Source organism: Argiope bruennichi, chromosome X2, assembly GCF_947563725.1.
Source record: "Argiope bruennichi chromosome X2, qqArgBrue1.1, whole genome shotgun sequence".
NCBI classification, from domain to species: Eukaryota; Metazoa; Arthropoda; class Arachnida; order Araneae; family Araneidae; genus Argiope; species Argiope bruennichi.
This window is the reverse complement of record NC_079163.1, coordinates 6,584,727-6,845,846: the sequence shown is the minus strand read 5'-3', so window position 1 is coordinate 6,845,846 and position 261,120 is coordinate 6,584,727. Positions and strand designations below refer to the sequence as shown.

The window sequence follows — 261,120 nt, the reverse complement described above, 5'->3', positions numbered from 1 at the left end:
CAATTTCTAGTTGTTGTTGTTTATAATGGCACTTGCCATGGACAAGCTTGCTGACGAAGTCAGCAATTTTAAGCCAAGAGAGCGTCTCTTGTTTTTAGTAGCGCCAACTAGGGCCAAGAGTACGTCTTAGCTACTCACACATCACATTCGCTTGCACAACCCCTTTTTACAGGGGGGCACATTCACACATAGAGAAGATGAAGAACAACCATGCCCGAACCGGGACTCGAACCCAGGACGCCCAGATCACGGGGAAAACGCGCTAACCCTATGCCAGGACGCCGGCAACAATTTCTAGTTAAGAATGCGTTTAAAGTCAAAGAGGGAATAACTTCACTCGTAACTGAGATTTGCTCTTAAACTAAATTGTATAAGTTAGGTTCAAAAGTAATAGCGTTTAAACAAGCGGAACATTAAAAGATGAAATTAAAGTTTAAAAGAGGAAATAAAGTTTCCTGTAACTTAATAATTTTAGCTTAATTTTACACTTAATAATTTTAGCATGTATTATGGATGGTAAAAGTTGCAAAGGTGAATTTTTCAAAAGCAAATTTTTAAATATTTGAACGTAGTTCTCTTTCATTTTACTCCTTTTAGTTTTCTTTTTTTATTTTTCTTTTATTTTCTAACATTAATTTATTTTACTTTAAATAAATAAAGGTAGAGCTATGATATTTTATTAAAAATCATGTTTTTAAAATCACGATCAAGCAGGAAGTCAAGATATCTACAAATGCGCCCAAAATGCCCGATCACTTCCGATAAAACACGTAAAAATGAGTAATAAAATATCATTTTGCGAAATGCAGAGTTTACAATAGTGACAACATACCGTTGTTCAAGCTCGGTAAATGTAGGAATTATAATATAATTTTCTCATTGTTTCAAGTTGTTCGATGTAGAATTTTCAATATTATTCTACAATATCGTACAATAATCAACAAAAATAATGGATTACTTCGGTAATTTTCTTATTTATAATCCATCTTCACAAAACTGATGTCGATGGGAATGACTCCAGAGGACAAGTGTGTTTAGATAAATAGATACATTGATTAACTACTCTAATCAACATAGTTAATTAATTAGTATTTCGAATTAATTAACTATTTAACAAATGAAACTAACAATTAATTTATTAACTCGAAATTTCCCCATTACGCGTTTAACAATTTTTTTCGAATAGTCGATTGTTTGTCATGAAAATAGCATGCAAAAAGTTTTGTAAGTTTTAATAAAAATTTCAAGAGTTACAAAGTTTTGAAAAATGACGTTCTGAATGCAAAGACGTTTTACAATGTTAAATGAATCGTAAAAACTGTTGGGAATATTATGGAAACCATAATATGTTTCTAATTTTTTTTATTCATTTGAAGAATTTAATTTTACGACATAAAAGAATAAAATAAATTTTTAAATTGAAAAAAAAATTGCAAATTTTTAAAAGGGGCTGTGATAAAAAAGCGATTTGTAAAATAGTGAAATTTTTATATTTTAGCAAAGTTGGGATATTAAAATATCGAAATCCTAAAAAATAACATCTGTTTCTCAACACTCTGTTTAAATATATTAAAAATACTGAAATTAGAGGTTTTTTTAAAAATTTTTGACTCGAGGATGTTTTGAAAATATCAAATTTGATATTGCTGTGTCTGTAACTTTGAATATATATTTAAATAAGAGCCTAATCCAAGCAAAATCTTTACCAAATAGTTAGTACAAATAAAATTGCTTCATTTATAACCTTGTCACTTCGCTTTATCATGAAATCTCTTTAGTTAAAACGCTCAATAAAGGAAAAAAAATGGGGGGGGGGAAACCCTGATATTTATTGAACCATTATTTTAAAAGCTGTTTCCAAAGGTTTTAAGAAATATTCTCGGATTCCCTCTACCTAGTATTTCAACTTTGAAAAGAATAGATAAAAAATTCATTTATACATCAATGTGCTAGATCGTATGATGTTTCAGTATTCTTAAAAACTTAGGGTTCTAATTTTTCTCCATAGCAGCAAATCTGTGTGCTGTGTTTTGATGAAATGAATTATGATAGCAGAATTTTATACGATCAGGAGGAAGACAGCATTAAGGATCCTCATTTGACTGACCAAGTTATAACATCTATTCAAGAACATGGATTTTCAGTTATCTCATAGGGTTAAATATGGCACCCAAAAGCAACAAAATTTAAAGAGGACAGCTAAAGAGAGAGAAGAAGTGGAATGATTCTTACTGTCAGTCTTCTAAAATGTGACGAGAATTTTGTCCTAATTAAAAGCATTTAATATACGCTTTCTTAAAAGTTTATTTCATTTAGTTAATTAATTTCTTAAAAGTTATCATAATCTTTCATCATAAGCTATGATATTTAAAAACGCAGTCTGCAATTATTGCAATGAAAAATCAACTCAGTAGAAAGGTGACAAATAGTTCGTCAGGACCATGACGTTAAACGAGGGCATGCGACGCACGCAAAATGCGTTTTAGTCAGCTCCCCAAAAAAAGGAAGGAAATCACTCGCATTTTTAAACATTGATAATATCGGCATCTCTAACGATATTGTTAGCTGAAAATGGCCACAAGAAACTGTTAAGACACCTTTAAATGAGGTAGAATTATCGGGAAATTTGAAGAAAGACGTAGTTTGACAAGTGTTGCTGATGAGTTTAGTATTGGCAAGAGTGTTCTTTCATGCACTTGAAAAATATTCCAAAGTACAAGTATAGGTGCAAGAAAGGTTATTGGTGGATGGCCAAATAAAACAATGACAATATGCCATGCTGTTGAAAAGAAACCAAACCAGACAATAGATAACAATGTTTAGCACTTGTGTACGATAAGGTGGGTTACCAGTTTACAGCAACGAGACGATTGTTTGAAGGTGTCCTATTCACCTTTGAAATTTGTATGCCTTTGATGGCAGGTAGAAAGGTTTACGGGGGTGGGTAACAAACACAAAGACTGAATTCTGTAATGTAGTCATGTCCTCTTTACGGATAAGATTTTTTTCTATATCACAAACACGTCAGTTGATACAGAGAGAGATGGGGACATGTTTTCATTCCACTAACATCAGAGAAAGAGACCTTTGGGATGGTCCTGATGTACTTGTGGGGGAAGGCATCATAATGAATGGAAGAAAATAATCCACGTTTACGACAAAGGATCGGTGATCAGGGATCATTTCTGTGATGAAGTTATTCTCCCCAATTTGAGTCAGTTCCAAGACACCATAAATCCAAACTTTGTGTTTATGGGAAATAGCCAACTACGACACAGTTCTCTTGTTGTTCAGGAGCTTCTAAAAAGTGAGGATATATATCGAATGGATTGATCAATGTTCCCCTCGATTTAAATCCTACTTAACATATTTAAAATGTTTTGAAAAAATGTCGGGGCACGATCGTATTTTCTGGAGACCAACAAACAACTAATATAGATGCTCATTGAGATATGGGCACTCTTGCCTTATGAGTTGCTAAATAATGTTATTTTGAATATGAAAAAAACAGTACCACGTCAGCATTGCAGTTAGAAGAGGCCATAGACTTTACCAAGGGACATCTGTTTGTTATTATTCTTCTTGTCTTGCCATTATGTATTACCACCGCCAATCTGGCAATAAAGCCCTTTTCTGCCTTATTTTCTAATATAAGCGTCCTATTCATGTTTTCCTACTAAACAATTTTCGTCCTTTAAATATTACATTTTGCCTCTGTAGAATGAATTTCGTGTCTTTAAGTTTACGCTTTGCAGAATTACAGCAAAATCAGAATAGCTGCCTAAGTTTTATACATTAATGTATATGTGTGTATGAAAATGTTAATTCATAAATTATGTTTGTGATATATACGTATACAATTCAATTACAAAGGGACAGTTAGAAAACGATCCAAAGTGCAAGTGTAAGAAAGGTACGATAAAATCAAATTTATAAAAACAAAGCTATTTTGGTTTATGTTTACTCAAAATTATAAATAAGTTTTAAAAGGGCTCTCAAAAGAAGGTTGATTTGGTTTTAAGTTTGGTCAAGTAAATTAAACATTATTGTTTAAATGAATGCATTTATATAATCTCAAGAGAGATTATTCCTAACCCTTCTGTTCCTCAATAATCGTCCACTATTTAAACAAGAAGCGGATTCTTACTTTCAAAGTTTAGAGGCTTTGAATTAATTATTTCACTATTTCTTGAATAAAGGTTTTATCAAAAATGATGGATTACAGGGTTTTATTTGAATTTTCTGTTAAATATTCCAAGTTTTTATTATTTTCATAATGTGTGACTCTTTAACAACGTTTCAACAAACAACAACAACAAAAAAAAACTGACTTAGAAGAAGTTTTTCTGTTATTAAAAGAGCTCTCAAAAGATTCGTTTAGTTTGTCACATATCTTTGGGCCGAAGAACCGTATTCTCAATCTTGTGTCATCAAGGCATACGTTCACATGAGCCCAAGTTTATTATTCTCAAGTAACTTTGTGGTCAAACATTTTTTTTCCTTCAAGCGTTTCGTATCCTCTCGACGCAGCGTTTTTGTAACTGACGCTGATTCTTATCGTTTGTGTAGTAATGTTTAGTTGCCTTTAGTTTTTAACCATAAATTTCTCCTTTTTTTAGGGTTGAATTGACTTCTGTAAGGGCCCTCAGATAGTGCAAATTTCGGTCCTTTCTCGAATTTCCAAAACCGAACATTTTTTATTCATTTTAATTTAATCTCATTATAAAAAGTTTTTTAATCACAAATACTATGATATAACAATAGACAGTCAGCTTTGAAAGAGATGGTTTCAGTATCTCGCCTATAAAAAATTTCGAAATTAAAATTTAATGGTAAAAAAAAATGTTTTTACATGTTAAAGTAGTAAACTTTAACATGCAAAAACGTTAAAATGTTTTAAACGTTAAATTTAATGCAAAAATAATTTAAACGTTAAATTGTTTTTGCATGTTCAGTAACTCAGTATTCCTTATCTTACCATTGCTGCAGTTTTATTATTATTATAATTGAAAATAGAAAATGTTTCCAGGACTGTTGACACGTGTTTCTCTCACCCAGTTCTAAGAAAATTAATAAATACTTATTGGTCTGAATCTGAAAAAAAAAAAAAAAAATCAGAATAATATTTTGAAATTTAAACTATCATTGAAATTAATTTGCGTAAGTGAGAGTATGCGATTTTTTAAAATCAGATAAAAGAACAAAATTAATTTACATTGAAATACAGAAAAAAAAATATTTCGACGCCCTCCAAAGCTAAGAGATTTACTTTTCCTGTTTAATAATTCGGTTCTGTTTGGTACAACTTTAAAACCACTTATATTTGTTTCTTTATAAATTGTTTATGCTTGGTGAATTTTAATAAGAGCACTTTTTTGTTTCTATTGTGCATAGCCAGTTTTCCTGCAGTACTATAAATCAAACAAAAATTAAATTGCAAAGAAAATTACCTTAGAAATGTCGCATGTCTTTTTTTTATACTTTATCGTATGTTAAGGTCTTTTTAAGATGGCCCTAGATTTCATAGAATGAATCTGTTATAATTCGTAAGCAGTTGTAAAATTATTCGCTACCATTACATAATTTTTTTTAGACAGTTTTGATTAGAAACCCATTTTACTTCATGACTGGACGATTTTACAAGCTCAAAATGTTTTTCTTTTTTTTATAGTCTCTTTGTATATTTAATTTCGATTTTTTAATTAGAAACAAAATGAGAATTTTCTTCGCTCAAATATTTGCTTTAGAAATCTGGCAACCCAAAAGAGGGGAGATCACTTACTGGCAGAGAATAGCATATATATATTGTTACGAATATGCGATGCGGCTTCCCAGCATAGCTGGTTCCATAGGAGGTCCCAGAGCTTGGCGACATACTTGGCGATCATTTGGCAACTTGGCGACGAATTTAGAGACTTTGGCGCCAAAATAGATTATACCCGAAACATCGAGAATTTTCCCGAACCGTCCAGTAGTAGCCGAGATACGCCTCGAACGTTCCTGATTGGTTGAGAGGTTTCTAGCCCCTGCCTCCTGAGATCTATAAAAGTAGCTGCAGCTGCCGGGGAGTAGTGGTGAATTGAGGTGGTAGTCGAGTAGTCGTAGTCAGAAGCGACAGAGAAGAGAGGTCGGAAGCGACAGAGAAGAGTAGTCAGATTGACAGTGAAGAGTAGTCGGAATCGACAGAGTAGTCGTAGTCGGAAGTGACAGAGAAGAGTAGTCGGGATCGACGGTGAAGAGTAGTCGGAATCGACTAAGGAGTCGTGAATTGAGTAGTCGTAGTCGGAAGCGACAGAGCAGAGTAGTCGGAATCGACGGTGAAGAACTGGTCTTCCAGGGATTAGCGGAGCAGCGACGGAGTCAAGCTAGTACTGAACTAAGCTGTGCGCTACTGTCTGCAGTAGAGTCTTGTTGTATGCTGCACGTCTCGGCTGAAGATAATCGTCTTCTGTATATAGTTGTCGTCTTTGGGCTGTCCTGTGTGTCTTCGTGTAAATAAACGTCGTTGTTTTTTTTCTACTGCCGCCTGCTGATTGAGCGTTCTCCACATCATATAACTCCCACTATCCAAACGAACCCCGAAAATTTCGTAACAATATATATATATATATATATATATATATATATATATATATATATATATATATATATATATATATATATATATATATATATATATATATATATATAATATTATGTTTCTGTTTACACTTAATTAAAAATAAGCAAATAAAGCTGTAAAAAAATCATGCTCTTTGACAAACTTTCACATAATGCCATTTCAAAGTTTCAGTTAACTTTGTTATTTGAAGTGTATTAGTTCATTCGAAATTATTTACAATTTCATTTCATTTGTTTTGGCCTTTAACTTAATGCTTGGTTTACAGAAGTCATTTTGATAAACTTTAATATTTCCCACCTCCCCAAAAGCTGTTTATCTTATTCAGAAACATCAATTTGAAATAATTTCATTAGATGGTATTTATTTCAGATAAAGAAAATCGACTAAATTGTAATATTGATTAATTTAAACAACTTGGAAAGTTTTTATCTTTGCGGCTTAACTGAATTATTATTCAATTTACGGAGACGGAACAACTGATCGTTGAAGGTGGGAGTCGTCACAATGCATACCAGTTTGTTACTAGTATGAATGCTTATATACTTGTTTGCATTGCATGATCACGCCTCTCTCATTTCTTGAAATGATTTTTGATTTCTATAGTAGTTTGAATTGCCCAGGTAAATGATCACGTCCCGTCTTTTTCTTTTCATACCTTGTTATCTTTTCAGTTCGAACATAATTTACATCTATATCTCAAAATCCTTAATATTCTTGCTCAATTCCTCAATATGATTTATAGATAAACGAATAAATACCTTCAAGCTTTCACATCTGAAAAATAAAATCGCCGTTGTCTCCTTTGGGAGATGTGACTTTCATTTTTAAGATTTTTTCTGTTTGTTAGCGGTATATTTAAAGGGGCGAAGAGAGTGTATGGTGTTAATGCCATTCAATTGGTGATTTTTTTCTGAGAAACAAATTAAATACATCAGGGGTTTTCCTGTCTTCTTCTAGACGACAACAATTTGGGGTCACTCGTTTCTGTGTTCTACTCTCCCAGAAAGTGTGATTCATATTTCATTCTTTGAAAATAATTTCATAAAATAATTTCACTTACTAGTTTTAAAAAAAATAATCTAAGAAAAATTCTTTTTATTTTATATGATTAATATCAGCCTGGAATGCTCAATAGCTTAATTAGCAATAAATGAACATAAAAATTGAAAACAAATATTCCTTTGATGTCTACTTATATACCTACTACCTATTTATTAAAGAAATACTTTTTTAATATCGTGGTACTGCAGTCGACCAGCTCATTTTTTGGAACATTAACACATACGCGGCTTTACATTTTGATCCTAAAATGTTATCCATTGTTTCTTATTTTATTGATGCTTCTGACATAAAAAAAAGGCACCCTTAATAATTTTTCGTGAATATAAGTTGTATCTTAGATACAAATGCGATCTTTAACAAAAACAAAGATTTTTTTTTTTGATGCTTAAAATCTTGTCTTTTATGAGTTTATCAAAAAGTTCAAATTTTTCATTATTTATCCTTCTTTTATTCATTCATATAAAGTAATATAAATTTCAAAAAATAGTTTTTCGCATAAATATATTTAATGATAAATCAATGTTTTTCATCTAATTTATACTTTCTGTCGCAGGTATAAAGTTAAATGAACCTAAAATTCTTGCACACGCACGAGGTAAGTATGACAAAAAAAAAACCCTTGCAAAGATGAATCTTCAATTTTCCTCCATCTTTTGCCATTCTAAACCATACATGAAAGCACAGGAATTAAGAGTTGCAGATTTTGGGAAATTCGAAGGATTTTTTCGCAACGAGAAATGAAGTTCAGAAGTGCATGCACCATGCTTGTGGGTAAGAATAGAGAACGTAAGTAGAGATAAAGATCTATTCTGTATTGATTACCTTGAAACAGAATGCGAATAATAAGTTTATTAAAGAAACTATTTGACAATGATAAAAATTGAAGTACGGAATCATTTAATGAAATTCGTATGTGTCTAAAAATTTCAAGACTGATGAGGTATTCGTCATATTTTAGCAACTTTCGTAATTTTAACTTTCGTAATTTTATTTTGAGTTGTGAGGGTAAATGGATTTTTTTTAATTTATCCTCATTAATCAAAACCACTTTTGATAACTTACCATTTTTTAAATAAAATGGTGAGATTTATCTGAAAGACAAATGAAAAAGATTAGTCTATTCAGAGCATTAAATAAATCTCATATGAATTAAATATAGCTTAGAATGAAACAATTGCCAACCATTTTGTCTTTTAAGAGACGTTGATTTTGGTTTAGTTCAGTTGTTGGAATCTTTATGTGGTTTAAGCTGTTTATTGGCATTATTTTGAATTTGGTACATAAAAAAATAATCAAGCAAAAAAATGTAGATATTTTTTTTTTTTTTTTTTGCTTTCATAGACAACCCAAAAATTAGAATTTAAGCACTATCAAACCCTTTAAAATTCAATATCAAGTTGCTTGTCGATTTTCCAATACATCTCATTAGTTTTAAATACACAAGTGCTAAACAAATTGCGTTTAATAATGTTTTGCTTTTTTCATACTATATTTCTTTCATCGATCTTTAAAACACTGTTATTAAATTTATTGCCTTTTAAGAATTGCTACTACTACTACTACTTAAAACACTGTTTTAAGAATTACTAATTACTACTACTACTACATAAGAATTTGTTTATTATGATTGATTTGACACATTTTCAATTTCTTTATTTTATTCCTCGATATAATTGAGCTGTTTTGAAACTTGGAGATAAAAAATATAATGACTATTTTTGGCATATATCTTTATTTAATTCATCCATTTTATGACACGTGATACATAAATCAACCAATTCTTTACCTCTCACAAATTATTGAGTCCTGATTAAATAAATTATAAAGCGCAAAGAAATAAAACTGAACACAAGTAACAGCTTAATGCAGTTAGGAAATATACAAACATTTATATACTCCGTGATATTGAATATAAAAATAAATGAAATTGCATAACGCATGCTTAAAAATCAATGAGACAATCCACATTATCAAAAACCATATTCTTTGTGAAGTGGCAAAAATAAATATAGAATTTAAAACCATGAGATGGAAAAAAAAAATCAAGTTATAACAACTCCTTTGTGAACACAAGGTCCGTTTCTTCCTTCCAATAGTGTTGGCCAGAGATATGTCTTGATATGATCAGATTCTTGATTGGACGAATGGAAACGCACATGAAGATCTTTTCGGAAAATTCTTCCTTCATACTCAATCACGAAAGGAGGAGATTGATTTGAAAGACTCCAAGCCAATCGCACACAATCTTTCACATAGTGCTTCAACCCTTCACAGGATTTTAACGATGGATAATCGTAAAGTGTTGCCCAGATCTGGGATAATACTTCCTAAAACAAAGAAACATCTAAATTAATTAACATCGAATGAATTTCTTTAAATTGATATTGATTAGATCATGCTGCTCACAGTAAAATTCTCTTTTCAAAATGGAAGAAACAACATGAATTGAAGAAACACTACATTTTTATTTATCCACATCGAATCGTCTTTGAGGTAGAAATTTCATGTATCTTGATTGAGTATAAAAAATTCGATTTAGTAATTGCATATTCAAATAAGTAACTTTGGAATTATAATTCAACAAAAAATTATTTTATTTATTGTATTTAAAAAATTCATCCATTTCTTTGAAGCTATTTTCTTCACAGAAAAAAATAGCAATGCGTGCTCTTGCCGATATAGGTCGAGGCAAGACAGATAGATCCTGAAACATTATCATGTTTCTATGTTTCAGACTGTAGGTTTGAATATAAGCTACTTTCTTCATAGGCGACATAATATAGTTGGAATGTGGATGTACATCTCATTTTTTGATCCAATAAATTTATAAAGCAATATATTTTTCTTCTGCTGAAAGTGACCTGTAGGGTCAAATAACGGTCTTCTACACATCTTTCTTAGAATAAACTGAAGGAAAATGAAATGAATAATGAAAAGTTAATTGCATATATTTAATATAAAATGTCAGGAAGGACTTCTTGTATTTCATTCCAACTTCACACATGCACAGTTACGGAATAATATTTTCCTTATCTTTTCTCACCATGCTTAGATGCCAGAAAAAGTTACCAGTGATATTAGAAACGGATTTTAAATATTTCTGCAACACGGGAAATTTTTTAACGGACCTAAAATTTGAAAATAATCGAGGAAATAAAAGACAATTAATGACAGATGTTAGGCTAGTTGCAAAATTATAGTAGATAAATTTGTTCTTATAATTGAAATGAAATTTTTCTGAAATTTTTTTATTACAAATGTTGGTGAATCTGAAAGACAGCGTTTTCAGCAGTCCCCCCCCCCCCCAACATTATTTTGTTCATTTCTGTTGAGAATCGTGATTAATAGTTTAAGAAGCTTTGACTTCAAAAAAGCTATTTTGGAAAAAAAAAAAAAAAAAGATATCTTAAAGAATATCAGTAAGTATATTCCTATTTAAAATATGCAATATATATAATTGTTTTAGAGCTGATAAAAATTATTCCAGTTGACATACAGGATTCAAAATGAAAGTTCTTGATCTTTTCATTGGATTCAAAATAAGAAAGATGCATGTTATTGCCAGGTAATTATTAATAATATTAACAAATTTTTTCCACGATTATATTAGCTATACTTCAAATTTATAATAACCCTTCGACTTTTTATCAGTTATACTCTAAGACTTTATATTATTTATGATATACATTTTTTCTTGTTAAATGACAAGGAAATTATTTTGATCCTGAAATCCACTGCTCATCTGCAGAAGAGTAAATCTTAAAGGATTATATCAAGTGTTTTCTATTTTCAATAACTCTACTGTCAAAACCGAGCTGAACAAAGTAAACCTTTTATCATTCACATGAAGGAAGCTTGAAAAAACTTATGGAGCAGCACATACGTATGTTGGAATACCAATTTCAAAAGTATGGCTGCTTTCTCAAGCCCCTTTGGCAAAAATTAGTCGCAAGCTGAATATTTTAATACCATCCTTGACTCTGATGATCAGTTGTCACAAACTGCTGCGAACAACGTGAGAGAATTCTATAAAAATGAGTGCGTAGATCTTTATTAATGATGATACAATCATCAAAAAAGATTCGGTTGGTTGGTTCGTAATTACCGAACTTAGATTATGGATATTCCCATTTTTTGCGATAAATTTTTATTACAAGAAATGAATGTTGCTCTAAAAGCTATGGACCTTAGAAAGTCTCCGAATCCAGACACTATTCAGAGTTACAAGATCAGTCATATCGGTTACCTTGGAAAACAAAGACTATTGGATCTCTTTACCTCCTTATAGAATTCGGGTCGCCTACCTTCGGAATGAAAAAGATTAAAGAGTTATTTGTAAGCTCATGGAAAGGCTTATACTGGCAGAGTAAACTTCTACTTGCCCTCCAATAACTTACTCACTAAGGAGCAATATGGTTTCAAAAAATGTCATCGAACAATCAATCAAGTTCTGGTTTTTGACAGTGCATTAGAGAAAGCATAGAATTTAAAACCAATTAGTTACTCTGTTGCTTTCCTCTTAGACATGTATAGAGCGTTTGATAGAGTTTGAAGACAAAAGTTTATTACAAAATTTTTGACACTTTTGGTATAAAGGTAAACGCCCTACCTTGATCTCGGATTGGAACAGATTTATAAGAGTTAAATACAAAAGCTCATTGCCCCGACCTCTATAATCTAAAACATGGTAATACAAAGGAGTAAGTTTTATGAAAGTTTTTTAAGGGGTTATTTTTATTAAACAATTCTAGTATTGGAAAACTTAGCACCAAACACTGTAAAGTTTGACTTTTTGCCGATGACATAATATTATAGCATTTTAGGCCTGACATCGGAAAAATTGATGACTTTTGTCACAGCTGTCCGAGTGATAATATGCTGCCTTTAAAAAAACTGCAGTAAACTTTTTAACTGCCTCGATCAACACAGAAATTCTACCTAACTTCAGTTTCTGCACAATAGCCAGCGTTTGAGGAGACACAGTCTTTTTTCAATGGCGAAAGAAATGGGCCTGTCTTCAAGTAATATGAAATCATTTTCCTTGAAACTTTAGTTTTGATCCTGGTAAAATACACTTCCTGTTGAGCTTTTGACAAGGATGATTAAAAGTTTCCGAATTTATCAAACAAATGATTCTAAAGATCATTCAATGCATCCCTTAATCTGCCTTTAAGTCGAATACTGATGCAGCAGGAGTGATGGTGGTATTTCTGGTAATGGTGTGAACATGGAAACTTCCGCTGATGTAATCAGTATTATCACCAGAAACGCTGACGACTGCTCTGTATTGAAGTCTGAGTTTGTTAAAGTTTAAAAGGGCCTGGTAATGCTACTTGACTGGATTTTAAAAATAAATGGATTTTAACAGACAGTTGTACATGTAACCAGCACCTTTCTGATTGAAATAATGCGAGGAACAGGACCTGCTTGGATAGTTTGGCTTCATCTAGGCAATGAATTAGCTTATATCTTAGTCAATACTGCCTTTGCTGAAACCATGCGTGCACGGAGACAAAGCAATCTCTCCAATTAAAAAGAGAAAATAGAAATAAATAAGGGTGAGAATGTCTTCCTAACCATACATGGTACTTTGCAGAGGTACTGGAGGATCTCTTGAGTTCAAGAGTAAACTTACAGAAAACAGAAGACGGCTCTCCCATGATTTGTTCGTGGACATATCAATACGCTTACTTTCCAACAGGGCAGGAAGCTCTTTCTGAAGATGACCATGCATCCTCTCCCACATTCTTAATTGTTTGGGTTTTACCAAAGTCGATGTTTTAAAGGACCTACCTTTATTCATCGACTTTTTGGAGGTTTATGGATTCATGGAGATGGTATAGCAAAGCAAGGCCATCTGTGATTTGTAACAACAGCTACGAAAAAGTGTTAATCTTTACAATTGTGGTAAAGAATATAGAAACCGAAAAAAATTCGAACAAATTATCTATCGAACTTAATTCATTAAAAGGATTACTTGTATGAAGATGCTGTAATTTTATAAACTAAATATTAATACTACTCAAAGTTAATAAAAAGGACAGAACGTAGTGTAGATAGTGTAAATGGTTCAAATATACATCACTTTGCAGTGAAGAATTAAAAATTACATTACTCCCTACCCTCATAAATGCGGTTACTTTATAAAAGTCGTACTAATCAAGGGCGTAAAAACTATAACATTATTCGAAAAAATTTCTACTAAGAAGCAAGCCTAAAAACGTCTTTTTGACCGATCATGGTACTTTTAAAGCGAATTTTGAGGGATTAAAAACTAACTAATAAAATATTGTTGCTGTTTCTTATGGCACTTATCATAGAAAGCCCGCTGATAAAGGCAGCGATAAAGTCGAGAGAGCGTTTCTTGTTTTTCAGTAGTGCCCTATAGGGCAAATGGTACGTCTTAGCTACTCATGCGTCATATTCGTTTGCACAGCCCCTTTTTACCGGGGGGAACATTCATACACTTCACAGATAGAACACAGATGAAGAACAACCATGCCCGAACTGTTACACCCAGGTCATGGGGAAGGCGCGCTACCCTTATGCCAGGACGCCGGCAAGTAATAAAAGAAAAACACATTAGTTTAAGTGAAAATCAGGAAATTTTATAGAACGTATTTGAAACTATATAGGAATGTCGACGTGTATTTCTGTCAATTGACTTTCGGTTTTCTGATGGATGATTTAATAGTAAATTAATGCTTGAAAAAGTTTTTAGAATTTTTCCTAACGAACTCCTTTATAAAATCCACAAATAATATTTAGCTTTATTATAAAATGTACAAAGCAATATTTGATGAATATGACATGATACTTATAGGCAAAATTTACATCGTGAAAAATCAATTTATTCAAAGAATAAAAATAAAACAAAACACATACTTCCAAATTTTTTCGAAGATCAAATCTGTCCACTGAATTTTTCATATAATTATTGATGCAAATATCCAAGTCTCTGATAGTTGAGTCAGATGATTTTTCTTTTTCCTCGTTGATCTGCAAAATATGTCTGATGCGAGATCTGATTTCACATATCGTGTGATACACTGACCTGAAGGACAGCTGAAAGAACAAAAGGAATGAATGTAAGATTTTTAATTCGTCCATGCAAAATATCTATTTCGATATTTTCTTAGTATATTTGTATAAATTAATTAATGAATAAGGAATAATAAGCCGAACTAATCATAAATCCCCAGACATATATTTTAGCACCAACTATAATGAGGCACGATATATTCATTCATTTTAAATTACAAAAGGAAGATAAAGGTGAACGATGTTTTATAAAAAATATATTACAAATATATTTATTCGAATTAATTTTTAATTTGTGATGGAATAATGAAAATATTTAATCCTTATTTGAACAAGATACACTTATCCATATACCATTAAAAGTTTTGGAGAAATATAGCATTTTTAGGAACGTAATTGGCCGAAAGAAAACAAAATAACATTCTGACTTCGTATTTACGATACTGAATATCGTATCTGAAAATTTTTGGTATGAAGTAATTCAACTTTTAGAGGTTCGAGAATATAATCTTTAACTATGGATAATAGCTTACTATACGATGTATATTTATTTTTTGTCATCAAATTGCAATCAATAGTATTTTATTAGGGAAATAATCGTAATTTCATGAATTAAATCGCAAAAGAAATATTTTTTATATTTAAGGAAGTCTAATTTCCATTTACACATTTTACTTACAGTTTTGGTTACTGTTGAATTCATATCATTTTTTTAAAGTAATTCTTCTTAGAAATAAGCTATATTGCTATATAGACAGACAAAGAACATCAAAACATACGAGGAATTATTAAAAAAAGTTAAATATAATAAATTAGAAAATTTATTGTTGCAAACAGTAGCGTTTGGATAAATAAAATATAGCTTCTTTTTTTAAGTGTTCAGTAAAATTTGAGTGTGAAATAACAAATCGAAAAGCGTCCATGCATTTACTGCACGATAGTTACGTCCCAGTTTTATGTAATACTGATAATCTCATTTCCCCTTACAGTTTCACAGAAAAAAAAGAATCAAAAGTGTCGATGGAAGTAACAATCAATACAAATTTTCAACCCGCCAATTTGATTTCTTAGCCGACTGACCAAAAATAGTCGCCAAAACGCGACATCTGATTCACTTGTCGCCATGTCGATTATTCTGTCAAATGAAGTGTCAACTACAAGCCGAATGGACGACAACAGAGTCAGGTGTCCTACATTATGGAGATTTAACTTTGTTTAAAGGGTCATCAAATTCGGACAAAAATTAATTATTTGACTGTATTAATTATTTTGACTGTTTACTATATAATAACTCTAAGATAAGATATAAATTATCAAAATCTTTGATAGCTAATTCTTTACAATTTCTTCCCAACACGGTAAAGGTTTCTGCCGACAAAACTTAATTTCTCGCCAATTGGGGAGGGCATGCAGTCCTCCTTCCTTTTTCTTTAGTGTCGCAATTTCTGGTTTCGACCATCTTTTGAAAGGACTTAAAACTGAACGAATGCAAAAATTAAACCTATATCTAAATCTGTTATTTTTTGTAAATGACATTCAAATGTCCTCTTGTGATGTTTAACATTGATTATTAATTTTATTGCTCCAATTAATATATTTAGCTGACACATGTGATATTTTTCTATGCTCATTTAATTCAATTCATATTGTTGTGTTTAATCAAAACAGTTTTAAAATGGAAGAAACCTAACTTACATTTAAAAAAGAATGAAATGCACAACTTTCTTATATGTCTGTAAAATAAGTGAAGTAGCCTTCCATATCTATTTATGAGTTACAAGCAATGATATTAGGAATGGTATATACGAATAAAGAGAAATAGAAATCAAGTACAAAATGAACGGAAATAAAATAATTTTTTATCTATCAGAAAAATATGGATTTTAACACTAAAATTAATATTTCTTCCGAAAATTGAAAAATTCGTTTAGTTTTATTTTACAGCAACATTTTCTATTTTAGTGCTTTAAGCGTAATGGCAAATCAGGCTTAGGTCCGATTTAGATAAAACTTTCTATGATTTTAAATAATTTTTTTTACGGATAAAAGTAAGGCAAGAATTTTTTTTTTTTTTTTTTTGCGGAAAAAGTATTTTCACAGTAACATTCTGTCATTCATTATATATCAATCGATTATAACACGAAGATTATAATTTTGAAAGGACTTTTTAAATATAACAAATTAAGAATACTATTGTTGATGCCTAAATAATATATAAATATTATAGATCTAAATATGAAAAAAAAAAAACCTTAATAGAAGATATCAAATATCCATCGATGTTAGTCAACATTTGTACTCCGGATAATTCCGGAAATCTGTTCCTGACATTAAAAAAGGGAAATTGGTATTGGAATTTTTAAAGTTTATATAATTTTGCATATATATATAATGCCTTATGAGTATTTTTGGCATATAATCTTTTAGCATAAATTATTACCTATAAAATGATAATTTTAGTTTCCGTATACGGTGACTGACAGCCGAATAAATTTAGGTTGCTCCTTTTTCTCCGCGACTATACATGAGAAAATGTATCGCACGCGAAGTATCATGCTTTTTGCTCTTGTCCACTATTAGGTTATACGTAAATAATTGTATATAACTGAAGTTTAAAAAGAAGTACAAGTTGTAATTTTCATAAGGATGATTTTTACATAACAGAGCATATAAAAAAATATTGCTATTAAAATAAAAAAAACTTGAAAAAAAACACACCTCTTTTTTCTATATATATATTCTAAATTTATAAAAAATAATTATTTGTTTTAGTATAAATATGATGAGATATTCTTTTTAGCCATTTAATAACAAATAAATTGAAAAAAGGATTAGGAACTTGATCAGATCATTAATACAGTGATAATGGTAATCATTAATACATTATCAGATACAGTGATAATGACAGTTCAATGAATAATGGCATTTTGAATCTTTGAAAGAGGCGGGGATGGGGTGGGGGGGGGGAAAGCGGAAGAAATCCACGGAAGTTTTAGGGGACTTTTGTAAAAATTCTTCTCTAGTAGTGACCTATCACTGGAATAATTATTATTTCAGAATTTTTATATTCACTAATTATTTCAGAAGTTTTATATTTTGGGATCTTTATTGACCGGGCTCTTATGGGATTCTGGTGCACAGAGCCTTTTTACGGTGGTATGTTTCGTCATTGGTAATAGAACTGTTAATTAGTTTAGTATATTTTTATGGAATTTTTTTATTTCTTTTCCCTAGATAACCAGAAGCTTGATAGTTTTTCCATGCCAAATGGGATAAGACAGGAATGCAATAAATACTAAAAGACTCTCATAAGTGGTCGAATATCTATTTAATCGCTGCCCATATGTTAGAAAGTTCCAATGTAAAAAAAAAAAAAAAAAAAAAAAAAAAAAAAAAAACGTCATCTTTAATAGTTGATTTTTTTCCTTTTCTTTCTAAATCATTCATTATGATACGAATTTGAATGAGACTTGGATTTAGTGTTTTTCTCTATAGTGTTCTGAAAGGGAATGCTTTAATACTTTTCCTATATTGTGATTTAAAAAGAGACACTTTAGAACTACTCTGAATTGCAATAAATTATTTCAATTATTTTGCAGAGATTTCAACATATTTGAAAACGCTCCAAAACCTTTTCTGTTTGGTTTGCCTAACGTTTTTTTTCTAACATTTAATGAAAAAGACGTAACTTTTAGTAACATAAAAAAAACTGGATTCAAGAAATGGTTACATTTTTTAATACAAAAATTAATTTTGCTGGACAGAAACAATGACTATTTTATTATTGCATATACTTACAACCACAGCTGAGAATAAGATTTTCGATTTTAAATCATGAGCACGTTCCAGTTCCTGTATACTGTCCAAAGCATCTAATGTATCCACTCTGGACTGAGCATATAGATTTCCATATTTCCGAATGAGAGCTGTAGGTCTTCTTTCGCCCAAAGCAACATTTTCAAATCGTATTCCTCTGTCAAGCATTAGACGGGCTTGCTCAGCTAACCTAGTAATAAAATCATTGAAATCTTATAAACACTTCTTTAAGATTCAAATATATAATTTTATTAGAATTTTTCTTATTTAATAATAAATAAGTTAGACGATAAAAAGCTATTCAATTTCTTAAAAGCAAATCTATTGTGGTGTATTAATACGAAGGAAATAATTATTATTCAATGATAATAAAATAAATTAACGGTACAAGTAATCAAATTGTGAAAAAATTCATAATACTAATAATTGTGAAGATAAGTCATAAAAGTTATGGCCTATAGTAAAAATAATTAATAATAAAAATAAAATTTGCAATTTAAGTATTTCAAAGGAGAAATTTTGCATGAATTTTATTAAATGCCAAGCCCCCCCCCCCTCTGTTACATCCATACTGTGGATAATTCATTTGTAAAATCGATTTCTTAAATAAAACTAAAGTATTAACAAATTCTGAGAACCAAAAATGTTTGTAGATTCTGAAAAGTTTCAGCAAACAAAAGTCTTATGAAATTCAGTTATCACCTAAATGTGAAGATATCCGTTTTTCATAAAAAGAATTTTCTTAAAAAAAAAGGAGATAATTCCCTATAAGAACAATTTCTGAGCATTGCAATTAGTTTTGAATTTTTGCAATATTGATTCATATAATTGATATTTAATGATGTTTTTGAGTGAGATTCTTAGAAGAAATAGAAAATTTGCCTACTAGCATTATTTCTTTATCAAAAAATATTTTTTTTTCTTACGTACACATGTTACTTACTCTTTATGAGCTTATCCAAAATACGTTGAGTCTTCTCGACTGAGATATAAATAGGTCAACGTACCTTTCATACGGATTATGTTTAAGCTTTATCTGACCTTTAATACTTACTTTTATCAGTAATGTTTCTTCGTTAGAAAAACTTTAAATAAATGAATGATAAAAATAAAAAAGGCTATTAGAAAAATAATCAAAGAAGGTTTTGTTTTATACTATCTAAGAACACTACTAAGTATTTTATTCATAAAATTCATTGCTTTTTCTAGCAAAGCATTTGTAAAAATAGATTTTTAGGTAACTTTGAGATATTAATGGGTATATATTTCCCTTTAAATTCTTTCATCCCTGTGAGTAATTTCACTTTTTTGAGAAATAGAAAGTACATAGTCATCCAAAAAAGGCTGTATTTTTTAAAGAAAAGTTCATTTTAAGTTAAAAGTATCTTAATTTGTAAGTTCGTTGCATTACAAAAGTTTTTTCTAAAACAAGTCTCAATTATCGCATTTAGTATCTCTAAATTTTAATTTTATCCAGGCTTGAATTTAAAGCTAATTCTTACTTCATATTTCTAATCATTTATTCCATCTTTTCTTGTGTTAAGATATGATTAGAAATTATTTTATTTAATTTACAGTATATTTAAAGTGATAGATTCAGATGTTTTTTCTGTAAAGTAATCATAAGAAAATAATTTTACATCAATTCTCATTACTGACTGAATTCTACGAAAAGTTTAGTTAAAAGAAAGAACCAATGCCTGTGAGGAATGCATTTGACATTCTCGTAATTACTCTTTCGGAAGCTTCTAAAGCACTTGAAACTGATGGTCAATGAAATGAAATGGATTATGGGTAATGTTTGGAATGATCCCGTTTCTACATAATTTTTAGTTGTATTTATTCTTTGTGACGAATATTACGATGCGTGTAACTAGTATAAATTAGTAATCACATAAATATAGAACTTCATGATTAGCATTCATAGGTGTATCGACAAAAGTAATGAATGCAAACTATGGGAACGAAATTGCAAGCTTATATATGAAGGTACTTTAAATAATAATAAAAAAAAATAACGTTTTGTAGCTTTACTTTTTGCGTTATAAGATCAATAAAATTTTATTTAAAGTGTGGAAAAAGTGTAAAGATGCAAAATTCAATTAATCATAGAATGCAAGCCCATTAGAAAATAGACACAGGATAGTAGAAAGAAAAGAATAAATAACAAGAAAATGCTGAATTAACCTGTTAGTCATTACTTTTAAGTTACTAATAGTTTAAAAAATTAACGTGATATAGAATTTAATGCATGATAATATGGCACATGAATCTGAATGCTATAACATTCACGCGATTTTCATCATAATGAAAATGAGTGCTAAAGATTCATGTCTTCGAACTTGTTAATGTCTATGGACAAAAGTATTAATGTAGCAATCTAGAAATAATAAACTCATTTCTTCACTTGTTAACAAAGTAGTAATGTTAATAGGAAGAAAATTATTCTTTAAACGTTTCGTCCTATTTCATAAAAAGAACAGGAAATTATTTTTTTCAATATCAATCCTCGGTTAAAATTGTGAAGTAAAGTAAACTCTTACGGATTTAGCAGTCATGAAAGGGGTTCATGATTAAAATCATAAACAAAATTAAAGAAAAATATAATAGTTGCGAGTAATGACAAAAATTTAATTGAAATCAAATCACTAACAATTTATAGGGGAATTAAAAAGCTACTTAAAAATCTCAGTTATTGAGAAAATCATATCTATGAGATTTTACTACTTTATTGCTTTTAACATAAAATTAAATTTTACATTATTTATTTAATTCGAATAAAGAATATAATCTGATGCAAAGTTAATTGGGTTCCTTGTCCATATACTAAGGAGAATTTTCGATATTAATGAAATTTGAATAAATGGCAATTTTCTTGTCAGTATTAATCTTTGATGAGTTCTGGATAGAAGCAAGGATATTGTTTTTCTCTCAGTTGCGTGATTTTACCTCTCTTTCATCTTGTGCTCTCTCTGCTGAAGGAATTCGATATTCAGCCTGGACTGATTCAATTCGGCTTTTAATACATTGACCTCCCTTCTCAAAGCAGCTATCTTCCAAGAATCTTCAGAAGACGCAGAGGAATGAATGCTAGCTGACAACTGAGTACTCGGAGCAGGGGAATTGGGAATTTTGCACAGATTACGACAGTCCACTGGTGAGCTACCTGTTCGAGAGCTACATCGAGAATCTGAAATATAAAATTTGGCCATAAGTGACTCATTTACAAAAACTCTTATAAGTTTTAAGTAAATTAACGTAGAAAGACAATTAAAGGTGGAAACATGATGTGTTCTTTATTTATATAAATAAGATTTGCTTAAAAATGGTGTGTATGCAAATAATTATTGTCATTCCTCATAGAACATGTTTTCCATGTCATCGTGCAATTTAACTATATTTTTCAAGAAATAGTTTGACAGAACGAATATCTTTTCTTGGAATTGCCCTTTAGACTGCTAATTTTTTTTCTTCTGTAAATTCAGTTTAATAACGATATTTCTAAGTTCTATCAGTTGTCAGTCGTAAGATTTGTCTAAATTGCTCTTAAAACACAAGGATAAAAAATTTTTGCCTCCAAACTTCGGAATGTCCTACTACTGACCCAATAATGACTTAGGAATGAAACTTCCAGGAATTTTCCTATTAATATGGTTTCAGGAAAGATAACAACAATTCAACCCCGATATCTGGATTCAGTTCCTCGACAAAATAAAATATTTCTGAAGTAGGAAACATCACACAATACTAATCTTTCTCTATAATCAGAGGTTCTTTGATAATCTCAAATACGATCTAATCCGAAAATGTTAAAATCAACTTAAATTTATAACCAACTTTTCAGAAATTAAAAGATATTCTAAAATATAAATTACATGAGAAACAACAGAAAAAATATTTTTCAGGCAATTAGAATGTCACTGGGTTTAGAAGTGTAAATGTTTCCTTCAAATGCCCAGTATTTTGGAACCTTGTTTCTAAAACCTAGAAATTTTACCTATGAAGGGGCGCATAGGTTGTAAATTCTATTTCTTCTTTACCAAATATAAACTGATAGCAGTATTATCTGTATTCTAGTACTCACATGAAGCCTTATGTTAAAAAGGGAAAAAAAAATGATAAAAAGTCACAAACACTTTTTAAATAAATATAAAAATTCGTCAGTAAATAATAAAAATATCCCTAAAATAGACGTCTTTGATATCTAAGTATCATGCTGGACGGAAACTCACTCGATAATACACCTTCAAAATATTAAAAGCCCAAATTAGTTTCAACTCTTAGAATCATATAAATTGAGCAAAACCAAATCGAAAACTCAACGAGGACTTTAAGCAGGCTCCGTTTTCTATAGTTGAATGTTTGGTAGTATCGGGGGCAAGGGTCTGTACCAACTGCTTCAAGATCAGGTAAAAAACATAATCCAGACAGACCCCTCCTCGCACAGTATATTATAATGTATGCTATTATTTCTTTAACAGGTTTACAAGTTGCTGAGAACTTCCTTTTCATCTAAAGATGAAATAAAAAGTTATTTTTAACTATAATTGTTAACTAAACCAATAGACAGTCATACATGAAAACTTTGAAAATATCTGAAACTCCATTAATTTAATCCAACTGATTTCCATCCGGAAGAAAGTAAGTAGACAGCGAATCAAAAGATTATTTATTTAATTTTTTCGATGGAAACCACGCTGAAAGTCCTTCTGTGATGTCGAGGGTTAATAACTTACATCCTAAAAGCAAAAATTCATTTCCAATTGAGAAAGCAACCATATGTGAATCTTCCCTTTAAAATCAGTAGTTAAATGATCCAGGTCTCATTCAACGGAAACATATATTGCGAGAGAATAAAGCCTATACAAGGGAACGGCCGATTGAAACTCATTTTATCATCCAGTCCAATATAAATTCTTTATCAGGCTTTTATTCCATTTCCTTAAGCGAATTAATTTCAGTATAGTGCATTTCAGCATTTGATACAGCGAGTGCGGAGGGATTGAGAATGTGAATTTCTGTGCAATAAAGTTTCTTCCCATGAATATCAAAACAAAATAATCGTAACACAATTTTGATCATGAATGCGACGTCAGGTATCGAACACAATTAAAGAAGAGCTTGTTTCTTCGAAGTTAACGAGACCACAGTAAAATTTGGATTTGTCCAAAAATCGGAATTAAAAAAAAACTAGGTTTAAAAATTAAAGTAACAGACAAAGACAAAACAAACCAAGACTGAAAATAAAAATTTATTTTTAACGCATATCAATTTTGATAAATAATTTGCAAGTAGTAAACAAGTAATTAAGCATTAAATAAAATAATTATAATTAACAAGCTTCAAAAGTAATAATTTCGATAAATGAATGAGAAATTTTAATCAGCACACTGAGTAGAACATTTTGAATTCAGCAATTGTATATCTTAATTTTAAAGTTATGAAATTCACATCTAACCTGTACAAAATCTTAAAAAAAATTTTTTTTTTTTATTGCTTTCTAGATTAAATAAATTCTGCTACAGTAAAATTCTTCAGCGAATTAAGGTCCTTAAAAATATTCACTTATGATCATTAAGATCATAAAGCACGGACGTATTTAACCAATTCCGAAAAAACAAAATCCCCTACGAATTTTAGATCCGACTTTCAAATAACCAAAACAATTCGGATTAAAGTAAAATTCTGATTACCAACGAATTCGAATTAAAAATTGAGTCCTAGAAATGAAACAGCCACATTCCACTGTGCTTGATCTAGGGGATTTTCTACCCAATTGAGTCGAAGAAATGAAACAGCCACATTCCACCGTGCTTGATCTAGGGGATTTTCTACCTCGAAAGACCTTCCCTACAATACACTTCTCATGACATATATCATCAGTACTATAAGTGTGTCCTAAAAAATGGCATAACACTTATTTCCCTAAATATTAAGTCAAGACAAGTGCTTCAAATATAAAGCTTCAGCAAATAAGGTGAGAAATTATAACAACACATTTTAGAGCTTCAATGGAAGCTCATTACAATAATAAAAAATATTGATCGATAGTTACAACTACAGACTTTACAGCATTATCATGGCATTTTACTAATTGGAACAATTGAATCCTCTTATCTACTTTAAAGACAAGAGAATATTGAAGTTAAAAGTAAATGAATTAACATTTCTTAGCGGTTTTTGGCTAGATGATTTGATCAAATTGCTAGATGCTTTGATTTGATTCCCAACTATCTCAAAGCTCAGCTTTTTTTTATTGTTTTTAGATTAAAAAATAATATATTTTATAGAATATCATATATGAATTATCATAAATATTTTATACCATGAATTTAAAACCATTCTATCCTTAGTTGTGTAGAGAAACATCGAGATATGAACCCTTATAAAAATAAGAAGGATTGAATTATTTTTAAGACACACACAGCAAATATCTGTAAATTCACTTTAACATATGTAAGGACTAATAGTTCAATTTAGTAGTAGAAAAATCAACTGTCACTTCAAATAGAATGCTTAATTTTCAATCCAGCTTACATTTCCCTCACGTTTACGCCACTGGACAAATTTTCTTAAGCTATAAAAACATAGAAAAACCTTTATCCGACTCTAGAAAATCGCAAATTATCATTAACTATCCAAATTTCGATTCAATCAAATTGGCATTCTTTAAACCTCTGATTGATCGCTCTCAACATCAATCTCTCAGGCTCACGAATGCCGTGTATTCATTTTGTTAACTTCAACACAATCAATCAAATTATATATAAAAATCAAGAATGATTCGAAATATATCTTCCATTTTCACATCCTCCAGTTCTTATTGAAAATAATCAAAATCGTCATTTCTACTTTTCTCAAAATTTTTACTTTTTTGTAAAAACGTCAATTGTTAATTTGACATAAAATAGTGAATGTTATTAGCGGGGCGAAACGATACCATTTTCCTAGATATAATTTCACTTCCTATCATATAATAAATTATTCCAAATACGTGAAAAATACAGAATTTCGATACTATAAACTATACCTAATTACTTAATGATAAAAATTGTTAGAGGTAACAGAGAGTACTATTCTGTTTCTCAGGAGAAAGTCCAAAAATGAAATTTGAATATAACTCGTAGCCACTAGATCCTACAGATCCAAGAAAGTGTAACTTTGCAACTTACTTTTCAAATAACTTCTGTGGGTGGATGAATAATGACATTGAGGTGAGTTTTGGTTTCACTTTCTTTAAATGTGAATAAATTAAAGAAAACACACGTTAGAAAATAACACTAATAAAAATGGAAAAGTGCTATTGGGTTTCGTCAAAAGTTGTTAAAGAAGGCATATGCTTTATACTTAAAGAAAGCCTCACTAGTGCGTGCCATAGTTTTCGTTCCCAAATACTTAGCTTTGTCGGTTATAGGGCAATGTCGATTTTTGATTTATCGATATCATGACTAACATTAAATCACGATTCAGAGAATCAATACGCACAGTTAATTTTCATTTTCGATAACAGACATTTACTTGGAACTTTTATCATTAGCATATTTGAGTTAATCCCAACTTTCGAAAACGAAAATAATACAGAGTTAATGGTACTCCGAATATTTATCTTTTTTGTCCTTCATTTTTGCGGGATTATAAACTGATGGTTTGAAAAAAAAAAGATCTGAAGAGGAATTAAACGTTTGCACAAGAAAAAATCATTCTTCAGAGTGTGCTGTTATTTGTTACTTTTTCGCGTTTCTACTAAATTTTTGTCAAGATTTTTGCAAAGACTGTCATATTTCATACATTAAATACTTCTGAGGGATCTCATTGGAACCGTTACGAGAATGAACATATTTGTTGATGGTATGATTGACCTTTGGTATTCAGATTTATTTCAGATTGCGTATGAGTGGAATATATGTTTGTTTGTTTGTTTTTCCTTTTTAACACATGTGTTTCTACATAGCATAAATTTTTATATTTTCGAGTTTTACATATTTAAAAAATAGTCACTTTTCTATTGCGTAATGCATTTTTTAAAAATCATTGTATTTTGCACTTAATATAAAGATTATTTGAAGTTGTAAACTGGTTTACCTGTCACTTGATAGCTATTTAAATTTTGATGGGAATCGAACTTTAATTATTGTTCGATGCTAATAGAACTTATCGAACTTCCGATGCTGATCAAACTTTCGAATTTGATAAAGTTTAACAGAACTTCTGATTCTGAACAAATTTTCAAGGTTTTTGAGAAGCTTCACTGATAATATTTTCCGATTTGAATCGTATTGGAATCGCATCGGAAGGGGCTTATTTTCTAGTAGAATAATATACTTTTTTCTGATTTATTTCAGATTGTATATGATAGAAATATGTAATTTATATTCGATTCGGTGACATAGCAATTAAACCTGTTCTATCTTAATACAAGAGCAATTTTGATGGGAATATATGTCAGAAGACTAATGTATTTTTATTACTAAGGCTTATTTTAGTTAATACGTAGAGAATGTATATGATGCGTTTTTTTTCCTCACTTCTACATAGTTAAAAAAAAAACTTTTTTTTTTCTTTATTCATGTGCATTTTTTTATTTTCAAATATGAGGTACTTAGAATTTCTTAAATTACTTAAGATATTTTGCTTGGAATTATTTTTTGCTTTTAATATAAAGATTAGTTTTAGTGGTAGTTTTTCAATCCATAACATTCTTTCATATAACCTTTTTTCATATTTTTATTTTTAATTTTATAAGTCAAATTTTTCTTCATTTTTTATTTTTTATTTTATAATTAGAATTTTATAGTATTCCTAAACATTGAAAGAATAACCACAAAGATATTAATATACAGAAACATAAGCTTTTTGTTGAATCTTGGTTTTTTTCGATATAAAATAGTATTCCATAATGCTTGTTTTTTTATATTTTGCGCATTTTGGAATTACTATATTTTTTAAAATCTATTTTGATTTCTGAAAGTGTAAATTATATCATAGTCTCTTCAGCTGTAATCATTTCATCTACCAATTACGTTGAAATTCCAGTCGCATATTTAAATTAAATCTACCAATGATATTTTTTAAATAAAAACTGTTCTTCGTATAATGGATTAATTTCAACTACTTAATTTTGCCTGTGAAAGACATTGATATTTTGTTATTATTATTTTTTTCTTTTGTCAAGAATGAAAGAAAATGTAATTTTTTAAATTAGCAGTAAAGAAGACAAAATTTTACAAATCTCGCCATTATTTAAGAAATGAAACATTGTTATAAATTTTTAAATGCAGACATATCTTTGATATTGACATACTTTATTGAAGGGATTTTTACATAATTATCTTTTAATTATTTTACTGGAAGAAAAAGTGCGAATATTTTTATAATCTGAAATGAAAATCCAGCAAAGATAAAATGAAATTTCCTTTCACTTCGAGGAGATCTGATTAGCAAGCTTATTAACATAGTTTGTGAAAGGCATTTAAAATGTTCAACTTCATTTGTGTTTCATAATAAAGTTCCGATATATCAAGAAATATCTATTTACCTTGGACGATATATCGCAGTGATGAAGTTCGGTTATCACTCAGCCTGGGTGATAAATTTATAAGCGGTGATATATTTCAGAAATTAAAAATCGTAATTTTGGAATGTATGAACAATACAGGGTGAGGCAGAAACACTCGGACAAACAAATTTTAATATAACTTGATTAAAAATAAATAAATTAACAAAATCTAACAAATAATAATAAGAGTAGACTTTTACTGATAAATAAATTTAATTGGTTTCAATGTGGTGCAATATATGGTGGTTGGTTTCAATGTTTTTGCAGTGATGAAGGGGCGCAAACGCTTATTGAAATTTTCAGCAATGCGCCACAAGTCATCTACCTTTAATCTATCCCATTTCACCAAAGCCTTTAATTTATAAAGTCCAAACTTTTATGTCGTTTAATGTAAGCTTTAGACTCCAAAACTGACCATACACTTTAATCATGGGATTGAGATTCGGCGAATATTGTGCCCATTCTCCAGATGATATCACGTCCAGAAAACGTTCATTCCACCACTATTCTATCTTTTTAGCCTTGTGAGCTGATGCAGAGTCTTGTTGTAACTCCCACTTTACATTGCCGAAGTGTGTTTTGGCCCACGGAAATATAACAGCTTCTAGAATGTCCCACTGGTACACTTTTTGAATTATTTTAGCTCCCTCATCACAGAAACCAGAGATGTTTTCTAGCTTTCTCAAATTCTGCCCCAGACCATGACCGACTTTGAATTTTTGCGATGTTCAAGAATTGCTGAAGTGCTTCGTGCGTCTGCATCCTATAGTTACGACCTTTTGGACGGTAAAGAGCTTCTCATTAGTGAAAAGGAATCTCTCTCAATGCTGACATGCGACCCGTTTCAAAAGTTTTCGGCGTCTTTAGAGCCGAACGAGTTTGTTTTCTTCAGTGAGAAGCTGAACTTTCTGGACCTTGTAAGGCTTCAGTCCAATCACCGATTTTGCCATTCGTTACACTCATCGGTCCCTTAATTACAGTTCACGAGCGATCTTTCTCATGGAAACCTTCAAATTTCATTGAACTCGCTTTTTGATAACCTTATGGCTACTGAAAGAGTGCACCATACGGTTTAGTTCACTTCCTGACCATCATTGCTAAGCTCTTTGAAACGATAGATTGCATCAGACACTGTTTTCCGAGGCACATTAAGCAAACGAACGACTTCATATTGTTCGTTTTCCAACCTTCAAACCGCTTATCTTTTGCTCGGCATCTTAAAAAGGCCAAAAATCAGTACATAAACTAAAAGATACATTATAAAATATGTTATAATTGAAATGGTAGACAAAAAGAAATGAACAAAGATTAAAAAAATCAATTAACTGCTATTCTGTGATGTAATAATTTTGTCCGAGTTTTTTTTTTTTTTTTTTTTTTTTTTGCCTCACGCTGTAAATATATGAACAGTAATATTATGGAGTGTAAGCACATTTATTGAAGAGTATTGCAATACATGAAAAGTTTTAGGAAAAATTTTCAACTCTGAGATAATTAAAATACATGGACTAACAAAGAAAAATGCTCCTATTTCCATCATCGTTAATAGAAACCAATCAGTATTCCCCCAAAATGAGCCCCCTCTTATGTTTCTGAAAGTTAATATCATTTCCAGTTATTCTATCAATATTTAGGTATATTGTGAAAAACGAATTATAAAGATGAAATTAGAATATTAAAAAGTTTTACAAAAAGACAGTTATAGATTGAAAAATCATTGTTAAAAATGATCTTTATCATGAAAATCAGATAAAATATTTCAGCAAAAAATTTCTTAAATAACATAAGTGGGGGACATTTTTTAGACAATTCAAATGATTGAATATTTGAAAAGAAAAAAAAGAAAAGGTACAACATTTTTAAATTGTGGAGAAGTGTGAAAGAAGTGCAATATATTATTCAATAATGTAATCTGAAATAAACCCAAGAAAAAGCATTTATTATTCTCCATATTTTCCCTTTAACATTGCCCATTTTATCAGCATAGAACCAGTTTCTTTGCCATGCAAGCAAACGAAAAGGAAAATATTGCCAAAACTGATCCTCCATACTCCAGTTCGATCAAAATTGAATGCTTGATCAAATTTGATAAGCATAAAATCTTAAATAGTTATGAAATGACGGGTCTATCACTAAAAATTATCTTTATCATAAATGCAAAGTAAAATAAATTAATAAACAATGTATTATGAAATAGAAATGAAACAATATTTTTAAAGGTATAAAGCTCTGAAATATTATATATATTTGAAGATATATCGAGGCATATGAAATAAATATAAAAACTATGAACATATAACATCTATAAACACAACACATATTCCATTCAATCTGAAACAAATTCGAATAATAAAGGTCCATCAATCTAGTATCAACATATATCTTCCCTTTCTCCTTTCTCGATCCCAAAGCGATATCTCCAAATCCAGTTGGTAGATATTATAGTATTTATTCTCGATGACAAAAATATTTGATCAAAATCAAAAGCTCGATCAGTATCGAAAACTCAAAAAGTATCAAAATTTCGATGGGTATCCAAAGTTCGATCAAAAGTGATGACCATTAAAATTCAGATAGTGATCAAATAACAGATACCACTAAAATTTATCATAAATAAAATTAACATAATTTAATGGGCAATGTATTATAAAATAGAAATGAAGCAATATTTTCAGAGGTATAAAGTTAAAAAAAGTTATATATTTTTGAAATTTTAAAACTACATACTGTAGAAAGAAAATGAATCAGAAAGGAAGAAAAATCTTAGAGAATAATTCAGAGCTGATTTCGAATTTTGAAGTTGAAATTCATGAAATTTCGATCTGCATCGAAAGTTTGATCAAAATTAAAATTCATTCATCAAATGACGAGTCATCTTGCAAATTTAATTTTTCAAGTTTAAATTTATTATTGATATTTTTCTATATTTAGTGTCTTTATGCTTTTATCATTGGTAATAAATCAAGAAAGCATTTACGAAAAGTTTTGTAAATTATCTGAAACAGTAAAAATAATACAATTTAAATATTTTACTTTTAATGCATCAGTATTAAAATTTTAATTATATAATAGATATTTTAGAAAACGAAGAATAAATTAAATTTAGTGTGCATGCATATAGCATAAAAAAGGTAAAGAAATTTTCTGACAGATTTTTAATTTATTCTATAATAAGTATAATTATATTCATAAAATTTTACATAAAATTTTTCAGTGAGCGATAAATTCTATAAACAGAAACACATTTTATTTTACTCAAATAATCCCACAAATTTAAAATTAAACATGAAATATGTATGTCATTTTAAATGCTTGATATAAACTGGACGGTATTTTATAATACGAAAAATCAGAAATGTGCGTCGGGCTCTTTGCCGTACAAAACTATTTCGTTGAACAACAAATTTATATATAGAGAGAGACGTTATATAGAGACGTTAATTAGACAAATTTATATAGAAACGTTATAGGCCTCTAGTGACAAAATAAGGGAGTTGCTGTAAAAAACCCTCAAAAAATAATAGTGATGGGACTCTATCGAGTGGAAATGAAGGATAAATGCGCGAATAAAAGAAATCGTTGTAGAATTTTTTTTTTACTTATATAAGCATTGTAAACAGTGTTATGAATAGCTTTTTTATACTTCTAAATTATTTTTTGAAACTATTATACTAAGAAAGTATTTTGATGTCGAAAGATTCGAAATTTCGAAAAATTTCTTTGTTTAGACTTCCCCGAAACAGCAAAAACCATATTTGGAATTCCTTCTGTCTGTCGGTATATGAACATGATGATTCGAACATGCAACAATCTAAACAGAAAAAATTTAGTGTGTTGTCATTACACCACCTATGTTGATTTCTAAGCAGTTTTGCAAGAAATGTAGGAAAGAGTAACATTTATGTATGCTTAAGAACTAAAAACTTTAATAACTACAAATTGTAAGTATCTATCTGTTTTAATATGAATAGATTAAAAAAAAATTAAACAAGACTGACGAAATTTGGCATATATTTTTATTATTAGAATTACAGATCTGAATCAAAGTATGAGCCAAGTAAGTCAACTAGTTGACTTTCAGCCAGTCTACATATTTGGTAATCTCAGGTAATACAAGCTTCGGCGCCACTCTTTCTCCTCCTCAACTGCCGAAATCAGATAATTTTTTCATTGATTTTAATATCTATATGAATAATTTTTAAATAACAAATGTTATGACTAACTGGCATAACAAAAAATTTAGCTGAGGTCACCTTTCGGAAAAATGAATTCAGTTCCCGTGTATTACAGAAAAATCCAAATGTTCATTTGAAAGTAATTTTAAATAAAACGGCAAAAAACCTTTTTTATCGTATTTTTAATCCTCTACATAATGTTTACCAAAGCTGTTGATTTCTGAGTCAGTGTTTCAGTTTCAAAAATCAGAAGAACCACGCTGTTCTGTAAGTAAATTTGGAAATGTGAAAAGAAAAATCCTAAAAATAATACCCTGAAGTTTAAACAATTCTTGATTTTAATTTGAATAAATTCAAATATATGAAGCTGTAAAAAATATTTTTTAAAAAATGTTGTGTTTGGGGGGGCATAGGTAGTTGCCTAATTTGCCTATTTGACATTCTGGTGTTGGTGAAAACTGAAAAATATTCCAAGCTACATTACTGAAATTCCTCGCATGCTTTTAACACTGAAATTGTAGATATATTTGAAATTTTAAATTCAATTAGTCAAAATTAATAGAAACAAAATGCATACTCGATTTTTTTCAAACTAAAAAGGCTTTGTATAGTGGAAAATAGAAGACCCAAATTAGTTGGGCTTATTATTTTTTTAAGCTTGGGCTTAAAATAGCTTATTATTTATCCTTTTTTGAAATTATATATAGAGAAATCTTCTTGTGAAATTCACATATTGCTTCAGAGTTTTGAAAAATTGAATTAATAAGTAAATAATTTTTTATTAAATACAAATTAGAGTTTTATAAATGATAAAGCTTCTTTAAATGGATTGGGTAATATTTTCTCTAACAGTGGCATCTCTTCTATGTGATTACAGAAAAAATATGAATTAGAAGAAAAAGAGAAAGGAAGAATCAGAATGAACCCCGAATATAAAAGAGTAAATAGATATTTTGTCAACATTTAAAAATCTGGAATATTGAATGTCATATATTGTGCATAAAAAATTTTGAAAACTGACAAGCCTTTTTATTATTTCCTCTGTCTCTCTCTTTTAATATTTGTCTTAGATAGAATGATAGATTTTAGGTCGCAAAAATTTGTCTATTTCAGAAGAAATCAAAAGGTTTCTTGCCACTTAAAGTTAATAATATAAACCAATTTTATGCTTGCGATTATTAATATTCTAGAGCTTCGTTTAACTAGAGTTTAGTAAATCTGGAATATAATGTTTTTGGGCTCCTTTAAATATTTTAAAGAGGTTTTCACAAATGACCATGTGTTCCTCTAACCATAATGACTACTGAACGATTGAATGGGTACGAAAATGTCATCATCGTTAAGGATCCCAAAAAAATTACAGATTTGCTTATCATATTCTTAAGGAATTATAAATGAGAAAAAAACTACATAAATATAGAAACAAATTCTAATAACATTTAAAAAAAATAAGAATATTTATGACATTTATGCTTAAATTAGAGCAATGGAATTAAAAAAAGAAAGTGGATATTACTTAAAACATAATATTAAAGAAAAATTATGATAAAGAAAAAATATCAAAAGAAATACTAAAATATAATTGTGGGAAAGATATTTAAGAGAAAAAGAATGATGTTAAAATTTTATTCATATACAAATATGTATATACAAAAAGAAAAACAAAAAATATACTGAAAAGCAAAATAGGCAAGCTAATTTCAAAAATAGCAAATGAAAAGATGTTCAACTCTGACTCTAAAGTCCACGTGGATAAAAAAAAAAAAAAAAAAAAAAAAAAAAACGACTGAATTGTTGGAAATACTCATTTCAAATTTTTGATTCATGTATCTGACCTGCTGAGACTGTTTAGTTGCAAAAAGCAAATTTCCTTCTAAAGAAAATTAAGTCTGTTGAAGTTAAGAACAAAATCATTGAATAAGCGTTCTGTTTCGAAGAATGAAATTCACTATTTTGCGAATTCTAGTTATTGGAAGCAATCAGAGCCTATTATCAAATAGTAAGCAACAGATCAGGTTTCTGTAACTTTAGGAAAAAAAAGTTTGTGATGCAAGAGCATTTTTATTCATTTATTTTGATATACCAGGACATTGTCTTCATATTCTAATTAAAGTTAACAGTCGTTTAAATTTCAGAATAGCTTTCTTAGGATTGCTTTCAAGTTTTCCAATTTGTTTGCAGATAGAGGAGATTAAGTTTCTTTTAGTTCTTTGACTGACACAACAATTTCCCTTTTATCATCAAAGAACAGAAAAGAACTTGCCCTGCTATCTTAAAACAAAGAATTTAAAATTGATTCAGCAGTTAGAGAGCTAGGGTTTACCATTTTTATAGTAATAGTCTCTGACACTTTATTCCTTGCAAAAAGAAAAGGTAATAACATTGACACTCTTCACCTTATACTCAGGAATCGACAAAGTTTTGTAGAGATTTCTCTGTATATTTTCATTTCCTGTCTGTCCATATTTATTATACTGATAGCTTATATATCCTGCATTGTACGGAATTAAAAGACTTTCAAGTTTAATATTTTTAATGTAAAAATAATATAATATATGCAAATGAATTTTTGTTTGTTCTTATTTTTTTGCGCTGCCATACCGTTCATCCAATTGCAATGAAACTTGGTCAAACTTATCGATTGCACTTACGCGTAGGCATAGTACAGTCATTATATGTAATATGTAAAAACGAATTTTTGTTTGTTCTTATTTTATTCGCTGCCGTACGGCTCATCCGGTTGCAATGAAACTTGGTTGATGATGAAACAATGATTGTCTACCCAAAAGCACTTGAATAATAAAGTAAAAAAATGGAATAAATATTATTTATACTACTTCTTTATACATAATTCAATTTTATCATTCAACAAGAAATATAAATATCATTCTTTATAATATTCCTAATTAAACAAGAAAGCTATTTCAAGTGATATTTCGAAAATTATTTCTTTTACGGCAGCAACGTGCCGGTTACTAGCGAGCTTTTTTTAAAATTTTGTTGTTGTTGTTTTTAATGGCGCCATGCACAAGCTCGCTGACGAAGTCAGCGATTTTAAGCCAAGGGAGCGTCTCTTGTTTTTAGTAGCGCCAACTAGGGCCAAGAGTACGTCTTAGCAACTCACACATCTCATTCGCTTGCACAACCCCTTTTTACAGGGGGGCACATTCACACATCTCACAGATAGAACGGAGGAAGAACAACCATGCCCGTACCGGGACTCGAACCCAGGACGCCCAGAACACGGGGAAGACACGCTACCCCTATGCCAGGACGCTGGCGTTTTTTTTAAATAAAATATTCCAATGCACAAAATCCTTATACATGTTTCGAAATGTTTTAATTGAAATGAGAATGTTAACTGAACTAGCTGATTTTGTAAACCATCATTAAAATGAATGCCTATGTTGGATATGCTATGCTCAAAACTTTAATGGCATTCAGAAGCGTATAGCAAAATTAATATCACATTTAAGTTTTTGGTTGATCTCCCCAAAAGGACCAACTTCAAAATTAAAAAGATTTCTCACGAATTTAAAGAATTTTACGCACAGGGTATTAAAACTGAATTTGGTGACGGAATGATACATTTTAAAAACTTCTTGTTACAATTTCTCGAAACAAATGACGAAATAATAATGCCTCCAATGGATTCTTATAAACTCAACTATAAATGATATTATAATATGATACAATCAACTTTTCCGTATGCAATGACAGTGTGGAAATTTTGCCAATGCCTTATAATCATTGATGCTAAAGAAATGTTTCGAAGCTGCAGCTACTAAGAGACTGTTATAGATGAAATGAAACTAATGAAAAAGGTCTAAACTCTCTGGCTATTCTGGCAACAATATATATTAGAAAATATTGTTTCCAAGATATTTTAACAGAATTTGTATAAAAAAATTGAGGAAAGTTGCAATATGAAATAATTATATAGAATATAATATAAATTGAAATATAAAATGTGGATTGTTTTACAATTTTACAAAATAATGCTTTTTCGTAGCTTAAAAAAGTCAGATCCTCTAATTAAAGAGTATTTATTATATGTAAAAAAAAGTTTTGACATCGTTTTATTGTTTTGTTTAAAACGAAACATTTTTGTCATTTCGGTCTGATATAAAATCTTTTACTTAAAAAAATTCTTATTGAAAAATATTTAAATAAATCAATACAATTAGATAATGCTTCAAATGGATCAAATATTATATTTTAAATAATTATTTTTAATAATAATAAATTAAATTTAAAATAAATTCATTATTAATTAATTTAAGCTAGATAATAATAGTATTTTAATTATTTATAACATGCGTTTTTACTAAAAAATGAACATAAATTTGAAATTAAAGTGAAATAGTATATCGGGTTTTGAGAGTTAAGAGAGGAGTCCCCGAAGACTGAGTTGCCTATGGGCCCCTAATGGGCTTAATCCGGCCTTGGATGCAACTCTACTAAATCAGTCTTGAATAAATTAGATGCAATTTTCTTAGATGCCAGTAAATTATGATAATGCACTCTGTTCGTTTAGTGAGGTGCAATTCCAGTATCTCCATAAATGCAATTGTCTGTAAGTCCAAATCTTTTCAGCTACGCAGGGGATGGACAATGATCTGCAAAGAAAATGACGTCTTCCCTTACTCAATTCTCTAGACGAAGACTGACTTTGAGGATAATGTTAAATGTACTCCGCTCCATGCTACCTTCATTCCAATTTATTTAATATTAATCGAACATAACATTTTTCAAGAGATTTTGGATAAATAAATTAGTGAGTTTAATACTGACCTAGGTTTGTCCATCCTGCTTTCACTGAATGGTTGACTTTTTCGTTTCCTGAATCTCACAACCTATTAACCTATGTGACTTGTAAATTTGGGGGATCTAGCAAGTTTATTTGAAAATTTTTTCTCGCAATGCAATTTGTTGTTTCAAGATTAGATGCTGCTATGTTGCTTGCCTAGTTGTCGACATGAATTGTTGCTATTGTATAGCTAATGTTAATTTGTGTTCGTAGTTAGGTGTTTGCAACAAAACTGTGAGTTCCGCTTTGTATACAATGCTTCTGTCGTTCAGTTTACACAACCTTTGTTGTGCCCTTGAATTGGTCTCCAAAACTCAGATTTTTTTCATGAGGAAAACCTCTACTTTTCTATTAAAATACTTAATTCATCACTCCGCACACGATTTTGCAGATGAGTCTATGAAATCTTGTTCTTTCCTGGAGAAAATTTTGATTGTAATATAATTTTTATTACTAACATTAGTGGAAATGCAAATAAAAAAAAAGCATCTACTAACTATCATTATCAAAGTAACAAATATCCAGAATTTATTGATATAAATGATCTATTATATATGAAAATCGAATAGTTTCAAATGATGTAACAGAATTGAGTAGTAATTAAAAATGCTTAAATTATGAAAAAAATAGAAACAGTAATTTTTTGAATGATATTTCTGAATTTGAATTTGTTTTGTCATTAACTATTCCTTTTTTTTTGTTGCTAAAATATTTTCCTCAATAGTAGAAGTTCTTTGCAACAAATACTTATTTTAAAGCAGAACTGCTCAATATGTGTATAAAGAATTTCGTTACCTTAGTAGATTAACAGTAAAAATAATCAACACACAAAAATTGTAAATTGTTTTACAGTGAGGTATTTTGCATTGAAGCTATAATGAACCAATACATGTTCCATAAACGAATCTGTTATAGAGGAATTTATCTGACACAGAAACATTTTGATAAGATAAATTGGTTAGATGCTTGCAAATTTTACGGTAAAATTTGTTAGAAGATTATAAATAACATTTAAAGTCGATTGTCTTTCCTTCTATACAAGTTTCTCTAAGTGCACTTTCACTAAGAATACTTAAAATACTACTGAAAGCTTGGGGTTTTCGTTTTAGTTTGGACCTGATATCACGAGTCAAAATTATTTTCTGATTTGAAAAGAGCAGCTAAAAGATATGGCTTAAATATTAAGAGGTTTTGTAGGCTTGGCATCATTAATGAAACTAAGAAATGATATAATAAATTTAACTGAATATAAAATTTTCCTTCCATTGGAACCCCAGAGATATTAATAATCATAATCATAATCAAGATCTTATTTTCTTTCTTTCGAACATTTTCGTTCCCTTCGCTGTAGCTCTGATTTATACGCAAACTATTTTAATGCTTATGAATTAATAGCAAGTATGCTGACGGGCTATTTCCTCCGTTAATGGGATGTGGGAGCTTGGAGAGGGGCTGGAGTAGCTCAGGTCACTACTTCATCCTTTGACCGTGTTTCAAAATTATGAGTCTATCTCAAAATAGCCCGAGTATTGTTTCCAGTGGAACATTATTATAATTAAACTAAACTGAGCCGACGGGCTTCAGCTTTTCGACTTAATAAAACTATAACCCATTGCTCATGATCACAAATTTAAAATTCTGTCAATATTTTTTCTTTTCTTTTTTCTTTCCACTCTCCTCCTAAATCCCTTGTTTTGGATTTACTTTTTAAAAGTATATTGCATCAAATATTTGTGCCGAGGAAATAACTCCAGATTATTCCTTAGCATTTAAATTTTGTTTTGCTTCTTTCGATAGCTCAAAATGCAATCTTTATGTATAAAGAAAGGGTCGCGGTGGTCTGGTAAGTTCTCGGCTTCGGAATTAGAGGGTTTCAGGTTCGAGACTCGTTTCCACAGAAGAATCGTCGTGTAAGCGGGTCTGGTGCAGGTTAAATTCGTCCGGGCCAAACGACTTCCCACTGGAGTGGTGTTATGTGGAGAAGAGGGGGAGGGGGCAGCTCAGACGCCATCCTCTTTATCTGACCGTGATTCAAACTTGCAAGGTCCGTTCCAAAATAGCCTTAGTGTTATTTTAAAACGGGACGTTAATATAACTGAATAAAACTTATTAATGTTGAAATAGGAATATTTTAGAAAGTTATTTGCGTTCCAGAATGAGCTCAGAAAGTGGTACAGGAATTTATAAGTGGCTTCAACATAGTAGATGGATCGACAAAATGATATATTCTAATTCATTGAGATTGAGCAGGTATCAAATGCTACTCACTTCAACACCTGAGACTGAACTTAAAGAATCTTGGTCTAGAAAAAAGCTTTGCTTTACTAAGGAACAAGATTGCATTTCAACTCTTGTGGAAATTCTATTTACAGCGTTGTCCGTTTTTGAGCTGAAGAATCCCCATAAAAGCATTCGAAAGCATAGTTATTACTCAATGTGGCTTAAGGAATGTCTAAGTATGAATTTAGGTGTAGAAATCAGTAATTGACAATGACTTTTATTAACTTCTTTATAATGAAATTTATTCTTTACCTAATATTAAATCACATAAAGTGTAGATTTTATGCATGGCGTTTTATTCCAATCGTAAAAAAAGGTTTTTATTTAATTTTTCCCTTTTAAATATCAATGAAATTTAAATCGAGTGATGTCATATAAAAGGAGAACGAATTTTTTACGCCGGCATTGATGATTCTGCCTTAAAAAAAGAAATTCAAAATGAAATTAGCGTAAAATCAGCATAAAAAAAATGCATATGAATTAAATTGGAAGCTAAAATTAATTATAAACGACATTTTATTTTCCTTTACCACAAACATGATGTATTCAAGTATTAAGAAAGGTTACTCCGCAAAGGCTGATTTGATTGAATTGCCTTTTTTTAATGAAGGATTAAATGAAGTAGGGTTAATCAACTTTTAATTAAATCTCAACTATAAATGCTTCTAAGAATTTTAAAAAATCTCATTTTTTTGGAGAGATAGAAAGGGAGAAACAACTAGTAAAATTTATTTCATTACAATTAGGACTTTTCTTTCTCTCCTACTATAACGGCATCCAGGGTTCGCTTGGGGCTGCGATGGTCTGGCTGTAAAGTCTCGACTTCGGAATCGGGGGGCTTTAGGTTCGAGATCCGATTCCGCCGAAAAACTGTCATATAAGCGGGTCTGGTGCATGTTAAATCCATCTGGGTCAAACATCCTCCCTCTGGTGTGGAAGTTAGGAGAAGGTAATGTCAGCTCAGGTGTATCTTTGTCATCTGACCCGGTTCAAAATTAAGCGGTTAGTATTTAGTGCTGCCTTAAAAACGGGGCATTAATATAACTGAACTAAACTAAAATCAGCATTCGCTTTTCGCTTATTTGTCAGTTGAGGCTGCCAATTAAGAAGTAACAGTTAGTTATGATTAGCAATAACCGCACGACGTTGCATGTGACATGATGAATGTTAGCTAAATCAAAACATCCCAAAAAATCTCAGAATGACGTTTAAAAAAATGCTTTCATATGTTTTTTTAGTGAAGTCCAAGACGAATTTGCCAATCCCAACCATGAAATCGTTTTCAAAAATCCTAATTTCACGTGAAAGCTCACGACTTCTAGATGCGTCGTTAGTGGTCATTTGTCTCTCGCACTCTATATTTTTCAGCAAAATCGAAAGAACTCTACTTTACTATATATTTTTTAGATGAAAAAGCATCGACTGATATCCAACAGTCATTGCAAAAATTATTTGTTTAATATCCATGTTTGTGTCCTCCGGGCATATTATTAATATTCTGCTTTCACATCAGAGACATGTGTTATATAAAAAATATCTCGCCATTTTCACAACCAGTATTTTTTTATTATATAATGTTAAGTTGTAATTTTGTTACAATACAGCGAATTTCTTTGCAAAGACGTTTTATTAGAGCTAAATTTTGTAATAACATTTTAATGCTTCCTGGATTTAAATTCAATTTATAATTGAAACTGCTTTAAATAAACTCATTTTTCTTAAACTATCTAAAGAACTAAAACAAGTAAAATTGTTCATAAGAGTTCTGTAAGCCTCTCAGTGTCATAACCGAATAGTTATGACATAGAAGACACTTTAAGTAGTAGAATTAACGCAGTCTGGAATTTGGGCGTACTAAGATGGAAATATCCGAGGAACATGGAATCGCCCAAAGTGTCATCTCTAGGCTTTGGCAACGATTCCAAGATGATGGAAATGTCAGTAGATGTTACAGTACAAATCGCCACCGAGTACAATGCTGAATAATGACCAGTATTTGGCAATAACTGCAAAAAAAAAAAAAAAAAGCAGACGGCGTATAGCATATTATCTAGGGGGATTCGGATCCGCAGTGATCGGCGTGGTTGATGTTTTCTTGTGCTCTTCAAAATATGGCTATAAAATGAAAAATGATGGATATTTTCTGTTGAATGTGATGATCAAGTGTAGCTGAAACCCTGGAGTAACAGGTTTTTGAATTTTATTCCAAAATTCTTTAGCATCTTAGAAGTTTTTGACTTTCTGAAGTGTAGTTGTGGCAGAAACGCCCACTTGTTTGGGTAGCCATTTTGTTGTTTGTTTACCAATTTATAAACTGCTATCGATATCTGCGTTCAGTGCATGAACTATTTGCAGGACTCGGATATTGTTCTTCTGTATCGAAAGATTTCTTTATTGTGCAGACTCTTATTTTGTGATTTTTTACCCATTTTAAATTCCAATTTATGGAAAGTGTCCATAAATGTGTTGATTATTAGTTGACAACAAAATTGTTTGGAAAATATCAGTTCTCTTTAGTGCATCTAATTAGAAGAAATTCTTGTTACACTTTTGATAGTTTTTTGGTGCAAAAAAAAAAAAAAAAAATTATTGATTTTATTTGGACAGTTTTTTTTTACATTCTTTTCTAATAATTCAAATTTAAAATTGGGAAAGCTTTCCAAACATTTCGTTAAAAGCTTGCTTAAGCTTTACTCTCTGTTGCACTAGAAATTTAGACTTTGTGGGAAAAAAAAATGGAATCAGACATAAACAAGTCGGATAGGGAACACTTTGCTGATGATAGCGATATTCTAACTGATGATGAGAATTTATTTTACTCGCCAAAAGGAGCGGGAATAATAATCCCCGATACACCAACTCCAATTAAAGGATTTAAAGGATTGACATATAAAGACTTTAAAAAATCATCGGATTCTGATTCAAATGAGATAATTGAACCGACAATGCAGACGGACAGCAAAATGCAAATGGCCACAAAACGGAAAAAGAAAAATGTAAAAATGAAAACAGGGGAAAATCTCCCTAAAGATAAAAGACCGTGCATTCCTCGTAAAGGCAAAGAGAAAGAAAGAAATGATGGTATTGCAAATGCTAAAAAAGCAAAGAATGTAGATGCAAGTGAAAACGAAATACCAGAGGAAAATAAGCAACCCTTTGGACCACTGGGAATATTGGAAACATTTGAAAATATTATCAGCAAATATAGGATTGAAGGTAAAGCGGCTGAAGAATTGAGAGACTTATTTTTGAAAGTTTTGTCAAATTCTTCAGCAACCAAAATGAATTCAACAGATGATAATCATGGACCAACATTCGCAAATGTGGTGAAAAATCTTAACAGTGATGGTATAGCGGGAAAAAAAATTCCATTAAAACCAGGTTTAACGTTTATTAGAAGGATCCAAGCCTCTAAAAAGCTGTTGGGGGAAGAAAGGAATCAAATTCAACAAAAAATAATTAGCGCGAATGAAAACGATAATAAAACAACACCATTGCTAAGACCTAAAGCAAACCTGCCTACACTGGTGGTTAGACCAATTACAGAGGAAATTGACACATCGATTAAAATGAGAAAGACGTTAGAAGCGAATATCAGCCCAAAGGGGATGGAAATTAAAATTATGGGTTTGAAGCCAGCAATGGGAAATGGAGTTCTGATTCAAGTTGAAACACCGGAAATGGTAACAAAGTTAAAAGATGCTATTAACAGTCATACAAATTTGCAAAATGTATGCAAGGCTACTACTCCACAGATAAGAATGCCTCAAATCATTATATATGATGTGGAAAAGAGTGAGAGACCCAGGGAGGAGGAGGAATTGGATTTTCTCAATCAAATCAAGCTAAGCAATGACATAGTAGGGAATATGCGAGTTCTATTTAGGAAAAAAGGAAGAGGCAGCTCGTCTCACTGGGTTATAAGTTTGGACCCCAAAGCGTTCCGAATAATTAAAGATAAAGCAAGATTACAGTGTGGTTTCGGATCGTATAGATTTAGAGAATTTGTGGAACCCCTTAGATGTTTCAAATGTCTCAAATTTGGGCATGTTCGATCTAAATGTATGCAAAAAGAAGATAGCTGCTCCAAGTGCTTGGAAATGCATAACTATAAAAATTGCACAAAGCAAAATCCAGAATGCAGAAACTGTAAAGAATATCGCAAAAGAACAAAAATTATGATTCGAACGGATCATATTGCAACATCGGAGCATTGCCCTGTATTTATCAGGGAGAGAGATCAGTTGATTAAACAGACGAACTATGTATAATAAGCCTTTCAATGATTACTCTTGGCGTGTTATTCAACATAATATAGGTCGGGGTAAATATGCAACAAAGGAACTCCCAAATTTGTTTGGGGACAATATTCCAGATGTTTACTTGTTACAAGAACCATATACAATGAAAGGAAAAATAATAGGACTTCCCCTAGGATGGAGAATAATTTCTCACCCTTACGGGAAGGCGATTATAGCAGTAAGAAACCAAGATATTTCTGTTTTGACAAGATTTACTAGCGAAAACATAGTAGCAGCCAATTTATCAGTGGGAAATAGTGAAATTACTATGGTATCGGCATACTTCCCACCGACTCACAATAAAGAAGAAATCTGCAGAGAACTTGGAAATCTGTTTGAACAGTTGGGGACATCATCCATACTTATTGGAGGAGATTTCAATCTTCATAGTCGACTGTGGGGAAATGAAATTCCCGATCATAGACCACAAGATGAAGCCGGCTCGTTTATAGAATTCATTTTTAAGAAGAACCTTGTTATTTGGAATGATCCAAACTCATTGCCAACGTTCCAATCTGCACGTGGAAGAAGCTGGATTGATGTCACCTTATCAACTAAAGACCTGCATGACAAAGTGATGGGCTGGAAGGTAATCCAAAGTACTTTGAGTGATCATGGCTTTTTGGATTTTCAAATTAATATGGGTGACAAAGTTGTTTCAGCAGAAAGATTTAAATTAAGCAAGTGGAAAATTCGAAAAATTAGTTTTCAAGTGGCTGAAAAATATGCTGATATAAGAGAAACAATGCAAAGGATAAAGACTAAAAAAGATTTAGAAGTATGGGTAGAAGAATTTACAGAATTCATTCAAGGAATTAGCCAAAGATCGAACAGTAAAGAGACAAATCATCTCAGGGTCCCCTGGTGGGACACTGAACTGGAGAAACAAAGAAAACTGACAAGAGCCTTGCGGCATAGATACCAACGATGTAAAAACACTGAAGAGAGAATGAAGAGAAGACAAATTTATAAAAAGAATGAATCAATATACAGAGGGATGTTAAGAAAGAAAAGTATTGAATGCTTTGAAAAGTTATGTAGCGAAATAACGAGAATGAACCCTTTTGAGCTACCTTATAAATTAGCGGCAGATAAAATGAAAAGGAAAACAGTTTTGCACGGTGTCAAAAAACAGGATGGTACAAAAACCAATAATACAAAAGAAACTATAGAAACTATTGTGAGATGCCATTTCAAAGAGGAACAATCCCAACAAGAAAGTAAAAAGCAGAAGAAAATGAGGAAAAGTATTGAGTTATATAAAACAAAAGAAAAAGATAAAATATTTACAATAAATGAAATAAGAACAACGATTAATAAAATGGCCAAAAAGAAAACACCTGGATTAGACAACATCCCAATGGAGATGCTTGCTGAAATTAACAGAAAGAATCCATTCATACTTTTAGAGTTATACAACAAGTGCCTAGAATTAGGTGCGTTCCCTAATCAGTGGAAGGTAGCAAAACTGATTTTAATTCCTAAAACTAATAGAGACTTAGAGGATCCTAAATCCTATAGACCAATTTGTTTGCTAACCACAGCAAGTAAAATCTTGGATAAACTGATAACTCAAAGAGTACAGCACTTATTAACGGCACAAAATAGACTGCATCATGATCAACATGGTTTTAGATATAACCACTCTTGTGAAACAGCACAAAATGCACTATGGAGTAAAATAAAAGGTGCGATGAATCAAAAACTAAAAACAACAGTTATATCTTTGGATGTAGCTGGAGCATTTGATTCCGTATGGAGGAAAAGCATTTTATATGCCCTTATAAAAATGAATTGCCCGAGCAATCTTTTTGAATTGATTAAAGATTACTTAAATGAAAGGAAATGTATTTACCAAGATGGAGAGAATAATTGGGAATTTATAATGGATAGAGGAGTGCCACAGGGCTCGTGCAGCGGACCGTTATTCTGGAACTTGGTTATGAATTCTGCATTTAAAATCAATCTTCCAGTGAACTGCTTTATGCAGGCGTATGCCGATGATGTGCTACTAATAATCTCGGGAAGAACAAAAGATGAACTGGAAATTAAAGGAAAACAAATAATTCATAGGCTAGTAAAATGGGGCAAAATTCATAAACTTGAGTTTAATGAAAGGAAAACAATTCAAACGCCTATTACATTTGGAGAACGTTTAAAATTAACAGATCCGCCTAACATAAAAATAGGCAATAACAACATAAATGTGTCAAATCAAATTAAGTACTTGGGAGTTACATGGGACAGTAAATTAACATTTACGTCACATTTTAATAAGGTCAAGAAAAAAGTGGATGTATTAACATATAAACTAGTGACAGTTGCGGATAGATTTTATGGAAAAAGGAAATACCATCTAAGAAGAATCTACACTGGGGCCATTGAGCCATTTGTTCTTTTCGGGCACGGAGCATGGGGACATCGGCTAAATCTAAAGAAAATCAGAGAAACATTAAATTCAATCCAACGGCGCCCTCTCATCATTATGTCTGGGGCTTATAGAACCATTTCTACAGAAGCCCTTCAAGTGATAACTGGAATTTTGCCAATGGACCTCAGAGCAACGGAAATTTTCACTAAATTTCAAATAAGAACTTCTAGTAATAAAGTTAAAATAGGAAACAAATGCTTCAGCAAAAATGATTATGAGATGTATTTTGACAAATTCAAACAACATCCTGCAGAATGGTTTATTCACGGTTTTCAAGTTAAAATCCCAGATATGGATGGAATAGAAATTTTTACAGATGGTTCAAAAGATGAAAATAAAGTAGGAGCTGCAATAGTAGTATACTACTATGGGAAAGAGATCGATAAAAGTCTTGTGAAATTATCGAACCATGCCACAAGTTTCCAGGCAGAAGTGCAAGCTTTAAAGATGGCCATTGAATATTGTGAAAGGGTGGAGGACGGACAGAAGTGCTCAATTTTTTCAGATTCTCTCTCAGTCCTACAAGCCATACAATCTTCTCACAATTGTAATAAGGAAATATGGACGATAAAAGAAAAGATAAAAAGTGTAAAAACTAACAAGGGGATAGAGTTGAATTGGGTTAAGGCCCATATTGGGATCTATGGTAATGAAAAGGCGGATCAATATGCAAAGTTGGCGGCACAGAAAGAGGGTGTTGATATGGTTGTCCCCAAATCAAATGGTGTCTTAAAATGGGAAATAAGAGAAGAAATAAAGCTGCAATGGTTTGACAGATGGTATATGTCCAAGAACGGAAGAGTAACTTTCGATTTTATTCCTAATCCAGAAATAAAAATAAGAAGATACCATCCACTGATAATTCAAATTATATCAGGACATGGGAGATTTCCTGCATATTTCCAAAGATTTGGAAGAATGCAGGACAATAAATGCATTTGTGGAGGAATCGGTACTCTTTACCACTATTTAAAGGAATGTATTGAAATTTCGGAGTTAAGAAAAAATCTGAAAATTATAAATAATGACTTAAGTACAGTACTGATGGTACCAGGCAATCTTAAAACTCTGAAGGACATGATGTCAAAAATTGTCAGTTTTTTACCAACTATTTGAGAGTTTGTAGATAAGGCAGAAGGACAATAATTGACCACTTTGTGGCCAACTACCTAGAGGAGAATGTCAGTTTGACAAATCGGTCAATGTAAGGATGGACAATACTCAAGATAGCAGTCGGCCACAACAAATCCTGTCGATACTGCTACGTTCAGTGGTGGCGGGGTGGTCGGCTGTACACAAGAAGAACAAGAAGCATATTATCTATTTCGTCAGCTATCTTTAGCTACGATTACGACAGTTTCAAGTTAAAATCGCATACAGACGTTTGAAACATACTGGTCTATATGCTCGCAGACCTGTCAGATGTGTTCCACTTACAGCAACTCACTGTCGCTTGCGTTAGCCTGAAGTTGAGAACATGCAATGTGGACATCGTCGCAGTGGGCTTGTCTCTCTCTCTTTCTCTTTCTCTCTCTCTCTCTCTCTCTCTGTGTGTGTGTGTTTTACGACGAGTCCAGGTTTAGCTTGCAGGATTTTGGGTCGGATTTTCATATGGAGAACGCCGGGTACCCGTTAGTAGCGAAAGAAAATTACTGAGTTACACCGTTATAGTAGTGCAAGATTGCTCGCCTGGGGTGGAATTATACTGGGCCTCAGAACAGATATGCATGCTGAAATCGGAACCATGATTGGTCAAATTTATCGAGACATCATTCTGAAACAACATATACATTTTTTCAGGAGTACTATGGCGCAGAATTTGTGTTTATGGATGACAACGTCCGTCCTCAAGGTGCAAACCTCGTAAACGAATGCCTTCTATCTGAGGATATCACCCGCTTGAAATCACCAGCATTTCCCCTGATTTGAATCCGATAGAGAATGGGTTGGTCATGCTTGGCCAACGAGACAAGTTGTAGCCCGTCAAATACCTCCTACATGTATGCTGGAATTTTAGAAAGCATTGCTTTCTGAGTGGAATAACCTTCCACAAGATGAGATTGATAATTTGATACTCATCATGCCTATGCGTTATACGGACTGTATTTCATCGTCTGGGAGACAAACAATGCGTCTGTGTCATTCATCGTCTGGGGGACAATACCCATCATACCAGCCATGTAAAATTAAGTTTTTCTAAGAGTGATATTTTTTGTAATTACTCTAGGGAGCAAAAATCGTAATTTTTATGAATGGTATTATACATACAACGTCTTTTTTTTCGTTTGTTTAATAAATGGGCTTTATGAATAAATCACGTTTGGTTTGTTTTTGAACCTTTATTTGCGGAGCTGGCATTATCCTTAATTTATGGACATGAGTGTACAATAGGTACGATAGAGACATAAATGTGCATGCTATTTAATGCCTCTTTCTTGATGAGCAATGGATTCCAAATTTGTGTTACATGAGTAGGAAGAGACATCAATTCATATAAAATGATAATGTTGGATTTAATTTGATATTGTTAAGGGAAGTTACATGAAAAAAATTACGATTAATTAATACCCACTCGAAATCACTGATTGTCACCCGTTAACAATAATGATATGTAGAATTCATACCAAAGATCTTTTAGTTAGAAAATTGTTTTCGCATGAATAAAACATGGAATTGGTAAAAAAAATGACCCCCACTACCTTCAGAGAAGAATTTTTCAATTAAAAGAAGTTTGGTTAATATTAATTAGGAATAAGAATGACAAAAGATTCATTTCGAAATTTCAAGATTTTGCATTCATGATAGTTTTACAATATTTCACTTTTTGACATATTTTGAATATTTTTTAACATTAAACTTATAACTTCCAGTCATTTCTTTGTTTTCTATTGCAATTTTAATGTATAAATAAAATTCTATAACGTAATTCAAACTCTTTCATTAATACTGGTTCAAAAAACTCGTTTTATTTAAATTTAATAAAAACATAACGTTACATATAGTTTGAGAAACGATTCTCTTAGATGATAGCTGGATAATAATAATAAAAAAAAAAATGGGAAAACATCGGGACAAGATGTTGATGTTGATTATTTTTGAGTCAATTTGCTTTTCTTTGCATATATTATTAGAATGACCTTTTCTTTTATAATATTTAGTTGGATAGTTTTTTATTTTAAGGTTATCATTATTATTTTGCTGTTTTAAAAATAAAATACAAAGAGTCTTACTGCCTCGGTACTGAGTCAAGATGACAGTCATGATAACAGTTGAATATATTTTTATTTTTAGTTGATATGAAACTCTACTCTAATTAATCAAATATTGTAAGCCCGTTTTTGGAATAATTTGGAGAGAAAGGATTATTCTGCTTAAAACTCTATCTCATACAAATTAATACAACTCAACATCGATGTTTTTTATTATCAAAAATTGAACAGAAATGTTCCTTTTGTATCGCTTGTCAAGTGATGTGTAGTTTTTGAAATATTTTATTATAATTTCCTGATGGAAGGTCGAAATAGATCTCACAACCTGCAGGAACATTTATAGGAAGTTTCAGTTCATGTCATGGATATTTCAGTAACAACTGCTTTTTTTTTTTTTTTTTTTTTTTTTTTTGCATCCCAAGATTACTGATTTTAGTGCTTTAAATGTTCTTGTTGAGCCTGTTCCCTTTTGTAATTCGCATATCTTCCGAATATGAGACTATTAAAATATTATCTATAGGTATATGACAATTTTTAAAAAAATAAATTAGTCGTAATTTGTAACTTTTTTCACCGTAATTTTACATTACCAATATGTTCATATATTCACCATACTCTTAGCGAAGCATGGTCATGTTTGGCTTTCATACCATTAAAATCCAACTCCAACTCTGTAGGTCTATGAGCCTTACAATATGGTTTGAAGCAGTTTGTAGATCATACTGACCAAGGAAATCTCTCTCACACAAAGTAAGCCGAAGAAAAAAATTGTATTGTCTAAGGTAGTCGTGTATAACAGAGAATAACCAAGTATACTCCTGTTAATCAGCGAGGGTTTACGACATTGAAAATAACAACACGCCAGTCAAAATATACGAACATCATCTCATAAACAACGAAATAGCAGCAGTGGCTTCATGTTTGAAATTTCAATGCCTAGAAGAGAAGAGCGCTAGCAGTATCCGTAAAGTGGTGAGGTTTGAGTAATATGAGCATAAACTAAATCTTGCCCCGCTTTCAACTTGTCTCATTCTCTCATACTGACTTTCTTCCCTAGTATTTCATTTTATCTCTAAGAAATAATTCGGATTGTTGGCAAAATTTCTTACAGATTAATAATAATATTCATAATTACTTCCCCGTACTAGTAATTAAAAAAGATTATCTTCATTGGGATGTCAAGTAACTGAAAAATTATGGTTGAAAGCCTCTATTTGATCATACTGCATCATTCGAATAGTAAGTACCTCTACTCAGAGAAGCAGTTTGCATGTTTTGCAATATTTTTTTCATCTATGATATAGTAAAGCTTATTTAAATATCTAAGCTATAAAGCAGTTTGAGGGGAAAAAACACTTTTTTAAGCTTACCTTCTGATAGGATTTCAAAATGTCGCTGTAAAGAGCCTTTTGCTAAACTTAAGGTGGATCCTTCTCCTGTCAGAGACTGGTTATCACTGCTGCTGCTGCTGCTACGATTGCTCCTGTTACGATTGCCAAATCGGACTGAAAAATCAAACAATTTTTTTAAGTATATGAGGGTTCTATCTTTGAAAAGAAACATAAATACAAATGCTAAAAAATAGAAAATTTTGAAGCTCATTTTTTGAAAGTAAAGCACTTTCGAACCTTTTACAACTCGGTTAATTCCTTTCTCGTTGTGTCGAAACTGTGCTGTAGGGGGACATTAGAATAATGAGCTATAAGAAGGGTGTTACAAATCTAAAACCATGCTACTAAAAGGCGGTAATATACAAGGGCCATTGCCCCTTGTTATATCAAGATACAGTTATTTATAGTGACATGTTGTAAACAGAGATAATCATTTCTATAAGAAGGTCCTCTCGCAAAAAATCTTTGGAAACCCTAACATATTTTTCCATCAATTTAAATGAAAAACTCAAAATAAATATAAAACCTGGTTGATAAAATAATTTGTTTTTAAATATGCAATTACTTTTGTTTGGTAGTACATTCCTCATATTTGGAAATCTTAATTTTTAGTATGATATGCTTAAAACTGCCAGAGTATTTAAGCGATCTTCATTTATATTTTTGATTAGAAAGCAATTTTAGTTTATTGAAAAAACGTCCTGAACTTGCTATGGTAACTCATTCGGTAAAAAAATAATTTAAATGTTGTTAATGCATTTGAAAATAATTATTATTTGATATGTATAAAAAAATGTCTTATTACGTCAAATTATTATTTGGTATGTATTACAAAATGCCTTATTATGTCAAATTATTATTTGATATGAATTACAAAATGTTTTATTACGTCAAATTGTTATTTGATATGTATTATTTCAATCTTATTAGTCCACTGTCAGTCCTCTTAACAAATCTATTATTAATTATATTTTCTTAATTATATTTTCATTTACAATTTTATTAGAAAGTTCTACAGAACTTTTTGATAGTGTTCGCAGTGCAGATTTTTCTATTGCCTTTGCATCTGTGATTAATTTAAAATCAAAAGCAGCATCAAATATATTTTGAAATGTTTCATATGTCACAATACTATGTACCTGGTTGCCACTGAAATTCCTCTATTGAGTTTTGCAGAAATTAATTTTCTGTTATCTCTTTTCTTCCCTCCTTCAAATTCTTTTTCAGGGAATTCTTCTGAAATATCTTTCTTGACTGCTTCTTCTAAAATGTGATCTGAAGCTTTGTATTTAAGATTTAATTGTATTTAATTAACAAAATGCGGAATAAAAAACAATTGTTTCAAATTGCAATAGTTTGTTAATACTATTAATCTTTGACAACACTATAAATAATATCGATAAACTTAAAATAAATACCATTTTTGTAATGAATCCATTATGCTTTTGACTTTGGATACTGCAGTACTATCACTATTTGGACTGATGAATTCGTCTTAAGTATCATAAATTTGTTCTAACTGTGAATGAATTGCTGTGAACCAATTTATATTATTTTTATTTATGTATCGCAGAATAGAAAAAAGAAATTTCTTCTTTCTTATATCCATTGTTGTCAACTCAAGGGTACAACTGGAAGTACGAATGAACGACCCGTCGAGACTTGGTTACTCACTTCCTTTTGGAGTTATTTACAGTATGTGGATATTTTTTTTCAGGTTGAACGACATTCGTAAGGCAGGGCATATTACTTCTGAAACAGTTGTTCTCCAACCGTGGAGGAGGGGGGACACTACAAGTACGAGGATGAGAAGTAGCCGGATTAGTAACATGATTATCGCTTTCCCTTTGAGGATAGTAATGTTAAAGAATCGAATTACTTTCAAGCCAGTGATGATTATATGTCCAACGAGAGAGTGAAAAGAGTGAAGAAACTTATGATGACCTTTAGGATTCAACTTAAGTTTCCTTTCTTCCTGCTATAATGACGACAGTTATTTAACTACTGAGGAGGCTTTGGCAGGGCTGGAGTAACTGCGATGTGGCTTTGAAGTACTTGTGGTCAATAGCATCGTAATTAAGAAAAGTTCAACAGTTTATTGCTTTTAAAGCTGACAAATGTTGAGATTTAACGTAAGAGACGTTCCCTTCCGACAGGCCTCCGATTTTTTTTCAGCTGAAAATTTATCCTTACATGTGCATTCCTCGATTGGGTTTTAATTCATAGAATCATGCATGTAAAGGAAGTATTGTACTAGATTTTGCAAATTATAACTGAAACTCGAGGTCAGGAGAGCCAACAAGACCGACCATCTGTGAAGCTCAGTGGGGGATTTACGATTATACTTTTGTCGTATCCCTTATCAACCACTTTGTCATTTGTTCGGTTTTATGTCCCGCCTTTGAAAAAGAGACTATTTTTGACATTTGTCAGATTTGCCTTCCTCTTTTGAGTGCAGCCCTCTTACCTCATTGGTATTCGTGTTATACGCTTGCCTGAAAACGCCAACCCGTGTTATACAATTTTTACTTTTAAAAAGGTTGAAAAAATGAAAAAAAAAAAAAAAAAAGACATATAGCTCATAACGAGGATTTTTTTCTTATCGTGGGACTAGGTGCATCGCACCCGCTCCATTCCTACATGGTCTGCTTTGGTTGTTAGAGCATTGACCCTTTTACCAACATCATTCCCCTATGTATTTGATATTTAGTTAGATATCTACCTCAGGTTATACCTAGGTCATCTTACTAAACTGAAGATGTTACATTATCCATTTATCATGTATCTTTAATCCTTAACTGAGCACGTGGGGTCTGTGAGACAACAAGCAATGGATTTTCTGTCATCCCTATTCTATTTATAGCTCAATTGAATGGATTGACCCTGTAGCTTCCTGTTTTGTGACCTTCATTACACGTGCACTTTTTCAACAGATTTCAGCAGATGCTTTTTTAAATAATTCAGCTATTTCTTCCAGCGCGGTCTCTAAGACCGCATCTCCCTGTTAGTGTCCCAGTGATAAACAAGGCTTAGCAGATGGCGCTAAAACTTGGATCCCGAAATATCATCCAGTTTACTGATCCTTTTATGAAGCAGTGCTCCAGACACTTTTAAATGAAGCAGAAAGTGATTTTAGTGATAAGGATAATTGTACAGAAGAGTTTTTCGATTAAAGTTCGCATTCAACTGATTTTGATATGTATGCTCAAACATAATTAATTTTTCTAATGATAATGTATTTTGAAAAATTTATAAAATATATTAATATACCATGATATATATATACAGAATTCATAGGTTGATTTTTATACTAGTCCTTAACCTGTATGTTTAAAATGCCCTAGAAAACCGTGCTATGAAAGTCACACAAGCCTATAAAAAAAAGGGCCAATTTTACCCATTGTCATTTTTTTTATATATATAATTGTTGAATTTTACATTATATTGTCTTCTATATATCTTCATATACTGTAAAAATAAATACGATTTAAAAAGTAAAAAGTAATATGCTTTTTCAAGAATATTATTTATTTTAACATGTAATTTGAGAAGAAAATGTATGTTCCAATGCATTTACTTTTTTCAATGATAATATATTTTAAAAAATTTATAAAACATACCTATACATCAAGAAAAATATCTGCAAAATATGTTGGCAGTTTTTCATACTAATACATTCATTAGAACATTTAATTTGAGTATAAATGAAATGCGGTCTCGTAGACCGCACCTCCCCAGTTAAGTCCTAAAATTTCACCTCCCTAGTTAAGGGTTAACTAAATATGTTGGGCCAAATAAGATCAAATCCACCACTATCATTATGCTTGCTCTTCGAAATCAGTTATGCTGTTTCAAATTAAATATGCGGTAGTGAACGAGTTTTTAAAGTATTTGTGTATATTTCTTTCTCAGTTATTAAATAGTGAATTGATTCTTGAAAATATGTTTAAAAACGGGTGGAAAGTGAAATTTTTTTTCACGGAATCAGATTAAAATTTACGGTTAAAAGTTAGTAAATTAGTTAAAAGTAAACAACTGTTAGAATTTAGATTGTATGTATTATTAAATGAATTTCAACAACCTCATCACACGATGTAACTAAGATGAGATTCTATAAAAGACAGGTTTCCATTTCTCCAGCAAATGTAGATGCATAAAAGAAGAGAACTTCATGATTAGTTAAAGAATCAATGCGGCAATTGACTCTTTAACTACTACGGCAATGCCGTACATCACATTGGAGCATTCTGGAAAGCATGTTTCCTTTAAGGCTTTCTAGAGGGAGATGATAAACACTTTACTGTTTTTACCAATAAAATTTTATAACTTTTTTATGCTTTAGTTTGCAACCGTATTCAAAAAAGTGAAACCAAAATTTTCTAAGTGCCATTGTTTATTCCCTAGGTCAGCTTTTTGCAAGGCAAACTGCTAAATTATACTTCTCTTGGTTCTGTAGAATATAACAGTTGAGGAAAGATTTAATTTTTATTTTCAGATCTTCACCTGAGCAACAAGATAGAGTTCTCAATTACTCCTGACAATTTTGAATGTGGGTCAGTTAGGAACAGGCTCTTAATGTAATAAAAATATATATTTTTTAGGCATTTTGAATAATTTATTACAAGATAGGAAGTGAGTCTAAAAACAAGGTAGTGTTCTGTCCCGCCAGCAACGTTTATTATTTTGGGAAAATCAAAATTATTTAAAGAATCTACTATTCTTTAAATATTTTTACCTTACTATATATTCCTTTTCACGCATGAAAGATAATCGTTAATAATGATTTGATACTGATTGACGTCGATTACAGAGCTAAACAAGAAAACCGATCTCAATGAAGGAATAAAACGTCACGCTGAAAGAGAAATCTGAAGCTGATTTTGACTCTTTTCAGTAAGGAACGGAGATTGTGGAGATAGTAAAAATAACATCTTGAATCATCCGTGCTTGATTTTTCAACAAATATGTATATTTTGTCAGTTATGTTAAAGGTACCAGAATGAATTATTCCTATTTATTAGATAGAAGAATTCACTGATTTGATGGTAGTCAGCTGAATGCGGAAGTTTGAAAAGCATTTGATTTGAAGAAATTTAATGAAATCAAAATTTGATCTGGTGATTAATGATAGTTTATGATCGCGGAGAGCCAGATAAAACTTTTTCTACCAGATCATATCGCTGAAATAAACTTTTTCTTCCAGCGTAAATGTCGGAAAAAAATGAGTCGCATTGAATTATTGGTCTTTGTAGTATTAAATTGAACTCGTAGTCCTTATTCATTTTTAAGTGCTTTTCTAATTCTTAAATATTTCTTTTTTGTATCTTATAAAATTTAGTAATTTCTATCATTATAGAGGTTTATTTTCTGACAAAACTGGAGATATGATTATTACAATTTAATTCAAATTGTTGTTATTAAATAGATATGAGAGTTTATATGCGAGATTCTATGAAAAATGGAATATATTTTTATTGAAAAACAGTAAAAACATCAATAATCTACAGTATTTGGGAAGGGACGGTGAAGCAAATTCTGAAACAACAAACAGCAGTTTCACATCATTGCAAATACATTCCTTTCAAATCAGTTCGTTACTATTACCAGAAGCCAAAATACGTGCTCCCAATGACTTCATATTTTTAGAGATAAATGGGCTAATTATGAACATTGCTGTTGCTAAGACTGGTTAATTAATAAATTAATTTCGAAAAAAGGCAATTTTTAATGAGCCCCCAGAACACGATTATGCATTAACATAAATTATACGCCTATTTTCCTCTTCATTAGAATAATTTAAATTGAAAAAAAAATAACAACTTTTGAAAAATTTATCCCCAATTACCCTGATTGATCCCGCTTATAAAAGTGACAAAAATTAGAAATATATGATACAGAAATTACATGACAAATTATAATTAGTCATGTAATTATAATTTGTCTTTCGTTTAAAAATTACTCTTTCACTTTAAAAAGTAATACTGTTATATAATATAATAATTCATAATACTCTTTCGCTTAGAAAAGTAAAACGAAATAGAGATTTATTTATTGCCCAATTGTTTAATGTTTAAGAATAGTCACCATCTTATATGGAAAGGAGTTGACGTGTTGAAGAAAATTGTCTTTATTTCGAGACTCTTCGAAAGCAGATACGTTATTATCCCTTTTTGATTAAAAATATCTTGTCTTCAACGGAAGCTAGATTTTTTTAAAATTATTATAAACAAGCCAAAAAGGTTTAACCCCCCCCCCATGTAAAATATTTCAATATCATCAATATCTCTGCTTCATAAATTCCATAGCAAAATTCAAAGCTCTATAAAAAGTTTAAAAAATATTGCAATCATATCAAGACTAGTCTAAATACGGAAGATGAGAGATCTCGATTTCAGATTTTTTTACACGTTGATACAAAATAAATAAGTAAATAAAAATGTCATACAGACAGATGCTTTTTTGGCATTTGAATTTTAAGTTTACTTTATCACTTGGATCATCCGTCGATTTCATAAACTTCATTGTTCTTTCGAATGAAAGTTTTTTTCTGCATGATTCCTAATGTGATCCATGTGTCGGAAAATTTTCTACTTAGGGGAGAAGATTATTTACCTTGGAAAACTTCTTAGGGAAAAGCAAGTGTTTACTGCTTACTTATAACAATCATATAAATTATTTCATTCTCATGCAAGCCTTATAGAAAAATAGTGACATATACAAATGTTTAATTTGATACGTATATAATTTCTATTTAGTTCGCAGACCTTTAGCGTTATTCGGGTCAAACACCTCTGAAATAGCCAATATATATATATATATATATATATATATATATATATATATATATATATATATATATATATATATATATATATATATGAATATTCAGTATGAAATTAAGTTTATAAACATTTGCATCAATTTCCATCTCGGGGGAAAAATTGTCTTATCAAAATATTAAAGAAATTCTGATATCAGCAGCCATGATAATACTAATAAAATAAGATTTTCATCTTATGATAAATTCCAAAAAGTAGAATTTTTTCTACAGTCGCCTTATGAGAATGACTTTTTAAAGTATCATTACAAAAAGTTATCTAAAGATTAAAAAAATGATCTAATTTGGGATACAGAATATATTTTATTGAACCTCTCATTTTATTTCATTTGAAAAAGATAAATTTGCTAATTTAGCAAACATCCGATTGATAGTTTTCAGTATTTTCTCTTTTGGCCAGAATTGCTTCTATTTACAGATAAGATTTTTTCGCACCAAGAAATAAGGTTTAGTAATTTTATTTTATAGAACAGATGTTTCTCTTTTCTAGTACTATAATTCTTGTATTTATTCAAAGTAGTCAGTGTAGAATCATTTATAGCTCTAATTTGTAATTTTGAGAGAAATTGATCTGAAAATCTGAAATAAAAGAACAATCTCCGTATCTTAAATAAAGGCATTCATTTTTCACTTAGTTTTCCCGCTGCAAAAATATAGTTTCATATTTTTGTTGTAGGGAATTTACTTTTGACGAAAAGTTCCTTCGAAAATTTTTGAGATATTTGCATATTTCTGTTGAATAAGTAAAATCTTTAATTTGGAGGAAAATTTTAAAATTAAAAAAAAAATTCTTTTTGTCCATAAATAGTTTTTTGATTTTTTTTATTTTAGTTTGATTTTAGTTTCCGTTTAGCTATAATTAATACATTTACTGACGTGACTGAAAAAGAGTCTATGGGTTTTAGTTAAGTTATATTAACGTCCCGTTTTAAAGCAACACTAGAGCTATTTTCTGACGGACCTTGTAATTTTGAATCACGGTCAGATGACGAGGACGACACCTGAGCTAGTATTCCTCTCTCCAAACTTCCAAACTACACCACCGGGAGGACGTTTGGCACCGACAGTTCTTCGGTGGAATCAGGTCTCGAACCTGAAAAGCCAAGGCCTAACCACCAAGCCAACGCGGACCATCAATAGCCATCAATCAATGGGAGTGTTTCTACAATTCTATTTCCATTATAACACTGAATTTTTGATTAGAGTGATAACAGTGATTCATCAAAAATGCATTGAATGCAAAATTGATTGAATGAAAAAATGCATGCAACACCTAATGCATTTTTTCTGCATTAGGTGTTGTGTCAGTTTTTTACATTGTTCAAAATGAAATTGATTATCTGAAATGCTCTGTTTTGGAGTTCAGTATCTTCTGTAATGTAGAAACTGTGTGTGCTATATAATAACACATGTTAGTTTCCATGGAACTCTGGTTAAGAACTAAATGCAACCATCACAATAAATGTTGAATGAATGCGTCTATAAGGTTTATATTACCATTTTAATGATTGTAATGATTTTCTGTTTGAAATTAACACCGATAGCAAATCATTCCACTTGATTAATTCAGTTAATCAAATATTTCACATATTCCATTGCACATTGAATCACAAAAAATAATTCATTATTCATCCTTTTTACATCGCATTTATCATGAATATGTTTCCAGCGAAAATAATCAGCTCAACAAATTTTCTCTTGAAAATTCTTTTTTAACAGGAAATTACCTTGAAAATTATATTGCTGGCGGTATATTATGGAGATTTAAAAATAACACTGCAAAAATTCAGATTATAAAAAATAAAACAACACTATTGAAAGGTGACGTTAAAAAATAAAAATACTTTGATAAAATTATTTTTTTAGTAACTAATATTTTCAAAGACGTATGAAGCTAAATAGCAACATAATAGATTGTTTAATGCAATTAGATTTGCCCCATCAAATTAAGACGTTTTTGGGTAGAAGACTCAATTGGTTCCTAGTATTGTAAAAGTGTTAGCAAAATATGTTGCTACTCATGTAAATGTTAGTTCAAATTCTTCTTATGGTATCATTTATAGATAGGTAGAATATTGTTTTCTTAACATTGCAATATTATTTATAGTCAAAGGTGATGGCTGGCGTATTTTTCATTCAGAGCAAGATATCCTTTGAAGTCGAAGTAGAAGATAATAGATGTAGGAATATCATCTCACAATGCTTCAACTGTAATGATTTTTGGGCACAGATCAGAAAATTGTAATGGATGAGGACTCGATGTCTCAAATAGAATTTTGAACTCAAAAAGACAGAATATCAGATCAAAGAATAGAGTGTACAAACCAATGTATTAATTGCCACAAAACAAAGAATATCTCAGCATAAAGAGAATGTGAAATGTTTCTTAACGCAAATGGGAATAGCAAAATTCTAAAACTTATCGAGTTGAAACTTGCATAAAAAGTATCATCTCTTTCGAGCAACTTTGAAGACTTCCTAGCTCTCCACACAGATGGCGCCAGTGGCGCCCACAACTGTGGATAAACAAAGTATGATAAACATTGTCAGTCAAAACGGGAGCTAAATAGTTGAAATGCTAAATGTAATTGTCGGGATTAGTATATATGTATATGCAGGCACCAGAGATATTTAGAGGAAGCTGATAAGAAAATGAATATGACTGAAAAATGTAGTCAATAAATTTTCAATACTCATCAGAGCTTTTGCTATTTCAAGACTAATAATTAAAAAAAAAAAAAAAATGGAAGGCAAACGGGATAAAGCACAATTCATGTACTAAGATTGTAAATGAGCATAACTCCGACGTTTTACTAATACGAGAAACGCATCTGAGAGCTGGAAAAAGGTTTACATTGCAAGTTATGAATCCTTCTATAGCTACAGGGAAAACCATGATTCGACGCACTCAAGTGCTTGAACAGCGATATTTATTAAAAATTCTACAACCACCATCATTTAATTCCTCCAACGGTAATCTATGTAGAAATGACAATAGTTATTAAAAAAATAGTGAGCTAATTGCGTTAATATCAATTCATACACCCCCTAAATTCAAAATATTCAAATGTATATCTGTGTATGTAATGTAATGTAATACTTATCTGTGAAGAACTTAATGTGCATCACATAACATGGAGCAATTATCACAACTGTGGAAGAGGAAATATTTTAAGAATATTTGCAGATAATATTGGCATAGAAATTATTGCATCCAATGAACCAACCAGATACGTAGTTGTAAGTGCTACTACAATAGACATAGATTAAGTCACTACCGAATTGAGTTTTGAACTACAACTTAGTTACTCTTGACTTCCTCTTTAAATACTCTGCCAAATATTGCGTGAAAAACGAAAAATTCAAAAATGATCTCACTAACTTAGATATTAATTTCATCGGAATAGATAATCCAAAAAAATTGAAACTCTGGCTGAAGAACTAGAAAAGGAAATTATTCAAACTGGAAATTGAAACTTCACTGAAATAAAAATAGAGTTAGTTACACAGGCCACAAACTCAAAAACTTCACTCTAAGACAAATATTGTCTGTAAAATGTACCATCGGTAATAGCACAAAATGCCCAATAATGTCTCCATGATTTTGTAAGACGTAAATACTGCACAGTATCGTGCATATAATTTACAAATGTATTAATAAGGAAAGAACCCGAATCCTGAACAGTAAAAAAATAATTTAATGGACTAAATACTGAAGTCAGGAATTTGAAAATAGTTATTTTACTAGAAAGGGTTACTACTAGATTAACGGATTTATGTAAAAATTTACCATAAATCAGATCCTTCAATACCTTGTAAAAATTACAGAATCCTACCTAACCTAGATGCATCCAGATTCAAAAGAAACTTTTTTCTATTAAAAACATCGAAACATTGTGCCACAGTATTGAAAATTGAGACCAATATTTTTCTCATGCCGTCTAAATGACCTGGACAAGCAGTTGAACAGCGTTTAGATGCTGGTCAAATATCACAATCCACGTTTTATTCAAATTGTACTTAACAGATATGTCATAAAAGCTATCTACTAGTTTCAAAAAGGGAAAACAGAAGTGAATGCTGATAAAGCATCTGCAGTGATGTTTCATAAAGCTCCCATGAACAATACATTTTTCCAAATTCAGATTACGCATAAATGCCTCCAGTGATCTCAAGAATGTAAGTAAATATGAATTGTTCTAGACATAAAATTAATTTGGAAGTCTTATTTTCTTTATTTGAAAGACAAATTCCTAACTCAAGTGCGAATATTCGACACTTTAATCTTACGGAATACGCAAATGCATAGGGACATAAAAATGCTTATTTATACAGTCTATCTGTGTCCAGGATTAACGAATGCCTTCCAAGTATTGGTCATGCAGCCAAAACTAATCATAAAAAGATAGCATAGCCTTGTAATTTCCAAAATATTCAATGCAAAATTATCTATATCCACTTCAGCCCTTTGTAAAGCACTAAACTGCTCAACTTTTAGAGAAACTATCAAGAAAATTAAAATAAATTTTAATAGAAACTTAGATGACAACGACAATGAAGTTCTAAAATTAATTGATCAGTACACAATAATAAGAACCTAGAAACTTTTAGGCATTATAAAAATATTCTCCATCTTCCCCGCTAAAAAATTTCTACTTCAAAGAAATCAAACTGAAAACTCTAGAAATTAGGAAGGAAAGAGACAATATTTCCGGTAGAAAATATATTCCAATGTGACTAGCCGAAGCTGAACAATAGCTTATCCGCAGCACTCTCTAAAATTTTTGCTAAGTCTACTGAAATCAAAAAATTGCTACATCCTCTCCTCCTCACATCGAAATCACCTACTGAACTACTCCCATTGGCTAGATCATCTCAAGCCACTCTGCCATCTCTTAAGCATAACTGAAGAAGTACTGCCAAGTGCCAAACCTTCAAAAGATAGGAAACAACTTACACACCATCAAAATGATTCAACACAGATATGAAGCATTTTTTTTTCTTAAGTCAAGAGCTGGAAGGTAAAAAGAAGAAAATAGAGACATACACACAATAAACGGTTCAAAAATGAAACAAAGAAATGATTTTAAATATCAAAGCAAATATAATATAAACGTACACAGCGTTTGTTGTGATTTATGTTTGATAGTTTAGTTATATTAAAGTCCCGTTTTAAAGCAATCCTTGGCTATTTTGGGACGAACCTTGTAACTTTGAACAGTGTTCAGATGACGAGGACGACACCTAAGCTGGAAGCCCCTCTCCAAATTTCCATATCACATCACCGGAAGGACGTTGGGCCCCTACGGATTTAACTTGGACCAGAACCAGACCCGCTTACACGACCGTTCGACGGTGGAGTGTTGCTTTCTCTCTCTCTCTCTCTCTCTCTCTATATATATATATATATATATATATATATATAGAGAGAGAGAGAGAGAGAGAGGGAGAGAGACCAATATCATTGCAGCAGATAGTGACGTGGTGAAAATAATTGGTTTCACCATGTCATGATTTACTCTTTAAAAAATGTCCGCTTGACACCTCCTAAAACTGGGTACTCTCAGTCGTTACTCCATTGATAACAGAAAGATACAAGTAAGCATTTTTTTTTTTTAATTCAAAAGAAAATTTAAAAATTCATTTACACTTGAATATTTTGTATAGTTCTAGGTCAATTCTTTATGATTGTAATAAATAATAAGACTGAATAAATCGATTTAGGGAACTGAGATTTGTTAATAAATTTGTGATATCTTCATTTTGCCAAAGAAAAGTGATTACACAAATTTGCAAATTCAGAAGTTCTTTAAGCTCAACAACAGATTATTTACCAGACAGCAGAAGTTTTTATACAATTAGAACTTTTATACAATTAGAATAAATGTTTTCTACAAAAAAAGAACCATTGTTTATTTAGGATTCTGAGCACTTCAAAAATGCATCTAACGGCTTTCAAAAATACTTAGTGCAATATTCTAAGTGAGTTAACTGCACATTGTGTTAAGAATTGGATTTGTAATGGATTAAGTATAAAAAATTAACTTTTATGAAGTTAGTAGATATTAAATAATTCTGAGTTTACGGCAGGTTTGCAACTCAGAAGCTAGTAGATATTAAATATTGCTAGAGATAGTTGGTAGATAGAAGATATATGTATGCAGCTCAGAAGTTAATAAATATATAATATAGTTAAAGTAGATATTAAATATAGTTAGTAGATATATATATTTATATGAAGTTAGGAAATATTAAATAATTCTGAGCTTAAGGCAGGTGTGCGGCATGAGTATATATATAAACATCTACCTGTTTCAGGTTAGAAACTTATTATCCGGAAATGAAGGTATGTGCCTACCCTAAATTCCTGTTTTGCTGAAAATTCTAGAAATTTGTTTTATTTGTATCCTTTATAAACCATACATTTAAGTATCCAAAATGCTTTATTTTCGATTTTACGATTACTAGAAACAAAGCTATAGTATAAATAACAAAAAAAAATTTTAACATCGGAAATGGTCATATAAAGAACTATAAATTTGCAAACAATTAACTTGAACAACCTTTTTCTTATTCTCGAGCAATATATTACTTAAAAATATAGATTTTTATTTGCATTTTTTTTTATTGGTTTCTGTGATAATTTTTTTGAAATTTATGTTGGAACTTAAAATAGAGAAACTATATATCACAAAACGGCTGTGTACCCGTTATTTTAATTAATACTTTGAAAATTTTAAATTAAAAAGCAATGGTGGAATACTGTAAAATATGTGAAATGAATATTATAGGGAGACCTTTGTTGTTATTAAACTACAATAAGTTATTAAAAAACACGAAAATTCTTGGGAGCATTTAGAATTTTTGAAAGATCATTGGAAGAGCAAGAATTGCAATGCAGCACATATTGTGGAAATTATGATTCTAAAGCTCTTATGATAGTGAAAAATATTTGCAAGAAAGACGCAATTCTAAAGTGAGAATGTGTAATAGGGCATACGTCAAAAGAAAAGAGTTGACTCAACTCTTATAAAATTGAATGAAGATACTTAAAAGGAAAGTTAAAATCTACAATAAACTTATAGGCAAGTTACAAAACTATTATACGATTTTTATCTGTAAAAATATTCTGCAAGGCTAGATAACATTCAATTTACAGTAATAACAGATTTTTTTTCTATCTTGGTGTTGCAATCAAACTACATATACCAAGCCAAGGCTTCAAATTTTCAAGAAAATTCACAGGACCTTTTTGACTCTGCTATAAAAACAAATAAAACCAATTTCTCATTACTTTGCAATAAAAATTACTCAGGAACGATTACATAGTCTTTAGGAACAATAATGAAAATTTTAATAACTTCTGATGAATTATTTTGCCCAAATAAACTTTAGTTCAGCAGGAAAAAAAAACTAAGGAGTACAGACTGGAGAGTTATTATTTAAATAATGATGTAAATATATAATCGAGTTTCAAGCACTTAGAAATAGCGATTAATGCACCGATGTTTAAAAATTGCATGGGAATTCACAAACAGCAAATTTAGATGCGGAAATATCAGTCATTGCCTACTATTTCATTGCTTACTATAATATAATACAAAAATTATGCATAAAACGTTTTAAAAAAATCAATTTAAAGTCAAGAAAAAGAGAATTAAATCTCCAAATGTGGAGGAGTTTAGCATTCTAAAGTGATAATTTTTTTTTTTTTTTTGCTTTGTATTAAAATCTTAAAATGCGTTTTTCGGAGAATTGCATTCTTCCGGTATCTTCCTTTGCGGTAAACACCTTTTCAGAAAACGATTTTTGGATTTGAAACAAAACTTTCTCAAAATATTTTACTTGGTTCTAGCGATGTTATGAACCGTGATCTATCCTTTCCTCTCATAATATTCATTTTACCGGTTTTTTAGTGAAAAAATTCAATAATTTTTAATCAAAATTGTCTTACAAAATTGGGAATAGTTCCTAAACTTTTCGAGTTGCTTGAAATCTTTTGATTCACAATACAGCTAAATATATTAAATATGTATTGTATAAAAATAATTGAGATACGTTCGTTAGAATTTACAAGAGGATATTTGGCGTAAATACATATATTCACTAAAGTTTAGTAATAAATTGCTTATAATTTCAAAGTTGAAAAAATATCCACTGAAATTTTACTGGAAGTTTTATTCCCCATTGTAATAAAAAAAAATGTTCATTTCATTAAAACTTTATAAATTTCAAAAAAATGCTAGGAAGGTAGGAACGGGCTTTAAATTGTAGTATTTTTATCATCTTTAAAGCAAGTCCAATTTTTATAAGCCCTAAAAAAATGGTGATAATAGAAAGAACATTTTCTTGCAGTTATATTTTGAAAACAATATCTTCCAAAACTAAAAATGGAACTTTAATTTTGATTTGAAAAGTCAGAAACAGCATCACTAAATTTTGCGAATGATTAAATATATCTGGCAGTATTCAACAGAAATATATTCATTCCTTAACTGACTTATTTTATTTTTTCTACCATGCTTTTGGATTGCGCCTTCTGGTTTGAGAACATTTTGATTTAAATGAGAATGCATAAAATATTAGAGATATTTTTGTATTGAGTTATAACAGTCATAAATGACTGGGTTTATTTAAAAAAATCAGAATACGATACATCGATACACGACAGCAGACGGCAAACCGGTTAAGGGGTTAATGTTTGTTTTAGAAAAACAAAGTCTAATATGCGTGATTTTTGAAAACAAAACAACCTGTGTATCCAAGCTGTTGAAAGTCCGCCATTGAATAAAAATGTCGATTTATTGTTTCCAGCTCTTCTTTTTCAAAAATAAGCATCATTATTCTGGTTTTACTGAAGGAAGATATCAATACATAGGTTTTAATGAAAGTGATTTCAATTACGGAATGAATTTTAATGCAATTCTGCAGCTCAAAAATTTGTTAGATTAAAAAAAAACGTATAAAAAACGTTTTGAAATTAATAGTGAAAAATAAGTGAAATTTACAAAAGTGTAAAACAAATCAAAAGGCTTCTCAAACTTATAGCAATAATTGCAAAACTTTGCAAAAAAAATGATATTCCCCTTTTTTTTTTTCAAACTACAAAAGAATCTTTTCAGATTAAGCTGAATCTTTCAGAACTTTTAAACAATGGAGGTCAAAAGACAACAGAACATCCATTTCACGGAAGATGGAAATAACATTTTTCAAAATAATAATAATAATAATAATCTGTAAAATTGTCAGAAAAATGTTATGTAGCAGTTTGATGGATAAATGTAAGAAAACCATTAATTTCCTTGGAAATAAAAGAGACGATTACATTTTTTTAAAAATTACGCTTTAAGGCTTCAAGATTTCAAAACTGAAGTAGCATTTAATTCTGAAAGTAATTTCTAAGTAAATGTCTCTTATTAAAGAAATTTTCAGAGTATTTTTGGTTTATACTTTTTTTAGTAGAGCTATAATGAATTGCTTTTTGAAAACATTTTTTTCTACTAAGCAGAAAGATGATGTCTGTGAAAGAGAGACAAAATTTTCTTTCGAGGCCATGTGAAATATAAATTAATCTCGGCATGTGAAAAGCACTTAAAAAACTCTAATTTAAAGCCAAATGTGTTTTAACAATATCGTCATTAACTAAAACTATGAAAGGCAGTTTTCAACCTAATTATAAAATATAGATGCCAAAAATAGAACGTTTAGTGATTTATTAGATTTTATTTAGAAGTATGAAAGAAAATTAGTAAAATTAATAAATGTAATTATAAGATACATTCAAAAATAAATTTAAAATTTATTCATTAAAATGATGAAAAGGGTTACTAAACAGTTTCCAGGCAAATGGATCCATTTTCCATGAATTAAAATTTGCAAAAATGCAATGTTGTCATTCGATTAAAAATTAACAATTTTCTTTTGTAATTAAAATTCCTTTGAGTTCACATCAAAGTTTATTAAATATTACGATATCTAATTGAATTTTTAAAATTAATTATGATCGAAAAATCCAATTTAACTTTTGTTTGAATATGTTATGAGTTTTTCAAGGTTTCTAAACTTCTGATTCAAGAATTCATTCTTTTTCTTAAAACATGAAGAAAAAAAATAAACTAATGAAACGTTAATTAATACTAAATAAGAAACTCCAATTATTTGAATAGCTTGAAGAAAAAGTCTGCAATTTTAGATAATTCCCTAAATTTGTTTTGCTTCTCTGTCATTGGATTGCGTGCTGCTATCGTTTCATGAAACTTTGAATAAGTGCATCTTTTGTTTAAAATATTCTTTATATCTTTAAAGAAATGAACCCTTTTTGTGGAGCTATTGTAGCCACTAGGATAAAGGCGAAAAAATTAACGTGTAGATTTACATGTGACGATAGTTTTTCAAGCTTCTATGAAACATTCTGGGCATGCGATGTAATGTACCTGTTACTCAGCGACTTTCACCATGTCTGAATAGACATGATAAATTGTAAATTTTAACAAAAAAAATTTAAGAATAATATACGAATACTATTTAAGAATTACCTAAAAAATCCACTCTCGATAATGCTCTTTACGTATTAGTAAAATCCAATTTCTTTATAAATTCTATATGTATTCCTTTTTTAAATTATTCTTTTTCTGTACCTGCATCATATATGAATAGCAAATAACATAAAGAATCTATTATAGTATATTTCAGAAAGCAAACAATGCAACAGTTCAAACAAGCAAGATTCTTTTTTTTTTTTTTTAGTTCAAATGTACTTTTTCTTCTTCCAAAACAGCAAAATTTAATATTGGTAACAGGTTTTCATGCTTTCCTTCAAAATATATTTGCAACAAAAAGAAGTACAATTTCCTTTTTCAGTTTAAAATTTCTGTTCACAATTTAAGGATAAAAGTCTTCCTGTGTTTCATAATCACGTTTATGAAAAGAAAGAAAGGTCGATAAAATTCCTGGGTTGATCCTAGACGAGACTTTTTTGTTGTTGTTGTTTATACCACGTTTTTCTGGTATTCAAACAGAAAGATCTAATACTTTATGTTTAATATATTAATGGAATGGATATCGTATTTCATAAAGACTAATGTTTTAGTCATTGATCTATTGTGTGTGATGAAGTTATCATCGTGAAAGAAATGTCTATTGTCATAGATAACGCCAAAGCTTATGGCTCCATACTTCTCTTATCTAACGATTGTTGAATGTTCTGAATTGCTTCTAATGTAACAGATATGAAAAACATATGAATCGTGTCTTAAGCACACTGGTGACATTTACCAGTTTAATTTTTTGGATGGGTGATCATTTCTGAGTTAATCACTCTTTTTTTTTTAAATTTCAAATCATTTACATACTTCTTAATTCCTTATCTTTGGCATATGAATCCGTATTTATAATTAAGAAAATATCTGCGGAATTAAAATGACAGCGAAATCATCTTTGTTTTTTAATGTTTTGATTTCTTCAAACCCAAGAGTAAGTGAATTCGTTTTGATTAGAAAAATTATAATCAGTTCTTTTTTCTGAAATATCCTTGTTGTTAATATTAATTGAAAGATAGGGATTAATTGCTCAAAAGTGGCTTGCATACAAACAGTCTTTTATTTATTTTATTTTTTTTTCGTTCTGAGTATACATGAGAATTTGATGAGCTAAACAAAGATTTATACACTTTCAATAAGAACACGACACTTAACAAATATTAACGGATTATGCGAAATATAATTAAAAACAGCAATGATATTTGAGCAAATGTTTTTTTTTGTTTTTGTTTTTAATTAATTGGTTTATTTTGAATGTGATTGAAATGAGGTAAACCAATTTGGAAATGTAAAGACAAAATCAAAGTTCGAGTCAAAATTAATTTCGCATGGGTATTTAAACCGTAGAAGATTTCTTACGATTTAATAAATTATTATTATCATTGTTTTTGTATAATGATAGCACTAATTTACGAAATTATAACAATAATTTATCCAATTACTGAGGAACAGGTTTTCTTAGTAATTGTATAATTGTAACTCTTAGTCGAATTGAGCCTCTAAGATCCAAAAACAGAAAACTAGATTTCTTATTTGTTTTTTTTAAGCATTTCAATGAAATGTAGACGAATGAGAAGAATGAAAAACCTGATACGGCAATAAAGATATTAACTTAAAACAAGACATGCATGAATTACATATTGAATATACAAAATAAAAATAAACTTATATTTATAATTTGCAAAAAAAAAAAAAAAAATTTTAATATTCAGCAATGTTCTGTTAAGTAATTTTCAACAATTTTCATAAGATTTATGACAAGCCATTTACGTTCAAAGGATGCAAAGCAGATGAATTGTGATCTAGTAAGAACTTTATCTCCGAAAGAAGAAACTCCATTCCCAAGCCATTAAATATTCAAATATCTAATTTTTAAATATAAATCCTTATGTGAAGAAATAAAAAGTAAAATATTATTTTCAAGTTCCTTAAATATTCAAATGCATTAATTTATTACACTTCAGTCGTGAAAATGTGAAAAATATTTACTCAACATGCTGATTAAGCATAAGCATCTTTCAAAGATATGATGAACAAATAGCTTAAGTTCTCAATCACATTTTAGGATATCAAAATAATCGGACTGTTGCATGAATTTCAAAGAATAAAGTCATTTCTAATTTTTGTCAGAAATAGGTGGCAGAACAAGAACGAAAATGAAAAACAAATAATTACAGAATGTTTAATGATTTGAATACAACCAATTTTAAACGTTTTTATTAAATTAATTTTAAAAGATGAATATCAGATCCATAAAAAGTTAAGTTAAAAACTTATTAAAACTGCAATCGAACTACTTTCGATGCAAAAAGTTCAATTTTAAAAGGTGAATATCAAATCCATAAAAAATTAAGTTAAAAACTTATTAAAACTGCAATCGAACTATCTTCGATTGCAAAAAGCTCAATTTCTATTCCTTAAATGTTCTGTAATTCATACTCTATGTTGACAGTACAAAACAATGGCTCAGAAATATGAAGAAAAAGGAATTTTCCATGAAAATGAGATTGCAATGACACCAGACTTTTGAACTTAATATTTTCAGTTTATGAAAGAGCCTCTTAGAAACCAAAATTTCAAAACAGATCACACTAACAGATTAACATTTGGCATATCTGGATCAATATAAAGATTTTCACTGAAAAAAGGGATTGCAAAGTCACCAGACTTTTGAATTTAATATTTTCAGTTTACATAAGAGGGCTTTTTGAAACCAAAATTAAGGGTAACAATCCAACTTTAAGATGTTATTTTTATATATGCCATTACGCCATATTTTATTTATTTTGTGAGTTGTAGGCTTAATAAATGATAGTTATGCTCTCATTTGCTTAAATTTTGAAATCCCTGTAAACCCTTAAGCTTTATTTGATTATTAAGTAGTTTTCGATTAAAAACAAAGAATCCAACCTTATTTCGAATTCAGGCTTTTCAGGAACTGCACTGAATATATGTTTAAATGCGCACCACTGCGAATTTTGCAAATAATTATTATTAAAATAGTTTTTAAAACTTACTGAACTTTAAAGACAACTTTTTCCCAATTTCAGAGTATAATCATAAATTGCTTATTGCTTGTTTTAGTTTATTAAAATTTCTATTCGTTAATTAAATGTAAGTTAACTGGCTGATAAAAACATTTTTTTCTGATTCCTCAATGTAGTGAGAAACCATAAAAATAAATGAAAAAAATACTGTAATCATTCTATTCTAAATAAGAGCCTATTTTCACACGGGAATATATATTTGATACTAAAAATACAAGAGAATATACATTTGATACTAAAAATACAAGAAAGTATACATTTAATACTAAAAATACAAGAAAATATACATTTAATACTAAAAATACAAGAAAATATACATTTAATACTAAAAATACAAGAAAATATAAATACTAAAAATACAAGAAAAAATATATATTGTAATAAAAAAACAGTTTATCAGAAAGCATATGGTTTTACAAGTATTCAATTTCCAGCAAAGAATTTATTTTTGAAGTGGGAAAACAATTATGTAAAATTACTTATTTCTTGATTTATTTTTAAATTTTCCTGAAATGATTTTTATTTATTTTCTGAAAATTAGTAAAAGAGATTTCAAATATATAGACTGTCGATAATAATTTACTTTAAAATTAATCTCTAGAAATTCCGTAAAAAATGAGGAAAACAACTTATTTTATTGAATTAAATTTTTTTTAAAAAAATAGCCCGAGCGATAAAGTTATTCTCTCCTTTCATTGCGATATAATTGATAAAATAGGTACTAAATAATTTTAAGCTCTCGTTTAATTTATTTCGAATTGCTTCTGACAGAAAAATGCTTTTTTTTCCTAATCCAATTATTTGATATAATTTTGTTTTTGTTTTTCAACCCATTTTTGAAACATTTTATGTTCAATCTATATTTCTGAAATATCTATTTTAGATAGTTAGATATATACAATTAGATTTTTTTAGAGAAAAGAAAACACTAAAGAGAAAAGTAAACGAATAGTTTCTTAGCTACTCATGAGAAAACGCCAGGAAAAGGATATAATATAATATTGATTCGAAACACCGAAAACTAAGAAAATTAGAAAATCCTAAAACTAAGAAGGTTAGAAAATTCAATTATAAATGAGATCTGAAATATTAGTAGCAAACCTTTAGAGAAGGATTTATGAAAATACAAAAGCGCAATAACTAGCCAATTTCGAATAAATAAGCTTCAAATTTCGGGCATAAATTATAACATTGACTGGTGAGTTGTCGACCGTGTTCAGTGACGAAACAACATAGCTTTTACAATATCGCTTTTAGAGCAGGGCATCAGGATTCGATATTTACTGATATTTCTTTCGAAATTATTCTAAATTAAATGAACAAATGTTTTTAATTAATATGTTATTTATTTTATATGAAAAAATAAATGTGCCTTCACATGATACTAAAAATTGTAATAAAAAATTAACTTTTAAGCAATAAAATAGTTATAAATATATTTTAAATGATAAATAATAAGTCATTATTATTATTCTAAGATCATTTAAAATTTTAGATTATTTGATTTTAATAATAACGAATTATTTGCTCAAATTCTAGGCAACCACATTTATTTTGGAAATTATAGAGAATAGCTGATAATTTATTGCATTTATAAACAGAGATTTTAATGATCAGAAATAAATGTTAAGTTTTTGAATGTAAATGAAATTGTTTTCCTTATATCTCCTAAAAGATTTTCTTCCTATGATCAAGCATCATATATTAATTGTACAATATATCAAAGCATATTTTGATCTAATTTTTAAAGTTTAATTAACATTCTGATTCTTGCATGTAATTGAAATTAATAAATGCCGAATCATTTCCTAGAATTAATGAATAAAATTTTTATAATGCTAGCAATTATAGTTAATATTTATCATTATTAAAGTTATATTTATAATTTAATTGCTTTTTAATTTTTGAATTGCTATTTAAAAATAAAACGTTAGCTATAATTTTTAGTAATGTGTGAAGGACCATGTTGTTGTCATAATGTTGTTAAATTTATATTTAAATATAGAGTAATTTTACAACAATGTCACTTAATTACTGGAGTTACTTTATAACACTTACAGAGACAAAACACGCTGCAATATGATGAACATTACAGTACAGCACTATACGAAATATAAACAGATAAAACACAAAATATAAAAAAAAATAGTACAGATAAAATACAAATGTAGATAATGCAAAGACTTATCAGAAAGAAAAGAAAATGCTACAAAACAATGCTATGGAAGAGAATTAATTTTTCACCTTAATACGTATCATTAATACACCTAGAAGAAAAGCAGTTATGACTTTTGAAAAAGAATTATGATCGAAAGATACAGTGCATTTCCTAAAGCAGAATAAAATACTTTTTAATGTATTAAAATTCCTATACCACTCACAATCCATAACTAAACGAATTATTACGCGAAACTGTCTGAATTATGCATATATTAAATGCTTCAAAACCAATTATCAGGTGGAAAATAAGCTTAAAACAGCCCACAATACGATTTTAAAAGAAAAAGATGATCGATATTTAATCAGAAAAGTAAAATCAAATCCGTTCCTTAGAACACTAAACCTATCAATTATTGCTGAAAAGGAAAAAATTTAGCTCATCAACAATAAAAAAAAAGTGCTCCATAAAGCAGATCTGAATGGAAGAAAAGCCAGACAAACGTCTTAAAAGGGTTATAAAAACAAGGACTTGCATACAAAATAATAATTCATTTAAAATATTAAGTAGTTTTCAAAATCTTCTTATCCGTCCGAGTTTGGCTTGTGCATTATTTTCTGTTTTGTTTTGTTCTTTTCCATAATTTCTGGTTAAAATGAATGAATTTATAATTTTTGTTATTTGTTTTTATAATTGCAATGAATATACTCTTGAAAATTCATTTAAGTATGTTTTTTATCATTTTTAGTTTACAAATTTTGACTGTATTAATATCCTTTCCTTGGTGTCCGAATTTGGCTTGGAGCGGCTGTATATATAAAAATAAAAAATAAATTATGACTTCTTTCCTGATCACCCGATTCCACATATGTTAGAATTTCATTTAAAGATTTATGTTGAGAATCAATATGCAATAATATGACCCTCATCGATACTGATAAAGGATTGCAGCAAATAAAATTACATGCTGTATGATATTTTCTTATATGTATTAGCATTGCAATGCACCTTACAAAAGAACATTTTTTTAAAAAGTGAGGAAACATATAATGTCAACTTTGAGACTGAAGGAAAAAAAAACCTATAGTTCTTTCTTAATCGCATTCTATTGTTCTGCTGTACGAATTTCAGTTGGAGATTTATGTAATAAAGGTATCTGTCTACGTTTAAAAGGCAGTTTTGAGTGAAGACTCAATTTTTTTATTGTTTTATTTTAAAACCCATTTCTTTCGGTTTCCAAATATGTGCTTTTTTTAATTCTACGATAGATAGAAACCGAGATATGTGACTCTTTATAAACCACTGTGACTGAAAACGAAACCTGAAGTTGAAACGTTTTCCAACATTTTATCAAATACACACTTCTCTGAATTGTAATTTGTTTTATAATATATTCTATCAGCAAGCCATGCATATTAGAATACGTTTTGAGCAGTGTTTATGCCGAAAGGATTGGCAATTTCATCTGCTTTTAAACATTGTTCATGTTTACAATTCATTTTTAGTACAAGATAAATGAAAACTATAAATGAATTTTTTTGAAAAACTTAGATGTCGTGAAAATTTTCATACGCAAAACATGATATCTTAAACAGTTACTAATATATTACACTGAAATTTTGCATATATATTACCTTAATTGTTCCAAAGGCCGTGAACTAGGGATTTAACTTTGAACTGAGTAGGTTTTGTTTTAGAGCTGCCTAATGTAATTTTCAACAAAGAATTTTGTGAAATTTTCAATACAGAAATACTCGATTAGCTATAATTTTTTTGAAAATGCACATATTTCATAGATTCTAGTTCATTCCCTTCAGCATAGCTGTAAGTATGTTGTGTATAAAAATAATTGGAATATCTGCAATAAAATTTCTTGTAGAATGCTTTGCTTTTTGTTGTAATGTTCTCTATTTTTTACCCAAAATTGACACATTTTACAGAATCTCAATTGGCACAGAATTTCCCGATCCATATTTTTCGTTATTTGCAATCACATTGATCCAGAAAATGAACTGAAATAGCTCATTAGAGGGATTTTTCAAAAATTTGTCTCCGTAGGTAGATAGATAACTTAATACCAGTTAAAATAAATATTCAAGCGCGAAGGCAGGCTATCAACATCAAAATTGAAGCGATGATTTACAAGAATGCTGCTAATTGCTTTGGTACACCTAATTTCTTCCGAAAATAGCACAGATGTCCACTCTATTCCTAAAGGCTATAGGATCCTATTGAACTTGACCTCAATATGAAATTGGTAACGTGCAAGAAACCAGCGTTGTACACATGATCAATCATTTTCTCCCAGATGAGAGATGAATTTCGAAGCAGCAGTGTCCCATTTAAGGACAGGTTTGATTCACGAGTCTGCTGAAGAGCAAACGTTTTCGTGATGTCCTTGAAAAAGAGCAACAAACTTGCCTTTGAAAAGTTGGTTATCTATTGTTTAACAGGGATTGAATGAATGTCAAACGGTGCGGAAGATGCCTTTCTTTTGTTTTGTTTAATCAGATATCTTTATCAGCAAATTTTTGTTCGTTCAAGCGACGACGACGATTTGAATTGAATGCAGGATTTAAACTGTAGAGATAGTTTGGTCAAACTTCAATATTATATATATCAATGGATTTGAGTTTTTCATTTAGATTTCATAAGGTAGATAAATTTATGGAAGTTAATTTCAAGTTTAAATAAATTATTTTTTTAACTTGTGCTTCAACAGGCTCCTCTTCAATGAATTACAATTTAGTTTAGTTAAAAAAAATTAACTAGCAATTGATTCATTTACAAAGCAATTGTGCTTATAAAATAATCTTTTAAAATCATTTAATTAAATTGAATAAGAATACATTTTCGTGTTATTTACCTATAAGCTGACAATTTATTGTGAACTTTTCCCTTCAATAATAATTAGTATATTGATACTCAACTAATTACAATTATCTAGAAGATAAATAGGTGAAAAACATTATGAACAGTCTACAGTGCTCATTCAAATATCGTAAAGTGTGCTAAATTTGTGGAATTTTATATCTAATTTAGTGAAATGACCTCAAACTAAACTATAGAAATTCCAGAAATAATGAATGCTAGTCCATCCTCGCTATGTTCAATAGAATCTGTTAAGCGCAACGAAACTATTCCTGTCAATTTTTTTTTTTTTTTTGCATTTAAATATCAAATTAAATTAATAAAAACACTGGAAACTGCTATCGATGCATTAGTATTTAGAGACACTAAAACAATATCTTGAAGAATTTACATGGGATTTGAGGTAATTAAGAAATAAATCAGTATATTTTTTCTCTGAAATTTACATTAGAAGTCAAAATACAGAATTAATATTGTTTTCAAAATGAAATAAACAATTGTGGATCAGCATCTGAGATCATAGAATATACAAAAATATTATATATTTCTTAAAAAAATATTTTGAATTTAAAGCATTTTCGTAATTGCAAACATAATAATTATTGAATTTCAAAATAATTTTTATGGTTTGAAACAATTTTAATGAATTAAATTTCTTTCCTTTTAAACATTAAAAGATATAAGAATTAAGCGATTAGAGATACAAAAAAAGCCTCTATATTTTATCAATCACCTATCCATAATTTCTTTGGCTTGAAGAAATATTAAAATAAAATGATAATTAAAAATAACTTATTTTTTCAAATACGATCCCAATTTCCCTCGCAAGCAAAAGTAATGCATTTGATGCATTCCTTTAACAAGGATGTATAATAGTTCACTTTTTTTAGAAAATAAATCAGATGAAAATTCCTCGTAACTTTCTTCTTTGTAAGAAGAATACTTCGTTTGTTATATATATATAAAAGACTCTAAGATTTGTTATATATACTATATGACTTTCTCTAACCATTATCTTATTGAAAAGAAAATTTGGGATTTTGGAAGCAGAAATTTGGTTGTATTTTATTTTCGACATAAGGAAAGGAAAAGGAAAACTATACGATCAATAATTAATTTGTTAGCTTTTCAGAATCAAAATATAAGCAGTTTTGTTCTGCAAACTTACACAGAGGATGAATGCGTAACTAAAAATGAAAGTTGATTTATTCTGGAAGCATTGCGAATCTTTTAAGCTGCTGATAAAAATTGAAAAAGACGTAAATGTTATGGATGTTTGACAACAAAGCCTTTTTTGAGAAATAATTTTGAAAAATGAAAAAAATTGGATCAAAATGTATTTTATACAAAAAAGGACAATTGATGAAAAATATCCAAGAAAGCGTCACTATCTGAATTACAGAGACACACTAAATGGCGATAAGAATCCTTATAAAACTTTGAAGTATTTGAATTACTCTCTCACTTGTCAGACTAGTCAACGTTCCAGTTGAATTTCTGTCCTTTTTTTTTATTTTAATATATGCCCCTGTTTATAGTTTCAGTGATAAAAATTGTAAAATTAAGATGAGTGGAACGCTTAGTTTAGCTTACTAAAGTAATGACTATGTGAATTAAGAGAAATATACACAAATTTAGAATGAAGAAAAATAGTCTATAAAATAAATTTAATTTAATTTTTGGCTCTATTTGGTACTATTTTATTACAAGAAAGAAATATACAGGAGATAAGTCTGCCTATCTAAGGTTTGGTTTGGTTTGTGCTGTTTATTGGCGCAAGAGCCATATTTGGCTATGCTGCGCCAATCCAATGGTACTGCCTATCTAAGATCAAAATATGAATCTGGAGATCATAGCAGTTTTTCATGGTTGGAAATTATTAATCCTTTAATTGAGGAAAAAATTCGTAACTTTTTTATGATTGGAAATTATGAATCCTTTAACTGGGAAAAAAATTATAGTCAGAGTGAAAAATCTGAAATTAAATGGTTCGAGTTCATTCATTTTATCTTTTTGCGCTTTTAACTTTACTGATGTCTAATCTGGAGAATTTGATATTTTGGCAGATAAAAATTTTTTCTACAGACCTAGATGTCCCAAAAGACCAAAAATTCCTGATTTATCTGGTAGTGGTAGAATTTTGTTTAAATATTGCAGGAAAATTTTTTTTAGAAATATAAATATCTTTCCTAATGGAAATTTTGTTTTGAAAAAATGTAGAAAAAAAAATGAAATAAAAATGATCACAAACGGAAAATTGATTTTCTTTTTTAACTCTACTGATGTTTATTCAGAAGAAATTGATATTTTTGCAGATAAAAATTTTTGTCTACAGACCTAGATGTCCCAAAAGTCCAAAAAATGACTGCCTTCTCTGTTAGTGGTAGAATTTCGTTTAAATATCGCAAGAAATTTTTTCCGAAATATAAAAATCTTTCCTCATGGAAATTCTATTTTGAAAAATTGAAATTAAATTTCCAAAAACGTAAAACTCTTCAACCGAAATCGTCCCATTTTCTTTATCTAAAAAATTTCTCCCCAAAAAGTTTTGATATTTGTACACCCTAGCTTAATTTTCTCGCAAAAAACTTTGTTTTACTGCAGGCATTTCCTGAGAGTGGCAGCTGTGTCCAATTTATTGTATCTGAAGTGTAATCTTTAACCCCGTATTAAAGAAAACTGCAAGCCATTCATAGGCCGCCTTACTGACCTAGTGTTGAGCATTTCTTCAAAAATCAGGTCATGACCGATTCAAAATCCACGTGACAAGAATAAAAACGTGACTCTTCGTATCAAAAACATGATATAAAAAGTTACAGCTTGATCTCTTACCTGAAGGCAAGATAAGAAACCTTTGTAAATTAGATCTCGTGAATTAGATAATAAAAGGCGAGATGCTTTTAATGTCAGATGACCCATTGTTTGAATAGCTGGAGAACATACACATGCAAACGGAAGAATTTTTAATAGACATCATAGCATTTCTCTTGAAGTGTCAAAACTGAAAAGAAAAATAAACGCTTTTCTAACTTGCTTTTATGAGTTACAGTCGCGTACCGGTGTTGTCGAACAACATGATTTACAACTACTAATTTAACGATTCTCAAATGTCAACGCTAGATTAAAATTCGAAAAAGAGACAGAACTAATTGAAACTTACTTAATTCAAATAAAATAAATGTAACTGGCCTAAAAGATAACATTCAAACATTTCTGAATATGATTATATGATTGCGGAAATTATATATATATATATATATATATATATTAGAATCGTAAAATTTCCAAGAATTGGTTAATTTTCCCTAGATGAAATAAATTCTTTTAAAACTGACTCTAAAAATTCTTGATATTTGAGAAAAAAACTATTTCAGAAATATCACTTTTACAAGCATTTGGCAGATTAAAAAGAAATAATTTTTAAAATAAGCGGATAAATAATAATGCTATTGCTAAAGCAGTTTCCCTTGCTTTACCGCTATAAATACAAAAATTAAAAGTTTTCTAGATGTTTTGCTTTTGTTCAAAAATAGGATAATTCTATTTTTTGCGTCATATAATAATTTTACAATTTATTTCAAATAAAAACACACGATATAAGCTGAAGCGAATCTTCATGGAATTTTCCGAGCGCCGTTTTTATCAGGATTTCGATGGGAAAAAAATGGTCAGTATTTCTTTGGTTATCAGTTGATGTTTGGTGACTGGGAATCACTTTCGAAGAATCATGGTTTAGAGACACAGTCACACCAAAATTTGCTTAAATCTTTTGTTTTAAATAGTCATATATTTTTATATTATTTAAAGCCTTCTTAAGGACGGATTTCATAGTTTTGAACTACGGTTAGATAATGAGATGAAATGCCCTAATTTCCGCATCATACCGATAGAAGGCCATTTAATTACAAATATGCATCACGTTTTTGTCGAAGATCCGTTTTATTTGTGAGGTATTATGAATAGCTGTTCAAAACACTTTCAGATTTATCTGAAGGAAGAAGGAATGCAGATCTGGGGTTCGTTTCTTACATTTTACCTACAGTTAAAAATTTTGAAGTTCACTTTCAATAATCGCTGAGAGTTTTCAAAAGCAGAAAACATTTAAAATTTATTTAAAAGTTCTTCTATCAACAGTTTATTTAAAAGTTCTTCTTAACAACAAATCGCTTTCAAAAACTTTAGCTTTGAGTAAAACTAAATGGAATGATGAAAATTTTGAATACGAAGAAAAGAAGTGATGACGATTGAAAGGGTAAAAATGAATGCCGTTGATAAAATTATATATATATATATATATATATATATATATATATATCCTTTTAAAATATAGTATGTGTGATATTCGCAAAAATATATGAATATGAAGAGCATACATACAGATTTTTCAGAGTACATTTAAATCTTTGCAAAATGATGTGCTTGTTTGAAACATTTAACACGATTATTCGGGAGTTGAATAACTTACAGACAATTGAAAAAAGTTATTTTAATCCTGGCAACTGCTACATTTTAAACAATTTCAAATAAAAGAATTCGAAATGAGAAATGCGGTTTTGAATATTCTCAAGAACAGAATGCATTTTATATCAATATCTGTAATCAGCCTAAGTACACATCATATTGAAATTTTTGTAACTAATGCTAATATTTCACTACTGTTAAACGTTGTTGTTTTTTTGTCTTTTAAAACTTAAAATGTATTATAAGGTCTTTAAAATTTTTAAAATCCATTAAAAAAGAATGAACGTTTCTCAACAATTGCGATCCGTACGAATGAGATGAGATCAGTGATTTATCGAATTTTTTGGTCATAATTAAAAATTTGTAGTTTCAAAAGTCGTCAAAAAAGAGCCATGGAAGACAATAGTAACTTTAAAACGATATAGATACGTTTAAAAAATAATATACTCAAGATGACCTCCATTGCATGATATTATTTAAATAAGGGAAGTCAAGCATCCGTGGCCATTGAATGCAACGTGTTTGAATTGATTCCGTCTAAGGCCTGGCGAATAGAATCATTAAGTTCCGACAGTGAAACAAGTGAAGAATGATATACAAGGGACCTTAAATATCCCCACAGCCAAAATTGTATTGGAATTAAATCTGGCAAATGGCGGAGTCATTCAATTTTAGAGCTTCGAACTGTCATTTGATGTACAAAGAAGAAAATATCCAAACAGATTGTTTTCGCTGAATTTGTGAGGTGGGATGGATGTGCATCACCTGCAAGAAGGTTACACCAAGTAGCACATCTCTTCATTATAAAGTGAACAAACGCAATCACATAAAAGAATAATATAGTTGTGACTGCAATTCCACATATTCTTATAAAGGTATGTGGAATCTGTCATTCAGATAACACCGATATCTTCATTTTCATTGGCATTGCTACTTCCTATAGATGACTCGGCTATAAATTATTTGTAGACATTTTGTGAACATCCCTCTACAGAACTTGCTTCTACTACTGTGGATAAATTTCAGTGACCTATTACAGAAAAATTTCTAAATGCCGGTGACAGGAATATATATTTTTTTGTCTTGATATTCTTTTAGAATGCGGAACTTCGCAATACAACGGTTATTGAACCACTCATGTAAAGAAGATCTCAGTTCATTAACCTTTTTTAAATAAAAATTGTAAATTAGATGGTTATTTTATACCATCCAGAATAAAAATTGTAAATAAGATGGTTATTTTATACCATAACTAATTTTTATTATTGCGTATCTTTACTAGTACGTAGATAAATCAGTCAATTTACGCATTCAAAAAACTGACCGATTCTCTTAACACCAAAACAGAAGCTGGGATTTGCGTTTTCCATAATGACGCCGATAATGGGGTGGGGGATTTTTAATTCCTCTCAGCTTTCAGACGGAGGTTGTTACATTATACATACAACAACATATTATATATTTCAGAGTGTATTTGATTGTTCGTATTAAATGCCCTGCATTATGATATGATTTTTGTACTTTGTTGCTTTAATTTACAATATATTATTTTATATTTATTGGACTCTGATACACGCATATCATTAAATTTATGACAACTCTCCTCAAAACAATGCTTATAATTCAATATTGTTGTGATAATACAAAACCACTCTTCAATTCGAATTAACTATAATTTTACAGATGTTTAATTTTGTCAAAAGTGTCATTGGGTAATGATATGTGTATTCAAAATATAACCATGATTTTGACAGCACTATAGAAAGATCTCATAAGTTTATGATATGTCATTTCAATTCCAATCAGAGAAGTGTAAGCGTGTTTTGAATGCAAATTCATCTGTTCATATTCATTCAGGTGATTCCTTTACTTTAAACAAGGCAGCTTAAAGTCCAGACGTATTTTAAATAACAAAATACATAGTGAACAAATAAAAATACTTAATATTACTGAAAATTGAAAGCAGTTTGTTATGCTTAACAACTTTTAATGCAACTCCATTAGATTTAGAACTTATTTACATATAAAAGCAATTTATATTTGCAATGACATGATTTGCATACATTGTTATTAAGTGCAAAACAACTTGTAGCTAGAGAAGACACTCGCAATTTCCTTGTCAAAACCAGGTAAATTTTATTCTCTTCAAAATTCGACATCTCTAAACTGAAAAACAAAAAGAATTTGGAGCGGAATCGGGTCTCGAATGTGTGATTCTCAGGTGCTTATGCTTTATTAATTGATCCTATTTTCCTCATCGTTTTTATTTAATCTAAAAGGAAAGCAGCTGCTCTTGTAGCTACAGTGACAACTTCGAACCGAAATCTTATTCCATTGCAAATCTGGTATGTATGCCACGGAGATGCAATATCATCAGATTTATTTGATATGGTGAGGAAAGTTGAAGAATGGAGAGTTAAAGAAAGCGTCATTCCCCTTATTTCTGTTTAAGGGGTTTTTAAAATAGCTCTCGTATGGCTTCAAATGGGCGGCGGCGGACAATTGGGAAGACTACCACTTCAAGGTAGGAGACCAGATTCCATCAAAGTTTGTTTGGGTATAGAGACCTGGCTCCAATTAAATCCACCACTTGTGGGCAAACGTCCTCCTGCTGATGGAGAGCTGGAGTTTGGAGATGGGAGTGTTGGCAAAGGTGTCATTCTTGTCATCTGAACGAAGCTCAAAATTACGAAATCCATCTCAAAATAATCCTCAACATATTTAAACTGAACTAAGAAGTGTCAAAAAAGAGCATGAATCCAACAACAGGTCAAGCGTTGCTTTATTTCATTTGATTTCATTTCGATTGAATGAACTATTTTTCTAATAAATATATTTCATTTTCTATATAGAAGAGATTATAAAATAAATTTTATTTCTTTTATTAATTTAAATTTTATTTTTATTAATTTAATATCCTTTTGAAAACCAGAAAAAGTACTGTTTTCTCTTTGTTTAAATGTTTCAAGTCGTAGATTATAAAATTACATTTTAAGGCCCAAAAAGAAGTTTTTTTTTATGCTTGAAAATTCCTAGAATAAACTTAAACATTCAAACTCGATAACACTTTCAATCCCCACAGTTCCAATTTTTAAAAAAATAATCTATTGTCGAAAAATTTAAGTCTGAAGAATTCTCGTTAACGGGAAAGCACGCAAAGCCTTTACTGTATTTATTTTTTAAATTTGGATTGTTAGCTGACAATATGCAAAGCTTAAGTTGAAGTTTTTCGTGAGAGCAGAAGAGTGTCGTCCGCAAACATTACTTTGATGCGTTATATTCGTTCTTACGAGGAACCGTCTTGCACCTTCATCACATATTGTTGACAGATTTAAGACACAATCTTGCGAAAGGTTTGCTTTGGAAGAGGATTTCAAATTGTTTTACAATTTGAAATCCTCTGTTATTCAGGAATAGCTCAAGGATTTTTCCGATCTTAAAATCGGGCCTTACTTTTCTGAATACGTGTCTTTACTTATAATTTCTTAAAAGAAAAAGAATCTGAACCTAACGAAATTTCTAATTAAAAAAAGAATGAATCTGCTTTTATATATATAGTAAAAATCAAATCTGTTTTAAAAAGTTTCTTCATGTAAAATTTCTTCTATTATCTCTTAAAATATATATAGTAAATAGGTGAAATGCATTTATTTTACTGTAAGCCATGACATATATTAACACAAATTTGCTTCTTAAAAGTTGAAAAATTATTGGTAAATTTCAACAGTAAACAAATGTCATATTAAAGCCTTCATCAGTAATGATTTTCAAGAGAATTTAGTTGTATATCATGTGATTTAGAAATAGAAATTATTGCAATCAATAATTTTGTGTAAATGAAGTTAATATATTAGGGATCTGATAATGAAATTCGGATAAAAGCACAAAGCTAGAATTTAAAATACAGTCGTTAAAATGGAATCAAGTGCGAAGACAACGGCTCATTATTCCATTTTCCTAAACACCCAACATTGTTAAAGTTTGAATTTAAAAAATCTGTATTTTACGACTGTTTTGATAAGAACTTCTTTATCAAATATTTGAATTAAAAAAAATCTGTATTTTACGACTGTTTAGATAAGGACTTCTTTATCAAATAAATCATTATACTTTTAATCTTGCATAAATATGAAAATTAATAAATAAGTAGATATTTCAAGATTATTCGATAAAAGTTTGATGATCGATCGCTTAAGATATCTTTTTTTTGGAGGGGGGTGAAGGGATACATGATGAAGTAACTTATTTAGAAAGGGAGATGAAAGATGGAATCATTTGAATGGTAAAATTTATTTCTAAATAATATTAAAATCACTGGATATCCTCATTTGTTTAATGAATTCATTTGGATTCTTTTTTTAGCATTCTAAAAAATCTAAGAATCGTATTTGTTGCGCAACCTTTTTAAATGAACAGTTTGTATACTGTTGCATAAAACTGAACAAAGCAGTCAAAAATAACCAAACATATTCTAAGACAACATATTATAATAACAAAACAAATATTTCTAAACATATTCTAATAAAACAAACATTTCCAAACATACTCTAATAACAAAAATATTTCTATCTAAAACATTGGTTTTCTTCGAAAGAGTTCAAAAAAAAAAAAAAAAAAAAAAAAAAGAAGAAGAAGAAGAAGAAGTAGAAAAGAAACTAGTACATATGATGAATTGATTAATACAGTTAAATTATTACAGAAATTTTCGGTATTACGCTATAATAGTTCACATTTCAAAGAATTAGGCTTGGAATTTTAAATAAACTGGTACGAGTTCTATTATAGCATAGATTATTAGATTTGAATAGAAAAACCGAACAGAAAAATGTTTTATTTTATACATGGTTAATTGGTTCTGGACTTAATGATCATTGTTTTGAGTCAGGACTTCAAAATGATTCTAATTTTTCGAACTAAAATCCATGAAAACTTTTAACAATACGAGCTCTTTTAAAAGGTTACTTTAGAAATGAAGGATGTTTTGTAATGAAGCTCCTTTCCATTAAACTAAAATTATTATTTCAAAAAAATCGCCTGATTGGTAGTGACATTCCCTATTTTATTTGATCCGGCATTTAAATATTTTCATGAATAAACATCACTCAGAAATGAACTTATTTTTATCCTTATTAGTGTTAACTATCGATTATTGACATCTAAATCAGTTGTTTAGGATGACACTGTGTGATTTACTCTGCAAGTTCCATTAAACTATTTGCATTTCAAAAAGTTCCAAATATATTATTTCAATAGCAACGGATATCAATCTAATTATCAACAGTTAATAGTAGTTATTTTGTGGTAAAGACTGAAAACAATTGGAAGGAATTTTCAGTTTGGATATATCGATATAGAAAATGGATATTGATTTCTTGGATTCACCCTTTGAATTTATGTTATCAGCCGTTCAAACTAAATTCCGACTTTAAAGCTGAAATTCACAGAATACAAGTTGCAGTAAAGTTTAACTATTCATCTAGATCAATATTTCTTTAGTTCGAAAGTTACCTAATTTCCTCATTTCAACTTGTATTGGTAGAGATTTCCGTTATCCATTATCAAAAGCTCAATTTTTATTATTAGGTTTCATCAAATGTTTTGAAGATAAGAATAGACTTTCGTAATATTACTTTTATGGAATGTATTTTCTGTCACAGTTTTGTTTGAAGTTGTAATAAATATCTCTAGTTATAATAAAATCTTTTTTGAAATTGAATTTATATACAACGAATTTTTTTCTCCTTTTCATATCACCAGAAGTCTTCTTTGCTCAACATAATATTTACAATTGATACATTCAGCAGCTATATTTTTATTAACAATGCCGAAAACAATTTTGTCAATTTTCGTAATTTAGAAGCGCCTTCCAGATTTCATTTTGGAAAAACACTCAAATCTTTTAAAAATTGAGCATTCAAAACGCTTCTGCGGCTTTAAATTGGCCACGAAAATAATTTCTTTTATAAAATAGCAGGAATCACGCTGATCTGATACATATCTTTTAATATTAGGAGATTTATTTGGTCGATTTTTCCTTTTAATTGATTCTATAGTAAATTGTCCGAATGGACTACCTTTTTGTCATATCCCCCCTAAAAAAAGTCGAAAGCTACATAAATATAAATTTTTAGTAAAAATCTATGTATTATTTTCAATATAGCCATTGTGTTTAGTTCCAAGTACAGCAAACAGAATTTTTGACAAATTAGTGTCAATGAACATCGCAAGAAATCTTTGAAGAAGAGATGTTGGAAGTGCTAAACGAATATTCTATAAATTGTTTTAAGAAAAGTCGTACTTCCTCATATAATATTTTACATTTATTTCTCCTGAACACACGATATTTTATTTTTTTTTATCTCAAACAATTTCCTGAAAATACATTCTTATATCTTTTGGTACATAGAAAGAAAATTTCACATAACAGACGATAAAACAAAAGAAGTGACGAGAGCAAGAAACGTTGATAAAGCGGATGTTTTTGGAGATTTTATGAAAAAAATGCTACAATGAAGTACGGTTTCAAGATAAATTAAGGGCGTATATTTAGGATGAGGTCTAATAGACGCAGTCTTTATTTTGAACTTAAATAATGAGATATGTTTGGATAGAAATGAAATTATTTCCTATTTATTGAATTCATAATTCAAACTTAGAAATAATTGAAAATCTGATTCGTGAATAGCGTTCATATCAGGGCAAAACTGAAAATTTTTCAATTAAATACTAATAACTTAAAATAATCGTTGAGCAAAAGTACCATTAAGAGTTGTAATATATTTTGGTTCAAATGAAAACCAGAAATTTATTCCCAGTCGCCTGGGTATTAACAAATGAATATTAATCAGTATATGTACAAACCTTTATAAGAAATTTTAAAGAAGAAAAATTGGAACTAAAAGTAGATATAAAGAGTTATTGAATTGATTATGAAATATAGAGTGTTTTTGGCTCTACAAAATCCGAAAAAAAAATAATTTTTCATTTTAACGTTTTGAGAAAAACTGAATTACATAATATTATAAGCTTACATTTTTATAAGTTACTTTCAGAAATTTTTCTAAAGAATATAAATTATTGAAATTTAATTTTTTATATAAAAATATGCTTTATTTTAATTTATAAAATTATAAGCAATGTCAAAATATGAGAAAAGCAGTCTAAAGACAATTTTGTTTGGATCTGAAAGACATTTTTTTCCCTATAATGGAAGATAGGAAACTCACTTTAGAATTTCATTTTTTAAAAAATAGAATATTTAACTAAATAAAAAAGGTATTTCATTTTATAAAGTACAAGGATTGATTTTAGTTTATTCGCATAGATCCCAAATTTGTGTTTAATTAAAAAAAAATATCAGAATTCCATTTCTTTATCACCTTTGAATCTCAAATTCAGATAATTTTTATAGAAATATTTTTAAAAAAATTATACTGAAAGTATGTCAATTTAAGATTATTATATAATGTAACTGCAAAGCGTTTTTGACATTAAAGATAAAAGTTGAGAATTAATTTCCTTTTATCGCAAATTTCCATTTTGTATCAAATTAAACCATCTGAATTTTATTAAATTTCAAAGTCTATTTTCAAATATAATTAAACGGAAATTTATATGAAATATTATAGATATGTTTTAAATGACATATTTATTTTAATTACAATTTAGATTGTTTCAAATGTTCGAATAAGTAAAATACTTCATTCACTGAATGATAAAAAAAATATAAATGTTCATCCTTAACATGCATTTGAAATAAGCAATCGAAAAAATTTATCCAATAAATTATCTTAAATAACACTTTTATTTGTTTCTCTTCTATTTTATCTCTTCATTAAGAGGGGACACTTGTGAAATCAAGGTATGATTCGATACCACCCCTCACTTAATTTTTATAGAGTTTAAGGATAACTTTCTTATAACAGAAAATTAGGGTGAGGAAATTAGGCAAAGCTATCATTTTAATACCTGATGTGGAAACTCTGCAAATGAGTTAATGAAATGCTTTTGAAAAGTCACAAGATATTCAATAAGTGCAGTGCAATTAGTTCGTTTTGGAGATAGTCAACATCGAGTTCAATTTAATTATATTAACGTCCCGTTTTCAAGCAATACTAAGGCTATTTTAGGACAGACCTCGTAATTTTGAAACGTGATCAGATGACGAGGACGACACTTGAACTGGAACCCCCTCTCCAGCCTTCCACTACTCATCAGTTGGAGGAGGTTTGGCCCGACGGATTTAACGTGCACCAGCCCTACTTACACGACGGTTCTTCGGGGGAATCGGGTCTCGAGCCTGAAATCTAAAGATGAAGATTTTTGCCCTGAAGATAAAGATAAAATTTTGTTTAAGAGTAGTTTGCAGATTTCAAAGAGCAAAGCTTCTTTCCGTGAGAAACTAATAATAAAGTCTATATAGGAGCGAAAGTCTTGGGATAGATTATATAAATGATACATATTTTGATAAACTTTAAGTATTTTTAAATTAAATAGCAAAAAAAGGTGATTTTAAAATGTAATGCAACAGCAAAGAAATTAATCTTCAGACAACATATTTAGGATATAATTTCTTTCATAATAAAATTATTTGAATTCTCCTTTTTAAAGATAAGTAACTTATTGTCATCCATTCCGGCGCTTAAAGAAAGGAAGGTTGTGTGATAATAATCTTTTATATTTTCTTCGTTGAAATAAAAATTTACATGTTGAAATATTTTGCCGAAAGTGCATGATTCATAAGAGCACAGCGAGTCATAACTTGTAAATTTATCATTTTGCTGTTTTTTTTCGTGAAAGAATCGGGCGAAAATGAAGCTATTTTCATTCATAACTGAATATTCAGATTATGTGATATCGCGACATCTGAAAGATAACTGTTACGCTCTTTATTTTAAGGAATGGCAAATATCAGTGTTCCTTAGTTTGAATTCATCGTAATCTTTAGTATCAAAGAAGAGGCAGAATAATATTTTTTTTAAACTGACAACCTTAGCATAATGTGATAATGATACGAATAAATAATCTCTATGCATCATATTTCTTATGAAGAATTCTAATCTCTTCCAAGAACTCTGTGGAATCCAAATCAATGTTGTTTACATGTTATCGAGATTTTGAATTCATTTTCTACCAATGAAAGAATATTGTTTTCTTTCCAATTATTTAATTTTCTTTTTGAATTCTGTTTACATTTTCTTATAAATTGTGCGAAGAATTGCTGTTAATAATAAATATTCTTGTTTCTTTAACAATAAGTAGCTTGATAAGTTATGAAAGCTATTCTCTTACGCTATTGTTGAATATTATTCAGAAAAAATACAGTTAGTAGAATTTTGCTTCTTATATTAATCTTATTTTTTTTAATTTTCAGATCCCCCCCTTACTAAACTGAAACAACATCAGAAATACTTTGAAACAGTTTACATTTTAAATAAACTATTTAAAATTTCTGGGGAAATTTTATTTACAATGTGCTTTCATTTATTCTGGATTGTTACAAAAATAATAAGGAAAACAGTAAAAATTCTCAAAAGAATGAATTATTTTAAACTTTTTCAAATCCGATTCTCATATGTACTTAAACCCCCAATATTAAGTCAATTAAAATGGAAGCTGCATAAAATTTAATATTGAGAAATTTACTTAAGACAGAGTCAGATGACTTCGTATGTTTAATTGAACGTTGTGACATGCCGTCTCAAGCAATGGATTCATGGCATATTTGATATGGAAATATAAATTGAAATGACTCCATTCAATATATTAAATTATTAAAATATGCATGTTCGTTTTCTTTTTAAAGATCCTCAGTTTATTGATATTCTTTAGAATCATTCATTTATTGATGGAATGTTTGAATGAAATTAAAGTATTGTCCAAAATTAATTATATCGACGAATGAGACAACTTTGCCAGTTTTTGAAAACATAATTTTTGGTTCCCTATTAAGCTCCTGAAACGAGCAATAACGGTATCAATTATTTCATTGTACAGCGAAGACATTTAACGATAATCTTTTTGCACGTTTTAACCTTTACAAATTGTCTGCAATTTTCAGTCACCGTTTTTGTTCTCAACATATTGAAAATATACTTTTTGGTAGTCAATTGATTCGAACAGTCCATTCAATCAAATTTCACTAAATTAGTATATAATTCCATTTCAGGATTACTTTTATATTTAAATTTTATGTTATATTTAATAATATAACTTGACAAGTTGCAACAGAAATATGGGTAAAAATAGAACAACTTTGCCGATCTAGGATTTTTGTCTTTTCTAAAACTCCAGAATGTTTTTTCAAATCATGTGTTTTCCATGTTTGTTTCATAAGTATTTTTGTTTCCAAGACGCATTAGAACCAAGTTGAGAAGCCGTAGATATCTCAAATCTGATGATATTACGTTGCAATTTGCTGTCTTTAATTGACTAATAAAGAAATGACTAGTGAAATGCATTTGGATGCTTCAAAGAATCATTGAGAATAAAAGTCAAGTACCTCCAGTCGAAGAAACTAAGACGCCTCACTTTATTGAGGATGGTGAAGACTAGTAAAGTCAACTATTCATGCAATTTCTTTTATTTTTTACGCTTTCATACCTCACAAAATAGAAAAATATAAAAAGGTCACCAGTTGGATATCAATTACTAAATTTTTCTGATACTAAGAAGCTACTTTATTGCTTGTCTAAACACCCGTGCTCATTGACTACATTAAAATGAAGAAAAGCTATGGCTTAACAACTAAAGCAAGATGTGCGTTTTTATTTTGGTTATTTAGCAATAACCTTTTTAAAAATTCCGATAATTATACATAATTTAATTCATTATATTTTTGAGCTAATTATCTGCAAAATAATGTGCAACTTTATGGTATTACTGCAAATATTATTGTTAGTATGAGTTTTCCATAATGCATTTTTTCCCAAAAGGTTTCCACAATTTTCGCCGCTACTGCAAATTGATTTAACAATAAGCTTCCAGCTCTGATTTGAAATGTATTGAATAACCATAAAATAATATAGTCTGCAACTGATTTTTCAATTGCCAATAGATAAAAAATAGCTGATTTGAGTTTTAAAGACAAATTTGGAATTTTTAACATGCTTAGATGTTTACTTAAAAGGAGTACTGCGTGAGTGGCGCAGCTGAAAATTTCATAAGCTCTTCCTTGTAAAATTTCAAAAATCGTAAGTTTTTTGTGAGGAAAATCAAACGGCGAACGGTAATGATTCAAACGGAGACATTTGTGCTGGATAAAATCCCTTAACGAAAGACAGATTGAGTCAAGCACTTGATATTTTGAAACCCTGCGTGTAGTATCGATCAACAAATTAAAAAAAAAAAAACAATTCACGTTCTAATAATATTCAAACAAACCCTTAAATAGAAAATAATTGTCGATAAGCAATAATTATAAAATATTTTTAATTTCTCTCAAGAAAAAAAAATTATAAAAAGTTTGAAGTAAGTGTTTTTTCCTGTTATATGATAAAAAATATAATTGATTTTATTCACTTCGGTTATTGTAATCAATCAGTTAATGTTATCAAAATTCTTTAGCCAGAAATGATCACAGTAAGCAGTACGTATTGTATAGGAAACTGATATCTTAGAAGAAAAAGGTAAAGTCAATTAAATTTTCATAGTGAAGTATTTTCTATATTGATACATTTTTCATGCTATTTACTTGATATTTAATATCCAAGTTTTTCTCTAATATAAAATTTGCTTCAGATAAGGGCAAATTTAAAGAATCTCTTTACTGAGGTATGCGAGTATTGTTAACTGTGAACTACTCAGCCTATTTTATGAATATGTTCATTTTATCTCATTCTTTCTAAAAAAAGAATGAGATAAAAATGGTATTAGTTTTCGAAATTCCTATTAGAAGTTTAGCATTCAAAATAAAAAATAAAAAATGATCTCCCAAAGAGTTTTTCTCCAACACATCAGCAATAACAATCTTTTTGATAAGGAAAATAATGTGTATTTGTACAGCTATTGTTATTTAAAATAGAAGGCAGGAAATGAAGCGGTGTGTTATGATGATGAAAAAGTGTATCATTGCGAATCGAAAAGCTAAAATCATTCGGCTTTCTCTCTTTTTCTGTTGACATAAGAAGAAACGGTGCGATGCATTCAAGCGATAATGCAAGATGTAATTGGGATTTGCAAACACTTATCAACATTCCATTTTGAATGCAGCTAAAATAGTTTTATGGTTTCGATTTTCCTTCCAAGGATTTCGTACTTCGTTAAACAAGCTTCTGTTTTATGAGTTCGATCTGAAGTAACATTTATAAACATGCACGCCATTGTGATTTCTAGATAAAGATTAGAACTCTGTTCATTCGCCTGAAAGCTTTTCTTTTTTAAGTCACTTCCTCAATATCAGCTGAAATTCTTCTGCTTTGATTTAAAAGTACTGGAAGTGCAACAAAAATTCGCAGTTGCTTAGAAACGTTGAGATGATATAAAAAAATGTTGTTAGTAGTGAAAGGAGATTGAAATTTTTTTATCAATTGAATGTTTAAAGGATTTCGAAGAAAAATTCTGTAATCCTAAATACACAAAAATTTGTGAGTATAGAATGATTTAAAATAAAGGTTGCATTTTTGCGTTATAAAAAGAAGTATTTGTTGGCGATGATTTCAAACGAACTGAAAATAACTTTAAAAAATATATTTCTAATTGAAATGATAGGCACATTTATTAAATATTAACTAACAAACATATTAAATATTAACTAAAAAACAAATCAAACATATATATGTGAAAGATGAAAAGAATTTTATGAGTGTTAAATGAAGATCTTTTTTTAATCAAGATTCCAGAATGTGCTTGGATGATTGTGTCAGATCTCACTAGGATAAAAAAATCCTAGAGTTTCATTCCATTGCTGTAGCAAAGAAGAATGAATAATTTTATAAATTTCATGTGGACGTTGAACTCCACTCAAGGGGGTTGATGAAATATTGAATGGAATTGAAAATTTTCAGAAACAGATCATGCAATTATTCCCTAAAAAAGGAATATTTGCATAAAATATAACCATTCATTAACTTGTAACAAAACAAACGCATGACTTGAAAACTCTAATATATTTCTGTCAAAAAAGTCTGTCATTTAATACATGTACTAGTTGATTTATCACTTATTGAGAATTTAAAATTTTCCGTCTTGTTTGAACTAGGAAAAAAAATTGCTTGCTCATGAAGAGCTTAAATTAGATTTACAAAAGATAAGACAAAGTCGGATTTTAATCTCTCTTAGAATACAGCCAGACAAACCACATCGAAACGATATAATATGAGCCTACCTGATCGATACAGCAGGTTGTATTTGTACGCTCTGTTGGTTGTTGATCCAACAGCTGAAGACCCGCTAAGGGCAATTGCAGAATCCGAATCACTATGATATCCGGATATGTCGGTACTACTATCATCATTATCATCTTCACCAAACTCTTTGATCAGTTCTAAAATCTGCTGACAGCCTTGTGAGAATCGCATCAAAGCAGAGGCAACAACAGCGTTAGGACTCATATCTTTGACTTCCTTACGAAGTTGAGTAAATTGAAACAATGCATCTTTATCCATTTCTATGCGCCTCTGCAGAATATTCAACAAGATATTCATAGATTGGTTATTTAATGTTGGTTCGATGACATTGAGCAAAGTTTTATTTTTAATCAGTCTTTCTTGTATTTCCTCTTGTCGAAGGCTCAACTGCCGTTGATGGCTTGCTTTAATGGGTGCAGGACCGTGAGAAATAGATCTTGTAACGGGCTGTTTCGGAGCGAGACTTAATTCATCCAGTTTTTGCACTGCACTCTTATATCTGTGAATTACTTTATCGAACTCCAACTTTAAAGCCTCGTGCAAATTCATTAGATTGTTATCTGAGGTTCCAACCATGCCATGTTGTCCTAATCCTTTGATGGATTTCTCCAGTGCCCGCTTTCGAGTGCTGATTAGTTTCTTTATTCTTGGTTCGGACAAAACTATAACCTAAAAAAAATTCATTATTAAAATACAGAAAGAAAATGTTAAGCAAATGATATAAATAAAATTTATAATATTATATAAAATATATATAAATTAAAATAAAATTTATATATAAACATTCTTTTGCATAAAAATAAATCAAATACTATTTCATCATTTAAAATTCAATTCATTCGCATAATGTGATAAAAATTAACGAAATAAATTAAATGGTATAAAATAAAGAAATCGAGAGCAGTCTATTTTCAAATTAAATTACTAATCAGATGAGCGATCAAGATTACTAAGTAGTTTAAAAAGTATTTTCCTTTTAAAAAACCAGTAAAGTGTAAAAAATTAGAAGAATGAAATTCTTCCTGAATGGAAATCTATAAATTATCTTATATAATAATTTTATATTTTTCATTACTTTTTCTTATCGTAGTTGAGTCATTGAGAAAAGGAGAATATATGTATAGTAAAAATTTAATATATTATTTTTTATACGAAGTTTACAAAGCACCCAGGATTAATAATTATTGTATCTTCTTTTAGAAGACATACATATACTATTTAAAAGTAAGTAAGTTTAATAGCCATATTTATTAAAATTAAACTAAAATCCGAAATATAATATTGAAGATAAGTTGGTAATTAACAAAATTTATTAAAATTTAATGTTATTTTAACACTAATCGCCCATTTTATACCCACAGTCACGGATATAAACAGAGATTCAGTCAAAGCCTGTTATCAATAGAATGGAAGTCAGATATCGATATACACCTTTGATATTTAGATAATAATGTAGAGAGATCTGGTGGTCTAAATCCTTCCTGTCTGATATTTTACCGCATATTTTAAGAGCATAAAATAACAAAAGTAAAATTAGCAGAGTTGGATTTATAAATAATTTCTCTGAAATGCTATTTCACTTTAAAAGAAGGCATTCTTATTAGTTTCGCGCCCAGTCAATAAAAGAGCTCAATGGCGCTTTATAAGCAAAAATGCTTTATTATAAAACGTATTCACATCCTTATAAATAGGAATTAAGTTTAACAAATAATAGTATTATATACTGACAGTGATGTTTCACAAATGACGGAGTTATGATAGTGATGTCTATCACAATTTGATGTCAGCATTATTTCGTCGTGAACAAAATGGTGTACGTAGTAAAATAACCATCAGCAGAGTTAAAAAAATGTATAAATTCTCACAAAAAAGAAATGATTTTACTGTCTTTGATTATATAGGATGAAAGTCAGCAGACATCAAACAACTCACGTTCAAAATAAGCAGAATTAGTTTTAAATGAAAGTGTATAATGGTTACAGAAATGGCAAAGGTTTCCATTGCCTACCTATTATATATTGCCGCCTTCGACAACCGGTTGGTTCGCCGAGTATATTGATTGTGTACACTTTCAAATAAATTGCTGATGCATAACCTAATGCTCGTATATATTCTCAGAAATGCTTTTTTTTTTAATTACCGAATTCTAACATCCATCAGAGTTTTGTTTCTTTAATAGCCTTCTTTCTATTCTGTTTATATGTACATTCTAATACAGTTAAGACCCATTATATCCTCATGCTACTAAAAACGAGATTGCCGGATTCACCTTCTAACTTTCGTGACACCTCATGTAAACTACATAGACATTGAATAGATACCTTCTTTCTTAGCCTTCCATAATGGAAGAAAATTATACAATTAAATATTTGATGACACAATGAAAACAATTTGTGTTTCATCATAACGATGAAAATATTATAGTAAAATATACTGAGAAATATCTTTGAAAATTAACTAAATCTAAGGAATTTTGTAGCAACTAAATTAGTATCATTGAAAAGATAATTTTTGAATTTCAAAAGGGTGTACAAATAATTTTCGTACGGGAATATTTTCAGAAGTTATCTCAGAAAAACATCAAAATTCGTTTAATCTTTAATTAAATAAAATTCTAATAAAAAATCACTCCAAGATGCACATTTTCACCAACCAAAGTATTATCTGTGCCAAATTTTATAATTCTAGATTAAATGGACTATCTTGCACAGTGCTAACACACGCGCATGCTCAGACATACATTCTTATTTATTATTATCTCCTTTCATATTATTTTCTGTATTTTTCTCAATGAATTTCCGCATTAGAGTATAATGATGCCATATTTATCTTGTAAAAAAGAGACTTTTAAGAAAAAAAGGAAGAATAATGATAGGATTTGGAAAAACACAAGAAATAAACAATGTTAAAACGCCTAAACATTATTGTAAAATTAGAAAAACAGGCAGTTTGTTTGAAACCTTTTGTATCAAATATAATATTTTACATTCTTTCCAAATTAGGAAACTCAATATCACGCTAAGGCGATAGAGAGAGAAACCGGAACTATTTCAAATTTCATGCTTACATATTTTTTTAAAGGGTCAAGTAAAATGAACTAAAATAATTATAATTTTATTATAAATTTTAAAAAAATAAAATTGATCTACGAATAGGTCCACGCAAGTAGCTCTTTCATAATTACTCCTTTAGATAATGATATTATAATTATGCAAATTATGTTTTTTATAAAATATATGTGTTTATATTAATAATGTATTTAGGTGACATAAATATAGTAAGATTAATTCTCTTCATTTGAAGAAGAGTAATTCAAATATTATTTATGTTTGTCTTTAATGTTCTTTTCTTCAACTAAAGAGTGTTTAGTCGTTGCATTTACAGCAATTTCGCCGTGAAACTTATATATATATATATATTACACTATGAGATCAAAAGTGTCCGGACACTTTCAGATTTAAGCATTTTTCCGAATTTTTTCCAGAAAGTTTGGTTTTGAATTTCGACTATGTAAAAAATGTACTTGAGCTCATTTTTTAGCATGAAAATTCGGAAACGTGAGTATGAAGAATTTTTTTTTTAATTCCAAATATTTCACAAGATTTTTTGTTTATAAAATTCAGAAATTAAAATTAAATTACACGAAGCTTACAGATGTGACAAAGTACTATTAAAACTTCATATCAAAATTTAAAAAGAATTCCACAAATATTCGAACAAATTTGAATAGTTTTATTAAATAACTTGAACTGCAAATATATGCAGTTAAAGAATATTTTTCTTTTCATAGTTCAAGTCAGATATATGTGTTAATGTATGTAAAAATTCCTGTTGAATACTATTTAGATATAAGAGAATATCTGCATTACACTAAACGACCAAGATGATTTCAACTAAATTTTTCATACTTATTATTTAAGACAAGCGAAAGAATGTTATCATCTTTCCAAAGCTCAAAAATTATTTAAATGTTTTATCAATTAGAATTTAACTGAAATTTCGCTCCTCCCCCATATTATTCCATTGTCCATATTAGCTTTAAGATAAATTTTTCTAGATTAAATACTTTTAAGCCATATTAAAATTCAAAATTTTACCATTTCAGTGGAACTGTATTCCTTTATGTGCAATTTTCCAGTAAATAATTATTATTTCTTTTAAAATTTAAAAATACAATATTTTTTAGATTCTAATCTACTCCACCGCTCATTTTTGAAATTTATGCTTGGTATCTTTTGTAATTTTTATCATTTTAAAGTAGTTATTTAACGGTGCCTAAAAGAACTGAAAGGGATAATATGCCTTTTAACTTCAAGTAATTACAGGTGACGAAAGCCCAAGGGCAGTCAATCAATAAAGGGATGATAAATTATCATAAAATTATATTAATTTACATAAAGTAACTTTTTACATTAAAAATATTATACTTGAAGTATCTTATTTCCGAATAACGCCGGATATAACAACCCATTCTGAATAAATGGTAAAATTTGCTAATTGGATGAGTCGAATATAAAACGTACAGGTCGAAGAGAAATTTGAACGGAGTTATCAAAATATTTTAATAGAATAGAAAAATGATGATCAGTATTATAAAGATTTTTCATCCCACGTAAAATTCCATTTAAATAAAATGGGCAGCGAGCATACTGCCAAATCCATTCTATGGTAAATCTTATTTATATAATGAAAGTAAGTTTTGTTATTGTCTTTTAAAATGCTTAAATTATAACCCAAGACAAGTTTTCCATTTGAAGTCCTCATGAATTTATGTTATTGTTCTCACATATACTATTGTGACTACTAATGTCACCTAAAAGAGTAAAAGACTGATAAGATTATCCAGTTCCTTTTGAGATATTGCATGATTGAATGAAAAAGAGTACATGATGCAGATTGTGAAAAGCATATTTATATGAATTTGTATGGCAACTGCTTAAATAGAGGTATTTAAAGAAACAATTATTTAGTTGAGAAACTCTGCGAGAATATCAATGCAACTCCTCTAGTTTGCAAGTGAATTGCGAGTGTTGTCTGTCCGTATTATACTATAATTAGCAATTTTAATTTCAATGTCAAAAATGTAATGTGTAAATCTTCCGTAAGCCAATACATACAGGTTGATGTTTATTAATGATAACCTCAATATGTGACAGCAAGCAGTTCCATTACAGGAGATGAATGCCTATGTAGAAAGTGTTCAATTTTCAAAGAATTCTCCTTCCCGTCAGCAGATAAAAAATGACCATCAACTGAATACATTCGAAATTCATCGTCTTCATTCATTTTTGATTGTTTCAATAAGTCTTGTGTCGCCACTGTACATTTTTTATTTTTATTTTTATTGAGCCATGGTTTTATCCATATTTTTGTTTGCTGCCTGTAACCTGGCTTTTTTCATTTCTCGCTTCTTTAAATATTTTTAAGATTTTTTTTGGTTACTTTGATCTATAATTTTTATTTAAGAAATTATTTCTTTTTTCGAATGCACTGATAAAACAGTTTTTAAAAATTAAAAATGTTTTTATGTTTACTTTTTCCTATCGTTTCAGTATTTATTCTTTATGATATTTATTGTTGCTTTAATAATAATAATAATATATATATATATATAAAAGGCTTAAAACACTTTAAACTTAACCAGGAATCAAACGCTAACACACGACCGCACAACGCTGTAGGAAAACCTTTAAACCTCATCTATCGGCAAACTTAAACTTAAATATCAAGCTTAAATCATCGACACAATCATAAAAGTGCTCATCGTGAAGAAGTTTATTCTCTATTAATATTTTCAATTTCTAATAACAAATCATCTGATTTGTAAATTCTCTCCATATTTACATTCTACATTCCGGTTCGCCTTAGCGATATTTTTAGAAAGATAATCATTCTCTTACAGTCTATTCTTAGAAAAGATATTACTCATTTTCTCTAATTCTTTGAAGAAATCAGTAGTATTCTTAAAAAAGAATTCTAAGAAAAAACATTTCATTTCCAATATTCTTAATAAATCTTCCATTTCTTAACCTTAAATATTTTTTCAATGAAAAATGATGTCAAAACAAAACATTGATCTTCCGATAGAAATACTCTCATTAAACTGAAATTTGAAACACGTACATTTTTAAAAAACGTCTGGGACTGACTTTTTATGATATTCATTGTGCGGCTTTAAAAAATGACGCAATTTTTGGTTAAAATAAAATACTATTAAATATTATGCTATTAAAATGACTTATATAGTTTTAATAACATTATCAGATGGTTGATACCATCATCTGAAATAATGTTTGTAACGTTATTTCTCATATTTTTCTTTACAGGCCAGTTTATTTATATATATAGTCAACAACAAAGCAGTTTTCCATTCAAAAGTATTTAAAGGGCAATGTTTAGTTTTCTTGATAGAATTGAGTATTTTAATATTGGCAGAAGTACAGTTTTGAGCCTCTTCTCTAAACTTTAGTTAGTCGCTCATTATATGAGGGAAAGAGAACATATCATGGGAAAAAATTCTTTCTAAATTTTTGAACTAGGAAAAAAGAAGAAAAAACAATTCCAATTCGAAACAGAATTGAAAAGAATTGTGTTTTTAACATATGTTATCAATGAAGAACTATATAATTTAGGATAAAATGAAGGTTAGTTTGAAAAAACTTGCATCTTGTTTCAAGCTTGCTTATTACTTTGAATTTCAATAAAGAAAGAAACAATAGGGTCTTTTCAAATAGCCCAAATAGTCCCTTTAAATCTTCACAGTTAATTTGTGAAGATTTAAAATATGTAACGAGAGATCATTAAATTAAAATAAGGATAAATGTTTATCACGTTATTAAAAACTTGGTTGCGTATTTATGATGGTTTGATTCTGGTTAAAATACTCAGAAAGTCTCCTTTATTTGTAATTATGAATAAGAATAATTTCTCCCAAAATTTTTAATAGGTATCATTTACTTCAAAATGGTTTATTTTTGCCATCCATTGTTAGCTCCTGGTAGTTTTATATCATTTTCAAAATCTTACATTGCATTGATAAAATAAAGCTGAAATGCTGAATAAATTTGTCGAAAATTTGAATACTTTGTTTATTTAACTCGGACCTTACAATTCCTTGAACCTTTCTCTATAATAAAACTCTCGCAGTTTTTATATAATATTATAATGATTATTGCTAAATACAACTTCCATATTATTGCAATGATTATCTCTAAAGGAAACAATCTAAAGAATTGCAGTTAGGATTTTGGAACTCTTTTCTATGAATTCAATCAGAGTTCAATCAATGTTCGTCGATATTCATTTTTCTTGTGCATAAAAAAAATAAACAGGAAACTGTGTCTAGATGGCTTAAATGTATAAGAAAACAAACAATATAATTAAGCAACTAATTGGCTTACTAAAACAGTTGTGCACAATTAAAAGGGGGCAAAAGGTTAGAAATTTTTTTTAAAAACACTTTTTAATAAAATTGAAAATAACCAAAAAATTATAGAATAGCTAAAATTAAGAAATGGCTTTTCATTTAAAAATCACCTTCGTTAAAATACATTAATAACAGAAATTCAGAGAATAAGCTTAAACTATGAATTATTTTTTATTAAATAAATAGCATTTCTGTTTTCAGATTTTTATACCATGTTTCGATCAAATTTTAACTTCGAGACAAATGATAAGGAAATAATCGATCTCACCTTTAGCAATTTCTTGCACGATGCTACAATGGGGTGTTTAGGATCCAAAACGAAAGTAGTCATAGGTGACGATTCTTCCTGTTGCATTGCAAAGACTTTGACCATTTGCATTACCACACTGTCTGGACGAAGTAGCTTTAGTGATATATCTAATCCATCAGCCAAAAACACCCTCGCGTATAAAGCCTCTAATATTGCGAGCGTATGAGGCATGTTATCAACAAATAATTCGATGGGTAATTCCGGAAGGATGGCCTTGAACGTGCTGTAATTTAATCTGTTGATGAAGTTTGCGGCTTCTCTGTATTCTTGATTCTCGTACAATAAAAGCACTCTTCGGATAGCAACACTTGGACTGACATCAGCGATCGTCATACTGCCTACTCGGCTTTCAACTTCATCCTTAAATCCTTTAGCCCAGTCTTTGGTGCGCCAGGTCATCTTTTGAATGTTTTTTCTGCTGTGCCTCTCTGGTCTAATACGATTACCTCGATCAATGATAGAATGTCCAGCCTGTTTGTATGTCCAGGTGGTAAACATTGCTGGGCGGTCAATGCGAAGCATAATTCGCGACCGTCCTTTTTCTTAATGAAAACTGGTGTCTAAAGTATTTATTTGGAAAAGACACTCTATAATATAATTAAATAAAAATACAGAATTCACTAAGTTTACTTGAATTACCTAACATACGCGTTTCAAAATAAGCAATGTTCACTTCAGATTCTCACAAATATCCCTCGTGGTTTTGAAAACATATCACATCACTCTGAAGAAGTGGGAGAACAACGTTTTTCTGACGGTGAGCCGCGAGAAAACATTCACAAAAAGAAGCCCGGTTTCAAAAAAATAAACGAGGGCCGACCGACTTGCCTCTTTACCTAGATGCGAAGTCAACAGTATTTGTGCTTCTCTAATGTCTTGCTCAGATATTTGAAATGATTTGAAGGGCAATAGCTATGTGCGTCAGTAGGTCAGTAAGACTGCTATTTATCGCGCTTAGAAGATCCAGTAGCCAGAGGACGATTCTGATCTCTCACAACAAATGATGAAGGAGAGGGGGGTTGTCAACGTCCATACCGGTTATTATGATCACGGACAGACCTCAGTTTATCGTCTCTCATTATTCTATGTTCCTCTTTTTCTGTTTGGTTATTCTTTCGCGGAAGCCGCTTTTGAGAAGTACGAAAGAGGAAGGGAGATGAATCCAGTTAATGTCGGAGTGACCTCGAAAATGTAGGTCCGGGAAGGCACGTAGCCAAAGGCTCTCCTGCAGACCGCTGGCAAAACTGAAGAAGAGAATTTCAGTGCAATTGAACCGCACCTTTTCTCCCCACCTATGAACTTGTTCTGAAATCTTATGAGCCCTTCTTTCGTTAATTGTCGAATGTTTACTATTTTATAAGGTGAACCCAGAGTATGCTGAGTACAGTAAATGAGGCGTAAAGTTTGTTCAAACTCTCTTTAACCCTTTCGTAAAAGTTGAACGCCTCTTGGTTTAACGAAATTATTTGCATCGCCTCTGCTTTTGATTCTGATTATTGAATTTATTGCGAAATATTCATTTAAGATGTTTCTCATTGTGTGTGCAACTCGAGTTAAGTTGAAGATTTTTTAGATGGCATGAAATTATGCATTTCTATAAATACTTTTAATAGCTGATAAGTGTTTTGTTTCTCTTATAACTTTCTATGCAGAAAATTATTGGTAACTAGAATTAATGTTTTATGCTATAAATCTAGAGTGGATTGCTAAATACAGTATCTCAAAAACTAATTTTTCTTCTTGACTGAAAACTACATTTAGAATACTGCAAAGCATACCGATACTTTCGTCAAATTTGCAATATACAGAACTTTTTCTTTAATTGTTTAGTTAAAAATTGATTCTAGGCGTTTTTTTAGCGGTTCCATTCTTTTAAATTTCGTATTGATATTTTTCTAATTAAAAAAATATTTAAAACTGAAAAAAAAACAATGAAATTTGAAAATTAAATTTTAAACGCATGATTCTACTAGCATGCTGAAAAGGAAATCCGAAATTTTATCAGTCAACAAGGTTGTTTATTTAATGATAAATTATAAAACTTTGAAGATTCCGATGAAGAAATTGTTCCTAATTTTGCCCTTTTAGAGAGAGACATTGTAAATGCATGGCTACTTAGTAGACGAAAACTTTCAGGTCCAGAAGTAAACGATACGCAATTTCACCAACGATAACGAGTTCAAGTCCTCTGTTTCGGAAACATTGTAACACAAACACTTCCTTGCAAGACAACTATCAAAAATAAAAATCCAAAGTATAGAATTGTTCCGTCCATTCCTGACGTCAGGTATAACACAGGTGCAAAAAAAGAAGGGAAAAAATACCCGGGCGCGAGAGATATGCAAATTATGCATTCAATCTTATTTAAAAATGATGTACAAAAAATGCAATGTTTTATTATGTCTGAATAACAAAAATAACTGTTTTAAAGCTTATCGTGTAAAATAAAATTAGTTTAATACAACCATTTTTTACACATGAAAAGAAAATGTGTTTACTACTAATAAATGTATATTTAGCTACAATATTTTATGGATGTCAATCTTTGTGAAATATTTCAATCACTTATTGTGTTACATTAAGTCCCAATGATTCCAAATTGCACGACATAATTGGATTGGATAGCCAAATGAATGTGGGCAGTCACATATTTTCATAATTTGGCCTTTTTAGTACATTTGATGTAGTTACAAGTAGAACTAGGCGCAAAACCGAACCATTATTGCGATATATCATTTAATATGAATCCATATTTCTCAATATATAAGGATTCTGTTATTTATTTGTTGCAATTATAAATTATAAATAACTTCTTTTAATATATTGACTGACCAGAACTTCTCCAAGGAAAAGGAAATTTCAATTTACCATGCTGAATTTTCATTTTACATAATAAAAATACTCCATTTTTTTCTTCCGATAAGAAAATTTAAAAATAATTCTATTAAGATCTTTTCAATAAAGTGGATCAATCCCAAAGAAATGTTTGCATTTTGCAATCTATCATAGTATTTTATTTCTTCAATAATGGAAAGGTTTTAAAAATGATACTTTCTTTACATTTCATTTTGAGAGTATCTGCTTCATTCATTTTTTAAAAGAATGGAGAATTTTTAAAAAGCAAATGATTAGAATAAAAATTTCTGCCAACAATTTATTATTTCACATAAGCAATATCGCCTGTTACTTTTAAATTCATTCTAATTTTAAAATAATGTAAACAAGCTGTGAATTGAAGGACATGGTTTTAGACTTTTTGAAGAGAAATATTCCTGTTCCATAATTCAAAAACGCAATGAAATGCATGGTATTAAAATTTCTAAATGCAAAGTCTGCAAGATCATTAATTGGAAAGAGAAAAACCTCCATCATTGTTTCTACATAGAAAGAGGGTAGCAAACATGTATCGAAAAAAAGTACAGACTATTTCAAATATTTCTAAACTGTAAACACTGAAGAGAAAATTCGCCGACGCAGAAAACAATTTCCAAGTCTTTAAATGGATCTTCAGCAACGATAAATAAAATAGTAAAACCAAGCTTTACAATTTAAAGCTTTAGGGACGGGATTTCCATTCACAAAAAGGACATTTGCGCAAAGTTTTCGACCCCATAAGTTACCATTTAGGTTGAACAATCTTTATGGAAATATTAACAAAAATTGTAAGAAAAGAAACAAAGAGAAAATAATTATTCACAAAAAAGAGAAAAACACCTACTACGCTCTCAAAAACAATTAAGTTCTTTTATGTTAATATTTAATTTCCTTGTTTTATAATTTTTTTCAACTTCGAATTGTAATTCCCCTAAAGGATAGATAACTGAAATAAATATTCAGATTTCTATTAAAATCCATTCTACTTTCGTTTATAAAATGTGGGATTAATGAAAATGCTCGAATCATTAAAATCCCGAGCTAAACACCTGTTAAGCATTAAAGATGAAAATTAATTGAGTGTATCGATTTATTGCATCGTCGCGATTCGTGATGGGGTATGATTGATCATCATGATATCAATAAACCAATTATCTTAAAAACTGATATGGAAAATCCGATTTTACTGAAATATCGCTTATTTTTCGATAATTTGGAAATCCACATAATTCTATTGAAGGAAAGCTTGTCGAACTAGTAATGACAAATGCATATCTTGTTAAAAGTGCATATACAGTTTAAAAGCTTCGCATTGTCTTTTAAAAACCATTTTACAGGCATTTTCAAATATATAAATAAATCATTTATGTTTGTATATATACTTATGAATACTAACAGTAAGCTTACTTTCTTAAATAATGGTGAAATCACTTATAAATATATACAATGAATTCAAATAATTTTTTTTCAAAATGTACTCCTGACCATATCGATTGTTTTCGATAAATTCAGTATAGCTAAAGCAATAATTGTAAATGGTTCAAATAAGTAATTGATTTTGTATATTATATTTTGTAATTATGTAAATTATATGTAAATTGTATATATTTTATATGTAATTTATTATGTAAATTATTTTTATTTTATGTAAATATATATTTATTTTTAATGATTTTTCAATTTATTTGAAATAATAGTGTTTTTGATTTATGTATTAAAATTTGAAGAATTACAGAGGTTGTCTCAAACCGGGTCCCAATCCAACTCTTTTTATTTGTTCTACATACCAGCCTTGCATCAGGATCCCACTTTAACAATTACTCAATAAAGGCAATCCTTACAGGGAATCTTATTTTTACCCAGAATTTAGCTATAAGCCGAAGTGCAAATCTTTCTCAAACAATTCAAGATAAAAACGTTTCTCTTGCGATAGATCATTCCCAATGGCAGGCAGTAGCACAGCGTTTGCCTGGTGGTAAGGTCTCGGCTTCGTAACAATGCATATTAAGGGGTAAGGGTCTAGTGCATATTAAATCTGTCGAGACCAAACTTCCCCGGCAGATGTAGGAATGGTATGAAAGTTTGGAGAAGGGGTGTCAGCTCAGATATCATCCTCGTTATCTGACCTGGGCTAAAAGTTACGAGGTCCTTCCAAATTAAAATAAACTACTATTAACAATGTAAATTTCAAGCGCATTTCTCAAACGAATATATGTCTGAAATTCTACTAGATAAAAGTAGTTTAATTCGGCGGCCTCCTGAAGCGAAAAGATAAACATTGTTGAAAGCGTAATTTAGCTTCGTTTAGTTGCATTATCGTCCCGTATGCAACTAGACCAACGCTGGGACTATTTTGGGACGGACCCCGTCATTTTGAACCGCGGTCAGATAACAAGGACGACACCTGAGCTATAACCATTTCGAAGACATCTAAACGCGTTCACATCGTACAAAGAAACACGTTAATACATAGCAGTATTGCGAACTCGCTTGATCCTCAACTTCGAGAATATTTTCCAAATAACGAAGATTTTGTTTTTATGTTTGATTCTGCAACTTGTGATAAAGCAAGAAATATTATAACCTTCTTAGTAAACAATAATATTCCAGTTACCCTATCTAGGCAGTTTTCCAGATATGAGTTCGATTGAAGATTTATGAGAAATCACGAAGGGGAAATTGTCAAAGAAATATTAATAACTAAAAGGCAATTAATAGAAAACCCAGTGATTGTATGGCATCGCAATTCCTTGATAAAATAATGCGTTACTATTAATTCAGAATAATATTAAAGTGTTATTATGTCGCATTAGTTCTCACCACCTGTGTGGATACACGAAAAGGTGGGGGTCTGCATCCTCCAATCGATGACGGGACGTACTTCCTTAGGGAAGGGTTGTACCATGGCCGGTGATGGCCCATAGGACTCAACCACAGTTCCCACCAGTGTGGCTGTCGCGGTAGTCCGGTCGTTCAAGTGTTTCCGTGTGCCTTCCGGCGGGTCGGAGTAGTCAGTTTGTGATTACTAATGTATTGATAAATTTTTATGAATATCCGCATTCATTTGGGAATCCATTGTAAATTCTTGCTACTTAACTCTAATGCAAACTGGAGAAACTCTAAATTTTAATTAAAAGAATTAGAATATTTTTTTTTTCTGTTTGAATTTTTATCTTCCACCCAAAATGAGTACATTTAACAAATTTCAGAATTTTAAAGGGAATTTTGAGATTGTAAAGACTAATCATTTCGCAACAAAGCGGGTGTAGGAGATTTATATGCAGTAATATTACAGTTATCAAATCTGCTCTATTCATGGATTCTCTTTCGCAAATTTAATCTTTTAAATAATTCCCAATAGATTATCTGCTGGACATATCTGATGATTACGTGGGCCTCTCGCAAGAACCTCCTGATCCAATGATTTTATTTTCAAATGCATTGATCTGCAAAGCGCGTAGACGAAAAGATTTTCCAATTCATTAAACTGAAGTTACATACCTTTCTTCCTTCATGTATTCATATATCTAGATAAAATTTAAGAAGCGTTAAAAGAACGTCAAATAAAATTAATTTTATATTTCGCAACAAACACTGACAGCCTTACCAACTTGATATTTCGCATATCACAAGAAATTTTTAGAGAGAGAAAATGTTTATCTATAAATATAACTAATAAAGATTTTCTTAATAAACTGATACATTCTTACATGTAATTTTCAGTATTTTGAATGGAATAAGTTTTATTTAAGTTACATTTTAATTTCTAAAAGGTGTCACATATTGTTGATACATTTATTTTCAATTTTTAGAAATTTCATGGTTTTATGATAAAAAAATGCCCCAAAGGATTTTAATTCTTTTTAAATCAAATGGTGAGCATACTTGCATGTTAATATTTCAGATGTTCAGTGGAACCTATATTTTTATGGTGATGCCCAGGTTAAATGAAATAACTAAAAATAAGAAACATTTTCTACTATTTAAGCAATTTAATATTAAAAATATCTTCGAAGCCCATGTCATATTTCGTCACGTCAAGTAATCGAAATAAATAGAAACTTAATGGCGTATTCATACATAATTTTAATTTACATATAACCTCTAAAGAGCATTAAAAAATGTAAAAAGCATCTAAAAAAGGGAATTGACTCAGAAATCACTCAAGAGTAAGTGCAGAAGAATGAAACGTTCTTTCATTTAAAATACTGGTGTCTAAAATATTTTATTCAATCTAACTGATGAGGGTAAGGGGAAGACAGTTTAAAAATTTGGATTTCATAATTTTTTTATCTTTATATTTATGGTTTCAAACAATGTAAAATATAATTCTTTACATCATTTAAAGTATTTTTCCCATTGATCTTATCTCTGTTGGTTTAGAACTTAATCATTGATTCTCTGTTTGAGTGGTACTCTGCATGTTTCTTATTCGGGTATAAGATAACGGAAAAATGTCACATCCATTTTGTTATTTTCCATGCAGTATTCAGAAAATCAAAATGTTCGCTATGGTTGCTATTATACTTCTAAATGAGATATCTGACTTACCCACTCAAATATGGCGTCTTTCCTTTTGTGTTTCCGCACGATTTATTTTTGCAAGGAATATCATTGTCTGTTCTAAAGACTTTGAAAAATTGGTGCTTGCGACCAATACTCTTTTCTCGCTTAGAAAAAAAAAACATATCATTGATTTCATCGTTTTTCTCTAATGCTTGGTCTATAAATTTTAAATCATAGCTATTATGGCAAGTCAAGAAAATTATGTTTATAAATCATACACAAGATTATGTATATAGAACACGCACTTTATGTATGTCTGGATATGATATACGGTGATTTGCCATTATCTTTAAAGTTTTGTTTTCTTTACAAAAATGGATGTTTCCAGCACAATCTATTGTTACTTTTACAAAAATGTTCCACAGATATTAGAATTCTTTATACCTTGAAGGACATAATATTCCCGTTCCAAATTTTAAAATGTATCTCATCGTATTACACAATTTGACAAGTTTTCGAACGAGTGTCTTTTTATACTTATTTATTTTTATTTATTTGCGTTTTTTTTTTTTTTTTTTTTGACAATAACACTTTATTCCTTCCTGAGGCAAAGATGGCATAACAAGTCAATAAAATATGAATGATCTTACTTTTTTCTTTACTGTCTTTGCATATATTTTAACTTTTAAATAACACACTTTTTTTAAAAAATTAATTCAAAAATGCTTTTGGTTTTTGTTTTTTGAATAAATTATGGTAAAAATTCTTAAAAATTAATGTAAATTATTTAAATATGGTTTGAAATTGAAAAAAAATGGTTTATTATCCATCAACAACTTTCCGCTTTAAAGAAAATTCCTTATTAAAATTTAAGAAAAAAATCCTCGTTAAGATTCTATAATATTAAACACATATATTTTTAAGAAAAATGGTAAGTAATTTCCACAAATGAGTTTTGAAAATAATTCATTTGCAATACAAATGCAAAAATTTATTGCAAAAGTTTACAAGAAACAATCTTGAATGCGAAAAAGAATTCATTTATATGTCACATGGAGATTTTTGAAACGTTATAATTTTTATCAAGACGTAGCCAACACCATATTTTTATATTTTATTTCGCTTATTTTCTGCAATCCAGGAATTTGCACTTCATTTTTTTCTCTGCATAAAGAGACCTTTATTCTTCAAGGTGGGGCCAGAGTTATGAGAAAATTCTTCAATTACTTTTTTAGTCAATATTACTTTTGGAGGATTTTGAAAAAGGTTAGAGAAAAAACTGCAAGAAATAACTTTCTTAATAGATGACACTCTCGTTTGGAATACCTCAGTCCAGATCTCTCCCTCAAAACAATTTCTGAGTAGGATAGAAGCAATAAGTCAAAAAGAACTATATTAAATCATTCTTGATTACCTCTTATTATCTAAAACTAAAATGACTCAGAATCATTTAAGCTTTATGCCAAATGTTGCCAATAAGCAACATGCACAAAAGGTAACCTACAACAAATATTTAGTCAGATGGCCAAAAGAGTAATAAATACATTACTTTTGAAATGGTAATTTTTAATTCAACATCACAAAATGAAATGTGGTATTCTCAAACATACAAAAAAAAAAAAAAAAACTTAAGAGGCATACATCCGCCAATGTAAAATTTTATTGATTTTTTTTTCATCAGTTCTCGGAGTGCCTTCTATATATTGTAAAATGATTAAATAACATTTTCGTTAGGATTCTTATTGATAGCAGCACCCATTAATGTTTCAATTTTAGTTTCATATTATTTTAGAAGACAAAATTGTACGTTACATAAGGATAATATCAAGTACTTAAGAGTTAAACAGATTTATCCTGGAATTCTTTATTGGTCACATATCTCTTTCCATGCTCAGTTGTACCCCCTGTTTACTACCATTGAGCCATTTCTATAGAGAGAGCAAGAAAATCAAAAATGAATCTACAGATTGAATAAAGATTTACGATTAAGGTCTCCGACTAGGTTCGAAGATGAATTTTTTTTTAAATGATACATACACATTTTTTACTGTTTCTAAATAGTTAAAAGAGACTTCAAATGTCACTATTAGAAGAAAAACTACTCTCATTGCCTTTAGTTTTTGAAAAATGTTTATTTAATGAAAATTTAGCAAAATTTTCAATATTAGGAGAAGCAGAGCAAGTTAAAAAATAATGGAAATATTTAATTTTTGTTTCTCCTATATATAGCTACATAAACTATATAAAATGTAGCAAGATAAAAATTATTTTAGTAAATAAAAATTCTATGAGCGTTTGAAGATTCCGTTAATGATTTTTTGTCAAAATTTGTCTATGTTTAGAACTTAAAGTGTCTGCAAAACATGTCTAAATGAAGATCCCTTAAAATCTGCGGTCTATCACATCCTCCAAATTTCATGAAATTTTATTGAATTTATTTTGATATACCATGTTTTCTGTGAATCAATCACAGTGAAATATTCATTCCTCAGAAAATGCATTTAGATATTGTATTTGTAAATTAGTTCATCGAAAGGCGCTGGAAACAAATGTAATTTTCACGCTTTTTTAACTGAAATGCCAAAAATAAACAAACAACGGTTGAGTTGGTAGAGATAAAAACATATCAAATATTATTTTGAAGAATTTTACGGTAAAAATAAAATAATACGCTCATTTTCGGTTAAAAATACCATTGCATCCGATTTCATTTTTATTTGTTGCGTATTATTGAAACTACTATATCTACAGCTCTATCTCACATATATTAAAAACAAAGATTGTTTTAGAATCTACGAAGTTTGGAATTTATTTTTAGACCATAAAAAAAATTCACAATTTTCTGGAAGCGTCATCTTTTTAACCTAATCGGATGCCTTAAGTTGCTCATAACCCACATGAAATAATTAAGTTACATTCATTTTGACGCAATACGAGGTTTATTTTGGGATGATCATCGCAATCTTGAAAAGTTGTTGCACATCTGGAGGACAGCACTACTTTTCCATTCTCCACGGATTGGCACACTGGAATCGAACTTCTCATCATGTCCCAGGACTTTTAATAACCAGGCCAGTGTATCGTAATGGAGCTTTCATGATATATTGAAATTAAGGCTTGACAAAATATCATAATACAAATATGTATGCAATATATACCAATAATTAAAACAGTTAAGGTCGGTAAAAAATAAAAAAATAAAAAATAAAACCTTCGTGTTGGATGTAAATGGTCAATAAAAGTTCTTGAATGAAACAGTACTTTCTTTATGATGACATATGAGGGAGAAATACTGAAATAAAGTTTAGCTTAACAATAAGATGAATATAGCTATTTTAACAGTGAGTACAATTCGAAAAATCTTTTACCAAAACAATTTTCTGTGTAATTATGCAATAAAATTATTATCTTATTAAAAAAACCCATGTATTCTTAAAATGAGCATTAGTTATATGTGAAAAAAAATTTAATCGTTCAAAAATCCTCATTACAAAAATTTTCTGCACATTTTTTTTATTTTTAAGATTATTAACTTCGAGCAAACGGTACTCGTTATAAATTATACATCATAGATGACGTACCCGATGCAATTTAATTCTAGTCGAGAATAATTACTCATTTAATTTCTTATATATTATCGCGCATACAATGCTAATATCAAATTTGGCTTCTCTAGAATTAGGTACATTATCAGCAACCAATTTTACATCTTCTACACTGTAAAAGCAAATATTTTATGCCTTTTAAAAATATTTTTATCTTACAAAACATTTTGTCTTTTATTTTTTATTATGATGCATCTTGTGTGCCCGATTCCTTTTTTACTTGAAATTCGATATTCCATATTCGGAATTAGTATCAGTATTTGTGAAAATTGCACGACCACTTTAAAAGAGCAATCATGGAAAATAAATGTTCGTAAAAGGTTGCTCATTCATTGTTTTCTAAGTAACTCCATTGGCTTTAAACGATTTCAAATTCTTTTTCCATGTTATTTATTTGATCTTCATAATTCTAACGATTAAAAATATTAAGTTTTTTTTTTTTTAAGTAATGACAATCTCTATATATTTTATAAAATATTTTTTATAATTTTTTAAAATTTCGCCAATAAGCATTAACATTAATGCATATTCGGAAATAAACTTTCTAAAATTAATAAGTGAGTTTTTTTTTTTCTATTTGGTCAAGATAAAAAAGGAATGAAGCAACTGAATTGATATTATTTTTAATGTACTTTAAAATCAAATTTCTGCCATTTACTTGATTTTTGTTTCATTAAAAGCAGTGAAAATGTAGTGGGGAATTATTTCATATCATCACGATTCAACTTTGGTAAATGCTTTTTAATTTGTAAATTCTCGTATAAAAAGAGTACAAAAAAAAAGTTCAATGAACTTCCATGCTTTAGGCCTTCTCAAGTCATAAAATGTATCTTTGGTACTATGCCCATAAGTTTGTGTGTGTGTGAGGACGAACAGACACTCAGAATGAACTGCTCAGATAAAATTTGGCTTTTACGGTAAAATTTTATATTTGTGTCTGTTCTTGTATTGTATTTGTATTTGTATCTGTCTATATTTGTATTTTGTTTAAATCTTCTTTAAGGAACGCATTTGAATGCGATATCTCAAAGGTAAAACAGTTTAGGTGAATTAAATTGAACTTCTTATTAAAAAGACAAATCAAATTTAAGAACAAATCCATCAAATCGTCTGTGTATATGGAAGTGAAATAATTCAAAAATGGTTCAAACTAAATAAGTTAATTCGGTGCTGAATTTTTACATGAATATTATAGCTGACTGATATAACATAACAGTCAGCGACTCCAAAATGTCTACTGGACAAAGCTGATCACAAAAAATATGCAATTTAATCGTGAATCAATAACTAGTTTCTGAACACTTTGTTGGAAATAGACTTTAAATTAAGTTTAGAAATATTTTTTTATATTGTTTGAGTCAATAAGTGTACAGCTTACAAAATAAGGAAGTCTACATTTTTATGCACTTAAAATAATAAACCTATCTTCTGCGACCACGATTTTCGGAATAATGAAGCTTTGGAATTTATTGTTTTAGTACAATCAACAACCGCTGACTGATGAATCTTCTCATAAATTTACGGGGGCTGTAGTGGCCTTCTAGTAAGTTCTTAGCTACGGAACCGGAAAGTTTCAGGTTCGAGGTTCGATTCCACCGAAGAACCGTAATTTAAACGGGTCTGGTGCACGCTAAATCCGTCGAGGCCAAATTCCTTCCCGCAGGTGTGGTGTGAAAGTTTGGAGAAGGGGTGCCAGCTCAGGTGTCGTCCTCGTCTTTTGACAGCGGTTCAAAATAACGAACTACCCTAATAGAAACTTCCTGGTTCAAAATAGCCCTAGTGTAGCTTTAAAACGAGGCGTCAATATAACTAAACTATAAATTTATAAAGATATTATCATGTTAAAAACATATTTTAAATAATATTCTTTATATATTTAACAATTTTTTAAGTACATTGAATTTCAATTAGTATTTCATATTTTTTCATTTGAAATTAAATAATCATAAAAATTTCCCTTATTATATCATTGATTTTCTGGATTAATATATGCTTGTTTATTCAAATGAATAAATTCAAACATTGAGAGCTACATATTAACTTGGAACCAGGAAGCTGGAGATAATCTAGCAATACCATAAAAAACTAATATTATACAAGTGATTCACCCTCCTTTTAGCACAAAAGTCCTCTATCACGGCTGCAGGGATTACAGTACAATGTAACATTAAAAAAAAATCTATAAAAACAAAATAATTCAAAATACATTCTTCGATAGAAAAAGATTGAAGAATAAAACTGAAAATTATGTAATAATTGCTTCTGTAATAACGTCATTTGTTCCGAACCATTGATACTTCCTTCTTTTATCGTTACAAACCTCTGAAGGCTGTAACTGAATACATAACATTTTTCTCGATCGATTTTTCCTATCGTTGTCGTTTGGAGACATACTGAGTCAATAAAATCTTCATATAACACTTGGAGCTTATTGAAGACATTGATTTTCAAAATGTCAATCTAATAAATGGCAGAGAAATCAACAAGAAATAATAGATACGATTCGAGGAAAGAAAACCTCGAAATAAAGGAAAGGTCCAATACATCAATTGGACCGATGTGTTTAACGCAATGTTGTGTAAAAACTTCAAGCAATAAAACAATGAAAATTTTTACATCTGATTTGACACTTTATTGTTGTTTCTTACTCTAAAAGAAAATATAAAAGTCCATTTAAACTCCGTGATGCTGTATTTCTCGGAAATTGAAAACTATAGAAAAATAAATTATCCGGTATAGTTAATTCTGAAAGAAATCTTTCAAGACTTTTTAACATCAAGGTACTGGATTTCTGTATTGACAATATAATGCTAGATTTATTGTATGTTTTTCAAGGCTGACAAATATATCGCATTATTTTATAAAGGAATGCGTTTCCAATTCTTCATTGAATTTTATTGAAAAGTGTAATAGTGATTTATCCGAAATCACCATCAATCGTTATGTGAGAAAATTTGTAATGGGATTTTAAAAATTAGATTACTTTGATGATTAAAAGACAAAGGCTGGATAATATGATATAATAAATTTAATTAAAACAGCTTTTAAAAGCACAATTTTATTAATATATTTAAAAGTACATTTTTATTTATTTTAATTATTCTCTACTTTTTAGTCTTTAACATATAATTTATTATCAAAAAAATATATATCTACAAGTGAAATCAATCCTTTCTCAAGACCAGGTAGGTAGCACCATATGTATAAAATCAAAAGTTCATTAAAGTAATCAACTAACTGAAAATTCATCTTTGAAAATATTAAAATAGCATGTTTTCATTGAGACTGTATAGATGGGCTACATTTCAAAATTTTAGCACCAGTTTAAGGACAATGCAGCAGTGGACAAATTTTTAAAACTTTAGTTATATTAGCATCCTCATTTGAAGCAACACGAAGGCTATTTAAGGACGGGTCTAGTTACTTTAAATCATGGTTAGGTTATGAAGACGAGCTGATACTTCTCTCACCACACTAAGACGAATACATTCAATCTCTAACATCAGGTTGTCCTACACCATGCCAACATGCACGGTAGATCTTTTAGCGGTTTCGAAGATGGGATCCTCTGACCGCAATGCTAAAACCTTACAATTAGGCTAGCGGTGTTCTCTAAACATGAGCAAATAACTGAAAATTTTATTAAAAAATTAAATAAAAGAATGTAAAAATGGCAATTTAATTAGTATTAGCCTTTAACTTTCTTTTATAACATCTAATGGCGAACTAATTTGCATTCGTCCTTTATTAGATACTTATAATGCTTCGCTGATCACATTTACCGGTTAAATTCTTTGAAAGACGAGGCAATTATTTCGATTAGCAACCAAAATTGGTAACTGGAGCTTCAGCAAAGATTTGTCTAAACTATTTAAATAAAAAAAATTGAATTATATGTGTTTGAATCCTAAAGAAGCGCGCAACTTATGTCCCCGTTGCAGAGCGAGTGGAATGCTAAGGGTTAACTTCCGGAAAAATATTCTTACAGAAAAAACTAAGATAAGGTAAATAGTTCATAGGTTACTAAGAACTCTGAATATCTAATGACCATGTTTCGTTCATGCTCACGATCATATGACAGTCCTTTTATGAGAAATATGGAAAATATTCTAAATCTTCATAATTATAAATTAACATGGCGAATCAAAGCTATTTGAATATAAATCTGGCTTATCTGCGTGACTTTTCATTGGATAGGTGTGTGTGTGTGTGTGTGTGTGTGTGTGTGTGTGTGTGTGTGTGTGTGTGTGTGTGTGTGTGTGTGTGTGTGTGTGTGTGTGTGTGTGTGTGTGTGTGTGTGTGTGTGTGTGTGTGTGTGTGTGTGTGAGGATTTAAAAAATTCATTCGTATTTTATGGAAATTCACAATAATTTGGTAGGAAGGTTCTTTTTGAAGTGAAGAAATCTCTATAAGCAACAGTTATATTGACAAACGGATTTTTAAACAAACAGTTAAAATGTCGTCTTCCACCTTACACGAAAGCAAAACGCATCCTGTGTTAGAAAATTTCAATGGAATTTTTTTTAAACTTCTTAATTATCAATAATTAATCAATCATTTTTAAAATTTTCTAAAGTTTTCTGATTGGTTTCTCTTATGAAAAAATTGAAAACACAAAAAAAATCTGGAACTTGAGTTGTGCATAACAAAGCGTTTACAAGTTTCACTTCATGTGTGATGTACATTATCAATTTGTGGAAAGATAATAAAAATATCTGGACCAGAGTAAACAATTGTAAATTATTTTTTTCATTTTGAGTTGAACCCAAAAACTTCTTTGAAAAAAAGAAAATTTATATTTTCTATAAAAATTTAAAACTATTAGATGTTGAATTAATCAATGCTCTTTGGCCTCAGAATTATAAAGTCAGACATTCATAATTAAGTCAGATATTCGGACTAAACGATGAGACACAGTTTCATGTGCACAATGGAATTTTTATTAAGCTCATTTTATTGTACAATGGATATTTTCCATAAATTCCTTTTACAAAGATGATTCCAACTAACTATAACATTTTGTTTCTATATTTTTCATTTCGACTGTGACTTTTTGAGTTACAAACTATTCAAAATAGAATTACTTACTTCAATCTATGGTACTACTGTTAAGGTTATGTCATGTATAAAAGCATGTGCTATGACTGATATTTGCATAACATGATTTCATATTATACAGTATTTAAAGAAACAAATTTCTAAAACATTTACTTTTCATATTATTATTCATCATTTTATTTTATTTTATGAACCAACAGCATTACTTTTGACACTTCTCTAATAGCATCTTTTAAAAATGATTTCTTTTACTAAAATAACTATAATATTATAAAATAATTATTTATGTTTTGTAAAGAAATTCCGATCATAAAGCAGATGAATAAATACATATATGTAAATGGCTATCAATAGTCAAATTATTTACACCTGCATGTATATTCACTTTGGTTGCATATTTTCATGAGCTAAAAACAAAATACAGCATTTAATTACAACCTATCCTTTTAATGAATATATCAACATTTTACCAGAACAATGTGGTCAAATGATTTACTCATAACATATGATCAATCATTGCTTTGCCGCTAAAACTATAGAACTCATAATTCTAAGTGATTAAATATAATAGATGTCATATGTTGTAGACTTTAAAAGGATTTACAGATATGCAAATTATGTAATTAAACTCTATCTAGATCTTCGAACAAAAAGATTCTATTCTGAAAGTTATCTGCATAAATAGTTAGTCCATTTAAGAGATAAAAAAACTACTGCTACTATCAAGAATTTTTTTATATGAGTGACACTCGATGCTGTATTACAGCCATCGTCCATACAGTTCTGAACACACCCTCGAACGTAACGATCTTCATAATAAAATCCTCCGCAATGACTCATGCGGACCAACTCAGTGTCGATTGTCAGAGTTCCACTGTCGACGGCACAGCCTCGAACGACTAATGTTTCGCCCGTATCATCTAGGAAAGAAGTTAAAACACATTTAAGAATTTCAAAAATTTTCACTTAAATAGTTTTTTACAATATTCACCCTGAAAACCGTATCTTTTTTTTTTTTTTTCATAAATACTTATAAAAAATGAATTTTTGGAATTAAAATCATTTTTATAATAGGTGTATCTTTCCCTGATTGAAATGATATTGCACATATATGATGGAGTCACTGAAGTTACAAAGGAAGGTTTTCTTCTCCACTATTGTAGAACAGTTTTCGACTGTTCTGGAGATGATGAACGACCGGCAGACAATATCCCAAGGATTCTTAAACATGTGCATTTGAAGTCATATCAGTAGAAAATGTTGGTCAGCCTAATGGCGGGATAACTTTGTCAACTAGCTGAAAACATTGTGATCGAACGTCTGTGAAATGAAATCATCCCTACCACTGCGAGTAAAAAAAGCCACGTGTCAATAGCATGGACACATATGAATATTGTTAGTAATTTGAACATAAATTCCTCCGTAACTTAAAACATTTTAGCACTTTTCACTTTTATTAAAACAAAGAAATGTTTGATTTATTGAGGAAAAGGGATTTATTCGTTATTATTTTAAATATAGGCAAAGCCCTTTAAGAAGGGAAAGCCTAGAGAATTTCAAAATGTCAGATATTGGATTATGATGCAGCTAGCAGACAGCATGATGATAAAAAGTAAACAATACTGTAAGTAAAAAAGTATCCTTTTTTTTAATAATAAACGCTAATAATTGCCATCTCATAATATTTTAAACATCATTTTCATTTTGTGAAAAATAACAATGGGTATAATTTTGGGAAATCTAGTTGCCATTCTACAAAATATGCGCTATAACTAATATGTATCACTTGATTTTTTATGGGTAACTTTAATGAATTTCTAAAAATGGACATACATTCATAGCTTATTTTAGTTCAACAGATATTCAGTTTCAATTATTTAATTTATACTTTTAAAACAAAAACTTTTTGCCTATATTTAACACTGACAAATGACTTTATTATGGTAACAAATGCACAACATAACAAATGAATTCAAAATTGCAAATTAAAACTATTTTTAGTATAGAAATCATTAGAGAACCATTATTGTTAAAAAAAATTGTATTAGAAACCATTATTGTTAAATGGATCCGAAAAACGTTTTACAAAAAAAAAAAATCTGTACTGTATTCGTGAAGCCCGTGATAAAACAGTTACAGGGACGACTACATGATAAATGTTTAGAATTTTTAATTTGGTCCTACCTTAGGTAAAATCAAATCCTTCTCTTCGGATTACTAAAAATCCATTCATCGTACAAAACGCTCATCATCTTAAAACCATAATTTTCTACGCACCACAATTTTAGAAAATTGTGCTGCAATTTTCAAATCTCTTTGATTGGTTCCAGATTGTCCAACAGAAGCGGAATGGTGACGGTTATGTTCAGTTAGTTTTGATTGACATTATGTTTGAACTAAAGGATGAATTGAATTTGGAAATACACACTCCGTAGATTCTTGCCGAAAAATTCAAAAAGCCTGTCTTTATGTTGCAAGTCATGAGCTTGATCACATATATGCATTTATTGTTAAAAGAATGCGACTTTCTCTAGGTGTCGAATGTGTTGATTTTGAAAAAGTTTTTAAGTACTTCAATAAGTGTACTTTCTGATCATATTTTAAAATTTTAAATAATTTACATTTTTAATGAGAGTTAATAAATGCATTGTTATTTTCTAATTCTGACTTTTCTGATTTTGTCCTTTTAATAATCGTTCGTGATAGGAATATTATCCATGAAAATAAGAACGAAAGCCTCTTTCAAACATTAGTCATAGGTATGAAAAACGATATAAGTCAACAAATTTACCTTTTAATATCTCAAAAAAATTTATAGATAGAAGCATGTAATTTTATGTCCCTATAGATATGAGTATAAAAAATACATTTTAATGATTTTTTTTTTTTTTGCTACTGGGCAGTATAAAAAGTTAGTTTTTCTAACAATTTACTATCCCCCTTTAACAAAACCAAAATATTTTCCTACATTTAGGTACTTGGCAACTAGAAGATTATTTCTAATTGCAATAGTTAAGGAAATAAGAGTTTTCGCTTTTTGAGGGATACCTTATATATCATATCAGATGAAAAACAATACTTTGCTAGGATAGAAATCAGTTTGTTTAATGAATTGAATTTTTTGTTTAATAATTTTTTTGTTTCGTTATAATGTAGAGGTGGCCGAAACTAGCTATAACAGTTTTTGGAAAAATGCTTGTCTTTTTAAATGTATTTGTGATTCCTTGATTATAACTACTTTTTATAGGTTAACTATTCATTCATAATATACATTAAAAACACATTCAACATTTTGTCGATTTCAGCGCCAAAAACATTTTTTCAAAATCAGTCAGTTGCTAAAACGTGTCCCGGATATGGGACGAGTTGTAACGGGATTTTATAAATTATAACAGTAAAAACAATAATATTTAAAACTATTTTTCCTTTACAATTATTTTTTAATTAAAATGTCAAAGGCATTTGGTAACTATTAACAATCGGTCTAGTGATAGTAAATATTATTATTTGATTTACAGTAAATTAAAAAGTTAAGTTGTTTAACCAATTAATAAAATCAGAATTGCAGTCAACGCAAGCAAATGATAGACTGCTTCCTATCGTACATATTTGTACCTCAATTTTTCAAATTAAACTGTGAATCTATTTTTCTTTACAAGAAATGTGGTTCATGATAGTCTGTTTTTAATGCCAAGGCATCGGGGTTGGTGTACCCCTAGTTTGAGTTCAGATTTCAAAGAAGAACCTCTGTGTAAGTGCATTTGGTACACGTTAAATCCGTCGGGGTCAGACGTATTTCTACTACTATGGCGCGGAAGTCTAAAGAGCGAATGCCAGCTCAGACGATATCATCTGAACGCAGTTCATAATTACAAAAATAACCCTAAAGTTACTTCAAAATGGGGTGTTATTGTATTATAATATATCGCCAGAATTATTGCACACATCTCCTAAAACTTATATAAAATATCTTTCTCTTTTTCGTAATCTGATGTTCAAAATTCTCTTCTTCACGCTTTGTTCTTTTGGATTTTTTCTTTCTCAAATCTCTCATTTTTTCGTACTTTTCTTTCTTGCTTTTGTTTCTTATAAACTATGTCACCATGTTTTTTCTTTCTATTACATCTTTTTCAGGTGAGTCAGTTAGGAAAGAAGACTTTTTTTACTAAGCCAGCTTTTATTAGACTCTTTCAGAGGTGAAACCTCAGAGAGAGGTCTCATCCTTGAGGATGCATGATAATATTTAAAGCAGAAAATCAAACTTCATGAACCAAACACGATTCAAGATAAATCTCACAAGTTGTATTATGTTACAATTTGCCTCGAAATTTTGTTATAACTTGCTTCTTCTCATAGTTTACGACATTTTTGTTAATTAATAAAAATATATTGTGATCCAGAAAAAAAATTACAACAGTTTTTTAAATATTATTATATGGGGAAGATATTTAACGAAAAATTATTTTTGATAAGGCCAACTAAGTTATCTTAAATAAAAGATTACGAAATATTTTTCCATTGACTAGCTAAACTGTGTACCTCTCACTACCTTAACTGTGTACCTCTCACTACCTTAACTGTGTACCTCTCACTTAATTGTGTTGATATAATAGGGCTTTTAATTAGAATCATATTTATAGAAAATTCTGATTAAAATTTTTTTAAAAACCTCCGCATAAAACGCATATTAAAACTTTACCATGTTACAACCAGTCTTGAGCTCCCCTACAATGGATATTTAATATACAAAATCTGTCCAATTAATACGAAAACTAAGCCTATGGGTGATGCTTGCTCATATTTGGTACTTGATCTGTTAACGGAGGACTTACTAGAGCATCAACAAACCCAGACCAGGAGGTAAGTGCACAGTTAAAAGCTGTTTTCTTTCTACACCCTGTTTTCTGCCCTTATCGACGTTAGAAAGTGATGAACGATGAAATGACGATTCAGCAATAAATTTTTAGCGTGACAAAGGAAAAAACTCAAGGTAGATTTTTGAAATGTTGAAGAATATTTATGGAAAGTTAAAGGGATCATATTTTTCGAAATGGATTAAGCATTTTGTTAAGGTTCCTGAAAATTTCAAGGATGTTACAAAAAGAAGACGTATGTCTGCATGAAATGATTTTTATCCCATTTTTCCAATTTTCCTGTGATTATTTGGAATTTTAGAGACAAGAATTTTAGCTTCTAAAAGATGTTTACATGTAGAAAAGATTCTAAAAATTACTCCACCAAGCGCTTGGAAACCTGTGGTTGATGGTGAAATGAGATCATTTTTGATTTTTTTTTTGTACTATATTACTATAAAAGAAAGATATAGAGCCTGATTTCATTATTAATGTTCTTTAAAGTAAAGAAAAATAGTTTTTCATATACGAATTTAGAAAAGTTTTGCGAATAGATAAAAATAAATTTTCATGATTTCAAAACCCCTTTCAACCCGGATTTAAATAATTTGTCAATCATTTCACTTTTAATCTGTCTCCTTTAATACTATCCTGTGGGAATACAAACACAAACTATTTCAAATTCATCAGTCTTTGCTATGCTTTATTACAATGTCATCGAATGTCACTTGCAGATATGTATGAACTCTTCAAAAATAGCATTTGAATTTCTATTTTAAGGAATATGAACTCTTCAAAAATAGCATTTGAATTTCTATTTTAAGGAATATGAATTCTTCAAAGATAGCACTTGAATTTCTATTTTAAGGAATATGAACTCTTCAAAAATAGCAGAGTGCAATACGGATATTAGGTTGGGAAAAAGAAACCCGTTATTTTTACGTGAACTTCAATATTTTATTTAATGTGTTCCGGATTATCAATTTTGGTCAAATAGGCACCATTTTGTTCTATAATTTGTTTCCATTTTAAAGGTAGCTTTATGATGCCTCTCTCATAGAAATTTTGGTCCTTATTGACGAAAAACTCTAGTAATCGATTTTCGCAATACTCTCTTGATGCCATTTTCTTCTCACTAAAGAAGTTTTGCAATGCAAGAAAAACATGGTAATCGCTTGATGTCAAGTCCAAACTATATGGTGGATGCATCAAAACTTCCCAACTAAGCTCCCGGAGTTTCTGACTGGTTACTATAGGCGTGTATGGCCTGGCGTTGTCCTGATGGAACACAACACTTATCATGCTGGCCAATTCTGCCTATTTCTGGTCAATCGCTAGCTTCAAACGGTCCAGCTATTGACAGTAGAGATCCCAATTTTTTGTTCGGCCATATGGAAGCAACTCTTAATAAATTATTCTCTTCCATATCCACCAAATGCACAGCAGAACCTTTATGGCCGTTAGTTCTGTTGTGATGACCGTTTGAGCTGCTTCACCGCGCTTTGACCACGATCGCTTTCACACAATGTTGTCGTATGTGACCCATTTTTTATCCGCAGTCGTATGTGACCCATTTTTAAAAATTGGGTCGATTTCATTCTGTTTGGCCTAAGCTTCTCAGATAAAAATTCGATCCATCATGGGATTTTTGTGTGTGTGTGTGTTAATTGGTGTGGCACCCAAACATCAAGCTTCTTTTTGAATCCAACTTTTATCCAAATGTTTTAAAATTGTCTTATAGTCTATCTTTAGTTCCTGGGCGATGCTACGATTGCTAACATGCCAGCCAACTTCGATTACTTTTGTGATTTTATCGACGTTTACGATGACGGGCCTACCTGAACGGAATCGGCTAAGCCAAAGTTGCGCGTAATTGGTTGTTACCGTATCGAAACCATAAGCTCTATTGGAACCATAAGAACCATTTCAACCGCCTGGCTTGCATTTTCTCCTTTATCAAAGAAAAACTGTAAAATGTACCGAATTTCCTCTTTGTTAACTTCCATTTTTAACACCCTGTAACTCTCAACTGAATAGACCAAGCAAAAAGCAGCGAAAGAATTTATTTAGTTCAAAATGTCACCTTCCCAACGAGCAGAAATCTGAAACTGTTTGATCGATAATTTATGAGATATCAATCACTACAGCCATCAATCGAAAAAAGAATGGATTTCTTTTTCCCGGACCTAATATGAGGATTTTGACTGAAAATAAGTGAAAATTTGTTCCTCGTAAAGAAGCAATTCATACCATATATTCCTGCCAGTTTGACACATGTTGTTGCAGGAAAGACTCCATTCCTTTGTTTCCTTCCGGCCCAGCAAGGGCTTTCAAGAATATCTTGCGTGTAATTATTGTGAAAAGGATCATCACATGGCGGGTACTTGCCAGCTTTTGAAATGCACTTGAAGCAGTCAAGTGCCCAGTGACCTACAATTTCAATAGTGGAACATTAGTTAAGAAATTTTCGGAAGTTACGAATAAAGAATTTAATCGCTTTAAATTTTTCTGAAAATAATCCACGAAATTAGCGCACTTTTACTCAAGAAATCAACAACAACAAATTCATATGAATAGAACTGAAAGAAATTGAATTTGCATAAACCAAACATATGAACATTACAAACTAAAAAGTATGAAATATATTTCAAAAGCCGTAATTTAAATTTTAAATAGAACTTTTCCAAAAAGAGATGATTTTAGCTTATTGTAATGCAGCTTAACACAATAAGTTGTTTTCACATTTTGTTGTAGTTAAGCTCTTTTTTTGTAGGAAAAACATCGAAAACTGCGTGATGAGCATTGCAATAACTGTTCTATACTTTATCAATGAACAAATGAAACACCCTATTTATCGAACTTTTCTCCCTTCTTTTACTCAAAGAAAGTACATGGAGAAATACAATAATCCTTAAATATCTTGTCAATTCCCATTATGGAAATACACAGACGGAAAGAAAGACAAGAGCTGTTAGAATTTACTGAGATATCTTAAAAGCAGAAATAATACCATAATAACAAACAATAATCATGATGGTCAGTCATAAAGGATCTCTGTTATTGCCCTATCTGGAAGGATTTTTCTTCCTGATACGAATAGCTAAACACATTTCTCTTCGTATCGAGTGGAATTCAAAAAAGCTTGAGGAAAGAAAAAAAAAACGTCGAAATGAAAATATTATATTGTTTTCTGATTATCATTTTGGGCAGTTTCAATCCTTACTTCATTTTCTTGTTGACTCTCATGTTTTAATCGCACAAACTTGTAACATGTAGATATCATTCTAATCCAATTCAAATTTTGACATTAAATATTACGTTTTTTAGTATGCATATATTGTATAATTCCTTAATAATGAATACATTAATGCAAAATTTATCATAAATACATTCTAGTGTGATTCAAAAAAGTAAGGAATGGAAGAAAAATCAAGTTTTCAAAAATAATTGACTTTTTTAATGGTTTCAAATTTTACTGATATGATATGGTAAGCCTTATGTCGCAATAGTCAGATTATACTGTTCACTTTTACTTCATTCGACTTGTTTCATATTTGTAAAGGTGGAGTTTTACTGTCAACTTTTTTCTCACTTTCTGATGTACTAAAGATTTAGAATTGTGTCACAATTTTGTGCTGTCGATGGCACTGCCCTATTTTAATATTTCCAGGACTCAGTGTTTCAATAATTGATTCAATTTATGCATATCAATATGAGAGTCATCATCTGGCAGTGTATTTGAGAAAAATGATTTTATTCCTTTTTTGATGAATGATAAAATATATCAGAATAAAATATAAAGAAATTCAAAAACGTTTTAAAACATGCTTATATTAATGTAGGATAAAAAGCAGAAAATAAGATTTTTATCTATTATACGGACTTCAAACAAACGGATGAGCCGCGGTAGCCTGGTGGTAAGGTCTCAGCTTCGGAACCAGAGAGCTTCAAGTTCGGGATCCGATTCCGCCTATTAACCGTCGTGTAAGCGGGCCTGATGCACGCTAAATCCGTCGGGGCCAAATGTCCTCCCGCTTGTGTGGTATGGAAGTTTAGAGAGAGGAGTACCAGCTCAGGTGTCGGCCTTGCCATCTGTCCGCGGCTCAAAATGACGAGGTTCATCCCAAAGTAGCCCTAGTGTTGCTTTAAAACGGGACGTTCATATGATTAAATGAACCAAACAAAAGGATTAGTGCTTGGGAAAAATTGAAATCGCAATGAAAAGCGACACTATATTATAAATGTGATTCATTTTCTTCGTATATATCAATAAAAATATCCTATTTTTTGTGGTTTTAGTTTTATAAAATAATTCGTTTCTATTTTTAATACACTCATTCAAGCATAATTTTGGAAACTTTTTATTTTTTAAATATTACTACTCAATTTTAAATAAATGACAATGTTTTAAAAATCAATGAAAAAGTAAAGGTTTGTTACCTGTGAACATAATGATTAGAAACGTTCCATTCAGTAATGGGAAAGATACAAATCGGCGGCCCATCCTTCAACATCGAATACTAAAATGAAACAAAAACAATCTGAAACAGAAATGTCACTTTACAATTTGAAAGCAAAAACAGCACTTAAAAGCAATGCTCTTCTGTCAAATTGCAGCACTTCAAAAAATGCTGAATAGAATTGACATAAAATCAAATTTTTAAAATGATGTCAAAACCTTCATCTCGCATCTTTGTCCCTGCTTTAAAAAAAGAAGAGGAAAGAGTTCACGCTTTGTAGAAGAATAATTATGTTGTTGAGAATAAAAAAAAAATGATTTTTTAGAAAAAGTCATTAGCAAATATCTTACGTATTTTCCAGTTTTCGCTTTTGTAAGCAATTTTTTCGCTTTTAATTCAGCAAAAAATTCGTAGCTTAGCGATTAACATTCTTCTCGACAGATTGACATCTCCTTCTAATCAAAACTTTTCCCACTGCTATCTGAAACTTAAAAACTGCTTATTTCTACTGAAGAATATTGTTCTAAAAGAGTAGAAAGATTGGAGAACCGATGCATGTTTGCAGAATTGATTCATTATATTATGATTTGCGTATCGTTATGGGAAAGATATTTCCAATACGAATTTTACTGATTGATTCCAATATTCTCACAAATTAAGTATTCTCTAGGAGATAGAATTTTATTTCCTTTTTAATCAGCCATTTTATGAATGCTCTAAAGGATTATAAGCACAATGATGCATGTAAAATACAAATGTTACTGAAATGTTGAACAAAAACTTATACACTAATGCACTTTTAATTAGAATTTTTTTAAAAATTGACTCTAGAAGGAATATGGAAAGGCATCATTTTTACTTCCACATTTCAACTTTGTATGGATTTTCAAATTTAGTTCGGATGAAGTAAGACTGATTTTTTCAAAATGTTTTAGTCAATTTAAACTAAATTAATAAATCTTTTGGAAAAATTAGGAATTCAAAGTATAGTTCCCCTATGAGCTATTCCAAAATAAAAATGAATTTTCTAGCACGCTGTCTGGAGGTATGACAACAAATGTCAAAACAAAAATGGATTTTCAAGCAAATTGTCTGGAGATGTGACAACAAATTTAGGCATGTTGAAAGTTACATGCGAGGGAATTGAAGTAAAGAAAAAAGGTTTGAAAACAGTAAAAAAGCTTCAATGCGCATCCTTATTTTACAAAAAAAAAAAAAAAGCAAGAAATAACTTTTTCTCAATGTATGCGTGCTTTCTGCCATTGTAATTGCTATCTTCCTGAAAGAGCATGGGTACTTCGAGAATAAGCAGGAATGTAATAACATAATAATGTAAGCAGATATAGAGATACTTGTAACAAACATACTCAGGAAACAATTCTGTAGGATGGGATTCGTAGCTTTTCAAGTTTCTCTTTTTCATTTTTCCGTTATCAAATCTCTGCTGACAGTCAATGAGTTGAAAAATGCTCTTACATCACTATTCAGTTGCTCAAAAATACAAGAATACTGACAGTTTGTTTGGGATCGGTTATTAAAGGCAATTTTGTGTATAGACAATTGACATCATTTCAGATTGAGCTCATCCAAAAAAGGATGATAGTATAACTGAAAGAATTATACAAAAAACAAGAATACTTTTTTGTGCTTGTAATTCTTCATATTAAATCAGCCAACTCGATAAAATTGACTTCTAAATCCTTTAAAAGCCGGAATTTCAATTGATTCGTAATTTTAGAAAATAATTGATTTAGAAAGAAAAGATTAAAATATCATAAAGGAGAGAGAGGGACCTTTTTATTACAAAGTCTTATCTGATGATTTCACATAAAAAAGCATTAAGAGAATAAGGGTGGGATTCCATTAAAAAACTGGTAGTTGCTCTCGTGGAAAAAATAAGAAATGAATGTTTATTTTCCTTTCAAAATTAATTAGGATATCGTTTCATAGTTTCTTCGCTTTAGGATGATAGAAAAATGACTTTAACCCACATCGTTCTGAAGTTTGAAAAAAAATATTCTATTTGCCATAAATTGGGGAATTATACAAACTGCCGATTTATATATCCGTTTTCTTTTTCAGAATTAAATTAAATCAAACTAAAAATAAAAAGATTCTCAGTTTTGTTTAAATAACGATGAATGAAGACAAGGTAATATTTGCTTCATTTTAATCTTCTGTAAGAAATGATGACAGAACAATTTTTCTAATTATTGAACTCTCTTCTCTTTGATGGACATCAAAACGAAATAGGACCTAAAATGAATATTTCCTGATAACGCGTCTTTGGTAGGAAAAGAAATTTTAGCTTAACATTTCAGTTTAGATAATATCATCTTATAAGTTTTGCTGTTATCCCTTTATGTATCTTGACATTAAGCATCACGCATTTTTCTTTCACGTTGCGTTGATAATGAAAGAAAGGAAAAAACCAATTTTTGTGGATTTCTGTGAAAAGAAAAAAAAAATTTTTAAGTCCATTATTTTCTTCCATTACATCCATTCGGTGACGGAAACCAATTGACACATTTGAGTACCCAATGTATTTTTAATTCGATCATCCGTAATTATCTCTAAAACATATAAGGGCAGCTACACTTATTTACCGTTGTTGTTTCAGTTATAAAAATGGCACTTTTTAGAAAGGAATATGAACGTTTTTGTTTTTTTTAAATCTAAAGGCATTTTAAAAAATTTTTCATCAATAGCACTTAATTGATAAATACTCATAATGAGAATTATATTTCTCAAATCACGGAGACTCTAATCTTATTATAATGTTCCATATTTAAGTCTTTTTTTTTACGTAATAGTGGCGATCCAAATCGGAAATAGGTATTTAGTTGGAATAATATCGTGTAAAAAACCTCAGAACTTTGTCAGTTTATGAAACACAGTATTTTCTGATAAATTTTTTGAAAGATTCCATTTTTCTAACTGTTTTGTCCAGTTGTCAATAATGTATTTTCGGAAACATAAAGAATTGAAAAATGTATCCCCTCAATGAGCTTTTCTGCATTAAGTCAAAACATTCCATATTTTTGAAAATTCATTTCATTCAAAAATTTTATTACAGAAACTATCTCTGAAAAAATTATTTCTACTAAAACTTATTCTTCTACAAATTCTATTTTAAAAACCTGTCACAGTTTTAAATGAAAATAAATAGTTTGAAAGTTATTTAAATTTAAAAATTAGTATTGCTCTTCTTTTTTGGTATCAAAAATAGCATATTGTGAAGAAATTATATTTTAAAACGATTTATAGCATTTTTCGTCTTTTCTTTTTATGCACCATCAATATTTGACAGAATTCTATTCAATAGTTTTGAGTGGGAAACTAATGTCATTTCGTATGCCTGACTGAAAAAGCGAGAGCCATTTTTAAAACCACTCACATATCGAAGGATCAAAGCCTATTCCTTAACGAAATGTAGACTTATAAAAAGATTTTAAATAACTTTTCTGAGCAATTTCTTTGAATCGAAGGATCTTAGAAATATATTCATTAAATATTTATTCAATGAATTCTATTCCATTTCCACTTTAAAATAATGTTATTTTCCACGGAAATCTCTCGGAGGAATGTTTTAGAATTGCTAAATGGTTATTTTATATCGAAGACTTCATTTATAAATTTCAATATCAATGAATTTTAAGTTGTTAATGATTTTGAAAATATTAAAAATATTACTTTTGTTGCATGATTATTTATTTCACGTATGAAAAAATAGGAAACGAAATTCATAAACAATTAAAAATACACAGTTGCAACGTACTACAATGTTGGATATCTAGTGAAACAAATTATTTACATTTTTGAAACAAAACCTTAGTATAAAGTGTTTAAGAAATTAATTATTAATAATTTTGAAACAAATTTAAATCTTAAGAATATTTCTTCCCCATTGTGAATTCAACGAGCGAAAGTAAGTAAGTATGTATTGTTAAAATGCTAAAGTGCATGACTCAGAAATCGTTCCTATTTCTTATTACCGATTGACAACAGTCAAAAACAGTACAAATATTATAAATTTCTTTGTTTAACACTAGGTTTAAGAAGAGGTCATTTTGACTCCTCTGAGAAAAATTTTCGTTCATTTTTTTCATTAAAGTTATGGCCATATTTAATCAAAATATTTTATTCATTTTTATTTACATTTATAAGACATATAATCCAAATATTATCTTTTTCTTTTTTGAGTTTCGGAGAAATGTATATAGTATACCTACTTCTACCGAAGGGGTCATTTTGACCATTCGAATAAATATTATTGAGAATATATTTATTTATATTTAAATATATAACGGCTTGATAGGGATGCACATAGATATAGGTGAAAATATAGAAATAAGTGTGTGTTAATAAAATGTGTGTGTAAAAGAAGCAAGAAGACGAAGCCGAAAGTCAGTCAAATAGAAGCTATTATAGGTTGTTAGTAAGAAGACGTCGATGTTTTAGTAGAAGATGATGGTAGAAGAATAGATGGTCTTGAAGACCTAGATTAGAAAATAAACAGTGTTTTTAGTAAATAAACATGAAGGAACTGCCTTTTCATCACACCACAACTCAACAAATATATTGAAAATATAAAAGTTTTTTTCTATTTTAACTTTATTTTACTATGTGGTATATGCCAACTCATGGTAAACTTAGTGTTAATGTTTAGACAACTGCACTTAATTCAACGCTTTGCTTAACTAATTAATGGAGCTGCAAAATATTATTAGAAATGCTTGAAAGAGATCTTGCTGAAACCTCCATTCAGTCAGAAAAACTAAAATACAAACTGAGTCATAAATTTGCGCAAACTTCAAAAATTCATAATAAAAGAAGTAAAGCCTGGAAAAATTCCAGTTCGTGTGGTTATGTTCAGAGGAATATTGGGTATTTTTTCCATGCATAAATTATTTCAAAAATAATCGAAAGAGGGAGCTCACTCTTCATACTGAAATGTTTTATGCGAATCAGACTAATGATAAAATACCTGGCTGAAAATGGATTCATTCGATCCAGGCTGTATGCTATTTTTTCCAGATCGAGCGTTAGAGCTTAAATCTTTTATATAAGAATGGTGAGTCCACAATTATCTCCAAAGTCTCACACTGAGAAAGATCTGAAGGTGCAAAAAAGCCCTATTTCAATGAATGGGAAACAGATAAACGTCAATATTATCAGCTACTGATGTTTTGAGGAAATGGAGAGCTTGGAGGATCAAGTGGTTGACCATTCTTAAACGCGGACCGCATCCAGGTTGTAAAATAAGTTACTGCCATGGAAAAATTGAGAACCGAGACATCAACTAGAAATAGCAATTTTCATGAAGTTAGGAAAGCAACGGGAATCTAGGAATCATTGATTCAATGTATTCTGAACTGAATCTTGGATGTTTATCCATACAAGATACAGACACTCCCTTCTTCCCCGTAGAAAATACAGGCAGATACAGTTGAAAACTAAACTTTACTATATGAGCACTGCCACATTTGGAATGTGACTCACACTGATTGCTGAATGTCATGTGGACGGATAAAACCTCCTTACACTGCATAGTAACGTCAATCCGCAAAACAGTCTTATATGGCCGACATCATCGTGAATATCTGACCAAATCAGACACTCACGCGATACTGATCTCATGTGATTATCAGATATTGAACTCAAGTGATTGTTTTGTGTTGTTCAACCTCTTATTTCATTTTGGGCCATTTCTTTTTTGAACAACTTTGTCCTGTTTGGAAAATTAGTTCAGTCACTGCAGAACGGCATGCTACGCTTTTTCATTACCACGCTGTACCTGCATTGCAAGAATGACATATGTTACTTGTCATCAATATGATGAACTCCTCAATTTCCTTATGAAATCAAAAAGTTCTTTTTGGGGAGCACTTTCACTGAAAAGTCGATGTTGTATGGTGAAACGGCTCTCACAATCATCAGACTTAGCCCCGAGAGAATTTTGGTTGTGGGTAAACTTAAAGTCTAATGTGTACTGTGGCTCTTCATCCATTTTGTTGGAACTGATTGATGCCATTCGGTGGATTTTTTAGTGACATGAATAACGCATTCTATGCTCAGCTGTAACAGCCACAGTGACGTATCTCAATTGCCTAGTACTTTGTAAATGGGGTCACATTGAACATCTTTAAAATAGATCCACAGTGCCATGTTACAGTGATTTATTTCGTTGTATTTGCCTAATTTGTATAAAACGTCTCAGTATGTCGTGTCAGCGTACTCTTTTAGTTAATTTTGAAACTACTTTTTATACGTGAAAAAAATCTAATACTGCTCTGAATATATTCGCTTAAACCGTAATTTTTTCTGGGCATTACTTCTTTTATTTTCATGAAGCAGTTAAATATACATCCCAGTTTCCAAACATCAGCATTTTTAAAATACGTGTCGACAATAGAGCAAGTATTATGGTTCCTCTAATTCAAAGAGTACAAACCAAATAGCAAGAGAAATTTTTAGCGTCCTGCTTTCAAATTCAATAGTAAAAGTCTCGTGGGTAAACGCACATGCAGGCAATATAGGCAATGAAAAAGCAAATCAAACGACAAAGGACGCAATGCGAAATGGGCAATTTTATATGCAAGAAAGGTTTCCTAAACCACATATAAAAAATCCTCCTCCGGAAAGGCATGCTAGAGGAAAGGCAAATATATTGGAGCAATTGCGATACAGACAGAAATGCCTTCAATTAACCTTAAACCCACTAACTGGATCAGAGAGGATATTATTTTCTTATTCAGAACACGGCCCTTTTCCTGCCTACCTTAAAAGGTTCAATCTGTCGGAGAGTGATCAGTGCAGTTGAGGTGGGATTGGCATGGCACCTTATTATGCTACGGAATGCATCTTCACATTTTCTTGGCATATGAAATACCAAGCCATGAGCAAGAATGGCTGAAAAGAGAAGCCAGCAACTTCCTTTCCAAGCAAAAAATCCATAGGATAATTAAATTTATAAGTGAAAATAGAGATCTTTTCTTGCCTCCTTAGCTCTCAACATCAAGTGTCATAACTCACAAAGACTAAGGGGGAAAATAAGCACCACAGTCACTTATCATACATTTTCATTCATAAATATCAATAAAACATAGTTTCTCTATGTTTCCATTAACCAAATTATTTTCCATTTGATTTTTATAACTGCATCTTCATCTACTATGTCACGATAATAAGTGAACACAAAATTCATGTATATTTTCATACTTTTTATCTTTCTGCATATTATTATTCCAAATAATTTTTCAGAGTTGAAAATTTTTGTAAACGATTTCATCACAATATCATTTCTTATATGCTTGTAAATTCTGTACATAGTTATTCTTGTTTTTTCTACTGTAAATATTTTGATATTTAAATAAAATTCCCGTAACATGCCCATCAAACCGTTCAGTGATTAGAAGGGTTACGGATACGGGGGTATGAGACGGCATTTTATTCTGTATAAAAAAAATCAAGATGGTAGAAGTAGACGTCAAACAGAAAGCTTAATAGGCTTTATATGTGAAAGACCACTTGACTCATTTGTAGTTCATAGCTGCTAACTTATTCGATTACCATTTTAGCTAAGAGACAGCAAATAAGGGGTCATCCAATTAAGTGAATGGTCCGATTATCAGACATGAATCATGGCAGTGACTGGGTTAACTGTTACCAGATAAGTAATCATTATGACTGGACAATGAAAATCGATGTTCTTAGTTTCCAAAAGTATTATCTCACAAAATTATTTTTGCAATATCTTAAAAACTCTAAAAATTACTTTTTTAATTATATCAATGTCATTTCCTATAATTTCTTTCTGATTCCTTTTTTTATGTTGTGGTGAAATTCAAACTCATCCATCAGAAAATTCAATCTCCTGATTTTGGCAGAATAAACCTTAGATAAAAAAAAGAATTATTTTCTACAGATATTAACAAAACGCCACCAGAATTTTAATTTCTGTTTTTATTTTATAGTACAGTGTATCGATAAATGAATGACCCTTCTTTGAAGTTGTCAACAGACTAAATTCTTGTTCAGAAAATTGTATTGCTTGAAACAAAACAAAGTGATGGGAATTTGTTTGAGAAAATAAAAAAAAATTAGTTCAAATTTAGCTACTAGATGGTATCTTTTTAATTAATTACACATTTAGGATACATTTATGATAATTTACAAATTTTATCGCAACAAAATGTATTCAAAATGACAGCCATAAATTTCAGCTACTGCTTAGAATCGCAAGAAAGTGTGTTCCACAATTGAATGCAAAATGCTCTGGGAAATGCTACGGACATGTCATGAAATGTTGTGTTTAGGATCAGGAAAAGTTATTGAACTATCACGACTGACCAGGTGTTTCAAATGCCCCTAAAACCAAAAGTCACATGGATTATGGTATAATGATCGAACATGTCTCAAATCTTGAAAATAGTGGCTGATGACATAATTTTCTGTAGTGTGATTTTTGAGAACATCCTTAATACAAAAGCCAATGTGTGGAGGATTCCATCTTGTATAAAAACTCTACGTGAAAGGCAAGGATGTGCTTTCAAATTCAGAAAAATCGTATTCTGTAACAACGATGCATATCACTGCCAGTAATCGAGCATGTTATTGGACCTCTTTCACTTAATTTCTTGAAGAAATATGGGACGAGAATAAATTATGTAGAAAACACACACCACATCCTTACCTTTGGTGATTCCAACCGCATCTGTAAAACTAAAAACCGATTTTCTGGCTTCAAAATTCAGCAATTGTGAATATTCATCCATCTGTCTAAATGAAAAGTGTACTTCATTTATTCAGAAGATATTCCAATGCCATTCTGAATCAGCCACAAAGCAAGCAAAAAACAAAAGTGATAATCAATGTTGAGTCTCGAAACCTTGCGCCAGTAAACTCTGCAGAAGCTATATCTTGCACTGATAATACCAGAGGATATTAAGCATGATGTTCTGGACACTTGGAAGGAGCGTATCCAGTTCTGCCACATGACGGACACTGGTGTTAGCCTGTATGTTGGAAGCATTGAAGCACAATCTTCTCTATTGTTTCTGTGAAAGGAATTTTCCCTCTTCCATAACGAACATTAAACAAACCTGTTTCTTCAAATTTGGCTACCATTAATCGAGAATTTTTAACAGTCAATGGTCCTTTCCACATCCTCTTCAAAGTCTAATATTTCCGTAGAGTATTTACTGCAGGATTACCGTTTTAGTAAAACAACAAGATCGATTGATAAATATAAGGACACTCTAAGGAGCAATAATGAGCACATTGAAAACAATGCGAAACCTTATAGGTATTATAATAACTTCTGGCTGCATGGGCAATTTTTTGCTTTTGTTTTTTCTTCTTACTTGAGGTAATTAAATTTAAAAATTATAAAATTATAAATTTAGAGTTCCGAAAATGAACGCTTTAAATTAATATTTCAAGGCTTCTTGATCTGAGAGATCTTGTATAATCAAAGAGTGGGCTCCTGCCAATGAACTAAGATAGTTTTACTTGAATAAAATGTCCCTTTTTCTACATAGATTATATCTGAAAAAAATTAATTAAAAACAGTTTTAAAGATAAATTGAAAATTAAAAACAAGGGGATTTAATTATGAAACATTAACTTGAAACATTTCTTCATCTTAACTTTTATATGCTAATTCATCTATATAACTAAGTTTATGATGAAAAATAGCATTCCGATAATTTTTTTTTAACTATGCATAAATGCTCCTCCGAGCCATTTTTAACAACTAGAAGAACCTTCTCGATTAATAGGATTTCTGTTTTCCAACACATAAAAAAATGCATATAAAACTCAAAATATGAGTATTGAAAATAATCTAAAAAATACAAAATATCTACCCTGTTGTACATCCTAAATAAGCATATCAGAAGAAAAAATGACTAAAACAACCGTAAGATATTCTATTTATGTTTATTTATTCTTTCATGCTCTTCGAACATCGATTTAATAATTCATTTTTTCGTTGTTTTATAAATTTTATTCAGCTTATTTTTTTCTTTTTCTTTAACTGTTTAAATATTTATTTGCATCCTATTTCTGTAATTACAAAAAAAAATTCGTTTTTTTTTTCTTTTTCTTTTTTTTGCGCGCGTGTGTGTGTTTGTAATTGGAAAATTTTGAAGGCTAATCCATTTTATCAGGCTAAATTTTAATCACTATCACTTGGACGTTAAATAAAATTCCCTCATTCAAAATATGAAAAATGTCTTTCACGCATAAAATATTATTACTGACACATTAAAGATTCAAAAAGAAATACATAGTTTTTGCTCTGCATTTATGAAGATTACAAGAACTAGAGAACTATCGCCAAGAAATTCAAACGAAACGAAAATCAATAAAGACCTTTACTAGAATCAAAGAAACTTACATTGTTATTGTTAGAATTTTATTCTGCTTACATATAGATTTTATTTAGTACTTTTTCTCTTTTTTCTCCAGTTATTCACGCGTAAAATGTAAATTCTGATACTAAATCTTGAGCTTCTACTTCAGAAAACTCTAGCTTCCAGAAGAAACTCTATCCATTCAGTCATGGCAGTCGGATTTGGTAATGATACAGCAAAATTTCCCATGGCACATATTTCTGATATTTTATAGCAGCCGACTGCGAAATGTTCATTTTTCATATTGCTTGTATGTATCTATATGCCTTTTCTAAGAAGGATTGGTTCTTTGATTTTTTCAAATAACGTCTCATTCAGAAGCGGACAAAACTATTAAAAAGGGAATGCCCCTCTCTTCCCGCAAATTTTGCTGTTATTAGAGAAGTGTTGCTTAGTGACGAACACATTTATTCTTAAATTTACTTCTTGATGCTTTAGGTTTTCAAAATGCTTTGTCTCTTAAATTTGAATGAAAATTCTTCGATTGTTTATAAAAATGTTAATGTTTAGAAAAATAATGTTATTTTTCACCATTTTAATCATAATTTACATTTTTTTTTCATTTAAACATTACATTACACTACTTACATCCCCGCTTTTATAGCCAAACAGATGCCTTCCGGCTGGCATGAATGGAGGAGAATTTTATTTTTTTAAAGGGAAAGAAAATTACTGAGGCAGAGAACAGGTCGGAAGATGTCAACTCAAAGCACGTACAAACAAATAAATGGTATAGAAAACAATATTTTTAATAATAAAAACGCATAAAAGTAAAAATATATCACAGATAATAAATAAAATACGAGTCTTTCGGTTGTTGGATTTGAACAGATTCGTGTTCCTCTAAAAAGAAAATTGGCCTCATCACACATAAAGTGGATTAGAATTTGTAGTTTGTGTTTTGATAAGTTATACGAGCGAATGCTGTTTTAACCATTGTAGTTTATTTTCTATTGTAAGGGTTCAGAAAGACTATTAGTGGATATATTGCAGCATTGTACATTGGATCATCTTTTTTACCAAAAGATTAGTTACCATTTGTTCGAAGATTAAAAGCTTCAAGGGTAGGGATCGTGCCCTTAAATGAACATAACCTCCTCTATATTCCATCCAACAGATTGATTTGGGCTCTATTTTATATGTGCTTTTGCCGGTTTCTCCGCTCTTGACAGATGTTTAACGCCTGCTCATTCTGATGTTGAAACTGAGACTACCACGAAGCCGCCAAGGCCTCGAAACAAATTAAAAATCCATATTTAAATATAGTGTCAATGCTTAAAATCTTGTTTTAATGTCTTCTCAATGTAAAACTTAAAGTAACCAAATGTCATCTTAAATATCTCGTCATTCGACTTTCATTATATTTTAGTCCTAGTTAAAAAATTAACATTTAACTGAAAAGTTTGTGAAACCGCTTCTTATATATGTAAAGTGGTTGATTATTTTTTATTATTAAAAACATATTTATTCATAAAGCAAATTGCAGAGAAATTATTTAGTAACATGTTCTTTTTCGTCATGTTATTTAATAATTTTTAGGGATGTAAATAAAATAATAATAAGTATTCTGAGAAAATAGGAAAAGATGTTTCTAATCATTATCTAATTTTATAATATCACTGCATTCATTACAACAAATTTAAAATCTATATGGCTTCAGAAAACATATAATATCGACATATAAAGAGGAAGATTGCTTACGTGGGCGGATTTATTTAACCTAGCATCTTTCTGAATTTTTTTCAATCAGAAAGTTAAATTAAATAAGATTCTCATCAAACATTTTGCTAATTAGATTAGATCATCTAATATGACTTTTTATTCTTTAGTTACAAAATAAAAGAATTACCGGATTATAGTCAAATATACCGAAACGAAATTTTGCATTTTATTAAAGGTGATCTTTGATTTCATAGTATCGGCATATATAGTGGAAATTAATTATATGATAATAGCAAATCGAGAATAATACAGGATAATTACCATCAAAGTATGAAGAAAAGAAACTCACGGTTAGAACTCGCTCTTGCGTAATTTAGGGCATAAAATAATGCAAAATAGCAGCATTCAACCACCGTAGTAATAATTAAATAGTTGTGAAGCACATGAACTGCGGCATAACAGAACTAGCATTTGCTATAAACATATCATTTTAATTATTTTTAATAGGTATATATTTAACAGAAGATTAACGTTAAGATTACCGAACTGAAAGAACATGAGAATGAGAAGCTTCCACCATTAGTTCTCGCGGTAGGTGGACAGATCCGTACGGACATTCCCGTACGGGTCATGAACGTCCAATAAATCATGCGTAGCTCTTTGAAAAAAAGGGGGTAGGGAGTGATTAGTCTAGGTTTGCTAAAAACATGTTATCTGTTGGCAAGAGTATTTGGCGGGAAAATATATATTGGTATTTTAACTAAATTTTAATGTTTGAACAAAAGGAAAAAGCTTATCTCTGTTTCAATTTGTATGCGCTGGCTCTGTACAATCCAAACCGTCTGATTTATGCCTATCAAATTTAGCAAATATATACTTTGAAGGATAGAAAAGTGATTTTCGGAGCGATTTTCAAAAAATTATTTTTTTAATGATACCAAATTTTTTACCGTATAATTTTTCTTTCTATATTTAATAAATTTTTGAAATATTTTATCAGTATTTTACAACAATATATTTCATTGTTGAAAAGAAGCTGAAAACCGATCGTCCGAATATTTCATCTTGTCTTTTGTCTTGTTATTACGAATATTTCCTCTTTTTTTTTTTTTTTTTTTTTTCTATTGTTGTGGCCAGAATAAGAAGGTTAGGTATATTTTTTCCAAGGTTTCAATATTAGGTATGCTTGTAATCAAGTATACCTAGTAGTAGGAGAATTAACTAGTAAACTAGTAGTAGTAGTAGGTTTCAATATTAGATATGCTTGTAATAATTTTTTTTGCTATATTTTCTATTTACGAATGAGATTTAACTTCAGAAGGAAGCAATGGTGGACATTTTTTATATGCCTCCATTTTAAAATATTGCCGCTTTTACCTGTGATATAATTGAAAAAATAAATATTATGTGCATAAAATATAGATAGAAAAATAGAAAATTGGGCAAGTGCAAAGCACAATAAATATAAAAACATTGTAAGGCTATTTCTCAAGTATATATTATGTAAATTAAAAGTCGCTGATATACCAAATGTTTCATGAACTATTAACATTAAATAAAAGATTATTCTATATTAAAAGAAATAAATTAAATACTAAATAATCTTGACATATAATTTGTACAACGTGCCCTACAAACTTGGTTTATTTTACTTATCTTCAAATTGTATCTTTTTTTTTTTTTTGCTGTTGTTGTTTGCATTAGGAGAAAATGGGAAGTATTTCTTTACGTAAGTGATATTTAATATTAGTAATATATGAATTTCATAATAAATTAATGCTAAACAATGGTAGGAATATTTTTATACTTTAAGTATTTTGAATATTCATTGTGAGAGGCTATTTTGACAGTAATTTTAAAATATAAATGTGATCTAAGAAATAATTTAAATCATTTTTTGTGGATTTAATACAAATCACCAAAATTTTAGCCTATTTTGAGAAAAAAAATTACAGTTGTTACAAAAGTATTATAATGCATTTTTTTATTTTTTATTTAACAATATATTAATAGAAAAGGATTCATTTCATTTTAATAACACGATTACAAATTTCTATAACGAAAATATACTGAATATTTAATCAAGGTTTCATGTATTATGGTTAAAAATAAATTAAAGAAATAAAAGTGAATGTTCACTCATATAATTATGAGGAAATAAAACATCTCTTTAAAAACTTCTTTAATGTTACAGCAAGAGTTTCTCCTGCAATTCAATAACAGAAGTCTGACTTTATTTCTTTTAATAAAGAAACTAATGTCCTAAACTCATTTGCTCTTGAAATCATATTTTGATCTCATTTGGACTTCTGCAAACTATGGGCTCATTGTGAGATAACCAGACTTTTTCAATAGCAAAATGTCTGCAACATGCATATTGTTTTCACAGGGAAAAAATTGCTTAAGAACGTCCGAATCAACGGGCACATCCAAACATGATTTTAAAGCCATTTCTAATAAATATAATTAAATTTCCAAGAGATTTGAATCTACAATATAGAAGCTGTAATGTCAATAGTCCAAAGAGGTTATTTAAATAATTCTAATCAAGATGGGAAGAAGGGAGGATTATTAACTAGGCAAAGTTGGCAATTGCCGAGAAGCCCCTCAGTTCTTGAAAATTCTTAACAATTTTAGAAAGTTTAGTTTTATACTTCATTTAATCAACAAAGCCCATGCAATCAAATTTATTCAAGTCAAAATCAAGTATTCATTAAATTAATTTCGAAATGTTATTCTAGTAATATTCCTAATTATAATTTGCAAGTTATTCATTATGCTATTTTATAATTCTAAAAAATTTGGAGCTTTTCAGTTAAAAAAAAACATGTTCTCTCTCTTCAAAATATTATTTAGAGTGTATTAAAGAAAGTTGTCTTTTGTTTTTTTAATATTTTGCTTAAAGTTAATTTTACATTTTAAGTGTGCACTTTTTTATACGTGAAATATTGAAATGGAAATTAAAAATTTTTAGAAATGGACTTGTAACTGCAGTTTTTCAAAATTTGCTACTTAAAACTGCTGAATAAAAATTAAATCCAAATCGATAAAAAATTTGGAGGAAAAAAGGGCTTTCAAGATTTGCATTCTCAGGGCCCCTAGAAGGTTTTAAACAGCCCTGAATTCTTTTGAAATTGGAAATAATTACATTGTTTGAAAAATAGATAAAAAACATAGTCAATCAGTAAAAATTTGCAATAAAAGTATAGATGAGTATAAAAGTTGAAGAGTGTATTACAGGGACTTCATTCATCACAATAGTTAATGACTTATTTTACATATAAGGACGATCTTTAAAAAATTTTAAGTTTCTGAAGAATATATATAACAGACATTAATGTAAAAATCGTTTTTTTTTTTTTTCAAATCTGCTTTATATTTCAGCAATAGTTTTAGTTTATGGTTTAATAAATAGTGCATTTAAAAGAAAATTACATTTGAGTTCAGCTAACATCTGCAAATTTTCGCAGATACAAATGATCAGTTAGCAAAATATTAATAAACTTCTGTTTATTAATATTACGTTTAATAATGTTATTTAATTAAATATATTAATTATAAGTTATGTTAATGTTATTTAATTATAAGTTTAATAATGTTATTTAATTTTAATTTTTTGTTAATGTTATTTAATAAACTTAATATATAAGCTGTTTATTTTATGCACTGTGTACTTACAATATTTCATATACAAAATGAAAAGTTATATAATGAATAAATAATTTATCTTTATCAGAATACAGATTTTTTTTAAAAATGCAACAACATTGAAATTAAATCTACGATGACAAAAGAAAAGTTTACATATGTAATGACGCTTCTACTCTGGAAACTGATTTTTTTCGAAACTGATGTAGCATGGAAACTTAACATCCGTAATTAGAAGCATTTCTTACTACTTATGGCATTTCAAGAATTGCTTTTGGAATTTTTCCCTTCTTTCAAATCATTCCAATACCACTAACCTCATTTAATTGTACTTTAAACTTAAGAAACAACTTTTTTTAAGTGTCTATATTTAAATAACATATATTTCAATGTTCGAACTTATTGAATTAAGCAAGGGAATCAAGAAGAAATAAAGCAAAAACTAATGAAACCCAAACTCTTTCGTTTAATGCAAATCGTTATATGTATGTAAAGTAATGCATTTATGTCGTAGATCTAGAAGAAATGATTATTATTTCGAAGTGGATGCAATATTTATATGAGAAGAAATATCATTCGTCATTGATTTTTATCATACATTTTAAAATAAATTCATTGAAAAGCATTTCATCTTTCATGAACAACAAGTAGAAATTATTCAGATAGTATTAAAACGCATGAAATTGTATTAATGAACGTATCATTAAGTATTCGATAATGGGTTAAATAACATGTTAACTTTCGCCGAATCTGACACTTTTAGATAACGTTTAAAATATTGTAACCTCTTCTAGAACTGATCCTTATCAGTAACACAACCGCCTTGTAAACAAGACCATTGATTGACAGTTTTCTGATCGGTATGGAAAATGTACTGTACGGAAAAGTCATACAAGCAGTTCTCGCCACCCGTGTGGGTACAATTGGTGTGGGGTGGTGGTGACGATGACGGGGTGTGCCACGTTAGTACGAATGTACCAGTAATGGCCCTTAGGACTTCATCTTAGTTCCCACCCAATGCTGCCGATCCCTCAGATTTTTCTTTGTACTTTCGGGCGGGTAGGAGTAGTTATCTATCAATGCCCAGGTGTTTACTTAATACTTTGAATGAAAAGAGGGATTTGATATTATCATCTGCATGAATCTGAATTTTTGTATTATCAATGTTGATTTTAAAGATTTCGTTAACGATTAAAAGCCAAAATGTTGGATTTACGCATGAACGTTGAGTAACTCAAATACTGTAATTCCTTCTATGTCCATTGAACAAAATAACTATCTGTCCTCAAGAAAACTATTCATTAAACCAAAGTTTTGTCTGGAATTATATTTTCCCGCATGATAGTTTTTGATGGTACTCCTTCTAGTGCATTTGAAAACATTTTGAATATCAAGAGAGATTATGCAGGAGGATTCATTTTCATTTTCCTCTTTTCTAATGAATTTCATCACTCAATTGAAAGTTGTGATTGTGTTGAAATTTTTACGAAATCCAGGTTGGTTGCTACTTAGAATTTTATTCTGTTCTAAATGAAACTAATTTGTCCAAAACTCTAAACTGGAAATAGATAAATGGGGCAATAAGAACAAGAATGTTTTAGATCCTTACCTTTTTTTAAACTAAGGATGAGGTTTTCCGAATTTTTAGGATATTTTTTTCAATAAAACAAAAGTCATAATTTTAATGAATCATTGTTTATCTATACTCAATATTTCCATTATTTTTTCAAAAGTTTAGCCTTTATAATCTGGTACTCCAGTCTTTTTCATATTATTCGAACAGCGTTCTATTTCTTCTATTATGAATTCGGTGACTTCTTCATCTAAAATTTAATCAGTTTCCCAATTACCATGCATCAGGAAGGATGGATTTTTAAGTATATAGACTGTTCTATCTCCAACTGATGTAGTAAATTTCCCATTTTTCAATTTTATCAATTCGAGATCGATTTCTGATCTTTTTTTTTATCTTTAATAATATTTATGATCAAGCCTACTGAATTCTTCTGAACAATTTTGTCTTAGAAATCTCTAGCATTGTCTGTTTTAGATTGCTTCATCCTCTTTTTTGTAAATTGCATGATCTTCCTTAAGAAGTATTTTTCTTTTTTTCTTTCCTGTGTCTTCAGAAAATCTTTGATACACTTTCTTCTAGGTATACACAAAATCTATTCCCTATAGATTCCAGGTTTGGGGCCCACAAAGTTACCCTTATGCGTACAACACTATATTTCCTTTTTGTTGTAGTTGTTGCTTAGACATATTAAATTTCATTGAAATCTGTAGAGACATTGTCAATATTATTCATTTTGCCATCTATTTCTTTGAACGTGTCTATTGGCATGTTAAGATCTATCTTGCATCCCAAAATATTTAATTCTTAAACTTTCGAAAAACCAAAATTCAGTTAGATAAATTTTGAAGGTACTTAATTTACGATCACTAATTATAATATTGGAGTTAACTTACTAGTTTCAAATTTAGTTGTGATCAATATTCTTAACAAAACTTGTACTTTAAGAGCAATCATAAGCAGCTGGAGATTCATGTTAATAATATTTCATGTCTAATAATCATTTCTTGAATATGTCTACTTCTTTCATTTATTTCTTTTTGCATCCCATGCAGTCTTTTAGCATCGAAATTTTCATTTATAGTAATAAATGCTTCTTTAAACTCGACGAATAGATTTTCTAGGATGTCTACTGAAGTTATATCTTTGTGGGGAAAAAGATAAACAAATTCACATTTTTTTCAGTAATAAAATTGCAGTTCTGTGATTATCTTCTTTATAGATTCTTCTATATTTACATCGAAAATCAACAACTTTATCAAACTGAATCATGGGCTCAGAGATACACTTTAAGTTGGCTTTCTTTGCGATTAATTCTTTATAGAGTAGAGAAATGACCGCTAAAGCATAATTAAGGTTAGAATAACCGTAAAAAAGGAAAAAGTTTTCTTTCTTTAATGTTATTAAAGATGGGACATAATCAATTCTTTTCTTCAAGAAAGCAATTTCTCTAAGATATGCTTCGCAATTTTTACCTTTGTTATCATGCTTTAAATCTATTTTCTTTTTAAATATGCTATTAAGGAGTTTTTTTTTTTTTTCTTTTTTTTTTTTCCTGAGATTGGCACAGCAAAGAGCATTAGTACATTATTTGGCAAAAAGGTTTTCATTTCCATATTTCATGCAATTTTTTTTATTCTTGCATATTTTGACCTTATGGCAATATTCATAGCAGTTGAAAAAATGTGTTTTATACCTGCGCTAATACGTATTTATTTTGCCTTTCTGCAAAATTTTCCAGAATAACGAAGAACCTAAGTTTATATTATTATTAGTCTTTATTAAGTATTTAATTATAACTAGTCTTTTTTATTAATTATTAAATTATTAAAATTAATAAACTTAAAAAACTTTAAAATTATTAAGTTTTTTATTTATTATTATTTTTTATTAAGCATTCGTGTGAGTTCCACTATTTTCTAATCTTCATTTTACTTTTTTAATATTTCTATATTTTCTTCTTTGTTGAAATCTTTCTCATTATCTATATTGTAGATGATTATTTTGGGTTGATGTTTTATTGGTCTTTCATTAAGAAGGTCATCTGTAAGTATCTCTTTTTGCAAAATTACTGCCTCAATTTTACTTATTTTATAAATGGCACAATAATTTTATGTTAAATGATTCAATTATCTTTTATTAGGTACTTCCATGTATTTTCATCAATTTTTTCACTTTCAAATGCATTTATTGAGAAAAATTGGTACAATATATATCAACCAAAATGTTTTCTATCATTTTCAACTGCTCTTTCCCATTTTCGTCCAATAAGTCTTGCAAATAATGGTCTTCATTTTTTTTTCCAGGTCATTTTTTGTCATTGACATTGATATCATCTGTCTGAAATCGTTGAAACCAAAACCGGAGCAGCATCACTAGAAGTTTCTACAAGTGTCTGATGGGTTTCGGTAGCAGATTTCTTCAAAGCAAACGAAAAAAGCAATGATTGTCGAAAATGCAATTTGAGTGTTCTATGATTGGGGTCTTTATACAGCGAATAACTCAATAATACTAAATGGAAAACTTTCAAAAGGATAACAATAAAGTAATAGTAAATTGGTAAAACCATTGTTGTTTATATAGATACTTCGCATGTTTACCAATGGATGTCGTTGATTAAAATATATGCAAGCGCCTAATATCATAAATTAATGATAAACAATAATTCAATTTTGCATTAAGAGTAAATGTTTGTACAAATTATTGAATTACATAAAACGGATACATAATAAATACAGATCGGAAAATCAGTCAATACAGCAGTCTCAACAAAGCAGTCAATATATCTAATAATATTGTTCATAACCATAATTTTGTTATAATAATGCGTTAACTATTTTTCTCATATTTTAATCATTTCTTCGAGAGTAAAACGAAAACAAATTTTAAAAAAATTCAGTTTGGAAAATTAATAGTATTAAGAAAAGTTTCTGGGAAATAAGAAAAACACTAAGTGCGCCCGCAACTTCAAAGGATTTAATGCCTTATTCGTAGCTAAAATTGCCACTGATTTGGCAAGAAATATTTAGTTTCTTGAAATGAACCAAGATGGCATTTCATGGTTGAAATACACGCGTAACATTTAGGCCTCTGCTTGAATAATAGATTATAATTTACCTTTATTTATTCAAAATTGAAAAGTTTTCTTAGCCATAGGAAAAGACAAAATGATGCGAATAAATTCTGAAAGTGGTAATATCCTGCTCTCTGAAATTATTAAATCCTATTTAGCTAATAGGTAATATTCACACTGAAAATGAAATTTTGGACCATCCTGTTAAATATTTGAAATCACAGCACTACAGAACACAATGAGTAGAGGACAAAGCTATTTAAATACAGAAAGAAAATCAATAAATCTTTTATCAGATAGTTAGTAGGTAACAGAAGTCGATTATATTCACTTTAATGGTTAACAAATTAATAAAACTTGCATAGAATATTGGTTAACTTTGTATGGACTTTTTTTGCAATACGTATATTAACTATGTATAAAATAATCATCTCAATTTGAATTGTTGCAATTAAATTTAATAAAAATCAGATTTTTAAAATCTTTGTTATTAAAATACTACTAGATATAACTATAATTTCATTTTTTTTTATTGTTTAGACTTTAGTTTGCAATTCATTGTTATAAACATTATGGAATATTGAAATTAAATTTTCAAATTCACAAACAAGTATGGAATTAAAATTTCCCGACACTCTTAGAGACGTTTTTACAGGCAGTGAGAGCTGTTATAACTGTGTTTTATTTTATTTTGTTTGGAACTGGGAAACACCACCATGACTTCACGAGATTTTAATATGCAGGAAGATTTAAAAGAGCCATGACAAACTTTAAAGTCAGGTCAAGTATGCCAAAACAAATGCGTTCTACATTAGAAATATGAGTGGAAGCTCCAGAGTCTGCTAGAGGGTATTATTTGATCTAAAGTGAACTTCGTGATCCCTGCCATTTTATTCCACTCTAAGCCATAACAGCAATGCTGAGGCAGCATCTAGTATACGGCCAAACAACGAAGTTTCTGTTACTCAGAACATTTTCAAACAGACGTATGCTTCACTAGGACACGTTTACATGTTTCAATCGAAATTTTCGATAAATTACCATTGGTAAAAAAAATGCTAATTGTCTTAGAAAAAATTAAATATCCTAAAAAGGTTCAAATTAATTTTAAGAGTTTTAAAATATTTCAGATTGCATTTATTACAATTTTTCTCTTTATTTTAATATAAATAGATTTTTATAATTTTTTTAAAAATGTTAATGGATTTCGTTGACAAGTTGTAAAACTTTTCATCGATTTAAACCTTGTTTTTTAAAGCTGAAAGAAGTTGTTGTAATTTTTTATATTAAGAAATTTTATATTCTCATTATATCTTGAGGCGTGCATCTAGAAATTCAGTTGCGAAAAGAGCCAAGGTGATACCGCTGTGAATGAAATTGGCATAATTTTAATTTCTCGAATTATCTGGATGCAAATCGAAACATGATTAACAAAAGGCTTCTTTAACTTAAAGACACGCGTCTCAGACAAGCTGTCCCAAAGAGATAATGATAGTTATGTTTCTAAAAAAGCGGTGATTGACATGAAAATGCCTGCTTACTCTCTTACATGTTATGAATAATGGAATAGGAACAGAAATAATCTATGGTGTCTGACAGCATAAGTTCGAATATTAGAGTCAAAAATAGACTCAACGAAAAATGTTTCATTGTATTTATATTGCTGTTGAAATGTTGAAAGGAAATCGTAAATATGTGAGGAGCAGATGGAAAAGTTTTAAGTCAATTGGAATCGTAATTTTATTTATAACGCATTTTGGTATTTAAATAATAGATATTTGTGATATTTCGTTTTTATGGTATTTATTGTGGCTTTGTAGACTACTGATGCAAACATTTAAAACTTTTGTCTTAACATCGACAATGTTTTTTTTTCTTTCTGAAACCCTGAAAAAAGTGCCTTTAAAATTTCTTATGTTTCTTTATCCTTAAAAAGGACATATAATATTTCAACCTCATTTGGAATCGTCTCAGAAGTGCTACAACCTCGTAGCACTCAACCGAATCGAATATCTTTCTATAAGACTATGTTGAAAATCATAATTTAAGCAGTCTTATGACATTTCATCATGAAAAAAATGACTTTCTAACAATATTTGAGATTTCTAAGTATAAATAATCTACTTGGTTTATAATTTATATACAGGGTGTTCATAATTAAACGATCCTATTTTAAAGTAATCTACAGACAAATATATTGTTCAGAAAGCTATGAAATTTTGTGTAGGACATAAAAAGGTATTGGAATTTGTCTGAGGGAGTAAAAAAAAATTAGTTCAAACTCTCGTCGCCAGAAAAGACTTTTCTCTGAATTATACATTTAAGACTGATTCTTTATTTATATTTCAATCTTTTTCACTCATAGGTCACACTAACACAATACCCCTTACTCAATAAATTACACAATCTTTAAACTAAACTTTAAATTTTAATTAAAACAATTAAATATCTTCTCAGATACAACTTCAACAGCAACTGCCATACAACATACTTGAATGAACTGCTCTCAATTGCAACTTTAAAAAAAATTGTCATTTTAACATGAGAAAAATAAAATGTTTCGGCGGAAAAATGCCTTACAATGTAGGAAATTCAGTTCTCTTAAAAAAATTTCTTCGAATGCACGAGCAATTGCAAAAAACAAGATCTCTTAATGAGATGTAGTTCGATAATTGCACTCGATCGAAAACCTGTCCTACAACTAATTTTCAAGATTCAAACAAACGAAGAAGAAAAAGCAAACATTTTTGTCCACATCACTGAGCAGTTGTTATAAAATCTAGAGACGTCCGCGGAGATTTCGCTTTCAATGGGCTCTTTATTGTTAATTAGAATGTCGTTTCATTTAACAGATAGAGCCGCACGATAATTCCGCAATAGTTGCTTTACGAAAATATCGTTCTTCAAGGGACATACAAAAAAGTCCATTGATTGTTAAAATTCGGCTCTTAGTGAAGTTTCCAAGTTTCCAAGTTTGAAGAAATATTTTAATGTCCGCTCTGAAAGAGGAAGAACACTTTATTCTGCATAAATATAAGAGAACGTTGCGCTTCTAATGGATGAGAACGAAGCTTCATCGTACGAGATAGTACCAATAAACGTCGTGTGGCAGGAGAATTAGATACATTCTTTGAACTGTTCAGAAGATGAGATACTCCACATAATTTCGGTGCTCCATAATTTCCAGTATTCCACATAATATCGAGACCCGACAGCGGTTTTAATTTAAGCTCCCTTTGAGGATAACTCAGAAGGAAAATCCTCTACCAGACGAAGCAACTTTCATTTGGACAGTTGGATGAACACACAAAACTGCTGAATTTGGGAAAATCCTCGTTCAATTTGACAAGTTCCGTTGCAGTCCCTATAAATAACGGTGTGGTGTGTGTTTGCTGAATTATTGCTCCAGATCTACAACTACATCTATACTACGACATTCACGCACAATTTTTGTAAGATAGAGATCCTTCACACATTAGCCTTTGTGTTAGGGTTGTCCTCAAAAATCACATTACAGTAAAACGTGTTATCCTACGACATTTTCCGTGATCTGTGACTCGTCCCACAAGACACAATTCAGAAAACTTTTGGTTTTGAGGATATTTCAAATATCTGATAAGGCATAACAATCCATGAACTTTACCTGCTTTTAAAGACTGTTTTTCATGACATGTTCATGCATTTCACAGAATACATTGTGGAACCTGCGTTTTTACGATTCCAGATGGTACTTGAAAATAATAGCCATGATACTGAACATGTTTTGTTGCACCACAATTTATAAACGATTGTAAATGTATATTAAGTGTTGAATTCAGTAAAAAGCATCTGTTGGCGCCAATAAGTCAGCAGAACGCTCCGCCTACTAATTTTGTAGCGCCACCAAGTGGTGAAATCATATAACCTTTTGAGTGTATGTGTGAATTCCAGAGAGAGGGTGTGTTGAGAGTGTTGAGAATAAAGGTACAGAGATCAGTCCAAGAATTTGTGTTTCATTTTTATGTGATTGAGTTTTCTAAAAACTGAGCTATCGAGGGCCAAAACATGGTCCGTCGAGCTGGAGACGTCTATGCATACATTGTTTAGTGATTCATTATTTGAAATGTGTGATTTATTAGTGGAGATATCGTCGATGATGACGAAATTGGTGCGAAAATACCAAGAATGAGAATTCTGTTGTGGATAACTGGTCTCGAGTGACAGCAGTCCCAGCAAAGAGGTATGGGCACTATTATCCTTTGAGTTATTAACTAATTAATTTCCCGAGATGAAATTAATTTTGTTTTTGATGAGTTATAATTAATTTCCCGAGACGAAGTTAATTTTGTTTTAATGAGTTTAGAATAAAATTGTAATAATATTATTCTCTTGAATTATATATTTAAAATGTCGGGTTTAGCAAAATTAAAGAAAGATGAATTAAAACTCGTTGCCGAGGAGATAGGTTTGGTTGTTGCGGAAGGCATGGAAAAGAGTGAAATAAAGCGTTTAATTGAGGAGAGTGATGTGTTCAAAAATGACAACGACGTGTTAAAGATGTTGTAGATCGAGTAATAGAGAATAGAAACAAAAAATCCGATCAGGATAGTGAAATAGAACTAGAGCGTCTTAGATTAGAGAGAACTAAAATAGAATTACAATTAGCACAATTAAGGGCTAATGAAAATAGTACTCAGACTTTCTTTAATGTAGAGTGTAAAACCGAACCAGAAGAGTCTTTGGATAGCTTATTAAAGTCTGTGAGAATATTGTGTATTAAACCACCGAGCAAAGCTCAGGATTGGGGTTTCTTTTTTACTTCGTTAGAGAGAGCACTTAGTACTAAAAAGGTTCCTGAGAAATTTAAAGCGGAAATTTTATTAAATTTATTAAGAGAAAGAGCTTCTAATATCCTAACTTATATTGCTGAGAAAGACTTAAATAATTATGAAGAAATTAAATCAATTGTACTAAGAGAATTCGAGCCAACAGCGCAAGCGGTTTTAGAGAATTTTAGATATGCTTCTAGAGATAACGAAACTCATGTGCAATTCGCGTCACGCTTAATGACGATTTTTGAATATTATTTAAAATTAAAGGGTGTTACAGATTTTGAGACCCTAAAACAATTGATAGTTTCGGATAAATTATTCCAAACGCTGGACAAAGAAACAGCAACTCATATTAATATTAGACAAAATCAAAAGTGCTTTACACCTCTCGAGTTATGAAAAGAATGTGATCTTTATTTTGCTTCCAAAGGCAAAACCATTAATGAGATGAGAAGAGGGCAAAATTATAGCAATAAATTTAAACCAGCATCAAAAGTATTTTTCAATGAGATGAAAAATAAAAATTGAGGTTTATGTCTAAAGAGCGAGAATCATCCTTTGTATGCTTGTCCTCAATTTAAGAGACTTTCAGTTCTTGAACGCGTAGAGGTAGTAAAAAATAAAAACGCCTGCTTCAAATGTTTATCGCCTAATTGCAGTGTTAAAAAGTGTTCGTTTAGAAATTGTTTCAGTGGCAAAGCTCACAATAAGTTAATACACTTTTCGAAAGAAGCAAAAAATGTTTCGCATTATGCGCGAACACATAGAAGAGATGAGACAGGAAAATATACTGTGGCGATGCCATTTAAAGAGCATTGGTCATGTCTAGGGAATTCAAGGGATATTGCTCTAAAACGACTCGAATCGCTGTGGACTTGCCTGTCTAGAGACCAAAAATATCTGAAACTGTATTCTGATTTTCTGAAGGAGTATGAGGAGTTAGGCCACATGAGCGAGATACAAGATGAAAGTGTTGGACCTGAAGTGACATATTATATGCCTCATCATGGCATCTATAGGCCTCAAAAAACGACGACTAAACTACGTACTGTGTTTAATGCATCCACCTTGACTAGTAGTGGAAAATCGCTCAACTCAATTCAGTATAGCGGCGGAGTGATTCAAGACGATCTATTTACATTGCTAATTAGATTCAGAAAGCATATATTTGCATTTACTGCAGATATTCGTCAGATGTATCGTATGATCAATATAGATGAGAGTCAAAGAAATCTCCAAAGAATTTTATGGAAAGAGGGAGCTAATGAGCCCGTTAAAACGTATCAGCTAAATACGGTTACCTACGGAACGGTTAGTGCTCCATATCTAGCCATGAGAACACTTAAGCAAATTTCCATTGACGAGGGGAAAAACTTTCCAAGTGATGCATCAGTCTTGTGTCATGACTTTTATATGGACGACGTTTTAAGTAGACCGAGTACATTGGAAGAGACAAAAACTTTGCAACATCAACTTGTTGGCATTCTAAAAACTGCCCAGATGTCATTACACAAGTGGTGTGGAAATACTTCCGAGCTTATTCCTGCTACGGAGAAAGAGTATGAGTTCTCATCTACGGATGAAATTAAGACCTTAGGGATTGCCTGGAAGGCTAAAACTGACTGCTTTACCTTTAAAGTAGATTTACAGCATAATGCCCATCCTACCAAAAGGTCGGTCTTATCCATTATCGCCCGACTTTTTGATCCACTTGGGTTACTTGGGCCAGTGATCACGAAGGCAAAAATATTCATGTAACAATTGTGGTTGCTCAAGATTGATTGGGGTGAAATGCTTCCCGCGAAAGAAGCTAGTGAATGGAAAGAGTTTATAACATCTTTAACAAACTTAAATGACATTAATATAGAAAGATGTATTGTTATTCCAAACGCGGAAGTGAATGAGCTTCATGGACTCTGTGACTCGTCTGAAAAGGCATATGGTGCTGCAATCTACGCCAGAACAGTCAATTCAGCGGGTTATGTGAAAGTAAAGCTAATCGCGAGTAAATCTCGTGTGTCACCAATCAAGCAGGTAACTATACCTCGTTTAGAATTATGCAGTGCCGTTCTGCTCACCAAATTGATGCAGAAGGTAAAAAACGCATTAAAAATGGATATTACGTCAGTATCATATTATTCGGATTCTACAATCGTACTTTCTTGGATGAGAAAAGAGTCACGAGACTTAAAAACATTTGTTGCAATCAGAGTAGCTATTACTCAAGAATCCACAGAAATGAATCAATGGCATCATGTTCCTTCCGAACAAAATCCCGCTGACGTCATTTCAAGGGCACTTGATCCAACGAGAATGCAACAAAGTGACTTCTGGTGGTTTGGTCCAACCTTTCTCCAAGAACTGGTTGTGAACTTTCCTGGTGATTGCGACGACATCCACGATCCATTGGACAGTTCTGTGCAGAACAGGGACGTTTCTTCTGAGAGACTTTATTTAACAGAACTCAAAAATTCGACTAATTGCTGTTTAATTTCAGCGGTGGACTCACCATTTTTAGATAATATATTTAGTATGTCAAATAAGTTCTATAAAATAATTAAAATCTTAGCCTTTATTTTCAGATTTATTAATAATTTGAGAAACTCGAGCAAAATGTCAGGTCCTTTAACCACCAAGGAACTGCAGTTGGCCAAGTTAACTTTAGTCAAAATTGTTCAGGAAGCTGCCTCTAATTGTGAAATAAAAGCCCTCGAAAAAGGTGAAAATGTTAACAAAAGTCGGGTAAGTTGCTTGAACCCATTTCTAGACCCAAACGGTGTCTTACGTGTTGGAGGAAGATTAAGTAATTCTGATTTGTCATATGATAAAAAGTTTCCCATATTATTTCCAAAGAATCACAAATTCACTTTGTTAGTTATGCAATATTTTCATCTTAAATATTTGCACAAACATTTTTGTATTTGGTAAGACGGGAATATTGGCCATTATCTGGCAGAAATACAGCCAGAAAAATTATTCATGATTGTGTCCTTTGTGCTAAAACTAAACCTAGAACTGTAACCCAAATTATGGGAAATCTCCCAACCAATAGAGTTAAACCTAATTATCCTTTTACTCATGTTGGGATAGACTTTTGTGGACCTTTCTATATTAAATACAAGGGTCAGAGGAAAGGCAATTATCAAAAATGTTATGTGGCTGTTTTCATTTGCTTTGCTACTAAGGCAATCCACTTGGAAATAGTCACTGACTTAACTGCAGAGGCAATGATTGCCACTTTAAAGCGCTTTTTTAGCAGAAGAGGTGTTAGTTCCTCTATCTGTTCTGATAATGCAACCAATTTCAAAGGGGCCAATTCAGATTTGAAACGTTTGCAAAATATGATTGGTAGATCCCCAGAGCCACTAGCTAATTACTTAACAACTGAACAAGTGATATGGACATTTATTCCACCAAGGTCACCTAATTTCGGTGGCTTATGGGAGGCGGGTGTTAAATCTTTCAAACACCATTTAAAGAGAGTTGTTGGTAATGCGCGTTTAACAATGGAACAATTTTTGACTATTGTTATTCATATTGAAGGTATTCTAAACTGTCACCCACTGACACCTGTGTCATCAGATCCAAACAATTTTGAAATTTTGACCCCAGTCCATTTTTTAATCGGCCGTCCCATAAATAGTATTCTTGATCCAGATTATTCAGAGAGAAAAGGTAACCGTTTATCTCAATGGCAAAGATTGAGCAAAATGGTCCAAACAATTTGGAAAGAATGGAAATTAGATTACTTAAATAATTTGCAAGCCAGACACAAATGGCAGTTTGAGAAACCAAACATTTCAAAGGATTCTATGGTTCTTTTAAAAGATGATAATCTTCCCCCTTGCCAGTGGACAATGGGAAGAATACAAGATTTAATTTATGGATCAGACGGCAAAGTCAGAGTAGTACTTATAAAAACTCCACAAGGAGTCACGAAAAGAGCAATTTCAAAGATTTGTTTATTACCATGAGAATAAAATCAATGTATATCTAGTGTAATTATTGTATTAATATTTAAAACGATATAATGTATATTTAAGTTGTTCATTGTACATATTGAAATATCGCATATATTTTCTTTTCAGAAATGTTTTGTATACAATGTTCAAATTTATTTTAAAAGTGCAACATTTTTTTTTTTTTTTTTTTTTTTTTGTATTTTGTACTAGATAATTGTTGAAATTTTGCATTGTCTACTTAAATAATGTGTTAAATTTTTATTTCTGTAATGTTGAGATTTTGAAATGATATTTGAAGGGGGGCGGAATGTTGGCGCCAATAAGTCAGCAGAACGCTCCGCCTACTAATTTTGTAGCGCCACCAAGTGGTGAAATCATGTAACCTTTTGAGTGTATGTGTGAATTCCAGAGAGAGGGCGTGTTGGGAGTATTGAGTATAAAGGAACAGAGATACAGTCCAAGAGTTTATGTTTCATTTTTATGTGATTGAGTTTTCTAAAAACTGAGCTATCGAGGGCCAAAACAGCATCCTCTGACACCGAAATTGTGAAGCAATTTCTTTATTCTCTCAAACAAATTATCATCCCTTCACTAAGAATTTTGCAAAATTTGATAAATTTCTAAAAAATAGTTTCGTCTGTAGACAATTTTAACACAAGATCGTTTAATTATGAGGACCCTATATATGTAGCACCCTTATCACAAGTTATATTGATAAATATAACTTAAATGGAATTTAAGAAATTATCACAAGTTATTCAGTATATATTTATACACGTAAATATTTTATCAACCGCAGTTACAAAATGATGATTAAACATAAATTCTCTGAACGTCTGACTATTCGTATAATTTTTCAGTCGATCTAAGTTGTACGCATTTATAGGACGTTTCTGAAGTATAATTTCACAAAAACATTCTCACATTGAAAACAAATTCATTACTCGAATATCTTTACTCAGAAAGTTTTGATACCAGCGGTTGTAATCAATACGTTAATCGATACTACACAAAAAAATTATTTGGGCCTTCCAAACCACGGGAAACAAATGACTCATTATTCGTGTAAAATCATTAAAATATTGACATAAAAGTTATTGGGAAAATTCTTTTTCGACAAAGCTGTCAAAGCCTATGTTTATGAACATGAAGCAAACATGTTAAAACAATTAAGTAGATCGGGTGAAGTGTACATAATTCAGAACTGTTCTTATTGTTTATTGACAGCATTCTGTTAACTGTACAGTAAAGAATTAAGTAATATAAAATTATTCATGCCACACATTTTTTCATCATTTAATTTTATATATTATTTACAGAAATGTACAATGTGACCATAAAATAACTTTCCATATTTGGCGGCTTCTGCAGCTAAAACAAATGGACGAAATGGAACCACATTTCATATACAGACTGTGGAAGGCATGGGAAAGGGATTTCCACAGAAAAAAAAAACTTGTACTAAAAGTTGATGATAGGAGAGATATTGGCACTTCTGTTACGTACGAACGAGAAAATTTGCATATCGAAATGGATTATGTAAAATTCCCAGTACGTGCATTACAGCAGCGGCATTCCTTGTAAAAAGGGAAGAGCAAACAAACTGTTACCAATTTGTTCTTGTCTATTGATGTGTTCTTGACTGTTGCTCATGATTGACTATTGATGTGTGCTTAATATGGGCTCTACCTTACCTCGGCGAGTTTTAGAGGTAAAATTGTTCTACACTAGATAGTGTAATACCGTGGCTGCTCTTAAGCAAACCTGAATGTCTTCAAACAGTACATAAGACAGGCTGTTACGGACATCGAAGAGACAGTGTACACGCAGCAGTGGAGAACGTCATACACCGTATGCAATATGCTGTACACAGAGAAGGTCAGAATATTGGAAATGTTGCACGGCGTCCAAAGCGTATATATTGATAAATAAAAGATTATTTTTTGCGAGTTTCATGAACTCATTCGTAACTGTACTCCCATATCGGCAGTACTTCCCCTATCGACAACTTTCAGTAATATTTTTTCTTTTCTGCGGAATTCGTCATCCTATGCCTTCCACAGTGTCTGTATATGAAATGTGGTTTCATTTCGTTCATTCGTTGTAACTATAGATGTGACCAAACATGTAAAGATATTTTATGGCAACCCTGTATATAATTTAGAGAAGGAAAAGTAATGACGGCAGAAATTACTGAATGATATACTGTCCGATGTAGAGGTTTAAAAGTTCCAGGTTTCCACGGATGAATTCGAGCTCGAATTCAAAGATTCGTCATCAAATAGCTCGGTAGATGCGAAAAGCCACTAATAAAAAGGGAGTGGGAGTTGATGTAAGGCCAAAAGTTATTGTGCATTTATATGGCCAAAATGAACCATCGCCGAGACGTATTAAAGAAGCCACAGATTTCCTGTAAAGAATGCGTGATTTATGCGCGTCGAACGAATACAATACCTGTGAGACACGCGGAGTTTAACATCTTCAAATGGTTTATTCTACAGTGAATATTGTAATTTTAGGATGATTCGATTCATTTTACCTGCTAGATTAACGTAACGTTTTTGAGATACATATCCTTTATACAGGCGTTTCGAATAGATGTGGGATGTAGTTTTAAAGCTATTGGGGAAATGAGAATTTAATCACATTTAAATCGTCTCATTCCAAAATTCGAGAATGTGTAGAATTGAGTAATAACATTGAATGTCTAATATATTAAAACATTATAAAACGAGAAAATGTTTTTACTACTTTTCTACTCATTTATCTGGCCTCGTTCAAACTAATTAAAAAATATAGCAGCTGAAAATATTGTTTCAAAAGTTTAAAAATATTCAGTGACGACTTTAGTACAATTAGATTCGTATTTTTTTTTAAATTTAAAACGATCTTAACATGATAAATTCAATTACACAGTTACAAATAAATTTTTCAAAATTTATTACATTAATTACGATTAAATATTTTTTCTTTAAATATTTTTTACCATTAAATATTTTTTTACTATTTAAAACTTCAAATAATATAAATTTAATCTAATTTAAGCAAGATATACCTCTTCAAGAGGAATAGAATCGGGTCAAAAAGAGGTTTAATTTGAGCCTGGGTTTGATCCAATTTAATATTCAGTTTACCAGAATGCCTATTCCCATGGGAAAAAAGAAACATTCATAATGCGTCTCACCAAAACCGATGGTACTTAGATTAAAAAATTCTTTTAGTTTTCTTAGAATAATACAGTAATAGAAAAGTTAATGCAGTAATAGAAAAGTCATGGTTTTTTGCAAAAGCTTTCTCAGTATGTAAATAAGCTAAAATTTATTTCATCTTAACAAGTTGATAACATTGCAAATTATTTTGTAAAAGAAACATCAAAAATTCCTTTTTTAATGCAGCAATTTTCATTAAATTTCGGATTTGCATATGTGAGTAAAATCTCAAGAAAATTATAGATTTGCGTCTACGAGAGAAAGGGGAGATATGTTGTTGTTGTTGCTTATCCTCAAAATATCTGATATATGTCATATCAGCTCCAATAAGTTTTTGACCGCCAAAAAATTTATAATAATAAGGGGATCGGATGTTAAGTCTCCCTTAGAAAGTCCGATGCAACCCAGAATGTGATCCAGTGAACCTGAATGGTCACAGCTTTTTTTAGAAGTGGGATGGATTTTTCTACCACTTTCAAAGGAAAGACACCTAAGGTGGCCACTTTTTAGTGTATTCTGAACAGTCTGAGAGCCACGGTCACATTTGATTCCCAGCAGAGCACCAGATGATGTTTCCGTGCACCATTGGTGCGCAAGTAGAATACTCTATATTAAATTGAGTTTAGATCTTTCATTTGAGCATGGTTCTAGATAAATAAGCGAAGAGGCGGTGACCGTTTCAGTCTCACTAACCTCTTTGGCCAATCTATCAGCGACCTCATTACCACTAATGTTTAAAGGTGATGGGATCCATTGGAGGTGGACGTCGAGGTTCTAAGAGATCTTCCACAGTTTGAGTGAAATAGATACGCTGATTTCATCGTTTGCAGAGTACTAGCCACTAAGACGTTGTAGTGCACTATGACTGTCCGATAAAATCCATAGTGACCCAAAACCACGATCATGATAGCATCAAGTCTACAATTATGGCAATTAACTCACTCATGAAGACAAAGCGTCAGGGTTGCATTGCTTTATTGTAGTCTCAAGGTGGGGGTGGGGGGAGGTTCCAATATAAATACCGCTGCCACTACAATCTTCTGTGCGACTGCCATCAGTATAGACCTGCACAAGAGGAGATTGAATGCGGTACTCAAATTGAAAAAAAAATATAAAGCCTTTATTCAGTATAATCATTATTATTATTGGCATCTGAAATGAATCATCAATAAAAAAATCAATATGCATACAATATTTCTCCCTAATCACATGAAGTATTCAAAGAATTCGTCATTTTTTATAAATTTGATGAAAAGAGAATGTTTTTATAAATAGAAACTTCGTGATACAGTTTCCATCTTCTGCGCTGTAGGGAGAAGTAAATAATCAAACGAGATAAGCAACTAGTGGAAATATTTCAGCATGGAAATACATAGCATGTTTACACAAGTTGAAAGACCGAGAATGGAGTGTGATATCATAGAACAGTGAATAGATCACGATGAATGAAATGGGGTATCTAAACATTAAATGAAAAACAATAGCATTATTTAATGAATACTTTTCAAGATCTACGATTTTAAACCATATTTGCTAACAATTGTTAGTGATTGAATCACGACTCTAATTTAATTGTTCTTGTAATTTGACGATTTTCAGTGATGCAAATTCAAATTTTCCTGCAACTGGATGGCTCTCAATGATTCAACTATAACTTTAAACTATGTTTCCCCCTTACATGCCAATAATCGTTGATTTAATGGTAATTTTAAGTTGATCTTTGCTGTAATTTGATTATCATTTGTGATTTAATTGCAGCACTAATTTTTCATATGATATATAAATCTAGAATTTCAAAAGGTTCAAAGATTACTTTATGCATGCAGAGTAAAGAACTTAGGGTTTGTAGTAGCAATGCTGATTGCAAATTTAATCTGACTCTTATCTAAATTATTCAGCTGAGATTAATTGTTTTCATGCTGCTCCGTTTTTGAACTGATGATTTGTTCAAAAACTGTTCATTGACTGGTTCTTTGATTTATGATGTTTGTAGCAGTTTGACGTGTGAACAAGGGGACTAATCCAAAGAAATTCAGTGTGTAGAAATATCAACAGAAGTCATGAATTCGGGCTTAGTTCTTGGTTCTATGTTGATTCTATCAAACTTTGTTGCCGAAATAAACACGAATTATGCAATAAAAGGGACCACATATTTTTCTAGAATATATTACATTACTGTATTCTTTCATTTTTCTCAATCCATTTTAATCGTTTGTTGGCGATTTTCCTCTAATTTATTTTTCGATTTTCATCTTTTCAGAATAAGTTTTCAAACATTTTTAACTAACAGTGCCATTAAAAAAAAATGTCATAAAATACCTGAACTCTTTCTGTTTCAAGGAATTTAAATCAAATATTGAGACTTTATAAGATTGTAATCCTTTATAAGACACTAAAGAATATCTCTTCGAATAAAGGGCATGTCTCTACTCCCTTAAGAGTAAAATTATCGCACAGATATCAATTTCCTAAGGAGAATTTAGAAACATGGAAATCTTGGCGGATTGCATCTGAGTGCTTTCTATGGCTTCAAAACTTTTTCTGAGATATAAAAGATTTTGAAAAGGAAGAATAAAAAAGGCTATCTTGAGTTTTTATTTCATTCTTAGGATCCGTAACCTTCAAGGTTTCTCAGATCGTCGTTCCATTTGCTCTCCTCTCTGTATAAAGTAACATTCGAGAAACGCCCTCGGTCGGTCGAGGAAAGGTTCCGAGTTACGTTATGTTTGCACTTATACCAAAGACGAAAGTTTTTAAAAGGGAGAGAACGATACTGAAGGGAAATCATGAGAGTACTACAGAAGGGTTCTTTTAAGAGCGTTTCTTCGTTTCTTTTGTCGACTTATTAAAGATGCATGACGTACTGGTATTTCACCGAAAGACAGAAACACCAATGATTTCCAATAAAAGTGATTTGGAAAAGTTTTTATGTATGTACACCCTTGTTTTTAATCTTATTAAATCTCAATAAAAAGGCTTTTTTTTCTAGTTTGCTAAGTATTTAAAGTGATATTTTTTCGTAACCGTCAAAGAATTAAATTCTGAAGAATCTCCTCATTTCAGGTTTCATTTCTGTGTTCAAAAGGTTGTCTCTGCAATTATGTCGTCTTATGTAGTCTTTAAAACTCAATTGTAGATTCATATCAAGAACGAAATTCTTGCATTAAATTCTATTCTGTATTCGTTTGTCAGTTCATGCGCACATAAAAAGGATGACTCAAAAATACAGGGGCCTAGAAGGATGTAATTTAGTGTCTGGGTTTATCACTCCCGTTTAGACATTTTTGTTTCAAACCAGTTGCATAAAAAATTAACTCTTTATTATTCTGTATATTTTTCATGTGCATGAGAAATTCGGTGAAAGAGAAATTGAAAATTTGAAAATGCAATTTATCAAGTGGTTTAAAATGCATATTCCATTCACTTAATTCGATTACCAAGCTAAAATCCAAATCAATAATGTTGTAAACATTCCAGCTGGCTCTTGTTTTCTCATTCATACCACACGCTCAACACGTATTTGATTAATATATGTCTTATTGGGGTTAAACTTAGTGTTTCTGAGCTTTCTATTGATAGGATGGGATGTAGAAATTCTCACTAAAGTCCTTATACAGTGAAACTTAATTCGGCTGCATGTTAATTTTTCTAGCTATGGCTGTGTTGAACTAATGACCAAACAATGAACTCTTTCCGTTAGAAAATTTATATATTTCATTCATGAGACAAGATGTGTTAAAGGAAATTTGGTTTCATTCTTCAAAACTAAAGTTTCCAAGTTATGATGCAAAATTCATGTGTATACGTGAAAAATAGACATGCCAAGTTTATAACAGACCAATAAAAGAATTTGGCTAATAAAATAGAACGAATGAAGCAATTAGAAACGGAGTTTTAGATGTAGTGTGCATAGCATTTAAAACTCCATCTGTACACAAAAACTTAATTTGTTGGTCGAAAGATGGCTCCTTACTGCTGTTAAAAATTTCGTCTTAAGGTGCAAATTAGTAATTGCTATGTTCCTTTATTGTGCAGAAAGCTCAATAACCATCCAGTCCTGAAATTCGGAGTAGAAAGCAGTACATTCCTCCAATTTCCAAGGTCAGATTTCTCAGAGTATTCAATATATAAAATAAATGTAAACGTGATTTGTTCGTGCGCGTCGCTGTAACTCCGCAGCCCACCACAGCTCCATAAGGATTATATGGTATCGTATTCTTCTATTTTTCATCTATGAAGAAGCTTTGGGCTTGGACCTTCAGGGGTTGGGTTCGGAGATATGAGTTCAAATGAGCGCATCGCACGAATGGACTTTTTATGGAAAATCGTTGAAACAACTAGCAATCAAGAGTCGAAGATACCGAGACTGCCCAGAATGTATAGAATGCTCTAGAAGGTTTATGAATTTTACAGAATTTTCCAGAGTGTTCTAGGAAAGTGAAACAAAAGTCCAGAATCTTCCGGAATATTCTCGAATATTCCATTCTCTTGTTGTGATTAGAATATGTTCCAGATTAGAATATATATAGGCGAGGATGAGACGCAGGCTTGAATATACTTTAGGACACCTATTTGAGCAAATCAAGATAAAATGGAAATGATCGAAAGTGAAATAAATTTGAGTGAAAATTTTTAAAAACCAGAAGTTAAATAGAATTATTTAAAGAAGTGAACAGTATATTAAATGGAATTTTAATGTATTAAATAATATTAACGTTTAACAGGATGCAAAAACGTAAAAGAAGAAAAAATCTTGTAGTAGAAAATTGAAAAGTCAGGAGCACGTTTAACTTCACAACGGCAAAGAATTAATAAATTAAGCTAAAATTTAACATAGAAATAACAAGAAGGAATAAAAGAAGATGATCAGGGAGACATTGGTCAAGCAGGTGCAGATAAACTGCTGAAAAAACAACATTATGAAATGAAATTAGCAGATTTACAATGATTGAAGTTCGTGAAAAGCAGCGACTGCAAGAGCATGGATAAAACATTATTGTTAAAGAAGTGAGAAATAAAAGAACTAGAGTTCACAGTTTTGCAAGTGCGGCATTCCATTCATGTCTAAATATCTAGGCATCCAAAACATTAACTGGAAGTGTCCAAAATGTTCCTCAAACCAATAACAAATGACTTTTGCATGTTAACATGGCTCATTGTCATCCCGTAAAATTTCATATTTGTCCTGGTATGTGAAGTCAAGAATAGTTACAAATGGTCTCCGAGTTACTGAATATAATCCTTTCTAGTCAGTAATTGGTTCAATTTTACCAGAAATCCCAGTTGGTGCCAAGTAAAAACAACTCAAACCATTATGAATCCAATACCAACTTACATAGAGCCTTGTTAACAACATGCCCCTATGGTCTGTGCTCTACTTGAACACTACCATCAGCTATTAACAACAAGAATCTTAACTCATCTGATAAAATAATGTTTTCTCAGCCATATTGGATCAAACCAATATGCTCACGAGCCCAGCACATATGTTGCAGTCAATGGCATGTTCCTAGTAAGGGCATTCGGGTTGGTCTTCTCATAAACGTTAAATTCCATTGCAGTGTCTTCACGGACACGTCTGTCATGCGCACCATATTAATTATTGGTATCATTTGACGTAATATTGCATTTTGTTGACACTAATTACTCTATGCAAATATCAGTGGTCTTTGCCATTAAGTAGACTAGGTCGGCCACTGCACTGGCCGTGTTGGGAGGCATGGAAATATCCTCGACACATTCCTGGCATTGTAGATGGAGACATGTTGAATTCCCCAACAACTTCCGAAATGGAATCCCTCAAAGTTTGTTCATTCCCATCGTGCGGCCAAATCATGTCAGAAAACTTTTCACATGGATCTCCTGAGTACAAACGAGAGCCCTGACTATGCAAAACCCTTTAATACAATTTTTACGCGAAGCTACTACCATGTGCACATTTGTACACTGCTAGCCAAGGATTTTTGGCACTTCAATTGAAAACATGAAATTCCATCAACCAATAAAAAATGCCCAATTATTGCTGTGATAACCGACAAAATTTTAAACTTGTCATAATTTTACTTTTACACATCTGAAGAGTAAAACAATGATTCGTAATTCTTCAGTACTAATGGAGCTTCAGAAAAGTGTTTTGATTTAATTTTAATTCATTGAGAATATTACTGTGATGATATACAGGGTATCCATTATTAAATAATTTAAATTAAAGTCGTATACAGATGAAACTATTGCTCAAAAAATGTTAAAATTTTGTGCAGGGAAAAATGAAGGGATAGGAAATTGTTTAAGAGAATAAAAAAAAAATTGTGTTAAAATTTCACCCCAAAAAGGTTTTTTAATTAATTATAAATTTACGACTAATTCTTTATTTAGAATTCACTCCTTTTTGTCCTTAGGTCACTCTAACACGATAACTTATACCCACTAAATTACACAATCTCTAAAGTGAATTGTAACCTTTAATTAAAACACGTAGAAACCCTCTTGGTTACACATTCGATAACAACTGCCATTGAACACACTCCAGCAAACTACTTTTCAAAGTTCAAGAAAAACAGTCACTTTGACAGATAATACGAGAAAAACAAAACATTCAAGGGGCAAAAAATGGCTTTCGATACATGCACTCGAGTTAACTTTTTAACGAGTCTTCGAATGCATGAGGAAATCACAAGATCTGTTAACGAAATGTATTTCGGTAATTGCATTTTAACTTACTCGTTTACTAATTTTCGGGCAAAAGATTAAAACGAACGAAGAAGAAGAAAAAAAAAATATTATGCACGTCACGCTACAGCTGTATTGAAACCTAGAAACTTCCACAGATATTTTGTTTTCAATGTGATCGTTATTGCTGATCAGAGTGTCGTTATATTTTTCAAATTAAGTTGGTTGATTAAATTGTTTTGTCAAAATGATAATTCCGCAGTAGTTGTTCTATGGAAATACTGGACTTTGAAGGGGATGCAAAAAAGTCTACAGAGTGTTGAAATTCTTCTATTAGTGTTAGCTGGGTTTGAAGAAACAGGATCGTTTGATGTTCTTTCTCAAAAAGGAAGAGAACTTATTTCCGTATAAGAATAAGAAAATGTTCCAATTCAAGTGGAAGAAGACAAAATTTCAATTTACGAACTTGTACCAATGACAGTCGTGTGGCATAAGAATTCGATATGCTTTTTGAACAACCAAAAATAATATGCAATCTCCTGCGGTACTATCTGTACAAGCTTCAACTTCTGCAGAAACTCATTCTACAGCTCCTACAACTTTTGCAACTCCTTCTACAGATTTCGAGACCGAACACCAATTCTGATTTGAGATAGATTCTTGTTCCCAATAACGTTGATTCAGAATGGCTTTTGTATAGCCTCTGGCTGAAGAAGTCCGCTTTCATTTGCACAATTTGATGTATATTCACAAATGCCGAAGTTTGGAACCAGAAACTCCGTGTTTAGCCTTATAAATCGGTGGCTGTCATCAAACATAAGGATGTAAGGTGTGTTTTCTGCATCATTTATTCTCGTCCCGTATTTCTTCGAGGAATTAAATGTTTGAAGTTTAATAGCATGCTCGATCACCGGTGTATAGCTGTTACAGAATAAAATTTGTTCTGAATCTGAAAGCACGTTATTGCCTTACGCTTAGTTTTTATGCGAAATGGAGATCCTCCAAACATTAGTACTTTTATTAAAAATACTCTAAAAATTTACATTACAGAAAAACGTGTCGTCAGTCGCTAGTTTCTTGATTTTGGGCCTCCCCATTCCCCAGACCTTAAATGCTTCTGGGGGCATTTGAAACATCTGGTAGGCCGTGATAAATCAAGAACTTCTGATCTTAAAGAGAACATTCACGACATTCTTGTAGCATTTCCCAGAACACACTGCGGTCAACTGTGGAACATGGTATATTACGATTTGAGATGATAGCCGAATATGATGCCTATCATGTTGAGAATGTTTTGTTGAAATAAAATTTGTAAAATATCTTAAATATATCCTAAATTCGTAATTCATTAAAAACGGCCTCTGGCACCGAAATTGTGAAATAATTTCTTTATTCTCCCAAAAATTCCTTCATTATGTCTTGTGGAAAATTTCTTAATTTTCTGAACGTTAGTTTCGTCTGTAGGCAATCTTAAAATAAGAGAATTTAATTTTGGACACCGTGCACGTATCATTTTTCCATTCAATACTGATACCGAAAAAGGAATTTCTTTAAAAAATTATTCCGAAATAATTCATGTCGCTTCAACAAATTTATTTTTCTTTCCCAAAATGATTTTCTAGAATCAAAACTTTGTAAAATTTTATATTTAGGCAAGCTATGCATAATGTATTTGTTGTAAAACAAAAATCCCAGAAATATAATGAAAATTTCTGAAGCTCCAGATAAATAAAGGGAAGTCGGGCGTTATCCAAATTATAATCCTTGTTTGTTATAACAAAATATAACATAATAATTTATAAATAAGAACATAATATATAGTTTAGTTATAATTTATAATTATAATATATTTATAATTATAATTTATAAACAAGTACAGCAATTAAAACAATCTTGAATGAAACAACTCCTTAAATTTTTTGGATCCTTGTTTTTATAATATTTTTCATTTTCATTAATTAATGTGTCTTTTTCTTTATTTTACGATTTCAGCGACAGAAAAAAATTCTATGAAAGAGCAAGAGATAAATTATTAAAAAGTCTTTATTTAGTGAATTTTAAACCCAAATTGAACTAAAACAAAATTTTCCTCATGATCTTTAATATTTGCTACTATCTGATGACTATAACTTTAAAACATAATTAAATATTAAAAAAAATTAATATTTAGAATGGGTTTTACTTTTAATAAAATAAAATCTGCTATCGAAAACAATAATTTCTTAGACAGATTCGAAGCTGTCAGGAACCCAATATAAATTCGAATTAAGAAAGATTGCATATAAAATAACTAACAGCAAGATAGAGTAGCACATTTAGGATAAAAATGGAAATAAAGATTTGTTTTCCATATGTAAAACTTTCAATAAATAGTACATAATAACAGTACGTAATTTTAATAAATATAGTACTTTCCTACAGTCTTATTATAAGCTAAGCAAATTAATAAGTTTAAAAATTACAATAAATAATTAATAAATATTTTTGAATAGAAAAATAGTAACGTGGATTTCTTAATGTAAAAATGGCATTTAATTAAAAGCATGTATTAATATGATTTTTAAAGAGCAAGCCTTTGCAACCTTGTTTAATTTTGTCCAAGTGAAAATAATTTTTTTTTCTTTTCACGATTCTTTTTAAAAATCAATTTTTTTCTTATCATTTCAACTATTATTGAAATCCTGAAGCGTTTTTGAACGATTTTGTAATAGGAAATGCTTATGGAAATCAAAACAGATTATTCAAGAGAAAATATGTAGCCAATAAATAATTTCAATCTCGAATAATAATATAATAAAAACAATAAACCAACAAAAAACTTTACAGAAGGTATTAGCACACTTATGATAGTATTTACTGTGAAAAATACAGAAAAAAACTTTGAAGTATGCTGAACAACATAGAACTCCCAATTTCATTTATTCTAGAAATTTGATTTTTTAATGGCATATATAAGTAAACTCCCCATCACGACTGACACAGAAGCTAATTGTTCGTCCTCTGCAATTCAAAAAGGAGCAGCAGTGTTTTTTTTTAAAGGTTAACTAATTTTATTCATTGCAGATTAAAAACGGTCCAACCGCTTTCCATGTAAATAGGATTTCTGTGTCTATATCCGAAAAAAAAATTCAGATCACTAGCTAAGATTTTAAAAATAATATATTATATTGCAAAAATACATCACGAAGTATCGAAAAATAGCTCCAATTCTTGTTTCGTCTTCAAATAAAGTAGTCAATACAAATTTAATGACTAAATTCATGAAATGACGTTCTCGATTAAGATATAAAACGTCTTTGTGGTTAAAAGGAGGGAAATTGCATGCATTAATTTGAAACAAAATTTAAAAAATATATAAAAATGCTTTAAATTACACATTTAAAAATATAAGAAAAACTTCAATAAAAGTTTCACGATTATACTAGCTTTCTTGCGCAGTGAAAATAATCATAATCACAAACTGGCCACTCCGACCTCCCCTTAGGCACCAAATAAAATTTAATGACCGGACCACCGCGACAGCAGCACTTGCGGGAACTGTGATGGAAATCTAAGGGCCATCACCGGCTACGTTACAATCCGTTCCGTCATCGATGGGAGGTAGCCACCACAAACCTCTTTCCTACCAGGGCAGCGAGAACTAGCCCCCCATACTGGAAACTTCTCATCCTCAATTTTGAGATGCCTCCCCCAGTGGGATTGCGCAGTGAAAATAAGAAAAATCAAAAGATATAAAAACAATAATACATATTAGCAATAACATTATGTCTAGTGTTTAAGAATGAAATCCAATTTCTGCAAAAATACAATCGTTGCTATGTAGAATTTCATTGATATAGATTTAGCATCTCAATCTACAAAAAAATTTCTTAATAAATTTGCATCATACTGCACTTACGTTCTTAAACGGATTTCTATTCATTTCAAACACCATTAGCTGCACTTTGCTAAAGTACATAAATTTTTGAAAACTTTTGTTGACTTCCATAAATTTTTGAAAAAAATCATATAAAATTGTCAGTTAAGGCCATAAATATCTCTGCTCTTAGAGAAAATAAACTAATTCAATTCAAAAATTACTCATAAAATGAAAGGGATTGCCTCAAATTTTTTGAAAAGTGTCCTTATTTAATTGAAATGCGTACAAATCCTTTCACTCATACCAAAACAGCATTTGTTAAAAAAACTTCTAAATTAAATATGTGAAAGACTGAGAGATATGGGCTTTCTGTTGACCTTTGCAAAGTGTGAATGCATTTAAAATATTTTTCTAAATGTAATTTTCCCTTTATTTTTAGAATTTTAATCATATTTGTATTTTCTTTATATTTAAGCATCGTTATATTTTTAACAGGTCTTAGCATTTTTATATAACCAAAACTCAGTTAATGAATAAATTTAATATAAATGCACGATCAATAATTTAATATAAATGCACGATATAACCAAATAAATAAGAAACAATCCAGTTTTATATTTTAAAATATCGTCTGGTTATAATCATTCATTATGGATGTACTTCTAGAAGCAGTGTTTGACACAATTCCTATACTTAATAACTACTGAAAGTCCTGCAATTCATTTTCAATGAAATGCATTTATTGAATCCAATCAGTGAAATTCCAATCAAAACGAATCCCTGTGTTGGAGGGGAAAGTTAGCTATCAGGAAAAATGTTATGTAACAATAAAACATCTCTGAATGGTGTCCAAGCAAATTTAACATTTTGCATCAATATTAGAATGAAAAATAGGCAAGAAAAATTTCAGAATCTTTCTGTAACAAAGAAACAAAATCATTATCAAAAGAGTTTAGATTTCATGATGCTGCGAAACTGTTTCTCATTCAGCCATCCCTCAGATGGGATTTTATTCGATTTTATTAAGTCTGAGTGTTTCTATTGAAACATATTCGTTGCTTTACAATGCACTAGGATTTTGTTCAAATTTCCCAAATATATATATAGATATAATCATTTTTTTCTTTGCGAATCATTTTTAAGAATAGTGATATAGAATAGTATTTCCTGTGCTTTTAAAACTCCTTTATATATGTATATATATATATATATATACAGAGAGAGAGAGAGAGAGGGAGAGAGAATTTCATACACTCGTTTCTTTGAGATTTCAACATCATAAGGAAAACTTTGAAATTTTAAAAGTTTTAAAACTACGATTTCTCTCTTCTAATATTTGAAAATCGGGAGACCTTTGTAATTTCTTATCGTCCATAATTGATAAAAATTTACAAATTTGTCCTATAATTTCTATTTTTTTCGTAAAATGATTAAAGATATGGATATGCTATTTTAAAAATGGCACATTAAAAAAATAAACATTTAAAAGAAAATAATCAAATAAAGAAATATGAAAAGATACTTGAAATTATAGTCTTTTCAGAATGTCTTTTATTCATTAGCGGGATTTAATATTTGATTTTTTTTCTTGCACATGAACTTATAATTGGATATAAGAATTCAATTTCCAAATCTTCTTATATCCTTGATAACAAATGATCTTTAAAAGCTATCAGAAGTTCGTTTCATAGAATTTTTGAATAAATGTTTCCAAAGTTTTTTTAAACTTTCAACAACCAATGATCCTAAAAAAAGTGTCGAATGTTTTATAATTTTTATCACATGGAAAATTTGAATGAAAGTTTTGAAAATTAAAACATAAAATTCTGTATAAATTAGGGTAATTTAAAAAAAACGAGAGCAATGTAATAAAATTGCTTTCTTTTTACTTAGAAATTTCTCATAAAAGCAAAATTTATACTCAAAATAAATTTTGGGTATACTGAGCATACAACAGTATGATGCAAATAAATATAAAACGCTGAGATAAACTGGAAGCTATTATTAAAAATAAAGTTTGAACTTACAGACATTGGTAAATTAACAGAAAATACTAAAGCTAAATACTTAAATAACGCCGAAGCTGGAAAAGCTTTATGTTATCATTTTTGGACGAGTAAAATTTTGGCTATTTCTCAATATAGTAACAAGTATTTCTAAATAATTCCAATAATAAAATTTCCCGTAATAGCAAGCAATTTTTGCATCAAGAGATACGAAACAGAGCATTAAATGAGAAAAGTTTTCCTTCCTTTTGTAAAAACAAAGTATCGTTGTTGTAAGCAAAGCTATCAATTGTACTTGATCATATTTCTGTTATTAATGTGCATTCCCTTTCTTTCCACATTCTTGTTTTTAAAATGACTTTGCTTTTAATATTTAAAACAATTGATTCTAATTCAATAGTCACTTACAAACATTATCTAGTGCATGAAATGAAAAGTTTCGAAACTTTTCCTTACCTTTGCTGAAAACAAGACTTAACGGAGAAAGAGCGCGTGATAAAATCGGGAGAAACATCCACTTGTTCTGAATTTCTTCCTGCGCCATCTGGCGTCGACAAGAAGTATCCTACTGCGAGAACTGAAAGGATGAAAAAAAATCGATTAACGGTTCTGCTTCCGAGTACTGAGCATTACGAGAAGAATCAGAATTGTTTTCACTAAGATGTTATGATGTTTTTTATTCGACAGCCAATTGAAGTCACCTTTACGTCTTACGAACAGAAAGAAATGCATGCTATATGAATCCGTTAATGTTAATACTACAAAGTCTTCCTTTTGCTTTTGATCTTATTTACAAGTACTGCGCATTGATGTCTTTTGAGATTACTTACAGTTTGCCTTTTTGAATATCATTGCAAAGTGATAAAAGATAATAGTTTTTTTTCTTTGCAGAATTAACAAATAGGCTGTAACTAAGCAATTATTTATTCTTAATCAATTTTAAATGAAAAGTAAACTAAAAAAATCATTGTCATTTCTCTTGCCTTTTTTGTGAAGATTTGCTCGACTATATCTGAACAGTATTTATTATATTTTAATTCATTTTCACTTATCCTTAACATTAGGTTTACCATGAGTTGGCATATACCTATTTCTACCAAAAGGGTCATAATGACCCATTTCGGTATTTAATTAGAAAAAATATAAATTGACCTACATATTATGAAGTTAAAGTAGAAACACTTTTATATTTTCAATATATTTGTTGAGGTGTGGTATGGTGAAAAGGAGTTCCTCTGCGTTTATTTACAAAAAAAAAAAAAAAAAAAAAAAGTGTTTATATTTTAATCTAGGTCTTCAAGACCATCTATTCTTACACCATCATCTTCTACTAAAACATTGACTCACACATCTTCTTACTAAAAACCTATAATAACTTCTATCTGACTGACTTCGGCTACGGCTTCTTGCTTCTTATATACAGGATGCGGCACAAAAACTCGAACAAAGTTATTACATCATAGAATAGAAGTTAATTAATTTTTTTAAAAATTTTTGTTCATTTCTTTTTGTTTACCACTTCAGTTGTAACATATTTTATAATGTATCTTTTAGTTTATGTACTGATTTATGGCCTTTTTGCAATGCCAAGCAAAAGATATGCTATTTTAAGTTGGAAAACGGACAGTATGAAGTCATTCGTTTACTTAATGTGCCTCGGCAAATAATGTCTGATGCAATCTATCATTTCAAAGAACTTGGCAATGATGGTAAAAGTCCAGGAAGTGAACTAAAACGTATGGCGAACACTTTTAGTAGCCATAGGTTATCAAAAAGCAAGTTCAATGAAATTCGAAGGTTTCCATGAGAAAGATTGCGCAATAACTAGAAACAAGGCACCGATGAGAGCAACGAATGGCAAAATCAGAGTTTGGACTGAAGCCTTACAAGGTCCAGAAAGTTCAGCTTCTCACTGAAGAAAACAAACTCGTGCGGCTCGAACGACTTTTGAAACGGGCCGCATGTCACAACTGAGAGAGATTCCTTTTCACTAATGAGAAGCTCTTTACTGTCTAAAATTTCGTAATTCCTAGAACTACAGGATCTGGTCTGTAGCACAACTCCCGATAGACACGGGGGTCGTGTCTGTAGACACACTTCAAAAATTGTTGAACATCGCAAAAATTCAAAGTCGGTCATGGTCTGGGGCAGAATTTGCGAAAGCTAGAAAACATCTCTGGTTTCTGTGATGAGGGAGCTAAAATAATTCAAAAAGTGTACCAGTGGGACATTCTAGAAGCTGTTATATTTCCGTGGGTCAAAACGCACTTCGGAAATGTAAAATGGGAGTTTCAACAAGACTCTGCATTAGCTCACAAGGCTAGAAAGACAGAAGAGTGATGGAATGAACATTTTCTGAACGTGATATCATCTGGAAAATGGGCACAATACTCACCGAATCTCGATCCCATGATTAAAGTGTATGGTACAATTTGAAGTCTAAGGCTTACACTAAACGACATAAAAATGTGGACTCTCTAAGAAATGTCTTCTGTGGGAATGGGATAGATTAAAGGTAGAAGACTTGAGGCCCATTGCTGAAAATTTCAATAAGCGTTTGCGCCTCTGCATCACTGCAAAAGCCGGCCACTTTGAAACCAATTAAATTTATTTATCAGTAAAAGTCTACTCTTATTATTATTTGTTATATTTTGTTACTTTATTAATTTTTAATCAAGTTATATAAAAATTTGTTTGTCCGGCTTTTTCTGCCGCACCTTGTACATACATTTTACTAACACATGCGTATTTCTATTTATACCTGTATCTATGTGCGTCCCTATCAAGCCGTTACATATTTAAATATAAATGCATGTATTCTCAAAAATATTAATTCGAATGGTCAAAATGGCCCCTTCGGTAAAAGTATGTATATACATTCCTCCGAAATTAAAAAAAGAAAAAGATAATATGTGCGATTTTATGTCTTATAAATTAATTAATTAAAATAATTAAAAATTAATTAAAATATTCTTAAAAAATACGGCAATAATTTTCTTGAAGAAAATTAACGAAAAGTTTTCTCAGAGGGGTCAAAATGACCCCTTGATTAACCTAGTGTGAATTATTGTTCTTTTATTATTATTATTATTATTTGTAATGAAATTTCGCGAAAAATCGTTTTTTGGAGGCTAGCTGTATTTAACGCCCTTAAAAGGATTTCTTTTCGAAATAGCGTATCGAATGTGCACTTTCTTTTCATATATTAACAAACGAAATCGAAAAGAATTTTTCTCTCTTAACAATCAAAGCTCTAAATAGAATAATGTTATAAATAACATTAATAATGTTAATAATGTTAATGGCTTTAGACATCGCGTGACTCTGCACAAGAAACAGATTTACTTTTCAATTACTTTATGTATCTAGTGGTTAAATGTAACATTAACACTTATTCAACCCAAATTTCTCTGGAACGATTTCCAAAAATGTGCAAATGAAAAGAAACATAATAAAGTGTAATATTTTATTCATTTTCGTGATATAGGGCGATATAAAAGCTAATTTAGCTGTCGAAAATTCTCATATTCTAACACATTACGGCGAGTAATGAAGAAAACCATTTAGTTATCGAATAATTGGCTTCAACCAAATTGCATTGATTTCACACCGATAGATGGTCAAAGATAGTGTCTAAACCATATGCTAATATAGCTGTTTTCATTTTTCAGTTATCATACTAGGGTATAAAGACAGACGTCCCCTAGACGAAACTTGTCAAAACTTTAATAGAAATCTACAATTGTGGTTAATTTATTAATCATCGTGTTTACAGACAAAAAGAAAAAGGGTCCGACCAAGAAACAAAGTTTTTAAATTGTTTTTTTTTATTATTATTATTATCTTGTTGAAGAAGTCGGAGCTTGAAAACTCTTAGACAATTAATTAATTAATTAAACAATTCGAGGTAAAAATTCCTTAACAGTTGCAGTGCTAGAAAGTAATAAAAGTATTTTTTTCCTCCTTACGCTGAAATGTGCACCAACGAAACTTCACTCGCCTAAGTTTTAACCCACTTGTTCAACTTCAGTTCAACACAGAAATAAAAATAAATTTTATATTTTCAGTTGAGCTTAAATTAAGATTATAAAAAGTTTTTCTTTTTCGTATAGCTTTATTCTTTTGATTCACATTTTCATAACTCAAATTGTTTCTTAAGCTTTCTCACTTGCACTGTAAGAAACTAGAGTGATCAGCTATTTTTCGAATATAAATCTTAGATTTTGCAGATTAACTTGATCTTAAATTTATGGAAGAGGTCTCTACTCAGTGTCAGTTTCCTGGCTTAAACTATTTTTTAAGTAATACTTTTAGCTGAATTTTCGTTTAATTATCGTCTTTACTTCTTTGTTAAAGAATACAGCAGAAGAAATTTCTTTTATACCAAAAAGAACACAATACCATATTTCCTCTTATTATTAAATTCCATACTTTCACATCTGAAGTTTTCCCAACCGAAATGAAATAGCAATTGGAAAAAGCTAAAAAGAAAAGATTTTATTGACTTGTATAAAAGAAATTTGGAGTAGTCGAAGCATTCACAAATTCGAAATAAACTATTCGTCCTTCTTCTTTACTTCTTAACACTATTAGGAAAAGAAAAGCTTAAAAAAGCCATTCTGATTTGAAAGATTAAAAATTCACAAATAACCATTTATTTAATATTTTACTAAATTTCTTTTTGATTACTGTTATACTTCCTTAGCCTATTGTATTTTCTTATAAATATGTATATTTGAAATTGCAAAAAAAAAAAAAAAAAAAAATGTATTCGTTACGATTTTTTTTCACACGTAAAGAGATACCGAGTAGAAAAAGCTTTTCTCTAATATTGATGTTAGTCATTTAGATGTGGTTCCATAGGTGAGAGAGCTTATATTTCAGTCTCAAAAAAAAGTGATTAGAAAACATTTCTTGATAATCGTAGTGCCGAATGATGATGAATGATACATTTGATTTTCATACCACTGCCCATCGGAAACAAATGACATTTGTTGCTAATATTCCATGAAAGATTAGTTGCTTAGCAACAAATAACACATTCTATTATGTAATCTGAAAAACTGCTCAATAATAACTCAATCATTAATATGTTCTTCCTATAACTGCCTTAATAATTTTTTCCGATAAATGTACTTATAATCCATTTAGAGATCTTTGAAAGCATTTTAAAAGCACTGTCATTACTAAATAATTATTGCTGGCTTAAGATTGTCAGTGATATCTTTAAAGGTAAACTAAACTGCAAGGTGTGTATTTTTAGTTTATTATAAGTGCGAATGTGGTAGTGATTATTTAAAATTTAACTTTCTTCGACACTCAATTTTTATTTTGTGTTTAAATTCTTTCAGCTCATCATCAGGTTTTATTGTTTTTCTCATTTAATAATAATTATTAAAACTTAAAACAGACATTTGCACTAATTTTCAAGTTGCGTAAAAAGTAACTGAAATTTCTTTAGTTTATTTCTTTTCATTTGGGCCATTTTATTCTATTCTGTTCTTTATTATTACTAGAAATTTAGTTATTTTCAACAATTTCTGTTAAATGAAAAGAAAGTATAAAATTATGCTGTTCATTGTTTTTATTCTGAATTCCTTGATGATATAAATCAAGATCCATTAATCTAACTTTAATTTATGAGCTATATGTAATAAAGTATGTAAAATATTTTAATAATACTACAAGTTACTAATATTTAAACGACAAAACGTTTAATATTGTAAATTATTTCTAATTTTCTAATGTTCATAGCATAGTTTGATTTCAAAATATATTTTGAATATCGGTCGTTATTTATTATTTTAACAAATGCAACCTTCTATGAAATACATCATTTATCGAGGTTCATTGAATTTCCTTGAAAATCCAAGTTTATCAAATTCAATAAAGATATCAAGATTTTTCCAATAATTAGAAACATTTTACCTAAAATCATGAGATCAAAAATCAGTTAACAATTTTATGATAAAATGGCTGTTTTCCCATTTTAAAATGTTCTATGCCCGTCTTAGAAAGATACTATGGTATCAATAATGATGCCTATAAACATCGGTTTATTTCGATTCCTGGTTACATTTGTCGTGAAATATATTACAGAAAAATATGACAGCAACCGGTTCCCAGTATATTTCTTCCAGTCGTTCCAATTTTAGTCTTTATAAAACAGAAAGTTGCCTCAGGTTCAGCCCGTGACCTAAATATGATACTCTTCCGCATCGTAAAATAAAAATTTCGGCGACGGAATTCCAATTGCTGCCCTTTAAACTGATTCTCCAATTGCTGCCCTTTAAATTGATTCTTGACTGGTAATCAACTCATTGCATTAAGCAGTATATCTTACAGGAATTCATTCAATAAGATATTCAAAAAATTATTGCTTCCATATTAGGATCAATAAATCATGCGGAACTAAATTTTATTCATATACGTTCCATTAAAGAATCAGTTTTAAGAGACTCAGTTACTAGAGAATTTTCATTTTACATTTGCTACTATTTCTGTCTTTGTGTCACAAAGCATAATATTTTCAAATATATCGAGAAACTGAGATCCAAAATATGCAAATACGACTTCAGAAGACAATAGCAAAGGCTTTCGTCATTATAAACAAAGAAGTTTCATTTTCATCCTACACATGAAGAGAATAATTTCCTCCAGTCAAACCAGTAGTTAGAAAACTTTAGTGAATTGTCATTAGAGAACTTTACTGAATTAGCCACCATTACTGAATTAGTTTTAAAGGCAAATTTCATGCAAAATTACAGTAAACAACCAGAGATAAAAGCAATGTCAATTATTTACTAAATGATCAGTATTTTGAGAATAAATTTACAAATCGTTAAGTTGAATTTATTAAACCATAATACTTGGTATATTTATAGTCTACATTTATGACAATAGTTATCTCTGATTGAAAATATTTTACAATAGAATTCATAGTGAAATTGATCTATATTTATTTCTTTTGTGATATTTAAAACAAAAAAGTAATTTTTTCTATCCAGGAATGCTGAACAGCATTTCAAAAGTACGATCATATTTTATCTTTTCAAGTCAAGTGGCTATACATTTTCATATGCAATAAAGGCGTAACATAAAAAGATACTACAAGTTCAAATACTGAAATTCAAATGTTTGTGCAAAACTTTCTTCATCATTTTCATTCATGAACTTTGAGTCTTAATTTTCTCTTCACCTAATCTTTTAAAGAAGAAAAAGAGAAAAGAATTGGGAAACTGTTTTAAGTTCAAATGCTGGGAATTCTTAAGTTAAAATAAATCATTAAGTCCAATCTTTGCTTATTCGATTCGGGATAAGGAATTTTTACGATTTAATTTCCTTCAAGAACTTTCGAATATTTTAAAGAATTGCCCACATAAATTCAAGTCAGGTAAGCTTATATTACTGCCATTCTCATCAATAAGATCAAAAGTTAGCGATTATATAAGAACTGAATTCTTTGTTTCCGAGATAGTAATGAATACTTTACTTACAGGGAGTAAAGATTAGAATATTTGTTAATTAAATACTTCATTCTCTTGGTTTAGAATAATTTTGAAAAATAATATCTAATTTAATTATTACGAAATTATAGTTTCTATCTCTTATTTCATGAAACCAACGAAAATCTGTGAATTTGACTATTTCAAAGTTGATAATATCGCAGAAATTTTTTTTTATCCAAAAATTTTTGTGCATGTGTGTGTGTGTGTGCGTGTGTGCGGTTCATCAGATTTTTTTATTTTTCTTGAGATGACTGATAGAGTTGAGAAAAGATACTGCATGAAAGTTTGTCAAAAGCTTGGTTATTCTCAAAGCAAAACAATTCGTAAAATTCAGTAAATGTTTGGAGACGATGCCATGGGGGTAACATAAGTGAAGGAGTGGTTTAACCGATTGAAAAATGGCCTCACATTGGGACAGAAGATCACGAATGCATCGGGAATATGCACTTGAAGGACATACAGTAACAAAAGAGTAATACCAACAAGTTCTACGCCGACTCAGAGATGCAGTTCGGCACAAAAGACCAGACCTCTGGACAACGAAAAATTGGCAGTTGCACCATGACAATGCTCCAGCTTTCTTCGTCACACCTGGTACAGTCTATCTTGGCGAAACACGGAATTCCAGTCAACTCCCAACCTCTTTACTTACCCGATATGGCTCCTAACGACTTCTGGTTGTTTCCAAAATTGAAGATAGACCCCGTTCAAAGGATCCCGTTTTGAGAGTAGAGAAGAGATAATGCATATAGCGACAGCAAAGATGAACACCATTTCAAAAGAAGCCTTTCAGGGGGGTTTTCGGTAGTGGAAAGATCGGTGAGCTAAGTGTGAGAGGGGCGCAAGAGGCCCACTTTGAAGGAGATTAGGGTCCCAATTACGTCACGTAAGTAATATATTTTTCTTGACCAAAGATCGGATACTTTTTAGACAGCTCTCGCATATTTGCGTAAATTGAATGTCAGTTACCTGTCTTCTGTCCTTTTCATGGATAGATATTGCTTGCAGCTGCTAATTTCTCTCTTTTTTTTTTATTTAAAATTTTGGTGAATATATATAATTATAATTTTTAATCTCCTTTTATATAATTACTGATAACTGTGCCTCAGCTATTATGTATATTGTGAACAAAATAGATGAGATCTAACAAGAGTTTCGATTCAAATTAAATAGCATGGATTTAAATATATGGCTCCGTAATGAGAAACTTCTGCAAGAATCGAAATTTTAATGATTTTTATATCGTTTACATTTCATAAATTTTAAATTGATACACAAGATCAAATATTACGGAAGTAATTCAAAATTTGTTCATTTGCACACGTAAGAAAACAATAGTTAAAATCATTTTCATTGATATTAATAGAAGTATATTTTTAAAAAAATTTAAAATATAAATATTTTTATACTAGGAATAATATTTGAAAAAATTTATCATATCAATCCATTTCGATTATTTTAAAAAATAATAACTTTTTAATCACAAAAACTGAAGCAAGAAGAAGTTATATGGTTAAGATTTGATCTTACTTGTTCTATGCTCTATCACAAATAAGATGAAGTTTCTTTATTACTTGAAATTCTTTTATTATAATTTGTAATAGTTTTTTCGGTCAAAATAGTAAAACACTAAATATTAGAAAAAGCTGTGATTAATAAAACTCTACTTCGTCCATTTATCCATTGAATATAGAAACATCTCTAGTCAATAAGACCTTTTGAAAATGTTTATTTCGACATAGCTCGAAAAATATGATTTCAGAAGTCTTTATACTCAATAATTGTTTTATCTAACCAAGGAAACGTGGAAATTCTCTACCTAGATCGCCAGTTTAATTAATATTACTTCAAATATTTTAAATTATCCTTGTCGGGAATAAAACATCTCCTTTTAAAACATAATTGTTAAAGTATTTCATAACATTTTACCAGTCAGTGGATTGGCCGATTTTAACAATATGAGGCCATAAGCGCTAAATTATTTTGAGGCTACACTTAAGTAAAATCTATTGATGAACTAAATTTATTTGTGCTTTTAATATTATCTCTATGCTTTTTTCCTAAAATTTAAAATGTCATTTGAAGGCAGTTTCTCTAATGTTACTTACCGCATATCTAACGCTTATTTTCCCTCATTTGCATGTATTAATATATATATTAACCATATTTCATTTTTGAAATAGTTCTACACCAAAAAATTGACTATGTATTTCATACGTATATTGATTGAAAATTTTTTTGCAATTTCGCATATAAGAGTCAATATTTAGCAAGAATATTCAAAAAGCGTTATTTTTCGAAATAAAGATATTCATCGGAAAATGTTTTTAAATACTTTTGAATCTGTCCGAAAGAATTCCTATTATAAAAGTGTTCTGCGATTCCAAATGATTTCTTTATGTTAAATTTGGAAGAAGATAAAAGTTTTTCTTATGACAGTTGTTTTCGGAAAAACTTTAAAATCACTGCTCCGAAGCATAACGGTGCATAGCTTTCGTCTAAATCACAGCTGTACCGAAACCATTTGAAGCAGTAAAATAGCACTGTTAGAAAAAGATTTTTTTTTTTCGCTTCATTTTTTCAAAAGAGAAAACATTTGTAATCATATATTGACAAAGCCTTCGCCCTTTTTTCACTTGAATTAATTTAATTATTCAAAAAAATGCGATACACTAATGTGAATCTTCTACTTAATATATTTATCAGATATACTTACCGCCTGTATAAACGTACTTTATTGGAATTGCAAATATTTCACTCAAATTCTTATAATAAAATCATATATCAAATTTCTAACATCCAAACATTGAATAAAATATAGTGAACATTTCAAGGCAGAAATTTTATTACAATGAAGGCACTTTCCCATCGCATGCGATAAAGTAAAACTCCTCAGTGCGGTACTTTGAAGAAGTCGTTTGATTCCCGGATTGTATTATAAAGAGAGACTTTTTAGATTTTTACATGCCTGAAACTCTATTCAGGTAACAAGAATCGAACAAGATTTACAATTAAACGATATTTGACTATTATTTGAAGGGGAACTCTAATGAATACTGAACGATTAATTAACAGAACATTTTTTTCAATTAATCATTAATCGTGAATTGTCCCCGTTAGTTTTGGATCAATGGATTTAAGCAATTTGGGCCCTAGACAGCGCCCAATATATGGTCGCTCTTTTAATAAACTGATCAACTTAGTTACACATTCCAACATATTTTTAACTTAATCAACATATTAAGGCTTATTTTAGTTTAGTATTTAATCTTAGTAACTTTGTGGAATAGCACAAGTTTTTATTTAATAAGATCTATGGAATTCACATCTGTATAAATTTGATTTAGCAGAGTCTATAAATACTATGAACGTAATGAAACAAATAAGAAGTTGACCAAGTATATTTGACAAACTGCTAACATTTTAGAATTTACAGAATTTTCTCCTTTTTCCATTCAAAGCAGCGACTTTAAGTAGCCTAGTTGAAAATTTGGCTCGGTTTTGAATCACAGCAAATTTTTTTCAAAATTTTTCAAAGCAAAATAAGTAATAGTTAAGTTTTTCTAAATAGGGTTGGTTGAAATCTGATCAATCCTTTTAAGATGAGCGCCTGGTGCAAGAACTGGAAAGGTCAGAGCATCTTACTCATTTCTCTAGTCCATAAAAGAAAAATCTTTTTGACTTACGTTGCCTTTTTTATCCCTCGTAAAATAACCTTTCCTTTTTTTTATCATAAATAATGTAATATAATGCAATTATATTATATAGTATAAATTGTAAAACAAAATAGTGATTTTCAACATAATACATTTAAGCTTTCCATAAAATACATTAGTATCCTAAACTCAGTTTATTAATACATTTTCTCATTAAATAAAGTATTTTTGACTGATAAACATGGAAATTATGAAACTACATCATAACAAAAAAATAATTTCTGTTTAAGAGGGGAACAAAAGTGCTTATGAAGTGGCATTAGAATGATATTTTTGAAATGTATTTGTTTGAATGATAACAATAGAAATGAAAAAAAGGTGAATACAATTCAGCAAGCAAACACAGAACTAGTCATTAAAAAACATCAAGATGCTATGATATAATTTTTATTTGCTTTTAGCTGGGAGAACTGGTCTTTAATTTTAGCATAACCTAATCCTTGTACTGCGTCATTTTTAATAAATAATATCTACATATAATTTAAGTGAAGCTCATTCATATTATTCCGCTAATGGTGCGTTTCAGAACATTCTTCACTTGTATTAAAATTCAGTTATTACAATATTATAGATTTCCATCAGATTTCAATCTGAAGGAAATCGATTATAACAGGAAACCAAACAAAAAATTATTATACTTAAATATTTCATTAGTATTTGTAAGCTGCTGCGCTTAGAATTTTAACAGATTCAGAAAAATGGTGCGGCATTATTCTTACCAATTTAAAGGATTTTATATAACTGAAACCGTAAGTATTCGACTTAAATAATTGATGACACATTTAAAGAAAAGCGAAATCCCCTCAATATACTTATTCTAGGGAGGAAGAAAAATCGCACGGCGAAATCGATATTGAAGTTTGATGTAAATGATTATATTCAAAATTCATCTCTTTCAATGGATAAATGAAAGATTGAGAGATATTCTTTTTTTCTTCCCCTTCTTCTTCTTCTTCTTTTTTAGAAATTATTGATTCACTTATATAGTTTCTTTTATTTTCTCCGTGTTTTCACTAACACCTTGTTTACCCATATTTATTTGACTATCTTTATTCGTTTTTTTTTTTTTTGAAGTGGGGGAAGGCCGGCGTCCTGTTCCAAGGGTAGCGCGTCTTCCCCGTAATCTAGGCGTCCTGGTTCGGGCATGATTGTTATCTATCCTGTGTTCTATCTGTGAGGTGCCTGAATGAGCTCCCCTGTAAAAAGGATTTGTGCAAGCGAGTGTGTGTGTGTGTTTGTGTGTGTGTGTGTGTGTGTGTGTGTGTGTGTGTGTGTGTGTGTGTGTGTGTGTGTGTGTGTGTGTGTGTGTGTGTGTGTGTGTGTGTGTGTGTGTGTGTGTGTGTGTGTGTGTGTGTGTGTGTGTGTGCCATCTTCATATGAGCTAGAAGTCAGACTTTTGCCCTCGGGTGCTCATGGGTCTTTACCTTCAGATGCTATTGCAAAAAAACTTGACTTAAAATAGTCACACGTCAACAACAGCAAGTGGGGGAAGGAAATTTTCTGTGGACAAAGCTGCAATATGAAAAATGTGCTGGCAGCTTAGCATTCCGAATACGTTGAAAAATTCTGAGGCTCCTCCTCCCAAGGGCGCGAAGAATAAGGCGAAATCCTTCAAAGCCTGTGCAGAAAACCACTAGTGAGTCGGTAGCGTAGATTCCCCAAGCGTTTGTATATAAAAAGTCTTGAGGGCATTTTTTCCCCCATTTATTCGAAGCTTTTAAAGCCAAAAGTGACAAAGAGTGCGAAAAACGTTCTACATCCCGTTTACCCTCCCTACATCATGGTCAACAATAGTTTCTTTAAAATTAAACCTAAAGAAGCAGTCGTTTTTTCAAAAAATAACTTCCTTTACTTTAACTTATGAAATGTTACCAAATGAGTTCAATCAAAATTTCGAGCTGTCGTCTATCAGTAATATGCTTTACTTTTTTTTTTTTTTTTTTTTGAAATGACAACCATTTCTTAGGAAACCAAACCTACATAAAAAACGTTTTGCAAATATTTTATGATATTTTCAGAGCATTGTCCAATGTTGAAACTATTGTGCGATATCATAGATTATTGTACAAATTGTTTCTGATTGTAAGAAATGAATTCCAATGATGAATATTAGTCCATTTTAAGTTGATTGCTTTCAACGGAAAATATGAAATAATGCATCGAATGAAATTTTTACTCCATTCCTGGTATGAAACAATTTCTTAAAAACTCTATAACTTCTATAAAATGATTTATATAGTTACATTTTGTTATAATGGTTAAAAATAATTCTAAAACGAAAGAAATTCCTTTATTTTCAATTTACTCGGTAAACTTGAGTACCAATCAATGACATTCAGTGAAGGCCGAATAATGAGACATTGATAGTTAAGGGCATTATTATTATTATTATTATTATTATTATTTGAGAAGGAGGGGATATACAGATAAAACTAAATATTTTTGTACAGATATGCTGAGGAACTCCAATGGGTAGTCGTCCAGAGTAGGTATGGAGACATTACTTACAGGAAGATAACAGTTTCTGAGATATTTGTCCTTCTTATGCATTCAATGGTAAAGCATACTCCAATGCTAATATCATTTTCCTTCACTAAGGTGATTTCTTAGAAAATTCCTTGTGGCAAGACAGAGATCGATATCATTTCGTCTAACTTAGTGTTAGTACGTTGCCTGTAGTCGTCATAAGGAACAATTAAATATTATAATATTTTGTTTCATTGGATTAACATTCCGTTTATAGAGAAATACGAAGACAAGTTTGTATTGTCCTCATAATTTTCACCCGCTATCAGAAGACGACACAGAATAAGCAGCTCTTTTTCTTAGTCTTTACAACCAAATGAAGAACGTTTGGCCATAGACGTATTTAAAATGTACTCAATATTAGCAACGTCTGTGGATCGAACTCCATCTCCTAGGATCTTTTGGCAAAGACTTTGCCTGAAGCCAAAATGACCTCGCGCCTCGGACGAATTAAGAACATAATATATATTGTAATGTTCTTGTCTACACGTAAAGATTTTGAAAGCAAAGTCTGCAACTGAAAAAGTCTTTTTTTTTTAAAGTTATATATCATGATGAGACAATTATTCGCCTTAGCTGACTATTCTATCTATCTTATGAAATAGCAGCGGGGGAAACATATTTAAATTGCCATAATCTGTCAACGCAGAAAAAATTAATTAAAAGAAGAAATTAGCCCTGCAGAAAAAATTAGATTGTCCAAACTCAGAAAAAAATCAAAGAATTTGAATGCAAAAACAAAAATATCAGGAAAAATTAAACCATCTAATTTTATATAAACTACCGTTTATTGTGACTTAAATTTATTTCATTATCATTATCGTACAATTTGAATGAAAATGTAAAAAATAAAGTATCAACTTTTGTAAAAAAAAAAAAAAAAAAATAGGCGCCATTGAATTCATCGAAGTTTCCCACACACAATTTAAATTATGTGAGCTAATACAATGTTCAATTATTATATTTTAGAGTTTCGTCCTTCAGCTCCAAAACAATATTTAAACATATAAAACGTAATCCTTTTATTAATTATTTATTAATTTTAGATAAAAATGAGTAAGTCGGAAGTTTGGGATGGTTTCAAAAAGTTCGGGATAGACAAGGCAATCTGAAATCATTGTAATAAAATGTTGAGTGCAAAGGATCATCTACGAAAAACCTACATAATCATTTGAAAGCAGTTCATAAAATAATTGTCGGAAATAATATAATTGTTTAGTTTCTTGAAGACCCTGAAGAAAAACTTACAAATCCAAAGACACTGAAAGCTGAATTTTCATTATTTGAACAAACGAATAAAAGAACAAAAAACTTAGATTTGTAATTTGATGCCAAACTCAGTAACAAGTGAACGAGTATTTTCAATTTCAGGCAATATTGTGTCCAAAATAAGAATGAGACTTAGCCACCGTTCAGTGGATATTTTATGTTTTTTAAAAACCTATTTTCTTAGGAGAAATTAAAATTAGTGAAAATAATATAAATATTATTTGAAATTTTTGTTTGAGTTTTCGTTATTTTATGTAAGTAATATGTATATGTAATCTTTAATTATTTTTTTTTTATATTTTGACTTGGATATTGATTTCGTTTTTTGTTATTTTATATAAATTAGAATAAAATAAAAAAATAGAATAGGGAAAATTATTTTATTTTTCCCTAATCATTTTTTTGACAAAAATTCGAAAACCGGCTAAAACCGGTTTTTTTTTTTTTTGGAAATATCGAATTCGATAACCGGTTTTTCAAAAAGTCGGGTTTTGTATAAACCCTATTCAGCACATTATATAGTACATTTAAGGGAATTGCAGAATATGAATGATTGTGTTATAATCAGTGGGAACCAATGGCATTTTATTCTTCAAAATTGAGTAAATCTCAAAAGAATTGGTCTACTTATGACAGTGAACTATTTGCCAATTATTCCTCTGTCAAAAAATTCCGACATATACTTGAAGGTAGAACTTTTGTCATTTACACTGACCAGAAACCTTTGACATATGCCTTCCATCAAAATATTGAAAATTGTAGTCCTCGCCAATTATGCCATTTGGATTTCATATCCCAATTTTCTACTGATATTAGATATACAAAAGGCTCCGAAAATACTGTTGCAGATGCACTATCACGAATTGAAATAGATGAAATATCCCCTACTGTAATTGATTTTAAGGAATTCGCTTCTGCTCAATAAACTGATGAGGAACTACAACAAAAGTCCAATTATTCATCCTTAAGAATTGAGGAACAGTATTTCCTTCTTGAGGACGTTCATCTGTACTCTGATGTATCTCAAAAACAACCCCGACCTTTTGTTCCTAAATCATACGGCAACTAATTTTTAAAACACTCCATTTTTTCTCTCACCCAGGAAGTGCAGCCTCAATCGAATTAATCACTAAGCGATTCGTACGGCCTGGCATGCGCAAAGATATAAAATCTATGGTTCGCAGCTGTGTTAAATGATGAGGCATACAAAATCTTCCTTTGGCACATTTTCCCTACCAGATGCCCGCTTTTCACACATATAGATTTTATAGGTCCTCTCCCTTCTTCCGAAGGCAACCAATTCTGCATGACCATCATTGATAGATTCACTAGATGGCCTGAAGTAATTACAACGCCTGATATGACAGCGGAAACAACGGCTCGTGCCTTGATGAATGGTTGGATTTCCAGATTTGGATGCCCAGTCACAATTACAACTGACCAAGGTACAAATTTCCAATCGAATCTGTTCAGAGAACTCACTCGCATGTTGGGTTGCAACAGAATTCGCAGTGCTTCCTATCATCCTCAGGCGAATGGGATAATTGAAAGACTTCATAGGCATCTTAAAAGTGCTCTTAAGGCACATAACAATAGGAAATGGACCGAAATACTTCCAATAGTGCTATTAGGTTTGCGCTCAGCTCTAAAGGAAGATATTAATGCTCCCTGTGCCCAACTTGTTTATGGCACTACCTTACGATTACCCTCTGATCTTGTGACAAGCGGTCCTATAAATCAAACCATTAACACCACTTATGTGAATAATTTAACCCTTAACTGGGGACGTGCGGTCTGTGAGACCGCTAGCGATGGATTTTCTGCCACCCCTATTCTATTTTTAGCTCAATTGAATGGGTTGATCCTGTAGCTTCCTGTTTTGTGATCTTCAATACACGTGCACTTTTTCAACCGATTTCAGCAGATGCTTTTTTAAATAATTCAGCTGTTTCTTCGAGCGCGGTCCCTAAGACCGTATCTCCCTGTTAGTGCCCCAGTGATAAACAAAGCTTAGCAGATGGCGCTAAAATTTGGACCCCGAAATATCATCCAGTTTACCGATCCTTTTATGAAGCAGTTCCCCCAGACACTTTTAAATGAAGCAGAAAGTGATTTTAGTGATAAGGATAATTGTACAGAAGAGTTTTTCGATTAAAATTCGCATTTAACTGATTTTGATATGTATGTTCAAATATAATTAATATTTCTAATGATAACGTATTTTGAAAAATTTATAAAATATATTAATATGCCATGATATATATATATATATATATATATATATATATATATATATATATATATATATATATATATATATATATATATATATATATATATAATATGTAACATTTTTCAGAATCCTGTTGGCTCTTTAATATGTAACATTATTTTATGTGAAGCAGGATGCAGTTTTGAAGACAGTGAAGAGACTTTTTACATTTTAAAATTCTTTTTAATCCATCGGGAAAGCATAATTATTTACAATCAAAGACGCGGACATTGCGCGGCCGCCACAACGCAGAACAAAGCAGAAGTAGTGATAAAAAAGGCCGAAATAAATTATCCCTCGCCTTATATAACCTTAGATTTTGATAGGGAAAATATTTCTTCATTGTGTTAATATATTAATAAGATTCTGATAGGGATTTCTGACGCATGTCATTCACGTGTAAGGGAAACACAGGGATCTTTTAAGAAAGAATGTGCTTACTGAACATTTTTACCCCTTCACGCCGAGCGTGTGAAAATATCGGCATTTAGCTGACTAAGCAATTTTATAAAGCTTCTCTTGAATTAATTAAATAGAGACAGTGGAATTGAATCACGAAATAAGAGAATGAACTTATTATGGGCTAGATTAAGATAAAACTTTGGAAATTAATAAAGTTGAAATTAAAGTTTTAAATATCATTACATTTCCCCCCCCCCCACTGCAAGACGGGAAAGTATGTCGGGGCCTCGACACACAGCCTTACCTTACAGTGGTGGTCAAGTAAAAAAAATTAAAATTTAAAGGCATACCCAAATTTCCCTTACCTTCACATTATATAAACATCAATGCAGAAATCCCATTTATTCATATTACATTAGAAATATAAAAAGAATTATATTTGTGAAAATAGAATATAAAAATCTTAATAATCATCAGCAATAACAAAATATTAATAAATTTAACAGTATATTGCACAATACCTATTTTGACCATTTTTCTGCAGAAACTCAGTTATTGAATTTAATTTAGTGAGGATTGTCTCTATTTGGTGAAAAATAATCTGACAGGCTAGCTCATATTATTCTTAAATTCTTGAAAGTCTGACTCAACAAAATTATTAATTTAGAAATAAAGTATTAAATATAATATCAATCTTGTTATGATTTCACCCAATTGAAATATCAGTATAGTAATGATTTTAAGTAAAGCATTTTAACAGTAAATAAAAACACAAGATTCAAAACTTCAGATAAAACTTGGATCTGAAAATAATACTTGAAAAATTGAAATATTTCATATTAAACACTTGGAACTGAAACAATAAATATAAGATTCAAAAATATGTAATGAAATTCTTGGAAATGAAAATAATGCTTGTAAAATTGAATGGTTTCATATAAAACGTTTGGGGATGTAAATAAATGTGAGATTCATATATTTCAAATAAATCATTTGGAAATGATAATAATAATTGCAAAATTAAAAATATCAAATGAAAAATTTGGAACTAAAACTAATAAATGCAAAATTCAAAGATTTTTTTTTTTAAAAAAAAGCACTTGTGAATGAATGTAACAAACGGAAGACTCAAAATACTCTTATAGTATTTGGAAAAGAAAAAAAAATATGTAATATAAAAAATATTTGTATTTTGTAAAAAACAAGTATTTGGACACAGTGATAACAGACGGCAGCTCAATAACTGTCAGAGGTGCAAAAATTTCAACTGAGGTATTCACTAAATTGGTTTAATTATCATGTGCCATTAATTATTAAGTATATAAGAATCTTGGTATGTTGCTTTTTTCGTTCACAAGGTCTGCATGCATAATTTTTAAAAACCTTTGAGTTAGATAAATTTAATTAAATTGGGGAAATCATTTTTTCTTAGTTATTAATAGTATGCACATAAATTTCAAATAATAATAAATTTCAATAATATTAAAATAGTATGAATAAACTTTAAATAATAAATATGAAAAAAATTTAAAAACACAATATTTTTAAACTAAAACTCATGATATTTTGAATAATAATATAACAAGATTATTTGCAATTATATTATAAAAAAATGCAATTTAAAATCAAATCAAAAGTACACAATATAAATTTTGAATTTCATTCGTTGAGTCTGCTGATGGATTTTTTTTTTTTTTTTGACACTGATCACTTTTTGAAGAATAATCACTTTTTTAATTAATCACAAAATGCAATTTTGAGCACTGGAACTGGAGATTACAGCAGGTGACAGAAAGCTATTTTTATATTGAGATGAATGATAATATAACACACAAATGATATTTTTGAAATTTGGGTGATTCAATCTGGCATTGGAGACCACTGCCGAGTATTATATTGTGGTGATGATATAACAAGGGATTATTCAGCACAGGTAAGGAGCCAGAAATTTTTTTTATGATGACAAATAGACCCAAATCCTTGAAGATATAAGAAGCACGCACATGACGATATGGAGCAATAGTACAAGGATATCTATTGAATAGCAGAGCAGGAACGTCGGATGAGATCTCAGGTTATGGAATGCAGGATTCAACGGGAACTGGACCGGATCCCGGACTACGGTTTGCGTGAAGCGATGTGGCCGGAGGCAGCTGAAGCAGACGGCGGTGAAAACATCGCAGCTGGGCGAACCTGGACCGAAGTCATCTTTGGAACACGGCGAGCGCATTGCAACGTTGAAATCTGGCCAGAGGATTTAATTTTAATTCTTTTAGTCCATTTCATAATTTTTCACAGGAAACTATCCTTGTCGACTTTTTAATATGTAACATTTTTCAGAATCCTGTCGGCTCTTTAATATGTAACATTATTTTATGTGAAGCAGGATGCAGTTTTGAAGACAGTGAAGAGACTTTTTACATTTTAAAATTCTTTTTAATCCATCGGGAAAGCATAATTATTTACAAGCAAAGACACGGACATTGCGCGGCCGCCACAACGCAGAACAAAGCAGAAGTGGTGAAAGAAAAGGCCGAAATAAATTATCCCTCGCCTTATATAACCTTAGATTTTGATAGGGAAAATATTTCTTCATTGTGTTAATATATTAATAAGATTCTAATAGGGATTTCTGACGCATGTCATTCACGTGTAAGGGAAACACAGGGATCTTTTAAGAAAGAATGTGCTTACTGGACATTTTTACCCCTTAGCGCCGAGCGTGTGAAAATATCGGCATTTAGCTGACTAAGCAATTTTATAAAGCTTCTCTTGAATTAATTAAGTAGAGACAGTGGAATTGGATCACGAAATAAGAGAATGAACTTATTATGGGCTAGATTAAGATAAAACTTTGGAAATTAATTAAGTTCAAATTAAAGTTTTAAATATCATTACATATATATATATATATATATATATACAGAATTTATAGGTTGATTTTTATACTAGTTCTTAACCTGTATATTTAAAATGCCCGAGAAAACCGTGCGATGAAAGTCACACAAGCCGATAAAAAAAGGGCCAATTTTACCCATTGTCATTTTTTTTTCATATAATTGTTGAATTTTAAATTATATTGTCTTCTATATACCTTCATATATTGTAAAAATAAATAGTAAAGTAATATGCTTTTTCAAGAATATTATTTATTGCAACATGTAATTTCAGAAGAAAATGTATGTTCCAACGCATTTACTTTTTTCAATGATAATATATTTTCAAAAATTTCTAAAACATATTGTTACGAATCTGTGAGGTGGCTTCCCAGCATAGTCGGTTCCATAGGAGGTCCCAGAGCTTGGCGACAAACTTGGCGACCATTTGGCGACTTGGCGATGAATTTGGCGACTTTGGCGCCAAAATAGAGTATACCCGAAACATCGAGAATTTTCCCCATCCGTCCAGTAGGAACGGAGATATGCCTCGAACGTTCCTGATTGGTTGAGAGGCTTCTAGCCCCGCCTCCTGAGACCTATAAAAGGAAGCACCCGCAGCTGCCGGGCAATTGGTGAATTGAATCGTAAACCAGTGGAGTCGGAGAGTAGTCGGAATCGACAGAAAGAACTGGCCTTCCAGAGATTAGCGGAGCAGCGACGGAGTCAAGTGAGTGCTGAATTAAGTTGTGCGCTACGGTTTGCATTAGAGTCTGTTGTGTGCTGTTGTCTGCACGTCTCGGCTGAAGATTATTGTGTGCTGTATATAGTTGTCGTCTTTGTGTTGTCCTGTGTGTCTTCGTGTAAATAGACGTCGTTGTTTCATTTTCTACTGCCGCCTGCTGATTGAGTGTTCTCCACACCATATAACTCCCACTATCCAAACGAACTCCGAAAATTTCGTAACAATATCTATATATCAAGAAAAATATCTGCAAAATATGGTGGCAGTTTTTCATACTATTGCATTCTATTGCATTTAATTTGAGTGCAAATGAAATGCGGTCTCGTAGACCGCACCTCCCCAGTTAAGTCGTAAAATTTCACCTCCCCAGTTAAGGGTTAATAAACACAATGAGGTCTTTGAATCCTGTTTCCACTGTCCTTCATGGCACCCCAAAAGTTTATGTCAATCCCTCATTGAAAAAATTTTCACATATTTTCTTAAGATCAGATAAGGTTAATCCTTCATTGACACCACCTTATACTGGACCCCACTTGGTTATTAACAGAAATGATAAAAATTTCATTATTGAGTTAAATGGAAAACATAGTACAGTATCAATTGATCCCTCAATCAATTGATACAGTATCAATACAGTAAAACCTTCTTATCTACTCTCAGACGATGCTGATCAACCAGAACCTTCTAAATCTCAACCAATCCTTGAGAAGTCTGCTGTTCCACCAAACCCTACTAAACCGTCCACTATCACTAGATACGGCAGTACAGTCAGATTTCCCAAGCATCTAGTTACTGACTATATTGTATTTTAGAGGTTAGGGACGCGTTAGGATAGAACCTGGGACCTTTTGGTTAGCAGTCCAGTAACGATCCGATTTTACCAAAACAGCTGTTCGGGTATGAAGGGCTGTTACTGGCTTATATGCAATTCACCACAGTATAAATGCAACCTGTATTTTATTATTATATATTTTTATATATTCATGTGAATTTTGTTCTCAATATTCTTGCATATATTATTATTCTAAATACATTGCATATATTATTTTTATTCATTTTGCATATCCTACCCATATCTCTAAGTTGCACCTATGTCAATTTCGCAATGTTTATAATTGCTTTTCATACACCACATTGGCATTGTATCCTACTTTGTATATATTGTATATATGTTATCGTGACTTTGTCTCTGGGGGCATACTCTGTAGCGATCGTTCTAATTCTGTCAGAGAAAGCGCGCCAAAGTTTGATGTGCTTTTCATCTCCATTAATAATAAAATGGCCTTGAACGCGCAGCATGACTCAGTTTCCCGCCTCTCGGGAACGCGGTGAAATACAACGAGAGTAGCTCCAAGGGACTGAGTGTGCGATGTTGTTGTGTGTCGAATAAAGATATATTTTTGATATAAACGAAGAGTGATTGCTTCCAAACCTTTACATGGAGTCAGATCATGCCAATAACATTATGCATTAATCAATCCTCTTCAAATATATCCCAGGATATAATGTACGGAATGTATGAACAGGAATCCCACTAACGAAATGAGTAAACTACAGATATTCATCAAACAGAAAAAGCGAATAAAGAGCGATAAATTAGCCATAAAGTACACCTGTGTTTTAGGTTTACCATACAGCAAATCCCCACGTGACGTCACTACACACATTTTTCCGTGCGCGTTTGTCTACGAAAGTGTAGACGGAATTTGGCCGTGTGATAAGACCTTTAGATGATCGAAAAACAGTAATAGGAAAAAGTTTATTGAAAATATCACTCCTGTCTAGCACGTTAAAATGTAAAATAATGCTAAAGAATGATTTCTCATTTGATTGTGCGTAACAAAATACGCAATTAAAATTCAACTCTAAGATTTTAAAAAACGTCTTACACAAGAATATCCCAAATCGGCCGATAAACTCGCAAATGTAGGGCAAATTCAGGCCTTCGGTTCAGGTATGGATGGGATAATAACTGCGCAAATATTTTGGTTTCTTACTGAATTGAAATGAAGTGACTTGTATAGTTTTATGTCCATGTGTTCAGATGAGAATTTTTTTTTAGCTCGCTTTTTAAAGTTATTGAATGCCGTGACATCTAAGTTTACATCTATCTATGCTATAATTAGGTAACTAGTGAAATTTATTTGTAGTACGTTGCTACTTTCCTTTGCTAAAGGGTGTTAAAATTTACTTTTGCCGTTGTTTGAAAATTTTTATGTTCTTTTACATGTTGACTTCGGTGGTAACTTTTAGATAAATTACCAATAACCCACTCTGAATAAATTTTTTTCCCATTATTTTATAATAACTGCCCAAAAAGCAACACATCATTTTTCAACACGTGCTGTGACTTTTTATATATTTATTTTTTGATTGCATGCTTTAGCTAAATGAAGGAATTAAGAATAATGCTGAAAAAATAGTTTTAATTTTCCTGCGCCGAACTTTACAATTTTTTTAAAAACAACGAATATCAATTTGATTACTTAATTTTGAATTTTTAAACTATGGTAGGCAATCTTAACTTTATAACAAACTTTTGTAAACTATTGTAATTTTTCATTTTGACAATACCGTCTCTAGCATTAAGTTGCAAAATGACTAAGGCTTTAATTGAATTATGCATATGTAACAAAAATGTTAGTTGTCATTTGCTATATCTAGAGCTTTGAATATCCTAAGATCTAATTGGTAAATGAAAAATGTTATTTCTCACATTCTTAAGATTCAGTTGTGTGTGCATATATTGCTAATATACACTTCACAAATAAGTACATCTTACAATGATTGCCACTAAGGGGATTTTTAATATCTTTCTTATTAGTTTGTTTTCATTTTTGTCTAATGAGCTGAGTCAGATCTGCTAATATATTCTGTAATTATTAAAAACTCTAATCTAATTATAACTCGTTAATATTTTTAATTACTAAAAACTTTAGTAACATATTTCAACTGAAAGTTTTTATTATATGAATTGTAAACTTAGTTAAATAAAAAAAATCTTTATATTAAAAGACAAATAATTTGTACCATCTTCTTTAAATTTCTGTGAACGATATTTTAAAAATGAAACAATTATGAATTTTAGTAATTTATGAGATTTTTTCCTAATGGAAATTCAATTTTTGTTAGCATGATGCTGTTGCTCTGAAGATTATTATATATATATTGTCTGTAATTATTGTATAAAAATTAAAGTTCATAATAATTTAGATTAACATACTTTTAGTCTATTAGCTTGGGCCAAAAGTGTGCTAATCTAAAAATTTTACTTCTTTGTTACACCATATAGACCATTTTGTGGATGCATCATTATTTTGTGCCATAATTCAATTCCTTCTGGGGGATGGGCATAAATAGAAATGAGATCCTAGTATGGTGACTGGTCTTCACTTCTCTGGTTTCCATAGTAATGATTTGGGGATTGAGTCATGGCTGTCACAAGATAAGGCCTCGGTGCTGCTTCGCAATGTCATTATCAATCGATCATGTCTCTACCAAAATCGGGAATGATGTACTCTTGCATAAATTGTTTTGTCTCCATTTCAGATGGAGATTTGGTTCCATTTATTTTCAAAATTTGTTGGGAATTTCTTTTTAAGTTCAAGAGAGATATACTAAAATCATAACATTCTCTTTTCAGTAGATATTAAAAATGCTAACTAAATTGAAATATAAACTTATGTTGAACTCTACCAAATACGGGTGTTTTTTATTATCTATCTTTAATGTTCTGATTATTTAAGGAAGAGGAGGTATTTTTAATCTTTTAAAGTAAAAATTTAAAATAAAAATATCTCTTAATAGTATAAATTGCAAATCTTTCAATGCATTTAAGTAATTTTGCTGGTTTTGTTTAGGGAGAAAGGTAATAATTTTTTTGCATATCAATTCCATTGACAACTAAAAATTCCTATAAACATTTGTTTGTATTTTATTATTAAAGTTTTATTTGTTTTCAACTGTTTTTCTTGAGAGAATATTCACAAATGATACATATTTTAAATATTGTTGATTAATAGTCAAAATCAATTGACCAAGATCCTGATAAAAAATAACAAATTATTCCTGTTACCCCCCCCCCCTTCTTATAAGATGCTTAATAAATCACACAATTTACCAATTATAAAATCAAGACATTCATACAAACTCTTCTCTACCCATGTCAAATATGCCTTAAATAATGCAAAAGTGAAAAATTTTACAGCTTGTACTAACTTTAAAACATCAATGTAAGATTTTATATTTTTTTCATTGATTTTACTATGGATAACATTTCTAAATTATTTCTAATGTCGACATTCTTTTCTTCAAAATTACAAGGCCTATAGAGAGAATCAGTTGATATAATTTTCTACTAATCTCTTTAAGATATAAAAGTAAATTCATTAAAAAACACATATATTTGAATTTCTCAAGAAAAGGAAATTCAAATATTGTACACAAAGATTTATTGTTAATAAACTATCTTTACATTTCACAAAAATCTATATAATATATTAAGAGAATAAAAATTGACTAACCTGTTAGAAAGCCAGAAACTTCTGCTCAATATTTGAAGATGACAATAGAAATGATAAAGTCCTAAAAGACTAGAGCTTAAGTGAAAGCCAGATATGCCTGGTCTGTCACTTAAACCAGACTATTGGGACAACATTTCTTTCAGTTGCATATAACATATGCAAAATAGAATATGTAACTACAAGTATCTCTTGTATAAAAGAAAATTTTACATAAAAGCTATACTGTAATTTCTTACCAGATAGGCGTGTCTTCTCCTTATGAAATGATGTGTGAAAAATTTATAATAATCAGATTATTATGTCAGGAATCCTAAAATTATGCTTGAAAGAAAGCTATTTAAACCAAAGATTGTCTCTTAAACAATTGGGGAATTTTAATTTCTCTATTGTGACTATAAATTCTAAAACTAAGTGAACAAAAACTGAAATTTTTTTAGATACAATTTGTAATATTTAAAAAAAAAAAAAAAAAATTCTTTAGAATTTAAAGTTTATGATTATTTATTTATTTTTACAGTTTGTTTCCTACACTGATTTTTTTCTTTACAGTAATTATTTTAAAATATATTTGTATATGACAATAGTAACATTGAGAATTTTTTCAACACTATGCTTATTATCCCAATAATGTTCAAATAAGTTTTCAGAAAGCTCTAAAGCAATTTTTCATCGATTTTCAGATGCAATAAAATCATTTTCAGAACTAAAGCAAAGTTTTTTAATAATATAATTCTTCACAATAGCATTAACTATATCTGCAGTAGCAAAGAAGCTGTTCCCTGTTTAAGCCTATAACTTTTATCAACCTCAATTGTCTTATCTACTGTTAAATTACTTTTTCAGGTATCACATTTTAGTTTCTTAGCAGCAATAAACACACAATATCCTGCTATGTAAGTTAATGAACCCAAAATCTCTCTAACTTCTTCAATATCCTCATCAGTGACTTGAATATTTGGCCAAAATGAAAGAACTACACATTCTTCATCCACATCACCAAAATCTTGTATATCCTTATTTGTAATTAAAATTTGACCAAAAGTTTTGGAAGATATAACCTAATTTTAACAGCAAGTTTGAATAGCCTGATTTTAATAAACTAGCAAGATGGATTACAGTAAATGAAACGTAGAGCAATAGATAATAAGAAATTTATTTCTTATCTTCATTCTAACATAACTGCATTATATGCAAATTGCATTAAGGGAAATACGAAGACAGAAGTGACTTTTTTAATATAATTTATAAAACTTTAGGTACTAATTTAATAAATTAAGAATTGATTTCCTTATTTACTAATTTAAATTTAGTCTTTATGCTATAACAATACAGTCATAATGCTCAATGTTCGCTTTCATTTTATAGTGCGAACAAAATTTACGGGAACTAAGTAAAATGGATTGTAGTAAATAAAATTGTAATATTTCAGATTTAAATTTCTTACTATCCTTACAAGGGGAGATGAATCTGATTATTGTTCTAATATGGGGGTTGGTTGAATTAATTTCGATAAATAGTGCACTTAAACACTTTACTTACATTATTAGCCCTATTCCGAATTATTATCATTTCAAACCTGATAATTATATATATATATATATGATATAAATTACATATACAACAATAAATCATATTAAAGAGCCAATCAAACAAAGTAAAAATTAGTCATAAAGAAAATCTCATCAGCACTAGATTCTGTTAAAATACAAGACCTATTTGGACATCTCATTTCTGAAGAAAATAAACAGATAACATTCTTGCATTGCATCATGAAATGAGTGCTTAAAGAATATATTAATAAAATTGAAATAGCTTACATATTTTGCGGAGTTCAAAATCCTTTCTGTAAATGGCGGCATTCCACCATTTTCTCAGATTTCCATCTTTCAGGAAATTAAAAACTGAAACCTTAGGTCCAGTTTTATTATTTCCTTTACAGTTGGGTACATATTAACTAAATGACACTTTATAATCCCAAAAAATAAAGGAGAGAAAAACGCAAAAAAGAATTGTTATGATTTCAAACTTAATCAAGGTGGGAAAAGAACGAAGCATGAGTCAGTAGAAAGTATCATGGAAACAAAACTACAGGATATGATGTCAGAGCTTTCAAGAAATTCTTCACTGCTGCCTTATTTCTAGACGGCTATGGTTGAGTCACCTCCATGTGAATAATAGAATATACCTCCTATGGGAGGGTTTATACCTTTGCTGGTGATGACCAGCATGACTCGACTGTAGTTTCTGCCTCATTTCCTTTGCAAAGACAGTATTCAGCTTGTCATAAATGCTTTCAGTCAGGCAAGGAACTACTCGGACACAATTATATCAATATTCAGTAAAGTATTTTTGCTAGTAGGTCAGAAGTAGTCTACTTGATCAATTGACTTTCTAAAACTATTCTTAAGCTCTGCTGAAAATCAATGTTTTCATGTTATGTTTTTGGTCTTAGCATGGTTCTGATCCAAAGCAATGATTTATTGAATTGCTTATCGTTGTAATGATTATTTTATTGTAAATTGACGACTTCGCTTTAATAGTAATTTACTTGTTAAAATGTGTTAAATTGCAATATCCAACTCGAACAAAATAAATCTTTCTCTGTTGGAAATCCATATCTGCTGCAATTGATCCCAATGATCAATTTAAAGCATTTCCAGCCAGTATGAGATATAGATAATGAAGTTTTTTAAGTGCAGAAAATAAAGTTTCGAGTTTTTAACTTTTGTATTTAGTTTTATAAATAAGCATATTCTTTTTTTAAACTTTTTTTTCCACATTTTTTAGATAAAAAGGATAGTTTTTCAATCGATGATTTTTATATGTTTTTCCGATTTTAAAAAGAAATTATTGTGCTTTGTCATTCAGACTTTATAAATACCTACTCTGATTTGTTTTTATAAATTGAAAATGTGTATTTTTCTTCATTAAATTCTTTATGCTATCCTCTAGTCATATTAATTTCTTTATCATACAGGTCTTTTTGTTTTTATTTTTTTATTTCTGGTTTTGCTAATTAAAGTTACAATAGGTCATATTTCCTTTTATTCACATTTTTTTATCTATATAATTATTTAAAATTTTCCTTATTAATATATTAAAACTCTTCCTTTTTTTTCCCAGGTTTTTCTTTGTTTCTGGGGAAAAATGAATTCCAACTGGCAGTTGATTGATGAGAAAGTCCTTTTAGCAAATCAAAAATTTGATTTTTATGATGGTGTCAATGTCTATGTAACAAGGCCTCATATTTTAAATCAAAAAGTTTCAGCTGTTGAGATTCTTGAAGATTATACTAATGTTCTTATTAATAATGAATTGCTTAGACATTTAGAAGAAGATTTTGTAGTTGAAGAAGTTAAGGAAATATTAGGCAAAGGAGAAGTTTACTATACAGTTCAAGAATCACCAGCTTATAGTGAGCATAGTGATGTGGCACATCTAAATGAAAATAGGTTAATTTTTAGAAGTTTGATTCCTAGACAGTTAAACATATATCAAGAAGTTATGGAAGTTGTTATTTTAAGTAAGCTTTTTTTTTTAATTTTATAATATAATTCTTTTGCTGTAATTATATGCTATGTTACTTAATTATGTTCTCTTAATCTTATAGATTTCTCTAAACTTTATAACGTTTTATCAATCATTTGTTTTATGATAAATATATATAGAGCTGCTAATAACTTTCAAAAATATGAACTTAAATTCTGTTTAAATGCATATTATAGCTGGTGTAAGAATTTTCTCTGGACATATGACCTTCTATCTATACTGTGTTTGGTTGATGCACTTGTAACTTTTACAGTGATTTACAGCAGCATTTGTAACTTTTAGTATAATTTGATTGTGGATTGTATTAAAAAAAAGTTAACACTCGTAATTCACTAATTTGACCCAAAATCAGAAGCAATTTTTAAAATTCTTTTTGGGGTCATTTCTGTAGTAACTTGTTTGAAGGTCTGATTAAGGTAGAAAAGCTGAACTTAGATTAGTTTCATTGATAAAAGGTTGTATATTGGTGACTCTGTAAAGGACAAAATTGCATTCTCATAGTCAAACCATAAGTCTTCAGTTCATTTCATAATGTTCAGCAATTGGGCTGTATTTTTATATAGAGTATCTAGCAAACTAAATATAAAATGCCTGTATCAATAAAATTTCTTAAAACTCTTAATTGTCCATTTATATTATTTGTGACATTTGGATTATAAAAGTTGAACACTAGAGAGAAATAGAAGAACTTAATTAAATCTATATGAGACTTCTCTTAATTCATATTATACCATCTGCGTAGAATTTTCATGATTTATAAAATAAAAATTCTTTTTGAAATGGAGTTGTAAAGGTTCTGCTACATTCTTTTTATTAACCAAAATTTTTAGACACTTCCCTGCATATTTTTTGCATCATTTACTTTTTTCTCCTTTATTATTATTTTTAAGACAAGTAATATATTTTAGATCCGAAGGAAGTTAGTATTGCTTTTTATCCCAAACGAAGTGATGTGCTCAAGTCACGTATAACTCCTGTATTTCCTTACAAAATTACATATGTTGAAAATAGGTAAGTTTTACTGGAACATTTTTTTAAATAGATAATTATGCATGGAAAATAATTTGTAAAGCTTTAATCCTCATTTAATTGGAATTTAAAAAAGTTATCACTGAAAAATATTTTTTTAACAATGAAATCAATTTTAAAGGTGTCTTACCCTTCTGCCTTAATTTTTTTCTGTTAAATATTTATTATCTGGTATAAATGTTGAGAAATGGTGATTCATTTATGTAATATAAAGATCTCAATATGCCTGCATTTGTGAATGGATGAATCGGAATTGCAATATTGATGAAACTTCAATCTTGTTTTAGCCGACTAAAAAAAATGTAGAGATGAAGCTATTTTGGCTCAATCCCTCAGAACAGAAAAGAAAGTGTTGTTAAAATAATGTAATGAATTGACCATCTTGCATGACATTCAATTCATATGTTTCAACCTGTCAAACTAAAAACATAGTAGTATTAAAGCTTTAATGAGGCTGACAATCACACTTTTGTGGATTTGTTAGAGATAAAAGAAATATACCAGTAGGCAAGGAATTTCACTTTTGTGTTTCAATCATTTAAAAAGGAACATAAAAGTCGAATCTTCTCTAATGAACTGTGAAAAATAATTTCTTCCCCTTAGGTATATATGGATATTTTCTTTGAGCAAGTGATGTTTGATGCACTTTTGATAAGGATATGCATGTTTTGCACTATACAATTGAAAATACCATGATGGAATATTATCTCTGCACCCTTCAGACCTGATTAGAGGCAAATCATCAAACGTGATTTAATAAATTAATTACTAAAAAAAATTTTTTTTTTTTTTTTTTTCTTTCTAAAACAGATTTTCAAAGACAGGCTTTGCAAGAAAGGTTTTGGATTTTATGTAATGAACATTCAAATGAAAGGAAATTGTTTTATGAATTATTTTATTAGAATTTGAATATCATTAAAAACATGTCATTTATATAATATTATTCCAATTTCAGTCTTCTACGAGGTTTTGATAAAAAGGACAGTTTTGTAATTAAATGAAGACATATTTATCTTATTGTACATATCAAATGCTATATTTTCCTATGAAATTTTCCATTAATCTTTCATATGTTTATTGATGTATATTAAACTTGTTTTAGAAGTGAAAGTGCTCTTTGTATTATAATTTTGAGTACTTTCTCTAATTTTAAAGGCAGCTAGAATTTCTTCAATCAAGAAAAAAATTGATAAAACTTACACTACACTGATGTAATATTAGAATAGTCAAAAACAGGCAATCTGATTGCATGAAAAAGCCATTATAGGCCACATTGTGCCAGAATGGCATAGTTTGTGTTTCTAACCATCTTAAGGTTACTCTCTGCCAACAATGAGCAGCAGACTCATTCTTGTAACTGTGGGTGCACCAGTTAAATTATCTGATGTTTCACTTTTATAACAAAAATTTGTTGGATGGATTAATTTTATGCACACTATATATAAGTATATATTTTTTCTGTCTAATTTTCAATTTTAAGTATTAATTCAAACTTGGAGAACAGTAACGTAACACAGTGTATAAATTTTTATATAACAGAAAAATTTGTGGAAAAAAATTAATTACATCACTTCTTTTTTTTATTCTCCTATATTGAGATAAAGGATGCATAGACTGTTTCAATATTTGAAAATAATTAAAATATTGAATAATGATAAAATGTAAACGGTATATACTTAAGTTACATAATATCATTAAAAGTACTTAAAAACTGCTTATTTTTAATGATTTTTATATAAGGGTCTTAAAAGTGTTTTTGTCCAAGTGCTTATATTTCTTTCTGAAGGGAAAAAGGATTTCACCCTATTACAGAAACATACTAGATCTGCCTGATTATATGGCTGGATTTTCTTTGTAGTGTCTGGTCTTGATGAATTTGGAATTTTGTAGAAAAAGTTTTACAGTACACTCCTGAGTATCCGGTTCACAACTATCTGGCCCAATTTTCTTCTATTGTAATTAAATGAGGAAGACAAGGTGTTGCATTGACAACATTCCCAAGGCATTAGAAGTGGACATCTGCTATTCATTATAAATTCTTGAAATGTGCAGTGTTGTATATAAACTACCATTACAGAGCCTTCTATTTTAACTCCACGTTACTGTCAACTGCTTTTATGATTCACCTCGCCATGGTCACATTCTATGCGGCTTGAGATAAATGGAGGGCTTAGTACTCAATAAGAAGTGAGAAAATACATATTATAACTGAGTTTTGATAGGTCTTCTGATATTGGTGCGCAAAGGAATGAGTTCGTAGAACTCTGGCCTATCTGGCTTTTTTGTTATCCGACCTGCCCTTCCGCCACATTAGGCCAGATACTCGGGAGTGTACTGTATCTTGGTTTTAGGAACTGTTGATAATGTAGGGAATTATTTTCTTTATTTTGCTTGATTCTTCCTTTGTCTCTTTTTCTATGTTTAAATTGGGGTGGGGATCATCTCTTTTTAGGGATAATATATGTATTCATGCAAAGCCATGTAAATTAGTGTTTAGCGGTGACTCAACTCATCATTGTATGGTTTTTGGCATTGTTTAGTGCATTTGTTAGTTATATTTCAACATCATTTAGTAAGTCATCACTTTAATTTATTTAATAATTTATGTAAATATTTTTACTGGAAGAATTTTGGCATTTTTAGAAAGAAAGAAAATGTTTGGAATTTAACAATATCTTAGAAAAATGTGTATTTAATTTACTATGGATTTTCAAAAGTGTATACATGAAATGGTATAAGGTTTCCAAAAACAAAAAGTAAAGCAAAATGTTCATGGGGAATTTCCCTGTTTCATATCTCCAAAAAAATTTTTCAAAGTACACGCATCTGTTTGTAAACATGGTGACTCAAAAACACTGTGAATCAAATGGATGGTAAATTTGGTATGGTTTTTAAATGGGAAATTTTCAATTTCGTTAATTTTGAATAAAAATCATTTACATTAAAGGTTTTTAGTCTTCTGTCCAGGTTCTAGTGAAAAGGATAACTTCAAAACCCATATTAAATGGAAATAAATGTTTGTTGTTGGTTCATACATCATCAGTTTTTCAATTTTGTCAAAGAAACTGAATACAATTCAAGTGGATTCAAAATTCTGCAATTAGTGCACCTGGAAAAAAGTACTATGCGAATTATCTAGTGAAGAAATACTGCAGTAACAGCGATATTTAATGTACTTCCTTCAAAATCCTTCCTTCTTTTCTATATTGTTTTGAATTTATTTATTGAAACTGGATGATATTTTTGTCGTTGTATCATGGATTCATCTTGAAATTCATAGATTTTCTCTATAAATCACAAAGAATTGTATCTTTAAAAAAAAAGCAAAAGTTTAAAATTGTTTTAAAGAATTTCAAATAAATTTTCAATTGTACTGCACTTTATTCATTTTAACAATATATGCAGTAATTAATAACAGGCAAATTTATAAAAACAAAAGCTTGAAGGTGGAATAGAATGTTATACTCCATACACAATGAATGAAACTGCTCATTTATTTCTTCAAAACAAAAAGAGATCTTGCAATTGAAAAGAAAAAAAAAAAAAAAAAAAAAGAATCTTAAGTGAAGTAAAGCCTATGCTCTAAAACTCCTGGGTTGACACAATTTTGTCATTAATAATGAGCTCAGGTTTGTGAAAATTTGTTTCAGCATTTTATTTAATGTCTTAAAAATATCAATAATATAGCTTTTTCTTTTTCAATATTAAAGCAGTGGTATTTAGGATGTGTTAGAATATATATATATATATATATATATATATATATATATATATATATATATATATATATATATACACAGGGTGTTTATAAAGTCCCGGACCCATTTTGATGTTTAATAACTCGTAAAATAATAAAGATATAAACAAACTTATGGCATTTATTGATGGAATAACTCATATATTTTCCTTTTCAGGTTTGAATATTTTTACTTTTCTAAATATCGTCTGCACGTGTGGTTATTTTCAGATAATTTCATTTTCCAGTCTAAATATCTGTACTTTTCTAAATATTGTCTGCTTATTAATTGCATTTTTCTCTTTTGTTTTTGGCAACTATTGCAATGTTATGTTTACTTTTGATGTGTTTGTTCTATGTAGTACTTTTGTATGAGATCTTTTATTCGAGTGGATATTAAGGAGAATGCTTACACCACAAGAGAAAGCACAGATTTTATGGTGGTTCATAGAAATGAAATCGATAGTGCAAGCGCAGAGAAATTTCAGAAGAATTTACCAAAAAGATCCTCCATCCAAAAACAGCATCTTGCGGTGGAAAAAGAATTTTCTAGAAATTGGAAGTATCGAAGATAAGAAACGTTCCAGACGTCCTTGCACAAGTGATTTTGATGTTGAGCGTGTCAGAGAGACATTTTGACACAATCCTAGAATATCTGTGAGATCAGCGGCAACAGAATTGGATATGCCAATTTCGACGGTGTACAAGGTTATTAAGAAAAAATTAAGACTGCATGCATACAAAGTTCAAATTGTTCAAGTTTTGGAACCGAACGATAGGCCTAGGAGGATGGCCTTTGCAACAGATATGCTAAGGAGGATAGAAGATGCTGCTGATTTTCTGAAGAGCATAATGTTCTCCGATGAAGCATCCTGTCATGTTTCTGGTATTGTTAATCGCCATAATGTGCGCAAATGGCTCTGTGGATGCCGACATGCTTATCGCTACCTGGCGTGAAATTGACTATCGACTTGATATTCTCCGTGCGACGAAGGGGGCACACGTGGAAGTTCATTGACAAGGGTCATGAAACTTTTTGAGTCTATTTAACCATTTATGTTATTAATTTTAATCTATCTTTATTATTTTATGAGTTATTAAACATCAAAATGAGTCCGGGACTTTATAAACACCCTGTATATATATATAATATGTATGTAATGATATTTTAATTTCAATTTAATTAATTTTCAAGATTTTATCTTAATTTAGCCCATAGTAACTTCATTCTAAAATATTCTCTTATTTCGTGATCCAATTCCACTGTCTCTACTTAATTAATTCAAGAGAAGCTTTGTTAAATTGCTGAATCAGCTAAAAGTCTAACTTTCCCACACTCTGCGTGAGGAGACAAAATACCGCTGACGATCCAAATTCTCTTCAACACGTGTAACGAAAATCCCTCTTGAAATCTCATTATATATTAGCATTATGAAGAAATATTTTCCCTGTCAATTTCTCTGGCTATATAAGACTAGGGATAAAATGTCCAAGAGCTTTTCCCTCATCCTTTTCTGTGTGCTCAACGCTTGTACATATGCCTGCTTCTTCAAAATGAAATAAAACTACGTCACGAAATTAAAAGTATCTTCACTGCCTTCAAACTGCATTCTGCTTCACATAAAATAATGCTTATATATATATATATATATATATATATATATATATATATATATATATATATATATATATATATATATAATATAAAAAATATACACACAGAAAACGAGAAATAAATAATTGAATAAATTAGAGCCTTGATTAGCACTGAAACAGATAAATCTCCAAATCTTACTTTTCAAGACCATGAATCTACTGCCCACCCTCCACCACCCCCTCAGAAATATAAAAGGCCGAATTTCGGATAAAGTCTTCTCAGATAGAGGAAGGAATATATATATTATGAAATTAGTTTTCTCTTTGAAAATAGATTTTTATTAATAAGAATATTTATATTTAAAGGCAAATTCTGGTCAAATACGACAACTTTCAAACGGCACTAGAATCGTTTTGGGACTATTTCATTAGATAGAATACACTTTATAGCCTTCACTGTACTAATACGTTAACCTGTTTTAGAGTAGTTTTTTTTTAAATTCTGAATACAGAAGAAGCAGTTCACCAAATGTGTTCTTTCTTTGCTCGTCCAAAAAAATATACTGTCGACATTATCTTCTGTTGATATTCACAAACTTCCATGTAGAATTAGAAAATCCATTAATAAGGGCAGGACTGAATTCAAGAGATGAAATAGAATCTTCCATTTATATGAAATTATTCTTATTCACACAGAAATTATTCAGCATGAATTTTACAACAACCTACCTATAAAAGTATTTTTCTTAAAGCATAAATTTAAATTCAAAGTCAACATATTCCTAAGGCTGAAATTATTTATGAACTAAGTAATTAAACTGCTCCTTAATCAGACAATTTTTTTAAAGTTAATGAAATGCATACCACACTCACCGTACTATTCTAATTTTTTAATGGAATAGAATATATGTGCCAAAAAATATAGCAGAACAGTAGCTATTTGTCTTTACATTCCATATCCCTCTCAGTATTATAAATTCTACTGTTTTTTATCATTCTAAAATGGCTATACAAAATTGATGCTAAACTTGCATCAAAAAGTTTCTGGTTTAAACTTTGCTTTTTTATTTAACATTCTTGATTATTGAGGGTTTTCATTTAAATTTTAAAATCTTCCTCTAAATTTCTGTTTGTATATGTTGGGCTAACAAATTATTCATTTCTTCATTTGCAGAATTTATAATATATTTGTTAAAAATTGATTTAGTAATTTAAAGTAGTATTTTATCAGAATTTTCACATACGTATAAAAATTTTGTTGCATATAAAAAAAAAACTTGTGGCTTGTTTTATAATTACCCCACTTTATCTTGCTCAAATTCTCAAAGAAAATGAATATTTTAGATAAGCTTTTCATGTTTGTCTCAATATCAAAAACTTGAAATTTATTAATACAAGTATATTTTGGTTTGTCTATTATACAGAAAAAAAAAAAAAAAGCTTTGATTGCTTTTAAATTGACTTTTGTATTGAATTGAAATGCCTTTTAATACTTTTAAGCATTTGATTGCATTAAAAATTATAATTTTTGAAATTCTTATGAACTGTGCATTGTTATCCATTTTCAATATCAAATAAATTAGGTCCAGTGTTAAATTGGAGATACTTCAGCCTTCATATAAAGAACCTAGACATGATGAATCAGTGCAATGGCTAAAATCCAAAGTCTTTCCTAAGATAATTAAATGGTGTCAAGAAATTCCAAAGAGTCCTGTCATTCCATCTCTAAAACTCCTTTCGGCTAAGGATTATAATGTGAATTTACATTATTTAAAATCTAAATATGCTGATAAATTTGTTAAGGTAATTATTTTTCTTTTCTTTTTTGCCTTTATTTGTCTCTGTTTTTCTTCACATATTCCTCTTTATTTTAGATTTGGCCAGAATACAACAATACTGATCCAATTAAATATGTTTATGAAGACATAGCAATTGCTGCATACCTTATTGTAAGTTTCTTTTAATTCTAAAATTTTTTTATTGATTGCATTACTTTTGATATCCAGCTATAATATTTATATAAATTTAAGAATCGCGTTAAATATTTTCATAAAAATTTTAGCAGTTTACTGTAAATTCTTAACTGAAGATTTACCATACACAAGAATAGAATCTTGAATTAAATTGTTCAAACGCCCTTAAATTTATAAGTGGCAAAAAAAAAAAAAAAAATCTTAATTCCATAGAAAGTTCTATGACTTTCATTTTTATATTGGATGTAATGTTCCATGAAACATCAGTAACTAGCATTGGAAGCTACATTTAATTAAAATGCATCAATTTAGCACGTTATGTATTTAAAGATATTTATTTGGTATAGTGATACATGCAATTGCTGTCAACTTGCTTTTATCTTAATATTATGTACATAGGTAATGATAATTTTCTAACATCAAAAGAATATTCAGATTCTAAAGATGAGAAATGGTAATTAAGTTAAATATACAAAAGAAAAGTAATTTTATTGTTTAATATCGTATTGTATTCAGATTATTAACTAAGCAATTAATATCTGTCTTTAGATTTTCCTTTACTAAATCTGCGATTCTTCAATAATTTTACCCGGCATGCCTTTTTCTGTTTAGATATCGAATGTTGTATCAAAACTTGGAAGTAGTTATTGATATATAATATACACTGGTGTGCAGAACTTAAGCAACAGATGCTTTTTTGCCATAACTCCACGAGAAATCATCTGAGAGACTTGAAATGTAGAAACGAGAGACAGCTTTTTGTACTTAAACGATGACGAACGCATAGTTGCGCAAAAATGAATATAATGCATGTAGTATAGAATCAAACAAAAAACTCTTTATTAAACTCATAGTATCGCTACACATGATTGCCTGTCCAAGAGGAAGAACAACAAGCAGATGTTTCTTAGTTTGGGATATGCCCTCCCTTTACTACAATAGTTGCTTCGCACCGTCTCTCCATACTTAGCAGCAATTTGTCCTACGGTTCTTGAGGTAAGTGCCCATTCCTGAATCAGCATTTGTTTCAGTTGTTGGGTGTTCCCTGGAGGATGTAATAGTACCGCAAAGCATCCCACATATGTTCTGTGGGATTTAAATCAGAAGAGAATGCTGGCCAATCCATTCGAGTGATATATTCACTTTCCAGTAGCTGCTGAACATCAGTAGTCCGGTGTGGCCGTGCATTGTCTTTCATAAAAATGAAGTCTGATCCTCCTTACAATAGCGATATCCGGTTGTAGAACTTCTGTTGAAAATGGGGAGCTCAATCCACCCGTTCAGCATAATGCCTCCCAGACGACAACACCAGGACCACAGTAGTGGTCTCTTTCCGTGATGTTACTGGGACGAAAACGTGTCCCGACCTCTCTGTAAATCAAAAGGGCGTTGAGAATCACTCATCCGTAAAGAGGACACGACTCCATTCATGAGATGTCCAGTTTTTATTCTCCTTACACCACTCTAAACGGTGTTACCGATAGCGAACTTTCAAAGGGATGCAGCATTAGGACGGTAGACGAATAGATCTTTGTGAAGGCGTCTGGCCACAGTAAACAGCGACACTAGTCGCCCTGATGCTGTACACAGTTGCTGAGCAGTGGCGCTTGCTGACTGATATCGGTCTCTTTTCGCTTGCAGGGTGATATATCAGTCATTCACTGCAGTTGTTATCCTAGAACGGCCACCACCAATCTTTCTAACAACTGTACCTATAGTTTGGAAGGCTTTCCAAGCGCTCGAAACGACACTTTTGTTGATTCCGAACTCTTCAGCTACATTGGTCAAACTACCTTCAGCTTTCCTATCATTCTTCCAAGGGTGAAGTCTTCCAGGTGATTTCTTTTAGCCATATTTCACGAAAGAACTCATTTGCACTTGCAGCGAATGTCTTTAATTGCACGTCCATTCTTTCTTCGTAGTTTTCAGTTGCGTGCGCCGACCGCACGCGTTTGCGAACACTTACATCGCATATGACATTTTGTTCCTGATATTTGCATACACATCACTTTTCTACTGAATTGCGTACCTGTACTGATCACAATAACCTTTTCTGAAATTTCATGGCTACCTACTTAAAATTTACATTGTTGCTTAAGTTTTGCACACCATTGTATTTGCTCAAAACTCTATCTGAATGAAGCCACCAGATTATGGGCTGTTAATTAAGTAAATCTCAGTTTGTTAATGACAAAAAAAAAAAAAACTTTCTATTTGTCCCCTGGCCCTTTGCTTGTAGAAATTTCAGAAAATTTGTTAAAACATTATAATTCATCCTTCGCATGAGCATTCTTTATAAAATGCAAAATATTTTATAGTCCAGCCTCATTAATTGATCTTTTTTTTTTATGTAAATGGTGTGCATTGATTGCTTATTTAAATAAAGCTTGCCAATATTTTAACCAGGTGAATAGAATAAGTGGTAAATATTTAAAGGTTTTTATAATAATAGTGAAGATTTAATGTGCAGAAATAAAGGTTAAGTTCAAAACTGAAATTTAATTTGTGACATTTGGTTTGAATAACTGCATAATTGAAATGGTAATAAAGCAATTCATGTAGTAAGTATTTTTTTACATTAGTATGTACAAAGTAAATAAGAGATAATATTTTAACAGCCAAAAAATTCAATTTCGGGATTATATATATGTATCTATGCTTTAGACCTTCTGAGTACCCATTTTTGGAATTGTAACTGTCTATTTAAACAATAACTCAAATGCTATGGCTCTTGAGCCATTAAATCACATAATAACGAGCCAGTTCAAAAATGCAACTATTTATCTAGATGGATCGAATTTGATATGTTGCTTTTGCAATTTTAGATTGAAGGCTAGATAAGAAGTAGAATCCCATAATGAAGCCATTTATGATGTATAATAGGGTGTCCCAAGAAAGTAGAGCAAGTGTTTCTTTCCTTAACTGTTGCAGTTAGACATATATTTCCTGTAGCAAAAATGTATCAAATAAAGTGACCAATTATATAAAAATGCTTTTGTTTCTATAGATGTTGATAATAGGGTATTTCAAAAATTGAAATTTTACACTCTTCATAGGCAAAAAATTTTTCCTTACACTAATCTGTTAGAGGATTCATCTACCACATTTTTGTAAATACGTGAATTGCGATTGAGGACTAATGAGAGTTTTAATTCATTGATTATTTATTTTGCATATTTAATGAATGGGGAACAATGCAACATATAAACCTCACTAAATTATCTTTTTGTCATATCTTGCTGCTCCCTCTTTTCGCCACTCGCTTCTTTCTCACTCCCTCTTTTCTGCTTGGCGACTAATTTTCATGCCAGGCTTTCAGAAGGGTTGTGTAGCTGTACTTTACATGACACACTTAAGAATAAAATTAGCCTCTTGTGTCTGATTTTACTACAAACACATAAATGGAACAATGGTAAATACCATTTATTGCTTTATATTATAACATAGCAAAATGAAGATGTATAATATGAATTTTTAATGCTCTGGTTATAGGAGACCTTATATGAACACTGTAGAAAACACAACGATTCAATATATTGTTTTGAAGTTCCAACATTCAAATATTGTTCATTAAACTGCAAAGCAAGTTCAATAATCACAATGAAAATAAGTTAATGTCCAGAAATATTAAGTGTATTATTCTAGAAAACCATTCTTAAACAAGCATTAGCTCAAATATACCAAATAAACAGTTGATTCAACTTTGACCTTAATCAAGATAAAGCATCAGCACCTTTATGCTGTACTTCTGACTGATGCATAATGGATTTATTCCAACTTTGCAATGCAAGGGCCCCGCTAGTATAGTTTAGGACTTTTTGGTGTTGATTAATTCTAGTTTTTAAATGGATTATGACCTGAAATAATTTTGACTTTGATGCTATAGATTCATATTGGTTCAGCCCATATTATACTGTCCATACTTTTTTGTCAATACTAGCCCAATTCCTCTGAGTGAAATTTAACTTTTGACAAATAAAAGCAATAGACTTATAATTCTGTTCAACATTTTTTGGGGTTAGTCAACTTTCTACTCCATAATTTGATACAAAACAATGCACTTGAAAAGATAAATTGACATTAGGACTAGCTAAATCAGTTACCTCGCATAAAAGTTCTTTCAAATTATCAAATGAAGCTTTCTTTACTTGTCTCAATTGACCATTTTATGTTTATTTTTCTTAGTAGAATAAGTGAGTAGAACAGAAAACTCAGTATAATTTGGAACATAAGTTTTATAAAATCCATTAAGCCAAACAGTGATTTAACCTTCTTTGTAGTGGTCTGGTAAATCTTTGTATAGCAAGTTTTTTCATTTGGTTCTTACATGTCCCAAATATATTTTCTATGGCTACGTTTATGTAACCATCGAACAAATCTCAATTTATCCAATTTTTTTCAAAATTAACCTTAAGTGAGTGAAATGCTCCTGAAGGGTTTTAGAAAAATTTCCCTTGTATATGTAGGCTTGAGCATATTCTGAATGAGATTTGAATTTGGGTTTCATTTCTCACTTAAAAGTAAAAGGCACAGTTTTCTAAACTTGTGGATGTTGTTCCTAATATTCAATTTAATAACTTTTGTTAAAAAATATTTTTAATTAAAGGAAACATTAACAAGTTTTTGCTAGTTATTGGAATATATATATAAATCTCAGAAAAAAGAAAGAAAATACAGTTGGCTTGTGCATCGCATGATTTAATTTGATTGCTTGCACCAGCACGCAGCGTAGACTGCGACGTCAGCTTGATGAAAGCAAGATCACCGTTCCATCACCGTACCGCAGATCCATTTTGATCTATCAAAAACCTTTTTAAAGTTCCAAGCTAGTTAACCAGTGAGCAAACCCTGCTATAAAAATAAATTCCTACATGTTGTTTATCAGAAAATAATTACCTTCATAATGGCATTTAATGTTCGAAAATCAATGTCCATCCTTGCCATAGAATTCTTGGCTACATAAACTATTAGATGAGGAATTTCAGATTCAGATGGCTCTATGAACATCAAATTTATAAATTTCCAAACTTAATTCATTACTTCTTTTCTATATGCGATGGACATATTATAGTAATGAGGGTTTTTTTTTCCACCAGTTAAAAAATCTTTTTCATGATTTTCCTGAGCTAATCACATAGGGCTCTTGAAAAGACATGTGAATTTTACAGTTATATTTAAAGAATTGTCCAAATAATTAGCTTCAAGATTGACAAGAATTCCAAAAATTATTCACTGTTTTGTAGACATCGGTACACTTTCACAGGGTGCGTAGCGTCATGAAAAGTGCTTAAGTTGTAAAACCATTTTTATGCACCTTAAAAGTGCTTGATTTTCAGAAAAGTCCTTAAAAAGTGCTGAATGTTTTTCATGAAGCGAAGAAGGCTTTTCGTTTTGTTTCCCCACAAGTTGAATATGATAATTCTAAATCGTGGTCGTAAAGGCTTGTTTACTGGATGTATGAAGAAAAAAAAAGAAAAAAAAAAAAGATAAGAATTTGAAGAAAGTATCCGGGGATTCCAGAACATATTAAGATAAGGCTTAATGATTCTTTCACCCCCCACCCCCCCATTTCCGACTTTTTGCGCCCTTTTTCTTCAACAATCTGCATTGTCATTTATTAAAATACTGGAATAGTTATGTGAAACATTTCAATTTTTAATGTTTTAAATGAAGAATTTATTTAAGTTATGCTTGGTAAGTGTATATTTAAACTTTTATGTGTTGTTAAAGATGAATATGCGATATGGTCCGATCAACGGAAAATAAGAATATAGCAGGATGAATTTGATGCGTCAAAACGATATTTCGAACATGAAAAAACTGCTTTAAAAACACTTACATATTCGATCACCATTCTCATTGATATGTCGTTTTAGTGCAATCGCTTGAACGACCTACCTCAGGTATTCAACTGTACTATATTGAATTGTAATTAATTGCGGTATGTAATTATGTTAATCAATCGCGTAAAATCTAGTATGATGAAATTTTAACTTGAAGCCTTAAATTTTCATTGATCGTGATATCTTTCGCAGTATTTTTTTTTTTTTTTTTTTTTTTTTGAATATTCACATCTATTTGAACATTTTTATTTGTTGGGCTAATCTTGCCAAATTTTGTTTTGATTAAGAAAAAAAGAAACTGCTAGATCTGGTACTTTAATATTTTTTAAGAAATAAAAAAACGTTTTTTACAATTTTTTTCAGGATTTAGGTTTTATCATTTTATAATTTTTTTCTTTTTATTAAATTATTAATTAAAAAAATATTTTTCTATTAAGAAATTTTTTTCCCTAATGAAATTTTTTTTATATATAAAGTCTTGTTCTGAGCAACGCTTAGCATAAAGCCATTGAAATTAGGAGCATGAAATTCGGAAAGTTATTTTTTGGCATAAGACGCACACTAAGAACGGATTTCTCAAAACTTTTAATTCGAAATTTCATTAAAAAATATAATTTTAATGTGTTTTCATCATGACATCAAAGCATATTATCGCATAAAAATTATTTTAATACCGTCCGTTTTAAAGATTAAAAAAGAAAAGGATTAAAATAATAAAAAAATTTGTTTTGTTGAATGTAATTTTTTAAAAATAATATCTGAAAAATTAGTTTTTGGACACAGTTTATAACAATGATTTTTGTTATAATAAAATTCAAAATGATATTGCTTCTTCGAATCGTAGAATCACGTTATTCTGTAGCTGTTAAAATTGTAGTAAAAGAAAAAAAAAAAAATTCTTTGCTTTTATTTAAACTTAAAAAGTTTTAAAGGATGTTCATTGAATAAAATTCTTCATTTGATAAGTTTTGTTAAATTTTGCAGCAGTGTGATATATTGTTTCGCGCGGGCTTCAAGAAAGATTTTTTTTTTTTTTTTAATGCTTCAATTGGCATTTTTACTTACTCGTATTGAAAATTTAGAGAAAATATTGCAATCACCAAAAAATTCGAACTCGAGATTTAATAAATATCCACGTTTCATAACTATTTGCATTCGAAAACACTTTTTCGGGAAATGTCTGTCTGAGACAAAGATAACACAGAGGCACTTCGAGCTAGATGATGAAATTTGGTGCGCGGTCTTCACATAAAATTTATAGATTTCGATCAAATTTGCAGCAACATTCGTTTAGAGGAAATCTGTTTATCTGTCCGACTGTTCGAATATATGTTAGCATGATAACTACAAAACGAAGAGAGCTAAAGCGTTAAAATTTGGTACACAGTGGTAATATCTATTGTGTCAAAATCTCTTAAATTTTGAGCCAAATCCATTAAGGGGTTCACCACATGTCAGTCTGGACTTTTAGAAATATGTAAATGCGATAACTCAAAAATGTAGTGACTTAAATATGTCAAATTTGGTATGTAATTTTGAGTTAAATTTTTGTTTTAATCAATTAAAAAGAATGCATCTAAAACCCAAATTCGCTTTTTGGATGCTTTCAACCGTAATCTAGTGATTAATCCCGAAACACTTGCCAAAGATTACACGATAGAATTAGTAAAAATATTTAATTCACGCCTAGTGTTAATATTCCGTACGACAATTTCCTGACAATATACGTGGAAGTTTTAAGGAGATTCTGGCTGTTTATTTCCGTTTTGTTTCTAACTATAGAACTGATTTTTTTTTTTTTTTGACTTTATGGATTTGTTTCCATTATTTATGTAAACTAGGACTTGTTAAAGCATTTTCATTTATTTGTAAAAATATATAACGTTAGTTAACGAAATTACTTAATAGAATGAGTCAGTGCAGGGAGAAATTTACTTTTTCCATCCCAGCCATGTTGTATCTTAATTATGATTGCTTACATAAAAATCGAATACAAATTTTGTGGTCATGCTAAGCTTCGACATTTTCAGAAATGTTGTATCTATCTGATATTTTATTTTAATTTTTAAAAATGTTGAAAAAGCTCTCAGATCTTTATTGTTAATCTTTTAAAAGTTGATTTCATTTTTTTTTTTTTTTTTTTGGTATTAATAGTTTTGTCTTTTCTATGCTTTTGTCAGATTGAAAAAGGCATAATTTTACAATAGAAGATGTGCAAATACAGAAATAAATTTTAAAATTTAAAAAATAAGCATTTAAAATTAATTTTTAAGAATTTTTTCAATAAAAACTATGCATTATTATAAAACAAAAAAATACCATGCTTAGAAAATATGCAGTTTATGTATGCATACTTATACAAAGGTGCTTAATTTTTAGTGCTTAAAAGTACTTAATTTTTGCAGCATTTTCTCATTATGCACTCTGTTGCAACATTTCCAAATTCTTTCCAAAAAATCTTGGAATGTATATTGAATAGATCTCCATTAAATTATGCATGCAAAAAATGTTTTGGTGGAGAATACTACGAATTGTTAGAAAAATTAAACATGTTCTGTGTTGCTGCTACATCAGAAGGATGAATAGGATGCTGTTCTCATGGGGTACATGGATTTATTTCATGAAATTTATAGATGATAGACTATCTTTACTGGATTTCAAGAATGTGAATGTCCATAAAATGTGATTGGATGAGTTTTTTCATACTTTATTTATTCTCATGAACAAGCTTCTTTGTAATATTTATTTCATTGATGAAAGAATTAATTGTTGATAAAAATATTGAAATGTTTTATTTTGCAACATCAAGTCTATGACCACATAAGGCATTCTGATGGAATCTACTTAGTAAACATTTCTAAAGAATTAAGAATATCACCAGCATCAGCCAATTCATAATGTCACAAATATATTTAAGAACAGATGACTAAAGAATGACATAAATGAAGTAATAATCTAATTTCTTGATTCCTTATGGAGAATTAAATTTCTTTTATAAATAATAATTGTTGAAATTGTGAATATTTGTTCAACAAACCAAAGATTTTTTCATATCCAAATTAGATCTGCAATAAAAATGCTGTAATAAAATTTTTCAAAAAAGCTTGCTTAAAAAACATCTTTAATATTTTCTTTTGAATGTTAAGGGAACATGCTCATCAATTATTTGTGGTATTTTTTAAAAATTGTATACTTAGTCTTGTATACTTAGTATAATTGTATATTAGTAATTGTATATTAGTATATAATTGTATACCTAAAAATTGTATACTAACTTGATTCATTTTGTAACTAGTAGTTCTGTATTCATTTTATAGAACTTTATTTCTGTATATTTTATTTTTGGTTCCCATTTTTCTCTAAAGGTGCTTAAGAAGTTCTGATAAAGTTCTTATTTTTAAAATAAATTTTGATTACATACTCTGTTAAAAAGAAGTCCCATAAAATTTATTTATAAAAATAAGTTTCTATGGAATTTTTTTTATGTTTAGTAATATTCTTGAATTTTTCAATACATTAATCAATTTCCAATGCAAATACAAAAATAGAAAATCGCAATTAAAATCCATCTATGCTTCATCAAGGAATTAAATGAGTTCAAAGTGTATAAAAGAATAACAGTACCGCAGACGTTGTTATCAGAATAACAGTTTCCGCAGACATTGTCAACAATTAAAGTGAATGAGAATCAAAATTTAAATCCAATCGTGTTTCCTGGTTGGAAACACGATTCAAACGAAGACTGCTCTGCAAGCGGATCTGATGTTCATTAATTTCTCCATGGCCAAATATCCTCCTGTTTGTGTGACACAAAATCGTTAGAAAGACGGCAGGAGGTGGGGGATGTTCTGTCCAAAAATATCCTTAGTGTTGCTTCAAAACGGGATGTTATAACTAAATTAAACTATTAGATGTAATAATATGTTGGACAAACCGACTATTTAGCGGATGTTTTCAGTGTATTAATGTACAAACTTTTTCGCCTGTCATTTGTGTTACCCAGGATGCATGTTTATCAGATTGTTAGATATGTACAATTATGATAATACATGTAAAAAAAATAGCGTTTAGAAAGAAATTATAACTAAAATATTCATATAGAAAGTGCTGAAATTATGACTTCGGAACTTTCTCGCTCATTGTCTAATAAAAATGACTCCCCTCATGCATAAAAATTCTGAATTTTAAGCTAGGTTGTTCAAATTTTTGTTATCATAACCCATACATGAGCGTTTTATGCTTTGTGATACAGTGGAGAAAACCGACTATACATTTTGGAAGACTTTTTGTCAGCCGATTAAACCCAAAATTTGCCACAGAACTACAATTTTAATAACATGATCACATACTTAATGTATTTATCTTAGTCATTACTTTGAATTATCATGTTTATATGCATGCCAGTGTACATTCATGTACACTTGCATGCATATGCCCGGACAGATGGTTATCCTTTTGATGGAATTGGTTCAAAATTTCATACTTAAAACAACGTGTTGGATGCTAAAGATGTGCATCAAGTTTTATTCATCTAGCTCTTTTAAGTTTTGTAGTTTTGTTCACTTGCTCGCATAATTCCTGTGAATGCATTTCTTATATATATAAATTTCATTTAAAGGCTACATACCAAATTTAATCTGTTTATCTCAAAGCGTTTTTTGAAGTATCTTATTAACAGATTAAAAGTCATAATTCCGAAAATGTGTTTTTCGAACTTATGGAGATTTGTGGATTGAAATACAGAGATTTGTCCAAATTTCGATTTCGAATTTTTGTTTTTAATTACAGTTTTTTGTATGCAAGAAAGCAAAAAAGTACTATTATACTACACAAGTGCAATCTACAATTATATTAGTTTTGCATGAATAAAACTGAGCTAAATATTTCATTTTCAAATTAAATCTTGTTGGCCTTTCTTCAATAGTATAAGTGCTGTAGCTTCATTCTGAAAACCAATCCTTTACTTGTGTCTTAAAGACATTAATTATAGTTTCATAGGTTGAGCCTAGGATATTATTAACAGGCTTGTTTCTTTTCTTAAGTGCTTTATTTGATTTGTAGCAGAATTTATTGCTGTATTTGATTTATAACTGTTTTTTATAAGGTATTAGATTCCCTGAATTTGCATCTATTTATATTAAATTTTATTTTTTGGCATAAACACCATTTTTTAAATTTTTCCTGTTAATAATTAACTCTGAAAAATACTTGGTTTGATATTTATTGTCAATGGAAAATATTACTCAATTTAAGTTATAAAAAGCAATGATTTTATATTTCTTTTAATGAATGAGAATTCACAATATCAATTCATTGAAACTCAGCAGAGCTATATCAACTTTTATAAATATGATGCATTGTCATTGCAATCTGTCAGTATGAATAGTTAATGCTAAACATCTATAATATGTACAGTTTTTTTTTTCACATTTTATTTATAAGATTTACGAAAATAATAAAGATTATTTCCAGACGCTGTGGAATCGAGAGAGAGAGGAAATGCAGTTATCACAAAAGCAGACATTTATTGATTTGGGGTGTGGAAATGGACTTCTGGATCATATCTTGTCATCTGAAGGGGTATGACTCTTTTAATTTTTGATTCTCAATATAATAAATTAAAAACTATCTGATAAAAAAGGAACCATCATCCACTTCTGACTTTTCCTGAACTTCAAAGATATTTTAACCCTCTCTGTACTAAACCGGTTCAACCTGGCTGATCGGATTTCGGCTTGTTATTGCTGCAAACGAGGGATGCAGGTTATAAAGCAAGTTATCATCAATGAGTTGTTTCGGAAGGAAATTTTCGGATATTCTTATTTTGAGTGATGAATTTTGCTTGCGGAGTATGTCAAAAGATTACATCAAGAATTAGAAGTTAACTTTTATTCACACTTGCTAACTTCATAAAATTAACTTCCAAAATAATAAATATTATTATAAAACATGCTATTATTTTAAAAGGTTGTGTTTTTTATTTACTAAGTTCTGTTGATGTTAATTAGTAAAAATTTTGTACATAAATCTAAATTTTCAATGAATTCATTACAAAATTAATTTAGTTAAATCAATTGGTAAAATGTCTAAAAGTTTAGTGTTTATAGACGATTTGGTTGTGTTCAGAAGAGAAGCGCCGCTCTAGTGACAACCAACAATTTAAAAAAAAGAATTTGAGTTTTAAGAAGAGTTACATGGAACATATGCCAGACAGATTGTGTAACAGAAATAAGTCCTACATTGAATTATAAGGAAGCATATTTTCCCTTGTGTAGTGGATATTCATCAAGACACAAATGAATTCTAAAATTCTATTATATTCTCCCCGAATTTCTCTTTCCGCCTTTGGAAGAATAGCACCCAATGATTCTCAATCACAACTATATGGTCAGTTAGTGACACCTGTGAAATAATTACTTAATTCCCTCCCATAGCGAGTGGAAGAGAACGTTTGAGTCCCTTTCAACCTACCATTTATAAAAAGATCTTATATACCTGACTTCGGATTTAAACTGCTTTCAGAAGGCAGAGGGTTAAAGCATTGGTATTCTTAAAAACATTAACATTTTAATATAAATTTTTGTGGAACAGTAACAGAATAAGCACATCACATTTTTATTATACCGCTAGCAGTAAAATTAAGTCCTCAATTGAATTGTTGCCATATGGAGGTTTAAGACTTAAGCCCTTATTCGATAAACCTTGCTTTATCTTGCCCAAATATTTCTGCAAAAAAATTTATTTTTTCAAATTAATTTTATGATTTTATAAAACTGATAAATATTATTTGTATTTTGAGAAATACCCGTGATTTAATTTTTATATATAAAAGCATTGTGATCCGATTGAAACAGTAATTGAACTCCGCTATTTTATAAAAGCAGTAGCTCTTAATTTAAATTTAGTAATCAGTTTCAAAGCATTATTTTATGTGAATAATCAGGATTTATAAAGGCTCTTAATTTGTTTTCTGGTGAATTAAATATCTGATAACTTGAGATGTAAAATTGTTCAATTACATGAAAATTAGAAATTTCACTGCTTTTTTTAAAGTTTTGTGCACAATTTTATCAAATGTGGTCACGTTTTTTTCCCCCATATGTTTAGCCATTTGCGTATTAGTCACTATCTATAAAATCGAAACTTAGACTAGTCTTAAATTGATTTTTTTAAAAAAAAATCGGAAATATTTAATTTTTGTACGTGATTTTGAAATGTTCAATGGTGTTTGCTTTCTTTAATTTAGCATAAAGGAATGGGCATTGATCTGAGAAGAAGAAAAATTTGGGATGTTTATGGACCTGAAACTATTTTAATTGTAAGTTATTTTATATCTTGTTATATTGTGTGTTATATACTATATTATGAATCCAACAGTAATGAAAAGACTTATTATTTTGAGATTATTTCAAAGGTAGTTTATAAAACTCCTCGAAAATTAAACCGAAAGTGAATGAATTTTGCAAATTTATTTAACATACTTGTGATGGCATGTTCAAGACATTCAAGTTCACAGTTTATAGTCAGAATGTCTGTATGTCTTGAGGAATTTGAAAGTACAGTGTTATTTAGTGCAATGTCATTCTCTGTTCTGGTTGAAAAATAAAGTCTGATTTTGGCCTAAAATGTTCATAGGAAGGGAAACGTTTATTCAGTTCAGTTTTTACTGAGATTTTGGATAACAAAATTTTAGAGACTGAAGACGATTCTTCATCTGATGTATTGGTACTGGATTCGTCATACTCGAGTACATCGGGTGTTTTGGAAATCGGTTACCTAATTGTTGCTTCTGTTTTTGGATCCAATTTGATTCCGCTGCGATCATTGACCTGCTTATACATTTTATTTCCAAATGATGCCAGGGTGCGTAACGTCATAAAAAGTGCTTAAATTTGAAAATCATTTTTAAGCACCTTAAATGAGCTTAGTTTCGGGGGGGGGGTCCTTAAAAGTGCTTAATTTTCTCGAAAGTCCAAAGAAAATATTTATTCCCGCAGACATTGAATTCAATAAATTAAAAATATAATCATAAATCTTTGTTAATCGGATGTATCAAGGAGGAAAACCCGCGGAAGGAGAGAATGCGAGGTAGGGATCGAGACGTTTCAACTAGTGTTACGATAAAGTTTATTGAATCTTTGTTCACTTTTTTCTTCAACAATGGGCATCGGCGTGTATTGCAATGATTATTCCAAACAGACGAAGTACGAACGAAATGTGTCAAACAAATTTGCAACCCGAGCTTCTTAAGTATTTTAAATAGCGAAGAATTTAGTTTAGCCTTATCTGGTAACTTCATGTTTAACCTAATGGATATTTTAAGAATAAGCAGGTTGGTTCCCATTGACGAAAAATAAGAATAAAATAATATGTATTTGATGCGTAAAAGGAATTGAATATAGGAGAAACACAAATCAAAGATATATATAATATTTAGACGTTTTTATTCTGATTACCATGAAGGCATGTTAAATTCGATCATTGTTCATTGTTTATATATTGTTTTTTTTTGGGGGGGGGGTCTTTTGAATGACCTACGAAAGGGATTTTATTGTATGGTAAATTATTGAATTTAATACTGAATTGGTATTTATTGCGGCGCGTAATTACGTTGTCGATTGCATAACATCCAATTCATTGAAATTTTAGTTTAAAGCCATAACATTTCATTAACAGCAATTTCTTTTGTGGTATACTTTTTAAATGTCATTTAAAATAGTTGCAAATTATCTTCCATAGAAGACTGATATTGCAGACTTTCCCATGAATATATTCTGCAATCCACGCATACTATACACAATAGAGTAAGTTGTAGGAAATGCGAGTTAAGTTTTCAAAAGTTGCAAGAAAGGTAAATTGAAAAAGATATATGGACATTTCAGAGAAAATGCAGTGCATTTTTTTTAAAGAAGAAAATAATTTTTTTTTAAAATTAAGAACTTGGTTTTGCGTAAGCAGTGGATTTGCAAATATGTATATAATATTTATTTCAACAATTCCACTCAAAATATATTCTGAAGTGTGACATTTCTCACAAATGCATCTGCTCTTTTGAAGAGTTACTTTTTTTTCATGTGAAATATTTTTATTTTACTCTGTGATTGATGTATATGGCGCCAGAACTTCCATCAAATAAATCTAAATGTAATCGCGCCATTCTAACTCTATTATGTGGTTCAGTTATTTAATAATCGGCATCTAAAATCTATTTCTAGCTTTCAATGAATCGAAGATATTATAAAACACAGAATAACATTTATTGACGAACACGAACACAAGGCTACATCGTTCTACGTTACATCTCTAATTAAGCATTACAAATTCTGAATCACAAAGTAATAAAAAAGAAGCGTATCAAAGTTCAACAGAAACTGCGCATGCGCCGGTTTCCTGATCACTACAGCAGAATAGGGGAAAGGCGTCTCTAGGACGGAACATCCCGGCCCCCGTTGGACAGTTGTCCAACACTTTCTTCAAAAGGGAGTGGACAGAGTCTGTTGATACTTCGCCGAAAAATTCCTTTAGGGGTTCTGATGTCTGCGACACGGACTAGTCCATCTGTTCCAGGATATGTCTTTTCAATTCGGGCCAAGTTCCATTCCATGGGGCTCTTGCTATTATCCTTCAGGAGTACCAGCTGTCCGGGTTTGATGTTCAATTGAGGTAGTTTCCATTTAGCTCGAGACTGCAAGGAGTTGAGATATTCTTGGCTCCATCTTTTCCAAAATTTGGATCTAAGAGACTGGATGAGAGACCATCTAGAAGATAAAGAAATGTTAGTCAAGGAATCACTGGGTTCTGGTATTGACAACAGTGGTGCTCCCACCAAAAAATGGCCAGGTGTCAAAGGTTGAAGATCAGCTGGATCGGCAGAAAGAGGACACAGTGGTCTTGAATTCAAAACTGCTTCTATCTGTGTCACCAGCGTAGTAAGCTCTTCAAAAGTCAACACTGTTGATTTAGTCACCTTCAACAAGATCCGTTTCATAGCTCCAATATTGGCCTCCCATAATCCACCGAAGTGAGGAGATGCTGGAGGTATGAAGTTCCACACTATACCTTCCTTGGCACAAAATCTTTGCACGGAATCCGATTTGCATGCTTTTAGCAGGGAATCCAAAATATTTTTTGTGCCCTTAAAATTAGTGGCATTATCACTCCATATGATTGAGGGTTTTGATCGCCTAGCTATGAATCTCCTAAAACAAGCTAAAAAACTCTCAGTAGTCAAATCAGACACTACTTCAAAATGGCTAGCTCTGGTACTGAAACATATGAAAATAGCAATGTATGATTTTAAAGTCACTCTAGATCTTTTAAGATTAGGTTTAGTAATTACGGGACCAGCAAAATCGAGTCCCACCTTTTCAAATGGTCGAGATGGGATAACTCGGTCTCTGGGCAGGTCGCCCATCATTTGGTTAATAGTTTGACTTCTAGCTTTAAAACAAGTCAAGCATCTATTTATCACACGTCTGACTCGATCTTGTCCCGAAGGTATCCAGTATGATTGGCGAATAAGAAAAAGTGTCGTCTGCGTGCCTGAATGTAGAGATATTTTGTGAAAATGTTCTATAATCAAATCTGTGAAATGGTGCGATTTGGGTAAAAGCAGTTGATGCTTCTGGTTATCTGACAGATTTGAAAATTTTAATCTTCCCCCTACTCGAAGCAGCTCATCTTTGTCAAGAAATGGATTTAGAGATAAAATTTTACTATTCTTCGGAATCGGATGCTTTAATTGTAAATACTTTATTTCAGACTTAAATTCAGATCGTTGTACATACTTTACTAACATCTTTGTAGCATTTTGTATTTCGATAGCACTTAAATAATCTTCCTTTCTATTAGAAATATTAATTTTACAGTTATTAATAAATCTTAAACACCATACAGTGATTCTAACTAATTTGTTAAATGAAGAATATTTTATAATTAAATCGTTCTCTGAAGGGCACTCTACAACTGTTGAAGTTAAAATAGCTCCTTTGCAAAGCTAGTAATTTTCTATGTTTTCAATATTTCACTGTTTTGACAGTTCCAAAGATTTGGGCCAAGAGTGTTCATTCTGTGCTAACCAATCAGGACCATGCCACCAAAAATCACTAACACGAAGTTCGGCTGCCGGCATACCTCTTGATATTAAATCGGCAGGATTATCCTTTCCAGGACAATGACGCCAATCTTTTGGATCAGTAAATCTTTGGATCTCTTGAATTCTATTTTTCACAAATGGTTTAAATCTACTAGGAGCGCCTTTAATCCAAAAATAAGTGATAGATGAATCGGTCCAGAAGTAATGAGTTAATGGATACTTTATAGCTTTGGAGATTTTATTACTCAATCTAGCTGCCAAGAGAGCACTCATTAATTCAAGTCTAGGTATTGAAATTGTTTTTAATGGAGCCACTCTGCACTTTGATGCTACAAAACTAGTAAAACTCTTTCCGTCCTTTAATGCTACTCGAAAATACACAACCGCTCCATAAGCTTTCTTAGAGGCATCTGAAAAACAGTGCATTTGAATGTTATCTATTTCAGTGGAATGAGTATCTCCAAAATAGTAACGAGGTATATCGAAAGTATTCAGTTCTAGAACTTCCTCACACCATTCATTCCAATTAGTGTCTAATTTCATTGGGAAACGCTCGTCCCAGTCCAAACCCAAACACCACAGTTCTTGTATTAAAATTTTTAATCTAATTATAAATGGTCCAAGAAACCCTACAGGGTCAAAAATACGACCTGCAGCTTGCAAGAGAAATCGTTTAGTGTTCATTCGTTTCGAGAGAAATTGTATTAAACTTTTAGCATCGAAATGAAATAAATCACGGTCGGGGTTCCATACAACTCCTAGTACCTTAGAAGGCATGAAAGTTTCGTTTTTAGGCTCAATGGATGGACCAATGTCCATTCCAATATCTTTCCATCGATCACGCAACTCGAATGAATTAGTCTGCCACTTTCTTAAAATCATACTTGCATCCTTAAAAATCTTAAAACTTTCTAAGCTCGTTTTTAAAGCCTCTTCTACATTTTGCCGACCACTAATTAAATCATCGACATATAAAGAATTATTTAAAATTGCACAAGTATCAGGAAAATTATCAACATACCTTTTCAAGTGATGCTTGATTGTTGCAGCGAGAAGGAATGGACTTGAACTTACCCCGAATAAAACACGGGTCATTCTATATATCATCAAATTGTCTCCTTCAGAGCTATCTGGTTCCTGCTGCCAAAAAAATCTAGTCGCATCCCGATCCTCTTCATTAATTTCTATCTGGAGGAATGCCTGCTTTATGTCAGCTGTAAATGCTATAGGATTTTCTCTAAATCTAATCAGAAGAAGAAAAATATCAGGGTTTAAATTTAATCCAATATGTAAACAATCGTTCAAGGATAGTTCTCCTTTACCATGGGAAGACGCATCAAAAACGATGCGTAATCTACTTGTCGTCTTATCCTTACGAATCACTGCTCTATGAGGCAAATAAAATGTTGGTTCGTTCATCTTTTTATTCAACCCACACGTAACTTGTTCAATAATGTTCTCCTTTAGATACTCATTCAGAACAGTTTTGTATTCAGTGAAAAGCAAGGGGTCATTAAGGAATTTTGTTTTTAACCCTAAAAACCTTTTTTGAGCAACTTCGCGATTATCGTGTAACTGTTCCTTCATACCAGGTTTCCACGGAAGCTTTACGTTGTATCTGTTATTAGAGAAAGTAATTCCCGATTCAAATTCCTTCATAATCGTATCGTCAAAAATGTTTTCATCGGTATCAACCTCAACGCCTAAGTTTTCTAATTTCCAAAATTTTTTTAATTCATTCGATATCGTTTTTTCTTCTACTATAATTTTCATTTCCAATATTTGATTTGTCATATCGATTTTTCCTTGGAGGCACCAACCAAATAAAGTTTCAGTGGCTACAAGCTTATCATTTAACCTTTTTATTCTACTAGTAACTATATCATAATAGTAATCAGCACCCACTAAAAGCACAATTTTGTTATTTCTAAATTCATAGCAATCAGCAAGCTGTAATCCTTTTAATTGTTTATTTAAGTTCGGAATATTTTCATTAGGAGCAGGTAAATTAGTTGCAGTTATTTGTTCAGTTTCTAATGCTTCAATTTCAATATTTAAAGTCGGTTCGTCGCGATTCACTAATTTAATTTTAACAACATTATATGTTCGTTCAGTTGTTTCTTTAGCACCGAAACCATATACCGATAGAGTTTCCTTTCTAATAACAGGAAGTTTGAGTTGTTGAGAAATTTCTCGTGAAGCGAAACTTCTCATGCTACCATTGTCTAGCAAAATGCGAACTGTTTCAAGTCTATCATCATCAAATGGAGATCGAATACAGGCAGTACATGTTTGCAATAATACGGAACACTGAGTGTTTACTCGAACTTCCGGTTCTTTATTTTTTATATTATAATTGCAATGGGAAACTGCGGATACAATTTTATTCTCTGCATTAATAGTTTTGTTTTCCAGTTGATAACAGAGCGATCGGTTATGCTTCTTGTTACAATTTTCGCACATATCCCTTTTCCTACAGTCTTTAATTCGATGATTTTGTTCTAGACATAAGAAACAACGACCTTGTTTTCTTAAAATATCCTTTTTTTCATCAACTGTTAAACCCTCACAAAGTTCTGAAATATGTTTATCATTGCAATATACACATTTTTTCTCAACAACTGGTGCTAAATATTCATGAGTTTTTGACGAATTATTATTCCACGGAATGCGACTTCTATTATATTGCCTGTCATTTGTAAAGTTTTTTCTATCGCATGAATTATTTTGATTGTATTTAGGATTTTTAAAATCTACGTTATGAGTGACGGGTTTTTTTCTTTCACCTTTCCAGCCACTTAGCAAAATAGATGATTCTCGACATTCTATTTCAATTTTCAAAAATTGTAACAATTCCATAACATTGAATTTATTTTCTTCCGTTTTTGCTAAGTGTTTTCTATTAAAATCTAAAACTAGATCCTCGGGTATTAATTTAAGGAGAATCGGCTGCAGCAAATGACCATACATTCCAGATGTAACGTTAAGTGACTCTAAGCTTCTGATTTGTATTTTGCAGATGTCATATAACTTTCTCAGTCCAACTATATTACTTGAATCCTTTACAGGATAAAGATTCAACAGTTTTGACATATGAGCATTAATAACGAGCTCATCTCTCCCAAATCTTTCTTTTAATAACATTAAAGCTTTATCATAATTTTCGTCGGATAATGCGAAGCCATTCACCACATTACCGGCAGATCCTCCTAGTAAGGATTTTAGATACGTAAATTTATCTATTTTTGTTAAGCTTTCGTTTTGATCAATCGAGTTTTGGAATTTATTCCAAAATTCTAACCATAAACATGGGTCCCCAAAATATTTATCGATACTTAATTTAGGTAGACGAACAGAATTGACAGTTCTATTAGAATTAACGGCAGATTCAATAACCGAATTATTTAACGAACCATTCTGTGTACTCAATGCCAAATTTGGGTTAAACTGTGATGAAATACTAGAATCAACTTTAGAGAGTTTATTAATTTGTATTGAAATTCTAGAACATAATAAAGTAATTTTTTCATTGTATTGAAAAGCAGCTTCTATTTCCGTATCAAATTCGTTTTCTTCTGAAATAATTTCTTGAATCTTACTATCTAATTCTCTTAATTGATTTAACATCTCATTCAAATATTCTAAATGCCCTCTTAAGCTATCAACAGATTGCTCATCAAATTCGCTTTCTAATTTATTTATAAGTTTAGTTACTGCTGTACGAATGACAGCTCTAGACTTTTTCAATTTCGTTTTTTCATCCATTCTTATAGTATATAAGTAACTAAATATAACAGTACAATATCAAAAGTAATTTCAAAAACAAAAGCAGTATTTCAAATCAAAGAAATATTCATCAAAAAATAGTAATCAAAATTCTCTAGAAATTCTATAATCAATATCAAAGGTTGTATCACATCAATAATATCAATTTCTATATCTAAAAATCAAAATAATATTTTCAGATCAATTCTAATTATTTCTATCGAAATTCTATATAAAAGGTATTTCTTACCTTTCTTTCTCACTCTGTCTTTCAACGCAGCCAGTATCCGAAAACGAAAGCGATATTCTAAATCATGATACTATCACATCCGACTTCTTGTTTCCCGGCCGATGCACCAAAAAAATGATTGATGTATATGGCGCCAGAACTTCCATCAAATAAATCTAAATGTAATCGCGCCATTCTAACTCTATTATGTGGTTCAGTTATTTAATAATCTGCATCTAAAATCTATTTCTAGCTTTCAATGAATCGAAGATATTATAAAACACAGAATAACATTTATTGACGAACACGAACACAAAGCTACATCGTTCTACGTTACATCTCTAATTAAGCATTACAAATTCTGAATCACAAAGTAATAAAAAAGAAGCGTATCAAAGTTCAACAGAAACTGCGCATGCGCTGGTTTCCTGATCACTACAGCAGAATAGGGGAAAGGCGTCTCTAGGACGGAACACTCTGTATGAATAAAATGTACTGCTCTATGTACTTGGTCTTTGGAATTAACACACACACAAAAAAAAGTCCTTAGAAAAAGAAATTTCTGATATGGAAGGAGAAATTAAAAAATTGTCGCAAAACACTAATGAAATAAATGATTTTTCATTTTTAGCAAAGTACAATAACATAGAAGAAAACCAGCGTGAGTGGTCTCCTCAAAATTTTCTCGTATGCTGTCTAATAAACTTGGCATGCCATAGAACGCCTTGCATAACATTGGCGTACACTAAATAGTTACGAAATATTAAATGTTGGCGGGAATTTAACATTTTTACCGAATCTATTGAGTCATCCTTGGCGATTTATATCTGGCAAGCGCGTAATAACATCAAAAAATGTAGTTTGTACTTTAGAGACGTTTTTCTCAATCGATTGAAACAACAATTCGACACAAAACTGCATTTGTATTACAAAATCCCATGCATAATTTGATATATTTGAGACATCGCGTTTTTGAATTATCGCGTTAACATGTTTCTGAAAGTATAGACCGATAGGCAGACAATCCGTTGGTTTTGTTTTTTCTCAAACTTTGACATGTAGCTTCACTATAGATGTTAATCTGTGTACTGGATCTTATCTATTTAACTCTATTCGATTTTTAGTTATCGTATTAACTAATATTCGAACAGACGGACTTCCTCAGAACGGATTTTAATTAAAATTTGATAGAAATCCACAAATCTGGTGTAAATATCGTATACCAAATTTCAAATATCTAGCTCAAAGCGCTTTTGAGTTTTCTTTGACATAGAACATTTTCCAAAAATATGTTTTTCGAACTCAAGATGGTCTAAATGTGGAGATTTGTTAATATTTCGAGTTCGAATTTTTTTGACAATTACTATACTTTCTCTATACTAAGTATACGAGAAAGTAATAAGTGAGAGAAACTTGTATGAGGTCTAGAATTTAAAATTGCCATTGAAATTTTTTTTAAAAAAAGTTAATCAACTGTAATAATATTGTTTCTCTACTCCTTTCTTGTTTTTCTGCTTATTATTTCTGTTCTCATAGATATTATATAATCTAGCCTTTTTTTTAAATAAAAATAAAGGCAAAATAAATGCGGTATGTATTAGTTCATTCAATTAAATTTATCAATATCAGAAAATTCTGTCACATTTTTGTCATTTTAAATTTTGAGTTGAGGATTTTAAGATTAGGAAAAAAATAGTCAGTTACTTCTTATGAGTCATTTTTTTAAATTATACACATAGAGATATAAAAATTATCTAATTATACATTTTGTTTCGTATTTGAGTTTAAATTCATAGTTATAAAACTGTCAGCATTATCTGATATTACGTTTTTTTAACTAATTCGAATTTCCTAACTGATTAATTATGTTTGCTACCAATTAACATAGACGTTTGTGTTAGGAAATGATAGAGGTCCCTTTCCCCAAATGACTTTTCCAAATAATTCCACCCCCACCCCCTTCCCGTTTTTCCATTATGTACTTATTTTATCAATTATGTAAATTTTCATCGATTAAAAATCTCATCCAAATTTAAATCTCTAATATTGATTCTATTCCGTTTGCTCATAACTCAAATTTTCAGAATTTCCTTGTATTCCTTTTTTTTTTTTAAAGATAATGTTGCCAGTCTAAATAAGTGTTGAGGTTTCGATTCAACCTCTAAACGAAGTTATAACCATTTTTAGAATTTTTCATATCGTATTAGAATATTTCGATTAAAATATAAAAATTAGTTTCTTGTCAAAGATTAAAATTTTAAAAACGCATATTTTAAAATTTCCAAAAATATTTTTTTAAGTTTCTATGGACGCTTCGGTTTCAGCAGTAAGTAAATGTTAGAAGAGCTTCACCCCAAAAATTCTCGGGTAGACCACTACTTTTTAATAAAGTTTTGATTCCTTCGCAAGCTCCGTAATTAAATCTTTTGGCTACTCCGTTTTCCTCTGGAGTATGAACTATGGTAAATTCCACCTTAATACCCATATTTTTCAAGTCTTTTTGGAACCTTAATCCTCTAAATTCTCCTCCATTATCTGAATGTATGCAGATGATTTTCTTATTTTACAAGAGAAGATGTTGTGCAAATATTATGCAAATACAGAAATAAATATTAAAATTTAAAGAATACATATTTAAAATTAATTTTTAAATAAAAATAATGCAATATTATAAAACTAAAAATACGCAGATTTACATATGCGTACATGTAAAAAGGTTCTTAATTTATTTTTTGGCTTAGGTGTCTTAAAAAAATGCTTAAAAGTACTGTATTTTTGCAACAATTTCTCACTACTTACCCTGTGGGCGAACATTTAGTTGCTGAAGGTTACTTATTAGTTTGGTTTTTGAAACAAAAATTCGTATGCCAATATCAACGAAGTTAGTACTGGATCCTGTGAGGACAAAATGTTAAGACTTAGTGTATGCCTACATTTGTAGAGTTTTGGATAAACCCCTTTCAATTATACACTTAGAAGAATAAGTTTAGGCCCCTGGAGAATCAAACAAACTCATTCCTTCTGCAACAAAATGAAAGTTATTCTGTCTTTGTGAATTGCTGGCGACTATAAGAAAAAGATGCGATTCTATTTTAATAGAATTTGACAATTTTTTTAATGTGTTTTACGATTCAGTAGAATTCAGTCTGCATGTAAGTAATATCTCAATGATTCTATTCCATGACGAGGCCATAGATGAAAGGGAATTTTCCGTAAATATAAATAATAAAATTGAAAATTTTAAAAAGAAATATATATTGCGAACGTTGAGTTTATACATGTTAAATCTGATGCTGTGGACCAAACGTCTTCCCGGGGGGTGGGGGTACGGGAGTTTGGAAAGGGGATACCAGCTTAGTTTAGTCCTCATCGTCTGCGCAAGGTACAAAATTACAAGATCCTTCCCAACATGGCCCAAATATTGCTTTCTAACAGGATATTAATATATTTAAATTCAAATTGTGAAATGAAGTTTAAAATATTTGAAAGATATGTCAAATTATGGCTTACTATATCTAAGTAATCATTGAAGTGGACGATCGGACTTCTCTCTACTATGCTGACACATGTGAAGGTGCCACAGATTATTTGGCTGAATAGGTTACATAATGAAATTGATGTAACAAATTATGCACCTGTAGTGTATGTTAATGATGCTTTAAAATTTGTGGAAAATCCCAGAATACCATAAGAGATCAAAACATATTGATGTGAGATATCACTTTATTAAATAGAAAGCAAGTTTAGTGTCGAATAAATATGCGAGAGAAATAAACATCAGATTTCTTGCATATTGACGAAATCTTTTAGTTGTTTACAATTCCAGAAATTGCAACAATAATTAGGAACAAAAGGACAGAACAATTTTGTTTAATTATGGTAAGGAATAAGTGTAAATGTAGCTATTTCTCTGCTAGTATAAGAAAATAAATACTGCTAATGCTACTGACTAAATTGCATCCCACAAAAAAATCCCCTTTTAAAATTAGTTTAAATAGCTCATAGTAAAGTTTTTGGTGTTGGAGAGGGGAGAGAGCTATTTACCCGGTTTCTGGCTTAAAAATCATTTGGAGGGGAGAAATTGTCGTATTCGTAACTTATTTTCTTCACTTTCGTAAAATATGAAAATATTTTTAAAATTTCATAGTCAAAGATTTAACGTTTATTGATTATTCATTTTATTGACTTCCTTGGCATGGCAATACCTACAATATTGCACTACATCTCTAAGAGTGTCTTAAATTTTCATACATTCAAGTTTCTTTTCCTTTGTTTATAAAATCGTAGTTGTGACTTAACTAATTCAATTGAACTGGTTGATTACCAAATTTCTTTCTAGTCTTGACGATTGGAAGATGTACTATTAAGTAAATATTTGCATATGTAGTAATTTTTCTGTATGAAATAAATTTACATTTTTACAATAAATATGTCCTTTTAAATTTGCAATACACTTCTTTAAATTTATAATTAAATATACGATTATTTGAAATTAGAAACGTGAGAATTTGTTTCCATAAGTGAATTTGAAAGAAACGCTTCGCTAATTGACACTTAGCTTTATAAGGATTATATAAATATTTAATTTCCGTATCTTTTTTTAATCAACTTCAACAGAAACCAAAATGCTTTCATATAATTGCCCACCTTATTAGATGAAATTTTATAATTGAAAATATATGTCAAAGAGCAGCATTTAAGGAAATAAATACTTCTTTCACTTGTTTGGACATCTTGTATAATGCAGAACTATAACTGAAATGTCTTTATTTTAACAGTGTTTCTAACTCAAACTGGTGTTTTTATTACTTGCAAGTAAAAATTAATGTCACGATTTTCAGTTAATATCTTGAATTAAGATTTCTTTTTTCCTCCAAATAGTTCTTTGAAGTTTATCTTTTTAATTTATTATTAGGAAAAAGTCATTCAACCAAACGATAAGCAACGCTATCCTGGATATGATTGGATTATTGGTAATCATGCTGATGAACTAACTCCCTGGATTCCAGTTATTGCTTCAAGGTAAGAAAAAAAAAATTTTTTTTTAATCATGCTCTTTGTGATATGTATATTTTTTAATAAAGCATTGTTTGATATCGCACAGATCCAGTTACGATATGAAAGTGTTTTTACTGCCTTGTTGTTTTTATACATTTGATGGCAAGTATGAAAGAATTCATCATAAAGAAACTCAATATCAATCTTACTTAAAGTTCTTGCTTTCTCTCTGTACAACTATGGGATTCCATGCTGAGATAGATAAACTGAGAATACCATCTACAAAAAGGGTAAGTATCTTTTTCATTTTTCATTTTTTAAAACTACAAACAACTGTTTAATGACATAAAATTTATATGTAATTACCCGGTAAATTTGTAGTAGATATGGACATTAAGTTAGTTAGTTGTATTAGTTAGGCCTATAACCAAGGAGTTGAAATGAACTATTCATAGTCACAGTTTTATTGCTTTAATCATTTTCATTAGTGCCATTGTTAATATTCTAAAATTTTCCCCCTTACTAACTAAACATCCAGTATCAAACAAGATTATAACATTTGCTACTGCTTTTCAATCTGAAGAAAAAAGGAGGAGTTAATGTGAGCTTTTGGAAGAAGCACTGCATTCAACAATTATTACAATCATTTTTCAATCAGCTTCATTTGGTTTTTATCTTCTCCTCTCAGTTATAGCATTTGTTCATCATCATTTGTCGGTATCTCTCCATTAGTTTCGAGAGGACCGATTTTTTTGCAACTCCTAAGGGATTGGCACTTTTTTAGAACTTTCGCAAAATATAGAGATCAAAAGCAGCTGTGGAGTATTGTCTTTAATTGTGGTTATTGGAGTCCGATCATGTTTGGTAATTTTCTGCCTCAGGGTGCATAGTATTATAGAAAGTGTTGAAAACTTAAATTTGCAAGCCATTTTTAAGCACCTTAAAAGGGCCTATTTTGGGGGGGGGGGGGTCTCTTCTCGAAAAATGCAAAGTAAGCACCCCTAACCCTTCCTCAGACATTGAATACTGTAAATCAAAGGCATAGTTGTGAAGCATTGTTTACTGGATGTATCAAGAAAAGATTGCTGAATATATCCAGACAGAAAATCAACAAAAGTGAAAAATTCGGAGGAGAAATCTAGGTGAGAAAAATTCAGGGGGTGGGGAGTGAATACATATTAAAATAACGCTTAATGATCTTTTCTTTGGTTACCTCAAAAGTAATACTGAAATGGTTATTCTGAAAGGGCAGTAGGGAATGTGAACTGTCCCAAATTTGTTATGACTTGAAAAAATATTCAAACTTTGATTTTTACTGTTTTAATTGGTGAACTTATCACTTATATATGGTATTTGTTTAATCAATTATAGGTTATTAAAAAAGCGCAGATTTGTTCCAAAATACCGAAAATGACGCTTAATTGCTTTTATTCTTATTACAGAGAAACCTCGTTAGTGCATTATGCATTCGATCATTGTTCTCGACAATTTGTCATTTTGAATGATTCCTTGAAACCCCTACTAAAGGGATTTTGCTGTACTGTATTGAATTATGACAAATTGGGATGTGTAACCACGTTCGTCGATCCCGTAAAATCCAGTGCAATATATTGCCACATTCTGGCATTTAAAAAAAATTTAAACCGTGGCAACTCATCGATATTGAATTGAATTTTCCTTTAGGTAAGGTATACTCTTGTTAGATAAACGATTGCGAACCAATTTGCTTCTCCCCACAAGTTAATAAAAAGGAGGTCGAAGTAGAAGTTAGCAGAGAAGAGGTAGTTCAGATTTTGTATTGAATGACAACTGTCCATTTTGACGTCTGTATAATTTGTCCATTCTGTTACACAGTTTTATTGGGGAGTTAAAACAGCTGATGTTTCACTTCGGGTATCTTGTTCTTGAAGGAATATTTCAAATTCTACAATATTCTAATTCGTCACCTGTGCAGATTGTTTTACTTTTCTTTTAAATCTGTTTCTCCACTATAGTTATATAGTTATCAGGAAATTTATTACATTATGTAATGTATTATCAATGCAAATAACAAAATTGTAAGAACTGCAGGTGATGGTTTTGCTTAGATCTGCAGGCATCAGAATGCGTTCTGAGAGTTCTTTACTTTTAAATTTCGATTCTTTCGGAACGCGATTAACAAGCTTTTTTAAATGGATACTGATTTTTTCAGTCCTTCACAGAATTTTCGCAATTAAAATTTAATCCTTGAACCATTCTTTCAATTTTTAGTTCCTTGATCATTTTCATTTAAATGTCCGAATTTTCTTTGCCACTTTGGAATGCAGTTCTACCGTTTCAACTTTCACAGAGTTAGACATCTCTTTCGCGGGTTACTATAAACCTTCTTTACGTAAGTTTCTCTCTTGCGAAAATGGGCTGCGGTGGCTTGATGGTAAAAAATAGGCTTTGGGCCCGTCGGATTCCAGGTCGAGACCTGAATCCACCAAGGAACCGCCATGTATTCAGGTCTGGTGCGCGTTAAATCCATCTGGCCCAAATGCCCTCCCTCTGGTGTGGTGCGAAAGTTTGGCGAGGGGAGATGGGCATCAGCTCAGATGCCATCCTTAACACTTGACCTTGGTTCAAAATTAGGAGGTCCGTCCCAAAATGTTAAGTGATCTTGTTTTGTGCAGTATAAATGCACTTTTAGATTTAGAAATGACTATAGGAAAATTCTCGGTTTTCTTATTGTAATTTTTTCTAGGAACTTTACTGTTAAAGGAACGTAAAGCAAGTTGTATTGTAATACAGGACCCTGCTCGCTTTAAATTCTTCCTACAATTTTATCTTTAACCTCTAACACTCCTTTGCTGACAACAAACTAATTATATGCTTATGCTTTGCTGTTTGCATTTGCCGTTTTAAATTCCTCAAAAACAACGTGGTTTCTTTAAGAATTAAAATTAGCAGTTGCTATCTCAGTAAAATTCTGTCTATATACGTTAGTTTTTGCTCGTCGGTTATTTCACTAACAGCTTTATGTTTAGAGGTATCTTTTTTACGTCCCTGGCTAATGCAGCTGGCAATTCTGTTTTTCTCGCCTTTTTCAGGGTTTTTTCTTAAAATCTGTTATGGCATCTTCTCACACGGCTTTGCAAGTAGCAGCCGAATTGTGTGCTAGTTTGAAAGAGAGAACGGTCACTATATTAAAAGGTCGGTTTGAAAAGGGTAATTGGTTCGAGTGTAGCAACGAGAGTATGCCTATACTTTGGGTTTTGGTTGAAATTCTGATCGATGGTAAGATTTTGTGTGACTGGATGAGTTTTTTAGAGAAAGAAGGCTAGGAGAAGTGAAATTAGTGGTGTGTTTTCTACTACAGTTTTATCCAGTTTTTTTAATTTTGGATTCTCTTTAGTCAATTTTGAGATAACTAGATTTATTCCAATATTTTATTTCATAATTTTCATTTTTGGTCCCATTAATGGCATAATTTCCATTTTTAATAATTTTGTTATACATGACTCACGTCCGGCTGTCATATTGTTCCTGTTTTTTGTGTGTTGAATGGAGTGGAGTTAATCTTGCTACTTCTTATAGTCATCCAAGATGACGGACGTTTGGCGCGAGGATGTTTTCGCTTGGGTGAAAAACCTGGTACTCGATTCTATTGTATCACTTTTTTTACTAAAGCGCTTAATTTTTAACTACTCACTATGGGTGAGCTTTATCGCATCTAATGGTATAAGTTTTGTTCTGAAAAAAAATTTCGAAGTTATCATATTAACAGAATGGCTTATTTACAAACATTGAAGCACCCGTCATATCTTTTTTCTTGTACGTCTTTGTTTATTTGGAACGAACGATTTGTCTAAAATTTTATATCTGGATATTTCTCATTATATGGGACAATTGAAATGATAGAAAAAAGAGTGATAGCAAGTGGAAAATGTAGATGGTCCCTTTCACGAATGTAATTTACATTTTTTAAAAGAGAGCAATACTTCCACGTTGAGCGATATACTTTCCTTGAATTTTATTTTTATAAATTAACAGCAGTCGGATACTTTTATAATGAAATTATATAGTTTAATTAAGATTATTCAAAAATTAATGAATGGGGTCTGTAAAATGGAATTTATATAATATTGCTGACAATTTTTTAAAAAAATTGTTAAATTCTCATAGTTATATCTCGTTTTAATGTAAACCTCTCGTAACGAATGATTTGAATAACGAGTTAAAAAATGTTTAAAAAAATTAATAATTTTGATGGTAAGGTTGTCTTAGCACCCGTACTTAGAGCAAAGGACTATCCTCCATGGCAGTGACTGGAAGTTAACATGGATTTTGGTAGTTTGACTTGATCTAAGTAGAATCTTGATAAAGTGTTTTTAAAAAATTAACAAGTGATGTTCTTCAGAACAAGTGACGGGGAGACATCGTGGCGTCACGTACTGAATTGACTTATATCTTGGTTATGAGTCTGTGTTGAGTGTTTATTTAAAGATTACTTTATATTTGAAAGGAAATAGTTTTGGTTTAATAGCGTTGTCGAATGCGACTCCTAGTGTTTTAAGCAAGTATCTGTGAAACCTTAACAGACTAGATTGTGTTTTCAAGATTATGGGACTAGAGGTAGATAGCAACGACCTCGATGAGCTGTTGGAAGAATATAACCAGAAGTACCGAAGGTTTAAGGAGCTGCATTCTATATCCCAGCAAAATACTTAGGAGGAGATTTGGAAAGTAGGTAAACAATAGATTCAACAAATTCATTTAACGATAATTCTGTGTTTCGTTTTCGCGAACTTTTTGAGTGTAGTCAGTGTCTTCAGATAACTTTCTTGTAAAGAAAAGCATGGATTATAAATAATAAATTACATTACCATAAATTTGTTTGAGTATTTTTTTTTTCCCGCAATGCAACGCATCGGTCTATTTTACATGGATTCCTATGGAAAAAAATTATTTCGCATTACGAATAACATTCGGAAACGAGTTATGCACGTTAATTCTATAATCACACCTGTTACCTAAGCGAGGTTGCACTGCATTTATTCTGTTATAACTGTTTCAGTATCCCCAAACTACCACGATTCTATCTCGCTAAGGAGTGAAGTGCGAAAGAATGGCCGCATTTCGGGAGTTCTTCATTCTTTGACCTTGATTTTCGCCCCATTAGATACTTTTTCATCTTTTCATGTATGTGAATGTTTTGTCGTTTCTGATCGTATTATTTTATTGTAACTCAAAGCTGCATATTCATTACTTATATCGCTAGTTCAAGAGAAAAAAAACTTTCTGAGCTGTTACGGAAAATATTTTATCATTAAATGTGATTGAGATTACCTACCGTTGCTAATCTCAATGTTATTAAAAAAATTCAATGACAAAATAAAGGTATTTTAACTTTAAAAATTCAATGACAAATCATGTATTGCCAAATTTTAAAAATAATTCCTCACGACAAGTTAGAAGGAAAAAGTAGATTTCTTTTATTCTATTGTCAAATTCCCTTTAATCCTTAGACAAAAAATTATTTAAATGGTCTACCAGAAATATTTTTGCATGACCTTCAATTAATTTTCCTTCGTATCCCCGCATAAAACTGTGGACCTTGGATAAGGCCACAAATACCTTATATGGCGTTCATCAACTCCATGCAAAGTATTTATAAATTACAGATCTGATTATAGTTACAAAATAATCTTTGACATGAATCTAGCATTTTTACTGAATCTATTGTGGGAACGCGTGTTTGGACGCCTATTTTCCAAACTGTTTCATTCCAAAATTTGATACAAAATTACACTTGTAATCACAAGACAACAAAAACGAATTTCATTGATTTAAGTCATTGTGGATATCATAGTACAAAATCGCTGAGGAAAAAAATTCGGTCTCTTTCACTTTTTTGCACTTGTATCGTTATGTGAACAGACGTCAGTTTTATCATCGCTTGTACATAAAATTCCTCTCGGATGGAATAAAACGAATTTATATATTTAAGGTGAACTTAAAAACTTTGTAAGATGATCGCGTTACATAATGTTGCCATTAAATATGTCTCTTCCTTTCTTTTATTTAGTTAATATTATTAAAGCTTTAAATCTTTATTTCATGGGCATTTAAGTAATTTCATGCAATGGAAATAAAAAAAAAATAGATCTTTTTTATAAAACTGGTTATGTAAATTTTTGATGTTAAAAATAGTCAAAATTAGGGCTTGAAAATCACTTTTTAGGCCCCAACTTCTAAGCAATTGCAGCTATCGCAGAACTTTAAATACGAGAAATTGTTTCGAATTAATGGGGTGCTAATTTAGCTAATTTGATTTTTTTCTATCTTCTATATTAAGGAAGTTATAGAGAAATAAACATGTCCACCCCGTTTGGGCTAGATGACTCATCTACGGACACATCCGAAGTTTTTACATTCCTTACAACATATTCCAAGCCTATTAAAATCAAAACAAAGCTATTCTAGTTATCTTGTTTACAAGATCAAATGGAAAAAGCGTTATGCGTGCTAGCGTGTGTGTGTGTAATATGTAATGACATTTTAAATTTCAATTTAATTAATTTCCAATATTTTATCTTAATTTAGCCCATAGTAACTTCATTCTAAAAATATTCTCTTATTTCGTGATCCAGATCCACTTTCTCTACTTAATTAATGCAAGATACGCTTTTTAAAATTGCTGGATCGGCTAAACTCCGATACTTTCACACGCTCGGCGTGAAGGGGTAAAAAATGTCCAGTAAGCACATTCTTTTTTAAAAGATCCTTGTGTTTCCCCTACATGTGATTGACATGCGGCAGATATCCCTATCAAAATCTTAATAATATATTAGCACTGTAAAGAAATATTTTCCCTATCAATTTCTCTGGTTATATAAAACCAGGGATAAAATTTCCAAGAGCTTTTTCCTCATTCTTTTTCTGTGTCGTTCTGTGTCTTCATCGCTTGTACATATGTCTGCTTCTTCAAAATGAAATAAAACGACGTCACGAAATTAAAAGTATCTTCACTGTCTTCAAATTGCATTCTACTTCACATAAAATAATGTTACATATATAATATAAATTTTTGAACGAAGGATGGTTTTGAATTCTAGGAACTATTATCAGTGAAGATCTGCTGAAGTTTTCTCATAGTCATATCATAAGAACCATTGCAATAGGTAGTCTTCCTAAGGAATCTATCTAAAAGAAATCCTCCATTTATTCATCATGATTTAATGTTTAGATCCCTCACAGTAAGTAAAATTGCTATAAAGTATTTTATTGCGAATTAGTATCTTTTTATGACTGTGTTATAAACCTGCGGTTTTTACGCCTTGTTAGTCCGCGTGTAATCCGAGTTCACCATATAGTTAAATGTAAACATCTCCTTTCATGCTTCCCCTCACCCCTATTTTGTCTAAATAAACACATCTCGGTGCATGCGCAAAAGCGCTTAGGGTTTTAGAATCCGAGAATGAATGGTAAAAGAGAATTCTTTGTTGTTTAAAAGTGTAATTTTTTTAAGCATTTTCGTTTTCAGTTTTGTATTTATATGTTCCTTTCTATTTCTGTCACTGATAAATAAAACTGCATTTTTTATCCTCCTTTATATCTGCTTTGTAAATCGATTGTTTTTATTTAATTTCAGACATGTGTAGTTTGTACTCATCGTAATTACAGTAGGGAAGATGAACCTGAAATAGATAAACAGAGAAAAAAATTCATTGCCTCTAATTTGAAAGGGCCTAAATTTTCTCCAAACAATGAAAACTACTTTGCAATTTCTACGTGGACAGGGAATGAGCCATCTGAGGAAAGGCCACTTACAACATGGGTGCCTAATTTTATTCCTAGAGAATCTATAGAAAAAGTACAGAACTGTTCGCAGTTAAATAAAGAGACTATTAACTCCATAATCAAAAAAGTTGTCAACCATTTGCTAGCAACCAATTCTACAGTAGCTGTGCAAAGACAAGACACAACTTTTTATTGGAATCAAGGAGGTATGTGTGTATTGTTTTTATTTCACCTGTTCAGCTCTCAGTATTATAAAAAAGGTATTGATCAAGACTGATGAGTTTAAAAATAGTATTGTTATGTAATTAACTTGTTTATTAATTTTGCAATTAGTTTTATGAATATTAATACTACAAAAAAATATTTGGTATCCAACAAAATATAGTGAATACTTCCTAAAATATAAGCAACTATTTTAAAGAAGACAAATTTTTCTCTGCCTTGTTTTTGTACATCTTTTTAACTGTATTCTATGTTTTATGAATAGGAATCCGAAAATCACTTCTTATTTCCAATTTACATGTGTCGATCATCAAACTGAATAGTTATCAAATAGTCTGTCATTTTCTTTTAGAAAGTATGTTTACTTTCAATCAAAAGTATTTATTGATTCCCTTTTTTTAAAATCTACAATTCCAAAAGCAACTTCATGAAAAGCTATAATAGAAAATTATTCTTTTCAAGAAATAAACATCTTTAGCTTAGAGCAGTAATAAATACAGTATTATCGCTCTTTTTTTAAAAATTGGATAGAAAATAGCAGGTTTGTGTAACCCTCCAAAATAGACTCGGAAACTTCGAATCTAAATAAAATAAGCTATTTGGTCAGAATGTCTAGTAAAATGCAATTATTTCGTATCAATACATTTATATTACTCATTAAAATATTTATTAATCAAGAAAAGTGCGTTTCTTATTTTTAATTAGGCAAAATTCAGAGTTGTAATACCCAATGGTAATTCATTCTTGTGAAAACGGGCACAATTTGACTAATGCAATTTTTTTCCTTAATTTTTTACGCTCTTTGCTTTTTTATTAGGACATCCCAAAGATAAAATCACAATCATCTCAAAATATTAAATGAAGATTTACTAATAAGATTGCAAAGGACTATTTCAGTTTTTTCATCTAAAAAATTTCATGAAACTTTCATATATATAATATTGGAGATTTGATTTTAAAAGCTTGACTTCAACAATAGTTTTGTTTTCACTTTCCATCCGAAAAATTATTTATGTAATTAGAAATAAAGTCCATTTTTATTAAATGAAAATATAGAATTAAATCCAAAATATTTATCTTTGTAAAGTAAGTAATGTGCTTGTTTTCTTAATGGTTTATACTGGGATTATAAAAATCTCTAGTTATAAAACGAAGTGCAGTAGTTGCCGCTTAATATGATTACTTCAGGACTTAAAAATTCTGTTAATATTGATGGAATGACAACAATAACCGAATTTGTTAAAGTTGTGTCAGGAGAAATGAAAGGGGAAAAAACTTATTTCAGGTTATCTATTATTTATTTCAAAAGTAGCAATTAAACCAATTATTAATTGTTGCTTATCGAGAATTATTCCTTAACTGATTAACGGTTTAGATGTATACGTTTGTGCCTGCAATATTTTTTATTTTCATTTGCGATGTTCTGGATTTCAAAATTTCGTGTTTGACGCATTTCGTTGTTCTTTAAAGAGGTGTTTTTTCCCAATGCATTCGTTCATTTTGTAACCACAAGTATATATCATTTAATCTTGTTCACAAAAACCTCAGTTTTTCAAAATTTTACTAAGAGGAGGCTAGAAATTTTACAACTTATTACATATTCACTAATTTTAGGTGAACTTTCATACTTGTTAAGAATTTCAGTTTTGTCTTTAACACTCTAATCAGTTCTTTATCCATTTTGCTTTCACTGGGCATGAAAAGTTTGTTCAACAGATTTCTGGGCAGGCTGGGAAGCATAGCTATAGTTTTAATCAATTTAGATCGCTCCTATCGTATTCAGATAAAAGGATGTGAAACCCATCCCATGGAATAAACGATTCTCTGATGTATCCGTATTTGCGATGCAAAAATTCCCATGAAAACCAGTCGTTAATGTTGATTGAAAATGAAGGATGGACCAATTCTTTGCTTCAGGACAGGTTAAATGATATAGTAATCACTGAAAAGATATTTTTGTATGCTTTTGAATACGTCTTTTCGGCACCTCAGGTTTTTGACAGCATAAAACGAATGATAACAGTAACCGCGATCACATTAAAAGGCCTTCACTCTATATAGAGTAATTTATTAGTTAAAATTTCGTCTTGTATTGCATAAGTTTTATATTATACTCTGCATGCCGTCATATAGTTTCCGATACATATTCTTTTTGAATAACACGGTTAAACAAGAATTTTAAAAAATGACATATAAAAATGTATTTAAAAATAACATATAACACTCATCAAAGAGATTTTTATTGAAACTTTTTAAATTGTTTTAAATGTATAAAATCACTTTAACTATTAAGAAAATGATCAACTGTAATCAAAGGAAAAAAGTGATTAAGTTTAAAGGAAACAATAAAAGAGAGGGAGCGTTATCTTTTGTTAACCCAGGACTCTCAAATTGAAATAAGGCTCTACTTTGGGATGAAAGATTTTAATGTATGATCTCTTCTATTTTAGCATTTAGTTTGCTTTTATTTTTTCTTTTACTATTTTATATCAATTATCTGCCAAATTATTTCAATTAATTTCTACTGGTTTTGTCAAAAAATAAATCAAATAATTTTTTCCTTTTTACTTAGGTTCCTTAGAAATTAAAGAACTCTGCAGTTTACTTGGACCGGAGATATTAAAATGCATGAAAGCCCAGAATGGAGGTGTCCAAACATTTCTTCGGAATCATAGTTTTATTTTTGAAGGTATTTTTTTTTTTTTTTTCCTTTTGTTCTAAAATTGTGTTATGAATTTAATTTTTTGGTACTTGTACCTTCCAATCTCGATTACCTTTTTTCTACCATATTTTAATTTGGAATTATTTTATACATATAAAGTTATATATACCAATTGCTTTCATGTATATTTATATGAAAAAAAAGCTGAATTATGGAAGTAGATTTCACTAGATTTCAAAAAGAAAAGGTGCAATTACACTGCCAAAAATAAGTAAATTTTTGTTGAGCATTTTTCACTTTTGTAACTTCATACAGATTAAGCAGTATACAAAGTAATGCTGTACCTAAATCTATGTTAATTAGTGGGGCTGTTGTCGTTTATCGTCATTGAACACTTTGCCGAATACATGATTTAAAAATGATTTCTGCTATTTTACAGCCTCAGTTTTTTATGGTAAAATTCTGAGATAGATATTTTCGGTACTGGGACTCATTCGTAGCTCATTGAAAAAAGGGCATAGGGAGTGATTAGTCTAGGTTTGCTAAATTCATGTAAGATGTTGAAGAGGAGTTTAGTTAAAATATATTAATATTTTAACTAAATTTTGGTACTTAAACATAAGAAAGCTTCTGTCTCGGTACAAACCAGACCGTTTGACACATACCTACCAAATTTGGCAAATATATAGTTTGGTGGGTTAAAGTGCTTTTCAAGGCGATTGAAAAAAAATCGAATTATAATTTTAATTCATCAAAAATTAAGCGAAATTTTGGCATTTATTCACGATAACTTTCTAAAATTTTACGGTAGAAAACTATTTTACAGCATCATAAAATTTATATATATCATTTAAATGATACCAAATTTTTTACCATTTAATTTTTCTTTCTATATTTAATAAATTTTTTGAAATATTTTAAGCATATTTTGCAATAATATATTTCACTGTTGAAAAGAAGCCCAAAACATTTTGCATTGTTGTTGCTAATATTTAGTCTCGACTTTTTTTTCTGTTGTTGCGACCAAGATATGAAAATTAGGTTTATTTTTCCATGTTGAGTAAGTTTCAATATCAGGTATGCTTTAAGTACATTTTTTGATATTTTTGTATTTACAAATAAGGTTTAACTTCAAAATCAAACAATGTTGGAAATTTTTTTTTAAGTGCCTACATTTTAAAATACTGTTGCTTTTTCCTGTGATATAATTGTAAAAATAAATATTTAAAGGGCAAAGCACAATGGAAAAGAAAGTGTAATGCTACTGTAAGTGTTACTATATATAATATCAAAATTTGAAGTTTAAGAATGATTTGTTGTGGAAACAATTGAAACTTTCATCAACCATTAATCATAGCAAATCAATTGGTCGCCAAAGGCGGCAAATTTAAAATATACGTTTGGAAATCATATTATCCTCAGAATCAATTATTCACAGTCAAAGTATATCAAATTTAATTCTGAAATGAAAATCAATAAACTGTAAAAGAAATATGAAATAGTGAAATTCTATTCTAAAAAAAATACACCTGAACTTAATTATTAAAGGCATAGACTATTCTAATTGTTTTAAGATAAATGGGTCGTTTAGACGTACATTCAGCAAATTGATAAATTTGTAAAAGAATTTAACAACTGATAAATTTCTTATTGAAATAAAATATATCCAAAGCTTTAGAATTTCTGGTACTCAAATAAATAATTAATATTCATATAAAATAAATCATTTAACAAACCTAATATAGCTATAAAAATACATTAAATGTCATACTTAAAAATTTAGTATTCATGTTTACATTCATATATGAAAACTTTATTTTTTCATATATATAAATATAAATGGAAGATCATAACTATAAAACGTATGATATCTAAAACCTATACATATATTTAACAATATAAAAACACTCAACTTAAAGATTGGTGAAACAATAAAATTAAATTTTTTCTTAACTCTATTATAATCTGCATTAAATATAACATTATTTTTGTGAGTTAATATTTTTGGATTGCACATTCTTTTTTTTTTTTTTTTTTTTTCCCAAATATATTTGTGTTGAATTTAGTTATTCTGCACATAATAGCTATCTTGCAAAATGGACCATCAAAATCGATGAAATTTCTGTGGAAAATGGTGAAAACAGAATTAGTTAAATTAAAACAGAAGTATAATTTTTTTTTCCTTCAAATATATTTGCTTCTAATACATCTGCAGTTGCTAGAAACAAACTTTTATAGGTCTTATCATAATTCAAACTATATATACCTAAATACACTTTAAAATAATTTCTCAAATATATATTATGCAAATTAAAATGTATTTGTTCATGAGCAATCAATATTAAATTAAAGATTATTCTATATTAAAAGAACTGCATTAAATACTAAATCTTTACGTATAATTGCTTTTACATATACTATAAATTGAGTTTATTTTGATTTACTTCATTTTGTATCCTCATACAGAAATAAGAGTGAAAACATTTCTTTACAAAAATTCTGTTTAATATTATTAATTTATAATTTCATAATAAAATGAATGCTGAACAATGATACTTTTAAGTATTTTGAGCATTCTTTGTGAGCGGTTACTTTTATAGTAATTTTAAAATAATAATGTTATCCAAAAAATGATTTATTTTTTATGGATAGTGTCATTAAAACATTAAGTTTTGTTTAATATTTCTTGAAATTTGATACAAAATCACCAAAGCCTATGTTGAGAAAAAAATTACAGCTGTTACATAAGTATTACAATATTTTTTTTTTTATTTAACAATCTTTTAATATGAAATTATTAATATGTTAATAACTCGATTACAAAAGTCTACCACGAAAATATTCTGAAGATTTAATCAAGGTTTCATGTATTATGATTGAAAGTAAATTACATAAAAAAAAGTGAATATTCATTCACATAATTATAAGAAGAAAAAAAAAGCCTGCGTAGCGTCATGAAAAGTCCTTAAAAAGTGCTTAATTTTCTCTAGAAGTGCAAAGATTCGATGAATACGATAAATCGAAAACAGTCATAAATCTTTGCTTATCAAAAAAGAAAACAGACGAAAGCAAAGCATTCGGTGAAAGAATACAGGAGTTTCATCCCATGTTAGGATAATGCTTAATGAACTTTTTTTTTTTTTTCACTCCTTTTTTCAACATTGGGCACCGGCATATATTAAAATATTGGAATGTTATTCCAAAAGATCGAAATACGAAATATTCCGAACTGGTTGCAACTCGAAAAACATTTGAACTTCTTTTACATTTAGTGTTCTAAATAGTAAATAATTTATTTTAATTATGCCTGGTAACTTTATATTCAACTCTTTATGTGTTCTTAAAGACTGCAGATTAGTTCCGAACAAAAGTAGCTCCGACGAAAAATAAAAATACAGTATGGTACAAACAGATACGTCAGAAATAGAAGTTATTCTAAAAACGCACATGAAAAATATTTGTTATTTAGTCGTTTTTATTCTTATTGCCGTGAAGCACTTTACACATTCGAACATTATTCTTAATATAGTGTTTCAAGCGATCTTTTCTACAACTACGAAAGGAATTTTACTGTATGATTATTTATTGCGGTTCTAATTACTTTAGTCGACAACGTAAAAACCAGTGAGATGAAATTTTAATTTGAAGACTAAGTTTTCAATAATTTCTTTTGTGGTGTACTTTTTTAAATGTTCCCATTCCTTTGAAAATTATCGTTTTGTTTTGTTTTTTTAACCGATATTGTCAAATGTTAGCAGATTTTTTTTGAAATAAAAACTAGGTCTGATATTTAAAGGAAATAAAGTTTTAAGAAACCTTTATGATTCAAATTATATCATTTTCTAAAACCTTTTTCTTTTTGTAACTTTTACACGATTGTTTTGGTTTCCCAATGAAATTTTTCTTTCTCTGTATATAAAGATTTGTCTGACTAATACAGAGCATCACTGAATTAAAAGACGTGAAATTTAGAGGGGAAATTACTTTTTGGATGTTGGAGGCTCTCTAAGGATGGGTTTTGCAAAATTTTAATTAGAAATTCAATTTTAAAAATTAACATTTTGACGTATTTCTTACATAACATTAAGGAATATTATGGCACAAAATGTATTTTTACACCTTCTTTAAAGATGTTTGCCCCATATTTTCCGACATTCTTCTTGTGAATTTGGTTGCCGCTTGTTATTTCTCATTTACTTTGATGGTCTTGGAAGGTTTGCATTAGCTGTGATAGTAAAAGAAGGATTTTCCCATTAATATCTTTCAAATTTGACCTCCTATAGTATTTTGATGAATTTCGTCCTCTTTTAAAGCTTCAGAAAAATACTAGCCACTCTTATTCCATCAATAAATTTTACCACTCTCCTTTGTTAACTCATATAAACTTAGAAAGAAAGAAGCAAATTCATAGTTAGCACATATGTTTGGAATTCAGTTCCGATAAAGAAACCTGATGCAAAAATCCGTTAGTGAACGCAAAGCGGAAAGTGTCGCATACAGTAGTTGTAAGTTATCCTCCTTAAAAAATTAATGCTACCGACTTTCCCTTGGATATATTTAGCAACCCACATATACGATACACTGTAGAAATTAAAGAGCTGTCACGAAAAGCTAATGAAATAAAGGATTTTTCTCTCGCAGTGAAGTGCAACAACATTCAAAGAAAGATGGGAGGGGGGGGAGGGACCTTTCTAAGATGTAAAATCTGAAATTGTCAGTGAGAAATTTTTTAAAAAATGTGAAATTAGATGTGACAATGTTTCTTTACTTACCTACCCAATTCGCTGTAATAATCATGTACTTGTTTCTATACTTATTATTTCTATTCATATTAATAGAAAATGTCTTGTATAATCAATTTTTTTTAAATAAAAATAACGTTAAAATAAAATATGTGTGTATTAGTTAATTTATCAATACAAAATAATGCTGACTGATTTTTGTCATTTTTATGTTAAAATTTGAGTTGAATATTTTGAAAATTAGGGGGGGGGGAATCAGTTACTTTTTATATATAATTTTTTTTTAATTGCACGCATAAAAAATAAAAATTATCAAGACATAGATCTTATTTAATTTTTCTGATTTTTAAAAAAACATTTTGAGTTTAAAATTATTCTGATAAAAATCGGTCAGCATTATCTAGTATTAATAAATTAAGTTTTCTGAACTAAAGCGTTATTGATTATCATTTTTTTTTTTTTGTATAATTAGCATATTTTTTTTTTTTTTTTTTCGCTTCATGTCTGAAAATAATTTTGTTAACACATTTTTGTAGAATTTACCAATTATTTAAATCTTTAATGCTTGTAACATATACTGATTCTATTCAGTTTGTTCTTAATTCAAATTTTCAGAGTTTCTTTGTATTAATTTTTGCTGAAAGTAATGTTGCCAATTTAAACAAAAGATGAGGCTGGATTCAACATCTAAACATTGATTAAAAAACAACTTTTCAAATTTTAGTCGAAGATTAAAATTAATTTTTTTAAAATAGATATTTTTCTATATTATAAGACAAAAAAAGAAAATCCTATGAATAGAAAATTTCGTGAGTTTATGTATTCATGCATGTACGAAAGTACTTAATTTTTGCATCAATTTCACACTACGCATCCTGGAAAAGGAAATGTATATTTTTTAAATGTCTTTAATGTTACAGCAACAGTTTCACTTGCCATGCAATAATGTAAGTCTGTCTTTATTACTTTCAATAAAGAAACTAATGCTCTAAATTCAATTGTTCTTGAAATTTTATATTGATCTCAATTGAAGTTCTGCGACATGTGGGCTCATTGTAAACTAAATTAGCTAGCTACTTATCAAATTAACTAATAAAACTACTAAGCTTTTACTATAGCAAAATGTCTGCAACATGCACATAGTTTTCACAAAAAAGAATTGCTAAAGAATATTCGAATCAACGGGTAAATCGAAATGTGACCGTAAGGCCATTTCTAATAAAGATAATTAAATTCCCGGGAGTTTTAAATCTACAGTACGGGAGCTTTTATGTCAATAGACCAAAAGTATTATTTAAGAATTCTAATGAAGAAGGGGAAATGCCGATTTATTAAATAGGCAAAAGTTGGCAATTGCCAAAAAGCCCCTTAGCTTCCCAAATTTTTTAGCGGTATTTTGAAAGCTATTTAATTTTATACTTCCATTTAATTATAGACACCATGTAATCTAACTTAATCAAATTAAAATCAAATATTGTACAAATTAATTTTGGAACTTTTTTCTAGTGATATTCCTAATTACCATTTGCAAGTTGCTCCTTACGCTATTTTATAACTCTGAAAATTAGGTGCTATATAATTTTTAAAAATATCCCTTTTTTTATAATATTATTTAAAATATGTTTAAAAAAAAAGTCTTTTTATTACTATTTTGCTTAAAGTTACTTTCAAATTTTAGCTGTCCATGCATGAAATATTGAAATCGTCTTTTTAGAAAGGGACTTGCAATTGCATTTTGTCAAAATTTGCTACTTAAAGCAGCTGAATAAAAATTAAAATCAATAAAATAAAAAAATACTGGGTTTTAAAAATATGGGGTGAAAGGGTCTAGGGATTTGCGTTGCCTCAGGTTTAATTCGGTCCTGAATTCTTTTGAAATTGAATAATAATCACATTGTTTGAAATATAGAAAGTGATTAAATTCCGTGTAAATTTATCGGGTCTCTTGTTGAATCTTGTGAGGAAAAAAGCATAGTTTATGAGTAAAAACTTATAGTGAAAGTGTAGATCTATATTGTTAAAAAGTGCATTACTAAAATTTCATTCATCATTAGTTTTAACAACTCATTTCATGTAAAGAACGATCTTTAAAAAAATTTAAATTCCTGAAGAATATATACTACATATATTAAAGTATAAATTATTTTTTTTTAATTCTGTTTCATTTTTATTATCGTTTAATAGTGCATCTAGAAGAAAATTAAAATTTGAATTCAGCTAACATCTCTTATAGATTTTCACAGCAGCAAATCTTCAGTTGGAGAAATATTAATATATTTCTGTGTCATTATACTCTCTTTTTATGCACTCTGTACTTGCAATATTTCATATACAAAATTAGAAGTCACATAACGGGAAAATAATTTATTCTTATCATAGTACATATTTTTAAAAACGTCAGAACATTGAAATTAAATCCGTGATTATTACGGTGGTAACCAGGAAGATTTAAATTTGTAGTAACCCTTCTACTCTGGAAACTTTTGAAACTTATCTAACATGCCATATCATGGAAAGTTAATTTTTAAGTACCTCTATTTAAATAACCTATATTTTAGTGTTTCGAACTTATTGAATTAAACAAACAAATTAAGAAATAAAGCAAAAACTGATTAAACCAAAACTTTTCGTTTAATGAAGATCGTTATGTTTAAGTAAAATAAATTACTTTCTAAAATATAAAAGAAATTATTTTTGTTTCGAAGTAGATACAGTAATTATACGAGAAGAAATATCATTCGTCCTTGATTTTTATACATTTTTGAATAAGGTAATTGAAAAGCAGTTTATCTTTAAGAACTCGTCATTAAGTATTTAAAAGTGGATTAAATATCATGTTAAATTTTGCTAATTCAGGCAATTTTAGATAACATTTAAAATGTTGTAATTTCTTATGGAACTGGTTCTTATCAGTAACACAACCGGCTTGCAAACAAGACCATTGATTGACAGTTTTATGGTCGGTACGGAAATGTCCGGTACAGAAAAGTCATACAACCGATACTTTCTGGATACAATAACATAATTTATCTGAAAAATTTCTATGCCATGCAACCGGATAAAGAGAATTAGGCTAAGCTAACATTGTTTAATATGAGCCCTTTTGTTATTCCTACGTTGCAGACTGCATTTCTAAGAATAGAATCCCCATGTAAAAGATGAAACTGAAAAAGGCCTAGACGGTCTGGGGGGGGTCGACAACCCCTCTTCCTCGTTTCGGGAAATTGAGTTTCGTCTATAGATGTCTACCGCTTCAGAATGGAGTTGTGGCGAGCTGAGTATTAACAGATCTAATTTAAAACTCATCTTAAACTTAATATATTGTTAAACAATCCAATGGACACTTTAAATCGGCAGAATGACTACATTTAGCAAAATAATTGACAAGTAAATGATGAATTATTGTCGAAGATTTTTTGTCTTATGAAAAATTTAGTTTTTACTTTCGTTCACGATTTCAATCATTCAGGGTGGGCAGCCAACTTGGAAACCGGGAATCATCAGGGAATTCCGGGAGGTCGGGAAAAATTAAGGACATTTATTATAAAACTGGAATTTTTTTTTATAAATGTGTGATTTTTATCGAACATAATTCGCTGGTTTTATTTCATAAATAGAATGAAACATATTTGGCAACTAATGAAAATCAAACTTTTACTGATAGTCTAAACAGACTATGGGAGAGGAAGATTAAGAGCCATATCTAATTTATTGTGTATATATATATATATATATATATATATATATATATATATATATATATATATATATATATATATATATATAATTCGTCGAAAGTTTGTTTTTTTCTCCGAACGACAAGTTATCGACATAACTGGCGAAAATAGTTTTGCGTATTATGGGAAAAGGCAGCCTAATTAAAGCTCGGCTCCTGTTACTGTTTTGATTTTAAGTTTTAATGGGCTCTTTTATTAAAAGGTTATATATGGAGCTACCCCCCCCCCTTTTCTTTCGAACGTCAGTGAGTGAGTGAGTGCGACAGATAGTTCTGAGATACGACTGGTTGGATAATAGTCGATCTAAATGGGTATATGTCTTCTAGTGTTGTTTAATATACCCCCCCCCCCCTCCAAAAAAAGGGTTTTGCATAATTGTAGTTTATTTGAAATTCAATAAGTGAATTTTTTTTTTCCCTAAGAATTAAATTTTATTTTATATTGATTTTAGTTAAGAGTGGAACAATTTTTCAAATAAAGCTAAGAGCATATTATGCAATAATTAAGGAGAATAAAATAAAGTGACATCGTTCTGAAGATATAAACAACCGAAAAAGTTAAGGGAAATTCAAACAGGAGGAATGCTGGCCACCCTGTCGTTTGTCGATGGAATTATTCGGAAAATTGAAGTATATGTTATATCTGACTGGTGCGATAGGATTCGTATAACTGAAATTCACTGAATAGTGCGGAAAAGGATCGATATTGTATTCATGCAGTCGTTTCTTTCTCTGCTATAAATTTGCAAGTTTTCTTAACCTAGTATGCTTATTTCATTATGATAATTCTAAAATCTGGTTAATGATTTAAAAACGTTTAACAGAAACGTAGACAACTATTGTTGACATTCTTTTGTAATATGCATGCCATGAAAAGTTGCTTTGCTGTAGACAAATTGAGTTCACTGAAAAACACTGAAATAGAGTAATTGTAAATTAGGTATATTTAACAGTAAAATATTTTTTTTTAATTTATTAGGCTACAATTCATTTACTAAAGAAATTTTACTGATCGCAATTAACGACAAAAAAATATGTGATGTGGTAGTTTATTAGCTAGATTCAAGGAGCTTATCCAAGGATGCACTAAATTTCTTAAATAAATTAGAACCTAAATTTTTCAGATTGCACATTAAGTATTATAACTATGCAATAAAAAAATACAATTTGTTTCTTCTGCCAATTACACTTCACAAAAATATATACAGTGGCTCAAAATATTGAGAGTACACCTTACTTTTACTTGATAAATCCGACTTTCAATATAAATAATATATTACCGGGAAGTGCAAACATGTTTTTATTCTTACACATAACAAATGGTTTAATTTAGAATAAAAATAAAGAAAAATCAACAAGAAACTTCTAAATTGAAAAGTTTTAGAAGCATTTTAAATAAACATACGCAGAATTTTGCCTCAAAAAATTGAGAATACACCAAGGAAATTCTTGTAATATCTCGCACTGAAATAATGTGTCAGTATTTAGTTACATGTTTTTCGGTTTTCATAATGGCCTCTAAACGTCACGGTACCGATTCAACCAATTTTTGGTGGTATCTGAAGATATTTTACCCCATTTTTCTTGCACCACTTGTTTTAAATGGGTTTTGTTTGTAATTTTATGTTTTTGAACCACTGTTTCGAGTGTGGCCCACAGATAATCAATTGTATTAATGTCGAGGTACTGTGGTGGTGTGTGTAATTTCTGTTTACAATGAAAGACACCATATTTTGACGTTACGTGCATCATGTTTGGAGTCGTTGTCCTACTGAAAAATAAAATTTCCATCAAAACCCAATTTTTTAGCACTTTCCTTTAGATTGCTGCGAAGTATAGCCAAGTAAACCATATCGTTTATAATGCCATCCGTAAAAATTAAATTTCCTACCTCGGATGAAGCCATGCAACCTCAAATCATGACGGAGTCACCATCATGTTTAACTGTAGGACGTAACTTTTTTGATCCAAAGTAATACTACTTTGCTTTCGCCATAAAGTACGATGGCTGTCACTGCCAAAAATGTTGAGATTTCTTTCATTACTAAATATAGCTTTCTTCCAAAGGTTATTGGTCTTCAATTGATGAGTTTTTGCAAACTTCAAATGCTTTTTCTGAATTTGCAAGCTGATGAACGGTTTCTCTCTAATAATGCTACTTTTATATCCAGCTTGTCTAATGGCATTTCGCACAGTTTCAGCACTTACACTGCTATATATGATTTGAAAAGTTTCTGCAACAAGTTGGATGAACCATGTGGTCGCAGCAGTCTAAAGAAAAGTGTTAAAAATTTGGGTTTAGGTGAAAATTTCATTTTCCAGCAGGACAACGACCCCAAACAGAATGCACGTAACGTCAAAATATGGTGTCTTTTTCATTGTAAACAGCAGTTACACCACCACAGTACTCCGACATCAATACCATTGAAAATTCATGGACCATACTCGAAAAAGTGGTCCCAAAAGACAAAATTAGAAACAAAACCCATTTAAAACAAGTGTTGCAAGAAGAATGGGGTAAATTATCTTCAGATAACACCAAAAATTGGTCGAATCGGTACCATGACGTTTAGATGCCATTATAAGAGCCAAAAGGCATTTAACTTAATGACACTTTGTTATATTGCGTGATATTGCAAAAATTTCTTTGGTGTATTCTCAATTTTTTGAGGCAAAATACTGCGTATGTTTATTTAAAATGCTTCTGAAACTTTTCAATTTAGATGTTTTTCGTTGATTTTTCTTTATTTTTACTCTAAATTAAACCATTTGTTATGTGTGAAAATAAAAATATGTTTGCCCTTCTCGGTAATGTGTTATTTATATTGAAAGTCGGATTTATCGAGTAAAAGTAAGGTGTACTCTCAATTTTTTGAGCCACTGTATATATATTCCAAATAAGTAGTAAAATTAAAGCAATTTCTGAATTTTTAATAGACTTTGATAAAGATGTATTAATAAAACGGTGCTTAAAACATTTGAAAAAAAAAAAAAAACAATGCATTCAGCTGAGAACAAAATGTTTGTGAGGGATATTAGCTTCAATTACTCCGAGGTTGAAAAAGTAGTAAGAACATGTGTGTCTAAAATTGAAGAAAACGGGACTTCAAATTCAAATTATTATTATTCAAATTCTATTCTAATTATTTTTAATAAAACGCGTTCGTTATTTTAGTCTAGACATACCTTCCAACAGCTACGGGAAATTAAGTCAAAACTACAGAATTGCGAATATATAGTGAAAAACTGCCGAAAACTTGCGCGCGGCAATGCCGGGGGAGGGGGGCGGAATCTTGTATCTTTATGAATGCAAAAACACTGAAGTCGTTCCTCTCCTCATTACATATGGGAGTTTCCTATATTGTTAAATTGAGCAATTATGAGTTTTAAAATGTTCATACCTGACGAACAGTTAATTTATTTTATCGACAAAATCGTATTGTTTTTTTTAAATAAAATTATTTCACTTATATATTTATTCAGTAATAGATGTCTTTAAGTAATTTTGAGTAATGTTTTAATTAATTTGGAAATATCTATTCTTCAATCATTTGTGGATATTCGTTATATGTAATATATCTGTAAGAAGTGCTACGGATGATTGGATAACCATTCTTGTAGGATATATCTATATTTGCACATATAAGTAGAGCATATGGGAAATCTAATGTTTAAGTAGTTCATTTTTCTCAGTTTATTACTTGTAAGTTTAATATACATTTATTTGCGAAATATTTCTCCCAAACAACTTAAAAAAGTCTACAGCATCATCATCATATCTTTGCCGCATTCTATATTGCTCATGCATGCGGGCTTGTTCCCATCAGACTTGGAACATAACTGAATTCATGTTTGTTTTCTATGATAGTTATTTAAAAAATTCTTTTAGGTTTAGGCGACTTTTATGAAAAGTCGATTTAGGGGGAGCGGGTGGATATCGAATAACTTATATTATTCTGGGCTTTCTAATTAAATTTTCTATTATATTTTAATTCAATACCTGTATTTTTATTACGTGATGTCGTATTTATACGTAACACAATTTTAGATTTATTTTCACATTCGTGGTTAGAGAATGGCTATGTATTTAGAGGATTTAATTAAAAATGGAGTGATTGAAGTGGGTACTGTCTCAAAATCTTTTCAAAGAAAAATTGAAGCAATTCAAATGTTTTCAGAGAAGAGAGCGAATTTGATTTATCAAACTTCTATTTTACATATTAAAATCCAAATTGCTCGAATTTGCCTTTGCATCTTGGCAAATTTGTCAACTACCGGCAATTTTATAACTGGCCATTTTGTTGATGTAAAAAATATAAATGCAAAGCAATATTTTTCATTTGGGAGCGCCAATTTTTGGAAGCAATTTGATAGGACAACAAAATGGCTGAATCTGTTTCTCTGAAAATGTTCTGATGACTGTTAGAACGCCTTTAATTATTAAGACTAATATTTCTCCGTAAAATAAATTAATCATACGACTAGTATTTACTATTAAATTTTGTAGATTTTTTTAAAAGTACAAAAAACATAGGATAACTCAAAAGACATAAATTCATTCATTAACTGGAAATCTGCTGATTCTTATTTTTAAACATCTTTTATGCACTGCAGGTAAAGTAAAATAATGAAGCAAAATAGAAAGTTTTTCCGGTATTTGCGTTCTAAATAAGCAAAAGAAACAAAAAAATCTTTTACAAGTAACGATTTCTTTTCTATCTTTGTAAAATGAATGAATCGTACTGGTTGTAATTTTGTTTAATTATGAAAATATTTAGTTTGAATATTAATAACAAGGAGCTGTGTTGTGGTACAATATAGTTCGAATGCAATAATCAACCACTCACGTATTTTGACTCATTCTTGCTGCTAGAACAAATGTATTGGTTTAACTTTAAGTCATGTTGAAGTCGCACATTTGTGCCTATCCTATACATAATATATAATTATGCCCATACAGGTCGTTTATGCCCCCCCCCCTTCGAATTAAGTGGTTATGTGCTATCATCTAAGACTAATCATAGCGTCTATAGTGACGAATCTTAGAAGTTTATTTTATGACAATTAACAGAAAAGTATTATGATGTGTACCCTAGTTTCAAGACAAAATCTTAACTTCAAGAATCACCCTTAAGGACACTTTGCTTTGAGAGGCACTTTAGTTATTCTTTGTGAATATCTTCTGAAAAGTATTCTTCTAGTTGATTATTAAATAATTAAGTTTCGTCTTACAAATTATTTCTTAAACTTTCTTGTCCATTTTCGTACATAGTCTTAACGAAACCAAGATGCTAGTCAGTAGATGTATTTCATTCAATGGAGCTTTTGATTAAATCATGGTTGTGCACTAAATTGAATGGGCAGTTACTTGATTATGGAAATTACTGTTCAAATGCAGTTCTTGTTGCTCCATGCTAATGTGTAAAAAGTATCAAAAATTTGCATGAAGCCTTTCTTAATCTGCTTGATGAAATACACTATCGTTTTCACTTATTTATGTACATGTATCACTATCAACTGCTATTTAATTATAATATATTCCTTTTTTTTTTTTTTTTTTTTTTTTTTTTTTCTTTCAGTGAAAGACAACCGGATTCGACTGAAGCTACCGCACAATATCAACGTGTCAAACGAGGAATCGTTTAATGTAGCAAAGAGAAAGAAAAATCAAGAGAAAAGGCAAATTGGATTCAAAACAAGAAACTGTTTTTTCCATTTCAATCATCCACAAGGATGTCCACTGTCTTCTAATGAATGTTCTTTTTCTCACAAGGATATAGAGAGCTGAAACCATTAGGATTTTATAAATTCAATGGCATAATAAATTTTTAATTTAAAATTTCTTGTTACATTTATGCGAGTTTTAAATCTCTATAGAACTGTTTTTACCCACTCATGAAAATTAGCTCTTATACTTTGGTTGTGAGACCTGATATCAGTATTTTGCTGCATCCTTTTATACAAATGGCTGTTACTGTAAAAATGGGATTATTAGAAATAGTTTTCAGTTTTGATTTTAAATGGGGAGTTATTCTACAGAAAATATAAGTAAAATATCACATAATAATGGATCTATATCCGTGCATTGTGCCTTTTTTTAATGAATTGTGCCTTGGTTAATTAATGTATTGATAATAAAAATTATTTTATTATAGCTGCATTTTTTTTTTCAAGTTTTTCACTCTGATAATTTGATTATAACATCCTAAATATTTATTGCATTGTAAGGCAGGTAAACTTGATAGTACCAGGATGTATAGTGACAGAAAAGTCCTTAAAAATTGCTTATTTTTGTTAATTGCAAAGTTTTTAAAAAATATTTAAAGTTTTTTAACATTTGAAAAGTTTACGAAGTTTTTATTTTTAAAAAAGTGTTTTTTGTCCAAGTTTATTTTTCTTTCTGAAGAGA

General features: G+C 30.2%; 4 protein-coding genes across 5 annotated transcripts; 2 read left to right on the top strand and 2 right to left on the bottom strand.

Annotated features, from left to right (window-relative positions):
• Positions 1-9,397: 9,397 nt before the first annotated feature.
• Positions 9,398-102,705, bottom strand: LOC129959930 (uncharacterized). The gene is made up of 7 exons (XM_056072835.1): positions 101,648-102,705; positions 93,932-94,622; positions 50,674-50,808; positions 21,491-21,731; positions 18,524-18,731; positions 14,570-14,749; positions 9,398-10,011 (listed from the first exon to the last, which is right to left on the bottom strand). The coding sequence occupies exons 1-7, from the start codon at positions 102,209-102,211 to the stop codon at positions 9,727-9,729; spliced, it is 2,304 nt and encodes a 767-aa protein (XP_055928810.1). The 5' UTR covers positions 102,212-102,705; the 3' UTR covers positions 9,398-9,726.
• A 15,380-nt stretch (positions 102,706-118,085) lies between these two features.
• LOC129960789 (uncharacterized) lies at positions 118,086-172,469 on the bottom strand. Its single transcript, XM_056074432.1, has 4 exons — positions 172,392-172,469; positions 127,026-127,105; positions 124,836-125,015; positions 118,086-118,652 (listed from the first exon to the last, which is right to left on the bottom strand). The coding sequence occupies exons 2-4, from the start codon at positions 127,087-127,089 to the stop codon at positions 118,402-118,404; spliced, it is 495 nt and encodes a 164-aa protein (XP_055930407.1). The 5' UTR covers positions 127,090-127,105; positions 172,392-172,469; the 3' UTR covers positions 118,086-118,401.
• Positions 172,470-188,260: 15,791 nt separating this feature from the next.
• Positions 188,261-194,061, top strand: LOC129960375 (uncharacterized). The gene is made up of 2 exons (XM_056073785.1): positions 188,261-188,741; positions 193,910-194,061. Exons 1-2 carry the CDS (start codon positions 188,261-188,263, stop codon positions 194,059-194,061), a joined length of 633 nt encoding a protein of 210 aa, XP_055929760.1.
• Positions 194,062-195,243: 1,182 nt separating this feature from the next.
• Positions 195,244-260,844, top strand: LOC129960175 (probable tRNA (uracil-O(2)-)-methyltransferase). 2 transcript variants are annotated; one of them, XM_056073381.1, is made up of 12 exons: positions 195,244-195,375; positions 200,896-201,295; positions 202,230-202,332; positions 209,266-209,485; positions 209,557-209,631; positions 220,971-221,078; positions 222,745-222,816; positions 235,503-235,609; positions 235,692-235,875; positions 243,201-243,555; positions 246,144-246,260; positions 260,291-260,844. In XM_056073381.1, the coding sequence occupies exons 2-12, from the start codon at positions 200,920-200,922 to the stop codon at positions 260,497-260,499; spliced, it is 1,926 nt and encodes a 641-aa protein (XP_055929356.1). In that variant the 5' UTR covers positions 195,244-195,375; positions 200,896-200,919; the 3' UTR covers positions 260,500-260,844. The 2 variants fall into 2 exon arrangements, with proteins under 2 accessions (XP_055929356.1, XP_055929357.1); XM_056073382.1 differs by lacking the exons at positions 246,144-246,260; positions 260,291-260,844 and adding an exon at positions 240,167-240,292 and having other exon boundaries at positions 243,201-243,339.
• Positions 260,845-261,120: the final 276 nt, after the last annotated feature.

Excerpts from the sequence above, each read along its gene's own strand:
- LOC129959930 (XM_056072835.1), bottom strand. The coding sequence starts at position 102,211 with ATGCTTCGCATTGACCGCCCAGCAATGTTTACCACCTGGACATACAAA. Across the intron at positions 50,809-93,931 it reads CAACCTGCTGTATCGATCAG|TCCGATTTGGCAATCGTAAC; the intron begins GTAGGCTCATAT and ends TTGATTTTTCAG. Across the intron at positions 14,750-18,523 it reads TCTTATTCTCAGCTGTGGTT|CTGTCCTTCAGGTCAGTGTA; the intron begins GTAAGTATATGC and ends TTGTTCTTTCAG.
- LOC129960789 (XM_056074432.1), bottom strand. The coding sequence starts at position 127,089 with ATGGGCCGCCGATTTGTATCTTTCCCATTACTGAATGGAACGTTTCTA. Across the intron at positions 125,016-127,025 it reads TCTAATCATTATGTTCACAG|GTCACTGGGCACTTGACTGC; the intron begins GTAACAAACCTT and ends TTGAAATTGTAG. Across the intron at positions 118,653-124,835 it reads CAAACTGGCAGGAATATATG|ATGATACGGGCGAAACATTA; the intron begins GTATGAATTGCT and ends CTTCTTTCCTAG.
- LOC129960375 (XM_056073785.1), top strand. The coding sequence starts at position 188,261 with ATGACCATCATTGATAGATTCACTAGATGGCCTGAAGTAATTACAACG. Across the intron at positions 188,742-193,909 it reads TTTAACCCTTAACTGGGGAC|ACGATGCTGATCAACCAGAA; the intron begins GTGCGGTCTGTG and ends ATCTACTCTCAG.
- LOC129960175 (XM_056073381.1), top strand. The coding sequence starts at position 200,920 with ATGAATTCCAACTGGCAGTTGATTGATGAGAAAGTCCTTTTAGCAAAT. Across the intron at positions 202,333-209,265 it reads ATTACATATGTTGAAAATAG|GTCCAGTGTTAAATTGGAGA; the intron begins GTAAGTTTTACT and ends CAAATAAATTAG. Across the intron at positions 222,817-235,502 it reads GACCTGAAACTATTTTAATT|GAAAAAGTCATTCAACCAAA; the intron begins GTAAGTTATTTT and ends ATTTATTATTAG.